Here is a 251,514-nt window from a genome sequence, read left to right as displayed (position 1 = left end):
TCAAGATCGGCCTAGTTGCGGCCGATACTTCTGAGTGAGTGCCTTCCGTCGTAGGCTTCTCTTATAGGCGTCCTGTCGATAACGTCTCGCTCCTGGCAAGCGGTGAGCGTATCAGCTGATTTCGCGCTGTTTGTACTAGATTGGAGCAGTTTCTGCACGGCGTGTCATTAGATTCGCTGAAGATCGGCCTCGTTGCGGCCACTGCTGCTTAGTGAGTGTGGGCTTCCTTCCGTTGTAGGATTCTTTTATAGGCGTTTTGTCGATGACGCCTCGCTCCCGGCATGCAGTGGGCGTGTCATCTAATTTCGCACCGCTTGTACTAGATCGGAACAGTTCCTGGACAGCGTGTTAATAGATTAGCTGAAGATCAGCGTCGTTGCGTGGCTTCTGCTCAGTTAGTGGGGGGGGGGGGGGGTTCTTCTGTCATGGGCTTCTTTAATAGCTGCCCTGTCGATGACGTCTCGCTCCCGGAAGGCGGTGATCCTGTCAGCTGATTTCGCGCCGCTTCTGCACGAACGGAGCATTTTCTACACAGCGTGTCAATAAATTAGCTGAAGATCGACATCGTTCCGGCCGATGCGGCCGACTTGGTGTGAGCTTCCTTACTGTCGGCGGCTCCTTTTAAAGCTGTCCTGTCGATCACGTCTCTCTCCCGGGAGACAGCAGGCGTATCAGCCGATGTCGCGCCGCTTCTATACGATCCGAATAGTTCCTGCACAGCGTGTCATTACATGCACTGAAAATCGGTGTCGTTAGGGCGGCTGCTGCTGAGTTAGTGTGGGCTTTCTTGCGTCGTAGGCTTCTCTTATAGGCGTCCTGTCGATCACGTCTCGTTCCCGGGAGGCAGTGAGTGTTTCAGCTGCTTTCGCGCCGCTTGTACTAGATCGGATCATTTCCTGCACAGCGTGTCATTAGATGAGCTGAAGATCGGTGTGGTTGCGGTGGCTGCTGCTGCTGAGTGAGTGTGAAGCTAAATTGCCTGTTCAGCTATGCAAAACCAACCAGCCTAACAAATAATTCTTCTACTACGAGATAAATAAACTTCATGGAATAATTGTTTTGCATAAGCAAATTAATCCCTGCCCTTCTCCAGATGTTCTTTCAATGAGTGCTACGCGAATCTGTACTGCGCAATATACCAGGCTCATTGGAATTTTTCTTCTGAGATTGTTTACTTCGAGTAACTGTCAGTAAGACCTCTTAGCTTTCTGTGTGAGGTTGTTTGCCTTGCTGTATTACACACCTAATGTCAGCGTGCCATACATTAAGCAAAGTAGCAGCTCGGACGTGTTGGTATTGCATCTAAAACATCAGTGCCGCAAACAGTGTGTTTTGTTGTTGTTTGCATGCTAGGCGAAGACATTCGAAATTTTCAGTTATAGCTGTTTGATTTGTCGGATGGCGGGTGCTCACTAGGAGTTTTTTGGCACCTTATGTATAGTTAACCCCAAGAACCTCGCGAAAGCGTCCGCAACATCGCGAGTTTGTTTTTAGCCATAGTAACTTGGATTAGCAAAGTCGGCAGGGCATAGTTTCCCTACTTATCTCCAATAGTTCTCAGAATAATATCTACAGAGTCGTTTAAATGAGGCGCAACAAGACCTACTTTGGTTATATGGAGGCTATGATGATGGAAAACATTTTCTGGACAATGCAGAATGCGTTAGTGTTTTGGAAAATTACGCTTAAATCACGATGTGAATTTCGCACAGGATGGTATTTAATTATCCACTACCGAATTCATGATTTAATTTAATGGTCAAAATTAGAACCAGAGCAGTATGGATGCGAACTTCGGGGCATTAATTCGGCCACTCGAGTTTGTGCGCAATGTATGCAGCACTTACGTCAGATAAGTGTTTGAATAAAATAATTATCTTGCGACCGTCGCAATTAGAACGTTTTAAATAAATGGGCCAAACGCAAAGTACGCGAGAAGCATTTTTCATAAGTGGGTCATGTTTATACTGCCATTATGAATCCAATATGCTTTATAAAAGTACTTCTTTGGGAAGTTAGTGCGAGTTGGAAAACATGATTTCAGGGCGCTTAAAAGACACACGCAATTGAGAGACACATGCAGAATCAGAGAGCCCTACTTCGCGTCCACTGTAACTGAGCGCTCCATGTGCTTGTGCGTGTTTCTGTCTTGCGTGTGTCCTTTTAGCATCCTAAAATCGTGTTTTCCAATAGACTGTCTCACTGCTGAAAATTAAACTCAGTTCAGTTTCTTTGTTGATCAGAAGGTTACCGCATATTAAGTTGAAAACACTTTGTTACCTCGTCATGCCCCTGCTTCATGTGCTTTGAGTGCGTCCTATTGTACAAGATACGCTTTCTGAGGACATCATGCCCATGTGTTTTGTGTAGTGTCTTTTTATTTCAGCATTTGCACGTCAAAACCACTCTACACCACTGCGTCCTTACCCGTAATCTCTCCGCGGAATACGCCCGTTGCACTGTCACACATAGCTTCTGAAAATTTGTTGATTTGGTTACCAGGATTATTGTTTAGGCTTTCTAGAGCAGCTTTCCCAAGTCCTGATGGGCAGTTTCACGAATGGAACTATTTAAGAGCTTCTTTCTATTTTGTGTCTCCTGTGTTTTCGTGTGCTTTTGATTTCTTGGTCCTAAATTCTAGTGCAGATACACACGATAGCGAAGACGAGACGACAGGTGAGCGCTAATTTTCAACAAAATACTTTATTTTTGCCCAGCCGTGTTTATGACCGTCCCTCATCCCGTTGCACATGCGCAATTTACACTCTTAGGATGGTCAACTCCTTATCTCATAAGTGCACACGAGGTGTGCTGGCACAGCCATAGCCGAGTCGCGAAATCATTTCAGCCTAAATGCGCATGCTTTTTTTTTATCACTGCTTCTCCTTTCAACAGTACATCGAGCAATCAACGGTTCGCAACCCCACCAAATGCAATGACGTCCAAGGTATCCGTCCCGTACGCTTTTCTTGACATTTTTTTGAGTGTTCCCGTAGCCTGTCATTGATACAGCGTCCCGTTTGCCCAAACAGTCATATTACTAATTTTTATTGCTTGCATGCGAAGCTCCGTAAAAGTTAACATAGTGCCTCTAATTTTTTTTTATTCTCTATTGCCAATTTGAGTTCACAGCTGTGCAACATCATCTCATAAGCGACTTCATCTCCTGCTCTCCATTTCACGTCAACTTCATCTCCTGCTCGAGCCAAATCATTGACCTGCGTTATTTGAAGTAAATAAACTTGTTCATAAAAATAATTCAAGATTTTCTAACCGGCGCTCCAGGCCTGTGACGACTAACATTTTCATGATGGCATGCGCCAGAACATTTTCTTATTGCTCACTCAATATGCACTTTCAATGTCCGTACCTGCTGTTGCGCCGCTAAGCACGAGGTCGTGGGATCAAATCCCGGATTCGGCGACCGCATTTCCATGGGGACGAAATGGAAGAACACCCCTGTACTTAGATTTAGGTACACGTTAAAGAAACCCAGGTGGTCAAACTACGGCGTGCTTCATAACGAGACCGTGGTAGTGGCTCGTAAAACCCCACAAATTAATCTTTAATTCCCGGGTCTGAAAAAAGCCACCAGGGGGCCGAGTGGCGCGGACGCGCTTCGCATGGGCTGCTGCTTTTATCGCGAGTTATTGCAGTTAACCTTAACCAAACTTCACGATTTTGTGTCATTGAACTCGACGAGGCAATCGGCATCGAAAGTCGCCAGAATTACCGCGGTGAGTGGATTTGTTTTCCTTGAGACACCGAGCAACGAGCACCTCGACATATTCGAACACCGTTCTCCGAACGCCGCACGCGCCCCAGGAGCGGGCCCGCGTGGCCTCGCGAGCATCGAGAATGGCAGGGGAAACGAACGGCAGTGCTCGCGAAATGGACATAGAGAACAATAGCCAAGACTCCACAGCGGTCCAGAGCAACATGGAATTCGACGAGAACAGCGGCAAGACGCTTAGTCAAGCTGGCCCATGGTTCCAAGCAATCAAGGCAAGAAAAAACAAGAAGGCGCTGAACGGGGACCGCATACAAGAGGGAGGAAAGCAAGAAAACCCCCAGAACCAGCAAGGAGGACTGAACGCGAGGAGCAACCCGAGAGTGGAAGCAAGCATGCAAGCCAACAGCAACCACCAACGGCAGCAAGATCAGGGAAGCCGAACCAACGGCAAGCCACCGCCGCGACGCGTGACGCCGCCGCTGCCAGAGAATGATTACAAGGTGGTATACCGACCAAGAACCGGCATGAAACTGTCCAGCTGGCCGGACGAGAAGATCGCCGAAGGACTTGCAAGGGCAAGTGGTTCTCCTTTCAAACAATTTTACGCGAACGTAACCATCCAAACGCAGTGGAAGCAGAACCTGATAATTGCCAGCACCGCAGACGAGGACTACGCACTGAAGCTCGGTTCCATCAGCAGCATCGAACTTGGGGCGGCCACATACGAGATGACGCCGTACATCAAACCGCTCCCAGGAACAGTACGTGGAGTCGTGCACGGTATCACTGCGTGTACGACGGAGAAACGACTTGCGGAACTACTGGCAGCCAACAACTGTGGCATCCTGCATGCGAGGATGCTCGGCAAATCCACCTCAGCAGTTATCACCTTCGAAGGTCCGCACATCCCTTTCTATGTGAAGGTGGCCGGCTCGTACACACGTTGTCGCCCATACCGCAGATCGGTACAGTATTGCAAGGCCTGCGGAGAAATCGGCCACCGGCAGGACGTATGCCCCAACCCAGACAAACATATCTGCAACCGGTGCGGGGTGCAGAACCCACAAGCAGATCATGATTGCCAGTTGCAGTGCAAACTATGTGGACTACCTCACGAGACGGCAAGCAAGGAGTGCGAGAAAAGGCTCAAGCCAAGACCCCCACCCCTGTACGTGAGGGAGAGAAGTCAATCAAGAGGCCGACAACCACCTATAACAAGGGAGACAAGTTCAAGCTCGCAATATGGAACAAGTAAGCCACAGCAACAACAGCAGAAGATCACCTGGGCGGAAGTGATAGCCAGTTCCAAGTCGACCACCGACTCATCTCCCTCACAGCCGACACAAGAGCGAAATTCGAGATACGAGGAAACCATCTCCTCTCTTAGAAGGCAAAACGCCGACCTGATCAAGCGGAATGAAGTGCTCATGAAACGTCTAGAAGAGCAAGAAGGTCGCCAGGAGGAACGCGACAGAAGAGCTCAGGCCAGGGAACAAGCCCTGGAGAGGAAGCTCCAACATCTCATTGACGAATTGCAAAAACAGCAGAAACTGACCACAACACCAACGCCGCCGAGGGAACATACTCCCCCGATGGAGGACCTCGATTCGGGAATAGAGTACAAGATGAACAAGGCCCGAACCGAAGACAAGGCCGAACTGAGAAATGAGTTCCGAGCCGAACTGGCTCAGGCCATCGACACCATAAGCAAATCTGTGGCAGCCACCGTCCAAGCAGCCGTACAAACGCTCCGCCAGGAGATCACCCAGATGGGCAACGAACTCAACCAACGCATCTCCATTCTAGAAAGGGAAAAAGAGCAGGCAAGGAAAAAGCCAAAATACCCCATCAGAGAATCCCAGATGAACGAGACTCTGGGAAGCCAAGATGGCGAATAAGATAGCAAAGAAGAAAGAAGCGACCGAAACCCTCAAAATTTGGCAGTGGAATTGCAGAGGAATAAATCGGAAACGGCAAAATTTACTTCACCTATGCACCCTACACCAACCTGACGTCATCGCGTTACAGGAAACAGAAACAAATAATATTACGATGCGCGGCTACAAAACGTACATTGCCCAAGGAAGGACCCGGACCGCCGTCCTCATCAAGAAGCACTACACGACGCAGCAGCATCAAATCAACCACAGAATCGAACACACTCTGATTGAGCTGGTTCCTCCCAAGAAAACCCTGCAGAGCCTCTACGTCCTGAATGTATACAGTCCTCCGCGCGACACACTAAAGGACTTGGACAAGTTCCTGAGAGAAGTGAAGAAAGTCACCAACGGTCAAAAACTTCTCGTGGTGGGTGACTTTAACGCTCCACATGTGGCTTGGGGCTACCGATCAACCAACAAGAAGGGTATGGACGTGCACAACGCGGCACAACACCACCAGCTGACGTTGTGGACCGATCCTCTAATACCAACTAGAATCGGCAACAGTGTCTCCAGAGACACCAGCCCAGACCTGACCTTCTCCACTGGCTTAAGGCAAGTCGAGTGGTCGAGACTGGACGAGACTCTGGGCAGCGACCATCATATCATCCAGACTGAAATCATGCACCACAAAACCCCTGTGAGATTAGGTCAGGCCAAAATTACGGACTGGCCTGCTTTCCGGAAAGACGAACACCCCAGAAGCCTAGAGGACATCGAGGAGTGGACCAAGAACGTGATGGACTTGGTTACCAAGTACACAAAGACCATCCAACTCACTGCGGACAATCCCGAAGTCGACCCACACCTACTTCACCTCTGGGAGGCCAGGCGAGGACTTTTGAAGAGATGGAAGAAGCAGAAGAGAAACCGCAAACTCAAGATCCGCATTGCCGCTGTCTCGCGGCAGGCGGAGGAGTATGCTGAAAAACTCGGACGTCAGAACTGGAATCAAATGTGCGACCAGTTACAGGGAACCCTCAGCAACCGAAAGACCTGGGCCATTCTAAAGACCCTTCTCGCGAAGACGGAATCAAAAACTGTCACGGGGCAACACATACAAAGACTTATACACAACTTCCAGGGAACTGAAGAAGAAGCGCTCGAAGCCATCACCGAGAAATACATCGGAGACGAGCAACAACGGAAGACGCAGCCCGTCATTCACCCGGAGTACGAGGGGGAACCCAATCCGGATTTAGACCAACCTTTCACCAAGTCGGAGATCGTGGCAGCCTTAAGAAATCTCACAAGAAACACGACGCCCGGCAGGGATAAAATTAACAACAAGACCCTCCGTAACCTGGACGACTGGGCAACGGAGAGTTTACTAAAGTTTATCAATGAAAGCTGGGAGAACGGCAGTATACCGGCTTCCTGGAAGCACGCGGACGTAACGATGATCCCGAAACCCGGCAAGCCCATCAACCTACAGAACCTGCGTCCGATCTCTCTCACGTCGTGCGCGGGAAAACTCTTCGAGCACATGGTCCACAATCGTCTCTCGCCCTATCTGGAAGAAGGTGGGCACCTGCCGAACACTATGTTCGGTTTCCGGCCTAACCTCTCCACCCAGGACATTCTACTTCAGCTGAAAGAAGAAGTCATCGACGGCCTCAGCACATTCCACAAGAGTGCCATCCTGGCACTCGACGTGAAGGGAGCCTTCGACAACGTCTCACACGAAGCAGTGCTAAACAGCCTACAACATACCAACTGCGGACGGCGGACATACAACTACGTCCGGGACTTCCTGACGGGTAGAACGGTGACCATAGGCCTGGGGAATCTCAGGACCGAGAAGTTCCAAATACCGCAAAAAGGAACCCCCCAGGGGTCGGTGATCTCCCCGTTGCTGTTCAATATAGCGATGAGGGGATTGCCGAACCTCTTGGAGAACATCAGGGGTATCCGTCACGCAATGTATGCAGACGACCTGACCATGTGGACGTGCACGGGATCGGCGGGCGAACAACAAGACGCCCTGCAGGAAGCCATCGACAGGACCGAGCATTATCTGCACCGCTGCGGTCTTTCATGCGCGCCGGAAAAGTCGGAGCTCCTGATCCTCAAAAAGAGGACAAGAGGGCGGCCTCCGCAGGAGACACCTGACCCAACGTTGACACTAAATGGAGTCAGCATACCCAAGGTGGACACACTCTGCATTCTGGGCCTCACTCTCCAGAAGGACGGTGCCGGTCTCGCCGCCATTAAAAAACTGCAAGCGACAGTTACCCAAGTCGCGCACTTGGTGCGAAGAGTGACAAACAAAAAGCACGGCCTGAAAGAGCAGGACACAATCAGATTAATACAAGCCCTGGTAATCAGCAGAGTCACTTACGGCACCCCGTACCTGGGTCTCAAGAACAGCGAGAGAGACAAATTGAACACCCTAATACGAAAGACCTACAAGCTGGCACTGGGGCTTCCACCGACGACGTCGACGGAGAAGCTACTCAGCCTGGGCATCCACAATACTTGGGAGGAACTAGTAGAGGCCCACAAGACGAGCCAGATAGAGCGACTCAAGCTCACCAGCACGGGTAGGGACACGCTAATAAGACTGGGCTACCCAGTCGAATATGAGTCCAGAAAACAGCGGGTTCCTCTACCCCTGAGGGAGAAGATCACGGTGGCCAGCATCCCGAGAAACATGCACCCTGAATACCACAGAGAAAGGAGGCGAGCGAGAGTGAAAGCTCTGCGTAAGGCCTACGAAGGACCAAAACAAGGAGAAGTCCAATACACCGACGCGGCGAAGTACAAGAACAGAGCGGCCCACGCTATCAGCGTGATCAACGGCCAAGGACAAGAGGTAGCAGCGGCCTCGGTAAGCACTCCAGACATCGACTGCGCGGAAGAAACGGCGATAGCCCTGGCGGCCACTACGGGCCAGCGAGAGGAAGATCTAATCACAATCATCACCGACTCACAAACAGCATGTAGAAATTATCAAAAGGGCCGAATTTCCAAACAAGCCCTGAGCATCCTCGAAAAGCGAGACAATTTTCCAGAGGTGTACATTGTCTGGGCCCCGGGACACGAGTCCCTGGCGGGTAATGTAGCGGCTAATGCCGCTGCCCGAGATCACATTCTCCGGGCTATCCCACCAGGTTCACGAGCACCGGTAGACCAACAAGATAGCGTCCCGAAAAGATACGCCGATATCCTGAGCCACTACAGACTGGGTAGAAGGATCTATCCACCCCCGCATCCCCAGCTGACAAGAGAAGAGGCGGTGATCTTCCGAAAACTACAGACCGGCACATTCACGCACGGCACCCTGCTACATGCAATGTACCCTACGACCTATACTCACAAATGCGCCTTCTGCTCTACGCTTAATACCCTCTACCACATGGTATGGGAATGTCAACAAAATCCATCGACACCGCCCATCACCGGACCAACCGTCGAGCAGTGGGAGGCCCAACTGATAAGCTCGAGCCCTGAAGACCAGCATCGCCTGGTGAGCAGGGCCAAGCTATCAGCTCAAGCCCACGGCATCCTGGACTAGGGACGCCGCCCACCTCGGACGATTTTACCGTCGGCTCATTTCAACTAATAAAGTTTATTCCTCCTCCTCCTCCCGGGTCTGCATGTTCATGAAGAATGACTTATTAAAATTCTGCGGCTTTGCACGCCAAGACAACAATACGATTATGTGGCACGGCCTTGTGGGGGACGGTGGAATAACTTTGTTTCTCTCTGGCTTTAAAACGTGCACCCAGTACACAGGCGTTCTCGCATTTTGCCAACATCAAAAATGGGCCACAGGTGTTGGAATGTGATCCTGCGCCTCTGTGCAGCACAATGCGAAAGCCGCTGCGCTGAGTGCGATAACAAGAGTGTTTGATGCAACTCATCATTGATTATTATCAATTAAGTGCACGTGTCTTCTACACCGGGCTCAATGTTAGGTTTTCCTTCTATTGTACTGGCGATTTGGAACGTGCGCTTGCTATGCAAATGTCATGCCCACCGGAGCGCGTCGGCTTGCGACTTGAAGGTAGCGTCTGCATTTTCGTGTGTCGTAGTAGAAGCACAAAATGGTATGTCTAAAAGTTTGTACAGATTTGCACATATTAATCATTGCGCAGACTACATTGGGGTTCAAGTGTCAATACGATAGTTTTATATCTTTAAAAAATTACTGAGGAAATTTTCATATCCGAAATGCTCATACCTCCCCATATGCTTTCTCATACAGTTACGGTTACCTTCTAATACTCAATTTGCTTCAGCGCCAACCTAGCGTTCCTCGTCTTCATGTTGACAGCTATTGTCGTTATAGGTAGCTTTGATACTAACATGACTACGTTGTTTACAGAGAGCACTTGAACTTCTTACAAACGTACTAAAGCGACAGCAAAAATGGTTTAGCACTGCGTTATATTCAGGAAGACAAAACAGAAATACAAAAGTGTTTGGTGAAAAGTAAGTTATACATCATGTTCAAAAGTGAAACATCGTAAGCGGATACTGTCAGTGGTAGAAGAAGCCAGTTCTCTGTCTCGCTAAGCGTGTCTGCGCCCAGCGCAGCTCCTTTGTAAACTCGATCTCGGAGAGAGCCAGGCGGTGACAGGTTGCATCGTAGTCCATGCCTTCACGCAGCCTGTGCCCCACTACGCGGCGGCCAGTGGTTGTGGACTCGACGCAGCGCTCGAGCCAGTGCCGTGTGGCGGCCTCAATGCGGGCCACCTCTGAGGCGACGCTCTGGGCGCCGAGGGCGTGCAGCTGACTTTGCAGACGGCGAGCGAAGTGCTCGTATATGCGTGTGTCGGCTGCGTTCAGCTGCGCGAGCCGAGCCGCCACCCGTGGGGTCAGGGTAGTGCGGTTCTGCAGGGCGTTCTTCCTAAACGCCACGACACTGCGTAGGCTTGGCAGGCACAGCTTCTTGCGCAGCAGCACGAGGGACTCGGTGAACCGCTCGGCAACCATCACAACGTCGAAGGTAGACTCGACTGTGGAAATTAGCTCTTCTACCTGCATTGAGTTCATAGCCAGCCGTTTGAAAAGTACTCCGTTTCGTTACCTAACAACAACGCCTCGTACCTACTAATGAAGCCGAGCAAAGCGCTTTGGTCATCTTTGGAGCAACTGCATTCATTCAAGGAAAACATTTTGGTCACCTTTTAGATAACTGAGAAAACTTCTTCTAAAACCATTTTTAAAAGAAATTCACAGGTTACTTGCCGGTAAATACGAGAGAAATACGTTAGCATTACATCGCATTTTTTTTGTTCCTATTTCACGTTTTACACCGCGTCCAACGAATTACAGAGCGTCCCGGAGCCTTGTGTACGTACGTCCGGCCTCTTCGAGGAATAAAGCGTCGCTGACGGTGGCCCGCAGCGTGTAAAGCCGAAATAGATTGTACCTGCCGCAAGACGAGCGTGGTATTTCGTAGCTTTCAGCTGAAGCGCCTCGTGCACACTGAGGAAGGCAATTTCGCACAACACCGCGCGCTAAACACCTGAATTCACGAGTGTCGTGAAGTCATTAGAACTTCTTTCTCCGGGGACAGGAAAGGATGACTGGCGCTAATTTTATCGTCAACCTGTCGTCAACGCAGATTTCCCCTCCTCAAAGGGACACTAAAAGTAAATATTAAGTTGAGTTACATTGAAGGCTTAGGGTTCTTTTAATAGCAAATTCACCATTATCAGCGAGAACAGAGTGTTTGGAAGCGAAGAAACGAGGAAATTGAGAAATTTAAAGGACGCCACCTCTTGTCCGCTGTGGTAAATCTTATAAAGTGACGCCAGAGCCTCTATTTTAGTTATCCAACTAGCGCTACAGGTTACAGATGAAAAGTAAATTGGATACATTTTGATAATAAATGAAACCTGCACTAGGGCAGAGTTATTGCTGCATCTTGCTGCCTTCGCGCTAACTGCACAGTAGTGTCGACAAGTTATGGTTTCGGTCGGCCACGCTGATCGCGCTCGCACTTTCCCTAGGTGAATGGCAAAGCTTTTATTTCGCGGCGTGCGGTATAGTCGGTGCTGTGTCACGAGAGCACTTGTCAGCTTTAGTTACCAGTTCGCAGCGGCAAAATGCCAGGTTGATGCGATGTCGCAGGGTGCCCAAACAGTCCACGTCGTCGGAACAGGGATACTGAAAGCTCCGACACCAACGTGCACTACCACGCGGTCCCGCGCGCCGAACCATCTACGTTCTCGCTGGCTCAGTGCATTTCCCATGCTAAAGCGGATAGTAAAGGTGCTGATCAGACTGCATGTGTTCTCAATGCATGTCTGCCCTGAGGATCACGAGCACAATTCACTTCTGAAGCAGTCAATGGACGTGCCTTTTCAAGTGCGACTTCGTCAGAACGCTGTTCCGTCGATATTTCCTTCACACCATGAAGAGCAAGTACCTTTGCAGCAGGACGAAAGTTTCAAAATTAGTAGTGACCGTTATTGACGCAAGTGGCACGCGTCTTTCAATACTAAAACTCAACAAGTCTACGCAGCCTTTTACAGCACTGATAGCCAGCTGATTTTGTTTACAGGTTAATGTTGGTGATTTGACCACGGCGACTGACACTGCTGTCAACGCCATTAAAAGCAGCGTGGATTTCCAGCAAAATTCTCTCCGACAATCTGTGGAGGTGCATTTCCAAGCGAGACTCAGTCACAGCGCTCTTTTGTCGATATCGCCTTTATCCTATGAAGACCGGTACTGCAGGACGAAAGCATCATGGTCAGTTGGGCCTCCTTTTGACGCCACATGCTTTTTTAACTGTCGCTATTAAAACTCGGCAAGTGTGCGCTGCCTTTTACGGTACTGATAGCCAGCTGCCTTCACATACAGGCTAACGTTGTCGACTTGATGACAAAAAATAACAGTGCTGGCCCCTTCATTAAAAGCAACGCGGAGATATGTGTGTTGAATTTATCGCAATGGTTGCAATCGCACCCAGAGTAGACGCCACACGCGGCCTCATAAACTGTGAACACATTCCAGACACTTCCCTCCGGTGCGAAAAACGTGGAGACTGACAGGTCCGTAGATGTCCGCGAAAGTAAGCAGATTCCGCACAGTCGTAAATGTGAAAGGAGCGCAGGGCACGAGCGTTGCTAAGTGCAGCCGAGCAGCTCCTAGGTTTTAGCAAAAATTACTTAAGAGGAAGCTTTAGCTCGGGCCCAACTCCGACGCGGCCTATTCAAATACATGTAAAACGCAAAAACGTTTTTATGAGATAACCTCTGGACAGATTATGATGAAATTTGTTGCATTTGAAAGAGAAAGTTAAATTCTAGTGACTGTTGGAAGCGGAATTTTGATTTAAGGCTTGAATTTTCAAAACGATTTTCAAATATTTGACCTTTTGAAAAGAATAGAAGCACCAAGTTTACAAATTCATAGCTCTGCATCAAGAACTGATATCGCAGATCTGTAAACGGCATCCATTAGATCATTCAAAGCGGACAAATTCAATATGTCATTTTACATCTTACGTGAATTTGTTACGTTGGTTACAACGGTTTTGCAAAAGTTGTATTTCACTATGATTAATTCTTTTGATATTCATGTGTAACATATCAATTTTGTCCGCTTTAGATGTACTATTAGATGCAGTTCACAGAATTGTATTATCATTTTAGTGGTTAAGTTACAGAGTTGTAAACATGATAGTTTCGTTTTCTGAAAATTTTCGATTTTTGCCAATTTTTAATAAAAAATGAACAATCTAACTCAAAAATTCGAAACAAACAGTCACTAGACTTTAAGTTTGTCTTTTAAATGCAACAAACCTCGTCAAATTTGGTGCAGTGGTTGCCCAGAAAAACGAATTCTCCTTTTACATGTATTTAGATAGGAGCACTCGAGCTAAAGCTTCCTCTTAAGTTAAATGCGATGCAGTATGAACAAGGAGCAAATTTTCTATCTTGTTTGGTGGCACCAACAAGGAATATAGGTGAGGGGAGTGGAACTTTGTCTACTGTACCATGTTTCCTGGTGCTTTCTGCCATACAAATTTAGTAAGAGTTGCTGTTGTTTTCCTGTCTTTCCAGGAACTGAGCTACATAATGCCATTTTCTCTAACTCTATTCTTCTGGTGCTCTGTCATTCATGCACTGGCATGGTGTTTTTCTCCCCTCCATCGGTCCAGGTGAACACAACTTTGAATGAAATGCAATGCACTTCAGGTGAATGTTCGAAACATGCCTACGCCGAGGACATCAACTCCGCTCAAGAGCAGCAGTTGGGTCCCGAAACCGGTCAAGCACCGATGTACCACCAAACTGAGGCGTAGCCAGAAATATCGCTCGGGGGGGGGGGGGGGGAGAAGGGGGCTCATGTTGCAGCTCGGCCTCCTCCTTAAGGGGAAGCTTTAGCTCGGGTGCTCCTATCTGAATATATGTATATTCGTTTTTGATGGCAACCACCGCACCGAATTTGACGACGTTTGTTGCATTAAAAAAAAGAAACTTAAATTCTAGGGACTGCTTGCTTTGACTTTTTTATTGAGGTCTTATGTATTTATTTAGGTCTTATTTATTTTATTTTGTCAATTCTTTATTAAAATATGTCAAAAATCGCCAATTTTCAGTAAACAATACTATCAAGTTTAAAACATTGCAACTCAACAGTGAAAAATGATATCACAATTCTGCGCATTGACCCGACGTGATTGCTTAGTGGCTATGGTGTTGGGCTGCTAAGCACGAGGTCGCGGGATGGAATCCCGGCCACGGCGGCCGAAGTTCGATGGGGGCGAAATGCGAAAACACCCGTGTACTTAGATTTAGGTGCAGGTTAAAGAACCCCAGGTGGTCAAAATTTCCGGAGTCCCCCACTACGGCGTGCCTCATAATCAGAAAGTGGTTTTGGCACGTAAAACCCCATAATTTATTTCTTATTTTTTTTAATTCTGCGAATTGCATATAATATTACATATAAAGCGGAAAAAATTGATATGCTATACAAGAATCTCAAAAAATTTAGTATTATGGAAATACGGCTTTTGTACAACCCTTGCTCACAACGTAACCAATTCACGTAAAACACAAATTGACACACCAAATTTGTGCGCTTTGACTGTTATAGTAGATGGCCTTTACAGAAGCGCGATATGTGTTTTGATGGAGAGCTATTAGTTTGTAAACGCCGTGGTTTCATCTTTTCGAAGTTTCGAATTTTTCAAGATATTTTATTCAAAATTCAGGCCCTAAATCAAAATTCCGATTTCAACAGACACTATAATTCAAATTTCTCTATCTAATACAACACATTTTATTCAAAGCGATCCAGAGGTTATCTCTGAAAAGCGTTTCTGAGGTTTACGTGTATTTGAATAGGCCGCGTCGGAGCTGGGCCCGAGCTAAAGCTTCCTCATAAAAAATTTGTCGAGGGATGAAATACATGAATAATAACTGCATTGCCATTGCCAAAGATGCTGCAACCGAATTGTTGAACGCTAGGCACTGCCAAACAAGTAAGATATGCATTTTTTTTCATAAAAAAATATAACAGTATGGTGCCGAAAATTGTGTCCAAAATAACTAATATCAATGCTTCCATGTTTTTGTAAATTTATTAACTAAAGAAAATATCACACGAACTTTAGAACTATATAAGTTCGAAACCAGCTAAGCAATGCATGCCGCTGACACGAAAAATGTAAAGTCCATGAAATAAACACGTTGAGGACATATATGTCAATTAAACTGTCATTGAAGAACCTTGTTTACATTTTTGTACTCATGCAACGCCCTGTAAAAATCTCAATGATGCTGCCATTTGTTCCAATGTATTACGCAGGAGCAGCTGTCACCAGTCGTTTCACCGAAATTATAGTCGCAAGAGAGAGCACGTATAGAAAGCAGGAGTTCTGCATAAGATACGAGGGTGAGTCAAATGAAAGTGAGCCAATGCGAATACATGACAGACGGGGTACTTTATTTAAAAGTAGTCTCCATGAGCATTTAAACATTTGTCCCATTGAGTAACGAGTCGCGTGATTCCCGTCTCACAAAACTGCTTGGGTTGCTGCTTTAAAAAGTCTCCCACTGACTCCTTGATGTCATCGTGCGGCACGAATCTGGTTCCCTTGAGCTGTTTCTTCAGATGCCCCAAAATCTGCAAGCAGCAAGGCGACAGGTCTGAGGTGTATGGCAGATGTTTCAGCGTTTCCCACTTAAACTTTCCCAGTTTTGTATTAACCACATCAGCGACAAGGGAATGGGCATTGTCGTAGAACAAGATGACCCCATTCGTAAATTTTCCACGTCGTGTGTTCTTGATTGCGACACGCAGCCGATCCGGCGTTTCACAATATCGGAAACAATTGATAGACTCTCAAGATTTAGCAAATTCTATCAGTAATGGCCCCTGACGATAAAAAAAAAAAACTCAACAACACCTTTCCGGTGGAAATGACGGCCTTTGCTTTCTTGGGGGTGGTGAATTCGAATGTTTCCACAGTAAGCTTTACCGTCGTGTTTCAGGCTCGTAGAAGTGGCACCATGGTTCGTCTCCGATCACAATTGGAGACAAGAAATCATCACCCTCATTCTCATACCGGATCGGATGAGTCAAAGCAGCGCCGAACATCTCATTCTTCTGGCAGTGGTTGAAAATCTTGGGCATCCATTGCGCACACGAGAGCCGATAACCAAGATGTTCAGAAATTATGGCGAAAACCGAACCGTGACTGATGTTCACACGCTCTACCAGTTCACCAATTCTTATTCTCCGTTCTTGTCCCATCATCTCATCAACATTTGCATTTTGTTGGGGGTGATTGCCCGGTGACTTTGACCCAGTCTTAGATCGCCTTTGCAACTTTCATGTCCTTCTTTGAACCGCTTTCTCCAACGCTTCACAGTGGCCAATGAAATGCAATGTTCAACGTACACGGCAGCCATACGGCGACTAATTTCTTTTCAGGAAACACCTTCAGCTGTCAAAAAGTTTACCGCACCACGCTGCTCAACTTCTGGGGCGTGCATTACGGAGACGCAATCATGTTAAACGTAGTATATGAGAGCATTAAAGAACATTTATCCTCGCACCTGCGCTTCACTTTTGTAAATGAGAGATGCCTGTGTGCTACGCGCATGCCTCGCTTATAATGAACCGAACCATTATTGCGCGGAGTTGGTAGGCTCACTTTCATTTGACCCGTCCTCGTACATTATAAATGCGAAGATACAATGGAATATACAAATGCGAAGGTAAAGCTTGATAAAGGGCAAGAAATTGTCACTGGAAACAAAGTTCACTGCACGTATACACAAAACCTCGCAACAAGTATTTAAATATACGTATAAGTGGCCAATAAATTTACATATCTAAGAAAAAGTCACTGTATACGATGCGCCAAACAAGGCAAATAAACATGTTGCTCAATCAGATTCACAGAATCCTAGGTCCCGCCCCAATTCCATCCACTCCCCCCGATGTATCGCGCGCAACGGAAGGCGGCGCGTTTTCTTCCCGCTTCTCTCCTTTGCGCACACAAGACTGAGCCACCATTGTCGACAGTCGCACATACAGCATGCGGCGCGCGGTCACAATGTTATCGCCCTTGGACTTTATACAGAACATGAGGGCGACGACAGCAATGAGCCTGGTGTGTCCATATAATTGCTATGGCAATAATATAATAAGAGTGTCCGGCAACTGAAGTGTCCCGTGGCCCATTACTTTCCGCAATAGAAGTAACAAAATCGAACTTTCACCATGCGACAATTCGCTGCGCCGCAACATGCTTTTTATTTCCTTTTGTGGGGCAGGGGCATCGAAATAAAAAAAACGCAAAGAAAAGTATCTTGGCCACAATCGAATGCGTTCTTTGGCCACCTAATGTGGCTACCGAAGGAGGAATGAGGAAGAATGAACGTTTTTTGTGAGAAACAGCGAGAAAGTGTAGTTTCTTCGCCCTATAGGTGGGCGGCTCTCTTAGTCGAGAAACCCGTTGGCTAACGCCGCCACCCGGGCCCCGTCCACCAGACTTCGCTGATCTTCCAGGCTCTGTGCCTTTACCATTGCTTCCCACGTTTCTTCGATCGCTTGTAGCAGTTCTGAGGCATCATGTTGACTGCTTTTCTCGCGGTGTGGCCACACCAACATCATGTGTTGGAGGGTGTCTGGTACATGACAATATCGGCATAGGTATTATAATTTAGTGGGGTGTATCCGGTGCATGATAGTTCCATGGACATATCGAAGAATACTTGAGACGCTTGGTCCGCCGAAAACCTTACGCATACTGCTCGGTATCCTGCACCGGCAAGACAAGACTTTCCGGAGAGGTTGCACTCCAGCGAACACGGTGCAATCCGTCGAGTCCCCACAGTGATAGCGGCGAGCGACCATTGTTTCTTTTTCTCGTCTGCTACCCAGAAAGCGCCCGAAACTCTGCCAGGCGAAAATCCACTCGGCCAGAGAAAACCGAACGCTCACCAAAGTGCGCCGTGCGGTGGTCGGGGCAACACGAGAAAAATGCATGCGCTCTGGTTGGCTCTGGCAACCCGTGAGTAGGGTCATCATCATCATCATCATCATCATCATCATCATCATCATCATCATCATCATCATCAGCCTGGTTAGGCCTACTGCAGGGCAAAGGCCTCTCCCATACTTCTCAAACAATCCCGGTCATGTACTAATTGCGGCCATGTCGTCCCTGCAAACTTCTTAATTTCATCCGCCCACCTAACTTTCTGCCGCCCCCTGCTACGCTTCCCTTCCCTTGGAATCCAGTCCGTAACCCTTAATGACCATCGGTTATCTTCCCTCCTCATTACATGTCCTGCCCATGCCCTCCCCCCATTTCTATTTCTTGATTTCAACTAAGATGTCATTTACTCGCGTTTGTTCCCTCACCCAATCTGCTCTTTTCTTATCTTTTAACGTTACACCCATCATTCTTTCCATAGCTCGTTGCGTCGTCCTCAATTTAAGCAGAACCCTTTTCGTAAGCCACCAGGTTTCTGCCCCGTAGGTGAGTACTGGTAAGACACAGCTATTATACACTTTTCTCTTGAGGGATAATGGCAACCTGCTGTTCATGATCTGAGAATGCTTGCCAAACGCTCCCCAGCCCATTCTTATTCTTCTGATTATTTCCTTCTGATGATCAGGATCCGCGGTCACTACCTGCCCTAAGTAGAGTATTCCCTTACCACTTCTAGTGCTGCCTCGCTACCTATCGTAAATTGCTGTTCTCTTTCAAGACTGTTAAACATTACTTTAGTTTTCTACAGATTAATTTTTAGATCCACTCTTTTGCTTTGCCTCTCCAGGTTAGTGGGCATGTATTGCAATGGTCCCCTGAGTTACTAAGCAAGGCAATATCATCAGCGAATCGCAAGTTACTAAGGTATTCTCCTTTAACTTTTATCCCCAATTCTTCCCAATTATGAGTAGTAGGGTAGCGAGAAAAAAAAATTGAGGACGCTCAATGTGTCCTCGCGAATAAAAGTGACCGTAGAAAAAATAAATAAGAGCATAGTTACCCTTGCTGGCTTTATTGTCTTCACATGGATGCTCTGGCGTAGGTAAAAAAAACGTTGATAATTTTTTGTGTGACATGACAGCGGAATATAACCACCGCAACGCTTCGTCTCATCAGACCTAGCTGCGTGCTTTGGCAACTTGTCTGATAGTGTGTTGATTTGGCTTGTCTCGTTGTATGTTCCGATGTACGACTTTAGAAAATTCAATCACCTTTGACGTCAACTGTTTTTAGCAACAATAAAGCCCCAAAGTTCCGCAATTGAAAATCTAAAGCACAACTTTGCAAATGCCCAATGCACCTTTCACATCAAAAATTTATGAAAACTTTATACCCATAAAATTTCGGGATTGACATCCATGCGCACCGTAGGTTCCGCGGACTCTGCGAGATGCCGCGGCGACCCAGTTCGCCATCAAAACGCCCTTGAAACTTTGTGCTCGTATGGGGCTGCTTGTGTTATGTGATTACTGGTGCATGGGCGTTGCCGTGAAATCCAGCCCGTGTAGGCAATGTTAGCGGTGAAATGTTTTTTCGAACGTGAAAAAGAGATTTTAGACAAAATGCAGAATGATTTCCAGCGCCGAGGGTCACTTTGGTCAGCGGTGCATGGACAGCACGAAAAAATTTTTTGGGGGGGGGGCTGAAGCCCCAGAAGCCCCCCCCCCCCTGGCTACGCCCCTGCCACCAAATGACATCAGCTACATTTTCTCACCTAACGTGTCCCCAGTACTGCAATACCCTGGCATGCATGACGCAACATACGAGCGGGAAGAACTGACTTGCACCTCAGAAGTGACACTTGATGACTAAGTAAGCGTTGCATACTACTGTGCATGTTCGCGTATAAAAGTTCCAATGCAAAGGTGCAAAATGTGTTTGCGTTCTTTACATGTTTATAGTAAATTGATGTTTGCTTGTTTATTGGGTGCATATGATGCATGGTGACAACAACGCGACATAGAGCTGCCCACGTCGGTCCCTGGACTGCACTAACCAATTGCAGTAACAGATATGAAAAAGAGGTTTTCCTGGTTTCAGTGGAGCAGTTGCCAAATGACAATTACAGAGAAGGCGTAGCAGACTGAGAGAGCTGTCCTGCATATATACATAGAGGTTGCAGGTAAATTCAATCCTGTCCTAGCAATTATTTGATGCGGAGGTGCAGCATTTTTTAGTGCACTTCAAGGTAATGAAGGCCATAAAGGGTATTTATTGGTGCTAAAAAGCAAACGTGTAATAAAGGGACACTAAAGGGAAATACTAAGTTAACGTAGATTGAAAGATTAGGTTTTTGTAATAGCAAATTCACCATTCTCAACGAGAAGAGTTTATTGGTACGGGAGAAAACTACAAAATTTAGAAATTGGAGGGGCACCACCTGTCGTGCGTTGTGGTAGCTCTCATAAAGTGAGTCAGAGCCTCTATTTTAATTATTCAGCTAGAATTTCATTACGCGCACTATATCTCCACACGCTCTAGAAGGAAGACCTTAAGTGAATTATTTCACACAGGCACATAGCTATGACAAGCTCTGCGCACAGAACATAGAATGACGAACGCCGGGCCATTTCATCTGTTGCGTGATTGCCGCTAGACTCGACTCGCGAGCTGTGAAATTCTCGAAATGAGCCGGTGAAATCCGCAAAGGGTAGCGTTCCTTCTTGCATGGACGGCCGCTGATTCGCGGCAACGAAGACGGGGACGTTGCTCGGCTTTTGGCATTAAAAAAATTAAATTATGTGGTTTTACGTGCCAAAACCACTTTCTGATTATGATGCACGCCGTAGTGGAGGACTCCGGAAATTTGGACCACCTGGGGTCCTTTAACCTGCGCCTAAATCTAAGTACACGGGTGTGTTCGCCATGCGCCGCCAGCGAAATGCGGCCGCCGAGGCCGGGATCCGATCCCGCGACCTCTTGCTCAGCAGCCCAACACCATAGCCCCTGAGCAAACATGGCGGGTGACTTTTGGCATGGGCGATTCAAACTGAGTGGCGGCACCAGGAAGTTTTCGTGGCAGTTTTCGATCCAGCAAATTCCTTTATTCGTGCGCCCACAACACGATGATTTACTTCTACACAGATAATTTATGAATGGAACCAAAGTTATTATTTTTCGTTAAAGGGAAGCTGAAAGGTTTTCCAGAAAAAATGAGTGAACATCTGTACATAATGGTTTTCAACCGTCCGAATTCGAATATCGTATCGAAATTGAGCGAAAGAAAGCGCAAATATATTTTTTTTCGACGAAAAGTGCAGCAGCGGACACGCCCAGCTTGCGCGTCTCGTTTCCGCCTGTGATTGGTCGGTGCGCTTCGTGACGTCAACTCTGCCGCTGCCGACCGCTGCCGCTACACATGAAGCGCGGTGCCAGGTAGTTTGGTGCTGTTTTTCTGAGACGGTAATGGAAAATTTAGAGAGACTGCATTTTTCTGAGGAGTTCGGCGTTACTCCCTACATGTACGAGCCGATTGCGATGAGCCGGCCTCTCGAAGAAGCAAACGACGCTGGTGCGAGCAGTGCTTTCGACGCAAACGAAAGCAAAGCCTTGGGATCTCCTCGTGTTGAAAATGGTCTTTGTTAGGATATGTCTTTGCAAAGCGATCTAGTGATCTCGCAGATCTTTCGCCGATCTAGTGAGCTCGTTTCCGGTCAAACAACTGTAGTGTTGTGTTCCTGCATGCCTCCTCGTGGAACGTAAGGGGGGATGCGATCGTCGGCATTTGTGCGCTGTCCAAAGCTGTCGGCAATCTACAAAGACGGTTTAAACGCGTGAAAAGCTTCCCGGTTCATGCGGTACGTGTAGTGACCTTCATCTGTTGACTACCACTCACGTTAATTACCACTCACGTTGACTACCACGCACGTTGACTACCACTCTACATACACGCAGACGCACCAACAAAGGAATGCAGGGTCGATTGAAGCAGATTACGATGGCACGCACGCAGAAACAAGCGCGGTCAGGCACGGTCGCGGACGCTGCGAAGGAACGAAGCAGAGTTGACGTCACAACACCGCGGTTTCCGGTCTCCGCTCCGCTCGCTCACTCAAAGGGGGGCGGAGCTACAGCGCAATTTGAACCGACGATTACGTCGTCCTAATTGAAAAAAAACCCCCAAATTTTACCTACATGGTTTATAAGGTTCCCGCATCCGTATATGAGCGTCTTATTGAATTCGACAGACTCTTCAGCTTCCCTTTAATGTCCCTTTAGGTTCACCACATATTTTTGAATGAATGAGGGAGTGACTTTGTATCAGAGTGCCAGTATAAAAGTTGACAACAAGGGGTGCCTATTTCAGCTGCTATATGTATGAGGGGCGTACGGAAAACAAAGATTACTTTCTTGTCCCCGAAAACAATCTGCTGACACTGTTGAACATGTGCCGCACTTCCTTCTCTACATCATGCACAGTCAGCCTCTCCTGTTCTGGGACCCGCATTACAGCTAAGACGGAATGCCCAAGTGAACATGGTGAGCCAGCCACCGGTAGGAACGAAACCGAAAGGCAATGCCGACTTGTCGGCTGCAATACCCTTATCCGGTTCAAGTATTCCGGATGGAACATTCCGGATGAAGAAGGTTATGGGTGTTCAAGTCATTAGGCACCAAATGTTTCTCAGTTACCAGATGTCATATCTTCTCCGACTGTCACTGCAGTAAGCACATTGATCTGTCATGAATATCAGCCAGCAACTTATTGAACAGCGCGATATCTCGTAAGCAGCTAGGAGAAGTTTCATATTGATCGTTTGTGTAATTATTCGCTCTAATGGCAAAATATTAGGCTGCGAAATATTTATATGCTGTTATGGCTCGTCACTACCACACAAAACTGCTAATTTGGTTTTGTTCATGTAACTGTAAAACCTACTCAAAAATAATTTTCCGAATTTGGTGTAGCTAAACTGAGCTATGCTTAGTGTACAAGCACTCGGCATAATACTCGCACTCTGACGCTAGTTTCTAAAGCTTTAGGTTTAATAAATCCAAATAATAACTGAATGAGACAAGGATTGCAAAATTATTGAAGCGGTATGAGCCTTCGAATAGAAGATGAAGAAGCGCGGGAACCGGGGGGACAGAGGAAGAGAAGAGAGAAGTGAGAAATAAGTGTACACGAGATGGACGCCAGTTCCACAGCAATGCTTTACGTCTACTGTGTCCTTTAACTAGGAACACTACAATATTTTGCCGCAGCCGACAACTGACTCCAACATGTGCGTGACATTTTACCTCCAGGAGACCTCCTCAGAGAAGGTCATCTTTTCGAGATACCAAGCTCAAGACGAACCAGCGGTGGAACTGCCTCGCGAACTCAACTCGGCAGAACTCGTGAACCTGGTTTTAGAGAAGGCTTCCATAGACATTGCTGAACTACGTCGGAAGGGTGCGGTGAAAGTGAACTTGCGTCTGGCGATCTTCGACGAATTAGTTCTTCAACCAATGCGTCGAAAGGACTCTGGATCACGGTCTTCGACAGAAGAGGTGATCCAGAAGATTATCAACGAAGTCCTGAAGCCTTTCCTAGGAGTCTTTTGTAAGGTGTACATAGACGATATTATCGTCTTCTCGAAAACAGAGGCTGAACATCAGGAACACCTTTCTCAGGTATTAAATGCCTTGAGCTTGGCACTACAGCTACACCCTCAAGCCACCTGAAGTCAACTACACCCTTACTGAAAAGGAAGCTCTTGCTGTCCTTAAAGCAATTCAGTACTTCCGTACGTACCTAGAAGGTGCGAAGTTTACTTTGTTCACGGATCACCAGGCACTCACTCATCTCTTGAATATGACCCAACCTAAGGGACTTATCGCCAGATGGGTGAACTACTTACAGCAGTTTGATTTTCTAACAGCCCCAGTTCACGGTCCGCCTGAAGAATGGGGGTCTCTCCTGAAGAAGCGAACTGCGGGCTGTATCCCAAGCCACTGGTGTAGGAACGATTGTGATGTCTTACAGCTGCTTCTAAAGAGCATTTCCATCCACCAGGGAAACTATTGTACATGAAGCTCAAATGGAACTTCTTTCTGCGTAGGCACGTGAGGCATCTTGTTTTTATAGCAAAGACTTCTATGAAAGGTCTGAAATGTCCTGCTAATCCCAAAAACACACGCAATGAGTGGACGTCATATGGTTTCACCAGTTGGGATATTCTCTCGACGGACTCTTGTTTCGTGCTTTTGGTAGTCCCATCAAATACTCTTCCAAGAAACACAAATAAAGCACCCTGGGAACCAGCGTTGGCGGGACTTAATAGCGACCTGCCATAAAAATTAATTGTTCAGTGCCTTCCCACAATTTTACTTCATTGATTTCTTCCGATTGTTCTTTGTTGGCCTGTATCATCAGTCTAGACAATGCATCTGCATCAGTCAAAAGGGGTCCAGGTCTGTGGGAGATGGTGAAATCAAACTGCTGCAAGTAGTTCACCCATCTGGCGATACGTCGCTTAGGTTGGGTCATATTCAAGAGATGAGTGAGTGCCTGGTGATCCGTGAACAAAGTAAACTTGGCACCTTCTAGGTACGTACGGAAGTACTGAATTCCTTTAAGGACACTAAGATCTTCCTTTTCAGTAGTGGTGTAGTTGACTTCAGGTGACTTCAGGGAGTAGCTGTAGTAGCCTACTACGTGTCGCTTTTCTCGGTCGGATGCTTCTGGACATTTCTGTTACAAGACTGCACCTGTTCCATAATGTGAGGCGTCGGTATTCAGTTCAAAGGGTAAAGTGAAATCTGGTATGCGTAGAATAGGGTCAGCAGAGATTCTGTCCACCAGATCACGGTAGACTCTCTCACATTCCTCATCCCGCTCAAATGAAACTTCTTTCTGCGTTAGGCGCATGAGGCATCTTGTTTTTATAGCAAAGTCTTTTATGAAAGGTCTGAAATGTCCTGCTAATCCCAAAAACACACGCAATGAGTGGACGTCATATGGTTTCACCAGTTGGGATATTCTCTCGACGGACTCTTGTTTCGTGCTTTTGGTAGTCCCATCAAATACTCTTCCAAGAAACACAACTTTCCTTTGAAAGAATGCACTTTTCTTAAAATGAACCTTGAGTTGTGCCAAGCTCAAGGCATTTAATACCTGAGAAAGGTGTTTCTGATGTTCAGCCTTTGTTTTGGAGAAGACGATAATATCGTCTATGTACACGTTACAAAAGACACCTAGGAAAGGCTTCAGGACTTCGTTCATAATCTTCTGGAACCATGCTGGGGAGTTTTTCCAACCGAATGGAAGCCGGTTATACTCTTACAGATAGAAGGGCATGATAAAAGCAGTCAACATTTTTGTTTCTTTTCCTGCCGATGCCGCGACCATCCTGGTGCACTCAACTATGGCCAGAAGAAAAGCTTGCGTTTTCCCGACTTCCTGTTTCTTATTTAGCTCAGCAAAATCCAGGTGTATAACTTCAAAAGGCGCGTTCGTGTGGCAAGGTATTATCATGGCGTCCGTAGGCTGCTTATATTTCACTTTGTTGACTTGACAAATGTGGCATGAACGAACGTATTGATTGACGTCTTGTTTCATGTGAGGCTACGTAAATCTCTTGACTAGTTTGTTGTAGGTGCGCCAAAATCCGTCGTGTCTTCCAGATTCTGGGCTATCGTGGTACAAATAAAGCACCCTGGGAACCAGCGTTGGCAGCACTTGATAGCGACCTGCCATAAAAAAATTAATTGTTCGGTGCCTTCCCACAATTTTACTTCATTGATTTCTTCCGGTTGTTCTTTGTTGGCCTGTATCATCAGTCTAGACAAAGCATCTGGACACCCGCCGTGTTTGCTCAGTGGCTATGGTGTTGGGCTGCTGAGCACGAGGTCGCGGGATCGAATCCTGGCCACGGCGGCCGCATCTCGATGGGGGCGAAATGCGAAAACACCCGTGGGCTTAGATTTAGGTGCACGGTAAAGAACCCCAGGTGGTCAAAATTTCCGGAGTCCTCCACTACGGCGTGCCTCATAATCAGAAAGTGGTTTTGGCACGTAAAACCCCAAGTATATATATATATATATATATATATATATATATATATATATATATATATATATATATATATATATATATAATGCATCTGGACCGAAGTCCTGAAGCCTTTCCTAGGTGTCTTTTGTAACGTGTACATAGACGGATCGCCAGGCACTCACTCATCTCTTGAATATGACCCAACCTAAGGGGCGTATCGCCAAATGGCTGAAGTACTTGCAGCAGTTTGATTTCACCATCTCCCACAGACCTGGACCTTATAACATGTCAAGAGAACGCAAGATATGGTTGAAGAAAGGACTGCAGGAGATGCTAGACGCCGATATAACCCGGCCTTCGGTTTCACCCTTCGCTTCTCCCATAACTACTGCGCCGAAGGAAGATGGAACTCTCAGACTGTGCACAGATTACAGTGTTCTCAATCGCCAGACAGAGCTTATACCATTTCCCATGCCGAAGATATCCACGATTATGGATGAGACAGGTGGTTGCCGGAGTTTTTCGCGCATTGACTTGTGCAAAGGTTGCTGGCAGATCCCGCTAACCGAAGAAACAAAAATGTACACTGTTTTTATCACTCCCTTCGATCTGTACGAGTATAAGCGGCTTCCTTTCGGCTGCAAAAACTCGCCAGCTTGGTTCCAGAAGATTATGAACGAAGTCCTGAAGCCTTTCCTAGGTGTCTTTTGTAACGTGTACATAGACGATATTATTGTCTTCTCCAAAACAGAGGCTGAACATCAGGAACACCTTTCTCAGGTATTAAATACCTTGAGCTTGGCACAACTCAAGGTTAATTTTAAGAAAAGTGCATTCTTTCAAAGAAAAGTTGTGTTTCTTGGAAGAGTATTTGATGGGACTACCAAAAGCACGAAACAAGAGTCCGTCGAGAGAATATCCCAACTGGTGAAACCATATGACGTCCACTCATTACGTGTGTTTTTGGGATTAGCAGGACATTTCAGACCTTTCATAAAAGACTTTGGTATAAAGACAAGATGCCTCATGAGCCTAACGCCGAAAGAAGTTTCGTTTGAGTGGGATGAAGAATGTGAGAGAGTCTACCGTAATCTGGTGCACAGAATCTCTGCTGACCCTATTCTACGCATACCAGATTTCACTTTACCCTTTGAACTGAATACCGACGCCTCACATTATGGAACAGGTGCAGTCTTGTAGCAGAAATGTCCAGAAGCATCCAAGCGAGAAAAGCGACATGTAGTAGGCTACTACAGCTACACCCTGAAGCCAGCTGAAGTCAACCACACCACTACTGAAAAGGAAGCTCTTGCTGTCCTTAAAGCAATTCAGTACTTCCGTACGTACCTAGAAGGTGCGAAGTTTACTTTGTTCACGGATCACCAGGCACTCACTCATCTCTTGAATATGACCCAACCTAAGGGACGTATCGCCAGATGGGTGAACTACTTGCAGCAGTTTGATTTCACCATCTCCCACAGGCCTGGACCCCTTTTGACTGATGCAGATGCATTGTCTAGACTGATGATGCAAGCCAACAAAAAACAATCGGAAGAAATAAGTGAAGTAAAATTATGGGAAGGCACTGAACAATTAATTTTTATGGCAGGTCGCTATCAAGTCCCGCCAACGCCGGTTCCCAGGGTGCTTTATTTGTACCACGATAGCCCAGAATCTGGAGGACACGAAGGATTTTGGCGCACCTGCAACAAGCTAGTCAAGAGATTTACGTGGCCTCACATGAAAGAAGACGTCAATCAATACATTCGTTCATGCCACATTTGTCAAGGCAACAATGTGAAATATAAGCAGCCTACGGACGCCATGATAATACCTTCCCACTCGAACGTGTCTTTTGAAGTTATACGCCTGGATTTTGCCGAGCTAAATAAGAAATGACAAGGAGTCCGAAAAACGCAAGCTTTTCTTCTGGCCGTAGATGAGTGCACCAGGATGGTCGCGGCACGGGTTGGAAAAGAAGATGCGAATAGCGTCATCGCCCTCCTCAAAAGGGATATGTTTAGGACAACCAGGAAGATCGTATGTGACAACGGTCCAGCGTTCAAGAGTGAAAAACGAGCAAGAAGGGCTCGAGACCACAATATATCAATCAAATTCTGTGCGCCATACCATCACGCGGCGAATGGGCTTGCAGAGCGTGCTATACGAGATGTGATACAATACATCAGGATGTACGATAGTTTCCCTGGTGGATGGAAATGCTCCTTAAAAGCAGCTGTAAGACATCACATCGCTCCTACACCAGTGGCTTGGGATGCAGCCCGCAGTTCGCTTCTTCAGGAGAGACCCCTATTCTTCAAGCGCACCGTAAACTGGGGCTGTTAGAAAATCTCAAGATCGTCGAGGAGAGGAAACAAAAATCACAGGAAGAGAGGTACCGTAAACGAATGAAAAAAACATTTGACAAGAGACATTGCTCAGATATCCCAGACATTCAAGCCACCGACCTCACTCTAGTTAGGAAAGGAGTAAGACAATCCAGCGCCAAATTTTATGGTCCTTACTCTGCGACAAAGACAGCCACTCAGAAAGGAATAGTGAAGACTGTGTGGTACATTGGTGAACGGGGCTCAGTTGAATGTGCTTCGATTGGAAACGTTTTCAAGTATTACCCCAGGAGGGGTTAGCAAAAGATACCTGGAAGGGTGAAGCGGTATGAGCCTTCGAATAGAAGATGAAGAAGCGCGGGAAACGGGGGGTACAGAGAAGAATGTAGACGAGATGGACGCCAGTTCCATAGCAATGCTTTACGTCTACTGTGTCCTTTAACTAGGAGCGCTACAATTCTCAGTCACTTTTATAGTCCATAAAAAGCGAACAACGCGCAATAATACAGAAAATATGCTCACTATGAGTATAATGTGTTTCCCAGCAACAGAGAATTACATTATTCTAAGCACGCTCGAGGCTCATCTTACATCTTCGCTAGCATAGAATGTATGCAGGTACAGAAATTGTAGCATCTGGTTTCAGAAAACCTATAATGTAACAGTAAGACAAAGCTGCAAAGCGTTTGTTTGTAGATAATATTTCAATAAGGTTCTCAGTTTATGTTTTGCAGAAAAAAATTCGCTTAGTAGTGTAGGAAATGGAAGGTTAGTTTCTTAATTTAGTGACTCATATGCAGTACTGAAGCTTTCATTGCGTTTGCGGGGAATTTCAATGTAGTTTCCTTTACTTGCATCTCTTTTATGCCGATAATGTCTGCAAATCTTTGCTACATCAGCTGTCCAACCTTTTTAACGTAATTCATTTCTTTTTCATGCACCAATAAGGGGTTTTGTGGCTGAACGTCTGCAATATCTCTCACGTAACGCGGGAACTTGAAGGACGTTGCAACCTCCACCTCATTCTTGCGTATCATGCTGAATAAAATAGAAAGCATGAATATAATCCAAAAGAGTTACTTTCAGTTTTTATCCAAAGCTTTGCGTTAGCATGTTCTGCACGTCAGTACCGATGCTAAAGTTCGAATAACAGCCCAAGGACAGCAGAGGGTACAGAAGACAGAACATAGCGCTAACTGCACTAACTTCCAACAGTGTATTTTCTCTTCAGAAAGCATAGCAAGTTTTATAGCCTCACATTAGCACATAGACCATGCGCAGAACACGGTGACAAAGCCATATAAAATTTAACGTGGCATCGATAACCCGAGGTATCTGTCCTCCTTTTCAATAACCTGCGCAGCTATTCATCCGTGGCGAATGAAAATCCAGATAGACCAACTCGGGATAGACAAAAAATTGCGGTAATCGCATACAAGCAAACAATGACGTACAATCTGAAAAAGGTTGCTCAGCGTGTTAACGTCAAATTTGTCTTCTCTGCCCCTGAAAAATTAGGCGATTTGTGCAAGACAACCGTCCCAGCATCTCGGCCCAAACTAGGGTGCCTTATTACACAAAAGAATGAATTTATAGATTGCGCGAACAACGTGGTGCATCGGATCCACTGTCCTGTGGCAAATTTTACATGGGACAGACGGGCCGCTGCGTTAACGAAAGACTGAAAGAGCACAAGGATAATCTAGACCGCGCTATACAGGGTTGGCGTTCTGCCCACTGCTGCTTGTGTGGATGTAAGGCAAGATACGAAAAATGTAATATCATACCAAAACACAGTGATCGCGTCACGCGTGAAATTATGGAAGCGGAAAGAATTCTATGTTTAAACATGCCCTCTGACATGCTAACTGACAAGGAGGTAAGATACCTCGGGCTATCGATGCCAGGTTGAACTTTGTACGGCTTTGTCGCGGCGTTCTGCGTATAGTGTAACCTATGTAACCATCCTCACACATTATTAGCTTCGTTGTGCAATTATGGGCAGCATGTGTAACATGACATGATTGAAACGATTCTTCGGGCTATTGACGATGTTTGACGAACTGAACGAATCCTTATCCCTGTCGTGGAGTACGTAATCGACGACGTCATCAGGAAGCATATTGACACGAGTAATTATCTTTATCGGGCGACCATATTTAGCCGCCTAACAAATGTAATCGCACAGCTAGGGACGCGCCTGCATGTATCCGAAGTTTCTGAAAAGTTATCGATGCTTCTACCCGGCTATCTGTTGTCGCCGAACCTTGTGTTATCTGATTTCATCGCGTGACGCGAACGGTGTAGAACTTTGTGGAAGGCACGCGGGTCCGAACGATTAGTCTGGAACGTTCGACGACTGCTGTATAAAAGCCGACCCGCTTGACCCGCTGATCAAATTTTCGACCATCGCCGACTGTGTTCGCCGCTCTCGTTGTGCTTTAAGTGTAGCCTGTTTTGTGGGCACAGGTTCGCCCAATGAAAGCTAGTTTTGCCTTTCACAGTATCGCTACTGTGTTGACGTCACGACCAGGTGACATCTGGTGGAGGTGCTTTGCGTTCATGTACCGGACGCCCCCACAAAGCCGTGACCCAAGCCCTCACGCGGAAGACACCAACGTCGCCAAGAACCAGCGAGGCAGCCGCAGGCTGCAAGGACTGCCCCCGGAGCACGGACTTTTGCCTGAGACGACTAGGAAGATGGCCACCAAGTCCACTCCAATGGCAACCCCAGCGTCGCCCGTCGTGCTGCAGCATCCCAGGCAGCCTCCGACGTTCCGCGGTTCAACTTTCGAGGACCCTGAAAGCTGGCTTGCGACGTATGAGAGAGTCGCTACGTTTAACAACTGGAACAGCGACGGCAAACTGCGATATGTCTTCTTCGCATTGGTGGTTCGAGAACCGAGAAGCCACCTTAACGACCTGGGAACATTTCCGCAGCGGCTTTCTGCAAACATTCACAAGCGTCGTGCGAAAAGAGCGAGCCCAAGCTCTACTGGAGACCAGAGCGCAGCTGCCGAATGAGACGATTGCGATCTTCACTGAGGAAATGAGCCGTCTGTTTCGACACGCCGACCCAGAAATTTCCGAGGAGAAGAAAGTCCGCCTGCTGATGCGTGGTGTGAAGGAGGAACTTTTTACCGGAGTGGTACGAAACCCACCGAAGACCGTCGACGAGTGTCTTCGCGAGGCCACCAGCATCGAGAAGACACTCGAGATGCGAAACCGGCAATTCGACCGCCGCACGAACTCGACAAACTACGCCGGAGTTCAGTCGCTGGCCACCGACAACCTACGCGCGACTATCCGAGCTGTCGTGAAGGAGGAGCTACAAAAGCTGTTCCCATCATCACAGCCTCAAGTGGCTTCGATTGCCGGCGCCGTGCGTGAGGAGCTCCAACAACAACTTGGAGTATCCCCTAAATCGCCGCAGCCTGAGCCACAAGCATGACCTACGCCGCCGTCGCACGCCGTCAAGGTCCCCCTCCGCGACCGCGCTAGGGCCCTGTCACGCCGCAGTTCCCTCGTCCGCCGCCGCCGCCGCCGCCGCCGCCAGCCCGACCACCCGTCGCCCAGCTCACCTACGCGAGGAAGACGGACATTTGACGCGCTCCTGACCACCGCCCGCTCAGCTACCACTGCGGAGAAGCGGGTCACGTCTACCGACGATGTCCATACCAGGAGATGGGACTGCGAGGTTTCGCCGTGAACGCTCCGCGCCCGCAGCAAGGTGAACGCCCCCCGCGATATCGCTGACTCGACTACCTCGCCGCTACTCAGTGGAGCTCTCAACGACCGTCGCGTTCGCCATCACCAGGCCGCTACCTGTCGCCGCCGCGCCGACCATACATAGGCCCAGCCCGGCGACGGTCAGCGAGCCCATATCCGGAAAACTAAAAGCAGCAACCGATGGAGGTGCGGTTGCTGTTCGTCGAACTGACGAAGATCCTCCGCCGCCGACGTAGACACCGAAGAAACTACCTCGACGACATAACGACACGCCGCATTCCCGAAGAAATCAGGAAGCCAAGACTACACCGACGAAAGACGACTTGACGACGCGACGTTCCAACTTCAGTTCAACGTGATCGCAGCCGTGATTCGAGGACAAGACCTCACTGCAACGCAAGACAAAGAACCACCGACCTCGACGTGCTTCTCGACGGCCACGCAGTCACCGCCTTATTAGACACAGGAGCCGTTTACTCCGTCATGAGTGGACCCATCGCCGCCCAGTTGAGGAAAATTAAGACTGCATGGGAAGGCCCTCAAATTTGGACCGCTTGAGGACACCTCATTACGCTGACTGGGATCTGCACGGCAAGAATTACTGTTCATGACCGGACTTACCCTGTCACCTTCGTTATCCTCCAACAGTGTTCACGAGACGTCATACTCGGCATGGACTTCCTGAATCAACATGGTGCAGTCATCAACCTGAAGTCAAAATCGATAACGCTTTCGCAAGATCAAGCGATACCGCCGGAGAGCTGTCGTAGTCACTACGCCTTGAGTGCGCTCGAAGATCAACGGAGCATCCCGCCGCGCTCCAGCATTATTATTTCCGTCGTTACTGAAACACCCGCTGACATAAGGCGTCATCGAGGGCGACCAACATCTACTGCTCGACCGTGAAATTTGCGTCGCAAGAGGGATCGCTCGAATACACGGAGGGCGAGTGGAAGTTATGCTAACCAACTTCAACCAAGAGTTCAAGCACATCAACAAGGGTACTACAATCGCATATATCGAGGAAATTGTGGAAACCAGCAATGCCTTTGTCCTCTCTGATTCAGACGCATCTGCCCCGATGAGCATAGTCCCCGAACCAGACTTCGACGTGAATCCAAGTCTTCCTATGAGTAAGCAGCAACAGATCAGAAGTCTTCTCCGACGATACAAAGACTGCTTTTCGACGTCATCGAGGATTCGACAAACACCAGTAGTACAGCATCGCATAATAACGGAAGAGAGCGCTCGACCACCCCGCCAGAGCCCTTACCGAGTTTCGACGCGAGTACGCAAAGCTATTAGGCAGCAAATCGATGAAATGCTGCGCCACGACGTCATCCAGCCGTCGAAAAGCCCGTGGGCCTCTCCTGTAGTCCTGGTGAAGTAAAAGGACGGAACCCTACGCTTCTGCGTCGATTGTCGTCGAATGAACAAGATTACGAAGAAGGATGTGTACCCCCTTCCACGGACAGAAGACTCATTGGATCGGCTCTGCAACGCTAAATACTTCTCGTCGATGGACCTCAAGTCTGGCTACTGGCAAATGGAAGTCGACGAGAGAGATCGCGAAAAGACTGCCTTCATCACGCCAGACGGCCTCTACGAGTTCAAGGTCATGCCATTCGGTCTGTGCTCGGCGCCTGCAACGTTTCAGCGCGTCTTGGACCCGGTGTTAGCCGGACTGAATTGGCAGGCGTGCCTTATTTACTTGGATGACGGTGTTGTCTTCGCCGTAAATTTCGACGATCATCTTAGGCGGCTTGCGACAGTGTTTGACGCCATTAAGTCATCAGGGCTCACTCTGAAGCCGGAAAAGTGCCGCTTCGCTTACGATGAGCCTTTGTTCTTAGGCCACGTCTTCAGCAAATCAGGACTACGCCCCGACCCACAGAAGACAGCTGCCATCGCAAAATTTCAGCAGCCAACCGACAAGAAGGCAGTGCGCAGATTCCTTGGCATGTGTGCCTACCATAGGCGCTTTGTCAAGGACTTTTCACGCATCATTGAGCCGCTAACACATCTAACCAAATGTGATGTCGCGTTCAAGTGGTGAACGCCGCAGGCCAAGGCATTTGAAGAACTCAAACGCCGCATGCAGTCGCCGCCGGTACTTGCAGACTTCGACGAGGACGCCGATACCGAAATCCACACTGACGCCAGTAGCCTAGGCCTCGGTGCCGTCCTAGTCCACAGGAAAGAAGGACTTGAAAGGGTGATATCCTATGCTAGCCGGTCGCTGTCAAACGCGGAAAGCAATTATTCTACGACTGAAAAGGAATGCCTCGCCATCATTTGGGCTACAGCTGAATTCCGCCCTTACCTCTATGGCAGGCCATTCAAAGTCGTCAGTTACCATCACGCGTTGTGTTGGCTAGCTAACTTAAAGGACCCTCCAGGACGACTGGCGCCGTGGAGCCTCAGACTGCAAGAATATGACGTCACGGTAATACACAAGTCCGGAAGAAAACACTCCGACGCCGACTGCTTATCGCGCGCCCCCATCGATCTCCCGCCGCAAGACGACGAGGATGACGACGCCTTTCTTGGGTTAATAAGCGCGGAAGACTTACTAAAGAGCAACGAGCAGACCCGGAGCTAAAAGGCCTCGTCGAGTATTTGGAAGGGCACACCGACGTTGTCCCTAGGACATCTAAGCGCGAGTTGTCTTCGTTCACGCTACAAAACAACCTGCTCGTGAAGAAGAACTTCTCACCAGTCTGCGCCAGCTACCTTCTTGTACCGTCAGCGCTGCGTCCAGAGAGAAAAAACTTTATTTTCATGTTCGGTGGTAACGTGGAAAGGCCCTCAGTCCAGAGCCTCGCTTGCGGCATTCTTCAATGCAGCACTGATAAACGCCGCAAGGTACCGTTGGTCGTCGGCGCTGGCTGCTTCTGTCAGCCACCCGGCATGGGGTTTAGGGGAAAGATTTGTGGGGGCAGGAAGGGGAGGTGGGGGTGGTCCACAGGACCAGAGGATATGGGATGTGTTCGGGTGTTCGCCACAGTATCGGCAGGGTGGGGGATCTTCAGGTAAGAGGCCGCGGAGGAGGTGCATTCTTGCTGGTGTAGGGAGTGTTTCAGTCTGGGCCTGACGAATCAGTACACCTTGTTCACGGGTGAGCACTTTGCTGAGCTTGGGGAACTTGCGTCTTGCCTCTTGATATGGCCGCAGAAGCAGGGGAGCCCACCTTTTCGTCTGGGCTGGTCGCGGAATGCAGGGTGCCTGGTTCAAAGTCTCGCAGGCGAGCTGATTAGCTCTTTCATTTCCCGGCAGTCCGTCATGACCAGGTATCCAGATGATTTCCAGAGGACCCTGAAGGTGCTCTTGAATAAATGTCGAAGTGTGGGCAGGGAGATCGTTGTGCAACAATTTCCTGCAAGCCGCCATGGAGTCGGTAAATATGATTCTTGGGTAGGCTGAGTTACTAAGGGGCATGTGTTTGATCGCAGTTGCGATGGCTGTCAGTTGCGTCCAGATATACTGCACTCCCTACACGACGATCCAACCGCTGGGCACCTCGGATTCTCCGGGACGCTGTCGAGAATACAGGAAAGGTATTACTGGCCGCGTCTGACCGCCGATGTCGCCCGTTACGTCAAGACATGCCGAGACTGTCAACGACGCAAGACACCACCGACAAGGCCAGCAGGATTACTACAGCCGATCTAACCTCCTCGCCGACCATTCCAGCAGATTGGGATGGATTTTTTGGGGCCGTTTCCGATGTCAGCATCCGGGAATAAGTGCATCGTCGTGGCGACGGACTATCTCACCCGCTTTGCTGAAACTAAAGCTCTACCAAAAAGCAGCGCAGCCGAAGTGGCGAAATTTTTCGTCGAGAACATCCTGCTGCGACATGGTGCCCCAGAAGTCCTCATCACCGACAGAGGAACGGCTTTTACAGCAAAGCTCACACAAGCCATTCTTCAGTACAGCCAGACAAGTCACAGGAGGACAACTACCTACCATCCACGGACGAATGGTCTCACGGAGCGCCTGAACAAGGCCCTCGCCGACATACTAGCAATGTACGTCGACGTCGAGCACAAGACGTCGGATGCGGTCCTGCCGTATGTAACCTTCGCTTACAACACGGCGGTGCATGAAAGAACACAGATCACGCCATTTAAGCTGGTTTACGGCAGGAACCCGACGACAACGCTCGACGCCATGCTGCCCCACGTCACTGACGAAGAGAATGTTGACGTCGCTAGCTATCTCCAGCGTGCCGAAGAAGCCCGACAGCTCGCCCGCCTACGGATCAAAAACCAACAGAGGACCGACAGCCGACACTACAACCTCCGACGACGCTTCGTCGAGTACCAGCCCGGCGACCGTGTTTGGGTTTGGACACCAATACGCCGACGAGGACTGGGTGAGAAACTATTGCGCCGCTATTTCCGACCCTACTAGGTCATTCGACGTATTGGCGCACTGGACTATGAGGTCGTGCCAGACGGAATTTCGCATTTACAGCGGCGCCGCGCACCATCTGCAGTGGTACACGTGGTGCGTCTTAAACCCTTTTACGGACGCTGACGAACTTCCTTATTTTTGTTTTCTTTGCTACGGGTGTTTTTCTTTATTACTTTCATTTGTATGCAGCATCGGGTCGATGCTTTTTAAGAGGGGGGTATTGACACGTGTACTTATCTTTATCGTGCGACCACGTTTCGCCGCCTAACAAATGTAATCGCACAGCGCGGGACGCGCCTGTATGTATCCGAAGTTTCTGGAAACTTATCGATGCTTCTACCAAGCTGTCTGTTGTCGCCGAACCTTGTGTTATCTGATTTCATCGCGTGACGCGAATGGTGTAGAACTTTGTGGAAGGCACGCGGGTCCGAACGATTAGTCTGGAACATTCGACGACTGTTGTATAAAAGCCGACGCGCCTGACCTGCTGATCAGATTTTCGACAATCGCCGACTGTGTTCGCCGCTCTCGTTGTTCTTTAAGTGTAGCCTGTTTTGTGGGCACAGGTTCGCCCAATAAAAGCTAGTTCTGGCCTTTCACAGTATTGCTACTGTGTTCTTTGACGTCACGACCACGTGACAATATGTCTACTTCACCGTTTTTCACGTAGACAGCCGTTCTAACGATATGGATGGAGCCGGAAGATATTCATGAGACCGCATTCGTCACTCCTGACGGGAGATGCGGATCTCTTCCAATGGCATTCGGCGTTCTGCAAGGCTCCTAAGACAATGCAAAGAGTCATGCGTCGCACGTTTAATGGTCTACCTAAGACATCTACATATATCAACGATGGAGAACGAGCAGCTACACTGACGAAAGATCTCAATTTGCTTGGCGTGGCACTTCGAAGAGTTGTTGCCCGCCCTCTAAAACACGTATGGCTGGGGACAGGCGCAATTTCCTGGGGAGCCGTGTCAGTATCGTTTGGGATATATTGCCCCGCGTCGCCCCGCGTCGCCCCAAGCGCTGCTGAGCGTTTGGGATCGGTTTGCGCAGCGTCGCCTCAGACGCTGCTGAGCGTTTGGTATTTATATTGCCCCGCGTCGCCCCAAGCACTACTGAGCATTTGGCTATATTGCCCCGCGTCACCTTAGACGCTGCCGAGCGTTTGGGATCGGATTGCTGAGCATTCGGGATATATTGGACCTATTTTGTACTTCCCTAAGAACACACGGTGCCATATAGAGTTGACTCTCAACAGCTAGCGATACAACGTATTGTCGCATTCAAAACAATTCATGTTTGAGGCGGGTACGGCTGAGGGATTGCTTTTCGTGCTTCCCTAACAACACATGCTGCCATCTAGAGCTGCCTTTAAACAGCTAGCGATACAGCGTATTTCCGCAATCAAAACAAGTCATGTTTGAGGCGGGTACAGCAGCGAGATTCCTCTTTCGTGCTTCTCTAAGAACACACGCTGCCACCTAGAGCTGCCTCTGAACAGCTTGCGATACAACGTATTGCCGCAATCAACACAAGTCTTGTTTGAGGCAGGTACGGCAGCGGGATTCCTCTTTCGTGCATCTCTAAGAACACACGCTGCCACCTAGAGCTGCCTCTGCGAACTATGCGCAGGCCTCCGCAATGCACCTCGCGCCGGTGCGTGTGAACGCCGAGAAACGCGTCATACGGGAACCAGATTTCTCTCTCCCACTCCTTCCTCAATACAGTGCGCCAGCTAATGGCACTCCACTAGAGGGCGTGTTTTTATCGACGTGTTGTTCAGGGCTCGGTAGTGGCGACGAACTGACAAGTTTCTTGTGCCTTATTTGAGCTTGCTTCTCTTCTTGATTTGTAGATTTTTTTTTGCTTTAAATAATGAGTGGGCAGTTTCTTTTTTGTCTCTCCCTTTATTCGTGTGCGTGGGTTTGTTTCGTGTATATTTGCATTTGAAGGATAGTTAAAGCGTCCTTTCGCGCCAACCATCTTAAACACGCGCAACTGAGTTGGGCGTTAAGCCTTTATAGCCTCTAAATTGTAGCTTGGAATTGGCAAGACTAATATCTATTAGTGGGTTTACTGTGTGTGCTTTTGTATCGGGAATATTGCTCTTGTAGAAAAACGAGAGCTTGGCCGCGTGGTTGAACACGTACGAAAACGTGTCATGCCTTAACTCTGTGAGAGATTGATTGCTTTTAAATCATTGGTGAGAATTACTTTTTAGCATTTTAAGGATTTAGATTCAGTGCCTATGTGTTTTTGGTAAAAGGCACGTGTTCTGCATTATTATAGTATTATAATATTTGCATCAGAAAAAGCCGTGCAATACATGGCAAGGAAGCCGGAAAAGCAGGCAGTGCGCGTGGGGTCCCTCAAGGCAGATGAGGGGACCGAGGAGAATGGAGAGGGAACCGAGTCAATCGGCACACACTGTGATGTCGATGCTAGGCTGAAGAAAATGGAGGCTTTCCAGGATGAGCTTGTCAAACAAGTCGAAGATCTAAAAAATGAGCTATGTAAGGATTTTGATGCACGGAAGGTAGTGAAAGAAAGACTTCAAGCAGCCGAGAAAACTGAACTGGGTTGCCATTCTGAAAGAGAATGGTCGTAACAATGGAACGCGGTCCCCCGACGTGACAGGAGAGGGAGTGTCAGCAAAGCACGTGGAATGCGTGCAACGTGGGGAGTAGGTAGCTAGAAAGAGCGGACCCTACCTTGAGGCCGCCACACACAAAAAAATTACCGACGATTACGTTACTTCCTAATGCGAAATTTGAGCGCAGCAAATAAGCTGTTTCACCTTTTGGATAGATTGAGGCAAAGAAATCGAGCAACACATGTATGCGCTATCACATAATTTTTTTTTTATTTTTCACACGTATTCCTTTAACAAAGACTCCACTAACAGTTCTTGACAGTCATGAAGGAAGCTTTGTGGTCGGAGAAATAGACTGATATATGTTCGACTTGGTACACCAATGCTTGATTCTCAAAGACGAGATCTATACAAGTGCCTCGCGAGGTTGTCACAGCCGTGGGGGAAGCAGAGGCTAAGCGCCGCCGCCGAGAAGACCCTGCCGTTCGCGCCGCCGAAGCGGAGGCTCATCGCCGCCGTCGAGAGCAACCAGCAGTAAGCGAGGCTGAAGCAGAAGCTCATCGCCGCCGCCGAGAAGACCCTGCAGTTCGCGCCGCCGAAGCGGAGGCTCATCGCCGCCGCCGAGAGCAACCAGCAGTAAGCGGAAGCGGAGGGGGGCGGCGTGTACACCCAGCGGCAAACGATGGGGGCAGAAGCGCGCGCAGCAAGCGGACAACACGATAAAGGGAGGAGGGAAGAGATAGCAGCGACTGACTGATGCCGCTGACGGCGATAGTGAGTCAACCCCAGCTATCCGCCACACAAGAACAGGGGGGGGGGACCCTTTCCTCCTCTTTCTGCATGGCGGCGACGGTGTTCTATGCAGTCACGTTATCTTGACTCTCTAGCGGCGTCAGCGGCATCCAGCGGTATCAGTCGGTCGCTGCTAGCGCTGGGGGGATGAAAGGGGGCGGAGCTGGTTACGAGGCCGACGCCGACGACGACGCGAAACCCAGGAACGGACGCCAAAGAGCTGCGCTCTAAAACAGGAGCGTAGGGGTCAATGCCCCTTGTCAAGTCCAAATCACGCGGTAAAGGACAAAGGGAAGCAGGGAGAGGTAGGAGACAGTGAAATGGTGATTATCGCCGGCGACGCAAACCTGGTTAGGTGCTCAGAAGCAATTGTGGAGAGGGTGAAAGGCAATGAAAGAGTGGCAGTAGGGACATTTCCAGGGCGGACACTGGGTTCTGTCATGGAGAGAGCAAAACTCGCGGAAAATGCCCGCGTGCGCAACCTTGTCGTAGTAGCAGGTGAGCTAAAGGACGTCCTAAACAGAAAATGAACAGCACTAGCCCAGCGCTGGCGAAGGGGGTGGACTACTTGCACGAGCTGTCCCTGAAGGGGCAGATCGTAGAATAGCCGGTGCCTGAGGTGCCTGTATGTGACGGTCACGCGCAAAGAGCCGTATTGGCTGCTAATGAGGCGATATCGAAAATGAGCCGAGAGAAAGGCTTCGAGGTTGTCGAAGTAAACTGGGAAGTGAGAAGGTGTGCTGGTTTTGAACGATACGGGATCCACTTCAATTACAGCCATGGACGAGAAGTGTGCTGGCGACTTGCTTGTCGCACTCTTGCTATTTTTATGGGACCCATAGGCGCTCAGGGGGCCAGAACAGGTACTAATGAAGAAGGTCCCCTAGGGCAACCTAAAAATAGCATCACCGTTAATAATTGTAACGGGAGGAAAACAAGAAAGAGAGCTCGCCATGCAGTAGGCTACATCAACATACAGGGCAGCAGATTAAATGGAAAGTGGGCATTGATAGAGGAGCAGTTAAATAGAGAACAAATATGTGTGTATGCGGTTACAGAAACACACCTTAGAGACTCGGAAGAGCTGCCAGTGATTGAGAATTATGTTTGGCAAGGGTGCAACAGAACTAAGTCGGAAAGAAAGGGACGGCGAGTCGGAATGCTCATTCATCACGGAGCCAAATGAAAAAGAGTAAATTCAATATGTCAAGAGCATCTTTGGTTATCAGGTACAATGATTGAAAAAATAACGTGGCTGTGCGTAACGTATTTTTAAAGTGGAAATAATTGCACACAGAAGAATCAACAGTTAGTGGAATGCACAAGTGATAATATTAAGGGTCTCGGGAATGATGGCGAAATTATCCTATAAGGGACATAAATGCCCAAGTACATGATCTAGATGGCTATACTGACAACTGAAAGTCAATGCTGCATCTTTTAGAGCAACATAACCTCATTATTGTGAATACAGGGTCTAAGTGTGATAGTCACACCACGCGTGAAGTGGGAAACCGGCAAAAGACCATTGATTACAGTAGGATGACACACTAAATTCGTGATAAATTGAGAGAAATGGTCACTGACGAGGAAGGGTATAGCAGCATAGTGAGTGACCATAAACGCATGATTTTGAGAATGGGATATGTAGTTGGGAAATAGAGCAAGGGGTGCAAAATGGCCACTCCAAGTTTAAACGCTGAACAAGTAACAAATATACTCACAAGAGTCGAGGAAGAACATGGAAAATGGCCAAGAGTGGGGAGAACGCCGGGAAGGGGGGTGATGGAAATTCAAGACGATGAGCAAAAGGAGAACAAAGTGAAAGCAGCAGCCAACGTTTCAACAAGTGGACTTGTCTTCTTAAAGGCAGCATCTAGTTTCCTTGCTGTAGTATATATAGGTGGGGTTCTTCTAAAGGGGAGAGGGCGTAAGGTGGGTGGGTACGGCAATGAGCGAAGGTGTGTTAGCGGCGAGGATGTAGAAGTGAGAACAAAGGAGTTCTGTGCACAAGACCAGTGATACGGTCGTCTGTAAATCCCGTGTTAAAGGCGTAAAGGCATAAAGAGCGGGAATATAGTAAGGAAGGAAGAAGGGAAAAGTTGAGAAGGAAAGGCAGGGAGGTTAACCAGGTAAGCTCAACCGGTTTGCTACCTTACACATGGAAGCGTGATGGGGGGATGAAAGATGGGAAGGAGAGAGAGGGAGCTCTTAGCACAGCCCACAAATTGTAAGTTAAAGTCCGTTACTCTTGCGTGATTGCAGTTTGCGGGACAACATGGCCACAATTAGTACATGATCGGGGTAGTTGGAGAAGTATGGGAGAGGCCTTTGCCCTGCAGTGGGCGCAACCAGGCTGGTGATGATGACTCTTGCCTGGTACGTGACATCACTGTCACAGCCGCTCGTCCAATCCCGTCTCTTTCCAAAATCGAAGTACTCCCTTCGTCGCCTTCAGCTGTTGGCGACATGCGAAAACCGTTTCAACTGACAATGGTCTATTGTCAAGGTGCGCTAGAATGGACGCCAGGGACTTTCACTGAACATTATATTCAGAACAGTCGCTGAGAATGTGTTTTAGTGCCTCCTCGCAAAAGACAGGCATTGCAGAGAGCATTGTCAGCCATTCCAATGCGAAATGAGTAAGATTTCATGAATGCCACACCTAGCCATAAGCGATAAAGCAGAGTGGCCTCTGTTTGGTGGAGTCCAGTTGGCATACAGAGATGCAGCAAAAAAGGCAGGTGGTAATGACGATTGCTCCGGTTGCTCTGGGTGGTTGGTGTGTACCATATGAGCGTGATCTCATGTGGAAGCTATCGAAGTCTGCTGGCTGCGTCGGACCGTCAAAGTAGTATGGCTTCTTCCTGTGTGTCTGGAAGAGCGGTCCGAGCAGCATTATCGGCGTCTTCGCTTCCTATGACGCCGCATTGATTTGGCAGCCACTGAGACGTCACGTGGTGTCCATTCTCATGTGATGTATGGAGTAGGCGTCTAATATCGAGTACGAGCTGTTTGTATGGCCCGCAAAGCAGAACTGATAGCACAGATTGTAGGGCTGTTTATGAGTCCCTGAAGGTTCACAATTGTGGAGGTGGTTCTCGGTTGACGAAACAAAGTGCAGCGCGAAGAGCAGCTAGTTCTGCAGATGTCGATGTCGTTGGGTGGTCTGTCCTAAAGCTGATGGTAATAGCTCTTGCTGGGACAACCACAGCACCGGACGATTGAGCACTGGATGTTTCTGGAACCATCGGTATAAATATGTACACTGTCCACACACCTCTCGTGCAGAAGAAGCAGAGACAGTTGTTTCAGCACAGGCGACGACAGTTCATACTTTTTTCTGATTCCTCGTACACTGAGATGTACTGTGGGGCTGATAAGACACCAGGGAGGTATCGATGGTTTAGATGCAGTGGTGAAGCCCGAGGGAAGTTTGTCGTTGTACTTGACGATAGCTTTAGATAATTATGCTTGGTGCCTGTCTGAAGGTAGTGTTGCAAGGTGGTGATAGCGGGAACGTGCAAAATGTCTGATGTGCGTTCTCAGGACTTCCTCCGTAATGGGAGTTTGCATTGGATGGTCCCGAGTAATCGCAATAGTTGGCTCTGTTGACGTGCATCTGGGCAAACCAAGGCAAACTCTGAGTGCTCGAACTTGTGCTCCCTGCAGAACACGAATATTTGTCTTGAGGTGTTGTTCAGTACAGGTAGACTATATTTAAAAAAGAACAGAGGAAGAGAGCTCTGTAGAATTCCAGCATTGCGTCTACTGACATCCCCCATGTCTTTCCTGTCAAGTATTTAAACAACTAGGAAGTTGCTGTGAGGTGCCGTTTCATGTAGGCCACGTGCGGGCTCCAACAGAGGTCTCGGGAACATAGTAAGCTTATAAGTGTAATAACGACGGAAAAGCGGAAAGAAAAACAACATGTTCGTTCGAAGGGAAACAAGAACACACAAAACAGGTAGATACGAGAAGTGATCGCCGGACAAGAAAAAGCATCCCGAAAGCACAGACAGGCAAAGAAGGCGCAGTTGCCGTAGGATGAAGTAGTCAGTAAATGGGAAGTATACCAGGTGACAAAGTCTATGTTTCAAATATTCGTGCAAGCAAAGATACAACGTGCAAGTGAACGATGGTTGTCAGAAATACGTAAGAAAGGGAAGGCCACATTTAAAATACATTGGAATCACATAAAATTATTAGGCAGGAAGTGAACAACAATACAACAACGTACCCTAGACGAAGATGGAAACAAACTGGAAGGGGAAGCGGCAACATATTACATCCGAAAAGTAACAGCCGAATCTTTCCAAGGCAACGACATGGTTATATATGAATAAAACAAAGAGCCTGAGAGAGAACCAGATGGAAAACGAGCTGGCGCTGAAGAAGTTAAACTGGAAGGAAGCGGAAGAGAATATTCCTAAGCGCACAGACGAGGTTCCCGTTAGGTTGAATAATGAACTACGACCAAAAAGTAGAGAAGCTCTGGTGAAATCAGTGTCAATAAGTTTAAAAGAAAGGGGAATACCAGAAAGTTGTCGACAAAGTAGAATGAACTTAATTTATAAAGGTAAGTGGCAGAGCGATAGTATTTGTTGTAGACAGTTGATCATTACATGGGTAATATATAGGTTAGCAATGCAGGCAATCAAAGCTGCAAGCATGGCCAGTGAATAATGGCCTTTTGGGAGAACTTCAGAATGGCTTCAGAATAAGGCGTTTCGATGATAACTTATTTGTTCTTACTCAGTGTATTGAAGTATCAAGGGTAGAAAGGAGACCGTTATATCTGGCCTTTTTGCACATTACAGGAGCGTATGACAACGTAAACCACAACGTTTTGTGGGATATTGCGGAACTAGAAGGCTTAGGAGACGATAGACTACAGCTTTTAAGATATATTTACCTAGAAAATACCGTCTGCGTTAAATGCGAAGAAATTGGGAGTGAGGAGAAAGTTTATATCAACAAGGAAATGACGCAGGAGTGCCCTCTATTCCCACTGCTGTTTATCATGTACATGGTGAGGATGGCGAGGGCGATAGAAGAAAATAATATAGGGTTTGATTTCTCACACATGCAGGCGCGTACATTAGTAGAGCAGCAGCTTTCACGTTTATCTTATGCGGGCGACATTGTATTGCTACATAACAAGCAAAGTGATTTGCAACGTTTGGCTAATATCTGCGGACAGAAAGGCGAGAATTTAGGTATAAAATTTAGCGTTAGAAAATCAGTTATGGCATTCAATGAAGCCAGTGAACAGGGCCAGAAAATACCTCAGGTAAAAAAATATAAATTCCTTGGTATATGGATAACGAAGGCAACAGATATATGGAAACAGAGGAAAAAACAATAACAGAAAAGGGGAACAGAAATGCCGCCATAATGAAGCACAGAGCTCTATGGGCATAGACTAGGTACAAGCTGCTCCGGGGTACGTGGAAAGGTGTAATGGTTCCAGGAATTTTGGAAATGCGGTTGTTTCCTTTAAATCAGGGGTACAATCAGGACTCGATGTCAATAAAGGTCAGTGGGGCGCCTGGCATTCGGCGCTCACAGGAAGACTGCAAATGAAGCTGTGCAGGATGATACGGGCTGGACAAGTTTTGAAGTCAGGGAAGCTCGCAGTAAAATTGATTCTGAAGAACTGCTGAGGAATATGGAAGAAAGTAAGTGGGCTGGGAGAGTGTTGACGTATTTGTACAGGAAAAACATTGATTCACAGTGGAGGAAAAGAACCAGGAAGCTTACCAGCAAGTGTGCGGCCTGTAGTGCGAGCAACACAGCAACAAAGAACGTCAAGCGGAAATTCAGAGAGGCTGAAATAATCTCATGGATGGCGGGAATAGAAAGGGAACCTGTCGTGAGTAACTACTTAAGAGCAAAAACGAAATCAGGAAACAAACACTTTATGATAACTCAAAGGGAAGCTCATTACTTTTATAAGCGAAATGAGGATGCCATAGAACGCGCACCTATAAAGCCAGATACAAGAAGGACGAAGAAACATGTGATTGCTGCGGTAAAACAAGGGAAACGATGGAGCATGTTTTATTAGAATGCGAAGATACGTGCGTAGCTGTCGATATAGGCACCACTGGCCTCCTTGAAGCCCTTGGGTTCAGCGAGAGCAGGGGGAAAGTAAACATGTCCGCAATAGAGATTAAAAAAACAATTGGAAGATTGGTCGAAGTAGGGAAACGACAAAAAACGGAGACGTACGAAAACAAAGTGCACAATAGGGTGTCAGAAAATTTATGAATAGGAATTCATGTGGTGTTTGTTTTCTTCTTTTAAACCTAGGTAGGACATTAGGCAGTATAACAGCAAGAGCTTGGTGGCGGAACCCACCGCGCCGTTCCAAAGGGGACGCTCATAACAACCATCCATCCTTCCATCCATCCATCCATCCATCGTCAAGTGTGGCACGCCGGTGCCTGCAAGCGCTGATAATTGCTCCTTCGCATTGTCGCACGCTTAGTGGTGCGTATTAAGCGAAAGGTTCTTTGAAGAGTGGCTGGTATGCAGCGCAATAATGGCACAGCTTCCTAAAGCGGTGGCGTGAAAAGCATTCATTGAAAACGGCTCGTACCCAGTGTATTGATGATACGGCCTGCTAATGAGTCGCGTTGCGGTCCTCGAGGAACCCTTGTAATGTGGGCTTATTTCCACTAATCATCGGATAAATTTAAGGGATATTTTTTGTAAGTGGCAATACCTAGTTAACCACGTAGACGTCAAAGATGTTCGTTTCATAGCGGAACACATCTACTGCCGCCTAACCAGTGATACAAATTGGCTTCAAAGAGGCTCATTAGAGACCACCAGAGACTGAGTGGAACATACCCACTGCTCCAAGTCGGCGTCCAAGAGTTTCATCGAACAGTAGTACTTAGCCAATCCCGCGTCTACAGTAACCCTTGTCAGCATGAATGTGGCTTGTTGAAGAGTGGCACGCATGTACCCAGTGTCTCGTGCTCAGCAACCCAAGTTGGTGCGATGGCTGGTTTCGAGCCCTTTTACAATATTCGTACGCCAGCAAGCGTAGATGCAGTTTGGCCTACCGAATGCTCCAGTATTGGATGGTCATTGCGCCTTTGATTATGAGCATAGATAACGCCTCCGGTTCAATGGAGGCGTTGGCATAGCTCCCGTCAGCAGCACGGTGAGCTGCCCATTCGACTGCTGACTCCTCAGGGACCCGGGTAGGCGGGAAAACAGTTAGATACCGATATACAAACATAAAACAAACATATAGATACACAGCACTCTAAAAGTTCATGCTGTACGTAAATAATGCTAGCCCTTTAAATGTGCTGCTAATATTCTGGCACGAAGTCCCATCACAGCCGAAGGATTGGCTCTCGCTTTATCCATACTAACGTGTACCAACAACGCAATCATCATGAGCGACTCCCAATCAAGACACCGCTAATACCAGAAAGGTCGCATATCGCGGATGGCACTCATAAGATCTCAAGTCAGAATCAACTACCCAGACCTACGTCCTCTGGACTCAGGGTCATGAACTCCTGGTGGGAAACCAAGCGGCGCCCGCCACAGCCCACGATCACAGCACCAGGCCTTCCTGAGAGGGAGGACTAGGACTCGTACGTTGACGAGGCCTAAGGACATCCCGAGGAAATATTCGGATCTTCTACAGTATTTCCAACTAGAAAGTAGACTATATGTGCTGCCTCACCCAAAACTCGACATCGAAGAGACGGTCGCTCTTGGGCACCTCATGAGCAACACATGGCACATGGTTCATGGCATTATGACGCACAGGTTGCACCCCACATACTTCCCATACTAATGCGGCTACTGCAAAGTGCCGTACGCTCTCGACCACGTGGCAATGAAGTGCCCGTGCCACGCAGTACTAATCAGCCAAGCAAACGCCACAGATAGGGAGGGCGAAGCAAAACAGGAGCGTGAAGAATCGCGGGCGGCTCCGCGCGCAACCTCAGACTTGGAAGATCAGTGCAAGCTGGTGACTCAGGCACGGCAAGCAGCGATCCTCACCGGCCGTCTGGACTAAGGGAGCCGCCTACCCTGGGCGAAGAAAGCAGAACTCTTTCACGCTGATTCTCGAAGTAAGTTTACTCTCTTTCACAGTACTGCAGACATACAGTCCAATAAGCTTCAGTAAGTCCATAATACGTCACATTCAAATTGAATACTTGCACATATATGGAATAGAGAATATCTGAAGAGAACAGAAGTAAAAACAAAGCAGGCACAAAACTGCTACTTGACAATGGTGCAACCACTAAAGCACAAGAAATATCGACAGGTAGAGTTAACAGTTCAGGATCCGCTCGTAATGCGTTCCAGTCGTTTAATTTTTTTAGAACAAACAAAAGCAGATTTGTATGCGTAAACATATGTATTCGGTTTTGAACGGTGTTAGTAGCAACTAACACTATACACGTGCTTCTCTAGGTATGCCTGGATGTTTATATTTAGTCGTCGGAGTACAGCAAGCGAAAGAAGAAGTTTAAGATCCTGACACGCACCTTGTCGTGGTCGTCGAAATCTGCCGGGTGCATGCCCAGATCGAAGGCCATCTGGTTGAAGCCGAGATTACCGGCGAAGCGCGTCTCTTGCAGGGCACGTACGTGGTCGTCGTTGAAGACAAACTCCTCGAGCGGCTCGTCGCCGAAGTGGCGCTGGAGGGCATAGTAGTCGTACAGCGAGCGAAATAAGTCGACCGGCCGTCGCATGATGGTCACAAAGCGCGTCTCAGTTAACATGACCGACAATAGCGCCTCTCGGTCCATGCGCATGTGCATAGCTACGAGGCTTGGCTGCATTCCGGCCACGCTGAGGTTCAGCAACTGCACAAAGGTCAGAGGTACTTTTCGCCTGGTGTGGGAAGGGAGTACTTTATTTCAAAGTAATTTTACTACTCCCGCGCACAACTAGACTTGTCCTTTAACGATAGGACGTGGGTACGCAAGAAGTGCCACATTTTACGACAGAGCTTTACGATGTGTGGCGCACACCATAGGGCCACATGCTGACGCATTAGATATCATGCCCACTATTACAGCGACGGGTTATCATCATCGTTGTTTCGTCTTTTTTTGCTTTTCTCACCTCTAATTGAGTTGTTAAATCCACCTTTCATCCTACGCATCTGATAATTTTCATTCCTTAACTTTCATGCAAGATGACAACATTTCAGGATCTCCCTTGCCAAATCTTTGAATTGTTCGGGTGCGACATTTTCTAGCGTGTGCTATACTATGGCATAATATACCGAACGGCGCTTTACCGCTGAGGCGTCATGTAACGAAAAATAAAGAAGTCACGTTTTACCCGACAGGCTAAGCACTGATGGCCATAGCGAAGCATTAGACATCTATAGACCAGAATACGCTAGCCTCGCGCCCAGACTATTTGAACGCATACTCTCGCGCCCGGATTGCCCGGTCGACCAGCGCCATTTTGTTCTGGGCTGCCAAAGTGTGTTCGCCGGCGACCAGCAGACATGGCTAGCGCTAGCTCTAGGACTCCAAAGTGCGGAAATGTGCCCGTTCACGCGGATCCTAAGTACAAGAAGTCATCTGGGCATCGTTGCGTCGTGTTTGGATGCCAAAATAACCAGCGGAAAAGGAGCAGGTTGCTTAGCGCTGTTTGCGAAGTGCACAATACACGTAGGGAATCGTGCCGGTGCGGTGTTTTCAGCCTGCACCGATTTCCATCCGCAACGAAGAATGACAAGCTGCGCCACCGGTGGATAGCTGCAGTGAATAGGAAGAACTACCAACCCAGTGAAAATGCACGAGTGAGTATTCGATCGGTGTATATTTTGGTGCCACGTTCAACTTTGCGCCCTACGAACGTAATATGTGTAACACGCAGGTTTGCTCTGAGCACTTTCTGGACAAGCCCACTGAGCAGAATCCCGCGCCGGTGCTTCGCCTTGGCTATAACAAGGAGGCAAGCCTTTTCGTGTTTTCATTCAGGCAGACCTCCCGACGGTTAAGCGGAACAGCTGAGTTTGCGGTCAGCGATACTTGCAGCTGGTGCACGGCATGACCATTAAGCGTGAACGACAAGTTGTAGGCGATAGTATGTTGCCCTGCTGGTGAGCGTTATTGCTAATGAAAGTAAACCGAAGTCTGCTCGTCACGTAGCATGCGTCCACAAAAACTTAAACGACGACTGCTCGTCGACGAAGGCGTTCTTGCAGCGCGCCTGTCTTTACGAGCTGGTGTTGCAGGTGTCATTCGTAACGAATTCACTTGAGCCTCCTGAGCTCTAAACTGCGTGCGGGCTGTTATGCGGGGCAAAGCGCAAAATTTTTCCGTTGATAAGGCGAGGAAAATAAGGTGCTTAATTATTGTTGTATATTGCAACAAAATTTTGCTCGTTCTCACCAGTTTTTTTTTTTACTGTTTTCTTTTCTAAGGGAGCGCTAACAATCCGATATGACCTCGCACAAGCGAAACAGGTCTGAAACCAGGTATCTGCAGTTGGTGGGGCTAATTTTTTGGAATGCAGGTGCGGTTGTTGTCTTGTACCAAAGGCTTCCCTGATGATGCAGCTTTAAGTAGGGGTGGTAATTTTATGTGCCCTGTCATGGTTTGTGCAACTGTACAACACCTGCATCCGTCATGCTCGCCCTGTTATACGGGCTTTGACTGCACATGTAGTTGAACATTATAACTACTGTATTTCCTCATTTTCCAATGAGTGCAGGTTTAGCATCATATGCTGCTTGTTCGAGCACTGTAGGCTTGTGTTCTGAATGTTGTACTCTTAAGTGGTTGCACGATACAATTGGCCTGGTGCATTTTCTATTTCATTTTGCGGGGACTTTATATCTTCGCAACAGTGATGGCATGGGAAAGAACTACAGTCCTTCTTACTATAACATCTATTTTGTTTTCAATGTGCAGGTGGTGAAGGGCTGGCGTCTGCTAATCAGGCAGTCAAACGACCTCGCCAGTTGGTTGCCAAACGTGGCCGACCCAGTAGTGACCATGACAAACAAGACCAAACTGAAAGTGCAGAGGACAATGTTCTGCGTTCTTTAATAATATGTGTCACCAACACAGTGCTGTAAAATCCTTCACAGGTTACGTGCTTACGTGGTTACCCGATGTATTCGCTTCTGCAGTCTGCACATCACTCAGTGTGGCCATTGCGGACTTGCATGAGGTCTTGAAGTTTGATTGAATCGAGACAGCGAAAGTGACAGGCTAGAAAAAACGCGAAATACGCCTTCCGCCCAGCTAAAAAGCCCAAGTTTCGCCTTCGCGCCGGGTCGCATCTCCCGGCGTGGCAGCCCAGGCCTGCTACTTCGCGGCGCTTGGGATAGATGGCGCGACCGGCGCTCATCAATATGGCGGCGCCCTTTGAATTCACGGTGTTCTGGTGTATATGAAGTGAGACTCGTACTTTAGCTAGCGTAAAGCTTGCAGCAAACATTAGCTCAGAAATCAATCACAAAGCATGGTACCAAACGCGCGCAATGAATCACCAAGTGATTGCACTCAATGTCCGCGAACACTGAATGTGAGAACGCTGGCGCGATGAAAGCGTGCTCAGCAGGGAACGAACTTGTGCTGCCTTTCGATATCTGGAGATTACGCGATCTCACCACTAAGCGACCAAGAATACAGCGCACACGAAGCGACCAGCCATTTTCGCCAGAAGAACCTTTGCAAGTAAAGGCACCCAATTAGGTCAATTAGGTAGGCCATGAGCAGTCTGGCCGGGCTGTGCATGGCGTATGGTATGCATAATATTTTTCTCCAATTTATGTGCAACTATTCAGTCTAAGTGTAATAAGCTTCCTTAAGACGAACCTGCTTTTTCGTATGTGCCCCTTTAATATGCAACGCGCTGTCCCGCTAGGGCAAGGCCCATTGCCGATGCTGAAACGCCCTTACTCTAATGCCATCAGGTGAAATACTGGTGACCAATAAATGAACAGAAGATAAATTATTATGAGCAGACGCGATCGCCATATCCCTTCACGCACGCGTAATCAGGTTTCTGCACGCTAACATTATTCGCAACTCAATTATTCAACCTTCAACAACAAAAATATATATACTGACAGGAACACATGGTTTCTTTTGCTGGTGACCGCCTTTCACTGGCTAAATAAACTTTCATAGTTATCGTCCAGCGCAAGAGGAGGCATCCTTTGTCGGAACTTTTCTGAATATTATCGCGTTCGATAACACTCAGCCAGCGTCTCACGATCTTCCTCTCTCTCTTCTGTCATCTTTCCGTAACAATATTATAGAGTTTCAAAAGCAATTTAGAGTGTAGTAAAGTGTCGAAAGCTTTCCTAAAGTCAACGAAAATAGTGTCAATCTGATGGTCGATGTAATCGGAAAGGTGACGAGTGAACTCCGTAAGTTAGGTTACAGTACTAAAACCGCGCCTGAAGCCGTGCTGAAAGCTGTTATTATATGTTATTATTATGATAATATGTTAATTATGTAATTATGTAATTATGTATTAAGTTAATTATGTGTTATTATTATGTTAATACGTTATTACTTTCAAGGAACATTATTATATGTTCTAGTATTTTACATGAGGTTGGAGTTAAAGGAGTTGCAGTTGGGGAAGCTGGAGTTAATGTAGCTTAGTAGGAGGTGAGGCCATCATTAGCTGTCGTAAGCGACGAGTTCTCGGGAAGATCATGGACTGAAAGCTTTCAGATAATTCAACTTTCTGATGCGAAAGCATGAAATGGTCCATTGAGTGATAAAGCCGGCATCTGTCACCAGCACAAGCGAAAAACTACACCTACATATCAATTGGCTGCGACGCCAGTCACGAGCGTGGCTAGACGAATCAGAGCGGGCGCCACGTGTCGCGTAAGGGGAGAGGAGGTTACAGTGGGTGGAGTCTGGAAATAAGCAGTGGTGTCATTCTGTGCCTAAATTCTTGTGGGGGCTAGAGGTTGTAACCGGAGACCAAAAGGCCGGTTGACTTTGGAAGCCGAAATCATAAATGAGGCAGTGCAGGGTAACATGTATTAGGCCTTGTTTGAAGTCAGAGGAGCTCACAGAATAATTATTTTTCAAAAAGAAGACTCACGAATACAGATCGAAATAAGTGGGCTGGTAAAGTTCACAAGAATTTTTACATGGAAAGCGTGTACACAGAATGGAGGAATAAGTCAAGAAAGTCGGCACTCGAAAACAGGGTAATTGAAAGAGTACATACACAACGAGGATTAATCAGAAAAGAAGCAAAAGAAACAGAGACAGTGAATTTGATGCAAATAACAGAAACAAAAAAAGCCATGGAGGTTTACAAGACTGAGAAGAACGAAATTAGAAGGGAAAGTCTGTACGATAACACGAAGGGAAGTGCCTTGCTATTCGAGGCTCAATCTCGTTGCCCAAGGACAAAGACATACAGGAACAAATATTGGCAACTACATGAGGCACGTGTATGCTACATCAATAATTTCAGGACCTCTCCGCACGTCCTAATGGAATGCGAAGTGATTCACCCAGTGAGCCCCGTAGGAAATGTGCACCTTCCAGAAGCGTTTGGATTTAAATCGCGCAGAAGCATCCAGTTTTCAGCAGTCTAGATAACGAAGAATGGTTTACAGTACTGGTTCGAAAAAAAGCAGGAATTGGATTGATACGACAGGATTTTTTTCAAGCAAAGGTACAAGCTATATAAAGAATTATTGAGGAAGAGAAAAAAAGGTTGAATAGGTGTATACAAAAATGTTAGAATAAAAAACATGTTCGACATACTTGAGTAACTCACGTCAGCTAGGTATGTCACGGCCCTTTTTCAAGGATAATGCCAATAAACTATCATTATTACCATCATAGCAGTGAAGTAACGTCACGTTCACTCTCGCTCCCGGAAGCTTGTGCTATCCGCGCCTCCTTGCCCGTGCAAATTCTCGCCTGGATTATAACCGTGTCTCGGCGACCGCTATAAAGCAATTAATGTACAAAATAAACACAACAAATTGGCAGTAGCGAGTTTTGAAGCCATGACCCTACGCTCAGAAGCCGAGCGTCTTACCCGCTAGACTATACGGGGCCAAGCGACTCAACGCACTCGTTTTTTCCTCCAGGCGTTTATGACTAGAACGGCTGCTCAGCACCGTTCAATTGGATTTCAATTGTACAACTGATAAGGAGTGCTTAGATGTCCTGAGATTTTTTTCGTCAAACCTTCTCTGTGGCACCCAGAGCACAGATATACCTGTGGTTTCTTTTCTGACGATTAAAAAAAAAGTATGGGGTGCCAGTATAGGTATAGTATAAGAATGCAACCGCTGGAAACCGCTTCACGGTGCCACCAATGCCAAGGCGAACACTTTTGCAATGAGACGTTGCAAAAAGTTTCCGCTTTGAAGTTACACAAAAGCTATTTCATGACAGCAGAAATTGAAAAAAACTTTTCTTGTTCTTGTACTGTGATAATGCACCGTCGGAAAATAGGTATTTTTTACAATGAGTAAATTTAAGACATTTAGGACTTCACCTTGAAAAGTACAGCGTTAGTATGATCGGAACAGTCCCAAACGACGAATTATTTTGCACGAAGCGCAGCAATTTCATTAGAGCGATGGTAGATGACGAAGGGATGTAATGCTGCTTGCCTTACCCAGTGAAATGATTGGTGTGCCTCTTGCACGAGGACGCTATAATTCTCTATCAAGTCTAACTAAGGAATCAACTCTTCACCCAGGAGAATTGTTTTGAGCTCTCTAAAATATTTTGCTTAGTGCTTGCTCACGAAGTGGTGCGATTTGAGCTCTTGTGGCTTGTGGAAATGCTTCTCAGAAAAATGGGCGGGACTTAAGCCTGCAGCGGGCAGCACTGATTCAATGCTGAACATGGAGGCACTCAATCTTATTTGTATATTGTGACGGTCTCTTTGCGGCATCCTCTGGAAGGCATCGCTGCTTGGGCACACACGACATGAGCCAAGCATGTATCGATAATTTTCGATCTTGAATAAAATTGTTGATGATAGTTTTCTGCTTGCGGGAAGCCTGCGACACTGATCATGAGCTGAAAGTTCTCATGTTCCATGCACGCACAAACTATGGAGGTGCCACTTCTTCCGCCTATAACACCGTGTGGTGGGCGCGAAGTTGTGAATGAAAAGAATTCCGATTTCTAACTGCAACATTTGTTCCAATCCTCCCAAAGTTCTCAGAAATTTATGAAACGCAGGTGCTTTTCTTAACCGCAGATGACGTTTTTTCTTCCCGGTAGACAGTAGAAAATTAAGTCGCCTTCATAAATCTTCTTTACTGAAAATTTCACTTATTCGCCATGCCAAGAACTCTGTCCTTTGGTCTGAAACAAATGGCTTCACGCGCCTGTCGGGCCGGCACCTCGAAGCAATTGGTAACTTTAATACATGACTATGAAATGGCAGCTAGGGTCAAAATCTGAACTAGTTTTCCTCCTTCTATTTTATATTTTTCATTCAACTGTTATAATAAAGGTATATCGTCACCCATTGAAAACTCGTCGTTGATATGTTCAGCCGCCGCTGATGGCAGTTGAATGCCAAGGTAAGAATAGAATATGTTTTCGGTGCGTCTATGGGGCCGTTTGGTCTTCGCGTAGGTCTGTCAAGCCTTTCTTCTACAATTTCATTTCAAAGGGCTCGCCTCAATGGTGGGAAGCATCTGATTTACTCATCATTCTTCACCTGCAACTTCTCGCTTACTCGGATGAGAGAGCGCTCCACTTTCCTGGAGAACACCTTCAGAGTTCAAGAAAACAGACTAGTGGGCAAGTTGGTATCGCATGTTAACAGTTTTTAGCGCAAAGAAATGCACGACACGAGAGAAGGCACACAGAACATAGCGCTGCAAACAACTGGCGCTTTATTGCACTTGGTCACAGTTTAATATTGACACGTGTACTTGTCTTTATCGGGCGACACGTTTCACCGCCTAACAAATGTTATCGCACAGCGCAGGACGCGCCTGCATGTTTCGGAAGTTTCTGGAATGTTATCGATATTTCTATGCGCTGTCTGCTGTCGCCGAGCCTTGCGTAATCTGATTGCATGTATGCGCAACGCGAATGCTGTAGAACTTTGTGGAAGGCACGCGGGTACCAGCGATTACTCTGGAACATTCGACGACTGATGTATAAGAGCCGACGCGCTTGACCCGCTGATGTGATTTTCGACGATCGCCGAGTGTGTTCGCCGCTATCGTTGTTCTTTGAGTGTTGCCTGCTTTTGAGTGCACAAGTTCGCCCAATAAAACACCAGTTTCTATACTCATAGTCTGGCTGCCTTCGTCACCGTCACTACTACGTGACATCTGGTGGAGGTGCTTTGCGTTCATGTGCCGGACGCCCCCGACAAGCCGTAATCAAAGCCCGGACCGCAAAGACAACACCAACGTCGTCTCGGAACATCGAGCAAGCCGCCGGCTACAACAGCTGCCCCCGGAACACGGAATTCTACCAGAGACGACCAAGAAGATCGTCTGAGAAGATCGTCCAGACACGAGCAATAATACAGCCCCAATGGCAGCCTCAGCGGCCCCACTAGTACTGCAGCAGCCCAGGGAACCACCAACGTTCCGCGGTTCCACATTTGAGGACCCGGAAAGCTGGCTGGAGACGTATGAGAGGGTCGCTACGTTTAACAGTTGGGAGAGTGACGACAAGCTGCGGCATGTCTATTACGCATTGGAAGACGCCGCCAGGACCTGGTTCGAGAATCAAGAAGCCACCTTAACGACGTGGGACCTGTTGCGAAGCGGCTTCTTCCAAACGTATACAAGCGTCGTGAGAAAAAAGCGAGCCTAGGCTCTACTAGAAACCAGAGCGCAGCTGCCAAATGAGACGATCGCGATCTTCGCAGAGGACATAGCCCGACTTTTCAGGCACGCCGAACCGGAAATGTCGCGGGAGAAAAAAGTCCGCTTCCTGATGGGGGGCGTCAAGCAAGAACTTTTCACCGCACTTATTCGTAACCCACCGAAGACTGTAGCTGAGTTTTCTGCAGAGGCATCGACGGTCGAGAAAACTCTGGAAATGCGCACCCGGCAATAAAACCACCAGGGGCTCACGCCGCAGTACGCTATCGAAGTACTGGGTTCCGACGACCTTCAAGAAACCACCATCAGGGCCATTGTGCGCGAAGAACTGCGGAAGGTCCTGCCTTCGTCGCAGCCTCAAGTGGCTTCGATCGCCGATATCGTGAAAGATGAGGTTCAGCAAACGCTTGGAGTTCCTGAGGTGCAACCTCAATTACCGCAGCCCCTGCCAGAAGCGATGACCTACGCCGCCGTCGCAAGCAGTCGATTCCCCCCTCCGCGAGCGCGCCAGGGCTCTGTAACGCCACAATTCCGTGTTCCGCCGCCAGTACGCCCACCCGTAACCCAGCGCACACACGCGAGGAAGACGGACATTTGGCGCGCCCCCGAGCACCGCCCGCTCTGTTACCACTGCGGCGAAGCCGGCCATGTGTACGGCCGATGCCCATACCGCCACTTGGGACTTAAGGTTCGGCGTCAACGCGCCACGTCCATAGCTAGGGGAGCGCCCACGTGACATCGCCGATTACCCAGCCGCCACTGAGTGTAACTCTAGACGACCGTCCCGTTCGCCGTCACCAGGCCACTACCTGTCGCCGCAACGCCGTCCATACACTGGTCCAGCCCGGGCCCGGTCCGTAAGCCCATATCCGCGGAAAACTAACAGCACCAACCGATGGGGGTGCGGTTGCTGTTCGTCGAACTGACGAAGATCCTCCGCCGCCGACGAGGACACCCAAAAGACTATCTCGATGACATAAGAACGACGACACACCGCCGTCCCGACGAATATTTATATTTATATTTGGGGTTTTACGTGCCAAAACCACTTTCTGATTATGAGGCACGCCGTAGTGGAGGACTCCGGAAATTTTGACCACCTGGGGTTCTTTAACGTGCACCTAAATCTAAGCACACGGGTGTTTTCGCATTTCGCCCCCATCGAAATGCGGCCGCCGTGGCCGGGATTCGATCCCGCGACCTCGTGCTCAGCAGCCCAACACCATAGCCACTGAGCAACCACGGCGGGTGTCCCGACGAAGTCTGGCAGCAAAGAACACGCTGATGAAAGACGACCTAACGACGCGACGTTCCAGCCACAAGGCAACGTGACGCAGCCGTGATCCGACGCCAAGACCTACCTGTAACGCAAGACAAAGAACCATCGACCTCGACGTGCTTCTCGACCGCCACGCAGTCCCCGCCTTAGTCGACACAGGGGCCGATTACTCCTTCATGAATGGACACATCGCCGCCCAGTTGAAGAAGGTTAAGACTGCGTGGGAAGGCTCTCAAATTCGGACCGCTGGAGGACACATTACGCCACCTGGAATCTGCACGGCAAGAATTAGCGTTCATGACCGGACTTACCCTGCCACCTTCGTTATCCTCCAACAGTGTTCACGAGACGTCATTCTTGGCATGGACTTCCTGAACCAGCACGGCGCAATCATCGACCTAAAGTCGAAGTCGATAACGCTGTCGGAAGATCGAGCGAAGCCGCTGGAGAGCTCTCGTAGTCACCATGCCTTCAGTGTGCTCGAAAATCAAGTCCGCATCCCGCCCTGCTCCAGCATTATTATTTCCGTCGGCACCGAAACACCCACTGACGTAGAAGGCATCATCGACGGCGATCAACATCTCCTGCTCGACCGTGACATTTGCGTCGCAAGAGGGATCGCTCGACTCCACGGAGGGAAAGCGGAAGTGATGCTAACCAAATGCAGCCAAGGTTTCAAGCACACCAGCAAGGGAACGACAATCGTGTACGTCGATGAAATTGTAGAAACGAGCAACGCCTTGGTCCTCTCAGATTCTGCCCCAGCTACGCCGCCGACCAAAGTCCCCGGACCAGACTTCGACGTAAATGCAAATCTCCCAATGAGCAAGCAGCAAGAGCTCAGAAGTCTTCTCCGACGATACAAGGACTGCTTTTCGACGTCATCGAGGATTCTACAAACACCAGTAGCAAAGGATCGCGTAATAACCGAAGAGTACACTCAACGTCTCCGCCAGAGCCCTTCGACGCGAGAACGTGAAGCTATTAGACAAGAAGTCGACGAAATGCTCCGCGACATCATCCAGCCGTTGAATAGCCCGTGGGCATCTCCTATTGACCTGGCGAAGAAAAAGGACGGAACCCTACGTTTCTGCGTCGATTATCGTCGACTGAACAAGATCAAGAAGAAGGACGTATACCCCCTTCCACGGATAGACGACGCATTGGATCGGCTCTGCAACGCTAAATACTTCTCGTCGATGGACCTCAAGTCTGGCTACTGGCAAATGGAAGTCGACGAGAGAGATTGCGAAAAGACCGCCTTCATCACGTCAGATGGCCTTTACGAGTTCAAGGTCCTGCCATTCGGACTGTGCTCGGCGCCTGCAACGTTCCAGAGCGTCATGGACACGGTGTTAGCAGGATCGAAGTGGCAAACTTGTCTTGTTCACATGGATGACGTCGTCGTCTTCACCGGAAATTTTTACGACCACCTTAGGCAGCTGGCGACAGTACTAGAGGCCATAAAATCATCAGGGCTCACTCTGAAGCCGGAAATGTGCCGCTTCGCTTACGATGAGCTTCTCTTCCTAGGCCACGTCATCAGCAAATCCGGAGTACGCCCCAACCTGCAGAAAACAGTTGCCATCGCAAAGTTCCCGCAGCCTATCGACAAGAAGGCAGTGCGTAGATTCCTTGCCATGTGTGCGTACTACAGGCGAATTATCAAGGACTTTTCGCGCATCGCTGAGCCGCTAACGCATCTAACCAAATCTGATGTCGAGTCCAAGTGGCAAACGTCGCAAGCCGACGCATTTCAAGGACTAAAACGACGCATGCAGTCGCCGCCGGTACTTGCACATTTCGACGAAGACGCCGATACCGACAACCACACTCGGTGCCGTCCTAGTCCACAGGAAAGACGGACATGAACGGGTGTATCTTATGCGAGCCGGTCGCTTTCAAAAGCGGTAGGCAATTATTCTACGAGTGAAAATGAATGCCTCGCCATCATTTGGGCTACAGGAAAATTACGCCGTTACCTATATGGCAGGCCATTCAAAGCCGTCAGCGACTATCACGCGTTGTGTTGGCTAGCTAACTTAAAAGGCCCTTCAGGACGGCTGGCGAGGTGGAGCCTCAGACTGCAAGAATATGACGTCACGGTAATCTACAAGTCCGGACGAAAACACTCTGACGCCGACTGCCTATCACGCGCCCCCATCGATTACACGTCGCAAGACGACGAGGATGACGACGCCTTCCTCGGAATAGTAAACGCGGAAGACTTCACTAAACAGCAACGAGCAGACCCGGAGCTAAAAGGCCTTGTCGAGTGTTTGGAAGGGAACACCGACGTAGTACCTAGGGCATTTAAGCGCAGATTGTCGTCGTTCACGTTACAAAACAACCTGTTCGAAAAGAACTTATCACCAGTCCGCGCCAGCTACCTTCTTGATGTTCCGTCAGCGCTGCGTCCAGAAGTACTGCACGCCCTACATGACGATCCAAACGCTGGGCAACTCGGATTCTCCAGAACGCTGTCGAGGATACAGTATTACTGGCCGCGTCTGACCACCGACGTCACCCGTTACGTCAAGACACGCCGAGACTGTGAGCGACGCAAGACACCACCGACAAGGCCAGCAGGATTACTACAGCCGATCAAACCTTCTTGCCGACCATTTCAGCAGATTGGGATGGATTTGTTGGGACCGTTTCCGGCGTCAACATCTGCAAATAAGTGAATCATCGTAGCGACAGACTACCTCACCCACTTCGTTGAAACTAAAGCTCTACCAAAAGGCAGTGCAGCCGAAGTGGCGAAATTTTTCGTCGAGAACATCCTGCTGCGATATGGTGCCCCAGAAGTCCTTAGCACCGACAGAGGAACGGCCTTTACCGCAGAGCTCACCCAAGCCATTCTCTAATACAGCCATACAAGGCACAGGAGGACAACTGCCCACCACCCGCAGACGAATGGTCTCACGGAGCGCCTGAAGAAGACCCTCGCCGACATGCTAGCAATGTACGTCGACGTCGAGCACAAGACGTGGGACGTGGTCCTGCCTTATGTAATCTTTGCTTACAACACGGCGGCACAAGAAACAACACAGATTACGGCGTTTAAGCCTGTTTTTCGGCAGGAACCCTACGACGACGCTCGACGCCATGCTGCTACACGTCACTGACGAAGCATATATTGAGCCGAAGAAGCCCAACAGCTCGCCCACCTACGGATCAAGAACCAGCAGCGTACCGTCCGCCTACACTACAACCTCCGACGACGCTTCGTCGAGTACCATGTATGGGTTTGGACCCCAATACGTCGACGAGGACTCAGTGAGAAACTATTGCGACGCTATTTCGGACCCTACAAGATCATCCGACGTGTGTGCGAACTGGACTATGAGGTCGTGCCAGACGGCATTTCGAATTCACAGGGGCGCCGGCACGATCCGAAGTGGTCCACGTTGTGCGTCTGAAGCCCTTTTACGCAAGCTGACGAACTTCCTTATTTTGTTGTTTTCTTCACTACGAGTGCTTTTCTTTATTACTTTCGTTTGTTTGCAGCATCGGGTCGATGCTCTTTAAGAGGGGGGTATCGACACATGTACTTGTCTTTAGCGGCCGACACGTTTCGCCGTCTAACAAATGTTATCGCACAGCTCAGGACGCGCCTGCACGTATCTGAAGTTTCTGGAATGTTATCGATATTTCTATCCGCTGTCTGTTGTCGCCGAACCTTGCGTAATCTGATTGCATGTATGCGCGACGCGAATGGTGTAGAACATTGTGGAAGGCATGCGGGTCCCAGAGATTACTCTGGAACATTCGACGACTGATGTAGAAAAGTTGACGCGCTTGACCCGCTGATGAGATTTTCGACCATCGCCGAGTGTGTTGGCCGCTATCGTTGTTATTTGAGCGCAGCCTGCTTTTGAGGGCAAAAGTTAGCCCAATAAAACGCCAGTTTCTATAATCACAGTTTGGCTGCCTTCTTCACCGTCACTACTACGTGACCAATATATAGCACCGCACAATAAAAGACGGAGAGGCATACGGAAAAGAAACATCCTGGTGGCTCCTAGGCGAAGAAAACGGGTCCAATAACGCTGGAGAAACTTTTGTTATGACGTTGGGAATATGGGCAAGTAGCCTTGGCATGTTAGAGGTCTCGACACCGGACACCAAGTCCAATGGCTTCACGTCTGCATCCAGTGCATGGGCGTAACTTCTCCCACGTCGATCGACAATTTCCTACATGCGATCAGCGGAACGCGGTGACCACGGATCTGGAAGGTCACTCTGGCCTAGGAGGGACGAAGTACGGGCGTGACGCCCGACGACTTCACGCCTGCGCCTGGAACACCGGTGAACTCCTTCCTTCACACTGGCTTCTTCTGCGCCGAGCCCAATTGTTTCTTTTTCTCTTTTGGTACTGCCATGTAAGCCACTCATTGGCCAAACGCTGCATATTTTGAATTCATGCCTTGTGCCCCCTTTGTTCTCGTCGTCATCGCATGGCTGACCTACTCCGATTACGGCACTCGCGCTTTTGACACATCACAAATGTCCCCTATTCACGTTTCCTGGATGTATGAGCCAAGTGCGGAAGCAGTTCTTCCTTTCAATTCTGCCCACTCGAAGAGGGGCATCACCAATCTTTGGTTTTCGAACACCCTCAAGAGGTCCTGCCCTCATGCATTGCGTTGTAGCTTCGCACAACGTGTGGGGCGTCTGGTAGACGCTGGCTACCCAAATACTTGCTCTCTGCGGTCGTCTACAAGTTTCTAAAGGTCAGTCAAACGAGGCGACAAGCCTGAAAAGCGTGATAGCTCTTTAAAGAGCGAAGTGTCCGTTTTACCCTACGTTCACAAGTTTTCTCACAGGCTAAAGAAGATTGTTCAGCGCGCTAGTCTTTTTCCCACCAGAGAAGCTGCAAAAACTATGAAAACAAGTTAACGTGCCTCGTGCTAACATGTCCTCGTGTTCTATTCAGGGCAGGAGCCCTATAACGTACAACTATTCCAATCTCTTCTTATTTGCAATCTCCTGACGTCAAATTTACGTAACCGGCGACGCATGCATCGGGCTAGGGCTCGCAGAGTTGTCAGAACAACCCAATCAACGGCTCTCCTCGTTTTTAGGAGGTCACCTTTGTTTGCTTTCAAACGAATTACACTGCTTGCATTGATGGTGTTTTATTATCTCATTGGATGACTAGAACCGAAGAGCACGCTCCAGGGGACAGGGCTTTGATGAGGCTGAAGCAGCGCAGTGAAAATACACAACCGTATGAGCAGGGTAGTGCTAGCGTCTGCGATTGGTCCGCTTGCCTTTACTTAGCTTGCTGTGGCTGGTGGAAAATCGCGGCGGCGTGTAATGGAAGGTTAAGAATGCCAGTAAAACGGACGTTCACCAAAGAAGAGTCGGCAGAGTGACGTCATACACGTGCGAAAGGCCTGTATAATGTTATACTGCCAGGCAAGTTTTATTATGCGTAAATAAGTCCATGCTATGCAGCAGGTGCGAGTGCCTGAGCAAGCGGCGGGTTTCTATTCCTTTTGGAACGGGGCAGTCTCGGGCTATTGAGAAACAAAAACATTTTTGTTCGGCGTAATAATGAATCTTTACCGCGTGCACGTCATTTGGTGCGGTGTATTTTTGTGGTTCTGTGAGGTCGCGTGACGGACAGGCGAAGTGGGCGCAGCCAGAAATCTATTGACCACTACCAGAGCGTTCACGGCGAAAAGGCGTGGCATCTGAAATAATTATTTTTCTTTTGTTTGGTATAATCAAGCATTTTCAGTGTTTAGATGCCATATCAGATGGGGAGCTATGGCGGTTTTCGTGAGGTCACCTGATATTCAGCTGAAACGGGGCTGGCCCGAAAATATTTTGGAGGACTGCTGGCAGAATTGGAACAGAACAGTGTGAAATACCTTTACGTTATGGCGCACAAGTTCACGTTTTGTCCTCTGCGCAGTGGAGGTCGGTTAGTCAGTCCCACTGATGTGTAGAAAATGATATGTCGGGCAGACCAGGCGACACTCAGTAACACTCAGTAAAGCTTTAATATATAATGCATTATTCGCCTCCCATATACCGTATTGCCGTTTAATATGGGGTTTAACAATTAAATCCAACATTAAAAAAATGTTACTACTCCAAAAATATCTTGCAGATTACTGTAAACTTACCATATTTATTTATTTATTTGTTTCTTTATTTGTTTTTTTATTTACTTATTTATTTATTTATTTACACATACTGCAGCCCCTGCTGGGGCTATAGCAGGAGTGGATAATACACTATAATACAAGAAAAAAATACAATAGGCAACAAAGAAAGTTTAGGCGTAGTGTTGAGGGAGTACAAACAATAATTCATTTAATGGGAGAGAACGGTTGGTTCCTCGTTGCGAATTCCATGTTTCAATTGTTTTAGGGAAAAAGCTATACTTAAAAGTATTAGTGCGTGCAAAAAATGGTGTAATGTTAGGCGCGTGATGTCTCCTACTAGAAGAAATTTTTGCGAAGGTGATATATTCATTACTGGAGAGGCGACAAGATCAGTGAATAATGCCATGAAAAAATTTGAAAGAATTAACGTGTCGCTATTCGGCGAGAGATGTCAGGTTAAGTGAGGACATGACTGACGATGGTGAGAACTGGTGGTCATAACGTCGGTGGACAAATCTAATGGAGTTCCTTTGTATGGCCTCAACTCTGCCTATTTCGTACTGCTTGTAGGGATTCCAAACGATACTACCATACTCAAGTATAGGGCGAGCAATAGTTTTATATAACAGTAATTTAGTGTCGCGCGGAGAATTAGACAGCGTACGACGTAAATAACCGAGTTTTTGTAGAGCTTTAGTCGTAATGGAATCAATGTGCTTTGACCAGGACAGGTTAGTGGTGGACGTGAGACCAATATATTTATATTAAGAAACGCGTTGAATTAAATTATCATTAAATCCGTAGCTGAAAAGGAACGGGTTAGCTTTATCAGAGAAGGACATAACGACAGTCTTACGGAAGTTAATATTTATTTGCCATGTTTCACACCATTTAGAAAATCTGACGAATGATTCACTAAGGCGAACATGCTCAGAGGGAGATGAAATGATGTCATACAATACGCAGTCATCTGCATACATTCGAATTTAAGATGAGTTCTCGCATGGCAAATCATTAATATATAGTAAGAAAAGTAGAGGTCCGAGGACCGAGCCTTGAGGGACGCCTGATGACACATGCACCACCGAAGAATTGATAGAATTAAAGCTTACGAATTGAGTGCGGTGAGGCAAAAAACTTTCTATCCAGTTCACTAATTGAGGGTTGTTAAGAATGGCATTTAGTTTAGACAGTAGTTTTGAGTGAAATACGGTATGGAAAGCTTTGAAAAAATCTATGAATATTGCGTCAATTTCAAATCCCTTATCCAGGTTAGAAGCTATGTCATGCGTGAAATCGACAAGTTGTGTTATGGTGCTGAAACCGCGTCTGAATCCATGTTGTACAATAGAGAGAATGTTATTTGATTCAAGGAATTCCATAATGTGTTTGTATATTATATGCTCTAGTATTTTGCATGAATATGGTGTTAAAGATATTGGCCGGTAGTTAGAAAGATGCTGCTTACTACCTGACTTATGTAACGGAAACACCTTAGCCATCTTCCATGATGAAGGTACTATGCCGAAAGTTAGTGATTTATTGAAGATAAGAGTAAGGTATTGTGAAGTCCATAAGGCATACCGAACGAGAAACAAATTCGGGATTCCATCAGGCCCTTCACTTTACTTTGTATCATGATTTAGTATGAAGTTTAAGACACCTTCTGTACTAACTAAGATATCATTAATGGGGCAAGTCGGATGAATGTTTGGAATAGGAGGAACAATATGATTATCGCAAGTAAAAACGGACTTAAAGTATGCGTTGAAAGCGTTGGAGATTAATAGTGAATCACTAGTCATTTCGTTCTTCACACATAAGGATGTACAAGAGCTGTCACGAGCAAAAATGGATCCCCAGAATTAATGCGGGTTACTTTTCAACAAAAGCGGTAGCTGCACGCTATAAAAGAAATCTTTGGCTGATTAGGTTTTTTACAAAGATCCTGCTTCGCCTTAGCTAACCTAGCAGTGTGTACGGGGTTATGGGAGTCCTTCAAGCGTCTAAGCCTGCAAACAAGACGTTACAGATGTAGTATATCTCTGTTCATCCAAGGAATTTTAGTATTTTTCTTTTTTGTTTTGATGGGAATGAAGTGTTCGATGCATGACATGACAATATGTTCAAAATATGTCACGAGAACATTCACGTCACTTGGTATGCTGAGCCAATGTATCTAAAATAGAGGTGTCGTCAGCGTCACTGAAATCGCGAAATGTAGTAAGAACGAAGGATGGTTTAGGAACAACACACGGAAGGGAAACAAAAACAGCCTTATGATCAGAAATGCCTTCTACCACTTCACAAGTGTAATCATTCACGGTGAGGCTCGAGCTAAGAAAGACCAAGTCCAAAAGAGCATTCTGCCTGGTAGGCTCGCAAACGATCTGATTATGCAGAGCACATGACAACTGCAGAGCACATGACACCTGTCTGAAAAATATAATCTTCCTAAAATTTAATAAATGTATACCCAAAAGCTATTAAAGCAATATTATTTCACTTATCGCCGACATTGCAAGCTGTTTGCTCAAATAGCAAATTGCAACAGTGCCAACCTGCGCGACTTACTCGTTACCCACAAATGTGGAAAGTTCGCCGGCCCCGAGCTAATTAAAGCCATCGATTGCTTCAGTGTCGCCTACCTAAACTTCTGAATAATTTCCACGATACGGTGATAAAAATTTGAAACCTAGCTACGTCAGAATTCATATTCTCACGGACCGGCACCCGTAGTCACCCCTAGTTCCACCACTCGCTAATACATTTTACAGCTTCATTATCCTGACCACATCTTCTTCACCTATTTCTTATTTAATTCATTTTATTCTATATTATCATCTTCAACTTTGCATTATATACATTTTTTTATTTCTAGTGCATTTTAATCCACATTGTTCTGTTACCCTGTGAAAGTGCTTCAGAACTACTTCTGAATTATTTTAATTTTCAAGCTACAACATCATTTTAAAGTTTGCATTATGTACATTTCTATATTCTGTGTATTGGAATCCATATTCCTCAATACATACTTATCTGTTGCCTTGTGAAAGTGCTACAGAACTATGCAAACATGTGCATATGCCTATTAATGTTGCTGCTTTTACAGGGGCCGAGAGCTCCTGAAGGTGCTTTCATGTAGCTTTTGCCTCCACCTCCTCCATCCTAGAGAATGGGAAATGAATGAATGAATGAATGAATGGTCTCAACTGCAGGCTGCGTGAGCGCCTAAATAATGTGCTCAAGATGGTGCAGGGCAGTCTCGGCCTTCGCTGCCGGGAGTGTGGCTGCATGCCCCTTTTTGATCAGTGCGTTGAAATGGCGAGGCCCAGGTCCCAGTTATCACGTTAAATAAGAGAAAAAGAAGCAAAATGCAAGCTTGTTTACCGCTGGGTAAGCACCCCTTCTATCGGGCCATCGCGTCTTGAGCATTTATACTTGAACGGGTTGTAGGCAATCTGGGGCACATGATATAAGCGAACTGACTCATCTTTATTATCCCTGGTTTTGCTATTGTTTAGGCCCCTGCATATGCATACTGTTCTCGAAAATAAAATCAGAAGTCAGCGCTATCTTCATCCCCTATGCGCCATTCGTTCGCTGCGCAAAATACCGCTATGAACCACCTCGCCCAAGCTGCCACTCTTCTGGGCTCTGACAGTGCGGGCCATTATACTACTGAGCATAAAATGCTTGTACAAACGTTGTCGCTGACGCTCTTTCTCGTGAGCCAGTTTCTTCTGAAGCGCTCGTAGACCCTGAACACATCTCGACGGTAACCACAGCATAGTCAACAGCTATTTACGCTGGGGCACGCTAACCACTAAAGAGGAACTTCTTGGAGCACAGCAGAACGACGGGTTTGGTAACAAGGTGTCGGCAAAGATGGAAGAACATAGACCAGTAGACACAGGAACTGGCGTTGACAGCGACTGCTAAACTCTTGGCGAGGGAGGCTTGCTGTTGCGCTACATCCCTCAGGCGCACTTTGAAACAATGACTGCTCATTTTGTGTTGTGGTACCAGGAAAGCTACCTATGTCCTTCATAAATTATTACTACATGACAGCACAATAACCGGCCATTCATTGGGAGCAACGCTTAAGAGATAATGTGTCGTTTGAGCACATGGCCTAGAATGAAGCAAGACGGACTTCGCTACATTCGTTCACGTCAAGTCTTCCAGAAAACTACGCTACGCGGCGGGCTCCCGTACGGCAGCATGAAGTCCATTTAGAGTACATCGCTATGACATATTTGAAGCATGTTACGTCATGGGCCCCTTCCCGAAGAGCCCCCGCCATAACGAGTCCTTGTTGGTATGAACAGGCCACTTTACGAAGTTGGCCGAACCGTTTCCCTCGCGCAGGTTGACTTCACCGAAAGTATCGGAGTGCGTCCTTGTAATGTTCACCAGGTTTGGTTTTGCAGCACAACTGATCACGCACAACGCGACGTATTTCAGCAGCAAGGCATTCACACAATGCTGCCAATGGAAGACCAATGGAATTCGTCACATTCCTACATCTGTGTACCATCATCGACCCAACATACATCACGGAAAGGATGAACCGCATCTAAAGACGACACTTGTCGTGCAAATGGATTCGCACAAGGACTGGAACTTCAAGCTTCCGGACATGCTCTTCGCTACTAGAACAGGCAACCTTGCCACTAGCTTCCGAAGATAAAGCCCCTCTGTTTCCCTTCTCGTTTATTCATGGGGAGGCTAACGAATCTGGCAGCATTGAAGCCAATTGGTAGCACACGAGGGATTATTAGGCGCGTGCCTGCTCTCATAAGTGCACGTAATATATGACACCATGGCCCTTGCGCCCAAAAACTCAAAATTCATCATGATCATCGTAAGTGACACCATCAACTCAACACTGACTGTAGTATACTTGCATATATGGCAAACATCTTGCGTAATCCAACTCCATTCCAAACTGCTAACGGTTGAAATTTTTCTTATTTTCCTGTAACCTCTGATGTAGCACAGGAATCGGGTTTAGTATTGTTCCTTACGTCTATTAATGACTTCACGCATACTAATAATCCCTGAACTAGAGCATTTTCATTGGTCTGCGTTATTTACAGTCATCATCCCCGTAACAGTATCATACTGCAATAAGACCTTAATGAAGTGTCCTCCTCGTGCAGATAGAGAAACGTGCGACATAATCCAAATAAACAGAAGGTATTGAGAGTTTCCCGTTACAATAATTCTGCTCGCATTCCGAATTGCATTATTGACTGCTCTGTTTTATAAAAATGTCTCGTGTTAAAAATATTCAGGCGTAATATTACCTGTAATTTCTTTTGCAAATTCATGTCAACTAGTTTACCAGTTGACAATCTTTATTTCGTCTTCAGCCCTTACAAACAAGAAAGACAAAATGCTAGGACCGGAGCAAACATACGCTTTGCCAACAGCTTCACAAGGTCTCCAGCCCTTATTGTAATTGGAAGCAGACATTTAAAGAAAACTAAAGAGCGGCAACCAGCACATATCGGTCAGTTGGATATCTACGTAGGTATTTTCATATATTACCTTCCTTACTTAAACTCCTCCTCCTCTGCGCCCGTCGTTGGGCTCTTCTCGTCCATGTTGCCATTGCACAGCACCTTACTTAACTATAATACCTTGATTCGATCGAAGCACGAGTACGCCAATTCCGTTCGTGATCTCGGTTTTGACAGTCTCGTCAGTATTTTCAAGAAATACTTTCGCACTTTTGTGTTATCCTTGTCTAGAGCGCTTGGAAACATCAGTTCTCGTAAAAGCATGTCAGGCACAGTTGGCCATAAAATAGCTTTATTAGACTTTGTGACATGTGTACTTGCGCGGTAAGCATGAAGCTGTGAATACCTTTTGTGGGTCGAAAAGCGTTGATGTACTGTGCTGAAAATGAGCGGCTGAATTTGGGAGGGCCAAGATGAGACCCTCCTCAGCAGCGTATCGCAGAAGAATGTTGAACACGGTTGAGCTGCCCGCTTTGTGCATCTTCAGGAATACTACGCTGCGTGCAGGGTGGCAGGAGGATGGTTGACGAGGTGAAGACTTGTTTCCGGATTCAACCCGCTTTGCTCTACAGGAGAGAAAAACCAACATTAGTGACTTACAAGGCAAATGGCATTTTTCAACTATAGCGAGTGCGCGGTTTCGCAAGAAAATATTTTTTATCATTTCTGAGATAGTTGAAATAGGCAGCCTTTTAACATATCCTGTAACCCCCTGTAAAATCAAATTATTGTGCTCGGTCATCAATTTAGCAAGAAACATAACTGTATGATGCTAATAATTTTATATGTTAATGTTTGAGTTTTGACAGGCACTGTCGCACATCAAGAGACTTCACCCGGCACCACTTATGGCCATGCTGACCAATACGCGGCACATGGGTAGAATCTTCCGAATCTTTTTTTTTAACTGCTTGAGCGCCTCAGTCTTGTAAGGCGCTGCCCCGTGGATGCATCGAATGCTCCGATCGCTATCGCAGTATTACTTGCGCACCCCTGGCGTGTGGCTATACAACGACCATGTGCGAGCGTATCCAGGGTTGTCATATTGTCACGCAGTAGTGACGGTAAAGAGCACAGTAGTAATAGTGTGAATAACGACACTAACTTTTATTGAGCAAACCTGTACCCCCAAACACAGGCTACACTTAGGGCAAAACGATAGAGGTGGGCACAGTCGGGCGATCGTCGAAATCTGAACAGCGGGTCAAGCGCGGCGGCTTTTATACATCAGTCATGTAAGATCCAGAATAATCGCTGGTGCCCGCGTGACTTCCAGAAAGTTCTACACCATTCGTGTGGCGCATACATGAAATCAGATTACACAAGGTTCAGTGACGATAGACAGCGGATAGAAGCATCGATAACATTCGAGAAACTTCCGCTATTTGCAGGCGCATCCGGCGCTGTGCGATAACATTTGTTAGGCGGTGAAACGTGGTCACGCGATAAAGAAAACCTAGTACACGTGTCAATACCTCCCTCTTAAAAACCATCGTCCCGATGCTGCAAACCAGCGAAAGTAATAGAAACATAGCCATAGTCAAAGAACAAAATAACGAAGTTCGTCAGCGTGCGTAAAAGGCCATATTGAAGATGCACCACGGGGACCACTTCAGATACTGCGCGGCGCCGCTGTGATTGCGAAATGCCGTCTGCCACGACCTCATAATCCAGTTCGCCAATACGTCGGATGATCTTCTATGGTCCGAAATAGCGGCGCAGTAGTTTCTCATTGAGTCCTCGTCGGCGTATCGGGGTACCAACCCAAACACGGTCGCCGGGCTGGTATTCCACGCAGCGCCGTCGAAGATTTTAGTGTCGGCTGTCGGTCCTCTGGTGGTGCTTGATGTGCAGGCTGGCGAGCTGTCGGGATTCTTCAGCGCGCTGGTGATAGGCGGCGACGTCTACATTTCTTTTTTCGTCAGTGACGTGCGGCAGCAGGGCGTCGAGAGTCGTCATCGGGTTCCTTCCGTTATTCAGATTGAACGGCGTCATTTGAGTTGTCTCTTGCACTTTCGTGTTGTAAGCGAAGGCTATGTACGGCAGGACCGCATCCCACATCTTGTGTTCGAAGTCGATGTACATAGGTAGCATAACGGCAAGTCTCGTTCAGCCGCTCCGTAAGGCCATTCGTCTGCGGGTGGTAGGCAGTTACCCTCCTGTGGCTTGTCTGAAGATATTCAGAATGGCTTGGGCGACCTCTGCTGTAAATGCCGTTCCTCTGTCGATGATGGGGACTTCTGGGCCACCACGTCGCAGCAGGATGTTCTCTACGACTGCTCTCACTTCTGCTGCACTACCTTTTGGCAGAGCTTTCGTTTCAGCGAAGCGGGTGAGGTAGTCCGTCGCCACGACGATGCACTTGTTTCCAGATGTTGACAATGGAAAGGGTCCCGACAAATCCATCCCGATCTGCTAAAACAGTCAGCAAGGTGGCTCCATCGGCTGTAGTATTCCCGCTGCCCTCGATCGCGGTATGCTGAGTCGTTGGCCGTCATGGAAAGTCTTGACGTAACGGGCGACGTTGGCGGTAAGGTGCGGCGTGTATTACTTCCCTTATATTCTTGCAAGTGTACGGGAAAATCCGAGGTGTCCGGCTTTCTGATCGTCGTGCAGGGCGTACAGAACATCTGATCGGAGTGCTGCAGGCACAACGAGGAGGTAGTTTGCACGGGCTGGGAAAAAGTTCTTCATCAGGACGTCATTTCTCAAGAAAAATGAAGACAATCCGCTCCTTAATATCCTCGGGACAAATCCGCTCTTGCATTCCATGTACTCAGCAGGGGTTCTTAAATGGGGGTCCGCTCGCTGCTGCTCGGTAATGCGGTCTGTGACTATTGTTGCTAAAAACGCGTCGTCATCTTGGTCATTTTTTGGGCAGCGGGTCCACGGGGGTGCGGGACAGGCAGCCGGCATCAGAGTGTTTTCGTGCTGACTTCTAAATTATCGAATCATTGGCCGACCTACACCGAATCGTTAGGAATCCTTGGCCGACAGGAGGGCGAGGTGGCGGCGGCGGCGTCTGGCGCCTGAATCACGGCGTCATGGGACCCTGGCGCAGACGCATAGGAGTAATCTGGCGACGGAAGTGTATCTTATCGGTTCTGGCTGGGGCTGGGGCAATGGCGGTTGCACTTCAGTAAACCGAAGCGATCGCTGAACCTCTTCTTTGACGATGTCGGTGATTGAGGCCACTTGAGCCTGCAACCTTGGGGAGCGCTTCTGCAGTTCCTCTCGCACGACCTCTATGATGGTCTCGCGCAGGTCGTGACTGTCCACTGGTTATAGTTCGGCCTAGTTCGTTGGGAGCGTGAGTCGGTTGAACTGCCAGTTCCAATCGAGTGTTCTCTGGATAGCTGTAGCCCCGGGAGCAAATTTAGCAACTGTCTTGGGCGGATTGCCTATCGATCCGGCAAAGAGCTCTTGCTTGACACTTCTCATCAAGAAGCGAACTTTTTACACTGCTGGCATGTCGGGGTCGGCGTGTATGAACAGTCGAGTCATCTCCTCCGTGAAGATTGCGATGCTCTCGTTGGGTAGTTGCGCTCATTGGGAACCACAGTCCACAAGAAGTTGCGCTCAACGACAGTGCACTTGGAACAAGGCAGCTACGTCATAGCAGCGCCGGGACACCTACTTGCCAGTTCAAGGATATAAGAACGCTCCGCTACCCGGCCCTCACATAACTGCGGGCAGCTCAGGCATGCGTGTTTCCTGTGAGCAGTTGCGCTAGTTCTGGTCTTCTCTGTTGCAGAAACCTTTATCCGCTGATGGATGACTCTTGCCAGTTCATCAAGTTGGCCCCTACGTGTAATCGATAGTGCACTCCGCGCAGGGTAGCCATGTCATAGCAGCGCAGTGACACCTACTCGCCAGTCCTAGGATAAAAGGACGCTCCGTTACACGCGCCTGCCATAGCCGCAGGCGGCTCAGGCCCGTGTCTTCCCCTAAGCAGTTGCTCCTGTTTTGGTCTTCTCTGCTGCACATACCTTTATCCGCTGTTTGAGAAGTTTATCAAGTTGCGTTCTACGTGTTCATGGATAGCGCACTTCGCACAAAGCAGCTGCGCCATAGGACCGCAGTAAGACCTAGTGGCCAGTTCAGAGAAATAAAGACGCCCCATTGCACGGGCCTGGCATAACTGCAGGCACCTCAGGCACGTGTACTTCAACCGAGCAGTTGCTCCTGTTTTAGTCTTATCTGTTGCAGAAACCTTTATCCGCTGTTTGATAACGCTTAGAAATCCATGTTGGCCACTACGTGTTCATCGATGGCGCATTTCCCACAAGGCAGCTACGTCATAGCAGCGCAGTGGCCCCTGCTCACCAATTATAGTATATAAGAACGCTGCGCTACCCGAGCCTCGTATAACTGCGGGCAGTTCAATAATAATAATAATATTTGGGGTTTTACGTGCCAAAACCACTTTCTGATTATGAGGCACGCCGTAGTGGAGGACTCCGGAAATTTTGACCACCTGGGGTTCTTTAACGTGCACCTAAATCTAAGCACACGGGTGTTTTCGCATTTCGCCCCCATCGAAATGCGGCCGCCGTGGCCGGGATTCGACCCCGCGACCTCGTGCTCAGCAGCCCAACACCATAGCCACTGAGCAACCACGGCGGGTTGCGGGCAGTTCAAGCACGCCTGTTTCCTGAGTGCAGTTGCTCATGTTTTGGACTTCTCTGTTGCAGAAATATTTATCCGCTCTTTTATGACTCTTGGAGGTTCATGAATGGCCCCTAAGTGTTCACCGATAGCGCAATTCGCACAAGGCAGCTACGTCATAGCAGCGCAGCGACACCTACACGTCAGTTCTAGGATATAAGAACGCTCCCTTACCCGGGTCTACCATAATTGCGGGCAGCTGCGGCACGTGTGGTTCCCTCGTGCAGTTGGTCCTGTTTTAATCTTTTCTGTTGCAGAAAATTCATCCACTGCTGGATGACCTTTAGAAGTTCATCAAGTTTGCCACTACGTGACCCATAGCGCACTTCGCACAAGGGAGCTACGTCCCAATCTTTAGGACATAATGACGCTCCATTACATGGGTCTCGCATAACTACGGGCAGCTCAGGCACGTGTGCTGCCCCCGAGCAGTTGCTCATGTTTTTGTCTTCTCTGTTGCAGAAACTTTTACCCGCTGTTTGATGATCCTTACAAGTTCATGAAGTTGGCGATAACATGTTTATCGATAGCGCACTTCGTATAGGGCAGCTACGTCACAGCAGAGCAGGGACACCTGCTCGTCGGTTCTAGGATACAAGGATGCTGCCTTACCCGGGCTTGGCATAACTGGAGGCAGTTAAGGCACATGTGCTTCCCCCGAGCAGTTGTTCATGTTTTAGTCTTCTCTGTTACAGAAACCTTTATCCGCTCATGGATGACGCGTGGCAGTTCATCAAGTTGGTCACTACGGGTTCATCAGTAGCGCACTTCGCAGAAAGCAGCTACGTCATAGCAGCGCAGTGACACCTACTTGCCAGTTCTAGGATATAAGGACGCTCCGTGACTTGGGTCTCGCACAATTGCGGGCAGCTCAGGCACGTGTGCTCCCCCCGAGCAGTTGCTCATGTTTTGGTCTTCTCTGTTGCAGAAACCTTTATCCACTGTTTGATGACCGTTAGAAGTTTATCATATTGGCTACTACGTGTTCATCGATAGCACACTTCGCAGAAGGCAGTTGCGTCATAGGAGTGCAGTGACACCTACGCGCCAGTATTATGATCTAAGGACGCTCCGTTACACGCGCCTTTCATAACTTCGGGCAGCCCTGGCTCGAGTGCTTCCCCCGAGCAGTTGCTCCTCTTTTGGTATTCTCTATTGCAGAAAGCTTTATCCACAGTTTTATCACTCTTAGAAGTTCGTCAAGTTGGCCACTACGTGTTCATCGATAGCGCACTTCCTACAGGGCAGGTGCTTCATAGCAGCGCAGTTTCACCTTCTCGCCAGTTCCAGGATATAAGGACGCTTCGTCAACCGGGCCTGGCATAACTAAGGGCAGCGCAGGCACGTGGGCTTCCTGGGAGAAGTTGCTCATGTTTTGTTCTTCTCTGTTGCAGAAACCTTTATCCGTTGTTTCATAACCGTTGGGTGATCATCAAAATGGCCCTTAATGGTTCATAGATAGGGATATTCGAACAAGGCAGCTAGATCATAGCAGAACAGTGATACCTACTCGCCAGTTTTCTGAATAATAACGCTGTTACCCGGGCCTGGCATAACTGCGGGCAGCGCAGGCACGTGTGCTCCTTGCGAGCAGTTGTTCATTCTTGGTCTTCTCTGTTGCAGAAACATTTGTCCTCTGTTTGATGACCGTTAGAACTTCATTAAGTTGGCACCTACGTGTTCATCGATAGCGCATTTCACACAAGGCAGCTATATCATCGCAATGCAGTGACACCTAATTGTCATTTTTATTACATATGGCCGCTCCCTTACCCTGGCCTGGCATAACTGTGGCCAGCTCAGGCACGTGTGCTTCCCCCGAGCAGTTGCTTATGTTTTGGTCATCTCTGTTGCAGAAACATTTATCCGCTGACGTATGACTCTTGGCAAACCATCAAGCTGACCATCAAATGTTCATTGATAGCTAACTTCGCACAAGGCCACTAGGTCGTAGCAGCGCAGTGACACCTACTTGCCAGTTCTAGGATATAAGGACGCTCCGTGAGTTGGGTCTCGCACAACTGCGGGCAGCTCAGGCACGTGTGCTCCCCCCGAGCAGTTGCTTATGTTTTGGTCTTCTCTGTTGCAGAACCTTTATCCGCTGTTTGATGACCGTTAGAAGTTCATCATATTGGCTACTACGTGTTCATCGATAGCAGACTTCACACCATGCAGCTATGTCATAGCACTGCAGTGGCACCTAATCGTGAGTTCTATGATATAAGGCCACCCCGTTACCCGCGCCTGGCATAACTGCGGGCAGCTCAAGCACGTATGCTTCCCCCAAGCAGTTGCCCCTGTTTTGGTCTTCCCTGCTGCAGAGACCTTTATCCGCTCATGTATGACTCTTGGCAAAACGTCAAGTTGGCCCCGAAGTGTTCCTCGATAACGAACTTCACACAAGGCCGCTAGGTCATAGCAGCACAGTGACAACTACACGCCAGTTCTATGATCTAAGGACGCTCCTTTACCCGGGTCTGGCATAACTGCGGGCAGCGCAGGCACGTGGGCTCCCTGCGAGGAGTCGCTCACGTTTTGGTCTTCTCTGTTGCAGAAACTTTTCTCCTCTGTTTGATAACCGTTAGAAGTTCGTCAAGTTGCCCCTACGTGTTCATTGATAGCGCATTTCATACAAGGCAGCTATGTCATAACAGTGAAGTGACACGTAGTCGCCAGTTCTACGAAATAAGGCTGCTCCGTTACCCGCGCCTGGCATAACTGCGGGCAGCTCAGGCACGTGTGCTTCCCCCGGACAGTTGCTTATGTTTTGGTCTTTGCTGCTGCATCTGCACAGCACGTATCCTTTGCTTTGGTAACGTAGTTCCTGGGCTGCTCTGCAGAATTCATGTTAGGTGAAAATGGAAAAAACGCCGATGTCGATTAAGGAAGTCGCTAAAATGCTATCTGACTTGGGCACTAAATTCGACGCCTTTAGCTCGCAAGTGTTGGCAGTAATGCAAGACGTACGTAATTTGCCATCAGTCATGAGCGCGCACATTGAGGAATTCAATATCGCGCTCGAGAAAGAAGAGCAGGAACAAGAACTTTTGAAGAACCAAATTAAGCAGCTACGGGATCAACTAAAGAAAACCCAGAAACAACTTAGAATTGAAACAATGCCGTCATCATCAACATCTCGAGAGAAAGGACCTCCCTAAAATGCCAAGTAAAAGCCTAGCCGATGCGATGGTAGAAGTCGGGAAAAAATTGCCAATTCCTCTGACATGCGCCGACATGGATGTGATTCATTGAGTCGCAAGTAAAAATAAAAAAAAACGAAAGTAATCTTCAAGTTCGCATGTCGCACAGCTCGTGACACTCTATTGCAAACGGCAAAGAAAGAAGACAACTTGTTCCGGCAGACTTTGGGTTTAAAGACATGGAGCAGTTTACATCAACGATCATGTATGCGTAGAAAGGAAAATTATGCTTGGCGAGGCTAGTGTGCGTAAAATGGGAGAATATTGAAGTTCAATGAAGTGGAAATTGGTAAAATTCTTGCTAGGAAAACAGAGAATGCAATCATCGCACACATTGAAACTCAGGAAGACCATTCGAAGTTCTGCTAACAACTGTGAACATAGATTTATATCCATTTCCGCTCAGTAAACTGTCTTATTCGCCAGTGCAGTGCAATGTACGGAGTCTACACAAAAATATCGATGACCTCTGCTCTTGCTAGCCACTAATTCGTCACATTTCGATCGTGTGGCTGCATGCGAGACATGCCTGAATCGTGGTCAAGTTAAAAGTATAACAGGTTACTCATTCCTTTCAAGGCCAAGGCTATCTCGCACGCGACGTGGCCTGTCCATAAACAAGAGTATCAAGTGTTCTGTTGTCTCACATTTTTCGGACTGCTTTTCGCATGAATTCGACTGCTTTGTTTTAAAAGCTACCACTGTAACAGTTATCTATAGTGCCCCTATCCAAAATACCGTTAACTTTTTGCATCACTTTGAAGCATTACACGTTCGCTTGACAAGCTCCAAAAGAATAATAGTAACATTTGGAGACTTCAACATTTGCTCCATAAACAACACAAATCATGAATACATTACCCTGATAAGTTCATATGATTTCATAATGTTATTATTACCCTCCTCTTCAGCAACCTCAATTGACCACATAGTTTGCAATTTCGGTACGTCAACAAGCACTTGTCTTGTTTACGACAATAATTTCTGGGCATTGTTTAACCAGAATCCAATTTCCGCGTGAGCACAGCACCTGCCAACAAACTACGACTTGCCATAAAAAAGTTTATGTTGACGTTTTAAAACAACGTATTTTAGAAATTAGTAATATGTCTGCACCAGATTAACACGAACAAGCAATACAGCTTAAGTAATAACTTGAGAGAGGCCACAGTGCAATCTACTGCCGTCCGCGAGAAGGGTACCGTAAAAACCCCATATGTCCACGAATGACCTGTGCTATTTTAGAACTCTCAAAAAAGAAAGATTATTCGCACACAAAAATTTTGCAAAATAGAGGTAACTCTTATTACTAAAAAGTTCAATATAGGCTTAAATATAGTGGTGCAAGTCACACGTACGCGTAAGAAGGGATACTATTCTAAACTCATTGCTATGAATTCAGGAAACTGCAAAATTAGATGGAAGGTTATAAACTCAATTATAAAACAAACTCCTAACCATTAGAGTACGTCCTACACTCAGGTGAGAGAAATATTGGCAGAGTTAATAGTGGCATCTTTTAATAATTAGTTTTGTAGAATCGGAAGGAAATAGCGAATACATGCCATGACGTTACGCTTAACACGCTTCCTGATAGACTGATCAATTTCTTTGGTAACGTCGAAATAACGGCAGCTGAGATCGTCGCAGTAGTCAACACCATGCGATGCAAATATAGCACTAGATATGATGAGGTAACTTCATTTCTATCAAAGCACTTTAAAGAGAAAATTTGTGTTCTATTGGAAATAATTTTAATCATGCATTTTACACAGCTACGTAGCCAGATCTCTTAAAGCTTGCTAAAGTTGTTCCCATGCATCAAAATGGAGACCGAAGCCTTCTTGAAAATTCTCACCCAATATCTGATCCGAGTGCCGTTAAAAAAGCCCTTGAAAAGCCCATGGTTAAACAAGTCGTGACCTTTGTCGAACGAGAATTAATGCAAAGATCTAGCCAGCATGGCATCAGGAGCAAGAGGTCTGTCGCCACGCCTATCTAATATTTCTCAGATATTCTAAACACCCACCTAAGCAATAATATGATCATATTTAGTTCGTCTATTTACATTAAAAAGCTTTTGATAGTGTACATCATGAGATATCACTTGCGAAACTAGAACGTTACGGCTTTCGTGGTGTATGCGTAGAATTATTCAGCAGCTATCTGACTAATAGACAACAAAATGTGCGATTTCTTGAAGTTGAATCAAGTTTTTCTGAGGTCACATAGGAGTTCCCGAAGGATCAGTGTTGGGATCCACGTTATTTTCATTATGCGTCAAGGATCTACCTTTGATCTTGCGTAATTTCAGTCCTGTCTTGCATGCCGATGACGCAGCTATAGCTAACGAATAAATGAAGTTTATTAGGAGCTCGGTTTAGCGGAGGCAAGGAATACACGTTTTGAGAGGTTGGGAACGGCTGTCGGCTGGCTTTATTCGAAAGTAAAAGCTGGTTTGACGAGTGGCAGTAGTGGCGCCCCAGTCGGGCAACCACCTGGATTCCAAGAAAGAGCAGGGGCAATGAGTCCCACGGCGAGGCAAGCCGACGTGAGGAACGGTCACTACAAGGGCTGCCTGCCTCGCACCCTACAGTTCCGGAGGATAAGGCGTGAATGACGGAAGGAAGAGTTACTGTTCTAAAATAGGCTTGTAGTCCGGAATTGTAGTCCTTGTAGTCCGGAATTTATTGTCGCTGCAAAGTCATGCGAAATTTCCGATAGCTGTGTCAATGTAGAAAGGCCCTTCCTGAAGCCATGCTGTTTAGGGTATGTCAGGTTATTGTTTTCTGACTAACTAATAATGGATTTCTTGATGTGCTCCATTAATTTGCAACAGCAGCTTGTTAATGAAATCGGTCGGTATGTGTCTATGTGCAAACTATTTCCACCTTTGCGAATCGGGATTACTTTTGCGACGAGCCAGTCTGAAGGTAATACAGCTGCTTGAAGCGACGCCGTGAAAATCCTGAGTAAGAACAGAGCTAGTTGGGCAGCCAATGGTTTTAGAAACGTATTGGAAATATTATCGGGGCCGAGCGTTTTCTTGTCAATGTTCAAGAGCAGGTTCAGTATGCCTGGATCCCTTATAACCATGTCAGGCATCGCTGGATCAGATCCAAACGAAACATCACTTGAACGGGGCAGCGTGTGAGCACAGCTTGGAAATGGGCATTAAAAGCGTTAGCAATAATGTGTGCATCATGGGTAAGAGATCCTGCGATTTCAATTTGCACTATTGGGTTTTCAGGTTTTGACAGATAGCGCCAGAATTTGTGCGGCTGACTGTGCATGAAGTTCGTCAGAGTATTCGAAAAAAGTTATCTCTCGCCTTTTTTAAATTCAAACTACAACACAGCCGAAAGATGCGCGATTTCCATGGGTTTTGTTTTTTCTTGCGCAACTTTAGCAATTTTCTTTTCAAGTGGATGATGCTGCGGGTAATCTAAGGTGCTTTTCTATTTGTTCGTTTACATATTGTGGGGATAACATTTTCTTCACAATGTTTTATGGCACCCTTAAATTTCGCCCACAATCCATCAACATCTTATGAAGGCAGTGGTGTGAAATCCTCAAACACAGTTTCTAAATAATCTATGATGTTGACGTCATCTGCTCTTCTATAATCTTTAACATTAATGTAAGGATGATCTTGGTGTTCCGCCTGTGACGCTAGCCCAGAAAAGGTCAACAAAATCATTTTATGATCAGGAATACCATCTTTTATGCTAATTTCTGGTTTGAGAGTGTTCGAGACAAATGCCAGGTCTAGCATTGGATGCGGCACCTCCCTGCTGCCTTGCTAGATGGTTAACTAGCTGCGATAATGAGAAGCTAAATATTATTTTCACCATGTCGCAGCTTTCCTTTTCCCTACCCCCAAACGTTAGGTTATCCTAGTCTATTCCTGCCAGATTGAAATCGCTGGTTGATATCAGCTTGGTTCTGGCATTTACCTTGGTGTGGAGGAAATCATGCAATTGCATCATGTATTCGACGGAAACGTTAAGACGCCTGCACAGACCACCTATGAGAACAGACATTCCGCACACGTTAATGGTACATCATGTGCTTTCATGACCAGGTATGCCCTCGTGTTTTTGAAATAAAACGCTATATTTCATTACTAGGGCTACGCCCCCACCGCGACCATCATGGTCTGTGCGAAGGAGGCTATAAGCCACTGGAGCTGCTTCAGAGTCATGAATGTCGGGGTGCAGCCAGGTTTCGGTAATTACCATGATGTCAGGCGAGTACACCAAGACAATTTCTTCTAATTTTTCTCTTTTGTTCACAATGCTACGCGCATTAAGGCACCATAATGTCAAGGGGCTTGTGCGGTCATTTATCAGTTCCGGGTGAAGCAGAGTCATCGTGAACGTGTGTACGCTCAATCGCTGTTCTTATATTTTTCTCGCCGTCCCACGCGAGAAACGCTATCAAACCAAAGGCTCACCTTTCCACCTTTCGCACGATCAGCCTTCGATGACTGCCACAATTTTTTCCGTACTTCCCGAACAGCTGGAGAAAAATCCTCAGAAATAGATATGGTACTGGTTTCCAGTTTGAAACAGTTACAAAGGACAGCAGCTTTTTCAGAGGAGTCCTACAAGCGTAGTGTTACTAGTGGTTTTTTGTTCTTAATCTTTCTACCAATGCGATGAATGCATTCGAGTGATCGCACCTCTAACCAGAGCTTTTCCTTAAATATGCTCTCCGTGACATGTTCTGCCAAGGATTTGTTAGTTTCATCATTGTCTCCCTTTACACCAAAGATGACAATGTTATTGCGGCAGCTCCGATTTTTTAGGTCATCCAGCTTTTTCGCCATGTGCGACACTTCTTTCTGTACGGCCATATTTGCTACTTCACGCATATCTACCTTCTCCTGGTAAGGTTTAAGTGATTCGAGTGCTCCTTCAATTTCTCTCAGCCTAGTCTGCACATTAAGTAATCCGGTCTGAAGAAGCGTTTGGGAGGGCTGAAGTTCAGTAACCGCTTTAAGAACCTTGTAGATCTTAGGCCCTGGATTTCCTTCCACATCTCCTTTCAGTTGTAATAGCAAACGCACAACATGCAATGATTCACAGCAACAGCGGAAAAGACAGCCGAGGCTCGGCAGCAGCACTAACCTGACAGAGCTGGTTCTCAAGCATTCAGAAAAGGACCATTTATCACCAACCTGTGTGAAGGCGAACAAAGGATTGAACAATGCGCCTCGGATGGTACCACCAAGCCCACTGAAGTCGGCGCGCGCTTGGCTCTGTTTTATACCGTCTCGACATTGTCGCCGTCGTCGCCGGTGCGCCGAAAGGACGGTCCGCCTCCCATGATGCCTCGGGGGGTGAGTCAGTTGGCCTGACCACGTGCGGAATCAGCGCAGCGTAGGGCAAGTGTAGGCATGGTACTGACGACGTTGTCGAAGAAAGATGTTCAATCAGTATCGGAAGGCCATCGCCGAAGCGCACTTGCCCTTGTACGAACACCTGTATGAAGACGAACAAAGGGGTGATCATTGCGTCTCGGATGGTACCACCAAGCCCACTGAAGTCGGCGCGCGCTTGGCTCTGTTTTATACCGTCTCGACATTGTCGCCGTCGTCGCCGGTGCGCCGAAAGGACGGTCCGCCTCCCATGATGCCTCGGGGGGTGAGTCAGTTGGCCTGACCACGTGCGGAATCAGCGCAGCGTAGGGCAAGTGTAGGCATGGTACTGACGACGTTGTCGAAGAAAGATGTTCAATCAGTATCGGAAGGCCATCGCCGAAGCGCACTTGCCCTTGTACGAACACCTGTATGAAGACGAACAAAGGGGTGATCATTGCGTCTCGGATGGTGCCACCAAGCCCACTGAAGTCGGCGCGCGCTTGGCTCTGTTTTATACCGTCTCGACATTGTCGCCGTCGTCGCCGGTGCGCCGAAAGGACGGTCCGCCTCCCATGATGCCTCGGGGGGTGAGTCAGTTGGCCTGACAACGTGCGGAATCAGCGCAGCGTAGGGCATGTGTAGGCATGGTACTGACGACGTTGTCGAAGGAAGGTGTTCAATCAGTATCGGAAGGCCATCGCGCAAGCGCGACTTGCCCATGCACGAACACCTATATGAAGAGGAGCAAAGGATTGAGCTTTGCGTCTCGGATGATGCCACCAAACCCATATATTTGCATAGGCAGAATAAATTCATTTTATTTGCAGTGAGCGCTCGTCCTGTCTTGTCTTTCTTGTTATTGGTTTCTTTCGCGCTGTTTTCTTTCTCTATGAATCACTGCCAATTACCTTGAGTTCCCTCCCTTTCCAAGCAGAAGAAATTGCTTAAGGACAAACGGTACAATGCTAAGCAGACGAGGACGAAGTCAGACGCCAGCGACATATACGGACGCGAATTCTAAGTGTTTATCTAGCCTAAAACACGCAATTTTATGCATGAAAGCTAAGAGCAATGTAATCAGAACAAAGGTAAACTAACACGTGTGATAGGAGTTAATAATCGCTCGTAAGCCAGTCAACCTCATAGTCGAAAGATATATCATTGTAACAGCAGTGTGCTGAACTGTACTCTCAATGCAGACACGTAGTACTACGCGAACAATACAGACGAAAACCGAGTAACAAACCAAATGTGGCAGCTCCGCATGCTAAATTTGGCGGACATTACGGGCTATCTTTTATGCATTGTAAGGTTCGTTACAGCGCAACACAAGACACGGGCAAAAGAAAGGTATAAAACGACGACACGGCCGCAACAGTGCCGTGTCGTTGTTTTATACCTTTCCTTTCTCCGTGCTTTGTGGTGTGGTGTAACGAACCTTACAGTGATACCTAACCAACTGGGCGAACTTGTCATCTTTATGCACTATATTTATGAATGACAGTCTTTTGTCGCTTAATGCTAGTGATGGCGTGCTAACGCACTTATGGCCAGCTCTTTTATTAGGAATGATTCGATTACCTACCTTTCATTGTGGTTTCTTGCTTTCCCAAGCAAGTTTGGTCCAGAAGTGGCGCACAACCACAACGTCCGCAGCGCTCTGCCAAGGTGCGACAACCTTGCTGTTGGCCTCCAACCTGAACTCTCTAGCACGATAGTTATCGATTAACACGATTACTATCGTCACGTTCGTCAAATATGCACCCGGTCCCAGCTAAGGGGAATATTGTAAACCACACTGCTTACACAGTAGGTGCAGCGTTTGGAGTGCCTTTTGGAACTTGTAGCAAGCAGCTTATTTGCCATCAAAGGGAAAATTCTTGCCAGTTTGCATGGAGCGCAAAACACAATGCGCATATTGAATTTGACACGAACGTTCTCTATATTGTGTGACAGGTTATGTATGTACGGTATTACGTGCGTATTGCTACGGTTGACGTCCCTTCTCGACAATTAATGCTTCACCGGCAAGCATGCAGCTAAGAAAGGCCCTTCACGCTGCATCGTCGTTTTCTCAGGACCAGGGCGCGGGCTACTAAATAAGCCTAACCAAAGCTGACGGGGAACCAACACCCGCCTGGATACGAGGGAACGCAGACATAGGCCGCTCACGTCTAGGCAACCACAGTTGCCATCCTTCGTGGAAGCAAAGACAAACCGTGAAATCCACTATACCGAGCCTCACCCTGACAAGCGGACCGTCACGAATGGCTCACTAATTGATTGAAGGAGCCAACGTCGAGAACTCACATGGGAGCGGCTTAGACATCAAGTTCCCGGCTCGCCACGCATGCGGGGGCGAACGAGCAACATTCCAGGAGGGGCGGTGCGATGCGATGTCGTGCGTGGAATTTGGCGAACGGTTCGACGATTGTGGTTGGCTCAGAACAGTGAATTTCCCCGCAGATAAAAAGGGGAAAATAAGTGCTCAAAATTCGCTCTTGAGTGCTGTGGAAGCGTGCTGCAACTCGTAACAGTGCTCCTAGTGGTACGGATGCTCTGATTTGTACGTATGCTCCTACTCATACTCGTATTAGTTCTCGAACTCGTGCTAGCACATCTACTCATCATATTAATTTGTAAATAAACCCTTGTTTCCATCACATTGACGTCGCCCCGGACCTCTCGGTTACCCGACATCTAGCACACAATCAGCTATGGAACTGTAATGGCCGCTCGCACGTAGAGTCGCAACATCTGTATGAGAGCCATGAGACAAGCTACCATGAGCCCTAAAAACTGGTTGACAATGGTAGGATATGCGACCCTGAGGGCCAATAGTACTCACTGTTTTCTTTTGGCTCATGAACTTTTTTCTCATTTTTATATCTTGCTAGAGGCTTTTCACACACCCGCAAGTACGGAGGGAAGAAATCGAATGTCGTCCAAGCGGATATTCTTATTATTAGAACCTGTAACAAGACTGAGATCGCCTGACCCTTATAATGCCTAATTGAGGCACATGTTAGTTATTCGCCTCTTGATAGTTTAGAATGTCCGCTGTCAAATGGTATAAAGCTTTTCTTAGTCGTTGGGTTATGCATGCAGCACAGTGGGCCTTCGTGAAACTAATTTTGCGGTCCAAAAATTGAATGAGTTATCTTGTCACAATTCACTGGTGAAATCTAGCACGGCGGATTTTTTCAAGGTGTTAATTAATTCTGCCACAGCAACGTCAAGGCTAGAATCAGATCTGAAAGTACAAGATAGTCATCCACGTATCTATCAATCCTGCGTACATTACAATTGGTAATTTTATCATTCATGCGCTTGTCACAGGTTGAAAGATAGATGTCGCACAAAACGGGAGCTACAGAAGAGCCAACGCATTTGCTGTCTTTTTGAACTTAACAATAAGCGTTAAAACACATGATAGTGGATTTTAAGTAGAATTGTAACATCTGCAAAAAGTGATCAAAATTTATGCTAGCCTTGTTGTGGAAGTGAACTTCACCTGACGCTGCGATAGTTTCACGAATTGCAATAAACAAGTCACGCTGACGAAGAGAATAAAATAAATGTGGCACGCCAATTGAAAAGCCACTTGTGGCATTTGTCAACTTGCCTTCCACTAAATCTTGCACTACGCCTGTCGAGTTGCGCACCAAGAATGGGTCCTATAAGACTAGCTTGCTGAGGGTGCGTTGCAGATACCTGCTAACCTCACCTGTTTAAGTACCTTTCTCGAATACGATCACAACGAGCGGGCACTCTGGGTTATGCGTCTTACGTGTGAAGTACACATGAAAGCTACCCTTATAATACTTGTTAACTGTCTTTCGGAGGTGCTCCTAATTCCTGTCTTTTAGCTACCGGAGGTCTAGGACTTTGGCGCCTAGGTATAATGTGCGATGGTTCAAAATTCTTCTAAATTGCCTCCTAGGCTTTCGCATCGACGATTCCTTGTGGCTCTTCTGTAGCTCCGGTTTTGTGCGACATCCATATTTCATTGTATGACAAGCGCATAAATGCCAAAATTAGCCATTGCAATTTAGTTAGGTTTTATATATATGTGGATAAGTGGGTGACTATCTCCCATGGATGACTGTCTCGAATGTCCAACACGTGCCTCAACTGAATGCTGAACCATTACTGAATGCTTTCGAGCACAGTCTTATTAAAAGATTAGTTAATTATTATTATTAACGCTGCACCTATTCTATCAGCCATGTGGTTTATTATATCCTCCTAAGCTGTGACAGCGTGCAGAGTGGACACACGGGACGATACTTCAATGATCGCGTGAGAGAGCTCTGGTTGCCGGCCAGCAGCAACGTGGCCGGACACTTGCGATGTAAGAGCTCCTGCTGGAGCAAACAACTTTTCTTGGGAAAGCAAGAAACCGCACTGAATGGGAGATAATTGAGGCTCTCTTAATGAAAATAGCAGGCAATAAGTGCGTTCGCGCGCCATCACTAGCATTCAGTGACAAAAAAATTTCATTCATCAAAGATAGTCTTTAATGGCCGCTAAGATTAGCATGTGCAGCTGCAATATTTGGTCTGCGAATCGGGGTACGCCTGCATTGCACGCGTAGTGCTATGTGCCTGCATTGATAATACAATTCAGGACACTGCTCTTACAATGGCAGGCCCTTCCACTCCGATGTTAACTGGCTTACAAGCGGCTGGTAACTCCTACCACACCCGTTAGTTTCCCTTTACTGTGACTACACTCAGCTTTCATGCATAAAATTGCGTGGTTTCTGTTGGATAAACAGCTGGAAGTTGGCGCGTATAAATGGCGTTTCGTCTCACTTCGTCCTCGTCTGCTTAGCGCCGTTCCCTCTATTATTAATCATGAAACAACTACCTCAGCAAGAAGTTTTGTCAAGCTTCTTATTTTGCACATGTGGGTATCAGAAAAACCCTGAGAAGGCACGCTGGAAGCTATTGCCAGGTTCCGCTTTTCAGTTCAACTACCCACGGACAACGTGGCGTACTTCTCAAGCATGGTCTCCGTGGAGTTCTTCATGGCAATGGGAGTTAGTCACACCGCACCTATGCGTATCATTCCCAATTCAGCATGACGAAAAGGGCGAATCGCTATCTGAAGCTGATGCTTGTCGCACCCGAAGCTCGTCATCAGGATTGCGACTTGAAACTTCCTGAGATAAGTTTTCCGTACAGAACGACTGTGATCCGCTCCGGTGGTTTCACCGAAGCCCAGCTGACCTTAGAAAAATTTACAGAGGCGCTTACGTCCCCTTACGTGCATTGAATGCGTAAGTCGTATGACTCTTCCACGCGATACTTTTCAATTAGTCATGTGCTCGAACTAGATTTTTTTTATTTTATTAGCATTATCCTCAGGGCCAGAGGCATTACAGACGGGAGTGGAACATACGGGAAAAGACACTATACAGGTTTTTCTTCTTCTAATACAACGTTAGCTAAAACGATCACATAATTGCGGGAAGCAACAAAAATTCAAGCAATTGACCGATAACAAATATAATTACATAGTTGGTTAGTTACATTGCAATACACTTGTGTTTAAAACATTATGAAACTGGGAATAGTGAACAGTGGACGTGACTGCTCCAGGGAGGTGGTTCCAGTCCTGTGAGGTGCGGGGTACAAATGATTGATAACATGTTTGCGTTAAGCACGACATTATTCCCACCTTTCGTGCATGATCGAAACGAGCGGAAATGTATGATGGAGAAAGAATAAGGTCGTTGTGTAGGGCGGGACTGTAGTATATCTTGGGAAGAGACATAGGCGAGAAAACTTGCGGCGACAGGCGAGTGACGCAAGCTGTAGGGACTCTTTCATTAAAGTGATACTGGCAGTACGACTGTAGTTTCCTAGAATGAAGCGGACAGAGTTATTGTGGACAAGCTCGAGGGCAGAGGTTAATATAGCAGTGCTGGGGTCCCAGATTGAAGAAGAATATTTGAGTTTGCTTCGAACTAAAGATTTGTAAAGGAGGAGTTTTAAAGAAACAGGAGCAGATGAAAAATTGCGCCGGGGGTAACCTAACGAGCGGTTTGCATTGTTAATTATTTTGCTAATATAGAGAGACCAAGAAAGAGAGGAAATTCTGTGCACACCTAAGTAGCAATAGGATGTTACGGATTCGAGAGCGGGATTCTCGAGCAAGTAGGAAATGGGGCAAGAAGTTGTACGGGAGATGCGTAGTACCTTACATTTTGTTGTGTTGAGCTCCATCAGCCAGACTTTACTCCAGTTAGATATACAGTTGATATCGTTTTGAAGGATCGTAACATCATTTTGGTCAATAATTTCTCGGAAGACTACGCAACCATCGGCGAATAAGTGAATGTTAGAGGTCACGCGTTGCGGCAGTCATTAATATAAATGCGAAACAGGAGAGGGCCGAGCACAGAACCTTGGGGCACGCCAGAATGAACTGGCCTCAACGGGAAATTATAAGCGATTGCAGACACGAAATGTGAGCGTCCGGTTAGAAAATATTCGGTCCAGGAGAGAAGTTTCCTATCAATGTTCAATTTTCTTAACTTAAAGAGAAGTAAACTGTGGCAAACTTTTTCAAAAGCTTTTGCGAAATCTAGGAAGACACAGTCAGATATAGAACGACGATCAAGAATTGTATATAGCTAGTGCGTAAAGGAAGCCAACTGTGTTTCGCAGGAAAGAGATCGGCGGAAACCATGTTGAACCTTCGAAAAGAACGAGTTGGCATCAAGGAAATTAACAATGTTTGTGTAAAGAACATGTTCGAGGACTTTACACGGAATACTAGTTAGTCAAATCGGGCGGTAGTTTAGGGGTGAATTTTTACTTCCAGATTTATGAACTAGAACCACCTTTCCGACTTTCCAGTCGGATGGCAGTATGGATTCATCAATTGATTCCAGGGACGGCAAGCACCAAAATTTCGGGGGTAGGCCAAGTCAGTTTTGGGAGTGAGCTAGGTTGATTTTGAGCGTTGGTCAACTGAATTTTCTAATTGGGAAAAGCCAATTTTAGGTAGTGGTTCCCAAAACTTTGTAGTAGGACAAGGTCAATTTTGGTAGTGGGCCAGGACGGTATCGAATGTGGTTCAACTCATTTTTCGATAGTGTTTAACAAAAACGCTCATGACCAAGAACACAGAAGAAAGGATGGAAAACACACGATACCACCGCCATGTGTTTCGTAATTTTTTTTCTGCGTCCTGTGCGTTAGCGCTGTTTTGAAACACTATGTAAAACCACCCACTCGCCCAATCTGCCGTTTTTTTCTCATTTTTCGATTTAGCTAAAGACAATTTTTTGTCGCCTACCCGAATTGTCGGGATGGGCCAAGTCGTCAATTTTAGGAGTAGGCCAGGTGGGTTTTGTGCGCGGGTTAACTCCATATTTTAATAGGGTAAATTTTCGGGTGTGAGCTACGCCGTGCGCCCGACGCTGTGGCTGTTCACCATGAGAGTTCGCATTGCGAAACGCAACAGCTCCAACGCCAGCAACGCGACGCCATCACTTTGTCACGTGGGTTTTGTTACTATCAGATGTTAGCGCCGGGCGCACGCTGGTTCCATGGGGCACATAATACTTTTGCATTTAAAGAGTTGCTTTCTCCACAAGACAACCTCCGGCAATCTTTAAGGCGCACAGTTTGGCTCGTACAAAATGTGCAGGTGACATTCAGAGGCAACTTAAGGACGCCACTCAAGTTGCTCAACGCCACCTTGATGTCACTCGACTCGGAAAGGCCTGCCAGTATTAGCTTCAGCGCGACATCGCGTTTGGGCTCGGCGACGTAGTATTGAAAAGGATACATTTGCGATACCTCTTGAGGCGTCCCTAAGCGTCTTCAGTCAAGTATGAATTCGCATAAGGTCGCCCAAATATTAGATCTTGTAGCCTCAAGAGGCTGTAACGTACAAATGCCTGGAGTGGCACTACAGGTTTTTCCGCTCAATTTAAACCATGCGCAAGTCAATTTAAGCTAAGCGACAGTCAATTTATTCCGAGCGCCGACCAATTTAATCCAAGCACCACTCAAATTAATCTAAACGCCAGCCGAAATTATCCAAACGCCAGCGAACTAAATCCAGGCATAACAGAATTCACGAACTTTAGAATTTCAAGACTTGTGAAAATTTGTGAACGTATTATAAGTTGACACCTTGAAAATGAAAGAATGAGGTGATAGGCCAGTAGCTTTCCTGCCACGTGATTAACGACCACATTTAGATAATTTTATTTCCTTGTTATGAGAGAGACACAGCAGATGACAATTCTCAAAATTAATCGAGAGGAAACGTCAGTATAAGTACGTTGAGGTAATGATACACATGCGATTTTGTCATGGCTATCAAAGGAAACAATAAAGGCTGGCTCGATGATAATCACTAGACCTTCGCTGGGAGGCTTCGGTCGCTAGTGAATAAGATTCAATATTCTACTGCGATATCTGCAGCCTCCAATCAAACGCCTTGTTAATGATACCACTTAAACACTCTTCAATAAAATTCAATTGCATATTACACCTAACTGTTATGGTAGAGTCACTAGCGAGCACAAGTGAAATACAATGTGCAGTTCAGGGTTCTCTGTGTTTTGCGCAACATAACATCATATATATTCAATGAAATGCGATGAAACAAATGACTCACTGTGCCTACTATAAACTCGTAGGGTTAAGTCATTGGTGAACATTATTCACCTATATTACTATCACTGAGGCAACTTTCACTCGTGAGTGCCGTCAGTAGTAACAATCAAGCTGTAGCAAGATGAGCACTTTTGTGTTACCACTGCCAAGTGATACCGCCAATATTTAAAGATCATTAGTGATGCTCTCACTGCGATGTTCTCCATCTTTCATGCAGAATAGTGCCGTAGTTATCAAATGCAATGTCATCCAGATGGTGATTCAATAATTGTAATTTAAGAACTATAGGAGATACTAAGATTCAGTAACTAGTGATGAAGAATCACTTTGTGTAGTGTGATGGTCACAGCCATCATTCATGCACGCCGTCAATGGTATAAATGAAAGTGTCAATAAATGAGAGTTTTAATCAGTCAACAATGCTAATTGACCTCACAGAGCCACTAGTGATCACTAACGATAAGCTCTGTTCGGTGTTCTTGTACTTTTATGCTGCATAGCGTCATGCACGTCAAATGAGAACTCTTTTAAAGAACGATCCAATAATGTTCATTTACGATCAGTGAGCATTTGTTCTGCTACCATTGCTACCTGATAGTGCATAGTGATTAGTAATCACTAGTGACAAGCTGAGTTCTTTGTTTTCGTACTTCTTACAGCATAAAGTCAGGGGTATGAAATGATAATTGGGTCAGATGGCAATTTAAGTTTAATAACTAGGAGGCGCTAAGCATTTGTCACTAGTGATCACGAGTCACTTTTGTAAGGTAGCGGCAGCCACCAATCATGCACGTAGCCATTGATATCTATAAAAAATGTCATTGAATTAGCTTTTTTTTCTGCTACCATTGCTAGCTGATAGTAATGAGGGATTAGTGATCACTAGTGATAAGCTCAGTTCAGCATTCTCTTGCAATGAGAGCTTATAGTGTCTTGAATTTCAAATGATAATTCGAAGGTTAAGTCAATTTTTATAACCTGGGAGTGCTAAAATTAGTGACTAATAATCACGAATCATTTTGACATTGGTAGCCATCACTCGTTCATTATGCATAGGTGAATATTTTCCCCCTGAAGTTGCAGATGTGGTCGAAATACTGGTGGTCAATGGTGACTATTTTCACATCAATTTTCTTGACTACTCACAAATCACAGCTTCATGGACATAAAATGAAAGGTCGCTCAATTCATTTAAGACGACTAGGAACTGACATGGCTGAGCCAATTGAAACAACGAAGACGAGGTGAGGTTTTAGTTGCCGAATTTCTTAATTTTAAATCTTTTTTCACTAGAACGGCGCAACAGGCACTAATCGACTTGAAGAAATAAATGGAAACAAAAATGTTAACGTAGCAGGAGCAACGCTTCATCAATTGGCTTGTAGTAGAGTGATGTGCAAGAGAGGTAATTCTAAATTGAGCAGAAACGGTTAGCATGTTTAAGTGCCTTCAAACTTTTATGAAGCGATTCAATGCGTTGCATAGGTGACGCCTGTGAATCGTTAGTGCAAATTCTGACCATAAGATGTATGCGTAGACCTGTGAGAGGCAAACTTTATTATTATAAACCAAAAGTACACTGTTGCAAGACTATCGACTTTCCTTTGAGTGCAGCACTGAGCACTTTTCACATATTGTGGCACTCTAGGGCAGCTTGCACAAAAGTGTAGTTGTGCCTGTCGTAGGCAGCGCACTCTACTCGCAGGATGTGCTTCATTGACTCTCCCACAGCTTCAACCAACAGTGCCCATCTATGCTGTTCCTTGGAATAAGCGGTGGTGTGAAAAGATGGTCGCGCCGTTCGGCAAGGAAAGCTTCTGCACCAGCCTTGAACTTCGAAAAATCTTCTTCGATTGAAGAACGGGCTGTAGGGTGGAAGCCACTTCACTGGGTGCTTATTGGTGGTCAAGACAACCTGCTCAGCACGGCAGTGTCCTAGCACGTTGTCAAACAAGAACACAGCTTCAGTGCCAGGTTCCTGATGATTAACCTTCTTGGACAGATCATCGAGAAATTCGTTGAATACAGCACAGTGGATCTTGTTCACTAAAGTCTAATGCAGAAGTTCATTTGCAGATATGCAAGCCAAAACATTTATATTCGCGCCCTTTGTGATGGTTGCAAGACGAATACCTGGGGCGCCTCGTTTCGCTCTCCCAAAACTTCTTGCGCATTACACGCTGAAATTCGTTTCTTCGATGCAGTACCGCGTGACTATGGTACCCTCGTTTTGAAACCAATGAGCGAACTTGCGGCACTCTTCCTTGACATCAGGACGATTACGGTCTAACCGGCCTCTGAGTAACTAGCTTAACTGTATAACCATGGCCATCGAGAAGCCGATCGATGGTTGATTTGCTGATTTCGGTACCGGGAAACTTCCTTGTCAAGGACATCTTGATTTGCATAAGCGTGAAGGATGAATTCTTTTCTAGAAGTTCACGCAAGATCTTGGTCACATCTCGGCCAAACTTTTTGACGAGCAACCACGCTTCTTGGCTGTTTCGCCATCTGTTGCAGTGATTGAGCGCAGTCTTTACATTTATTCCCAGTATTTGGGCCAATTGCTTCAAGTCACCACCACGTCGGTACGCATCGATGATGCTAGAGCGATCGATGGCAGAAACGCGAGCGTACTTGGTCCTTTCTTCATCAGGCATCTTTCTTGGTCGTCAAGCAGCTAGCACCTTGCCTGCTTCCATGGCACACATTCTCAAAATATTCGCTTTACATAAAAGCTGAGGCACGCCTCTCACGATGATCGCACAATGCCCGACGCCGGTCATCTGCCTGTCGTCTGCACGGAAGTGTCGCGCTCCTGAGAGAATCAGCAGCATGCCGTCTGCTTTACTTAGAATGGTATTCTTTCGTCTAGAACATTAGTTCAAGAAGTTATGTTTTGTACAAAGCTGACGTAATTCCCAAACGCAAAAATTTACGGTCTTTATTACCCGATATAAAGAAGTGTCTCATTTTAAATATCCAGACAATTGTGGTAACATCCCACAAAACGCTGCAACTTCAATCATCGTCTGCTGGCGCCCTGCAAGAAATGGTTTGCGCTATCTTGAACCTTCTGCGAAATTTGCAGACATTCGACAAATATCAGTCATGCTTAGTTTCGCCTTCTTGCATTCACCGGTGCAACTTGACGCGTTAACACACATTATTAGGCTGATGAATAAAAATGACTTTGAACTTTTGCTCTACGACATTAAAGCACTTTTATGCTCGGAAGCCTAGCTTTCCCAAAACACTCATGACTTCTTGCGAACCCATAGTATGTAGGGATGTTCTTACTTTTGCCTAGCCAGTAGCATATGGCAAAGACCGGAAGCGAAACTATGATACTCAAACGGGAAAATTCATTGTGGCTTTTCGAAGGGCTTCTTAAAGTCAAAACACGGAAGTGGCAGGCTCATGGGGGTCGCGAGAGTAAGCTTTGCCACACTTCAACATTCGTCACTCTTGTCAGCCACTGATGAAGCTCAGTAACGCCTGATCTTTGATTCACAAGCGCGCTTCCAGCGGACGGCCACAGTGAACAGAATTATACGGGAACATTGACAAGAAGAGAGCATCCACTACGATGGACCTGACTAATGTCCACAAGTAATGACAGAGAGATGACGATAGGCAGGGCCATATTTACAAATTAAGCTGTCCCAGAAAGGAATAATGTACGCAAAAACACGTCAAAGCAAAACAAATACAACCGTTCTCTGTATTTATTATTTACCCTGTTATTAATACGGTCATCTTTAAGGGAAAGCAAACAAAACACAAATTGTAGTGCACACAGGTATGCTTGCTTCTCAAGAGGCGTGATGCTTCTTTTTTATTATTGTAAAGCCGTTCTCACCGATTGCATATTGAGCAGTTATGTGTCCATTTCAGTCCTTTTGGGCGTTTCGTTCTTTGTTGTCACCCTTTTTACTCATTCACCCCATTCGCCTTTCCAAGAGATTTGTTGGAACAGCGAACCGCCAAATGGGCCGCCTTTCTCTAAACGTATCGGACCTGCGAAAACGTTCTGTACGCGTCACAGCTACCATACGCATTGTAAAACACCGTGAACGTCGTGTTCACTTCAAAGCGTATTACCGCAGTTTACATATGTGTGACGTACGGGGAATGTGATGTGATCTGTCGTCTCCAGGGACTAAAACATTTGAGATCCTGCACACCATAATCTAATTACCCTGATAACGACTTTTCATGAGATACCTTTACAGTGAAAGATTGTAAATATCCGACAACACAAAACTGTGCAAAATCACTATTTATTGTTAATCACTCGCTGATGTTCTCTATATTCTTCAATTTATTGCTAGTTTATTGGAACTTTACTCAATTGCAGCGCGTACAACTAACGCTGTAATGGTAAAAAATTATTTATTTTACTACTGGCTTAAACTTCTTAGTTCATAACTGTCATAACTTAATCACCTTTTGAGCAACCTTTCATTTTATGTCCATGAAGCTGAAATTTGTGAGTAGTCGAGAAAATTAAAGTGAGCGTAGTCATCATTGACCACCAGTAAGTCGATCAGATCTGCAATCTCAGAGGAAAGTAACTAGGGAAACATATTCATACCAGCGGCAAAATGAACAAATTGTGGCTACCGCTGTCATACAAAACAAAGTGATTCGTGATTACTTGTAATTATTTCCTGGTATCTCCAGGTTATTAATCTTGAATCATCGTTCGAATTATCATTTGACATGCATGACGCTATGCAGCATAAAAGTACAAGAACACCGAACAGAGCATTACTAATGGCTCTGTGATGTCAATTAGCAATGTTGACTGATTAAAACTCTCATTTATTGACACTTTCATTTATACCATTGACGGCGTGCATGAATGATGGCTGTGACCATCACACTACACAACGTGATTTTTCATCACTAGTGACTGAATCTTAGTATCTCCTATAGTTATTAAATTACAGTTATTGAATCGCCGTCTGGACGACATCTCATTTGATAACTACGACACTATTCTGCATGAAAGATGGAGAACATTGCAGTGAGTGCATCACTAGTGATCACTAAAAACTTGACGGTATCAGTTGGCAGTGGTAACCGAAAAGTCCTCATCTTGCTACAGTGTGACTGATCCTACTGACGGCACTCACGAGTGAAAGTTGCCTCAGTGATAGTAATATAGGTGAATAATGTTCACCAATGACTTAACCATACGAGTTTATAGTAGGCACAGTGAGTCATTTGTTTCATCGCATTTCATTGAATATATATGATGTTATGTTGCGCAAAACACAGAGAACCCTGAACTGCACATTGTATTTCACCTGTGCTCGCTAGTGACTGTAACATAACAGTTCGGTGTATTATGCAATTGAATTTTATTCAAGAGTGTTTAAGTGGTATCATTAACAAGGCGTTTGATTGGAGGCTGCAGATATCGCAGTAGAATATTGAATCTTATTCACTAGCGACCGAAGCCTCCCAGCGAGGGCCTAGTGATTATCATCGAGTCAGCCTTTATGGTTTCGTTTGATAGCCATGACCAAATTGCATGTGTATCATTAACTCAACGTTCTCATACTGACGTTTCCTCTCGAACAATTTTGAGAATTGCCATCTGCTGTGTCTCTCTCATAACGAGGAAATAAAATTATCCAAATGTGGTCGTAAATCACGTGGCAGGAAAGCTACTGGTCTGTCACCTCGATGTTTCATTTTCAAGGTGTTAACTCATAATATGTTCGGAAATTTTCAGAAGTCCTGAAATTCAAAGGTTCTTGAATTCCGTTATGCCTCGAATAAATTCACTGGCGCTTGGATTATTTCGGCTGGCCTTTGGATTAAAATTAGTGGCTCTCAGATTAAAATCATTGGCACTTGGAATAAATTGAGACGGAAAAACTGTAGTACACAAGTGGGTAGAGCCCTATGTTGTAAGCAGCAGGGGAGACCATGCTCGTACCGCAGAAAAACGGGGAAGAGTGTGGCCCCGTTCAATTCTCAAGCCTAAGTTCCTTTTTCATGCTTGACGATGCCGAGTTTTTACAAGCGCTGGTTCACATCAAAGACAGCGTGAGCTCACTCCCGTCATCATCACCCCAGCGGTGGTATAACCTCCGGCCCAGATAAGGCCTCACTTCACCTCCGGTCCAGATGAAGATGCAGTAGACAATATTAATGGGTTGATGTTCCACATGGCTTCTAATTTCTTTAGAGGGGGGGAAATGTAAGGTGCTGTCTCGTGGATGCCTGGCACACTGTGCTTGGGACGCTCCTGTCTTTTCTCTGACTACATGCGAGTATTGAAGTTGCGACTCATGGAAATGTAACGTATCCGGTAATACCGCGCCGTTAGTGCTTCCCAAAATCACGTCATACAGTGGGTCCACGATACATTTAACGAGCATTTCAGCTACAGAAAACGGACTCCGCAAAAAGACGGCTTCTCGAAAACACCGAATACTACGATGCAGTAAATACACTGGTCTTGTTCAGGTAAATTTCCCCTTAGGGACTAAGGCTTGTCGCACGACAATCATGCTGCAGTCAATGTGTTCCGTGTCTTTTCCAGACACCCTTTAGAATGGACAAGTCCCCTTTTCCACCAACTGTCATACCTCGGTTCAACGTAGTGTTCACGACGGTAACCTTTATTCAATCTTGCAGAACGATGTAACCCTCGTTCTCTGTTGAGCTTGCATCTGTTTTTGCTACAAAGGCCATACACTATGCCTCTCCCTTGTCCACCCTTGCATCATAAAACTTCTCACTAATATGACGCAACCTGTGGCCATTTCGGTCATGCGCTTGAAAATCTCTTCTGGTGCGCGACCAGCAGTCAGCTGTTCTATGACTTTTCTTGGCTCACAGGAAACAGCGGTTTGCGGTCTTCTCTGTTTTCCTCGCACGCTCCAACTTCGACGCCGCCAGCCCTGCTTCCTTGGGGACACGTACTATACATACGTTCGAGAACGCTTGCGCTTCCATAAAGCTGTCAGCGATCTCACAGAGCAAACTCAGTGTCTTGCAATTAGTTTCCTTGAGAAAGAATCTTAGTGCTTAGGAACAGCCTATGGCTTAGTTCCGTATCTGAATAAAGGTTTGGGAGTTAATAAGGAATCCTGGCAGGCTCGCCAATTATGATGGTCCGTGGATCCAGGGACTCAGATACAGGTAGCAAACTCATAGACAGTACAAAATTAACGACAGACGGCAACAATTACACTTGTGATGAGCTCGAAAGACACTGAGGAGTGTTGTAAAAACTAGCATGGCACCCTGGTATAAGCCAATGGAAGCCATGAAAAGTGACTGACTGACTGAAAACCATTTATTTGCAGACGTTTTGTTCAGGTAGGGTGTCAGACCTGTATTTAAGGGGCCGCCCCTTACAAACACTAGGTAGGCTCCCCCTTACGAGAGCCTATTGGCGTCGGCCACAACCCGGACCCGCTCGACCAAGTCCTGTTGGGCCGTCTGGTCAGAGCAGCCGAGCCTCTTATTGCTTCCGAGAAGGGTTGGGTAAGAGAGGTAGATTTGGGGATTTTGACATGCCCGCACCATGTGGAAAATTTTCGATGGCTTTTTCCTCACAGTGGGGGCACTTCCCGAGCAAGCGGGGTCAAAGTATTTGAAGACTGTCAGGCCCAGTAGTTTTGGTGTAAAGGCGAAGGAGAATGTGCTCCTCCGCCTTTGTGAGGTCCTTACAGGTCTTAGGATAGACGGAATGGCCGGATTGGTAGAATTTAGTTACCTCTTCGAAAGTATAGGTGGGATTGGGTTTGGGGTCCGGATCGGTGGGGGCGAGGGTGGTGCCCGGAAAGTGAGCGCGCGGGCGATGGCATCGGCCGTCTCGTTTCTCTCGAGGCCCGTGTGAGCCGCAGTCTAGATAATCGCCTGATACGCGGGGGCACTGAGATAGTCGCTGTTTTGCAAAATTTTGTAGTCGAAGCGCGGTATGTGCCCCTGCTCGATATTGCGGCAGGCACCTGTCGAGTCGGTGATGATGACCCGCGAGTACTGATCTTCGGCGACTAGAACGGTGGCAACCACCTCCGCGTGTGTAATGGTGAGTGCACGGCGAGTGAGTCCATTCACTGCAGTGTTTCGGTGGGCGACTGCGGCCGTGTGGCAACTCCCATGGTGCGGGCCGCAGGCGTCCACGTAAAAGACTCCGTTTTTGTGTTCGCAGTGACGAACCAAGGCTTCCGCCCGCGCGAGGCGTCTTCCTTGTCATGTTGGCAGGAAGACGGCGCAGCTGCTGGGCATGCCTCCACTGCGATGGGATATATACGCACTCTTCCGCATGTATTGAATGATGTATGTGTAATCGGACAAGGATGCAGCGACCTGACGGCGTTTAGAGTCTCGTGTATTGGTTGATCAAGTGTGCCTCTCGTAGCTCCTTAAAGGACTTCCCCATACCCAGGGCCAGGAGGCGCTGGTTGGAGGTACTGACTGGGAAGTTCAGGGCATGGTTGTAGATTTTACGAAGAACGACTTCGATTGCACTCTCGTCAGATTTGCCTAGGTGGAGGTAAGAAGCCGAGTATAGGACCCGACTGGTTAGAAATTCATGCGCCAGTCGCAAGGCGTCTTTGCATCGTAACCCCCGCGCTTGTTCGAAAACCGGCGGACTATCCGGCCGACCTGGTGCCCACCTTACGCAATTTGGCCAATGTTGTGTCAGCTCTGCGATTTTTGTGAATAAAGAACCCCAGTACTCGGATCTTGTCGTGTTTGAGTATGGGTCCATTGTTAAGGGAGAGGTAGATTTTGGTGGTGCACTTTGGCGTGTGGCGCATGTGCACAAATTCATATTTGGACGAGGAGCACTGAAGGCCACAGCGACGGGCGTAGTTGTCCACGATGTCCGCCACTTGCAATAGGTTGGCCTCCATTCCTCCTGGCGAACCGCATTTATCCCAGGTGGTGATGTCGTCTGCATACCGCGCGTGCTAGATGCCGTCAACGCTCGCCAGCTATGCGGGAAATCTTATCATTGCCAGATTGAATAGGAGGGGCGAGAGAGCTCCGTGCGTGGTCCCTCGCGAGCCTAAATGGTATGGGTCATGCTCGTTGACCTGAATCCGAATGAATGTCTGTCGGTTAGTCAGAAATTGCCTAATGTGGTTGAAGGTGTCTTGGCCACACTTCGCTTGGGAAATGTGCGTTAGAATAATTTCGTGTGTGACGTTGTCGAAGGCCCCCTTCAAATCCAAAGCGGGTACTACTTTGTCACTGAGGGTACATTCGATCGCGTCGAGATTTTCTCTGTCAAATTGAAGCAAGACATCCTGTGCGAACCGGTATGGGCGGAACCCGAACGTAGTGTCTGCTAAAACATTTTTGTTCTCCAAAAACTCAGACAGCCTGTCGCACACCATCTTCTACATTAATTTTCCCACACAAGAAGATGGGGCGGAGGTTGTCAGTGTTAACGGCTTTACTAGCTTTGCGCAGGAAGGTGATTAGAGCGGTCTTCCAATCAATTGGGAGGCCCCGTTATTGCTAGGCCTTAAGGACACGTAGTTGGAAGGATTGGTCCATCTCCGCGTTCTCGGAACCTGCGTACGAGTACGCGGATCCTCGGCGGTTCTGCTGTGTAAAGAGGTATAGATCTCGGAGTTTGCATGCCAATTTCGAGGTGTCTCCATCCAAGCTGTGAATCGCTCGTTGGAGGTGTTTTGGTGTTTCTGCTGGAGTTTCGGGGTGGTAGATTAGGACGCGGAAGAAGTGACACGTACTCCTGCTGGACATTTGTCGCGCGGCCGTGTTGCATCAGTCCACCCAGTTAGGCTCGACGAGTTGGGGCGCGTACTCTGCTGCTCGTTGGGTGAGCTCGGCGATGCGAATTTTGAGCTTCCGCTTGTGTTTTTGCTGGCGCCATCGGCGGACAAGGCTGTGCCTGGCCTCCCAGAGGTGAAGAAGGCGACTGTACACCTCTAGGATCACTTCAGAGGTGAATTTGAGTTTCCATGGAGCGAATGGTGGAGATAAATTGCTGGGACGAGACATTGTAGCGTTGCTCCTGAACGGGGGTCGAGTTGTGGTATGTTTGTCGGAATTTGGTCCAATCGGATAATTTCGCCTGTGCAAAAGGTCTTGCCAAAGGATGGGTGCGAATGGTTGTATTGACTGTGTAGTGTTCGCTGCCGAAGGTTTCCTCGGTCTTGACCCACTCTGCATAATGATTGTTTTTCTTAGAGTAAGGTCTGGACACGTGCTCCGGATAACGGAGTTATCCACCCGAGTTGGGTGGGCAGGGTCAGCGTGAAGAGCAAGGCCCAGCGTGGGCATAAGTTCCGCCCGCTTACGTCCACGTTTCTCTTCACGAACGCATTCCCACAGTTGGCTGGGGGAATGAAAATCACCCACGATCCCAAGGAGATCCCTGCTGCAGCCTTTAAGGCGCAGCTAAAAAGGTCTGCGAAAGTGTTGTTGGCTAGACTCCGGAAACAAGAAATGTGGAGAACGTGTAGTGGTGCGTCCTTCCTTCGTAGGAGAACGAGGCTCACTAAGACGTACGAGAATTCCGTTTTGAGGTCAAGGTCACGGACATTAGCCGTGTAATTTTATACACCCAGATACTGGAGAGGGGTCCTGCTGATAGTGGTGTTTTTGTAAGTGTGACGCTGCTCCATGGCTCCTGGAGGGCTACCACAGCAGGAAGGTGCTCGAATGTTAGGAAAAATCGTAGGTCATCCCGTTTAGCGCGGGCCTCGCAACCGCGACAGTTCCACTAGGTAATTATTGTGGTGATAGCCAATTTGTATCGGGGGGATTTCTCGAGTTTAGTAAGCCCGCCATGGTCGGTAAGAGTCGTAAGGAATTGCAAGGACGATGCTCCAGACTCGGCACTAACGGAGAGGCGAGCATCCTTCATTTTGGAGAGTGAGCAACTGCCTTCATCATCGAAATCGAGTTGTCGTCGAGACATTCTGGGGTCACGGCTGGAAACGTCTTTACCCGGGCCGGCTCTCCAGGTGGTGCGAGATGCTTCCGCGATTTGTTGAGTTCTGAGAGAGGGAATGTCTGTGCCAATTTAGCGATCGCGGCATTCAAGGCCGCGGAGATTTGGTTTCAAGAGCGTTAGTCCGGCCGTCCATATGCGTCTCTAGGGCATTGATCCGGGAAATTATATGGTCCTCGAGAGCGGCTAGCGCGCTAGGTGCCCCCACTCGCGCTTCTGTCTCACTTTCCGTTACTTCTTCCACGGGGAAATGCTTCTAGCAGAGCGTAATGCTGCTCTCAGGGAGAGCAGTGTTGAGTAAATTTTGCTTTGTACGATGTAATTTTCTGCAGCAGCATCTTATTTTGTGCCCGGATAGGCGCGATAATGTTTTTTTCGGCGCTGCGTGCCACAGAAGGAGTAGAGGGAGTGAAGGAGGAGGCAGCCCTGCCTGTTCCGCTCACGTGTTTTCTGTTTTTCACGGTGGTGACCCACTCCCTGCCTCGCCGCGTGGTGGCGCGGTTGACGGCATCTCTGTTCCGCCGTGTGATCGCGGTGGGGTCATTGGCTATTTCCCGGCTCCTCCGGCATGGGGAGCTGGCTTGTCGGTCTTGGTGAAAGAAGAAGAAGCATGTGCTTGCTGCGGTAAAGCTAGGGAAACTACGGAGCATGTTTTATTAGAATGTGAAGACGTCTACCCAGCGGTCGACTTAGCCACCACTGGCCTCCTTGAAGCCCTTGGGTTTAGGCGGAGCAGTGGTAAAGCAAACATGTCCGCAATAGGCATTAGTAAGAGGCGACTGGAGGATTGGTGGAAGAAAAGTAAGGAAACGACCAAAGACGGAGACGTACAAAAGCACAGTCCGCAATAGGGGATCAGCAAATTTGGGCGTGGTAGTTCAGAGTGCTTTCTTTTTCTTTTTTCATTGTTTAACTTAGGTAGGACATTAGGCAGTATAGTAGCAAGACCTTGGTGGCGCAAACCACCACCCCATTCCAAAGGGGACGCTCATAATATCCATCCATCCATGGTGGATATTCTGGAAGCGGAAGGCTTATGTAACGATTGTCTACAGCTTTTGAGAGATTTACCTAGAAATACCTAGAAAATAGAAGGGATGAGGAGCGAGGAGACAGTTCATATCAACAAGGGACTGAGGTAGGGGTGCCCTTTATCCCCGCTGCTGTTTATGATGCACATGGTGAGGATGGAGAGGGCGCTAGAAGGAAGTAATATCGGTTTTAATCTCTCATACAAACAGGCGGGTACAGTAGTAGAGCAGCACCTTCCAGGTTTATTTTATGCGGACGATATTGTGTTGTTAGCTAACAAGCAAAGTGACTTGCAATGTCTGGCTAATATATGTGGACAGGAAGACAACAATTTAGCGTTGAAATTTAGTGCCAGAAAATCACGTGTTATGGTATTCAATGAAAACAGCGAACAGACAGTGGCGATACAGGGCCAGGAAATACCTCGGCTAACACAGTATAAATACATTGGTATATTGATAAGCGAATGCAATAGATATATTGAAACATAGTAAAAAAACAATAACAGTGAAGGCGAAGAGAAATGCAGCCATAATGAAGCAGAGAGCGCTATGGGGATACAATTGGTACGATATGCTCTGAAGTATGTGGAAAGGTGTAATGGTTCCAGGACTTACTTTTGGAAATGCGGTTGTTTGCTATAAATCAGGGCTACAATCTGGACTCGACGGGAACCAAAGGTCAGCGGGTCGCCTCCAGTTGGGCGCTCACGGGAAGACTACCAATGAAGCTGTGCAGGGTGATATGGGCATGACTACTTTTGAAGTGAGGGAAGCTCGCAGTAAAATTGAGTATGAAGAACGGCTGAGGAATATGGAAGAAAGTAAATGGGCTGGGAGAGTGTTCAGGTATCTGTACAGGAAAAACATTGATTCACAGTGGAGGAAAAGAACTAGGAAGCTTACCAGCAAGTATGCGGCCTGTAGGGTGTGCAACACAGCAACAAAGAACGTCAAACGGAAAGTCAGAGAGGCTGAATTAATCTCATGGGTGGCGGCAATGGAAAAGAATCCTGCCATGAGTAACTACTTAAACGAAATCAGGAAAGAAACCATTTATGATAACTCAAAGGGAAGCTCATTACTTTTCGAAGCGAGATCGGGATGTCTTAGAAGACGCACCTATAAAGCGAGATATAAGAAGGAAGGATGAGCATTTGCTTGCTGCGGTAAAGCTAGGGAAACTACGGAGCATGTTTTATTAAAATGTGAAGACGTCTACCCAGCGGTCGATTTAGGCACCACTGGCCTCCTTGAAGCCCTTGGGTTCAGAGGGAGCAGTAGTAAAGCAAACATGTCCGCAATAGAGATTAGTAAGAGGCGACTAGAGGATTGGTGGAAGAAAAGTAGGGAAACGTCAAAAGACGGAGACGTACAAAAGCACAGTTCGCCATAGGGGATCAGAAAATTTGGGCGTGGTAGTTCAGAGTTTCTTTTTTTTTTATTGTTTAACCTACGTATGATATTAGGCAGTATAGTAGCAAGAGCTTGGTGTCACAACCCACCGCCCCGTTCCAAAGGGGACGCTCATGATGTCCATCCATCCATGGTTCGTCTTCTTTGCCAGCACAGACAGGCAAAGAAGGCGCAGTGGACGCCAAATGAAGTAACCAGTAAATGGGAAATATACCGTGAGAAAAAGTCTGTGGTTCAAATAATGGTGCAAGCAAAATTAAAAGGTGGATGTGAACGTTCGTTGTCAGAAATACGTGAGAAAAAGAAGGCAGCATCTAGAATATTTTAGAACCACATAAAATTATTAGGCAGGAAGTTAACAACAACACTACAACATATCCTAGACGATGATGAAAACAGAGTGGAAGGAGAAGCGGCAATAAATTATATTCGAAAAATAAAAGCCCAGTCTTTCCAAGGCAATGCCGAGGTTGTACTTGAAAAAAAGAAGAGCATGAAAGAGATCCCAGGTAGAAAAGGAGCTGGTGCTGACAAATTTCAGCTGGAAGAAAGCCGAAGAGAAAATTCCCAAGCATACAGCCACAGGGCTAGACGAGGTTCCCGTTAGGCTGATTAATGAACTAGGACCAAAAAGTAAGCTCTTGTGAAATGAGTGGAAAAAACTTTAAAAGATGGACGAATACCAGACAGTTGGCGACAAAGTAGGATGAATTTAATTTATAGAGGTAAGGGGGATAAAGATAGAATACACTCGTATAGACCGTTGACCATTACATCGGTAATATACAGGCTAGCAATGCAGGCAAATTAAAGCTTCAAGCATGGGCAAAGGATAATGGCATTTTGGGAGAATTTCAGAATGGCTTCAGAAAAGCCAGCAATATTTAGACTGCAACAGTCATCACCCGCGGCATTGCAAGCAAGTAATTTTTGTTGGACAAGCGAAACGAATAAGAAGAATCTGCGGCGAAGACCACGATTATATCCACCACCTAAATGACCTTAAAACAACGCTAGCAGAAAGGAACTATCCCCAAGCTGCTCTCCATAGAGCTTATGATGCCGCGTCAAGATTGGAGAGACAGTCGGAATTGGCGAAGATACAGCCTTCCAGAATCTGACAGACCACCGGCCTTTATTACAAAATATTCTAATGCGCTCCCAAACATAAACAACATCCTAGGAAAATACCACCCAATATTATCAAGTAACGAGCGCCTGAGAAAAGCGTTCTCGGATGTACCTAGGGTTACCTATCGCCGAAATAGGAATATTAAAGACATGTTAGTGCACACAAAAGTCAACCAACAGCATTCCCCCGTAATAAAAGCATGTTGTCGCCCTAGGTGCAAAACCTGCCGGCACCTTCAAAGAGAGATTAAATTTAAAAGCACCGCCAATAGTTATACACATGATGTCAAATCTAGCTTCACTTGTACAAGTGCGGATGTGATTTATATGCTTAAATGTTTTTTTCTGTAAGAAAAAATATATCGGTGAAACAGGACAATCAATGAACGTCAGATTAAACGGACATCGCGCGGACACAGCTAAAAAGCTTCCCAAAGCCGTCGCCGAACATTTCAACCACCTAGGCCATAACTTCGATGAACTTGAACTCCACATCTTTCAGACATAGTTCCGTTCTGCACGAGAAAGAAAATACAGAGAATCATACATTATCCATAAGTTCAAGACATTGCAACCAATAGGCATAAACGTTTCAAAGGGAGCTTTAGAATCTATTCGCTATGCGAAATTTCAAGCTATAGGCACCAACACTTCGTTTGGTTTCTTGGCGTATCCTTTTTTTCCTTTCCTTTCCTCTTTTATTTTTTCAGCCGGCGTGTCAGACGCCATTGACACGCCTAACACGCGTCCATTGACACGTGGCTGACAGACGGGGAGGGATGGCCTTGGCCTTGTGCACAGCATTCCTTCATTCTCAATTCGACACGCTAGCACACCTTCACTCAATGCCGCACCCTCCCGCCTTACACCCTCTCCCCTTTAGAAGAACCCCACCTATATATACTGTGGCGAGGAAAGCATACGTCTCCTTGAAGAAGACAAGTCTACTTGTCGAAACATAGGCTCCTGCTTTCACCTTGTTGTCGTTTTGCTCCATAGGCTTGAATTTCCACCTCCCGCATTCCTCGTGTTTTCTCGGAACAGGTAGGCACTAAGATGCTAACTTATTTGTTCTTACTCAGTGTATTGAAATATCAAAAGTAGAAAGCAGACCGTTATATGTGGCCTTTTTAGACATTACAGGAGCCTATGACAACGTAGACCACAACATATTGTGGGATATTGTGGAAGGGGAAGGCTTAGGTGACGATTGTCTACAGATTTTGAGAGAGATTTACCTAGAAAACACCGTTTGCGTTGAATGGGAAGGAATGAGGAGCGAGGAGAAAGTTCATTTCAGCAAGGGACTGAGGCAGGGGCACCCTTTATCCCCACTGCTGTTTATGATGTACATAGCGAGGATGGAGAGGGCGCTAGAAGGAAGTAATATCGGTTTTAATCTCTCATACAAACAGGCGGGTACAGTAGTAGAGCAGCACCTTCCAGGTTTATTTTATGCAGACGATATTGTGTTGTTAGCTAACAAGCAAAGTGACTTGCAATGTCTGGCTAATATATGTGGACAGGAAGACAACAATTTAGCTTTGAAATTTAGTGCCAGAAAATCACGTGTTATGGTATTCAATGAAAACAGCGAACAGACAGTGGCGATACAGGGCCAGGAAATACCTCGGCTAACACAGTATAAATACATTGGTATATTGATAAGCGAATGCAATAGATATATTGAAACATAGTAAAAAAACAATAACAGTGAAGGCGAAGAGAAATGCAGCCATAATGAAGCAGAGAGCGCTATGGGGATACAATTGGTACGATATGCTCTGAAGTATGTGGAAAGGTGTAATGGTTCCAGGACTTACTTTTGGAAATGCGGTTGTTTGCTATAAATCAGGGCTACAATCTGGACTCGACGGGAACCAAAGGTCAGCGGGTCGCCTCCAGTTGGGCGCTCACGGGAAGACTACCAATGAAGCTGTGCAGGGTGATATGGGCATGACTACTTTTGAAGTGAGGGAAGCTCGCAGTAAAATTGAGTATGAAGAACGGCTGAGGAATATGGAAGAAAGTAAATGGGCTGGGAGAGTGTTCAGGTATCTGTACAGGAAAAACATTGATTCACAGTGGAGGAAAAGAACTAGGAAGCTTACCAGCAAGTATGCGGCCTGTAGGGTGTGCAACACAGCAACAAAGAACGTCAAACGGAAAGTCAGAGAGGCTGAATTAGTCTCATGGGTGGCGGCAATGGAAAAGAATCCTGCCATGAGTAACTACTTAAACGAAATCAGGAAAGAAACCATTTATGATAACTCAAAGGGAAGCTCATTACTTTTCGAAGCGAGATCAGGATGCCTTAGAACACGCACATATAAAGCGAGATATAAGAAGGAAAAATAATCATGTACTTGCTGCGGTAGAGCTAGGGAAACTATGGAGCATGTTTTATTAAAATGTGAAGACGTCTACCCAGCGGTCGATTTAGGCACCACTGGCCTCCTTGAAGCCCTTGGGTTCAGAGGGAGCAGTAGTAAAGCAAACATGTCCGCAATAGAGATTAGTAAGAGGCGACTAGAGGATTGGTGGAAGAAAAGTAGGGAAACGTCAAAAGACGGAGACGTACAAAAGCACAGTTCGCAATACTGGATCAGAAAATTTGGTTGTGGGAGTTCATAGTGTTTTTTTTTCTTTTTGTATTGTTTAACATAGGGAGGATAGGAGGCAGTATAATAGCAAGAGCTTGGTGGCGCAGCCCACCGCTCCGTTGCAAAGAGGACGCTCATAACATCCATCCATCCATCCATGGTGACGTCCCGGGGCGGTGACTAACCGGGAGGCGCAAGATGGCGGTGTTTTTTCTTGACCACCGTGTTGGTATTCTCCCCTTTTGGGCGGCCATCTTGGAGTTGTGGAACTTCGCTGTACGCACGCGGGAGTCTGTGGCGTGTCCCCCGCCGTAGACTGAACACTTGGGCAGACATTTGTGAGGGGCCGGCACCCCGTTCACGAGTCGAATCTGTTGTCCGCACACGCCACAAGTGTTCTGTCTCAGGTTTGGGCACGCTCCCATCCCATGGCCGATGGCACCGCACGTGCCGCAAGCCGGTTCCCTACGGCAGTAGGGTTGGACGAGTACGACCATGTTGTCAGAGTGAATAAAACGCGGCTTGGGCCTTTCCGACGAAGGTAACACGTGTTTTGTTCAATGTGCCGAGTTTTCTCACCTCAACAATGGTGCCTGAAATCCAACGCACCTTTTGCTGAAGTGTCTCTGTCGTGTCCGAGTTGCACACCACGATGACGCCGTGGCAAACGTTTCCGCCATCTTCCCGTAGGCATCCGTAAAGCGGGACCGCTCTGTGTTCGGTATTGACAACAAAAGCCCCGATGACTCGGTCCACCGCCGTGAGGTCCGAGGTGGGGATCACAATCAGATTTTGTTCTCTCGAAGGGAGAAACGAGGCAAGGCGGTCTCCACCCGCTCAGACCCGTGGTAAGCCGTGAAAGCGGTCCCGTAGCGATTCTCAGAGAAGGCTTCGTGCAAAAAATTATGCTCACATGGCTTTACAACGATCACGTAGTTGTCCAGGTTGGGTCATGGTAGCGGGCGAGGCTTCCAGTTCTTGAGGACCTTGCCCATGCTTCCCGCAGTGCGCGAGGCGAGAGGTTGCGTCTGGCTGGCCTGGATGCCGGAAACCGGGGCCGCGGCTGGCGCCGTCATGTCGGCTTTTCATGCAGGCGGCGAGCCGCCGCATTGAGGAGAGCTACGCTTCAAATATTCAAAAAAATCAGAGAATTTAGCTCCTCGGTCATCGGAACCGTCGTCCAGGACATCGCGTTCGGGTCGTCGCCACACCGGGCTAGCGCAGAGACTGCCATCTTGCCTCGAGGAGCCGTCTCCACACCGCCGAGCGTCGACGTCGCCGTTAGCCTGAACGGCGTCGCGCAGGTGGTGGGGTGAGAAACAGCTCTAAAATTGCCAACAATCGGCCCACCTGGGTGAAACTGATGTCCACGTGCTGCTGTGTCCTGCGGTGAACCAGTATTCCAAGCCACAGCTGAGGTGCGAACCAGACAGAACGGTCGGTGCTGTCCCTGCGGTGAACGACCTCTCGAGCGCGGTGGTAGCAGGTGACCTTGCTCGAGAGTGCGATTCTGGGGCTGGAATCATGGCCTCGGTGCCACGTTGCTGTCAGCGCGGTTCTGCCGTGCTGTCGTGAGAGCAGTTCTGGGTCTGCTCTTGACCTGGCCACCTCTATGATTTCGTCGTAGAAACTGCGCTGCAGGTCTGCAAGCATCGACTCCTCCGGCATCGTCACCAAGTACTGTTAGTCACCATCCTACAAAAACTCATGGTATCTTCAGTGAAGACACACGTTGTAACAATTCGCATGTGCCATGGACTGCGTAGAGCGCTATGGAAATTATTCAGTGTCTTTCTAACTCATCATAATTTTAATTGTTGCCGTCTTTCGACGACAAATCTCTTACTTGTCGATGACTTTGCTACCTGTATCTCAGTCCCTGGACCCACGAACCATCACAGCATAATACTGTCATGTAGTGGTGAAGGGGAACAAGGCAGCGAAACTATGATTAACGAAACTGGTGTTTTATTGGGCTAACTCGTGCCCTCAAAAGCAGGCTACACTCAAAGAACAACGATAGCGGCGAACACACTTGGCGATCATCGAAAATCTGATCACCGGGTCAAGCGCGTCGTCTTTTATACATCAGTGGTCGAATGTTCCAGAGTAATCGCTACGACCCACGTGTCTTCCACAAAGTTCTACACCATTCGCGTCGCGCATACATGCAATCAGATTGCAGAAGGTTCGGTCACAGCGGATGGATCCATGGATAACATTCCAGAAACTTCCGATACATGCAGGCGCGTCATGCGCTGCGCGATAACATTCGTTAGGCGGTGACAAGCGGTCAACCGGAGAAGGTAAACAAGTGCACGTGCCAATGCTATAAGGAGTCTGGAAAGTCCAATTCAGTGCCAAGACAGAAAAATTATTCAACTGGAAGGCACAGCTGGGCAGCTGGGTCCCGGAGTGTACGTATTGGTATGTTCGACCTGCGGGGATTGGTGGTCTTCGAGGAAGCGACAGTCCTCAACCGAGCGGTGCCGGGATGTCTACACAGTCGGCGGGCCAACTATTGTTAGTGGATTCGCCGTCACCGTCACGGATTGTTTGAATCGGGGGAACTTCTGGAAGAAGGTGTTTTGCGGCGCCGTCTCACGGCCCTTAGAAGTCGTCAGTCAATGGACAAACGCAGCGGCCACTGTTTGAGGGGTCAACTCTGGGAGCACGAGGCGCCTGCTCAGGGAAAGGCCCGTGTCTGCGAAAACCCTCTCGCCTCGGTGTGGTTAGTGAAACCTGTGCGGAAGTGAGCACGTAAACCCTCCCCCTCAAGGGCGGGTTGGTTAAGATGACGTTGGACACTCCGAATTGGTCGGTGGTTGAACGGCCGTTTTCCCTCACCTAAGGATCTAGGGAGGACAGTGTATATAAGCAGCAGTGGTGCGGCTGCTGGGTGTGCATTCTCTTTCAGTCATGCTAGATTGATGAACTGTGATGTTCTCATGTTGATCCTGTAAATAAATCCCATATTCCTCCTCGATGAGAACAAGTCTCTCCCTTCAACAACGTTCTCAGCGTGGATGAGTTGGACAACGGCATGGGCCAGCTACCATCTATTTCATGCCCGACCCCAATCATTACAGTATGAAACAAGAGAAATATGCGAAAACAAAGTACTGAAAGGCACTTTTTAGACCGCATTGAGATCATCAGGATAAAGTATTCATCGGTTGGGCAAAAAATGGTGATCGAGACACGCCGGTCAAAATGAAACTTTATTAATACACTGAAAAAAGCGATCTTTTAAGATACTAGAACCTTAAGGGAACTAATATAGCACATTAATACACTAGCGAAATTCAAGACAAGACAAAACAACAGTGGCGTTCGATCCAATATTATACTCACGCTAGTGAAAAAATAGGGCTTGTTCACGACAAAAATGAAACTATGTTATCTTGGGATCTGCGCTAAAACGTTCTCCTAAGAACGCCTAAAGGCTCAGCTTCCGCGGTTCGGGACCATGCCTGTCATCGTGCGCTATTGCAAAGAGGGCTATTGCAAAGTTCCGCAGAACTACTACGTCAAACACTTGCCTTTGCTTCGTGTTGTAGACAAATTCGACTTCGCCCTGCCATCTGCTAGCCACCTGGTTAGCTCAGACGGTAGAGCGGCTGCCCCGGAAAGGTGGTGGTCCCGGGTTCGAGTCCCGGACCAGGACGAATTTTTCTTCAACTATGAGGCTTTTCTTTCGAGGAACCCGTATGGGTTTCCTTTGTAGGAATTGCTACGAACGGGTGGATGTCTGATTTTCCCTTTATTCATTACTTCTCTCCACCTTGCGGGTTTCCGCAGAACTAATACGTCAAACACTTGCCTTTGCTTCGTGTTGTCGACAAATTCGACTTCGTCCTGCCATCTGCTAGCCGCCTGGTTAGCTCAGATGGTGGAGCGGCTGCCCCGGAAAGGCGGTGGCCCCGGGTTCGAGTCCCGGACCAGGACGAATTTTTCTTCAACTATGAGGCTTTTCTTTCGAGGAACCCGTATGGGTTTCCTTTGTAGGAATTGCTACGAACGGGTGGATGTCTGATTTTCCTTATTCATTACTTCTCTCCACCTTGCGGGTTTCCGCAGAACTACTACGTCAATGCGCGGAGCAATGCTAACAAGCGAAAATGGCTTGACACTATGAAGCTATTGCACCCTCCACATTTATTAGGAATAACAGAACTTTCCCCACAAAAGCATCTGCAGAACAATGAAGTATTTTTCAATTGATACTTCCTCATCCACAAAGATGGGACGAATAGCGTCGGGGTTGTTACCTTACTCATTAAGAAAACATTAAAATAATAATCACTCCCGGACATAAGGAAGCATGAAAGTGCCTGGTGCAGCTCTTTGGCGCCCGTTCCTGCATTGAAGGCCGGTGTACTTCGTCTTCCCTCGGCGTATACCCGCGAACTAGCGCAGCGAAGAATGAAAGGGCGAACGCGGAGGACAGTGATTAATGAAAAACCGCGATAGCCACGACAGTGTCAGGAGAAAAGTGGAGGAGCCTACGGTGACAGCATGAGGGGGAAAGCGACGGAGTAGAGCATGGCGAAAAGGTGCGGAGAAACGCTGAGTGCCGCACATGACTACGCAATCGCGCCATAGTATAAAGCGGTGCATGAGATGATGTCTCTCTGCTCCGGCTGCTGCGACTCGCCCCCACGCGTCACCCATGCGCTGCCTCTTTCAGTCTACCACACTTCGCTCAGTTCGCAACTTGCCGCACAAGATACAACGTCCGAGCCGGTCAATATGTCACGACGTGAAAACGCGCATGCAGCTGGGCTCAAATTTGGCTTTGCGAAATATCGTAACTGTAGGTAAATCTTTTGGGAGCGAATGCAATATTTGTTGGCGTTGTTTACAGAGCTCCAGCAAGTCTTCTTGATACTTTAAAAAAGATCGATACTCATCAAAATGTAAGCACTAATAAATGAAGCGGAATCGGAGTATTGCAATATTTCAAATTAAGCGTGTCTGATTGGACTGGCCGAATTTCAAGTCCTTGAATTTCGGGCACTAAAATAATTCTCGAGAAAATGGTCATCATCCTCATCATCATTATCAGCATATTTTATATCCACTGCAGCATAAAGCCTCTCTCTGCAATCTTCATTCACCCCTGTCCAGCACCAACCGATTCTAACTAGCACCCGCGAATATTCTAATTTCATCGACGCACCTAGTCTTCTGCCGTCCTCGACTGCGCTTGCCTTGTCTTGGTACCTATTCTGTAGCCGTAACTGTGGAACGGTTATCTAACCGGCGCATTACATGACGAATCCAGCTCCATTTTTTGTCTTAATGTCAATTAAAATATCTGCTACGTCCATTTTCTTTTTGATCCAAACTGCTCTCTTTCTGTCTCTTAACGTTATGCCTAGCATTCTTCGTTCCATCGCTCTTTGCGCGGTCCTTAACTTGTTCTCACGTTTCCTTGTCAGTCTCCAAGTGCCTGCCCCGTATGTCAGCTCCGGTAAAATGCTCTGATCGTACACGTTCCTTTTCAATAATAATGCTAAACTTCGAGCCAAGAGCTCACGATGTCTGCCGTATGCGATCCAACACATTTTTTATTCTTCTGTGAATTTTCCTCTCATTGTCAGGTTTCCCTGTGATTAGTTGACCTAGGTAAATGTACTCCTCCACAGACTCTGGAGGATGACTAGAGATCTTGAACTCTTATTCCTTTGCCCCAGGTTACTTATCATTATCTTTGTCTTCTGCACATTAATCTTCAACCCCACTCTTGCACTCTCTCTGTTAAAGTCCTCAATCATTTGCTGCAACTCGTATGCAGTAATGCTGAATAGAACGATGTCATGGCAAACCGAAGGTTGCTGAGATATCGATCCTTACTCGTAAGCCTTCCCAGTTTAATAATTTGAATACTTCTTGCAAGCACGCCGTGAATAGCTTTGGAGAAATTGTGTCTCCTTTTATGACCCCGTTCTTTATAGGTATCTTCCTACTTTTCTTCTGTAGAATTAAGGTAGCTGTGGAATCTCTGTAGATATTTACCAAGATATTTACGTAGGCGATCGGTACTCCTTGATTACATAATGCCTCTATGACTGCTGGTATCTCTACTGAATCAAATAACTTTTCATAATCTATGAAAGCCATGAAGAGAGACCGGTTGTACTCCGCGGATTTCTCAATTACCTGATTAATGACATGGATGTGATGCATTATAGGGTATCCCTTCCTGAAGCCAGCGTGTTCCCTTAGTTGTCCAGTTTTGCCCTTAGTCTATTGCCAATTGTCTTGTTGAATATTTTATGTAATACCGGGATTAAGATAATCGGCCTATACCTTTTGAATTTTTTAACGTGTACTTCTTTATAGATTAGTATGATGTTAGCATTCATCTAATTTTCCGGGACCCTTGCAGTCAATAGAAACTTCGTAAAGAGAGTCGCCAATTTTCCAAGCATTGTGTCTCCTCCATCTTAGATTAAATCGACTGTTATTCCATATTTTACTGCCGCTCTTCCCCGTTTAATATCTTACAAGACACTTCTGACCTCATCGCTAGGTAGAGAGGAGTTTCTGTATCCTGTTCATTACTGCTTCGAATTGAGGCATTGTGACTCCTATGGGTACTTTACTGGGCACTATAAAGTCCTTTCATTGCTGTTACTACACCTTCGAGATTGTTTATGGTATTACTCTACTTAGCTTTCAGGGCAAATATCTTGGTTTGTCCTATGCCAACTTTCTTTCTCGCTGGTTTCAGGCTGCGTTAGTTTTTTACGGCTCCTTCAGTTTTTCTTACGTTATAATTTCGAGTATCCATTGTTTTCGCCCTGTTGATCTGGTTCGAAATTTCTGCGAACTCTATCTTATCTCTGGAGTGCAACACTCTGATTCTTTGTCATTTCTTTATTAGATCCTTCGTTACTTAGGAGAGCTTCCCTACTGGTTGCCTTGGTACCTTGCATCCCATTTCAAGTGCTGTCTTTGAAGTCAGCCTAGTTACGGTTTCATTCATTACCACTATGTCATCTTCATCTCGCTGTTCTAAGGCCGCATACTTGTTTGCAAGTACCAGCCTGAAGTTGTCTGCTTTTACCCTTACTGCCTCTAGGTTGACCTGTTTCTTCTTGACCAATTTTGCTCTTTCTCTCTTCAAATTGAGATGAATTCTAGCCTTCACTAAATTATGATCACTGCACTTTACCCTACCTATCACTTCTGCATCCTGCACTATGCTGGTATCGGCAGAAAATATGAAACCAATTTCATTTCTTGTTTCACCCTTAGGGTTTTTCCACGTAGACTTTCTGTTGCTACGCTTCCTGTAAAAGGTGTTATTTGCCGCTTACTCCTTTCTGCGAATTCTACCAGCATCTCTCCTCTAGCGTTCCTAGAATCGACGCCGTAGTTGCCAAATACTTGCTCGCCAGCTTGCTTCTTCCCCACTTTAGCATCCAACTCGCCAATTACTACAGTATTGCTACTACCTACATACTACATAATACTATAACTATATACTATATATACTATAATTACTACAGTTTGCACTTTTCTCATCGCTAATTCAACACCTTCATAAAACTGATGTACTTCATCATCGTCTCTGGACGTTGGAGCGTAGGTTCATACTATCTTTAATCTATCTCTCTTATTAAAAATGGTACATTAAAATGGTACATAAAGGTAAAATATTAAACGTGGTAGATCAATGGTACATGGAGAAATTGGCACATCGCAGTTTTGGGCAGTTAGTCGATAGTTCCATACGCATGCATGACCATCGTTAATCCATTGTTGATCTGATGTTTCTGTCTGATACAACATTCAGCAATGCAGTCAAAGTTGAAGATGGGGTTTTGGACCATGTCAGGGCTAACTTATGCTAGTGTGCCGAATGGAAACTGAATAAAACCCAGAGCAGCGCATGTGTACAATTTTCAAGGAACTGACGACAGAACGATTATGTTTTTTTTTTTGTAACATGACTTCGACGCGCTTCCGAGAGAGCGAGACGGGAACAGTTTGTGGGCGCACTTTAAATCCGTCGTGTCCCAATACTTATCCGACAAAAATAGTCAACCCGTGGTTAACTCGAAATGTTATTCACTTGAAACGCCGACTGCGATGTGCCCGAAACAAGATCCCATGCAGGCCTATAATTATTTCTGAGTTCAGCATACTCGTACGAAATTATTTAAAACAAGCCAGAACGGACTGCTCTTCCACCACACTGACGGATTACACGAGACACAGTTCTGGGAATACCTGTCTCGCTCAAAACGGGCAATATATTATTACGATATCATCGAGTGATGCTCAAGAGACGAGCCGCCGCGAGAACGACGATGAAGGTGGTCGGTGCGCTTGGCGCGAGCGAGTGTCGCTCGGGCTGCCTGGCTCCAGTGTAAATAGCCTGTAAATAGCCTCTTCTGACTGTGTCTTTCCACACGCAACATTCTGGTGGAGGTCAGCGATCCCCGTCCTCAATAGGGAACTCCGATGTGGTCGGCACACCGAGTTGTCACCATGCCTCCCGGTGACGCGCCCACCTCTGCAACGGCTTCGGCTTGTCGCACTGCTCCAATCGTCACGGTCGCCCCACATCGCGGCCCAGGTGTGTTCTCTGGCTTGGAGGGACAGGATGTTCAGGACTGGATCAAACTCTATGAACACTCCAGTGCTAATAACAGGTGCGACCCAACGGTTATGCTCGCCAATGTCATCTTTTATCTCGGCGGCACTCCATGCGTGTGGCACCAAACGCAAGACGACGAGATAACCATTTGGGACAGTTTCAAAGAGAAGCTACGGGAATTGTTCGGCGACCCCATTGGGCGCAAAGCTTCCTCGAGAAAGGCTCTTGCGTGACGTGTTCAGTCATCTACAGAGCCGTACGTTTCCAACATCCTCGACATCTTGGATGTATGCCGCAAAGCTGACGATGTTATGTCCGAAGCAGATAAAGTGTCACATGTTCTAAAAGCCATCGCCGACGACGCTTGCAATTTGCTTGTTTTCGGCAACGTCTCGACTATCGACGCTATCATTAAAGAATGCCGTCACCTTGAACAAGCTAAGAGCCGCCGTATCACACACCACATCACGCGGCTACCCAACACTGCTGCTACGTCGACATGTGACGGTCGACCGCGTCGGACCACCACCTGTGAAGACGTTACTTGTATTGTTCGCCGCGAACTCGAGACCGCCTGATCGCCAGCTTTATCAGCGACGCCTCCAGATCCACCAGCAACCACTATTGCGATGATTCAGGCCGTCGTCAGACAGGAATTTGAAAAATGGGTCTCAACTCCCTGTGTTCCACGTCTCAACCCAGCATTTCCCAGTTCTCTAGCGGCCCTCCTCGTCCCCGGCAGTCCTTTTCTGCCCCATCTCGCCGCAACCCGTCCGAATGGCGCACCCCTGATGACCTGCCCATCTGCTTACACTGCTGTCGCATCGGCCACGTCGCCCGTCACTGCCGCAACCGATGGCCACCACCTCCTCGGACGTACACCGCCGCTTATTCCCGCACCTTTGGACCTACCGCTCCCTATACCAGTCGCCATGAATCCACTGCCGCTGATGCTCCTGCTCCGAACCATCGCTACAGCCGCTCGCCCTCACTTCGACGCCATCAGTCTCGTTCGCCCCAACCCCGTCGCTTCTCTTCGCCGCCTATCGCCTCCCGGACCCAGCCGGAAAACTAGGCACTGCAGCTTCTGGAGGTGAAGCTGCGTTGTCGACTCTGCCCTCAAATCCTCTGCTCACGTTACCTACTAACCGAAACCTTCTTGACTTTGACGGCTAGCCTGTCACGGCACTCATCGATACAGGAGCACATCTTTCTATTATGAGTGCTGCCTTCCGACGACGACTGAACAAGCTCCTCACCCCAGCGTCGGCAAGCGGCGTCGGCGTTGCGGATGGCGGTACTGTGCCTATCATCGGCATGTGTACGGCACGTTTCAGCATCGCCGGCCGCCACACTCCTGTCCTCTTCACCGTAATTGCTCATTGCCCCCACGACCACATTCTCGGCCTCGATTTTCTCTCCGCACATTCTGCTCTTATTGACTGTTCTTCCAGTACGCTTCGCCATGAGTTGCCGATGCTCGCAGAACCTTCTGACGCACCCCACTGCCGCTTACGTCCCACCGGCTTTCTTCGCCTGCAGCTAAAGTCAATAGCCTACATTGAACTGTTGCCTTTCCCACCAGTTCCTGATGGCGAGTACCTTGTCATTCCTCTGCCCGATATTCCTATAAGGTATGACGTTACAGTGCCTCACAGTATACTTAATATTACTGGGAAGCGCACTCGCATCCCTGTCTGTAACTTTGGATTGGCAAACCAAATTCTACCGCAAGGTATTTGCCTTGTCACCATTGATTGTCTCGGCGACCAATACGTGGCAGCATTATCGACCGATGGTTCTCGCGAGCTTAGCATGCCTCTCGCGCCAGCCTCGGGTGCCGATCCCAACATAAAGAAAATGGTTGCGTAGGACCTGTCCTCTGCACAGGCTGAAGAGCTTTGCCCAGTATGATCGTCCTACAGAGATATTTTCGACATCGACGGTCGGCCTTTAGGCCAGACGCTCGCGGTCAAGCATCGGATTCTTACTGACGGTGCTACGCCTATTCACCGACGACCGTATCGAGTTTCTGCGTCGGAACACCGAGTAATGAAAACGAAGTCAACAAAATGCTAGATGAAAACATAATTGAGCCTTCTTCGTGTCCCTGGGCGTCACCTGTGGTGTTGGTTAAGAAGAAGGACGGCACGTTGCGCTTCTGTGTAGACTACCGTCATCTGAACAACATTACTAAGAAGGACGTCTACCCGCTCCCACGTATAGACGACGCCCTTGACTGCCTGCACGGTTCCAGGTATTTCTCGTCTATTGATCTTCGTTCAGGATACTGGCAGATTGCTGTTGGCGATATGGACAGAGAAAAAACCGCGTTCACCACACCTGATGGCCTATACCAATTTAAGGTAATGCCATTTGGATTATGCAACGCCCCTGCAACCTTTGAGCGTATGATGGACTTCTTGCTCCAAGGTTTCAAATGGTCCCCGTGCCTCTGCTACCTCGACGACGTCATCGTCTTCTCGCCAACGTTCGACACTCACCTTGAACGTCTCACAACTATACTTGATGTATTTCGAAAGGCGAAGCTGCAACTTAACTCGTCCAAATGTCGGTTTGGCCACCGACAAATTAATCTTGTGGCCCATCTCGTTGATGCTTCCGGAGTACAGCCTGATCGCGACAAAACTCGCGCTGTCAGAGAGTTTCCGGTTCCGAAGACAGCCGCAGACGTTCGAAGTTTTGTAGGGCTACGCTCGTATTTTCGTCGTTTTGTTCCAGATTTTGCGACAATTGCTAGACGCCTAACTAATCTTTTGAAGAAAGGCGTACAATTATCGTGGAGCACTCGAGAAGCCGCCGCCTTCTTTCGTCTCGTCACTCTTCTAATCTCACCCCCCATTGTCGCCCACATCGACCCTGATGCCCCTACAGAATTGCGTGGTAGTAGTAAGTGGTAGTGAACTCTCACTTGGGTGAACTTCGAGGGACCGTAAGAAATAGTTCACTTAACTGAAAGTTCACTAAACTGAATATTCACTAGAACAACATAAGCACGGCATACCGAGTCAAAAGTTTGAACTGCAATTCATGGAGCAAGAGACGTGGCATCCATAGTATTAGAAATGTGTGAAATGGAATTTGTACATATCAACAAGTACAAGGTTCATAACAGTTACAATGCTGCCTTTCTCACTTAGAAAAAAATCTGTAATTTTCTTCTGCGCTTGTACTTTTAAAGCACAGGAAGTAACAAAACTGTCCAAAGAGTCAATGCTTTTGTACACTTCTTCTGGCACAGCTTGCTGTTGAGACACAAAGTATCTCAACTTTCCAATGTACCCTACAACCTCAGCTAGAATTATAGGGCTTGAAACTGGCTCGGCAGTTGCCTCTTCTTCGTCGCAATCTCCTTCTTTAGGACGAACACTGGAAGCAATTTCGAGATCCGTCTGTCCAGCACAGGTAATCAGTGCACTGTCACACTGTGCATAGTCTTCAGACGAAGTATTGCTATCGACCTCCAGATGATGACACATCTCTGTCCACATCGCGAAGTCTATCATATCGTAAAATAAGCCTTGGTCCTCTGAGCGAGTTCGTTAAACTGAAATATTGACTGTTCCGAAATTCGTTTAAATGAAACATTTTTGCATAGAATCTATAGGAAAAGTGCCGGGGATTTTTAAAAAGATCGTTATTCTGAAATATTTGATAAACCGACGTTCGTACAACTGCGAGTTTACTGTATATATAAATATATGTTAGGCCTAGACTTCCTCTCGGCCCATTCAGCGCTCATCGATTGTTCCTCAAGTACTGTGCGTCTTGACCTGCTTCTGCTGGACGTTCCTGCGACACCACACGAAATTCTATTAATACCGACTGATTTTGTTCACGTTCCACCACAGGTCTTCCCATACATCGAAATGTTGCCTTGTACGACAGTTCCCGATGGCGATTACATCTCCGCTCCTATAACTGCCATCGTTCTCACCCACAAGGTTACCGTTCCGCATGCCATAGTGAGGGTCCCAGACGATCACACGTATCTCCCTGTGGTGAATTTCGGGCTCGCTAAGCAAATTCTGCCGAAAGATATCACCCTGGCTACAATCACTCTTTTCGAAGTTAGTTGCGTTGAGACCTTCGCCGTCGACGCTGCCTGAGAGCCTTTCCGGTCGGCTAAATGTACTGACAACGACATTAGGAAAATGATCGCCCTGGATCTCACTCCTGCAGAGACTGAACAGCTCTGCAGTCTATTGCTTTCCTACAAGGATATATTCGACCTGAACAACCGACCCTAAGGCCAGACGTCACTTGTCAAACATCGTATACATACAGGCGATAATCCGCCCATCCATCGGCGACCCTACCGAGTGTCAGCTTCGGAGCGTCACGTCATCAAAACGGAAGTTGACAAGTTGCTAGCAAAAGACATCATTGAGCCATGGTCAAGTCCCTGGGCATCCCCTGTCGTGCTTGTCAAAAAGAAGGACAGTTCATGGAGATTCTACGTCGATTACCGCCACCTCAACCGCATAGCGAGAAAGGACGTCTACCCGCTACCTCGTATCGATGACGCCCTCGATTGCCTATACGGGGCACAGTATGTTTCCTCCATCGACCTGCGGTCCGGATATCGGCAAATAGATGTCGATGATCTAGATCGTGAAAAGACCGCCTTTATAACGCCTGATGGTCTTTAGCATATTAAAGTTATGCCTTTTGGGCTATGCAACTCTCCGGCTACCTTTGAGCGTATGATGGACTCATTACTCCAAGGATTCAAGTGGTCGACTTGTCTCTGCTACCTAGATGATGTTATTGTGTTCTCGCCCTCATTCATTACACACATTGAGCGCCTTTCAGCTGTACTTGCCGTTTTTCGCAAGGCCGGTCTACAGCTCAACTCCAAGAAATGTAACTTCAGCTCCCACCATGACATTACTGTTCTCAGACATGTCGTCAATGCGACTGGCATCCGACCGGACCCAGAGAAAATTCGCGCCGTGAAAGAGCTCCCTGTCCCACGGTCCGCAAAAGATGTCCCAAGTTTCGTGGGCCTTTGCTCTTACTTCAACCGCTTTGTTAAAGATTTTGCCACGATATCACGCCCTCTCACAGATCTCCTGAAGAAAAGTGTGCCGTTCTCATGGGGATACTCTCAGGCTACCGCCTTCTCTCGCCTTACCAACATGCTCACCACCCCACCGTTTCTAGGACATTTCGCTACTTCAGCGCCTACAGAGTTGCGCATCGATGCCAGTGGCCACGGAATCAGTGCCGTCTTGGCACAAGTTCAACGCAGTCATGAACGTGTCATCACGTACGCTAGCCATCTTTTGTCACCTGCGGAGCGGAACTACCCTTTTACCGAGAGCGAATGTTTGGCCGTTGTCTGGGCAGTGGCGAAATTTCGCCCCTATTTATACGGCAGGCACTTTTCTATTGTAACGGACCACCACGCTCTCTGTTGGCTTTCGTCCTTAAAAGATCCCACAGGGAGGCTTGGACGATGGGCTTTGCGGCTACAAGAGTATTCCCATTCGGTGGTGTATTCACAAGGACACCGACTGTTTGTCCCGTTAACCTGTACACACGCCCGCCAACACCGGCATGGACGCTTCCGGAAGTGTTCTTTTCATTTCCCAGCTTTTGGACATGGCCAACGAGCAACGCCACGACACTACATTGAGGACCCTCATTAACCGAATGGAATCTGCTCCTACTGATTCATCGTTACGGTGGTTGGTTCTCAATGACGGGATATTGTACCGACGCAGTTTTCATCGTGACGGTCCTCCCCTTCTCCTTGTCGTTCCTCAACACCTCCGCTCACCGTACTTCAGGAGCTTCATGACGCCCCAACTGCCGGACACCTTGGCTTTGCTCGCACTTACGACCGCGTGCGCCGCCGCTTCTACTGGCCCGGCCTCGCACGCTCCGTACGGCGCTATGTAGCTGCTTGCCCGCCCTGTCAACATCGCAAAAAGCCAGCAACGCTTCCTGCCGTGTACTTACAGCCGATCGACATTCCACCTGAGCCATTCTTTCGCGTCGGTTTGGATCTCTTTGGCCCTTTCCCCGAGTCCAGCTCCGGCAACAGGTGGATCGCTGTGGCTACTGATTACGCGACGCGCTATGCCATCACTCGGGCACTTCCCACGAGCTGCGCAACCGACGTCGCAGATTTCCTACTCCGGGATACCATTTTAGTACATGGTGCCCCGCGACAGCTCCTTACTGACCGCGGCCGCACTTTCCGCTCCCAAGTCATTGCCGATATCCTATGATCATGTTCTACCAAGCACAAACTGACCGCCTCCTATCATCCCCAGGCCAACGGCCTTACTGAGCGACTTAATTGGACTATTACTGACATGCTATCGAAATGCGTTTCACCCGACCACAAGGACTGGGATGTGGCGCTGCCCTACGTCACGTTCGCCTATAATTCATCACGCCACGATACTGCTGGGTAGTCCCCCTTTTATCTACTCTTCGGTCGTGACCCAGTATTACCATTGGACGCGTCCCTCCCCTTGATACAGGATCCGAGGACCGAATATGCCCGCGGCGCCATCGCCCACGCTGACCATGCGCGCCAGCTTGCGCGTACTCGTCTGTTGGCATCGCACGAATCTCAACGACACGCTTACAATCACCGCCATCGTGGCACATATTTTTCACCAGGCTCTCTCGTGCTACTTTGCTCCCCTTGCCGCCGAGTGGGGCTCTCCGAGAAACTCCTCCCGTGCTACAAAGACCCTTACCATGTTCTAAGTCAAGTGACCAATGTCACTTACGAAATAATCCCCCGAGACCTATATATATATATATATATATATATATATATATATATATATATATATATATATATATATATATATATATATATATATATATATATATATATATATATATATATATATAAATGCTTGTTTCTCAAATCAGTTGGAAGTCAGCGCTTGTCTTCGTCGTCCTTTTTGTCCCTCGTCTATGTATGCGCTGTAAGTGACGATTTATACCATGGTACTAGACGTAGCGTTGTTGGAGGCTGTAGTGTCGGCTGTCGCTACGCTGCTGGTTCTCGAACCGTAGGCAGGCGAGCTGTCGGGCTTCTTTAGCGCGACTGGGGATAGGTGGCAACGTCAAGATTCTCTTCGTTACGTACAGCAGGACGGAATCCCAGGTCTTGTGTTCCAGGTCGATGTACATTGCTACCATCTCAGCGAGGATCTTATTCAGGATCTTATCCATTCGTCTGTGGGTGGTAGGCAGTTGTCCTCCTGTGCCTTGTCTGACTGTACTGCACAATGGCTTGGGTGAGCTCCACTGTAAAGGCCGTTCCTCTGTCGTTGATGAGGACTCCAGAGGCGCCATGTCGCTGCAGGATGTGCTCGACGAAGAATTTCGCCACTTCGCCTGCGCTACTTTTCGGCAGAGCTTTCGTATCAGCGAAGAGGGTGAGGTAGACCGTCGCCAAAGCGGCCCACTTATTTTCGGTTGTTGACGTCCGAAAGGATCCCAACAAGTACATCCCGTTCTGCTGAAATAGTCGGCAAGGAGGCTCAATCGGCTGAGGTAATCGCGCTGGCCTTGTCGGTGGTGTCTTGCGTCGCTGAGAGTCTTGGCATCTTTTCACGTAACGGGCAACGTCGACGATCAGGCGCGTCCAGTAAAACTTTCCCTGTATCCTCGATAGCGTCCTGGAGAATCCGAGGTGCCCAGCCGTCGGATCGTCATGAGGGAGTGCAGTACTTCTGGACGCATCGCGTAGGAAATAATAAGAAGGTGGTTAGCGCGGACTGGGGAGAAGTTCTTCACGAATACGTGTTTTGAAGCGAGAACGAAGACAATCCTCGCTTAGATGCCCTAGAGACAACGTCGGTATGCCCTTCCAAGTACTCGGAGAGGCTTTTAGCTCCGAGTCTTCTCGTTGCTGTTCAGCGATGTCTTCTTCCCTAATTATTCCAATTAAGGTGTTGTCATCCTCATCATCTTGCGGCGATGAGTCAATTGAGGCGCGTGATAGGCTATCGCCATCAGGATGTTTTCGTCCGGACTTGCAGGTTATAGTGTTCTCGTATTCATGTACTCTGATGCTCCACCGCGTCAGCCGTCCTGAAGGATCCTTTAAGTTCGCTAGCCAACACAATGCGTGATGGTCGCTGACGACTTTGAATGGGTAAGGGCCAAATTTTGCTGTAGCCCATAACGATGGCAAAACATTCCTTTTTGGTCGTAGAATAATTGCCTTCCACTTTTGACAGCGACCGGCTAGCGTAAGCGATCACCCGTTCAAGTCCGTTTTTTCTCTGGACTAGAACGGCACCGAGGAAAAGGCTACTGGAGTCAGTATGGATTTCTGTATCGGCGTACTCATCGATGTGCACAAGTACCGCTGGCGACTGTATGCGTCGTTTCTGCTCTTGAAATGCATCGGCCAGCGGCGTTTCCCACTTGAACTCGACATCACGTTTAGTTAGATGTGTCAACGGCTCAGCGCTGCGTCAAAAGTTCTTGACAAAGCGCATGAAGTAGGCACACATGCCAATGAATCTACGCATTCCCTTTTGGTCGATGGACTGCTCGAACTTTGCGATGGCGGCTGTCTTCTGTGGGTTGGGGCGGACTCCAGGTTTGCTGATGACGTAGCCCAGCAACAGAAGCTTGTCGTAAGCGAAGCGGCACTTTTCCGACTTCGAAGTGGGCCCTGATGACCTGATGGCCTCCAGTACTGTCGCAAACCGCCTAAGATGATCGTCAAAATTTCTGGTGAAGACGACGAGGTCATACAAGTAAACAAGACAGCTCGGCAACTTCTTCCTGATAACACCATGTCCGCCACGCGCTGGAACTTTGCAGGCGCCGAGCACAGTTTGGAAGGCATGCTCTTGAACTCATAGAGGCCGTCTGGCGTGATGAAGGCGGTCTTATCGCGATCTCTCTCGGGGACTTCTATTTTCCAGTAGCCAGACTTGAGATCCATCGACGAGAAATATTTATCTCTGGAGAGCCCATCCAATGCGTCGACTCTCCGTGGGAGTGGGTATACGTCCTTCTTTTGATCTTGTTCAGTCGACGGTAATCGACGCAAAAACGTAGGATTCCGTCCTCTTTCATCACTAAGACAACAGGAGATGTCCACGGGCTTTTAGGCGGCTGGATGATGTCATCGCGCAACATTTCGTCGACTTGTTGCCTAATAGCTTCACGTTCTCGCGTCGAAACTTGGTAAGGGCTCTGGCGGAGTGGTCGAACGCACTCTTCGGTTATTATGCGATGCTTTGCGACTGTGGTTGGTCGAATCAACGATGACGCTGAAAAGCGGTCTTTGTATCGTCGAAGAGGACTTCTGAGCTATTGCTGCTTAATCATGGGGAGACTTGGATTTATGTCAATGTCTGGTTCGGGAACTACGGTCATCGGGGTAGATGCGGCAGAATGCGAGAGGACAAACGCATTGCTGATTTCCAGAATTTCCTTGATGTACGTGATCTATGTACCCTTGCACACGTTCTTTAACTGCTGGCTGAAGTTTGTCAGCCACATTTTCGTTTTTATTCCGTGCAGTCGAGTGATCCCTCTTTTGACACAAATTTCACTATCGAGTAGTAGACGTTGGTCACCCTAAATGACGCCTTCTACGTCTGCGGGTGTTTTCGTGCCCGCGGAAATGACAATGCTGCAGCGGGGCGGGATGCTGACTTGATCTTCGAGCTCACTCAAGGCGTGCTGACTACGACAGCTCTGCGACGGCATCGCTTGATCTTCCGACAGCGTTATCAACTTCGACTTCAGGTCGATGATTGCACCGTGTTGGTTCAGGAAGTCCATGCAGAGAATGACGTCGCGTGAACGCTGTTGGAGGATAACGAAGGCGACAGGGTAGGTCCTGTCTTGAACTGTAATTCTTGCTGTGCAAATTCCAGTCCCCGTTATTAAGTGTCCTCAAGCGGTCCAAATTTGAGGGCCTTCCCATACAGTCTTAACCTTTTTCTACTGTGCGGTGATGGGTCCACTTATGATGGAGTAGTCGTCTCTTGCGTCCACAAAGGCGGTGATTACGTGGCCGTCGAGAAGCACGTCGAGATCGGTGGTTCTGTGTCTTGCATTGCAGTTAGGTCCTGGCGTCGGATGACGGGTGTGTCGCGTTTACCTGTGGCTGGTATGTGGCGTCGTCAGGTCGCATTTCGTCGGCGTATTCTTCGCTTCCAGACTTCGTCCGGACGGCGGCATTTCGTTGTTATGTCGTCGAGATGGTCTTTTCGGCGTCTTAGTCGGCAGTGGAGGTTCTTCGTCACCTCCACGAACAGCAACCGCACCTCCATCAGTTGCTGCTTTCAGTTTTCCGGGCAGAGGCTCGCACACCGACCCCATGCTGGGCCAGGGTATGTTCGTCGTTGCGGCGACAGGTAGCGGCCTGGTGACGGCGAACGGGATGGTCGTCGAGGGCTCCACTGAGTAGCGGCAAGCTAGTCGGCGATATTGCGAGGTCGTTCGCCAAGCTGTGGTCGCGGCTCGTTAATGGCGAACCCTCGCAGTTCCATCTCGCGAGATGTGAGTCATCGGTAGACGTCACCCACTTCTCCGCAGTGGTAGCAGAATGGACGGTGGTCAGGAGCGCGCCAGACGTCTGTCTTCCTCGGGTAGCTGCGATGGGCGACCGATGGTCGTGCTGGCGGCGGCGGATGGCGGAAACGCGTCGGTACAGCGCCCTGGCGCGGGCACGGGGAATAATTTGACGGCGGGCGACCGCAGCTTAGGTACTCGCTTCAGGCTGGGCCGGTGGCGATTTCGGCGTTCCTTTCGGAAGTTCCAGTGACCACTGGATTTCTTTTCACGACGTCAGCGATCGAGGTAACCTGAGGCTGGGATCTTGGGAACATCCTGTGAAGTTCCTCTCACACGAGCGCTCTGATAGTCTTGCATTGGTCGTCGGTCCACAATGATTGAACTTCGGCGTAATTTAGTGGGCTTGCATGGCGGTTGAATTGCCGGTTCCGCATTTCTAGAGTTTTCTCGATGCTTGTGTCCTCGTTAATAAATTCGTCGGCGGTCTTTCGTGGATTTCGTATTATTCCGGCGACAATTTCTTGCTTGACGCCATGTATGAGTAGGCTAAACTTGTTCCCCTTGGACATTTCGTGGTCAACGTGAAGATCTCCTCGGTGAAGATCGCATTCTTTTCGTTGAGTAATTGTACCCGACCTTCTAGCATAGCTTCGGCCCTTTCCTTGCACACGACGCTAGGAAAGGTCCGTAGGAAACCGCTACGGAACAGATCCCACGTTGTCACGTTCGACTCCCGGTTTTCAAATCACGTTCTGGCGACGTCTTCTAAGGCGGAGTATACATGCCGCAGCTTGTCGTCGGAGTCCCAGTTGTCGATATCTGCGATACGTTCATACGTCTTCAGACAGGTTTCTTGGTCATCAGAGGACGATCTATGGTAGATTGATGAGTTCCGACGTTTATGCAGCACAATGGGGGACGCTGGGGCAGCCATAGCGGTTGCTGACTTGGGCTTGATCACTCTGGTCTTCTTGCGAAGAGGTCCATATTCAGTTAGCAGTCCTTGCTGCCTACGTCTAGCTCGCTGTTTCTTGGCGACGTTGGTGTTGTCGTCGGGTTTCGGGCTTGGATCGCGGCTTTGCGGCGTCGTTCGGTACATGAACGCACTAGCACCTCCACCAGATGTCCCGTGGTAGTGACTGCGATGAACGCAGTAGCAAAACTGTAAATGGCGAAACTAAATCGTTATTGGGGCAACTTGTCCCTCAAAAGCAAGTTACACTTAAAACACAACGATAGTGGTGAACACATTTGGTGATCGTCGGAAATGTGATCAGCGGGTCAAGCGCGTCGGCTTTTATACATCAGCCGTCGAATGGTTCAGAGTAATCGCTGGAAGCCGCGTGTCTTCCATAAAGTTCTACACCGTTCGTGTCGCGCATACATGTAATCAGATTACACAAGGTTCAGTGACAGACAGAAGATGGAACCGTCGATAACATTCCAGAAACTTCCGATACATACAGACGCGTCCTGCGCTGTGCGATAACATTTGTTAGGCGGTTAAACGTGGTCGCCCGATAAAGATAAACAAGTACATGTGTCGATATATATACATGTACAGCGTGTTCGAACTCTCATGAAGCAAGATTTTAAAATATGTAACTGCCACGTAGCTGTAGAGAGCCAAGGTAATGTTTGACGTCGCTTGGAGCAACTGAGATTATTTTTGGCAGTCCGCCTAATTACAGAAGAAGTCCTAATTATTTATCAACTTCTGAAGTATTACATTTACATGAAAAGTGCCTGCTACAATTGTAGGACACCATGAACGTGTTCAATACGGATTTTGATCGATACGTGCTAAATAGAAGTGTTTTTCCAAGCGTGACAGAAGCCCGCGAATACACGCGAAATTGCCATGTGACTGGCCGTCGAGGCACGTTTCTGGACCTGCGCCTGTTCCCTACAAATGATGATGCATGCTGGATATATATCAGCCAAGGTCAAATAAAAGGGATTGTTGAATCATGATTGGGCTCAAAAGTGTTCAAGAGGGACATCGCATTGAACTGTATCCAATCTTCCCTCGAGCGGTCGTGCGAGCACCAAAAAGCTTAGAATGTGGACAGCGGAGTTATGAGGCTTCAGCAGGCGGGTTTTCCTGGTGAAACAATGGTTAGTTTTGTTAAAAGCCCTATTGGTGAAGTAAGGTCTTGTGCGCGTAGGGGATTTGACAAAAGCGACCAAAGAAACCGGTGATGCCACCTTATTTGCACAACCTCACCAACCGATTGAAGAATGTAGCCGGAAAGTGCGCCGTACTCAGTCTTCTCCGCCCCTGAAAAACTGGCGCGTATGTGCCGAGCCGTGAACTGCGCACGTACTTTGCAAAAGTGCGCATAAAGCATGTTGCGTGTATTGCAAGCAGCCAAAAGAAGGTGGTTCAGCGCATGCCACTCTACTGTGGCAAGGTTACGTCAGCCACACTAATGGATGCGGCAATGACCGTTTTAGAGAGCATCGAGGAGCCGTGCAGGCTTTCGCAGCGGGTGTCACTTGGCTAAGCATGGCAAAAGGTGTCCGTGCGCTCCAGCGTACAATGATACATCTATACTCAGAAATTTTAAGACTCAGAGAGAGAGATAATTGTTTGAGCAATTTTACATAAAAAAATGTAGAGGGTTTTATTTGTAGAGGGTCAATTAATTTGTCAAGGAGAGATATAATTGCCCAAAATGTTACGAAGTACGCGGGCATGCAGAGCGGAAAATGTTATAGCGTGTTCTACGCACGTGTCTCTAATCTTGCGCATACTAGGGCTTTGAGTAATGATGTATGACATGATGATCTTCTCTTGTGATTGCGCTGACAATGTGTGCCTTGGCCATTTTTTTTTTTTGCAATGTTTCTGTGCAGGAACTGCTGCGTATGTAGTTTTACGCAGCAAAGCCAAGTTGAAGTACGGTGATTGTCGTCCGCGCATTCTTTCTGTGTCCCGACTTCACACGCTTCCTTATAACTATGTTGCACTAAGCCGGCAATGAAGTAGCCCATTTAAGTCTATTAAGTTGAGAACGCTCGTCGGGCCCCATCCGTACCGCCATTCGCGGTTAAAGATTAAAACTCTCCACCTTTGCCTATGGTCCGGTGAGCTCAAATTACACAATAAATATGACTACCACAGCCAGTGATTTGGCCGTTGGACAAAACTGACATTTTATTGCGATAGCAATTATGTGGACACATCAGGCTCGTTTTGCGGCCGTTGTCGCTGTGATGTTCCGTATAAAGTCCAAGGGTGATAACCGTAGCCGCGTACCGTATGCTGTATGTGAAGCACGCGAGTGGAGTCGACGAACGCGGCTCAATTTGGCACGCGCCATAGAGGAGAGGGTAAAATCCCTTAATAATTTGAAAGTAGCGACACTCTTTGAACTCTGCCGCCGCCGCGTGACCTCCTCGCCTCATCCTCGCCCCCTGCGTGTTCCCCCGCGGCAACCAGTTTTGCCCCGTTTTTCTGCACGACGATTGGTCTCCCTGCCGTTGCCCTTGGAAACGCGCGGATCTTGAGTTTCGCTTGTGTTTTTCTTTTTCTTTCGCGCCATTTTCCGCCTGAGTACGGCTGGCTCGGCGCTTTAGCTCGCCGTCGCGAACGTTGTACAGTGCGTTTCCTGCTCTGTGTGCTAGCGCTATGCCGGGCTGTTGCGCATGTAAGTGCAGCAAGAAGCCTGCAGATGGTTATGTCGTTTTTATGATACCACATGGAAAGCGTGACGGCTTGCACAGGAAGCAGTGGCTGCATGACATTGGCAGAAATAACTTTGTTCCGACAAAGAACAGCGTTGTTTGCGAGCTGAGGCGTCTTTCTTATAGCTCATAGCAAAGCATCCCGTAATGCTACTTTTTTTTCATTCTTCCGGCCTGCTCACCAGCGTTTTTGGTGCGGTTGTCCTCAGTATGCTTAATATTCTGCGGCGGCGAGTTCACCTCGCACGTCGCTGACTGTTATTCAGTCGGAAGTGCAGCATTATAGATTCTGCTTTGCGCCCTGAAAAAATTTGTGGCAAGTATACCCGTGGTATTGCAGGTGATGAGCGTTAGCTAGTCAACATTGATTTTTTTTTAAGTTTTAGGGCGAAAGCCTTTACATCTCTATGTTTCAAGGTCGCGTTGTAAACTGGAAATATCACGTGAAACAAGGAAGGCCAGAGGTGACCCAAAGCATTTGCACTCCTATATAAGAGAATGATTACCCAAGTTAATTAATGAATCATTAGTGATTGACATAAGGTGGATTAGGGAGGATTAAGATTGATTAGAGTGTAATAAAGAAGAGTAAAGTGGATTACAGTGCATTAGGAAGGATTAAGATGCATGAATAAAGATTGGGTGGGTGGAGGAGGATTAAGGCGGATTATGGTGCGTGAACAAGGATTAGGGAGGATTAAGGTGTATAAAGGAAAATTAAGGTCGATTAATGTGGATTAAGGTGAATTAGGATTGATAAAGGAGGATTAAGACCGATTAGGATGGCTTAGGGTAGATTAAGGTGGATTAGGGGCCATGGAGCTGAATTAGGTTTGATAGAGGTGGATTAGGGTGTATTAAAGTAGATTGGGACTGTTAAGCAGGATTAAGTTGGATTAAGGTGCATGAATAAGGATTAAGGTGGATGAAGGGGGATTAAGGCAGATTATGATGGATTAGGTTGATAAAGGAGGATTAAGACCGTATAGGGTAGGCTAAGGTGCATTAGGGGCGATGTAGGTTGAGTAGGTTGTATTAAGGTGGATTGGGAATATTAGGTTACATTAAGGTGGATGAAGGAGCAGTAAGGTGGATTAGGATGGACCATGGTGAATTAGGATTCATTGAGTATTAAGACCGATTAGTCTACCATAATACTCCTAATGCACATTAATCAACCGAATCCACATTCACCGACCTTAATTCTGTTTCATTCACTTTTATCCACCATAATCCACGAAAGTCCTTAATGCACCCTAATCCACTTTCATCGACCTTAATCTGCTCTAACCCTCCTTAATGCACTTTAATCCTCCTTAATGAACCCTAATGCTCCCTCATTCACTTACATCCACCCTAATCCACTATAATCGTCCTTAATTCATCTTAATCCAACCGAATCCACATTTATCTACCTTAGTCCAGCCTAATCCTCCTTAATCCACTCTAATCCTCCTTCATTCAATTTAATTCACCCTAGCCCACCATATTTCTCCTTAATGCACCTTAATCCTTTTAATCCACCCTTGTCCTTCTTCATGCACTTTAATCCACCCTAATCCACTATAATCGTCCTTAATGCACGTCATCATCATCATCATCATCAGCCAGGTTACGCCCACTGCAGGGCAAAGGCCTCTCCCATACTTCTCCAACAACCCCGGTCATGTACTAATTGTGGCCATGCCGTCCCTGCAAACTTCTTAATCTCATCCGCCCACCTAACCTTCTGCCGCCCCCTGCTACGCTTCCCTTCCCTTGGGATCCAGTCCGTAACCCTTAATGACCATCGGTTATCATCCCTCCTCATTACATGTCCTGTCCATGCCCATTTCTTTTTCTTAATTTCAACTAAGATGTCATTAACTCGCGTTTGTTCCCTCACCCAATCTGCTCTTTTCTTATCCCTTAACGTTACACCTATCATTCTTCTTTCCATAGCTCGTTGTGTCGTCCTCAATTTGAGTAGAACCCTTTTCGTAAGCCTCCAGGTTTCTGCCCCGTAGGTGAGTACTGGTAAGACACAGCTATTATATACTTTTCTCTTGAGGGATAACGGCAACCTGCTGTTCATGATTTGGGAATGCCTGCCAAACGCACTCCAGCACATTCTTATTCTTCTGATTATTTCCGTCTCATGATCTGGATCCGCCGTCACTACCTGCCCTAAGTAGATGTATTCCCTTACGACTTCCAGTGCCTCGCTGCCTATTGTAAATTGCTGTTCTCTCCCGAGACTGTTAAGCATTAGTTTAGTTTTCTGCATATTAATTTTTAGACCCACTCTTCTGCTTTGCCTCTCCAGGTCAGTGAGCATGCATTGCAATTGGTCCCCTGAGTTACTAAGCAAGGCAATATCATCAGCGAATCGCAAGTTACAAAGGTATTCTCCATTTACTTTTATCCCCAATTCTTCCCAATCCAGGTCTCTGAATACCTCCTGTAAACACGCTGTGAATAGCATTGGAGATATCGTATCTCCCTGCCTGACGCCTTTCTTTATTGAGATTTTGTTGCTTGCTTTATGGAGGACTGCGGTGGCTGTGGAGCCACTATAGATATCTTCCAGTATTTTTACATATGGCTCATCTACACCCTGATTCCGTAATGCCTCCATGACTGCTGAGGTTTCAACTGAATGAAACGCTTTCTCGTAATCAATGAAAGCTATATATAGGGGTTGGTTATATTCTGCACATTTCTCTATCACTTGATTGATAGTGTGAATATGGTCTATTGTTGAGTAGCCTTTACGGAATCCTGCCTGGTCCTTTGGTTGACAGAAGTCTAAGGTGTTCCTGATTCTATTTGCAATCACCTTAGTAAATACTTTGTAGGCAACGGACAGTAAGCTGATCGGTCTATAATTTTTCAAGTCTTTGGCGTCCCCTTTCTTATGGATTAGGATTATGTTAGCGTTCTTCCAAGATTCCGGTACGCTCGAGGTCATGAGGCATTGCGTATACAGGGTGGCCAGTTTCTCTAGAACAATCTGTCCAGCATCCTTCAACAAATCTGCTGTTACCTGATCCTCCCCAGCTGCCTTCCCCCTTTGCATATCTCCTAAGGCTTTCTTTACTTCTTCCGGCGTTACCTTCGGGATTTCGAATTCCTCTAGACTATTTTCTCTTCCATTATCGTCGTGGGTGCCACTGGTACTGTATAAATCTCTATAGAATTCCTCAGCCACTTGAACTATCTCATCCATATTAGTAATGATATTGCCGGCTTTGTCTCTTAACGCATACATCTGATTCTTGCCAATTCCTAGTTTCTTCTTCACTGTTTTTAGGCTTCCTCCGCTCCTGAGAGCACGTTCAATTCTATCCATATTATACTTCCTTATGTCAGCTGTCTTACGCTTGTTGATTAACTTCGAAAGTTCTGCCAGTTCTATTCTAGCTGTAGGGTTAGATGCTTTCATTCATTGGCGTTTCTTGATCAGATCTTTCGTCTCCTGCGATATTTTGCTGGTATCCTGCCTAACGGAGTTACCACCGACTTCCATGCACGTCTTCTTAATGCACGTCAACGCACCTTCATTCACTCTAATTCACCTTCATCGACCTTAATCCAAACTAGTCCTCCTTTATGCACCTTAATCCACCTTCATTCACCCTAATGCACCTTCATCGACGTTAATCCACCTTAATCCTCCTTAATACACCCGCATTCATCTTAATTCAATCACTAATCAATCATTACTTTGCTAATCATTAATCATCTCTTATACGCGGCTGCACATGCTTTGGTTCGCTTCCCGCCTTCCTTCGGTCACGTGATATTTTCTGTAGCTCACAAGGGGACCTTGAAACAGAGGTCTAACGCTTTCACTTAATAAGCCACACACAAAGGGATGTGTCACAAGCAATACTTGATCAGATGCACGAAATAAAGCATCTGATCATGTGGCAGAAAAATTGTCTGGAGTATAGATCTCGCCTGAAAGCTCCCTTTACATAGGTATACCCCGTTCATACGGCTTTAAGAAAAAATCAACCTCCTCATAAACATTGCCTCCAGCATTATCGATGCTGTTATTAGTATTTCTAAAGATTTTCAGCCCCACTAGGGCGCGCAACTGGCCCAAAATAACACGCCCCCATAGAATCCTGCGGCCCGTCCGCGGGAGCCCAGGAGGAAAAGCGGGCCGTGCGCAGCCGGCGGGCGAGGATAATCGAGGAGGAAAGCGCCACGAGCAGGAGAGTGTCGCTACTTCCAAATTATCAACGGGTTTTAGGAAAGGGTAGAGGTGCGCGCCGTCTCCCGTCGCCCGAAACAAGGGGGAGGGGGCAGAGAGGAGGTGCGGGGGCGGCGTTGTACTCCGAGAGCAACCGCGGACTGAGCTGCCGCGTCTGAGGGAAGCCGACGGTAGCGGCTGAATCTTGCTCATGCGTGCAAGAGAGGCGAGTGGGCAGGCAGCGCGCCGCCTTCCGTTACGCGCATTGTCCCGGGGGCGTATTTCCAACTGCTTGTAGGTACAGCGGGGCGCGGCACTTGCGGAGACGACGGGCGTTTGCGCGCATGCGCGAGTAAGAGCGTGTGCGAGAGACGAAATGTGGGGAGTTTTGCTCCTTGAAAATACGACTCTGCCTAGGTACTACGGAGGAATTTCTTGGCGCGCGTTGTATGCGCTTGTCCCTAGGCGTGCCGTCAGAAGTCGCGGGGCGCGGTAGTGCTGAACTTACCACCGCAAGTTGGCGACTCGAGGCAATTATATTTATTCGATCATGTTTTTACTAATCAAAACAACGTGTCATTATTTCGCATTATTGGCGGCGCCTCCAGGACACCAAAGCGGCAACGGGGACATCAAAGCTAGAAGCCGGACTGGTCCGTGGGTTGGGGCTCGCAGAGGCCGAAGCGTGCCAGGGGAGTATAAGATCGGCTGTCCGCTATCGCGGACAGCCATTCAGAACATTGTCTCTTTAGACACAGCAATCACCAAGCGGCATCCGCGCCCACTGCCTCACCGCGCGGGCAGCCAGCGGCGGAGCGTATAAATCAACTCGACCGCACTCCGCAATGCCGGCATGTCTAGGGGACAAACGAATACAACGCGCTCTACCAAACCTCCTCCGTAGTGCCTAGGTTCATCAGTCATATATTCAAGGAGCAAAAGCCCCCAGATTTTCTCTCTCGCGCCCGCTCTTACTCGCGCCTGCGCAGAAACGTCGAGCTACGTCCAAAGTGCCACGCCCCGCCGTACCTACTAGCAATTCTAAAAACACGTCCCCGGGGGCGTACTTCGCGCCCGTGCTTGGTCGTGCACCTATCTTGAATGAGATCTGCAGAATGTACGTGTGCGAACGGTTCATACCTTTGCGTGTACTGTTTTCTCCCCTCTCTGTTTGCGTTGAAGTGATAGACATCACGAAGGTCACATCACTCGCTGGTGCTACGCTCTTCCTCACGCCATTTTTTGGACGGCAAGCGTGCGCAGGTCATCCAGTGTGATGCCTTAATGCTTGTTAATTTAGTAAGCGAATGCTTCCAAGTTTATACAGCCTATAACATTACCGTCGTTTCTTCGTGTAGCGGACTGCTAATTTGCTATTGTAATCAATCCTTCGCCTTTCGGGCGAAAGTGCAATTTTTTCGTGTAATTTAAGAAATTCCTTCGAGAAATGTAAGAAAGATTGATGGAGGTGAAAACTGCTGTTTCGCGTGAGTTCCTATGGCTATATTTTCGAATAACGTATCCTGGGAAGTATAATATGGATAGAATTGAACATGCTCTCAGGAACGGAGGAAGCCTAAAAACAGTGAAGAAGAAACTAGGAATTGGCAAGAATCAGATGTATGCGTTAAGAGACAAAGCCGGCAATATCATTACTAATATGGATGAGATAGTTCAAGTGGCTGAGGAGTTCTATAGAGATTTATACAGTACCAGTGGCATCCACGACGATAATGGAAGAGAAAATAGTCTAGAGGAATTCGAAATCCCGAAGGTAACGCCGGAAGAAGTAAAGAAAGCCTTAGGAGATATGCAAAGGGGGAAGGCAGCTGGGGAGGATCAGGTAACAGCAGATTTGTTGAAGGATGCTGGACAGATTGTTCTAGAGAAACTGGCCACCCTGTATACGCAATGCCTCATGACCTCGAGCGTACCGGAATCTTGGAAGAACGCTAACATAATCCTAATCCATAAGAAAGGGGACGCCAAAGACTTGAAAAATTATAGACCGATCAGCTTACTGTCCGTTGCTTACAAAGTATTTACTAAGGTAATTGCAAATAGAATCAGGAACACCTTAGACTTCTGTCAACCAAAGGACCAGGCAGGATTCCGTAAAGGCTACTCAACAATAGACCATATTCACACTATCAATCAAGTGATAGAGAAATGTGCAGAATATAACCAACCCCTATATATAGCTTTCATTGATTACGAGAAAGCGTTTGATTCAGTCGAAACCTCAGCAGTCATGGAGGCATTACGGAATCAGGGTGTAGATGAGCCATATGTAAAAATACTGGAAGATATCTATAGCGGCTCCACATCCACCGTAGTCCTCCATAAAGCAAGCAACAAAATCTCAATAAAGAAAGGCGTCAGGCAGGGAGATACGATATCTCCAATGCTATTCACAGCGTGTGTACAGGAGGTATTCAGAGACCTGGATTGGGAAGAATTGGGGATAAAAGTTAATGGAGAATACCTTAGTAACTTGCGATTCGCTGATGATATTGCCTTGCTTAGTAACTCAGGGGACCAATTGCAATGCATGCTCACTGACCTGGAGAGGCAAAGCAGAAGAGTGGGTCTAAAAATTAATATGCAGAAAACTAAACTAATGCTTAACAGTCTCGGGAGAGAACAGCAATTTACAATAGGCAGCGAGGCACTGGAAGTCGTAAGGGAATACATCTACTTAGGGCAGGTAGTGACGGCGGATCCGGATCATGAGACGGAAATAATCAGAAGAATAAGAATGGGCTGGGGTGCGTTTGGCAGGCATTCCCAAATCATGAAGAGCAGGTTGCCATTATCCCTCAAGAGAAAAGTATATAATAGCTGTGTCTTACCAGTACTCACCTACGGGGCAGAAACCTGGAGGCTTACTAAAAGTGTTCTACTCAAATTGAGGACGACACAACGAGCTATGGAAAGAAGAATGATAGGTGTAACGTTAAGGGATAAGAAAAGAGCAGATTGGGTGAGGGAACAAACGCGAGTTAATGACATCTTAGTTGAAATCAAGAAAAAGAAATGGGCATGGGCAGGACATGTAATGAGGAGGGAAGATAACCGATGGTCATTAACGGTTACGGACTGGATCCCAAGGGAAGGGAAGCGTAGCAGGAGGCGGCAGAAAGTTAGGTGGGCGGATAAGATTAAGAAGTTTGCAGGGACGGCATGGCCACAATTAGTACATGACCGGGGTTGTTGGAGAAGTATGGGAGAGGCCTTTGCCCTGCAGTGGGCGTAACCAGGCTGATGATGATGATGATCCTAGGAAAATTCACGAGTGACATGGTACGAAAAGTCAAACCTACAAAGAACTACTCTCGAACGAGGACACTTCTTCATGTTAGAAATTTATTCTAGGAGGCACTGTTCAAGCTTTACTAGCAATGCCTACTGTAATATTGACCAGGCGTAGAAATCACGTGACTGGTATGCATACATTTACCAAACTCTTTTTGCAGCCCGACTGTCAATACAGCTATGAACACCTGCGTGAAGCACAATAAATTATTACCTGTTCATGTATATATTCCATGTTGCCATGTACGTAACTGCCGCGCCAACCAACAAAACACCGAGTTGCAGCCTCAGTGCCAGCTTCATGTCAGGCCAGAGACTGCTTCCAGATACCTGAGTACAAAATAAATTGTGCGGTGAGAAAGACGAAATAATAATATGCTACAACTGCTTGACGAATGATAACATAACTCGTCGGGATCGCGGAGCATGCATAGGAGGGGCTCCACCCTCCATAACCAAACAACCTCTATTACAATAAACGTTTACTCTCTCCCCCATGCCAGCAGCAAGTATCCCACTTGCGTCGTTTACCGGTGTTTGTAGCTTCAACACCTTCTGTGCTTCCGCTGTTTTTTTATGAACAGAATATTTTTGAAATTGTGTGGAGCAGCGGACTATTGAGTCGAGGTGCTTTGAAGCTTATATACGGTAGCATGTTCGCGAGATCTGGCTAAAGAACGTCAAAACCACATGAGAGCAATGGTCCTCTTGGTCACTTTGAATGAGCTGATGAAAACGGTATTACGATGCGATGGTAGTTACGATAAATATTATGATTGATATTACGATGATACTAATGATGATAATTTAATGATGATAGGGATGATCATGACGATAACTGATAAAAACAGTTTTACGGGCATTATACCTCTTGTTCCGGTTGATCCAACATTATCACTTCAGCGCATCTCTTACAATAACTTATACGGTTCTCGTACCCCAGCCTCACGCTGAGCTCGCCCAAGAAGACAGCACCTTTCAACGACTACAACTAGGGGTTGAATTCTATTTGAAATTTTTATTTAAAAGTATTATGAGGTTTTATGTGCCAAAACCACTTTCTGATTATGAGGCACGCCGTAGTGGAGGACTCCGGAAATTTCGACCACCTGGGGTTCTTTAACGTGCACCTAAATCTAAGTACACGGGTGTTTTTGCATTTCGCCGCCATCGAAATGCGGCCGCCATTGAATTTTTTATATATATATTATATCCCACATTGTTAAAGATTTGGTCTGGGCTGGTTGATGATGATATTATTACGACAGCATATCCCATAATATTACGAAGCATATTGTCATCGAAGACAATTTTCCAGTACCCGGAGCGAAGGTTTATATTGTACTCCATGGATGCAACCCAGGAAATCGCCAGTTAGCGATAGTGGACAGACGTCCCTCTTCGTATATCTGCTTGAGGTTCCGATAATGCACGCGAAATCGCCAAGTGTTCTTTTTCTTTTTAACCAATGTAACGGGATACCCATGGGCTGCAAGAATGTTTAATGATGTTAAGAGAAAGCATCTAGCGAACTTCGTGTTGGATGATGTGTCGCTCAGTAGGCGAGATGCGGTGGGCCCACCGATGGATCGCGCTCGCATCGCCGGTGTTAATTCGATGCATGACAACAGGTGTTTGTCCTATGGGACGGTCTCCCAAGTTGAATATGTCCCTTTACTAGCCAAGGAGGCAACGTAGTTCATGAGCACGCTGGGGCAGGAGGTCGGGAGTAATCAATTTCATTAAGGCATTCATGTCTGAAGGGACAGGAGGCAAAGAGTTTCACACGAGCACTTGCCACAAGTTAAAGCCGAAATTTGGTCGTCTGCGGCCGGCGAGATTTGCGCCAGCAATATGCGACGCAGGACAACTTCTGTACAAAGTCTACAGTTCACAAGCGGAAGGCAGGACCCGTTGTCCTTCATAGTAATAGTGGTGTGACGAAATGCGACGTTATGCGAGAGTAGAACACCTGGACTAGGAGACGCGATGTGACCTCCTCTTATAGGCGGAACGAGTGGAACGCCTATGAACGTAACGGCAGTTTAGGTAATGTAGACAACGTAGGTAATGGCACAGAGTAAATATGCTTTGTGGAACCTAGCCATATCGGAGCACTCTCGGGAGGATGAATTACAACAATAATATATCGGCTTTATGAGGCAAGGGCCAACGTTGGCCAAAGAGCGCTTGTGAAGGATATACCATAATCGATGATGTGATCAATGACAAATCTTAATGCATAGACGTATCGTGGCTGTATAGAAGCCTGCAGACTGTGGCTGTAAAGTGAGTAAAATTTATAGGTGTTAAAATAATGACAGTGCCTGGTGAGGTGTTATACTCATATGAAAGTTATGGTTTGAATTGATGATATTCTGGAAACTATCAATGTCACTAGCACAACAACGTCGTCAAGGCCCTTAAAAGCAAGAGCCTCGAGGCGCGTGCTCAACAAGACGTTACTATCGCAGAAGCCTCTGGTGGGAGGATGTGCCACAAATATCGTACACAACGTCATCTAGAAAATTTAAAACAGCTTTGGTTCTGAAAAACGTTTTGGCACCAAGAAACATAGCTGGATAGACAGTAATATGCTGTTGAAAAGCTGTAGGAAAGTGTTTTCTCGCTCATCTTCGACTTCCTGGCACTAGAGCAAAACATCCCTATTGCAAAAACCAGCGCCACTGGGACCCAGTGCGCCGGATTATGGGCCCAGTGCAGCGCGCTGGACGCTGGGGCGCTGGGAAGGCGCGGCGTACTGGGAGGCACTGGCTACTCGTGCGAAAAACAGCTCTAGCGCGTTAAATATGCGGTGCCTGGACACCCTATATATATTTTTGAATACATAAAGCAAGAAAGAACGCTTTAGTGCAATAAAAAAAGAAAAAAAAACGTAAAAAATTACGTGCTCCGACAAGGATTCGAACGTCCGACCTGCAGATCCCAAGCCCGTCACCTTACCACTACGCCACGCCAGCAGACGCAATTGGGCGGATAATTTGGCATGTCCAAGCCGAGAAGCAGTTTGTTTCGCAGAGCTACGTCTCGTACAGACACAGTTGATGCGCTATCACCCAGCAACTAAAACTCACGTCTGTACCAGAAAGAAAAAGTTGCTGTCCGTATTCAGCAGTATGCTTGGAAGTGCCACGCCATCGATTTTCACTTGCGATTGCTATTTTAATTTCGAAAAGAAGTCCTAAATGAACCGCCGACCCGGGATGGTGTATGGCCTGTTACTGCCGATTTCGATAGCCATTTCTTGTTCTTCACGCAAAGGATATGCACCGTTTCCTTAGTTCAGTGATGCCTTTCAGTCAACACGCATGTCTAGTCATAGATCTTCGTCAGAGAAGCGCGGGCTAGTGCTGGGAGCCTTCGCGATAGCAAACATACCTGTGTTTATGGCGCGTCACATCTTCGGTCACCGCTTCTTGTGCTGGCACTGTAGACATGAAAAAATCGTTTATGTAGGAACATCGATGCGAAAGCTGAAATATAGAGTGATTTATCCGTGTTAGATTTCTTGATTCCTGCGCCTAGACACGCCACGAGGACGGACTCGGCGGATTCGCTAGGCCTAAGCTTCGGTGGGGAGCGATCTCGGCGCGGGTAGTTAAAATAGCAATCGCAAGTGAAAATCGATGGCGTGGCACTTCCAAGCATACTGCTGAATACGGACAGCAACTTTTTCTTTCTGGTACAGACGTGAGTGGTAGTTGCTGGGCGATAGCGTATCAACCATGTCTGTACGAGACGTAGCACTGCGAAACAAACTGCTTCTCGGCTTTGACATGCCAAATTATCCGCGCAATTCCGTCTGATGGCGTGGCGTAGTGGTAAGGTGCCGGGCTTGGGATCTGCAAGTTGGACGTTCGATTCCTTGTCGGAGCACTTTTATTTTTTACGTTTTTTTTTCTTTTTTTTATTGCACTAAAGCGGTCTTTCTTGCTTTCTGTATTCAAAAAATATATACGGTGTCCAGTCACCATATATTTAACGCGCTAGAGCTGTTTTTCGCACGAGGAGCCAGTGCCTCCCAGTACGCCGCGCCTTCCCAGTGCCTTCCCAGCGCCGCAGCGTCCAGCGCGCTGTACTGGGCCCATAATCCGGCGCACTGGGTCCCAGTGGCGCTGGTTTTTGCAATAGGGATGGCATACGGACAGCCACTCGTTGCCTCTTACCACAAATGGGAGGTTCACCGTGAGTCTAAAAGTAAGGATGGATACAGTATGCCTGCCCTACTGTATATTGGCTAAACACGACATCGGTTTGTCGCACTTTTGCGTCGACAATCAATTACCTGAATCCGTTTTGATTAACTGGATCTTCTTCAAGGTCTCTTTGTTCGAAATGCAATACTAATTATTTCTCAATTTTTTCAGCAGAAAATGGCTTGAAGCCTTTCTCAGCTCTAACTACAGAAGAATTATACACTTTCGTTATTACGAACATAGGGATTTTGTCTGCAAGGATATTACCCGCAATGCCTCTATGGCCGGGTCTCTAACATAAGAAGACATACTGGTTTGATGCATGCAGAGTGCACATACACGAAAGAGATCATTGACTACAGTTTCTTTACGCTTCCGCAGAGACATCAAAGCTTTGACAAAGCTTAGCGAGTCTGCAAGTATAAGTGCCTTTTGTAGTTTTATTTCCTTGATATGCTTCACAGCCGGCAATATTAAATAGGCCTCAGCTGTAAACATAATTGATTAATATTAGATGTTATCAGGGCAACGGCCAGATGAGGCCAATAAGTCTCAAGTCAATGCTAATTAGCTGTCAATGAAGCATGAACTGTCAATTTTGAAAGGTAGGTCAAACATGATAAAATAGAGGCTTAAACACCTAAGTGCATGAATATACGTGCATTAAAACGACGCGAATGACACGCGAGGTACAAAATGTGCCATGGTTATAAAATATGTGCAATTAGGGGATATTATACAAAAAATGCAGGTGTCAGTAGCACTAATGGGCCAGCAGTATCTTTGAAGGAAGACCCTAGAAGCACGTGCTCTACCAAAGCGTATTATTGTAGTAGCAGCCTCCTGTGAGAGCATGTGCATGTACTACGAAACTCTACGAAACATCCGCACAAACATCGTTTGTAAAAGCTAAGATTCATTTACTGCCAAAGAGTGGGCTGTTTTAGTGCTTCAACGTGGCGGCCAGCAGAACGCGGCACTTGCAGCGTGGCCCTAACGGCCGGCGCGCGAAGCATCGCAGAAAAGAGGCATGCGGCTTCGACAGGGACCAAACATACACTCCCTTTATTTCAAGTAGAGGGAAACAGAACACAGAACAGCATACAATGTTGGGCGCGGCGTGGCGCTAGCGTTCAACTCGTTTCCAAACCGAAACGCAAGATGGAATATCACTTCACCATTAAAAGAAAGGGAACCTCTCCTTCTCGCTTGGAAAAATGAGTACTTAAGACAAAGTGTCGTACAGACTAAAACAGATATTGTATAGAGTAATACAATGTATGATGTTGTGCTAGAACCCGTACAATAAATTAAGTGGACAGTTGGACGTAGTAGTTCTGCGGCAACCCGCAAGGTGGAGAGAAGTTAATAAAGGGAAAATCAGACATCCACCCGTTCGTAGCAATGCTACAAAGGAAACCCATACGGGTTCCTCGAAAGAAAGCCTCAGAGTTGAAGAAAAATTCGTCCTGGTCCGGGACTCGAACCCGGGACCACCGCCTTACCGGGGCAGCCGCTACACTATCTGGGCTAACCAGGCGGCTAAGATGGCAGGGCGAAGTCGAATTTGTGGACAACACACGAAGCAAAGGCAAGTGTTTGACGTAGTAGTTCTGCGGAAACCCGCAAGGTGGAGAGAAGCTAATAAAGGAAAAATCAGACATCCACCCGTTCGTAGCAATCCTACAAAGGAAAACCATACGGGTTCCTCGAAAGAAAAGCCTCAGAGTTGAAGAATTCGTCCTGGTCCGGGACTCGAACCCGGGACCACCGCCTTACCGGGGCAGCCGCTACACTATCTGGGCTAACCAGGCGGCTAAGATGGCAGGGCGAAGTCGAATTTGTGGACAACACACGAAGCAAAGGCAAGTGTTTGACGTAGTAGTTCTGCGGAAACCCGCAAGGTGGAGAGAAGCTAATAAAGGAAAAATCAGACATCCACCCGTTCGTAGCAATCCTACAAAGGAAAACCATACGGGTTCCTCGAAAGAAAAGCCTCAGAGTTGAAGAATTCGTCCTGGTCCGGGACTCGAACCCGGGACCACCGCCTTACGGGTGCAGCCGCTTTACCATCTGAGCTAACCAGGCGGCTAGCAGATGGCAGGGCGAAGTCGAATTTGTCGACAACACACGAAGCAAAGGCAAGTGTTTGACGTAGTAGTTCTGCGGAAACCCGCAAGGTGGAGAGAAGTTAATAAAGGGAAAATCAGACATCCACCCTTTCGTAGCAATTGCTACAAAGGAAACCCATACGGTTTCCTCGAAAGAAAAGCCTCAGAGTTGAAGGAAAATTCGTCCTCGTCCGGGACCCTAACCCGGGACCACTGCCTTTCCGGGGCAGCCGCTCTACCATCTGAGCTAACCAGGCGGCTAGCAGATGGCAGTTGCTACGAACGGGTGGATGTCTGATTTTCCCTTTATAAGTGGACAGTTGTTACGTAACTTAGGTGGACAAGTGTTAAGTAAAGACGATGGAAATGAAGCACACTACACGCAGTGTGTAGCATGAAAAAAACTGTGACTACAGATCACGATGACCCGCCGTGGTTGCTCAGTGGCTATGGTGTTGGGCTGCTGAGCACGAGGTCGCGGGATCGAATCCCGGCCACGGCTGTCGCATTTCGGTGGAGGCGAAAACGCCCGTGTTCTTAGATTTAGGTGCACGTTAAAGAACCCCAGGTGGTCAAAATTTCCGGAGTCCTCCACTACGGTGTGCCTCATAATCAGAAAGTGGTTTTGGAACGTAAAGCCCCATAATTAAATTAAATTATAGATCACGATAAACACCAAAACACGCAGTGTTTGGTGGACTGGAAGCATCTTTATAGGTTGAAGAAAGCAAGTATGTGTATTGATCAGAGTTGTTTCTTTCTGATAGCAGGGACTACTACATTTTACATGTTTAAGACAGTTTTCTTCAGAGATGTGCTTGGTTCCCCTTATTTTCAAATGCTACACAATCTTAGTGACATGAGATAGACATTTTTTGGCATAAAGAAACGAATTCGTATAATGCTCATTACCGTTGTTGACTTGGAAAGTGTGCGCACTGCACGTTTATGCTGCAAGAAATTTATGTCAGTAAGATACGATCAGCATGATACGATCATCAAGGGATTGGTAGTCATTAAATGACTTTCACTTGTTTTCACAAGGACCTTGTCGGGCCGGGCATTTCACAAGTTTCGACGCATCCGAACGTTTGCCATTTTCAAGCTGGAAAGTATTTCGACCTATGCTGCGGTAAGTTTTGAATGGACCATATTATTTAGGACGACACCTTCGTGAGTCACATACTTGGACAAGATCTCCTCGACAAAATTGAGAGAATTTTGTTGCGCGGCGACGGTCTACAAGTGTTTGGCATTTTGCTGTTATTGTAATGCTTGTCTTTCACTTCCCGACGCAGCTTTAAAGAAGCAAGTTCTGGATGAATTAGGCATATTTGCGACATCAAGTTGAGTCCTTGGTTGACGGCTATGGAACAGCACAGTCGCAGAAACACACGCAGTCATGTGTGGCGCAAACCTGTAAATTGCCAAGTATTATGAGACTGCAAGCCTAAGGTATCGTTGTTCCAAAGTAGCAATCAGTATCAATTCTTCCAGGACACGGTTGAATCTTTCTACCTGGCCACTTGCCTCTGGGTAGTACAGTGCAGACAAGAAATGCCTAATGCATCCTTCCTTAAGGAAGTTCTGAAATTCTACGGAAACAAACTGTAGTGCATTGCCAGACATGATGGCATCAAGAAATTCTTATCCAGTGAATATGCAAATACGACACCGCATGGTAGCTTCGGAAGTGACTGAAGTCATGAAAACGACTTCAGGCCACTTGGAATGATAATAAACAGTAGCAGTAACTAAAGTAAAACGTGCATATGCTGTGGAGCACGATCAAGAGGACCTACTAGGTCTATGGCTAATTTTTCTCACGGTCGAAGAGGCCATTCGACAGGTGGAAGTGGAGCAAAAGAAGTTTTTGCAGATTTATCTGCTTGTTGACAAAAAAAAGTTCAAAGTTTCTCACTAGATCCTCAACATGTCTATCCATGTGAGGCCACCAGTAAATGCCTCAAATTATAAGCTTTGTTTTGATGATGACCAAATGACCCTCATAAGCAAAATACAGCAGTTTCTGACGCAAGAAAGCTGGAGCAATAATCCCAGCTACTCAAAGTAGACGAATACCCACGTACGTTCCTACTGTACGGATGCAAATGGCTGCAATTCTGGAGGAAGATCTGCAGCTTTTCTCCGCCCACTAATTATTTTGTGTCTTTGAACGTTTGGCAAACTGGATCAGCAAATGTAGCTGCTTGGAACTCTTCCTTTGTAATGCATGCTCAAACCAAAGCCACTATCTGCCCATCTAGTGCTGGTTCAGATTCCGGAAAAACAGGTAGGCGCGACAATGCATCGGCTGTGACATTTTGATTACGCTTGCAGTATTCGATGGTTAAATTCATCATCATCAGCAGCAGCAGCCTGTTTTATGTCCACTGCAAGATGAAGGCCTCTCCCTGCTATCTCCAATTACCCCTGTCCTGCGCCAACCGATTCCAACTAGCCCCCGCGAATTTCCAAATTTCATCCCTCCACCTACTCGACTGCGTTTCCCTTCTCTTGATAACCATTCTGTAAACCGAATGGTCCAACGGTTATCTAACCGGCGCATTACATGACGTGCCCAGGTCCATTTTTTTCTCTTGATGTCAATTAAAATATTGTCTATACCCGTTTGCTCTCTTAGACAATCCGCTCTCTTGCTGTCTCTCAAAGTTATGCCGAGAAATCTTCATTGCATCGCTTGGCAGTTTCCTTAGTTATTCCACCAAGTCAGCTTACTGCGGGATGAATTTCGCATAATATCCCATGAGGCGCAGAAATGAAAGTATTGTTTTTTCTGAGCCAGTTGGTGCATGGTGAACGTATACGGTTCCAGCAGGCATGGACACGAGCACAAGTAAATGGAACGAATGGAATGTCATTTACTTCCACAAGAATGGAAGTAAATGGACAGTACAACGCTGGACTTACAACTAAAGTTTATTGCGAATATATTCCACAAATCTCCACCACGTATGCGTAGAAAACCAAGAACAATAACAAGGTTTATGGTCAAAGATTAACAAATACGCACGCACACAGGTAAAAAGCATAGTCACGGCTCTTCCCGACAAGGGCAACAACACTTGGATTAGCATAATAGATTTAAAAATTGAAGTTACTTATCATTTATATGAACCGAAGGTTAACTCACACATATATGCACACCCGACGTTTTGATGTGGTACACTTCGCTTATTTCTCTTTCCAGTTTACTGCGCTCACTCCCGACAATCTATACATTATCAAAAACTGGTCAGCATTCGTGCTTTTCGCAATGAAACAGCAAGTTCCCGCCTTTACCTGTACGTAAGAAAAAGCGATGCTGACGCATGCGATCACTGAGGCCGGCCTGTCTGGCCAACATAGGACAGTCCGCGTGAAAAAGGTATGGGATACACGCCGAAAGATGCACAGTTTTTGTGGATAAAAGTTGTGTGCTTTTTTCCACAGCCTATACTCGCACCTTTCTTCTCTCCTTTGACGCTTTTGCACAACCAAATAAGTTTGCTCGGCACCGGAAACACTAGCGCGACGCCATTCCTAGTGGCCACCCTCTTAATATTGTAAGACAGGACATGCAGATACGTCATCCCTACGACCTCTTTTCTTTTTGAAGATTCGTTGTTGTCCGCGTTTTCCACGAGTTTCCACGAGTTTCAAGGATTTCCAAGGTTTCAGCAACAGCCATAAGAAGTGAGGCTGGGTACCCTTCCGTCATTAACCTCACCTTCAGGTATTGAAAACTCTCCGGCAAACAGTGGGTACAGCTCTCGTTAAAAGCATTCGTGAAACAGAAAGAAGCTATGCTTGGTTTTATTAATTTGGAGTGGGACGATTCGTACGGCAGGAGCAATTTTTTCGATCTAGGAATGTAACGCGAACACACATGACTCTCAATTTGAAATTTAATTTCCAAATCAAGATATCTGATCATGTATCCTTTGCAGAGGCCAAACGTGAACCTAAGATCCTGGGAAGATTTCTCGAAGCACGTTAAACTCCTTCTCGCGTTTGATCCAAGGCTATCATCGGTATTTACCTTAAAAGCATAAAAAAATCTTCCACATACCTAAACATTCGCACAATACGTTTGTCCAGCTGCCTGTGAATTACATTGCTGTCAAACTTGGATAAAGAAATGTGACGCAGTACAGGAGCTACATTAGATCCGATGCAATCACCCTTTCTCTGAATGAAGACAGACTTGTTAAAGGACACTACAATGGTTGACAGGTAAATGTGAGAAGTTCCATACAGACTCAAGTTACAAAGCGCATGAATTCGTAAAAGTTTCTTCCCCTCTTCCTTCAATGAGATCCCTACAGCTGTAAACAGGTCCTCGCGTGGGATAGAACAGTTCCTCAATATCTGCAGACATCGCCGCCTTGGCGCAAATCTCGCTTGACTTTAACCAGTCCACCGCTATCAAGGAGCTCTGTACGCCAAAAGGATCCGAAGCATTCAGAGTTTTCAACGTGCGCTGCAGGAACCCACTAACCAATATATGCCATGCGCCTCCTTCGGTGACGATACCCCGAAATGGGACCTTTGGCTTGTGAGTTTTAGCCACCAAAAACACACGTAGCACATCATCCTTACTTTGTCTTACGGCTTCTTCTAAGGCCTCAAGCTTTGGAAGCATGACAAACCCACCTGCTTTGTCGGACTGTACAAGGTTCAGCTCCTCGCTGTTGAAGTGCTGAGTGAATTGTCCGTGAGTTCTGTCGTCACGTCCACGCTGTTTCGCGTGCCACCTCAGCGGCCAGTCTACTACCTCAGAAAGTGCCCTGTCCTTTTCCTCCATCGAGGCCTTCTCTTTCAAGGCAAAGCAGTCCTTGCCATTGAGCAAAATTTTCGCCATGCGGATGTGTCGCCCAAAAATGTCGAAAGCTCTATATTTAAAACTCCTCAAGAAAGTGAAACTTGGGGCCTTATAAAAAGTCGTAATACAAACTAGGGAAGATGTGCTACGTGTGTTTTTGAGGCTAACACTCACAAGCCAGAGGTGCCGTTTCGTCCTATCGTCACAGAAGGAGGCTCATGGAAGATAATGGTTAGTGAGTTCCTGCAACGTACGTTGAAAACTCCGGATACTTTGGATCCTTTTGGCGTCCAGAGCTCCTTGGAAGTAGTGGACTGGTTAAAGTCAAGCGAGATTTGTGCCCAGGCTGCGATGTCTGTAGATATTGAGGAACTATTCTATCCCACACGAGGACTTGTTTACAGCTGTACGAGATCTCGTTGAAGAAAGAAGGGAAGTAGCTTCTATGAATTCATGCGCTTTGTCACTTGAGTCTTTTATGGAACTTCTCACGTTTTACCTATCAAACACTGTAGTGGCCTTCAACAAGGATGTCTTCATTCAAAGGGTATTTACATCGGATCTAAGGTTGCTTCTGTACTGTGTCGCATTCTTTTATAGAACTTTGACAGCGATGTAATTAATAGGCTGCAGGAGAAACATATTGTGTGAATTTTTAGGTATGTCGATAATTTTTAAGGCTTTTAATGTTAAATCCCGATGATGACCTTGAATCAAACGCGAGAAGGATTTTAACGTGCTACGAGCAGTCTTCCCGGGATCTTAGGTTCACGTCTGAATTGTGCAAAGAAAACTTGATCACATTTCTGGATTTGGAAATTAAATTTCAAAGTGAGAGTCATGTGTGTTGCGGTTACTGCCCTAGATAAATAATATCGCTCCTCCCGCACGAAACTTCCCACTCCAAATTATTTAAACGAGGCATTGCTTCCTCATGTTTAACGAATGCTCTTTACAACAGCTGTGACTGCTCTTTGCGGAAGTGTTTTGAAGAAAAGAAGGCGAGGTTAATGACGGCAGGGTACCCAGCCTCACTTTGGTGGCTGTGGCTGAAATCTTGTTTTGAAAGGTGACGAAGATACCCAGGAAAACTGCAGATGACAATGAATCTTCAAATCTTCAAAAAGAAAAGAGGTAGTAGTGATGCCGTTTCTGCATGGCCTTTCTCACATTCTTAAGAGGGTGGCCACTAGAAATGGCGTCGTGCTAGTATTTTCGGTGGCGAGCGCACTGATTAGGTTGTGCAAAAGCATTACAGGAGAGAAGAAAGATGCGAGCGAGTGATAGCTGGGGAATAAGGCACACCACTTTCTTTTTCACATAAAGTATGCATCTTCTGTCATGTATCCCATACATCTCTCATGCGGACTGTCCTATGTTGGCCAGACAGGCCGTTGAGTCACTGATCGCATGGTTGAGAATCCTATTTTCAGCTAGAGGTACAGACGGGAACTTGCCGTAGCATTGCAAAGAAGAACGGAGGCCGAGCAGTATTTGATAGTGCATCTATTGTGGGGAGAGAGTACAGTAAAGTAGAACGAGAAATAAGCAGCGCGTTCCACATCAAAATGTTTGGTGGGCATATATGTGTGAGTGAACTTGCAGTCCATATCACTGATAACTTCCATTTTCAAATCTATCATGCTAATCCAAGTGTCGTTGCCCTTGTCGGGAAGCGGCGTGACTAGGTTTCTTGTGTGTATGTTTTTGTTGACCTTTGACTAAAAACCTTATTATTGTTATTAGATTTCTACGCATGCGTGGCGGAGATTTGTGGAGTGTATTCGCAATGAACTTCAGTTGTAAGTCCAGCGTTGTCCTCTCCGTCCCTTTTACTTGTGCTTTCGTCCGTACTTGCTGGGACCCCCTATACGTTCACCAGAAATGAAAGCAGAGCCTTTTTGTCATATGGCTGTGAAGCTTCCACAATTGCTTCGATTTTGTTATCCATCGGCGAAATGCCGTTTGCAGAAATTGTATGTTCTAGGAAAGGTATTTCTGGGGCACTGAATACATATTGGTGGTTCAGCTTCATGCCTGCATTGCTTGTTCCGGGCAGGACAGTGTGCAAGTTTCTATCGTGGTCACGTTGTGACTCCAAACAATAGCATCATTAAGGTAGCACACGGTACCTGGACAGTCTTTTAAAACAGATGACATGATGTGCTGGAACGCAAAAAGTGCAGATGCCGATCCGAAACACACACACTTGAAGCGGAAAGAACCGTCATGAGGGATGAACGTAAGAAGCTCACTGATTTTCTCAGGCAATAAGGCCTGATAATAGGCGGAATAATGAAGACAGTAGCATCAGCCAATCGATGGAACAGTTCATCGGTACTCGGTAGCGGAAAAGCATTGACCATGATGGCCTTGTATGGTTCCCGTAGATCGAAATTAAGTAGAATAGAATTGTCTTGCTTCCGAACCATGACGAGCGGGGAAATCAACACGGACGTTGACACACATGCAATGATATTGTTACCCGAACGAAGGATTAACAACTGGAGACTATTGACAATGTATATTTACAAAGGACAACTGCAGCGATGGCCAGTTCAGCCGACAGCTCTAGAGCCAGAGCAGGTTTGTCGTCTTCGTCGGGGCGCCCGCGTGCGTTGGCCACAAGAAACACGCAATATGCATGTATCATTACCCCTGCGGCAGAAGCACCGTCCCGGGGCGCCAAAATATCGGTGATAACAAGAGGGTACTATGCCTTGAGGCGTGCGACATGCATAACGTCAGTGGAATTTGGGGCAGATGAGGCACTGGTACTGACTGGGTCGATTTCGTAGGTAACCGGAGTCACTGTCCGCAGCACTCAATATGAGCCTATGTACCGGGAAAGGAGTTTTTCTGACAGGCCAACGTGACAAGTTGGACACTACAGGAGTACCAGAGATCCAGGCGGAAAGTGGACGTCTCTGTGTTGGCGATCGTATAAGCGCCATTGCTTCTCTTGAGAGGTCACAAGGTGGCGAGCGCGGGCAATTTCCCGTCCTTCGGCTGTCTTGGTGATGGCGTCAAGTGCATACGCGCTGCTCTCTGCTGCGGCGGATGGAAGGGATCCGTCCAGTGGCAATGTTGGTTCTCGGCCGAACAGCAGAAAGAACGGGGGATAATCGGCAGTTTCGTGACGATTAATTATGTGCAAAAGTGACATAGGGTAGGGCAAGCTCCCATTCAGTATGGTCGGACGAGACGTACTTTGTGAGGATGTCTGTTAGGGTGCGATTCAAACGTTCAGTGAGACCATTAGTCTATGGATGCTTAGACGTAGTCAGCTTGTGCTTGGTGGAGCAGGACTGCAGGATGTCTACGATTACTTGAGAAATAAATATCCGATCACGGTCTGTGAGCAGTTGGTGAGGAGCACCATGCTGCAGAATCACGTCGCGTAAAAGAAAATCGGCAACATAAGTGGAACAGCTTGTTGGAAGCGCTCTGGTGATGGCGTAACGCGTGGCATAATGTGTCGGCACAGTGACCCACTTGTTGTCAGACGTGGTTTGAGGGAAAGGGCCAAGTAAGTCCAAGCAAACGCGAAAGAACGGCCCCGAGGGAATGTCGAGCGGTTGAAGGCACCCGACAGGGAGCGTTAATGGTGTTTTTCGGCGCTAGCATTTTTGCCACGCCGCAACGTATTTCCGGACGGAGCGGGCAAAGCCAGGCCAAAATAAGCGTCGGCGAATCCGGTCGTAGGTGCGGGAGACGTCAATGTCACCCGCCGTTGGTAAATCGTGAAGTTCTTGGAGAACACCTGACCGGAAGTGTTTAAGAATGACGAGGAGTAGGGCAGGACCATCGGAGCGTACATTGTGGCGGTATAATACACCATCCCGGAGAACAAACAGGTGAAGGGAAGAATCAGAAGGCGAAGATTTAAAGCCATCAATGATGGCGCGCAAGGTGGCATCACGGCCTTGCTCGTCGGCAACGTGTAGCAGCTGAGAAGTGGAGAAAACGCAAGCGTAGGTACCGGGGTCAGGGTCGGCGGATGGTTGTAATAGGCCCGACTTGTAAACTACTCCATATGAATATTCGCAGCCGCAGAGCCCAGCAACCAAGCCGTCCGGTAGGATCCTTGAGCGAGGAAAGCCAGCAGAGCACGTGGGGGTCCGTGATTACAAAGTGCGTGCCATACAAGTACGGGCAGAATTTGGAAACCACCCAGACGAGAGCCAGGCATTCACAATCTGTAATCGAAAAGTTGCGCTCCGCTGCTGTGAGGAGGCGGCTAGCGTATGCGATAACGTGATCTTGACCCTGTGGGTGCTGGACTAAGACGGCTCCGATACCGTGACCACTCGCATCGGTATGCACCTCTGTAGGAGAGGACGGATCAAAGTGGGCCATTATAGGTGGCGTGGTCAGAATGTTGGTGAGGTGGGCAAACGCGGCAGTTTGAGCGGGCCCCACATAAACGGCACGTCCTCCTTCAGAAGATCAGTACGAGGTCGGGCAATCACTGCGAAGTCTAACGAAGCGTCGAAAGTAGGAGCAAGAGACCTGCAAAACTTCGGACGTCTTTGACAGACTAAGGTATAGGAAGAGACGTGACAGCACGAATTTTATCCGGGTCTGGTTGAATACCGGGAGCGTCGACGAGGTGGCCCAGTACTGTAATCTGCCAACGACCGAAGTGACACTTCGAGAAATTTAGTTGGAGCCCAGCCTCGCGGAAGACTTGAAGAACAGTTGATAAGCGCTGAAGGTGTGTCTCAAGTGTAAGCGAAAATACGAGAACTTCGTCTAGGTAGCAGAGGCATGTTGACCGTTCGAACCCTTGAAGCAAAGAGTCCATCATTCGTTCGAACGTGGCTGGGTCGTTGCACAGACCGAATGGCATAACTTTGAATTGATATAGACCATCAGGAGTGATGAACGCGGTCTTCTCTTGGTCTTTTTCATCCACCAAAATCTGCCAATAACCAGACCGCAGGTCTATTGATGAAAAGTAGTTGGCACCGTGGAGACAATCGAGAGCGTCGTCAATGCGAAGCAAGGGGGTACACATCTTTCTTGGTAATGGGGTTTAGATGACGATAATCTACGCAGAAACTCCATGTGCCATCTTTCTTTTAACAAGCACCACGGGCGATTGCCAAGGGCTCGACGAAGGTTCAACAATGCCTTTGACAAGCATCTTGTTCACTTCACCTTGAATAACCTTACCCTCTGAAGCAGAAACTCGATATGGCCGCCGATAAAAAGGACTGGCATCACCAGTATTTATGTGATGTTTAACAATTGAAGTCTGGCCCAATTGACGATTGCTGAGGTTGAAGATGTCGTGGTAGGAAACCAAAAGGCGACACAGAGCTGCTGCTTGTTCAGGCAATAGGTCCACAGCGATCATGGGACGAAACGTTGCGTCAGGGCAATAGCATCCCGTGGACATGGTGAGGAATCTGAGCAGGCGTCTACGGAAAACGTCGTGACGTGGTCATCTCCGTTAGCACGCAGCGTTGGAACCGATATGCCTTTGGGTAAAACTTCCTCTGTCATGCCAAAATTGACGACGGGGAGGCGTGTTCGGTTATCAGCGACGGTGACGACGGAGTGGGACACAGTGATATTGCGCAACAAAAGGACATCAGGAACAAATGTCGCGACGTAATCACCATCGAGCACAGGAAAAGACGATGGCAAATTGACGAAAGTCTATGCTTTAGGCGGCAGGCGGACGAAGGCGGTCGTACTAAAGTTTTTCGGCAGTTCGGCACGAATATGCGCGAGTAGAGGAAGTTCGAGGCAAAGGGTACCGGCAGAACAATCGATCAAAGCTGAATGCGCCTTAAGAAAGTCGAGTCCGACCGTCACGTTCCCAAAAAATGGGAACGTGACGGTCGGCGATACTTATACGGGAAGTACACATGCCAGTGACGTCATCAGTGCTGCCGTCGGCCACGCGTGCGGCTCGAGTAGTAGGAGTTGTGAGAACCTTGCGCAGTCCACGACGGAGGTTACAACTCATTATGGACACCTGGGCTCCAGTATATATTAACGCCGTCAAAGGAACACCGTCGACGTGAACGGCAAGTAAGTTCTGGTTCGTCGGCAGCGTCAATGGAGGATTTCGACACGACGAAGGTAATGCAGCACTACCCCCAGGAGCTGCATGGTCTAGTTTTCCGTCCGGGAGGGTCCCGAATTGGTCGGCGACGAATAGCGGCGTGTCTGGGGCGACGGGGGCCGACGGCGCTGAGTTGACGGCGAGTGAGCAGGTCGACTGACATCGACGGATACGTCAGAGGTAGGAGGCATGCGGCGAGGCGAGTAACGGCGCGGGTCGGTACATGGGCGGGTAGATGGAGAGAAGGAGCTTGAATATGGCGACGTCCAGGAGGTGTGGCAGTGGCGAGTGACGTGGCCAATGCGGAGACGACGGAAGCAAATGGGCTTGTCTTCCGGAGTTCTCCACTCGGTAGGGTTGCGGTGTCTGTGAGGGGAATACAGATTGCCGTGAGGCGTAGCAGTCGGCACCGGTCAGGCGTCAGGTCGAGAGACGGAGCAGGAAGCAGGAAAACCTTGGTTTGCGAATTCTTGCCGCACAACTGTCTGAATGAGAGAGATCGCTAGGTAGGGCTGGTTGGTCAACGGTGGGGTCAAGTGGGCGTGGATGGAGCGGCAAGCAATACGTGTGACGTGTTCATTCAAGGGTGGTGAAGCGGTACGGTTCATGCAACACGACGTCGCAGCCGTGTTAGGAAACCGGGAGAACTGTGGAATGAAGCGGTCACTTTTGGCGAGCTCAAAGCGGCGGCATTCTCTGACAATGATGTCGATGGTGGACACATTTTTGAAAACCAACACGTTGAACGCGTCGTCCGCAATCCCTTTGAGTACGTGGCCGACTTTTTCGACCTCTGCCATTTTCTCATCATTTTTCCGGCAAAGAGCGAATACGTCTTGCATGTACGAGACATACGATTCAGTTGAAGACAGAACTCGGGTATCAAGCTCTTTTCTAGCAGCCAGCTGCCGACCGGTGGGATTTCCAAAGAGGTCGCTGAGCTTCTCTCTTGAAGGCATTCTAGCTAGAGATCTCGTCCTCGTGTGTCTGGAACCAGACACGAGGAGTGCCGCCCAAGTAGAAGAGGACATTCGCTAGCATATTGGTAGGGTCCCAGCGGTTGTTTCGGCTCACACGTTCATACAGGCTGAGCCAGTCCTCAACGTCGACATTATCTTTGTAGGAGAATATGCCAGGATCACGGGGATTGGTAACCGTAACGTACGTTGCCGTCGGGGTCGTAGGAGTAGAAGGAGATGAGGTGTCGTCACCGGGAGCCATGGCGAAAAACAGGACGGCACGGCCGCTGTGGAGCTCCGTGGCGAGGACGGGGAAAAGCATCCTCCACCAAAATGTTACGTGAACAAAGGATTGAGACAGCAGACTATATACAAAGTATATTTACAAGGGGTAACTGCAGCGCTTGCCAGTTCAGCCAACAGCTCGAGAGCCAGAGCCCGTTCGTCGTCTTCCTCAGGGCGCCCGCGTGCATCGGCCACAAGAAACTTGCAATATGTAAGTATCAATATCAACTGATTCTAAACGATCCAGTTCGGCGGAGACATGCTCACGGAGAACCGTAAGTAGAGAACGTAGTTTTGCTCAAACTGGTTGCTCTAAAGCTCGTAGACGAACGTCATGGATTAAAACCTTCACAACTCCCAGTTGTTATGAAAACAGGTTAGAAAATTCCGCGGGAGCGTTGCGTGGTAGCGACAATACGCATGTCGACAACGCAGTTTCAAAGTTGGTGTGCCGTCTTCACGTACTAAACTTTGTAGCAATGCATTCATCCCTAGCACAAGCAAAGATTGGAACCACCCTCCCACCCCCGTTGCAGCCATCCTGGATACCGACACCTTCAACACCAGCATTCATGAAACGCCACGTTGAATATGTCTTTGTATATTGCACAATTTTTTGTTATGTTCACCCACTCCTTTCTGTAATGCCTTCGGGCCTTGAAAATATCTTAAATAAATAAATAAACAACAAGTGGACACTTGGGTCAGCGGGAAGTCCTGACACTAGCTGACATGTGACCGACTATCCTTGAATGTCGATGCCCAGAGCTTGAGTGGCAGCAAGACCCAGAAGTGATTTGCTTCGTGACGCTAAATGTCCCAACTGCAGCTTTATTGTGGTACTCGACAGCAGAGGAGCATTGTCTTGAATGTATTCTCTTTAGCTGAGAAACTCGAAGCAGACAATGGGAAATCCTTGATGTGTTTTTGGTACGTAGCGCTGTTCATCAAAGACACTGTATCTGGGGTATCAACGAGAAACTTTAGTGAAGTATTTGCAATAAGGACTTCAGCGTAAATTATTGCCCCACGAGAATTCGGTGCTTGAATTGTTCGCACGGAAGAGACTGTACTTGCCGATTCTGTTTCAGCAGAAGAGGTGACTTGCGGAGCTCGTGCTCAAGACGCTCAATGCGTTCGGTTCCTGGAACGGCAAATAAGCGTAATGACCCACTTATTTGCACGCGAGGCAGGTAACGTGTTCGGCCTGACAGCGTGGGTAAGATGCTATGTGGTGAGTGGGACCACACCGATAGCAATGGACTGCGGCGTCTTGACTGCCTTGGCGGAATTTTGCCCGGACACCATGTTGGCCGTCTTCCTCAAACTGCGGCTTTCCATCATTTTGTTGGGCGTCAACTTGAAGCCGTCGGGTCGAGGAGGAAGGTTCACGATGACTGCCGTCTCAAGTGCCCAGGCAAGGAAGGTGACAGTTAGTGAGGCCATCTTGACGCTACGTCGAAACGCGATGCAAAGGTGAACCATTGAAGACTTCAAGTTTTTTTGTTAACTTGTTCGGCACTTCCGATTTCATCAGCCTTTTTAGCGTTAACGAAGTTCCTTTCTAGAGCAGCCTTTCTCGGGACCTTGGAGACGCCTTGTGGGATTTGGTCTGGGAGGGACTCCTCATGCCAAGCGCCGAACGCGCAAGCAGGGGCCAACCTATGTAGCACAGTAACAAAGTCCTGAAAGGACTCTTCTGACTGCTGTCTTCGGTGACGGAAGATAATTCTCTCTTCCAAAGAGTTGGTACTATATTCGTAATGTTTGTCAAAAAAAACGCACGATGTCTTCGTACTGGCACGTGCACTTGTTTATTTTTATCCAGCGGTCACTGGAATATCCAGTGAATAAATCCAGCGGTCACTGGAACGTCCCGAAGGCCAACTGAAATCGCCACAGGCCGAGCCTGAAGCGATGACCTACGCCACCGTCGCCCGCCGTCAAAGTAGCACTGCGCGCCTGCGCTACAGCGCTGTAACGACGGAGTTCCGCCATCCGCCGCTGCCAGCTCGCCCACCCGTCGTCCTGCGAAGCCAACCAAGGAAGGGAGACGTCTGGCACGCCCCTGACCACCGCCCGCTCTGTTACCGAGAAGCAGCTACCAAGTTACCGAGTTAGGAGAAGCGGGTCACGTCTACCGCCGATGCCCATAGCGGGAGATGGGACTACGAGGGTTCGCAGTTAACGCGCCGCGACCACAGATTGGCAAACGACCTCGCGATATCGCTAACTACCTCGCCGCCACTCCGTGGAGCCCTCGACTACTGTCCTGTTCGCTGTCACCAGGCCGCTACCTGTCGCCACAGCGCCGGCCGTACACTGGTACAGCAGGAGGCCGGTCTGCGAGCCCATATCCGCGAAACCAAAAGCAGCAACCGATGAAGGTGCGGTTGCTGTTCGTCGAACTGACGAACAGTGACGACGAGAGCGCTAATAGCCATCGTCTGCTTTTGCAGGTGAGCTAACTGTTTAGGAGTCGAGCGTTTTATTGGATTGGGTCCTGTGCGCCGCTGCCGAACAAAGTGTGTCTCGATATTGATGTATACTTGCTTTGTTGTCTGAGCTAGTCTGGTAAAATGGATGTAAAAGAGTTGTGCCGACAACTAGAGAATTTCAAGTGGGACATGAGAACGGAACTCAGAGAATTTAAAGACAGCGTAAATTTCTGTTCCACTGCATGCGATGGAATGCAGGGCCTCACGAAAGATATAGCTGATTTGAGGGCTGAGATCAAGGAGCTAGTGAAACTGAATGTTCATTACAAGGCAGAGAATGAAAGGTTGTCACAAAGAGTAAACGAACTAGAACAGTATCAAAGAGCCAATAATTTAGAAATTAAAGGCGTGCCCGGTGGAAATGACGTCATGACAGTGATATAAAGAACTGGAGTAGCGGTTGGCGAGAGCATTTCAGAAAGTGATATTGACACGTGTCACTGGGTGTCAACTGCAAAGACTGGAGTCAAAAACATTGTTGTGCGCTTCGTGCAAAGAATGAAAAGAAACCGTGTGCACATGAAGGCAAGAAAAAAGCAGCTAACTTGTAAAGATCTTGGTTTCACCTCAGACAACTCAGTGTACGTCAACGAGCATTTGACGCAACAAAACAAAAAGCTTCTCGCGTCTGCGCGACAGAAAAGGAAGGAAACAAAGTGGAAATATGTCTGGACTGCCAATGGCGTGGAGCTTGCTCGGAAAGATGCCGTTTCGCCCATTCTGCGCATCACCGCTATTGAGGACTTATCTACAATGACTTAATGATAAACTATGACACTAATATGGTGTCTACTCAGTCATCTGATCACCAAGTGACAGAAGCTTATTATGACATGCAGAAGCTGAACAAAGAATATTCCGGATGTAAGACGTTATCCTGTATGCATATTAATACAAGAAGCATTAGAAGTAAGTTAGATGAAATTAATGAGTTAATACAATCAAAAACCGAAAAATTTGATGTTGTGCTTTTCACGGAAACATGGTCAACTGCCAATGATCCTGTTCCACAGTTTTCTGGGTATAGCTCGCATAATGTAAGAAGAGAAAATAAAGCCGGTGCAGGGGTAGCAGTTTATGTTAAAGAGCCGTTGGAGTTAGTTGTTATTATTACATTTTCTGTTATTACTAATGATGTAGAATGCTTGACCGTGCACCTAAATAAAACTATTGTAAGTGTCGTATATAGGCCCCCAACTGGAGGCAAGGCTACATTTTGTAGTTTTATGGAAAGGCTACTGCTTTTGACCCGATCGGCTAGTGAGACTTGTGTAATTATGGGGGATGTGAATGTCAACATGATCACTGATAACGCATGGTCGCTAGAACTCAAAACATTGTTTTCTTGTTATGGCTGCAGTAATTACATTACTGCACCAAGAAGGGTAACAATTATTAGTGCTACATTGTTAGACATATGCGTTTCGAACTTAAATGAATGTGATGTCAAGTCGGGAGTATTAATAGCAGATGTGAGTGACCATTTACCTGTGTTTTGTCTTATACCTAAAGACCCTGACAAACAAAACAATGACTGCAAACCGCGATTCCGCAGAATAATCAGATCAAATACTCTAGAGCGATTCCGATGTCTCCTCCAGTGCGTAGACTGGCAAAAAATCTATAATGAAACAAATGTACACAGAGCGTTTGCTCTATTTCAACGAAATGTGCTTGCGTGCTATGATTTGGCTTTTCCACTTCAGCCAGCGGCTTCTGGAAAGAAGCATAAAAAGGCGCACAAACCTTGGGTCGACAAAGACTTGTACGAAGGCATCAAAAAGAAAGACGCTATGTATCACGCCTTCATCCACACGCGGCTGCCTGACCTATTCGTGACGTACAAGAAATTTCGGAATGAAGTACAAGGTGATTTAAAGAAAGCAAAGTGTGATTACTATGAGCGCCTTTTCTCGAATATACGAAGCAATCCGAGAAAAATATGGGATGCCGTTAATGATATAACAGGAAAAAATCCAAACGCGCATCCGCAAATGACATGCCTAAACGGACGGGAAATAGAACGTGCGGAAATGGTTAGCTGCATGAATACGCATTTTATTAACGCTGGTATGAACCCTGCACACGTTGCAATCGAAAACGATCACAGGTTTTCCACAGCACGTGTATCAAACTCACTTTTTTTCAAACCGACATGTGTGAGTGAAGTACGTGATCGTATCAAGACATTAAAGCATGATGTTTCAGCTGGCGTAGACGGTGTCAGTCCTAATCCGGTTAAATATGTGTTACACGAAATAGGGCCAGCACTCGTGCATGTTATAAACTTGTCTCTTAGCACAGGCGTTTTTCCAGACGAGCTTAAGATAGCGCGTGTCACACCAATTTATAAAGGGGCAAGTGCAGACCAATTGTCTAACTACAGGCCAATTTCAGTTCTCACGGTATTTTCAAAACTTTTTGAAGGTGTTATCTATGCAAGATTATCACATTTTTTTACGAAACACAACGTTATTGCGCAATGCCAATACGGTTTTCAAAAAATAAGTCAACTGAGCAAGCTTTACTGGATATTAGAGATCGAAAAATTGCTAAAATCGAACAGAAGAAGTTAACGCTTGGCCTGTTTCTGGACCTGAGAAAGGCGTTTGATTCAATTGACCACTATATCCTAACTGAAAAATTGGAAGGATACGGAGTACGAGGCGTTGCAAATGACTTAATAAAAAGTTATATATGTAATAGAAAACAGTTCGTGCAGCTGGGAAATACTGCATCTGACATGCTTACCCTACATCAAGGTGTCCCACAAGGTTCAAAGTTAGGACCGTTACTATTTCTAATTTATGTTAATGATATTACAGATTTATCAGGTTCACAAATATTGGCAATGTATGCAAATGATACAAATGTGTTCTTTACAGCTGATAACACAACAGAATTACAGCAGTGTGTAAATGAATATACAATTTCGTTATCTGACTGGTTGGCGACCAACAAACTCCAGCTGAACGCAACTAAAACAACCTACATTATATTTAGGGCGCCTAATAAAAGAATTGATGGTAGAATACAAGTAAAATTTAACGACTACCTTATTAAACAGGTCAAACAACAAAAGTTTCTGGGAATACATTTCAGCGAAGAATTATCATGAAATACACATGTAAAGTCCCTTTGCGGTGAATTATCAAAAAACATCGGTGTAATCTATAAAATTGTACATCTGATCCCTCTATGGCTGAAAATACAACTTTATAATACACTTATTTATTCAAAGCTTTGCTACGGGATATTGGTTCTGGGTACAACCACCAGAACAAATTACATGAAATTGATTACCTTACAGAAAAGAGTTATCCGCGTATATGCAAATTACTATGGCCGTTTTTCAGATCTAAGAACCGGTCCACTATTCCAAAAATACGATATGCTGCCTGCGGACAGGATATATTACATGCAAATTCTTCTAGAAATCCGAAAGAGAAATCCAAGCGCTCAGTGTAGTGAATGTAACCTCTCCGGATACTCCTTGCGACACAGCTCACGACACACACCAAAAGCAAGGACCAATTACGGCAAACAAACATTTCTCTATCAGTCCACAAAAATAATGAACAGTTACAGTGCATCTGTATCCTTAAACACTGCCTTACAGACATTTAAAGAAGGAATAAGAGATTTGTTAGATAGGGAACACATATACTTTAAAATTGAATAAATGCGTGTAATAAAGTGAAAAATGTTTCTGCCATGAATTGCATACTTTTTTTCTTTTCAGGATTCACATATTTCATTTAATATCAATTGTTGGATTTTGTATTAACACAAATATGTTTGCATCCACGTATTGTTCCCAGTGTTTTATTACTTTTGGCACACAATTATGATGTTTTTTTTCTTTTTTGCGCATGTTGTTGCTCTATATTGCTCCATAAATTAGCTGACGTTTATTTCATGTATAATTGTACAATTTTAGCTTACCATTAGCATCTCAAATGCTTACTTGCACTTAGCCGTTGTTGTACATATTACTGTACATTTGAAGAATCGAATGACCATGAACATTGCTACCATGAATTTTCACAGTAACCAGCGCTGTTGTAACGCGCAAAATTGTACATATGTGTGTGACCTGCTGTCAAACCTGTCGTTCGTGGGGGCTGAGACCTTTGTCAGGCTTTATGCCTTTAGTCTCAGTCTACCCTCGTTTGAATGAACGACAAATAAAATTCAATTCAAAAGAAAGATCCTCCGCCACCGACGAAGACGCCGGAGACACCATCTCGACGACATAACGACCAAACGCCGCCGTCCCGACGAAGTCTGGAAGCAAAGAATCGGCCGACGAAAGACGACCTGACGGCGCCACATACCAACCACAAGTAAACCCGACGCAGCTGTGATCCAACGCTAAGACCTAACTGTAACGCAAGACAAGCAACCACACACCTCGACGTGCTTCTCGACGGTCACGCAGTCACCGCCTTCGCGGACACAGGGGCCGATTACTCCGTAATGAGTGGACACATTGCCATCCAGTCGAAGAAAGGTAAAACTGCACGGGAAGGCCCTCTAATTCGGACCGCTGGAGGACACCTCATTACGCCGACTGGAATCTGCACGGCAAGAATTAACATTCATGACCGGACTTACCCTGCCACCTTCGTTATTCTCCAACAGTGTTCACGAGACGTCATTCTCGGCATGGACTGCCTGAATCAACACGGCGCAATCATCGACCTAAAGTCGAAGTCGATAACGCTGTCGGAAGATCGAGCGAAGCCGCTGGAGAGCTCTCGTAGTCACCATGCCTTTAGTGTGCTCGAAAATCAAGTCCGCATCTCGCCCGGCTCCATCATTATTATTTCCGTCGGCACCGAAACACCCACTGACGTAGAAGGCATCATCGAGGGTGATCAACATCTCCTGCTCGACCGTGACATTTGCGTCGCAAGAGGGATCGCTCGAATCCACGGAGGGCGAGTGGAAGTTATGGTAACCAACTTCAGCCAAGAGTTCAAGCACATCAACAAGGGCACGACAAACGCGCACATCGAGGAAATCGTGGAAACCAGCAATGCATTTGTCCTCTCGGATTCTGCCGCATCTACGACAACCATAGTTCCCGAACCAGACTTCGACCTAAATCCAAGTCTCCCCATGAGCAAGCAGCAACAGCTCAGATGTCTTCTCCGATGATACAAAGACTGATTTTCGACGTCATCGAGGATTCCACAAACACCGTCGCATAGTCGCAAAGCATCGCATAATAACTGAGTGCGCTCGACCATTCCGCGAGAGTTCTTACCGAATTTCAACGCGAGAACGTGAAGCTATTAGGCAACAAGTCGACGAAATGCTGCGGCACTACATCAACCAGCCGTCGAAAAGGCAGTGGGCATCTCCTGTAGTCCTGGAGAAGAAAAGGACGGAACCCTACGTTTCTGCGTCGATTATCGTCGACTGAACAAGATCAAGAAGAAGGACGTATACCTCCTTCCACGGATAGACGACATATTGGATCGGCTCTGCAATGCTAAATACTTCTCGTACATGGACCGCAATCTGGCTACTGGCAAATAGAAGTCGATGAGAGAGATCGCGAAAAGATCGCCTTCATCACGTCAGATGGCCTCTACGAGTTCAAGGTCATGCCATTCGGACTGTGCTCGTCGCCTGCAACGTTCCAGAGCGTCATGGACACGGTGTTAGCAGGATTGACGTGGCAGACGTGCCTTGTTCACTTGGATGACGTCGTCGTCTTCACCGGAAATTTTGACGACCACCTTAGGCGACTTGAAACAGTACTAGAGGCCACCAAATCATCAGGGCTCACTCTGAAGCCAGAAAAGTGCCGCTTCGCTTACAATGAGCCGCTGTTCCTAGGCCACGTCTTCAGCAAATCTGGAGTCCGCCCCAACCCACACAAGACCGCTGCCATCGCAAAGTTCCCGCAGCCCATCGAGAAGAAGGCAGTGTGCAGATTTAATTTATTTATTTATTTATTTATTTATTTATTTATTTATTTATTTATTCAGAATACTCACAGGCTCCAAATAGAAGTATTGTGTGAGGGGAGCATGTACGGAAAACGAAGGACACAAAAAATGCAGTTCCGGCATGTTTGCCTATTACAAGCGCTTTCTGAAGGACTTTTCACGCATCGCTGAGCCGCTAACATATCTAATCAAACGTCATGTCGAGTTCAAGTGAGAAACGCCGCAGGCCGACGCATTTCAAGAACTAAAACGACGCATGCAGTCGCCGCCGGTACTTGCACATTTCGACGAAGACGCCGATACCGAAATCCACACTGACGCCAGTAGCCTAGGCCTCGGTGCCGTCCTAGTCCAGAGGAAAGAAGGACTTGAACGGGTGATATCTTGTGCTAGCCGGCCGCTGTCAGAAGCGGAACGCAATTATTCTACGACTGAATAAGAATGCCTCACCATCATTTGGGCTGCAGCAAAATTCCGCCCTTACCTATATGGCAGGCCATTCAAAGTCGTCTGCGACCATCACGCGTTGTGTTGGCTAGCTAATTTAGAGGACCCTTCAGGACGGCTGGCGCGGCGGAGCCTCAGACTGCAAGAATATGACGTCACCATAATATACAAGTGCGGACGAAAACACTCTGACGCCGATTGCCTATCACGCGCCCTTTGGCCGCAAGATGACGAGGATGACAACGCCTTTCTTGGAATAATTAGCGCGGAAGACTTCACTGAACAGCAACGAGGAGACCCGGAGCTAAAAGCCTCTCTTAGTATTTGGAAGGGCACAGCGACGTTGTCTCTAGGGCATTTAAGCGAGGATGTCTTCGTTTTCGCTTCGAAACAACGTACTCGTGAAGAGGAACTTCTCCTCAGTCCGCGCTAACCACCCTTATTGTTCCCTAAGCGATGCGTCCAGAAGTACTCCACCCCCTCATGACGATCCGACCGCTGGGCACCTCGAATTCTCCAGGACGCTATCGAGGATACAGGAAAGGTTTTACTCGCCGCGTCTGATCGCCAGCGTCGCCCGTTACGTCAGGCCTTGCCGAGACTGTCAGCGAAGCGACACCACCGACAAAGTCAGCAGGACTACTACAGCCAATCTAACCTCCTTTCCGACCATTTCAGCACATTGGAATGAATTTGTTGGGATCGTTTCCGACGTCAACATCCGGAAATAAGTAGATCATCGTGGCGACAGACTATCTCACCTGCTTCGGTGAAACTAAAGCTCTGCCGAGAGGTAGTGCAGCCGAAGTGGGGAAATTTTTCGTCGAGAACATCCTGCTGCGACCTGGCGTCCCAGAAGTCCTGATCACCGACAGAGGAACGGCCTTTACAGTGGAGCTCACCCAAGCCATTGTGCAGCACAGTCAGACAAGGCACAGGAGGACAACTGCCTACTACACACAGACGAATGGTCTTAAGAGCAGCTGAATAAGATCCTAGCTGACATGGTAGCAATGTACATCGACCTGGAACACAAGACATGGGATTCCGTCCTGCTGTACGTAACCTCTGCTGTACGTAACGGCGGTGCAAGGAACAGATCTCCCCGTTCAAGCTGGTTTACGGCAGCAACCCGACGACGACACTCGACGCCATGCCGCCGCACTTCACCGACGAAGAGAATCTTGACGTTGCCACCTATCTCCAGCCGCGCTAAAGAAGCCCGACAGCTCGCCTGCCTACGGGTCAAGAACCAGCAGCGTACCGACAGCCGACACTGCATCCTCCGACGACGCCACGTCGAGTACCAGCCCGGTGACCGTGTTTGTGTTTGGACCCCGATACGCCGACGAGGTCTCAGTGAGAAACTTTTGCGACGCTATTTCGGACCGTAGAAGATCATCCGACGTATTGGCGAACTGGATTATGAGGTCGTGCCAGACGGCTTTTCGCAATCAGAGTGGCGCCGCATACGATCTGAAGCCGTCCACGTGGTGCGTCTTAAGCCCTTTTACGCACGCTGACGAACTTCCTTATTTTGTTGTTTCTTTGCTACGGGTGTTTATTACTTTCGCTTGTTTGCAGCATCGGGTCGATGCTTTTCTTAATAGGGGAGTATTGACACGTGTACTTGTTTATCTTTATCGGGCGACCGCGTTCCACAGCCAAACAAATGTTATCGCACAGCGCAGGACGCGCCTGCATGTATCGGAAGTTTCTGAATTGTTATCGATGGTTCGATCCGCTGTCTGTCATCGAACCTTGTGTAATGTGATTGCACGTATGCGCGACGCGAATAGTGTAGAACTTTGTGGAAGACACGCGGGTCCCAGCGTTTACTCTGGAACGTTGGACGACTGATGCATATAAGCCGACGCGCTTGACCCATTGATCAGATTTTCGACGATCACCGAGTGTGTTCGCCGCTATCGTTGTTTTTTGATGGTAGCCTGCTTTTGAGGGCGCATGTTCGCCAAATAAAACGCTAGTTTCGTTAATCACAGTTTTGCTGCCTTCTTCGCCGTCACTACTACGTGACAATACGTTGCAGCAGCTGGGCCCGCTTACAGCGCAAGGTCGTAATACAAACGCTGCTTCTCGAAGCACAAGTTGCTCAGCAGGACGGCTTGCTTTCTTTGGTCCCGTGGTGCCTCGCCTACGGTCACCTGAAGAAACGTGTGAAAAGAACGTTTCCACGTTAGCCGTAGTACAGTAGGAGTACCGGGTGTAGGAAGGTATGGCGGCGGCGGAGGTGCAAACGCCATACGGGGAATGCCGAACAAAGGGTGCGAAGAAGTTGCTGTCGCCGGAGCTCGTTTCCACGTTAGCCGTAGTACAGTAGGAGTACCGGGTGTAGGAAGGTATGGCGGCGGCGGAGGTGCAAACGCCATACGGGGAATGCCGAACAAAGGGTGCGAAGAAGTTGCTGTCGCCGGAGCTGAAGTAGTGGAAGCAGGCAAAGTTTATTTATTTATTTATTTATTTATTTCCAATACTGTTAGCCCTTGCGGGCGGTTACAGGGGTGGGGGAAAAAATTTTCCACAAACACGCAACACCAGTTCCGCAATAATCAAACAATGCATTCAGCAAACACATGACAGTTTACGCTCAAATGATTCAGTTGTGGGCGTTTCAATAAATACATCTGCGTCAAGTTTGTTCCAATCAACTATAGTTTTCACAAGAAAGGAAAGTTTTATCCATGCCGGAAGTAGAAGGGAAATAGCAGCAGAGGCAAGTAGTACCAAGGTATTACCTCGTCGCCAGATGTGGTAGCGCTTCGATGGGACAGCTGGAACGCGGGACTTACAGCGCGGGCCTAACGGCAGGGGCAAAAAGCGTCGCAGAAAAGAGACGTGAGACTTTGACGGGGACGAAACGTACAGTCCGTTTATTTCCAGTAGAGGGGAAGGGAACACGGAGCAGCATTCTTTGTTGGGCGCGGCATGGTGCTATCGGTCAACTTGTCTCAAACCCGAAACACAAGATGCACCATTGGCCATTACCTTGAACATTGTTGGATGTAGTGGCACTTTTTGACGGTATGGTAAACGAAAATGTGGTTTCCTGTGAGCCTCTATAGCATGACATTCCAGCAATAGGTGAAGGACGTACAGTTAACGTAGCGCTATATTCACGACAGGCAGGTACTTCGTCATCAGTGAAAAGGTATGAGTGGGTGACAAATGTGTTGTCATTTCGAAGTGGTCCGATGGTGAACTCGGTTTTTCATATGTGTGGCCAGTTTTCTAGTTGTGGTTTAATGACATTTACCTTATTAGGTGTTTCATTGTCCCATGAGCGCTACGAATAGTACATGTTGTTTCTCTTATAGCAAAGTTTCAAATCTATGGCAGGGACGGCTACCGAATGTTAGTTTCTCGCTGTCACTAAGTACCGAATTTTCGCTTTTATGAAACGAACCTAAGCATTGTACAACAATTAAACAGTCAGTATATACGAGCTTCTGTGTATTTGTTTTCTTCATGTGTTCATCAGCCGGCCGGACTGCGTATTTCTGAGCTGTAAATATGCTCGTTTTAGTGTGCAGGACATCGTATTCGGTGACAGATGGTCCAAGTGCTGCATAAGACACACTAGCATGTGATCTTCATGCTACAGTGTAGTACTCCACCCGTGAGTATTTCCTCTGAATTTCTAGAAAAGCGCACGTTAATAGGTGCGTTGCGGACGTGCTTAGTGACGTCAACAAACGATGTGTCACATTCTGCAATCTGCCACTCCCACGGCGTTAACAGCTTCTTTGAAGGCATGAGACAATGTTGTAGGTGTGGCAAACACACTTTCTTCCTGAGATTCCGCCCACACAATTACAAAGGCCCTCTCGCCGCAGATTGATTCTGAAAGAGCGTGGCACTCGTCATGTCGTTTATGGTTGAATAGGACAAATATTCAGCGTTGGCATTTACTTTAAGAAACTATGTGAAAGTACAGTATGCCCTTAGTAGATAGGGTGACCACTCGTTTGCTTCTACGTTAACTAATAATCCAAACATTATTATTTTGTAATATTGTTTTTAACAATGCTACCTCAAATATTTTTATTAATTCGGTTGGCGTAGGTTGATTTCTGTTCTCCCTAAGTTGCGGTCTTGGAACATGAACAAACTTATCCTGATATTACTTGCGCTTCACGTTGTAGTGTTTTAGAATGAAAAATTTCACGCTTAATTGCCCAACCTTTGTTGTTTATCTTACGTGTTTCTGTTCATCGGTTATTTTAATACTCTCTTACCTACTGATACGTTTGATGGATTCTCTGTGTTATCAGTTGTGTTAGTATTTTTTACAACACGCTTACTTAGCCATCTATTATTGCACACTTTATTATTTTAATGGAAATTAAAGGGGATGAAAAAACAACTTGCCGCCGGTGGGAACCGAACCCACAACCTTTGCATTTCGCGTGCGATGCTCTACCAATTGAGTTACCACGGCGCTGTTTCCCCATCCACATTCTTGGGTATTTATGTGTCCTAGTAGAACCCAGGGAGCGTTAGCCAGCGCCACTACTCACAGACCTTGGCGGCGGACGTGGAACGTCCTTTCTGCCGCAGGCGTCACGAGAACGTGATTTTTTGGGGTGATGGCAACTGGCCAATAAACCCACATATGCTACCTGGAGACATCAATGTAGTCTGATTCGAGACCCTCGTTTGGTAATAACGAGGGTCTCAAATACGGCTACATTGATGCCTTCACCCAAAAGTTGCCAAAATTCAGCCAGTTGCCTATACTAGGATTACTCATGATACAGTAGCGCAACTAACCTAGTAAAGAGAGCAAATCTTCAACCACTAAGAAACTGGAGAATAATTTCTAAACTTAAATTTGTGTACTTTTTCTACCATGGACATTATAAAATTCCTTGTTCTCGCTACTTGCAAGATTCCTATAACCACTCGACCAGATCTAACCACTGCAAAACCATCCGTCCACCACTTAGTAAACTCCTGTAAATATTTAGTTCCCCAAGCCATATTTGATTGGCACCAATTACCGGGCATTGTAGTGAATTGCACGACACTTGATTCATTTGTAAAAAACATAGAGACAGTGGCACTTTCAGAGAGTCAATAGTTTACATTCCCGACTAAATGAGCGTCTTTTTTCTCGTTTATTTGTTTTATGAATACTACTTCTATAGCATTTGCGTATTTACAGCTACTGCGTTTGCTTTAATTAATTTTTATGCTTTGCCCTGTTTTCATACTCACTGATGTGTCCACTCCTGCTTGGGCCGGGAAATGGTCTGCAGTATCTGTAAGTAAAATAAATAAGGCTAAGTTTCGCCGCAGCAACATCGGCGCGAAAACTTTTGTTGACAGCGCGGTGTGCACCAATGAGCACTTGACGCCGCGAAGTAAAGCGCTTTTTTCAAAGGCGCTGGATTTGAAAAAACGACACAAATGGTAAATTCTGCGGACCAGCAACTGCTAAATCAATTCCAGAAAAGCCGAGAAAATCAGAGTGTGCCGCATTGCCGATGATTCAGATCTAGCGGTCGTTAACTAATCAGCATTAAGTTTGAGTGAGTGAGTTATACGAGTTCCGTCAGAATAGTAATCGCTCTCTTATTATCTTCAATGCGCGCAGCCTCCGCAAACGTCACGATGACTTCCAGAATCTACTTTCAACTCTTTCTTTCACCTTTTCAATCATTGTTGTCTCAGGAACCTGGCTTAGCGAAGTTGATAAAAACTTGTACAGTTTCCCTTATAAATCAGAGTATACTAACAGACAGTACAGTAACTACGGTGGAGCAGCTGGCTATATCTCGTCTGAAATCCCGTACAAACGAATACTCGACCTCACGTCAAGTATTCGAATCTTCGAATCAGTTTTTTTGGGATTCGATCGTAATTTTCTCAACACCGATAATAGAAACGTCATCTATCTTTGTTGCGTGTACTGTTCACCTTCCTTTTCAATTCTACACCTTAGTATTTCTCTCGAAAAAATAATGGCAAAGTTATTCATAGAGACAAAAAAATGTCATAATTATGGGTGATAAGAACATAAAATAAATGGCCTCATCCGGAGCTCCGTCACTTATTCGTCTTTTTTTTCAGTGTTTTGGTTACGAATGTCTTATTAATGTCCGCACTCATTCAGTTCTTCGGGGTTCTAGCACTCTAAACAATCATGCATTGTTTAATCTTGTGAATCCACCTGATGCAGGAGTACTTGAAATTGACATTACTGACCATTTTCCCCTCTTTCTGCGCATTACATCTGCACACTATCTCTATTCAAACTCTTACAACAAACTTGTTTTTCATAACAAATTGTTCTCAGAAGCTGTATCTCACAGTCTGGTCCTTCGCTCTTGGCACCGATGATCCGCAGGTAGCCTCCTCGCTATTTCTAACAAAGTTATCATATTTACTCTCAGATAAGCAAATGGAAGAAGAAAGTGGCTTCACCTCAAAGTCCATGGGTCACCGATAGTTTGCTAAAGGCCATGCGCACATGAGAAAACATTAATAAAAAACAAAATGACAACAGTTCAATATATACCTTTAAAGTTTAGAATAACAGCGCAAGGACAGCAGAGGGGACAGAAGATTGAACAGAGCACTTTACGTCGTTTAAAGCATGTTTTACCAGCAAGCCAAAACCTACATCCTTCTCGATATAAACCTACGTACGCGGTACAAGAAATTCTGTAAAACACTTTCTTCACGGCTTAAAAAAGTTTAATCTAAATATTATGAAGAAAAATTACTTAGATGTGGTTCCGGCGCAAAGAAAAAATGGCGAATAGTAAACTCACTTTGAATAGGAAGCAAGGAGCTGATAGCATAGCTAAAATATCCCACGATGGTAATACTTATTTAGAACCACTTATGATTGCAGATGCTTTCAGCGATTTCTGCTTTCCTGATATCTCCACTCGAGCTGAACAGAACTTATATGCATCAAAGCGCCTTCCACAATCACTTTATATGTTTCAACCACTCCTCAAAAGCTGGTATCAGTAATGAACAATTAAGAATAACTAGTGCTGGGCTGGACGACATTAATACTGGTCATGTTAAATTAATTTCTACATCAGTATCATTTGTACTGTCTGAAATTATTAACATCATGTTTACGACCGGGACCTTTCCTCGCGAGATTGAACGTGGTAGGGTCACTCCAGTTTTTAAGAAAGGCGATCGCTCATTACTATCTAACAATAGGCCAATCTGTGTCTTACCCTTCTTTAGCAAGCTCATCGAGAAAATAATCGAAAGACAATTGATCAAATCCTTCAACAAATTTAATGTTCTTTCACCTGACCAATTTCAATTTTGAGCCAGTTGCTCTACTGACTTAAAGGCCATTCATAACGGTAAATTCACAGCATCCTTATCTGTAAACTTTTCAAAGGCAATGGATAGCATTAATCACGAGATTCTTAATCTTAAACAAGATTCAATAGGTATCACAGGTCCTCTTTTACTATTATTACGCAGCTACTTACGAGGCAGATACCAAGTTGTTAATGTTTCTTATGCTTATTCTAAACCCTAAAATGATTCATTTACGTGTACCACAAGGATCCATTTTGGCCCCGTTATTCTTTTTACTTTATATTATTGATCTACCTAACTGCCTAATCTACCTAATACACCTCTTCGAAGTGTATACTATATGCCAATCACACTACAATCACTAATTCTGGCGAATGTCTGTCAACGGTAATAACCAGGATTAATAGTAATCTTTGTAACTTGTTAGGATGGTGGAAAATGAATAGACTGACCACTAATCCCACTAAAACTAAATTCATTTTATTTTCATCCCAAAATACATCATCAGTAGCATTTCGTCCATTTCCATTGGCAACAATTTATTATCAGCAGGTGAAGAATGCACATACCTAGCTGTTATTATTGACTGTAACCTAGAATTTCATCACCATATAACTCATTAAAAAGAAGTTATCACATGGAATAAGCGTTCTCATTAGGACACGTTCATTCTTTTCAAGACCTGTGTTGCTCTCACTCTATTTCGCGTTCACACAGTCTCACATAACCTACTGCATAACCTCCTTGGGTAATACGTACGCTACTCACCTGAAGCCGATACAAACCATCCAAAACAAGGAATTTAGAATAATCATGTCGAGTCCACACATCGCCAGCGCTAAACAGTTACTATTGTCCCGTGGTGGTGACCTTGAATAACACAGTAGCAATACTGTGAACGACAAAACTAACTTTTATTGGGCGAACCTGTGCCCACAAAACAGGCTACACTTATAGCACAACGATAGCGGCGAACACGCTCGGCGATCGTCGAAAATCTGATCAGCGGGTGAAGCGCGTCGGCTTTTATACAGCAGTCATCGAATGTTCCAGACTAATCGTTGGGACTCGCATGCCTTCTACAAAGTTCTACACCATTCGTGTCAAGCGATGAAATCAGGTAACACAAGGTTCGGCGACAACAGACAGCGGATAGAAGCATCAATAACTTTCCAGAAACTTCGGATACATGCAGGCGCGTCCCGCGCTGTGCGATAACATTTCTTAGGCGGCAAAACATGTCGCCCGATAAAGACAAGTACACGTGTCACTATAAGCAAATGACATTCTGGACGTTGCAGCCCTTGTCAAGTACAACCTTGCCACTTTTCTGTTCAAACTAATAAATGCCAAAATTTCATGGTCGCTAACTGCTATATCATCTCTAACAAACACCAGCTCAACTCGTTTCGCGCTGCATATTAACTTCATTCTGTCCAAAGGTCGCACTAATTACGGCAAGCAGGCAGTTCACATTGCAGCCATATCATCACTGAATACATTACTGTGAACTTCAGAAAGCCCTTGAATTTTGTGATGAATTGAAAACTTTTTTTGTTATATGATATGTATGTGACACTATATACTGTATAACCCAATTTTCGTTTTAGACCTGCCATTCTTATGTACTCCAGCATGTTACTTAAGTTTTTCTTTTCTTTTCCTCCTCCACTATGTTAGTTTTACCTAGTTTCACTATTGCTTAATGCCGATATATTGCTGTCTATTAATATTGTATGGAAGATAACGAACGTGAGCGCAGAGTCAGCAGCATCGGCAGCATCAAGCGCGCAGCAGAGGCTCGAGCTAGGAGACTGTGCTCGGCACACCCTAGAAGCCACTGGCGCTACGAACCTCAACAAATCTCCATTATAATATCTTCATTTACTTATATCTGTATTTCATTATTTATCATTTCTGTAGCTGCACCGATTCAGCTGCTGTTTCTTGCCAATGGAACTTTTATGTTAACCATACCCAACAGGAGGTCACAATTCAGTTTTTTTCTGAGACCTCCTCCTGCATACCTATATCCATAGTGTTTTTATGTAATGATAAAAATTTATTGATTGATTGATTGATTGATTGATTGATTGATTGATTGATTGATTGATTGATTGATTGATTGATTGATTGATTGATTGATTGATTGATTGGAGTCAGGCTGCATACCACAGCTTTTAGTCATAGAAACCATTCGAAATATGGTTGCAAAAACTAAGAATTTGAATTTGAAGGACACCTTACGTGTGGGATGAGAATAAGCTTTTTGTCGAGTATTATGCCTACAATTTTGTATTCGGTGCTTACAGGCATGCGCTACTCATGCTGCTCTACGTCGCAATCAGCGTTCAGTCCTCTGATCTGTGTAAACAAAACGCATGAGCCTTTATTAAGGTTCAGCTTCAAGCCATATTCATCAAGTGAATTAAAGAGCTGAACCTGTCGCTCACAGAGTGCTAGGTTGAACGACCTAAATCCAACCTGTATGTCGTCTACGTATACCGAATAAAACATACTGCGTGGAATGAATGGATGCAAAGAATTTGTCTTTGCAATGAAATGTCTACATCTAAGGACTCGACCTGGGGAGTACTGGATAAAACAGTTGGACAAAGCATTGCCAATTCTAACTCGGAAAGTACGGTTATACAGGTAGCATTCTATAACACTAAGCATGATTCCCGGAATACCTATCTCGGACAGGTCCTGCAATATTCCAAATCACCACGTCGTGTCGTAGGTCTTTTCCATGTCCAGGAATACGGATAAAGGCTGCATATGAACAAAAGCGTTACAGATATTTCCCTCAATACGTACTAGATTGTCGGGTGTTGAGCGGCCTCCTCTAAGGCCACACTGATATGGATCGAGCAGATAGTTTCATTAAAGAAAATGTAGGAGAGGGCACTAAATTGTTTTTATAGCTTGCACAGGCAACTTATGGGCGCTATTGGGCGATAGGTTGTCACTAAACAACGGTCATTACCCTGCTGCAGAACTGGAACGACAATTGCTTCTTTCCATATAGACGGAAGGTACCGACCAGCCCATATTCTATTAAAAAGTGGGAGTAGAGTGATTTGAGTGTCTGTGACAAGGTTTTTCACTATATAGTAGGTTTGTCATGTCCCACAGCAGGGCTCTGACATTTGTTTAAGGAAGCTTTTATCTCGGCAATGGTAAAAAAGCGCTTCTAGGGTTTGATCTCTCTACACTTACGATCTAATGACGCTTTCTATTTGCTGTTTTTGTTTAAGGAATGGCTGTGTACAATTGATTGAGCTAGACACGAGCTCGAAGTGCTCCACACTAGCGTCAGTCTAGTATCCCAAGCTATTTCCATCACCATTTACCAGAGTCAAAGGCTGCGTTGATCACCCGTTTAGGCTTCTGAGCCCATTCCACACATTTGTTTCCTGTGTATAGTGAAATGAAGAAGAAGAGCACAGGAACAAGGCCAGCCAGATCGTCTCTTCCATGCCTGCTGTGCAACCAGTGGGCCAGCCGGATCGCCAGTGCTTGGCACGAGTGTGAGCCGTTCGAGCTACCAGCTGTTCCTGCTCTGCGCCACCTGCCTCCTCGGTTACGAAGAGACGTTACCATCGGAACTGTTCAGTGCACCCATTACAATTGGTGGAAGGTGCGGGGTACTCAAGAACATCTACACCCTACAACTCCGGTCTCGGACTCTGCCTCCCGTCATGCCTGACTCTCGCCAGCCGACGCCGCCGCCACCCCCCGTTGCCTGCTCTGGCGCTGTCCCGCAACGCCATCCAGCGGTTTTCAGCGGTACGGACGAACAGGACGTCAATGACTGGTTGGCTACGTACGAACGGGTGAGCTTGCACAATCGATGGGATGATACCGCCAAGTTAAATGCCGTCATATTCTACCTAGCGGGAGTGGCTCACCTGTGGTTTAAGAATCACGAAGCCGACTTTCAGTCCTGGTCCGCGTTCAAGACCAGTTTCGCTGCAGTTTTCGGTCGCCCTGCCATCCACAAGTTGCGCGCCGAGCAGCGGTTACGAGAGCGAGCGCAACAACCCGGTGAAACATTCACCTGTTACATCGAAGAGGTTCTCGACCTGTGCAAACGTGTGGATGCTTCTATGCCCGAAAATGAGAAATTAAAGCACATTTTGAAGGGCATCGCCGATGACATTTTTCAGATGTTGATCGCCAAGAGTCCGCGCACCGTAGCAGAGCTCATAAACTTGTGCCAAAGCTACGACGAGTTGTGGAGTTTGTGGTTCTTCAGTCCTGCTCTCACGACGTGATACTTGGGTGGGACTTCCTTTCGCGAAATAATGCCGTCATCTATTGTGCACGTGCTGAAGTCGAATTATCGCCTCTGTGTGACCTGGGTGTCCCTCGTCGGCGCCACATCTCTTCCCGCTAAGCTTCGGGAAGACATCACCATACCGCCGTACTCGTCTGCCGTTGTTCCCGTCTTCTGTGACGCTGTCTCTGGAGGCACTGTCCTCTTCACTCCTTCAGAACTCTTCCTGACCCGCAAAGTTGTTCCCCTCCCTTTCGCCACGCTTGACATTTCAGCCGGACTCAGCGCCATCGTTGTCTGCAATCCGCTTCCTACAGCCCTGACGGCTCTTTGCGGTGAAGCACTTGGCAATGTTCAGCCTCTTGATGACATGTTTCTAACCGACGTGCCGGACGCTTCGTATACAGAGCTCACTGACTTCTGTGCACTTTCCACTTCTGTTCCGCCATCAGGTGACTTATTCACACCTTTCATTGCCGATGACCTTACTTCCGAGCAGTGCTCCCAGCTTCTCCACCTGCTTGCCCAGTTCCGTTCTTCTTTTGATGTCGCTCAGCCTACTCTGGGTCGCACGTCAACCGTCAGCCACCACATCGACACTGGCTCCAACGCGCCATTGCGGCAGCGCCCGTACCGCGTATCCGCCAAGGAGCGTCCGGTGATCAGTGAACACGTGGACGACATGCTTCAGCGCGGCGTCATTCGACCTTCCAATAGCCCGTGGGCATCACCGGTGGTTCTTGCCACAAAAAAAGATGGTTCTATTCGGTTCTGCGTCGATTATCGCCGTCTCAATAAGATAACGCGCAAAGACGGATACCCTCTACCGCGCATTGACGACGCTCTGGACAGCTTGCAAGGCGCTACATTCTCCTCTTCGTTGGATTTACGCTCGGGCTACTGGCAGGTCCCGATGTCAGCAGCTGATCGCCCTCAAACTGCATTCATTACGCCAGATGGTTTATACGAATTTAATGTGATGCCATTTGGCCTATGCAATGCACCTGCTACCTTTGAACGAATGATGGACACTATCTTGCGCGGCCTAAAATGGAGCACGTGTTTGTGCTATCTCGACAACATCGTCGTGTTCGCCCCTGATTTCAGCACGCATCTTCTTCGCCTTAGGCAAGTGTTGACGTCCTTGACCAACGCAGGCCTGCAACTGAACCTGAAAAAGTGCCAGTTCGCCGCGCGCAAGCTCATGATTCTGGGTCACGTCGTATCACAAGACGGCATTTGCCCCGACCCATCAAAACTTCGCGCCGTGGCAGAATTTCCGAAACCAAAGACACTCCAAGACCTCCGCACCTTCATCGGCCTCTGTTCTTACTTCAGGCGCTTTGTTCGCAATTTTGCCTCGATAATATCACCTCTGACACAACTCTTAAGTGGCGCCAACGACCTATCCTCCTGGTCTCCTGCATGCGACACCGCGTTCGTGACCTTACGCCGTCTCCTGACGTCTCCGCCTATACTGCGACACTTCGACCCCACCGCCCCAACTGAAGTGCATACCGATGCCAGTGGTATTGGCCTTGGCGCTGTCCTTGCGCAGCGCAAGTCTGGCTACTCCGAGTACGTCGCTGCTTACGCGAGTCGTGCGCTGACCAAAGCGGAACGCAATTACAGCGTCACAGAAAAAGAATGCCTGGCCATCGTTTGGGCACTCGGGAAGTTTCGCCCCTATGTATACGGCAGGCCTTTCAATGTGGTTACTGACCATCACGCCCTTTGTTGGTTATCCTCTTTAAAAGACCCGTCTGGACGCCTTGCCCGCTGGGCTCTGCGCATTCAAGAATACGACATACACGTCATATACCGCTCCGGTCGCAAGCACACTGACGCTGACGCTCTGTCCCGCTCTCCGCTGCCTGCCGACGCGGCCTCCCTCTCCACCATTGAGGCGGTATCCTCGGTCGACATCGACACGTTCGCTTCAGAACAGCGCAAGGATCCTTGGGTGGCCTCTCTTTTGGATCTCCTTCCTGGCTCGCCTGCATCTCCCATCTCCCGCTCCCTGCGTCGCCAGGCTGTCCATTTTGCCGTGCGGGATAAACTCTTGTATCGACGGAACTACCAGCCCGATGGTCGCCAGTGGCTCCTGGTTATCCCTAAGACTTTGCGTTCCGACATGTGCGCGTCTTTCCATACTGACCCACAATGTGCACACGCAGGCGTTTTGAAGACGTATGCGCGCCTGCGGCAACGTTACTACTGGCGCGGAATGTTTACTTTTGTCCAAAAGTTTGTCCGCTCGTGCCCGCAATGCCAACGCCGCAAATCTCCGCCTCATCCAGCCCACGGATTATTGCAGCCGCTTCCGTGCCCTGCTCGTGCCTTCGACTGTGTGGGAATTGACCTGTACGGGCCGCTACCACTAACACCCGCTGGAAAATGATGGATTATTGTCGCAGTTGACCACCTTACACGCTATGCCGAAACCGCTGCTCTACCTGCAGCGACCGCCAGTGACGTTGCATCCTTTCTGCTCCATCGTTTCATTCTTCGTCATGGCCCACCTCGGGAGCTGCTGAGTGATAGAGGCCGTGTGTTTCTGTCGCAGGTGGTTGAAGCTCTGCTTGCTCAATGCCGCATAGTTCACCGGACCACCACGGCGTACCATCCTCAAACTAACGGACTTACAGAGCGTTTCAATCGCACCCTTGGTGATATGCTCGCCGTGTACGTTTCATCGGAGCATACAAACTGGGACATCATCCTCCCATTTGTCACGTACGCATATAATACGGCTACACAAAGTACCACAGGATTTTCTCCATACTTTCTTCTCTACGGTCGCGATCCTTCCCATACCATCGATACGGTTTTGCCTTATACACCAGACGCGTCAGAATGTGCTCCCGTTTCAGCCGTCGCCCGATACGCCGAGGAATGCCGTCAATTAGCCCGAAAGTTCATCTCCGCTCACCAACAACGACAAAAAGCCAATCGTGATGGCGACGCTACGAATCCGAACTTCGCTCCCGGCGCCCTTGTCTTGTTGTCCGTGCCTTCTACCACGCCTGGACTTTCGACAAAACTTCTCTCGCAGTATGATGGACCATACCGCATCGTCGAACGGACCTCTCCCGTCAACTATGTCATCGAGCCGCTTACATCGACATCCGACAAGCGCCGCCGTGGACGGGATGTTGTTCACGTGCGCCGCCTGAAACAATTCTATGACCCGTTCGTCTCCACGTCGTAAGTCGCCAGGCTGGCTCCGCTTTTGCACCGGGGGTAATTGTAATGAAGAAGAAGAGCACAAGAACAAGGCCAGCCAGATCGTCTCTTGCATGCCTGCTGTGCAACCAGTGGGCCAGCCGGATCGCCAGTGCTTGGCACGAGTGTGAGCCGTTCGAGCTACCAGCTGTTCCTGCTCTGCGCCACCTGCCTCCTCGGTTACGAAGAGACGTTACCATCGGAACTGTTCAGTGCACCCATTACAATAGGAATTAATTCCCGACAGAAACACTTCCCAGCTGGCCGACCTCGCTTGTCGTCGCATCGTTCACCTCAGGGATTTTATCTGTTTATATTCTATGACATTTTTCGCATTACGGTGCCGATGCAGCCTGTCCAATGCATTATTTTGTCACTTTCGCGCATATATGAAGTCTTCATTCCACCAAGGAACATGTGTCGTACATGAATGGCCGTTTGTTTGTAGAATGACCTTTCCTGTTGCATTAATTATAGAAGCGTTAAAATTGACCGCGGCATCGTCTATGCTAAAATCGTGTATAAAGCCCGTGATAGGCAACTAAATTGATTAAAATAATCCCAATCGGCAGAGGCCCACTTTAATCGTGGCGTAGGCGGATACAAGTCATATTGCTTTATCAGGCTCAGTGTTATAGGAAAATTGTCAGTCCTAAACGGATTGATGATAACATTCCATACTGTGTCCGCAAAGAGTATAGAAGATGCAAGCGATAAATTGATAGATGAGTAAGTCTTTTCATGAAGGTAGTGAAACGTTGGCTCTTTCTTGATAAGAGACAAAAGGTGACCTCGGTCGTCGCACAGCGAATCTCCCCGAAGCATTTTATGAGATTTGAAAACCCCAACTAGCGTGTAGAGCTCTGCAATGTGGTCAGTGATGTCACTGAAATCTTTCCCGCTGAGTTCATATTTAGGACTAACATATTAAGAGCAGACAGTATCTACTAAAAAGAATTGTCAGTACTGATGCTGGCTTCTTGAGTGTCTATACAGGTAAATGCTGATGAGCTACACACTTGTCCTTAGTTATTGCTACACCACCGGATGAGGAGTTAGCCACGTCATGGTCTTTGGGAAATGTAGAATAATGCCCCAGAACATTGTTGTGTGTAGGCTTTAAACGTCTGAATTTCAACCTCATAAAGACTCTGAAAACCTCTCACATTCTACTGTAGAATTAGTATGGCCATTTTGATAGAGCGTTATGTTGTGTGTTCAAGAAATGAGAATGAAAATTTGCTCCCAGATCCGTTTCCGGGCCTCGTGGTGCGAGGTTTGTCTCTTTTGGCGCCCTACTGAAATCCGCGCCGTTCCTTAGGCGCTGACAGCGCCGCTTGCATAGGAGTTGTGTCCATCGCTTCTGACGGAGAGCTGGACAACTGCTCTTTGGAACGTTGTGCTCATCTTGAGGGCCTCATTCCGAGATACGAGACCCTTGAGGCCATCAAACCGGAGTCGATGGCCCCTTCTTCTCGGAGAGCAGAGCAACGCTAGCTGCAGCCGCCGAAAGAGTGGATGGTATCACCGTCGGCTGACTTTGTATGGGTCGGACAGTCGCCGGAAGCCCTGGTGATGCTGCCCCTTGACGCGCCACTTCACCGGAGCTATACTTCGGCAGGTAGGACACTCGCTTGCGTCTACGCGGAATGATATATTCTGTTTTACTTTAATTGCGAGGATTTCTTTCTCTCGTTTTCATGACGGGCAGGACCACGAGTAAGCGGCGTGCTCCCCATCACAGTTCACAAAATGGATGGTGTTTTCGCACAACTCAGTTGAATGTTCACGCACACTGCATTCAGCACGTCAGTCGGCCGCGATAGTCCTGTGAAGTATGGCCGAATTTCTTATATTTACGCATGTAGGAGGGTTAAGAACATATGGCACAACCCTGATCTGTACATAGCCTGCTTCGACTGCCTCGCACAACACACTTGAACTGAATGTAAGGAGTTGTTTCGTTTGGATTTTTATGCCGTCGCTCCTAATCTTGAATCATTTTAGATTTATGATGTTCTGGTCACCCCAGCATTCTAATACTTCGGTCTCAGTCAGTTTCATCAAGTCGTAATCTGAGATGACACCAGGGATGGTGTTTATCGTGCGGTGCGGCGTTACACTGACTGGCAAGTCTCGAAATGCCAGTAGATTCTTTAGTTTCTGGTGCTGTTGCTCATCGCGGAGGTGCAAGAGAAGGTCACCGCTGGCCAACTTCCTTGCTTTATAGTCTGTGCCTACGGTTTCTTTCAAGTACTTTGCAACAAGAAAAGGATAAATGTCTCTCACTACTTTTTCAGGTTTCTCATTGTGGACTACATGGTAGTGTTGCAAGTTCTGTGCTTTTTAAAAAATTTCACACTTCGGCATGGCCCCCCTACTCGTGGCAGGAAGCGCGTGGAAAGATAAAGTCATAACAAAAAATCTTGTTTCAGAAGCAATGCCAGCCACCAGTCCAACGATGGGACTTTGCAGACGATGGGAAGCAATGTCAGTCCAACGAGGGGACATTGCAGAAGTTTTGAAGGGCAGCTACTGCAAATTCCAGCTGTGCGACACTAATATAACGCAATATATGATATAACCTAGTTAGGTTATGTCACACACAGTTAACCCTTGTCACCTGGAAAATCAGAAGCAAAGGAAGAGAATACAATAAAGGTTTAAAGCAAGAGAGAATGGCTAAGTTTTGAGAGGAGGACAGGGAAAGGCAACTGCCGATTTCCCTCGGGTGGATCAGTCCGGCGGTGCCGTCTACGTGAAGCTGAGGCCAAAGAGGTGTGTTCCCTCCACCGAGGGGCCATGCAGATCCAAACACCCAGCATTTGCTCAGGCCCTAGGATCCCCTTTTCCCTGGACACTCCTAAGCCCCGCACGACTGCATGCGGAAGGGTCCAACCCCATGTGCTCAGTTTCGTGGTGTCGCAACGCACTGACAAAGTGGTGTTAACTTACGACAAGGTAAGAATTAACGGCAAGCTGCACAGGTGGGACGATACACTCAATAAGGCAGTCCCTGTGAATGGCAAGTGACCAGGCATCGTAAACAGAACGAGCAACATATCAAAGCGCAAACAGAACAAGAAATCATTGGGCATGCTCCTGTCTCCACGAGAGCTCGCTATGCTATGTGCTAATGCTAGGAGTATAACGAATAAAACTGTAGAACTAGAAAGTTTACTCTTGGCCTTTCGTCCGGATGTAACACTCCTAACTGAAACTTGGCTAAGCGAAAACATCTCGGATGCAGACATAGTACCAAGCTCTCACATTATGGTTAGGAGGGATCGTGGCTCAAGAGGGGGTGGCGTAGCAATTATCTTAAAAAGGGGAATAGACTTCACTATTATTCCTCACGAGACGAGCGTTGAAATGGTCTGGATTCTTGTTCATTTGTGTGAATGCAGCCTACTAGTCGGTGCCTCCTACAGGCCTCCCGCTAGGAGGCCTGTAGTACGCCTCCGTCGGCGCTAGGAGGCCTACTACAGGCCTCCTAGCGCCGACGTTTCGTTGCTTCAGTCACAGCATGAATTTCTTAAAATAAACACCAAACGCTACAACAAGATTACAATGTGCGGCGATTTCAATCTGCCCACAATAAACTGGGAACAACTGTGCTCACTACCGCCTTGCGCACAGTCTGAAATGTTGCTTGAAATTGCGTACTGCTTTAATCTCACACAGCTTGTGCAGATACCGACACGTGTCACTTCCAGTTCCAGCACCACAGTTGGCCTTGCTTTTGTTTCTCAAGCCATTCTTGAAAAGGGCCCTTCCGTGGAAGTTTTACCCGGAATATCCGATCACAAGATTATTCTCTTAAAATGTAACTTTGCGTTAGCAAGATCGCGCGAACCTATGAAAGAATTCTTAGATTTCATTAACGCCGAAGACGAAAGCATTCTCGACTACTTAGCACAAGATTTTGACATTTTTCCCCCAAAACAAAGACAACGTTTCCTAAGCGTCAATGAGCTGTGGCGGCACTTTAAGAGCGCCGTGCACGAATGCATCAAAAAGTAGGTTCCTAAAAAGCGAAAGAAGGTCAACCGAAAAAGCCCGTGGATTACTCGCAATATCCTCCCCTTAAAGCGTCGATTAAAACTATTATCATGCTATCGGTCAAGCCACTCTGTTCTGGCGTCCCTCCGAGCAGATCTTAGATCCGAATGAAAATTAAGTAAATACAATTTCTTTAATGTCACAATGCACAAGTTTCCAAAAAACAACCCAAGGAAGTTTTGGATGCATATATCGAAGCGGAACAGTCTTGTAGACAAGATAAAACTGAATGATGTCGAAGTTACCGACACTCAGCGCACTGCGGAAGCTTTTAACACGTTTTTTTCGTCAGTATTTTTACGCGAACCCACCCAGAAAGATGATGCTCATGGCGTTGGTCTCAAGCTTCCAGATCTTGTCATATCTGAAGAAGGCATATTTTCGTCACTGCTAAACTTAGATCCAAAAAAATCTGCAGGTCCTGACGACATACCTAACGCTTTTCTTAATCGGTTCGCCGAATGGTCCGCGAAATACCTGTTCATAATATTTAACGTAAGTTTAAGCGAAGGGGATCTGCCTAACGACTGGAAAGTCGCCAAAGTAGTGCCAGTCCACAAAAAGGTAGACAAGCTTAATGTAGAAAATTACAGACCTATCTCCCTACTCTGCACCGCTTCTAAGGTTATGGAACACTTTATTTCTAAGCATTTAAGTTTATTTTTAGAAAATAATGACTTCTTTAGTGAGAGTCAGCACGGATTCAGGCTTGGCTTTTCTATCACTACGCAATTACTTCATACGACCAACGAAATACTGACAATCTTGGATCAAGGTGGGCAGGTAGACATTCTTTTTTTAGATTTCGAGAAAGCCTTCGATTCGGTTTCACACAAAAAAAGGATGATACAGCTAAACAGCATCATACGCAGCGAACAAATTTTGCGTTGGCTTGATTCGTACTTGACGCATCGAAAACAATTTGTAAGCATAGGTGCTTCGAATTCATCGCTCGCCTCTGTACTTTCGGGCGTTCCACAGGGCTCGGTTTTAGGGCCACTTCTTTTTCTTATCTACCTAAATGACCTGGCTTGCAAATTTTCCGTGCGGTGCCGCTTTTTTGCGGACGATTGTATTGTTTATTCGAGCATTCAATCTGTGGATGACCAATCTAGCTTAACTGACTATCTAATAGCAATACACGACTAGTGTATCCAGTGGCATATGACCCTAAACATCTGGAAATGTGCGCACATGGTTATTACACGTAAAGAAAATCCGCTAATACTATCTATCTATCTAATAGCAATACACGACTAGTGTATCCAGTGGCATATGACCCTAAACATCTGGAAATGTGCGCACATGGTTATTACACGTAAAGAAAATCCGCTAATTTGCACCTACACGATAAATAATATGGACATTAAACAGGTAGAGGAATTCACATATCTTGGAATTACAATTGATTCCAGGATGAGCTATACCGCTCATGTTCGGTATGTTTCTGCAGCAGCAACGACAATGTTATGGTTATTAAAGCACCGTTTAAAAAACTGCACTAGTGTTACCAAATTAACCGGATATAAGACAGTTATTAGGCCAATACTCGAGTATGCCGATATAGTCTGGGACCCTCACACAAAGGCTGGTATAGACATTATCGAAAGAGTACAAAAAAAAAAGCTTTTAGATTTAGCTACAATACTTTTGATTGGCGCATTTCAGTCACCTCTTTAAGGTTGCGATCTGGGCTCCAGACACTAGAAACTCGTCGCAAAATGCACCGTCTACAAGCAACGTATAACATAGTTAACAACCACACTAAAATGAGATTTCACAACTACATGCAATTTAACAAATCGCGACTGACCAGAGGTAAGCACAATCAAACAATATTATTGCCGCGTGCTAGAACAAACGCATATCTTTATTCCTTCCTGCCCAAGACAATTCGCGAATGGAACGCTATTCCGCAAAGCTTGGTAAACTCAGCCACTCCAGATCTTCTTATCTGCAGTACAGACGTGCTTGTAATGTCATGCATTCATTGTATCTTTTGCTTGTTACATATTCTGATGACTCTTTTATAACGCCTTTCCTATTGGCAGCAATGTGACGGCATCATCGTATTTCTTTTGTGTATTTGCATATGTTTACTTTGCCTATTAGGCTGTTTTTTATTTATTTTTTCACCTATTTTTTTATCCACTTGAGGGAAAAGTTTGAAGTCACGTGATGTTTGTACCACTCCTGCCTGGGTTTCCAAATGGAAGACTGCAGTATTCTCAAATAAATAAATAAATAAATAAACGCCTGCTCACGCAGACGGTCCTGCAGGTCGTAATAATACTTTTTCCGGACTGAAACTCGAAGAAGAAAACACGCCGGCATGTGATTCTGGTGTCTCAGTGTCATACCCAGGCTTTAAGAATTTCGCCTGAAGATCAAGACAGTGCATAATATGTGCCTCTGGGGCATGCTCAGTGATACCACTAAATGATGTGTCACATTCTATGAGCTGCCACTGCCACGACGGTAAAAACATTGCTGGAGGAATGAGACGATCTTCAAGGAGTGGCGCAACAACGCGTTTGGCGAGATTCCCCACTCGCCAAGGAAAGGTTCTCTCGCAGTAGGTCGATAATACGAACGCGTGGCGCACGTCAAGTTGTTTACACTTGAGTAATAAGAATGTGCATTGTTGTAGTGTACTTTCAAAAAGTGTGTGAAGCTAGAGCACGGCCGTAGCAGTTGTGGGGACCCCTCATTGAATCATACATAAATACTTTGTACCTGGCTTGTTCTGAAGGCTCCTGTGGCTAGGGCACTTGATGTACCAGACGGGTAAACTAGGCGACCGTAGTCCAAGCGCTAACACACAAACCTTTTAGTAGACATTGATGAGACGCTTCCTATCACTGCTCCAAGTGCGCGCCAAACTTTTCAGCAAATTCATTGTCGTCTAGCGTTTAATTTTGAGATTCCTTACGTGGGGAACAAAATTACGCTCAGTCGTTCCAGATATATGCTGTTCAAGCATATCAATATTGTGTTCCGGTGCTAGCCCCATCTTTCTTGCGAAAAGAACACAATAACTCCTCTGGGTTTAAACTTTGAACCCATTTCCTCGGCCCACTTAGTTCCAGCCATGACAATAACCGTCTCTCGCACACTGTAAGGTTACAGGATGTGAATCCTATCTGCACATCGCCAACATAGACGAAATAAAAAAATTACTTGTGGTGGTGAAACCGGGAGCGTCTACACCATCTCGAAGAAAAGAGTGCAGCTAAGCACGCCTCCCTTGGGAACACCAGTTTCTTACGTGAAGGGGAGGGACAAGACATTGGTAATTTTGACGCGAGAAGTACGATGTACAAAATAACTTTCATACACACATACTTTCAGCACGTTCCCGCGGATGCCCATTTCCGACAGGTCTCAGAAAGTTCCGTAACGCTAGGTTGTGTTGTACGCCTTTTCCATATTGAGAAATACGGACAAAAATAATTGCTTATGTACGAACGCATCTAGAATGATCGAATCGACGTGCACGATATGATCGGTTGTAGAACGGCCTTATTTCCTTCCATTCAAGGAAATACAGAAGATGAATATTGAACATTTTATCGAACAGATTGCTGAGACAGCTTGTAAGCGCTATAGAGCGGTGGCTTGTTGCCTTCGGTGCCGCTTTTCTTTGTTTCAAAGTAGGGACATTAATCGCTTCTTTCTGTGATGATGTAAGGTATCCGGCAGCCCGAACAGTGTTGAAGATTACGATTAGTATCATTTGTGTATCCGTGTGTACATTCTTAATCACGTCTTACATGATTCTCAGGTCCCGCTGTAGGCAAGTCAGCTCTCAACTAGGCACTACTAAGAGTATGGTTATTTGATTCGCCCTGCTGGCATTCCCATACGAATGCCAGACGTCCTTAGATTTCTTTGTATTTCACGAAGAAATGCGAGTAGATGATTGAGCTTGACACATGCTCAACGTGCTCCCGGAAAGAGTCTAACTGGTCTTGTAAGGCACTCCCTTCGTCGTTCACTAGAGGTAACGGATGGATTTTGTTTGTTCCTTTAGCTTTAATAAGCCGTTCCACACATTCATCTCAGGTGTGTATGAACTTATTATACCAGGGAGAAACCTCATCCCGCTTTTTCTCTTTGTTTGGCACCACGTTCACCTTCTAATTTAGTGTGCTTAAATGCAATACGATTTTTCACACTTAGTGTACCGCCGAGGTATGGCTCATGCTCTATTCTGCCTCTTTTGCGCACCTCTGCAGTCTTCGTTCCACCAAGGAACAGTCATTTTGCAGTGAAGCTGTGTATGGCTACGATCCTGGCGTTTCTTCGTGGCGTAACGTCAACAGAAAACTATCACCATCTATGGCTCATACCCCTGTAAAGCAGGGGCTACAAGTACTCATGAAAGGGAAGCGAACAGTGAATACATTCTTTGGAATCATGCATACAACATATAGAACAGCATACGTCTGAATTAAGCACAAGCGCAAAGCAAGCATCCGAGCCACATCATTAATAATAAGGCATTCGTGCGCCTACAGGCAATGGCAAGCACGTAGAGCTCCCCACATACGTTTCCCGGTAACGATTACTGTTGCGCAAGCTAGCGCGACGACGGCAGTTTGACTGCAGCATACGGCTCAGGAAATGCATAACTACCCTTTTGTATGTAACAGAAGAACCCAACTAGCAACTGATTTGTCTTGCGACAATCTTATGGGAAGGCCACGTATAGTTAGGACTCCTGTAGAGGATTGTCCACACTAGGCACGGCGAATTTCACTTCTGAATGGTACACGCTTTGTAGGTGTACGGAGTAGTGGTGAAAGCCAAGTCACTTCCCGTCGAAACATCTTCGGCTGATATTTAGGTAATGTAGATGTGAATGTAGCCATGTAAACAATTTCAAGCTATGTCCCAAGGGTGCTCGTTTTAGTGGTCGTCTACAGCTTTGCTGTCAGTTAAAACGTGGTGCCGGGAACCGTCTCTGGGGGTAGCAAAGAAATGGGAGCAATCACAGCACACAAACATGCATTCAAACATCCAAAATACAAGTACACAGGAACATCACATGGGAGCATGCAAAATCAAGCGTCCCTATACAGCGTTAAGAGCAACTACCTCCGCGCACTCACAGTTTGGTTGATGTTGCGTCGCTCGACAAACTGTAATGGCGGAGGCATCAGGTGTGCTCTCGAAGACTCAGGTTGCTTGGCTGGTTGACCGGAGCGGAAGACGTCTCGATCACAGGTCCCCTACTACGTTGACGCTCGACCGGGTCCCTCCGACAGCGGTTGGCCTCCCGAACGTTAACGTCTCCGACCCAGGCCAACGCGTCTCCTTGGCTCCTCCTCTCATCTTTGTCTCCCTCTCGACGGGGCCTCGTCTCCTGGCTGCCTGAGCCACGCGTCTCTTGCCAATTCGCTGAGCGCTTGTTTGTGGCACTTCTTCATCCGTACTTTTATTCTTGATTTATTATTTCGCTATGGCCACGTGCGCACGTGCAGAGATGTGTCGTCCTTGTAGGCGATGCAGGCGCCGCGGTACACGTGCTTCCATGTTTTCGACGCCACTTCGTCCAGGCGTCTCTTGGCACTTCGTCACATTAGCCGCCACTTCAAGAAGCATTTACGGCACCAAGCACTTTCCGTGAAGAGTTCACATGATATTCGTTTGCACTCACACAAAGATCACTCTAAGAACCTTTAAAGAAAGATTTCCTAATGGTGATTTTCTATATATCGCTGAAATGTCGTTAAAACATCACAGAGTTTATATTAGAAAAAATCCAGAAGTATTGCGATATTCTAGAAACAGTATGTATAACTAATGCAACACAGAAATCAATCTGAAATTTGTTTTGGGATAAAGTTCATAGTCAATATTCTATTATTTATGCTTTTTTTCCTAGTGACAAAAGAATGCAGTTGTATAGCAGTAACGTACTCAGTGAAGATATCCAGTTTCAGTTTTGAAGCAGCCTATTTGCACACTTGTACAATATAGCATCAAAACATCTAATGTAGATCTGAAGTTGCTCTGAAATAGTTTAGTGGCCCGAAAAGTGGCACTTAGCATCTTTTACAGGCGAGCAGGAATAACATCGAGCGGTATGTGCAAAGAACACAAAAGGGTTTTCGCGACGCACGGGTCCCACATTGTAGCATAATTGTGTTTGGTTAGCATTAACGTAAGCTTTACGACTCAACACCCTAGAAAAGTCACATTTTTCTTATATCTGATAAATTTTCTGTGGGAACTGGCACGCCATATCGGCTGAACCTGACGCGCATGTCTCCCTATGCAACATCGGGTTTCACGTGCGTGACAAACATACACCTTGCGACGGCATTTATGTGAGAAGCACAAGGCCTCCCTGCGTTTTACGATTTCACATGTTGTTTACTTTCTTTTAAGTTGTTTTTTACAGCCAAGTTGCTTCACATGCACCGAAAAACTGGCTTTCTGTTTTCATGTTCCCACGCAAAGTTTAGAATTGCATGCTTGACCGCACTCGATTTCATACGCGAGGAACTTTCATACACCTCGTCGGCCATGTTTGCTTGTCAGACCACACTCAGGAGTGCTTGACACCCTTTCATAATTTGTGCCTTTCGTCTGCACAGCGGAAGGCATCGCGTGAGCCTCAAAAACATTTACGTCTTCACACTGTTCCGCGAAATCTCCTGTGCCCATAGCCTGTTTCACATGATGCGATTTTCGTCGTACCGGAAGTGCGATTTCCGTCGTTTGCGATGAAAATCGCAGTCGCAGTGCCGACCCCCCGATTTTCGGCTGCGACCAACCGGTTGGTCGCACAGTCGCACCGTCGCATCGATCGCTGCGATTTTCCGTCGAAATTGCGCGGAGAGCTGTCAACGGAGCTATTCCGCCGGTTTGTTTTGGAAAATGGCGTCTCGCACGACAAGTGCAATGCGCGGAGACCTGGATCGTCGAATTCGGTACGTACGCGAAGGGAGAATAAAAAAACTTGTACCGCAGATTGCATTCTCCGATTGCTATGCGTTTGTTGACACGCTACACAGCAAATGAAGTGCATTTTCACGTTTGCTTCGTACGCCTTTGCGAGTTGTCAGTGCTAGGAGGTGTTCGATCCCCAGCAGACGACGAGGTCGTCACAATTTTCTTTTGTTGAGCGGCATGCAAAAATCGCGCTTATGGAGCAGCTTGAATTATTTCAACCTCGGCAAGGGCAAATGACGAGACAGCAAAGTACCCGAAGTTTCAACGTTGCGCTGAACGCGGTACCGTTCAGTTGCATTTTCTTCTCGGTTTTCAAGCATGAATTTCCCGATGCATCTTGAAAGCTTATCTTGCCTCTTATTAAATTTGACAGAGCAAAAGTTTAGGCTATCGTAATGAATTTGCTACGATAGCTTTAAATTCATGGCTTGAATAAGATATTACATGCACGTTAAGTTGCACCTCTTCTCTGGAGAATTTTTTTTTCTTGCTCAGAAGCCAATAAACATTTACTATGTTGCGGACTTTGTATCCTTACTGCATCAGTATGAACACTTGCTCTGCAAGGTAATTCACTGTACAGCTAGTAGATTAAGTAAATTGCTTGCTATAGTGGCACAGTGACAACGTACCCTCCTGCACAATTATGTAGAACTTGGTGCAACAATGCGAAAAGCAGGCAAACGGCCTGTTCTTGTGGGGATAAAACAGTATAAAACGACACGCTGAAGAAAATTAAATCAAAACTGTGCAGTGAAGTCAGCCAGTACAAGCAGTTCTTGCACGTTCACAGCTAATCAAGTGTGCAGAAACATTCATGCCTTACATGCTTCCAGCAAGTTTCTAACAAGTTTGTGATCACATATATTAGTGTGTAAACCCATATAACGATGTCCGCTACGGTCACTATCTTTATAAGTAATGAAATACCATGCTACTTGCAAGAACATATATCACCCGAGCATTTTAGAACAAATTTCGGCATTTCAACTATACACAATATGTGGTTTATTCAATAAAAGTCCACAAACTGGGCTTTTTTGCAATGACAAACTTATTCCAAACTTTACTTACATACAGGCAAGAAAAAAAATTATACACAGAAATATTGTTCAATTTGTTCACCTGCCACTGTGGCTATAGCATTCTGCTGCTAACACAAGGCGAGGGGTTGATTTGCCAGCCATGGAAGTCGCATTTCGATGGGAGTCATAGGTGAGAAAAAAAGCTCTTGCACTTAGATTTAGTTCATCACCTTTTATTGAACCCTTACACTTCAAAATACTATTGCATAGGGGGGCATGCTTATGCAAAATCTAACACCAATAGAAAGCAAAAGCCAGAATTGTAAAACAACCATCTTTCGTGATAATTCGAGTGTGTAAATATTCATTGCATCAATATGTATTGTTCAACAGCACTGCACAAATAAGCATGATCAGGTATAGCAAGTACTCTGTCAGGAAGCTGGTTCTACAGATGTATAAATGTCAAGGCATGAATGCTCATACTATGTTGCACACATAGCACAAAGAAAACCTTTTTCAAGAGTTGTCCGTACTGGCAGATATGAGTGGGCCATAAGCAGCAGAAACTTTATTGCAGGACATTGTGTAATACCGCTTATGAAAGAATGAAGAGAGTGAAGAGGCTTTTAACAGCACTACATCATGCTGCTCTAATAAGAGGAACGATGAGCAAAAACATTTCTGGTAGAGTACTTAAACAGTAACTTTCTGAAAGACAGAAAATTCGAGGTGAGAGTTGGAGGTACATTTGGCCCACACACACCAACAACACGGGCATACTACAAGAAACACTACAGCCTATGGTGTATTACAGTCTATGGGAAAGCTATCTTATACAGAAATCAAGAATGATGCAACAAGCCCTCGACAACACTGCAGACTTTCTTGGCCACTCTGGCCTCTCGCTTTCTGATAAGTCAGCTCATATCGGACGTCGGAAAAAAAAGAAAGATTAGAATCAAGAACTACCCCAGATTGCACATTGTGATCCACATAGCTGGACAAATATGCCCGCAAGTCAACATCCACAAATCCTCAGCTAGTGTAAGCCTATGACGGCAAAGCCAGAACGTGGGTGAAACAATTATGCAATGCCTGGACGCAACTTCCACAACTGGTGAAAAGAATCTCGAAATAATGTGGGTGGACAAGTGCATACTATAGAAAATCGCAGATGCTGTGCTTGTGTCCAAGGTATGGTACGGTATGAATTACCAGCAGCACACAAAAATGACAACTCATTGAATACAGGCATCGGGTAGTAATAACAGGTCTTTCCAACTGTACCATGCTTGACGACCTCTATGAGAAAGAGCTAACAAACAAGCACCTAGACAGAGTAGAGTTGCAGCCTGCAGCACAAATTCTTTGTCTCAAGAGCTCAGAACCTTGTCCCAAGATACTATGCCAGCTAGCATACGAGATGCAAAGACGACTACCCCTCCCTTCAGAAACACAACCTCGGGAGTACCTGAACTTGAAACACAACAGGCCCATACCGTGGAATATGGGGGCAAACAATTAGGCCAGGAGACTATATGCAACTGCCAAACACACAGAGGAGGTTGCTAATCATGAAGATGCAAGCAAACATAAGGCACATATAGTACTGATCTGGCAATAGCAGTGTAACAGTAGTATGACACTACATAAAACTAAACCCCATATAAGTGAGTACCATTCCAGGTCATCCTACACCTAGAAAAGCTGAACTGAAAGCAATCAAAGCAGCACTTGTAGTGCAGATTACACCCTGCATGGATTCACCAGAAACTGTCTGGGCTTGCACATCACACGAGATTGTCGGGAAAATTGGGAGATTGACATGCGACTTGCAAGCACATGGCCAGAAATTAAATTACAGGATACATAGCCATGCAGATATTCCAGGACACAAGCGGGCTTATAAGCCCGACATAACTGAAAACTAGATGAGTTTGTGTGTATTCATTATTAACTAAAGGGCAACAGATAGACAACAGACAAAAACGAAGCGCTCTGTGTGTTCACTTCGTTCCTGTCCATCGCATTTCTGTTGCACTATAGTCAATGAATTCATAAGGCTGCACAGGAGAAGAATGATACCTCTGCCCAAGGGCCCGATCCCACATCCAAATACACGCGTGCACACACAAACACACACACACACACACACACACACACACACACACACACACAAACACACAAATGTTGCAAGAGTGCATAGCATGAAGCAGTATCAACAGGATGACACTAGATATGGATGAGGACTAACTTTCAACTGAGGTTCATTTGTGAAAATGTGGCGAGTTATATAAATTACCAGAAAAAAAAGGACGATGAGCAAAACGAGAACAGGGTGAAAGCAGGAGCCAACGTTTTGACAAGTGGACTTGTCTTCTTCAAGGTCCACGTGTGGAAACGTTGGCTCCTACTTTCACCTTGTTCTCATGTTGCTCATCGTCTTGAATTTCCATCTCCCGCCTTCCCCAAGTTTTCCCCAAAAAAAGAAAGACATCTTTGAAGGATAGATAAAAATTGGTGCTTGATGCAGCCAAACAGAAATAGAAATGCTACAGCAAGAAAATAGAGAAAAATTCCAAGGAAAAAATCATTACAATTGCCAATCCTGCATGCCAGCACCTTTCAAGAAACACTGTTGTTATTCCAATAGACAGGCTGACAGCTTGCTTATGCAAGCACATTCTTCCAGTTCCATGCCATTGGAAAAAAATGAGTTTCCTGGAAGGTAGCCACATGCACACTTGGTGATCACAATGTTTTTTTTCCCTGAACTTGTATATCTATATGTATTTTCTCCCTTTCCTGCTTTTATGTTAGGTTTCATGAAGCACTAGTCTTTATCAGGTTTTATTGCTGTACTACTTTGTGGTAACCTTTATAGATCACTGCATTTTTCACAATAAACCTTTTAATTAGAAGTTAGCATACCCTGTTCTTACTGCTTCACACTGTACATTCTTGCTACATTGGCCAAATAAAAGATTTTATAAGGTATCATGAGGGCCATTAAAGTGACTTGTAGCAGTCTAAAAAAAAGAAAAACGAATAGCCTGGATGCAAATGGCACTAGAGAACACATAGGACAAACAAGAAAACCGAGATGATCTAACAACCAAACGTTTAATGCACACACCGAGTAAACGCTCGCTGACAAGCAATAGACTGAACATACACAAAAAGGAGAAGCGGAAATTCATGTGCCTTTCCTGACAGGAAATGCATCCATTTCTAATGGAGGCTGTGCTGACAAGATTAACCCAGCATTTTTAGATCTACAGCTTCCGTAATTTCTCTAGGCAGCCGATCTGCACGGAATGCTAGCTTCTTCCTCTACAATGCACGCTCAGATGTCGAGAGCGCATTGTAGAGGAGGAAGTTAGCATTCTGTAGAGAACGGCTGCCTAGAGGAATTATGGAAGCTGTAGATGCAATGACACTGGGAGAATTTTGTCAGCATGGCCTCTGTTACATTTTCAGAGATGGATGCGTTTTCTGTAGGGACACACATCAGTTTTTGCTTCTGCTTTTTGTGTAACATCGACTTATTTCTTGCGAACCAGCATTTACTCGGCATGTTCAATAAACTTTCATTTCTTAGTACGCCTCATGATCGTCTTGGTCTCTAGCAGAAAGGTGTTCATTCTATTTGGTCAAGCTGTATATGCCTAGGCAAAAGACTCATGATCCGATCTCAAAAACCCTAGTGTAGGGGTATGAGCCATTGTTTAAGGGGGTGTGAGCCATTTCATTCGTCTTGCATGATGGACGGAGAAATTTCTTGTTGGGTAGACATAGAAATGCTTATGCATTTCAAACATACATTTATCTACGTATTATTGCAGGGAAGGGACACAGAGGGGGAGGGGGTTAAGAGAAGATCATGATGTCATTATTATCTCACAGCAAAGGTGTGGTGGGCCATTGGCTAGACCGATAGTGACGTCGTTTCTCTCTAGCAGCAGAGCGCATGTGCAGCAGTCTCTCTCCGACTTCCCCATAGGTTCGAAAATGTGTCCCTGTATTTAATTGAATGAAATGTGCAGCCCCGGTGTGTCACTTCATAATTACAGTGCATAACTGAGCCATAAACATTATGATTAACGCATTACAAAACACAAGTGCGTAACATAATTCAGAAATACTTTGATGGACCCGCTGGATTAACACAATGAACCACTCATTGCACTTTCCATGATGGTGATCTTGCAAAGTGCGATGTGTGGCATTACAAATAAACAATGTGATAAACCCAAGCCAAACATGTGCATAACCTCATTAAGAAACACAGACATAACCAATAATATAGAAAGACTTGAATAAACCATTGGAATTAACCCAGTGATAAACACCGGGGCTGCACATTTCAGCTTCACTGGTTTACCGTCTGTACAGGGTGCATGGGCAGTAACTTTTTCCGTTATTGTTTGTTAAGTATTGTATAATGTTGTGCCAGTAAAACACGTTGGGCTAGTTGGTGCAATGTATTGGTACTGCTTTTTTTGCTGGCTTTTTTCTTAATGTTGTGCCCTTCTTCCTTTTGTCACAACTTTTTTATTCCCCCTTACAAATACTCCAACCTTGCGAGGTATATAATAAATAAGTACATAAGCACGTCATTCATCTGCATACACCTTGCACCATTCCTTGCTCAACAAACGTCACTGTGTTGATGCCTCGCAGCGTGCATCTACATTAACTGCCATTTGTGTTTCGGTATGGTTTGTGAACAGTGTAATGCATAAAGAGTACATGACATTAAGGTTGTGACCTATGCGGTACCTAAGCAAACCTTGCAAAAGATGACATGTTCGATTGTTGAAATTAAGACAAATTGTATATATCGCAGTTACTTTAACAGCATTTAATTGACCACTTGACAAAAACTACACTTCGCATAGATCCCAACACGTACACTGAATCTGCAGTATTTTTTTTTGCTTATTAATGTAGTCGTTACTGCATGGCCACATCGTAGATTTGAAAACAAAGTTAAATAAATTTGTTTGTTTCAATATAACAATATGTGTAGATCACTGCGATTGTAACCCCAGAACTTGATACAAACATGCACACTACAGGATGCAGACAAATGCTCAGGACAAATTTCAGAATGTTTGCATCCTGACACTTATGAAAGTGAACGGTTCCATTCCATGGCTGTCAATGAGAGGGAGAGAGAAAACTTAATTGTGTCCGTGGAACAAAAACGCATCGATAAGCTTAGACATATAGTCATTGCTTAACACTTTCGAAATGAATAATTATAGCTTGCTATCGACATTGAAGCAGCTTTTCGACAGCAAGAAAAGGAATCAGTTTTTCCACCTCTGAACATTGAATTGCAGGAAATGCAAGCAGGCATAAAATTCTGCCAATGTAATCTGTTTAGGAATACCAAATTGGAATAAACATTGAGACTTGCATTTGTACTTTCTCTGGCTGAGCAATCTAGTTTGAAAGGACTCCCATAAGCATGCCATAACAATGTTGATCTAATACAGGTTAAATGCGTGACTAGCTTAAGAAATCTGGGTGATTGCTATAAATTACAGTGAAGAAACTATAATATTTAATAACATTATTAATATAACAATAATATTTATTTCCACAAAACAGGCTAACCGTGAGAGGCGTGCGAGGCTGAGCAGAAAGCTGAAAAATTCTACGGCAAGTGCGCCTGCCGTGGGCCTACGATCCTGCATTATGAATAGCGCGTACTGACATGGTCTTCTTGTTAGAAGTTCCGAGTATACTACCAGCGCGAGACACGGGACAACAAAGTGGACGAGAAGCGTGTCTTTTAGAATGCTATGTTACAACGTACAGGTTTCTACAAAAGTGACGGTAACTGCTCGAAACATTTGATGCGTCGGCTTTAGCGCCTTTAGAAATATGTAGAGACGGCTCTCATATATATATATTCGCAGCGCAAGCACGGCGATGGACGAACCAGGCTAGCGCTAAGGTTGAATTTCACAACACAATTTTCATTCCACGTCGTAATCACACAGATCGTTTGAGGCTTCGTACAGGGGCACACGCGGGCGTTCGGGTTGGTGCTTCTTGTTGCGTTTGGCGTAAGAATATGGCTAGGAGCAGGCACCACATATGCGCAATGACGGGCAATATACACGCATCATTTCTCCAGAAGCTGACGCCGAGCACGGGTAGCGCGAGGATCTTGTTGGGCTGACACGACAACTTCGTGGCAGCCGAATTCCGAATAGTGCTTATGCGGTGAGGGTAGCTACATGAACTTGTCGATAGGTCATCTTGTAGATTGTTGTAGCGCAGACAGAACGAAACGGTCATAGAAGGTAGATAAGACAACACACAGCGCTGAACCATAGAATAAAGAACCGCTGAACCACCTGCGAACAGCTGTTTCCGTGCGCGATGTCGCACTGAACTACAGAAACCGCCGTCGCGCACTCCAAGACAAATGTTAACTAGCGTTTTTAAATTAGTAAACGTACATATTATTTCCTTCTAATCAGGAGAAGTCAATAATATTATAGTGTAAACGTTTTATTCACTACAACGCGTGTGCCACGAAACCTGGCAGTAAGCAACACTGGGCGTCGCACCAGCCGCATTGTTGAAATCGCAATCATGTGAAATGAGCCCTCTAAAAATCGCACTGCGACGCGTGCGACAGCACCGATTTTCATCGTTGCAGTCGCAGCATGTGAAACAGCCTTAAGGCAGTCTGAAATTTAGATGCCTCTCTGCAGGTATTATGGTCGTGAAACGAAATATCTTGGAGCTCTCTCGTGAGACTTCATGCCGGTCTCTATAAAACCAACAAAACTGCCGTCGGCGTAATCAGTAATACTGATATTATCGTATGCTTTAGCCGCGTACAGTCTATGGCATGAAGCAAATTGTTGAGTGTTTTGGAATCTTAAGTCGAGATCAGTGTGCTGCTCACAAGAATGCAACACTTCGTGAGAAGACAGCGCATCTGAACACTGCTCTCCTTTGCATCTGTCTGTCTGTCTTGCCGATCAACTACAAGATTGCTACCTCACTGCTGAGCTCGGCGGGACTAACAAACTCATTGAATGGTAACACGGCCAAATCCTGACAGTGAATAGAGCCTTGCAAGCCTTGTAGCCGCGTTTTTTTTTTAGTCGACGCTCTTCAAGGAACAACTTCTTGTCCAAAAACTCACGCTCTAACTCAAGTCTGCGGCTATCAGCTTCACGTGCTTGTGTTCTCTCATCACGCGCTTTCCTTGCTTTTTCCTCTGCTCACGCTTTAAGCTGCGCATCTTTCAAGCCAAATTTTTCACCGGCCTCAATGAGTGTAACGATTTTCATTTATGCCAACCGTGCAGCCATTAGTTACAATATCTTATCGTACTGCTCCGACCTTTCTAAAAAAATCAGAGAGAAAGTCTCCGTCGCGGACGCCATTGTTAAGAGGTGGTTCGGGAAGCAGGTTTAAAATTATGAGTCAGTGACGCTTCTGAAGGTAGCAAGGGAAGAACGGCAGCAATCACCGCATAGAACCCTATATTCAAACACCCAAAAAACAAGTACAAAGGCACATCACATGGGGGCAAGCAAGATCAAGCGGCCCTACACAGCGTTCAGAGCAACTGCCTCTGCGCACTCACAGTTTGGTTTATGTTGCGTCACTCGACGAACTGTACGGGCGGAGGCGTCAGGTGAGCTCTCGAAGACTAAGGTTGTTCGGCTGGTTGACGGGAGCGGAAGACGTGTCGACTACATGTCCCCTCATGCGTTGAAGCTCGACCGAGTCCCTCCGACAGCGGTTGGCCTCTCGAACACTGACGTCCAACCCAAGCCAACGCGTCTTCCTGGCTCCTCTTCTCAGCTTCGTCTCTTTCTCGACGGGGCTCCTTCGCCTCCTCCTGGCTGCCTGAGCCACGCGCCTCTTGTCAATTCTTAGGCTGCTGAGCGCAAGGTCGCGAGGTCGAATGCCGGCCACGGCGGCCACATTTCGAGGGGGGCGAAATGCGAAAACACCCGTGTACTTAGATTTAGGTGCATGTTAAAGAACCCCAGGTTGTCGAAATTTCCGGAGTCCTCCATTACGGCGTGCCTCATAATCACAAAGTGGTTTTGGCACGTAAAACCCCATATTTTAATGTAATTTTTTGCCGATTTGCTGAGCGCTCGTTTGTGGCGCTTGTTCATTCGTAGTTTTATTCTTGATCTATTATTTCGCTACGCCACGTGCAGGCAGGTGTCGTCCTTGTCGGCGACGCAGGTGCCGCGGTGCACGTGCTTGCATGTTTTCGACGCCTCTCGGCTGAGAATTGCTAGCCTGGATTAAATGCTTCCTCACCGACCGCCTTCAGCACACCGTTGTAGGAGTGCGCCCTTCAGCTTCAACCAAGGCGCTTTCTGGAGTTCCACAAGGATCACTCCTTGGTCCCCTTCTCTTTCTCATCTATATCAGCGACCTCCTTTGTGGTATTTCTCTTCGCGGACGACTGTGTCTTTTATCGTCGAATTTCTACTGAGCCCGACCAGGCGCTTCTTCAGAACGACCCCCATTTAATAGATAACTGGTGTACCAAATGGTTGATGCAGCTTAACATTTCTAAATGCAAATTTATTCAAATTTCCCGCAAGCACGCTAACTTCACCCATGCGTGCTCATTACACACAGTCAACATCTCGCAAGTACAACCGTATCGATACTTCGGTACGCTAATCGCTAGCAATCTAAACCGGCCTGAACACATCACGAAACAGATCACCGACAGCTCGAAAACAGTAGGCTTCATCAGAAGAACATTATCGTTGTCATCCCCTTCCGTCCGTAAACTGGCATACGAAACTTTTGTTCGAACAAAACCTGAATACGCTACCGCGATTTAGTGCCCACATCAAACGTATATAATCAATGCAATATAATCTGTCCAGAACCGATTCATATATTCAAAATATCACTACAAAACTAGTATCAGCAGTATTAAGTCATCGCTCAATTTACCCACATTAGTGTATCGACGCAAGATATCACGTCTATGCTTATTCCAAAAGTTGTACTACCATTTTCAACATCTGTGCGAATCACTTCTAGAACCAGCACGTTCGTCACGACGCCTGTTCAATTCACTCAGTTTAAAGCGCCTGTATGGATCAACTTCTCCCTTGAATCAATCATTTCTACCCATGGCAGTCCAGGAATGGAATGAACTCCCAGATGCAATCGCCATGGAGCACGATCCTGAAGAATTTAAAGAGCGGTTGCTTTCACATTCTGGAAATTAGAATTTTACACTTTCTCTTTGCATTCCAAGTGTTGCTGCATTTGAAGTCGCCTGTACTTCTACTTTATTGCGCTGCATTACTGAACCTGCGTTATTTAAATTCATTCTTGTTGTAACGTTTTTTACTTGTGTATATCTATGAAGACTCCCCCCCCCCCTTTTTATGTAATACCCTGTAAAGGGTCCTCAAGAGTCCAATAAATGATGGTAATGATTTAGCATGCTCAGTGATCCTGAGTGCAATAGTATTTACGCGTAACTTCCTTTCGCTATGATTTTAGTCTTTTCAAACATGGGCGGGCATGCTCACTTGTCACAATGTCGCGCTAAAAGACTCCCATAGCCATTATTTACGTTACTCCAATGTTGACGAGCTCTGCCATTAAAACACTGTCCCGTTTACCCTATATAAATTTTACTGTAGCTCAGCGGTATCTTATATATAACGAACACTGCGCGTACAGTCAGTGAAACGAGTATTATGACTGGTGGAGCATAGGGACATTTCAAGCATTTTCATACGATTGCATACCGAGAAAAACTTCACGGCGCAATGAAAAGCTAACAATATTGTCACGTGGTCGTGACGTCAAAAAACACAGTAGCAATACTGTGAAAGGCAAAACTAGCTTTTATTGGGCGAACCTGTGCCCACAAGACAGGCTACACTTAAAGCACTACGAGAGCGGCGAACACAGTCGGCAGCCGTCGAAAATCTGATCAATGGGTGCAGCGCGTCGGCTTTTATAGAGCAGTCATCGAATGTTCCAGACTAATCGTTGGGACCCGCGTGCCTTCCACCAAGTTCTACACCATTCGAGTCGCGCGATGAAATCAGATAACACAAGGTTCGGCGACAACAGACAGCGGACGGAAGCATGGATAACTTTCCAGAAACTTCGGCTACATGCAGGCGCGTCCCGCGCTGTGCGATAACATTTGTTAGGCGGCGAAACGTGGTCGATTGATAAATATAAGTACACGTGTCAATACGTATATCAGAAACTTTCTTCAGATGGTGCGACAACCTGTGCAAGGATGGCACCACGTACACTGGTTTCTTGTCTTCTTTTCTTTCTGTGCTGTTTGCATACGCATTCATTTTCCTAGTTTCTGCCAGATCGCTTCCCAAACAGAAGTGATGACAGAACGTGGAACACCTGCGTTCTTCAATCGTGCTGTCTGATTTAAAAATCGGTTCACACTCGTGCTCTCGCAAGTCACTCAGTGCTCCCTTAATGCATGTGGTCGTTATGCCCCTCTTAATCAGCTTAGAGTGGGCGCTGCCGTAGGGCAACAAGGTTGTTTTAGATCTGAGATCATGTGCCCAGCATACATGCTCATCCAAAGAAAGACAGAGAAAAACATCAAGAAACTGAACGCGGTTCCTAACCGGCAATTGGTCTATGAGCTTAAGTGATCGGGATCAGTTCGTGAACATATCCCAATTTTCTTCGACTGCTTCATATATGTTTCTTCATAACATTTAAGTAGTGGTCAACGTACCAAAACACCTACCTTCCAGGCGTGTCCACGAACTTAGCAGAAATTACGTTGTCAACTGAGGGTAGAGGTTTGTCGCACAAGATGACGGCTATGTCTGGCCCTATACAGATGCCGATACATTGGATGTAGAGCTGGCCATTATAATTGATGGCAGTTGGATAAAGGTGAAAATCTAGGAGCGTTAAGAAATTGCCGCTGTTAAAGCCGACAGAATTCTCCAAAGCAAGTTTAAAAAATCTTCTATCCTTTCACGCTCTGCACACATCAAACCATCACCCAGCACAGAATAATACCAGTCCTCCGCATCTATTGAAAATGCGGTTATAGCAGTCCCCTGGGCCGCTATCTTGTCTTGTACACGTTCGAAAAGCCGACGTTCGATTTCGCCTCGCGCGATTGTCCAGGCTGCGCCGATATCGTGGCCTAGGCCAATCTAGCCCAATCGCGTGAGGCGAAATCAAACGTCCGCAATTCGAACGTGTGCAAGATAGCGGCCCCTGGTCTTCATTATTTGCCAAGATAACTTCTTCGGAGCTCCTCACCAGAAAAGGGTAATCTATCTGCAACTTCTTCAGATGGCTTTGTGCAGATTTTCTTACATGGAGAACTAAATTTTCAGAACTTTGTCTGCTTTAACAGCGTGAATTTTTTAAATTGTTCAGCACTCTTAGATTCTTATCTTCATCCAATTGACATCAATTTGAACGGCCAGTTCTGCATCCAGCGTACCGGCATCTGCATAGGATCGGCCATTGCCCCCATATTGTTCGACATATATTTATCCTCTGTTGACAATGTAACTTCTGCTAAGTTGGTAGACACGGAGCCTGTTTAAGTATATTGAGGACTACCTAATTCTTATAAAGAAAAATATGTGTATGCATCTTGATGATGCGGTCAAGGAAATTTCGGACATGTTCATCAACTCGTCAGGATGTCTTACGTTCACGTACCAATCGCCGTTTAACAACCGCATTCATTTTCCTCATGTTCATCTCTGTTGTGCTTAGGATGGGCATGTATGCTGGGCATATGATTCCAGATCCAAGAACTTTTTGGCCTACGACAACACAAACTCTAAATTCGAGGGGGCAAAACGACCACATGCGTTAAGGCTGCACTGAGTAAGTCGTGTGAGTACGAGTGTGAACGAAGTTTTTTAACTAGACAGCACAATTCCATAACGCAGGTTTTCCCCGTTCTGTCATTACTTCAGTATACGAGGCCATTATGCAGAAAGAAACATGGAAGTTTGGAACCAGCATACAAAGAAAAGAATAAAGACAAGAAACCAGCGCACATGGTGCTTTACTTCCACAAGTTGTGGCACAATCTAAAGACAATGTTAATTTCCTTTTCAGTGCTCTGTGCGAGCTTTTCTCGGCATGCGGTCGCACGAAAACGCTTGAAAGGCCCCTGCGCACTCAAAGTCATAAAACTAATTTCACTGAGGGCACGCGCAACGTTATCTATGGGATACCGCTAAGCTGCGGTGAAACTCATATAGGACAAATGGGACAGTGTTTCAACGACAGAGCTCATCAGCGCTGCAATAGCGTAAGGAATGGCTATGGGAGTCATTTCATCGAGACATTCTAAATAGTGGGCATGCACTCCATTGTTTGAAAAGACAAAATGTGTAGGGAAAGAAAAAAGTACGAGCAAAAGCGAAACACCAGATGCATATCATATTCGATAGGAAGGGGATAAATGTGTAAGCGCTCCCTCTCTTGCTTTGTGGAGAAAGAAATATCAGTTCTTGCATGAAAGTTCATGATGTTCCTGGTTTTGCTAACGTATATGTGACGAGTGTACTCATGCCTATGCTGGAAAAGCTATAAAACACCTGGTTAACTTCAAATAAACTTCCAGTTGGCAGTCAGCGCTTGTCTGTGGTAATGTCTCTTCGCGTCCTTGTTTTATTCGCGCTGTTCAATCTCAGTTCCAGATATGAACAAGCTCGCCCTCTTCAACATGTTACTAACAATTCTTACACGGAAAGCGTTGTGTGAGAGATAGCTTTGCATTATGCAAAGCATGTTAACAGGGACACCCATTTCCGATAGGTCACTAATAATGCCCCATCGCCATGTGGTGTCATAGGCCTTTTCCATCTCTAGAAAAACTGAGGAGCGTTGTTTATAGGCAAATGCATCGCGGAAGGTTGCCTCAATGAGCACAAGATGGTCGGTTGCGGACCGACTTTCTCGAAAACCATACTGGTAGTAGGGATCAAGCATGTTGTTTGATTCTAGTACATGAAAAAGACAACGATATTTTTAAACGCCTATATAGTCCGTTTACAAGCGCCATTGACTGGTACCTTGTTACCGAGGGTGTGTCTACCCTGGTTCAAAAGAGGGGCAATGATAGCCTCTTTTCATGTTGCTGGAAGGTGTCCGGCTGGCCAAATGTTGTTAAGAAGTGCAAGCAATCTAATTTGTGTGTCCGTGTGCACGTTTTTGATCATGTATACGTGACCTTGTCTGCTCACGGCACAGAGCTTTCGCAGACATTCAATGCTGCTCTTAGTACAGGTTGTGTCTTGCGTTACTATATTTCTGTGTGTTTAGGGAATGTCTGTGAATAGTGCGCGAAGCTAGATATATACTCAAATATTTACCAAAGAGGGTCACTCTGGTCTTCCAACCTATTTCCTTGAATATTTGCGAAGGGCAGCAGGTGCGGTTGCTGCCCTTTTGCCTTCTGAGTGCAACCACACTATTGTTTGTTGGGTATAGGAATTGATTCCCAGGTGAAACTTCTCCCAGCTTGCTCTCCTAGCCTGCCGTCGCGTGCGCCTTCTTTGTGATGTGGACTTTTTGAATCCAACAAGGTTTTCTGCAGTTTGGTACCCGTGAAGAATCCCCCACGCTTTGTTTTGCTTATTTAGAGTTTATCTGCCGTCGTCGTTCCACCAGCGAACTTGTCTTCCCCTTGAATGACCTTTCCTTTAAGGGATGAACTTTTCTTCTACGTGAATAATAAAAGCTGTAAAATATCGTTACGGAAGGATGAACGGAGAGAGAAAGAAGACCGCGAGACGCTGGTTGCTGCGGGTTGTTGGTGGTCAGCCATCTTAACTACACAGACTCATTTTGCATATATATTGTAAAAATAATCTTCTATAACTCCCAACATCCCCGTAACATATTGGTGGAGGTGCGCATGACTACAGGGAATAAGTGGATCACCGTCGCTACTGGTTATGCGACACGCTACGCGATAACAAAGGCGTTGCCGACTAGTTGCGCAACAGACGTAGCCGATTTTCTCCTTCACGACGTCATTCTCCAGCACGGTGCACCTCGACAGTTACTTACAGACCGCGGCTGCTCGTGCTTGTCTCGAGTTGTGGACGCCATCCGCCGCTCTTGTGCCACTGAGCACAAGCTGTCCATCGCCTACCACCCGCAAACGAACGGTCTTACGGAACGTCTCAACCGAACACTCACAGAGATGCTGTCGATGTACGTTTCCAACGATCACCGCGACTGGGACGCCACGCTGGCCTATATACGTGACATTTGCGTATAACTCGTCTCGACGTGACACCGCAGGATATTCACCCTTTTATCTTTTGTATGGCCGCGACCCCGCTTCGCCATTTGACACCATCCTACCTTCTGTGCCCCGCGTTGCCACTGAGTACGGTCGTGAAGTCATCGATAGCGCTCACATGGCGCGTCAAGACGCGCGATCTCGCTTATTAGCCTCGCATCATCTGCAAAAGGAGCGTTATGACCGGTGCCATCGGGATGTTCAGTTCGCCCCAGGTGCTTCGGTGCTGCTTTGGTCACCATGTCGTCGGGTCGGCCTCTCCCAGAAGCTCCTCTCTCGCTACCCAGGGCCTTATGAAGTCCTGCGTCAACGACGTCAATTACGAAATCGCGCCGTTACAGTGTCATCCATCCTCAAGTCCGCCGCCTGTTGACGCCGTGCACGTTTCGCGGCTGAAGCCATACTTCACTCGCAGTTCTTCGCCTATCATGCGCCGAGACGGCGCTTCACCACCCGGGGCTCCTGTTACGGAAGGGTGAAATTAGAGAGAAAGAAGAAGAGCGCGAGACGCTGGTTGCTGCGGGTTGTTGGTGGTCAGCCATCCTAACTACTGAAACTCATTTTGTACATATATTGTAAAAAATTAATCTTGTATACTCCCAACATCCCCGTAACAATATAATACAGCATGATGTATACTAAGATTACTTATAAATCCTGCTGACAAATAGGTGTCTTTTTACAACATTTCGAATCGGCCGAGGCTAGTTTCTAGCGATGCAGGTGCAGGGAGGAGTCAGGTTGTGTTACGAAGTATAGATTTAACAGGAAGTGGTCATTCGCAAATGGATTTTTGATGACACGTGGTAATCTATATCAGGGAAAAGAGAGGCAGAGCCAATCGAAAGGTCTATTGATCAATATGAATTATGATGAAGGTTCCAATATGGTGATTCCTTATTATTGAAGAGGTCCGCACCAGAGTTTACAAGGAAGTGCTCTATAACTCGACCTATCGCGTCACATCACGTGATTCCCCTCAAAAAAGTGTTGTGAGCGTTAAAATATCGCAGAAGTATGTACGGTTCCGGAAGCTGATGAATGAAGTAACAAAAATGTTTTACCGAGGTGATTATTTGGGGGGTAGAAATATCGAACATATATTGACCAATTTATTTAAAAAATTGCCCGAACAGACACTGCCTCATGAGCCGCCTGAAGGGCCACATGTTGACAAGGTACAGACTTGCCTGCAACTATTGCTACACCACCGGACAACACGACCACCTCGGTATTTGCGGATATCATATTGCCAAAGAAGGCTTCTTCGTGTTGATTTAAGGTGTGTCTCTTGAAGACACGGCCACTTTAAGTTAAACCTCTGTAGGATTCTTTTAGCATCATTAAGCTTGTGGAGGAGTCATCTGACGTTTCACTGTGTTATTATTGCGATAGCAGTTATATGAACGCTCCAAGCATATTTCTGTCGTCGTCGTCGTCGCCGTGATGTTCCGTATAAACTCGAAGGGTAATAACACCTTCGACGCGCGTCGTATGCTGTATGTGAGAGTGAAAACACGCGAGAGAAGCTGACGATTACGGCCGAGTCTGCAGCGCGCGAATGAGGAAAGCGGAGAGCAAACACGCCGTTTTCCTTCGCGCGTTTGACCGTGGGAGCATGGGAGGGAGGAAGTGGTGCGCTCCGCCAACCACTGCGCATGTCGCGACCGGGCGCAAGGGGAACTAACGATCGCGGCTCCATCTTGCGCTCAATTTTGTAGGCTGCGCGGGAGGGCGGCTTCGACTACTGCAAATGCGTACTTTGTACGGCCGCGAGCGGCAGCGAGCGCCATATCTCGACAGCTGTCTGCAGATGGCTCACACCTTCGTGTGCGCTGTGTGCTCGCCGCTATTGCGTTGAAGTGGTAGACCGCACCATATTCGCTAGCCGTCTTGCTCAGACCAGCGCTTTGACAGCGAGGTCCGCGCTCATCGAGTGTGATGTGTACATGCTTGCTCGTGCGCGCTGGCACCATCTGCTTGTTGATTCTGTAAGTAAAAGGATGTTTACAAGTTTATACGGCCGATAAAACTGCTATCCTTACTTCGTATAGTTGTGGCCTATTTTCCTATCACAATCAATCCTTCGCGTTGACGGCGAGACCGCGACTTTATTGTGTAACCATGATGAAAGCGTTTTTTTCTGCTTGGCGTTACAGAAAGACCAGTTGGCTCACAGTGCGCTTTCCATCACCTATTCCGAGGCGCTGGACACATGCTCTTGTGAGCGGTGTGATCGACGATGAGGCCTCGTCTTAGGGGACCGGACCAGTCATCAATGACCCCTTCTTCTGAGGCGGCGGCTCAGCGGTAGCTGCAGCCAACGCGTGTGGGGAGGGGGGGGGGGTTGTCGCGGAAAGTGTCACTACCGGCTCACTGAGTGTGTACTGCACAGCTTCTGGAGGCCGCTGTGTTGTTGCCCCATGATGCACCACTTCGGCAAAGCTGTTCTGTGGCATGTACGCTACCCGCCTACGTGCCTTTGAACGTTGTTTTTTTTACTTTTTCTAACTATTTCCTTTTCGTTTTTCCATGATTGGCCAGACCGTGAGTATGCGGGGTGCTCCCCATCAAAGTTCGCGCAGTGTGTGAAGAAACCTTGCAATTGCCAGACGCGTGTTCTTCGCCACTACATCTAGCGCAAATCTTGCGGCATCGCCAGTTCAGTAAACTGTGGCCGAATCTTTGGCATTTAAAGCATAGGAGAGGACTGCGGGTGTACTGACCGACCCGGATCTTTATGTACCCTGCCTCAATGGTCTAAGGTATACTTTATCCCACAGTTAGACTTAGGTGCGTTGTTTCAACCTCTTTGCCCTCACGCCTCATCTTAATTTTCTTGACATTTATCGCATTCTTATTAGTCCAGCCCTCTAGTCGTTTAGATTCAGTCAGCCCTATCAGATAAGAATTGGAAACGAATCCACGGGTGGTGTTCATAGTGCGTTGCGGGGTCGCTGTCACTGGGAGATCGCTGAATGACACTATATAAGAGTTTTCGAGTGTATATCGCATGAAATTGTGGAAAATTGTCAACATGTCCACCAAATATTTGAAAACTTCTTAGATGCGCCCTTGATTCTAAGGGTGATCAGCAGTAGGGGGAATGAATTTGCCGTAGGAATAGGTAAATTCTTCGTCAGCAACGCCAGTCACTCGAAATGAGCCCTAAAAGGCGACGCTGTAGGACCTGGAAAAGACAGGTCCTGCAAAATCCAGCTGTACGCCACTACAGTACCAAACATGGTATACCCAAAGTTGGCTACCTACACTAGATTAACCCTTGCCACCCGGAAATTATCAAGTGAGAAAGCAATAGAAGACACGAGAGGCGAGAAAGAAAGACGAAGATTGAAGAGAACAGGAAAAGACTGCTGATTTCCTCCAGGTGGTTCATTGCGGAGGCACTCTCTATTTGAATCAGAGGCCAAAGAGCTGTGTTTTCTCCGCCGGGAGGTTTTAAAGTCCGAATACCTGGCATCGGCTGAACCTTCAGGATCCCTCTTTCCCAAGGCATGGCTAAGCCCTGCACGGCTACACGCGGGAGGGTCCAACCATCATGTGTTAGGGTACGTGGTGTCGCAACACAGCAAACGTCTGCTTAAAAAGATGCCCCTGCGGGGAAAATCAAGGCCCTCACATCGATGGCGGTAAAATGAAAAAAAAAAACGGTGGCGCGTACTCTGGGCGGGTCGGTAATGATCCCCTGGTGGTCAAAATTATTTTGTAGTCCTCCACTACGGATTGCCTCATAATGGAATTGTGATTTTGGCACGTAAAATCCCCTAATTTATTGAGGGAACACGTGGGGGGAAGATGGAGGGAAAGCCTGGAGATAGAGATTTAAGACGATGCGCAAAACTAGAACAAGGTAAAAGCGGGAGCCAACGTTTCTGCAAGTGGACTTGTCGAGAAAACTTCAAGTAATTGTGAGGAGCCGTGGATAGCGCAATCTACCACGTAACAGTAGCACCAGCAAGCCCGAACAAGGAAGATAAGCACTCGTTGTTTAGAAGAATGATAAAGCGAGAAATAAGCAAGGACAAGACGAGTGCACAGGACTGGTACCAGTCCTGTGCACTCGTCTTTTTTTTATTTTTGCGCTACTGTATTTCCTTCTCAGTTATGAACCAACTTTCCCAAGAAAATGTGCTACTCGGAGTTCTCCATCAGCTATTACATGTTTGTGTTTGTTGACACGCTAGGCTGCTAACAAAGTGACGTTTTTCTTTGTTTGACGTTGTATTCGGGTACGTACTTTTGCGCCTCTTTCGGTTCGTCACATGCCCTGCGAGTTTTAAATACAAAGGGGTGTCCTTCGCGAGAAGATGTCCTTCTGATGACGTTGCAATCTTGTTTTTGTTTCGTTGATCCCATTGTTCACAATATACGAAAATCCCGTTGCGCGGTGTGCTTTTCCGGTCATGTCTACTACGATTAAGTGACGCGCACGAAGAAGCAACAGCATGCAATTGCGGGATGCATCGGCGGCCTCTCGCACGGCGGCAGCACCGTCGTCGCCGTCTCACAGCCGCGCGTGACTCGCGTGGGCTGTTCATCACAGCCTGTTCGTGCGAGCTGTCCTTCATACTTTTCCTGGTGAATTAAGGGTCACAACTGAAAGTTTCTCTCAGTTCCACTATGAGACGAGAGCGCTTATCACGCTCGCAAAGCCAAATGTGCAAAATATATATTCTAATTTATTTTCTACAATAACAATATATTCTACTGTTTGGTCTACGGATAAACCATATCGCCAATTTCGCAGTCCTAGTCCATGATAAGCGTTATTGAAGCAGTTTTATTCGGTTGATCTGATGTATGATATTTTTTGGGAACAGAAACCAATAAAACTGTGATAGGCTGCGGTTTTTGCATTTTTCTGCACCAGTATTAACTCTCAGTTAAAAAGGTAATTGTATACTTATTTCATACAATTTTTTTTATGGTCCTGGCCATATATCATATGAACGTATTATAAGAAGCTATCTCGCCTAAACCTCCCTACCTGCCCTTGCTTCATACTCTCTCTCTACTTCGCTAAAAACATATGTAGCAATGGGAAAACGGACATACACCCCTTTTTTTATAAGTAGTAGATGACAACACATAAAACCAAAGCAAATCGATATCGCGCACTGAAGACAGCCAGTTGCATCCCTTTCTGCGAAGGATAGCAACCTTTATAAAGTGTGGACAGTTCTTGCACGTACACAGCTAATCAAGTGTGCAGCCGTATCAGGAGGCATAAGCCATGCCGTAGAAGACTGAAGCAAGGTTGCTGATGCGATTTCAATGACATTACCGCATAAACCCATATAAGCATATCATCTGTTACCACGGCTTTCATTATTAAAGTACCATGTAACTTAAAAGTTGTCCAGTGACAACATGACATTTCTCTATCTGAAATATTTTCTTCTTAAACCGCTAGACGCAGCTGCCTACTGACTTATTTCACAATGGGTCCTAATTGCATCGGCGTGTACGTGCACATGCTGTGTGTGTGTGTGTGTGTGTGTGTGTGTGTGTGTGTGTGTGTGTGTGTGTGTGTGTGTGTGTGTGCGTGCGTGCGTGCGTGCGTGCGTGCGTGCGTGCGTGCGTGCGTGCGTGCGTGCGTGCGTGCGTGTGTGTGTGTGTGTGTGTGTGTGTGTGTGTGTGTGTGTGTGTGTGTGTGTGTGTGTGTGTGTGTGTGTGTGTGTGTGTGTGTGTGATATTATTAATTACCTTCAATTGGCAGGCAGCCATCGTCTAGTCCCTGTAATGTTGATGTTTACAGGACTTATTCCAAGTGTGTGGGCATTCCAACTAGGCAACTTTCTATTTTATTGCCATTCTGTATATTTACCTAGTCCCAATTACCTAGTTCTAAAAAAAAATCACACAAGCGCTAGAACGGGGTGCCACACAGGTTAAGAAAAAACAACAGACTAGTCACACCCTACAAAAACTAACAGCTAAAATCAACATAAAGGAGCGCAACACATGAGACGGAAATAATCTGAATAATCAGACAGCTGAAGTGTTAGTACCTAACACCCGCCGTGGTTGCTCAGTGGCTATGGTGTTGGGCTGCTGAACACGAGGTCGCGGGATCGAATCCCGGCCACGGCGGCCGCATTTCGATGGGGGCGAAATGCGAAAACACCCGTGTGCTTAGATTTAGGTGCACGTTAAAGAACCCCAGGTGGTCAAAATTTCCGGACTCCTCCACTACGGTGTGCCTCATAATCAGAAAGTGGTTTTGGCACGTAAAACCCCAAATATTATTATTAGTACCTAACAGACACCGTCGCTACACAGCGCTCGTGACACAGCAGCGTCAGAGAAAGAATAACGGGTGACCTTCATAGCAGAGGAAAGGAGAATCGCGGCCCGTGCCCGCAGATAGTGTTCACGTTTGAATTGTTTATAACAGGGCCGTACATCCAGTCCTGTTGGTGGGCAGATGATTAGCAAAGACTGCGGCACGGCTGCGGCTGACAAATGTGACCGCGCTTGTTTACCGAATGTAAGCTCCAATAAAGTGGCCTGTATTAGAAGAGTAGTAACTTGAGGCTTCTCTCGATTGTTGACGAACAAGATACCGTGCGCGTACATCAATCAAATAGAAAGCCGCAACATGGCACACTGAGTTTATCAGAGAACGAGCATCTACTGGGAGCGACTACTGTGTTTTATATTCCACCTGTGCGGAATCCAGTTCGCCAAGTATCCTTCCCATTTTTTTTCGCGGATACGCTGTTACCAAAGCGCTGCAAGAATGCTCACACGTGCAATTCTCACCAGATTGTCCTGCGCCGAGTGACGACAAAAAGAGGTTTCCACCACCACTAGGACCACCCTGGGACTTGCTGGTTCGTTTGCACTCTGCTTGTGGTGCATACCCACTATGGGGTACTGATGATGATGATGATGAACCTCTGTCATTGCTCGCACCCACTAAGCGGGATAGGCCAAGAATTGGGCGGCAGGAGGTAGCTAAAGGAAATTCTTATTTGAAGACGATAAACGCAAAGTAAAATAAGTATAAAAAAGGGAGATGATGCAATAACTGGACTAGTATGCGAGCGAGCAGTCAGACTAACTTAAAGGCGAATGCTAAAAGAGGGTACAGTCAAGGAGAAATTAATGTTTATAAAGAATTTAAAGAAACCAATTTAGTTGGAATGAATGCAGATGGCGTGAAAGCTGCCAGAAATGGACTCCAATACCCCAAGTTCAAAAGAACATTTTTTTACAAAAGACGAAGCTTCAAACATGGCAAAAAAAATATGCCTATCAAGAAAAAGACCGCATCTGGAATCTGCCGCTTCACCAAGATAACTTCCTGCGTTACATTGACCCAGAAATGTGACCGAAAATTCCACGACCACTTCCTCGACACTTAGACACATTGTACCATCGTCTTCGACTGAACGTGGCATACACGAACAATTATCTGTACCGCATAGGGCTTACCACTAACCCATACTGTGATAACTGTCGCAACTTAGAGACAATTGAGCACATATTATTAGAATGCCCCGCGTACCGCGACGAGAGACAATTTTTTGAGCAACAAATGGATATGATTTGCCACGAACTGTTAACGTTACCGAGCATCTTAGGTCCAATGCCCGGCCCTTCAAAACAGCGACGGGTTTTGGATTGATTGTTCAAATACCTGTCAAAAATTGGTCTAATAGGAAAGCTTTGAAAATTGCACACCTTATAAACAAAAGCCTAAATTTACCCGCCATGTCACCTGTAAATAATAGTATCAGGTCCATTCGGACATTCCGTATTTATTTTTATCCTCTTTTTCTCCCATTCTCTTCTGGAATCTTCAATCCCATTCCCAATCCCTATACAGAGTAGCATGTCAGCGGTTATATACGCGCCGGCAAAATTCTCTGATATTCTAATAAAGAGTTCTCTCTCTCTCTCTCAGATTTGATATCTCGAATAAAGATACAATAATTAGCAGGGCAATCGTTTTGTTACAGTTAAATAATCAAATATTGCGAAACAAACATCTCTGTTACTATAGCCTAGTGTCGAGGCCCCAAATGATAATAATGCTGGTATACATAACCCTAATCCAATTTCGCAGAGTTCGAGAATCGAGTAACACCTTTGTCAGGTGTGAATATCGTACACATGATAAAAAGTAGTGGTCTACTGATTCAATTTCCTTGCATTTGTGGCATCCTCAGACCAGCTCTACGTAAATAAAAATTCAAATGCGGGATGCGACAGCGGAGTCTGGTGTATGAAACTTCCACTTGCGGAGAAGGACACCACTGTTTATTTCAGCAAAAACCGAGATGCTGAAAGTCTGGAGATGGGTATCAGCGATAACTTACATCATGTTGCAAAAAAAAAGTTTCTTTATCTCGATGCAGTGATATAATCTGTATCCGGTAAAACAGGAATGAAAGGTCAATTTAGAGACGTTGTGGCTAATACATCTGCCATTTCATTTCAGTATAAACTGCGGTGGCCAGAAAACCACTGCAAGTAATTTTTTTGTAAAGTTGTAGGGACTAAATTTTGAAACATACTTAAGATAGCTGTATTCGTTGCCGTGGAATGCGACGCACACACCGATAGAGAATCTGTAACTAGGACAGCTGACGATTGATTAGCGGAATGTTTACGCAGCGCTAGAAAAATAGCCAATAATTCTGCTATGAAAATAGGCGTGTAATCTGGAAGGCGTATAGAAAAGGACCAACAAAAACGAGGAGAGAATATGCCTATGCCTTCCTTCTCTTCAGACTGTGAATCATCAGTGGCTATTATATTGCTTGTTTCCAGGAGAGAAAGATAATCTAGTAATTGGTCATTTAAATATTGGTATGACATTAGTTTAGCATTTGAGGGGGAAATATCAAATTATATCTGAAGACTTGGATTGACGTGCTGGTTGAATACGTTGAATTTGTACATTCAATGGTTTTAGCTGTGCCTGTACAAGTACGATCTGAGGTATGCGCAGTCGCGGCCAATGATTATTAAAAAATGAACTAGGCTCCTAATGAAAACATACATTGATTCTCTTTGTGAAAAATCATAAATTTTAGGTACGTTTGAACTGTGAGGATCCTGAACTTACTTTTCAAACATTTTATTCGCGCTTCCATATACAGCCCGGTGTTTGCAACAAACTTAGGAAGTCCAAGGCACAATCGCAGGACTTCCCTTTCTAAAAAAGCCAGAGGCCGCATTTTATAGGCTGTGCTGCCGGAAAACAAGACGCGCCGAAATTCCATGATGGGTTGGACACACATTTTATATATAATAATTAATGCATGTCTTCGCAGCCCATATCGTCGGTTACTGATCGTACGCAACCATCCCACGGCACAAGTTGCCTTGGACGCGACTTTTTCAATGCGAGTTTTCCAGTTTAGTGTCCCATCACACGTGATTCCCAGTTATTTAAGAGAATCCACCCGGGAAATGAACTCTTGGCGATACATGAGTGAAATGTGAACAAGAACATTTAAAGAAAAGAGAAGAGGTGTGCTTTTAGTGATGTTCAGAGATATATGCATTTTGTCTATCCAAGTTTCAAGAGTGCATAAGTAAATTTGTAAAGATTGATAAAGTAAATGTAGATCATGACTCTATGCGAAAAAGCGATGTCATCGACATAAACGTATACCTGGATGTCCTAAAACAAGGAGATGGAGCTTAAAAATATTGTTACGGGGATGTTGCGAGTATATAAAAACTACATTTACAATATATATACAGGATGAGTCAGAGTAGTTAAGACGGCTGACCACCAGCAACACGCAGCAGCCAGCGTCTCCGATCTTCACTTCTTCCTCTCTCTTCTTTCATCCTTCCGTAACAGGACCCCCGGGTGGCGAAGCGCCGTCTCGGCGCATGATAGGCGAAGAATTGCGAGCGAAGTATTGCTTCAGTCGCGAAACGTGTACGACGTCGACACGCGTCTGATTTGAGGATGCATCAAGGTGTAGCGGCTAAATCTCGTAATTGACGTCGTTAACTTGGCGTAGGACTTCATAAGGCACTATGTAGCGAGAGAGGAGCTTCTGGGAAAGGCCGACCCGACGATATGGTGGCCAGAGGAGCACCCAAGCACCTGATGCAAACTTAACATCGCGATGGCAGCGGTCGTAACGCTCTTTTTGTATATGCTTCGAGTCTAATAAACGAGATCGGGTGACTTGACGTGCCATGTGAGCGCGATCGATGACTTCACGAGCGTACTCACTCGCGGTGATCGTTGGAGACCTACATCGACAGCATCCCTGTGATTCTTCGGTTGAGACATTCCGTAAGACCGTTCGTTTGTGGGGCGGGGGTGCCAGGCGAGGGAGGAGGGGCGTCCTTCTCCGGCGGCTGCTAGGGTGCCTCGATGTCTTTCTCACCCGCAACTCGGTACCGAGACAACCATGGCCGCCATTTTGTAGCGATGCATTATGCCTTATTCTACGCTATTCTTATCATCAACCACACACGGCCGCCTGATCCCGTTGATAATGTTGGCAGATCGTCGCTCTGACCACTGGCCAAGCGCGAAAATTCTGAAAAAGCGTAGAATCGGAAAAGGCATCGCTACAAAATACCGGCCATGGCGTCTACTACGGCATTGGCCACGCTAATCGCGGAATCCCTATAGTAGACGCCTTTGGTGGACGCCGTAGGGACGCGTTGCCAGCGCTCGTGTGTCTTGAAAGCGATCTCGCGACGTGGCCCAAGTGCCCGCCCGCGCAGGCCTCGTCTTCAAGGCGATCTGCGATGTTTGCAGATTGCGCGTAGTGCCGGTAGCTACGTATTCTCCGTGCTTTCGACGGTTCGTTCGCATTGAAACGATAGATGCATGAAGGTCAATTCGCTCGGCGCTGCCCCCCCAAGCAACCCTAGCCGACTGCCGATGATTGGCCCATTGCTGGGAAATAGTCGGCAGCCGGCTTCACTGGCCTCCCGACTTCCGAAAACAGTCGGCCCGACGCCTCCTTCCAGCTACATCGGCACGCGGCCGGCCGCGCGGGCTGGGCCTCCGTCAGAGCACGACTGAACGCCGAGCGCGCCAAACGCTCGTCGGTGCGACAAGCCGGCAATGCATCGGGCCGGCTTTAGTTGCCGACTGAACTTTGGCTCCACGTATATTTTTTTTTTGGACAGCATAAAATGTATTGCACTAAGTAGACAACTACAATAATAACAAGCATTTTGCATGCTGCCACAACTGATGCACACTGCCGAAGCACGAGACTGCACATCTGGACCTTTTTTTTTATATTATTTTTTTATGAGTTTGCTCGTGTTGCTGCTTGGTTTCAACTCACGTTTCGCTAAAAAGCGGCATTTTTTGTTTCTCCGCATTGGTGAAACGCTTTGCATTGCTTTTAAACTGGTTCGTTCGCAGTTGGTTTGGTTCGGCTGGGTAGGAGGTGTCTTTTTTGCATGAACCGTGGCAAGCAGAGATTATTTAAACACTCTGTGAAAAATGCAAGAAGAAAGAATGCGACCTCATTGCGAAATTTGAGCGCGAACGAACAAGCAATGTAAACGCGCATGCCTACTTCCAACGACAAGCTGATATAGCCTCTGGCGACTCGGACTAAGGGAAAAAAAAAAGTAAAGGAAAATAGTTCAGAGGCGGGGAAGAATGCGGGCAAGAAGGGAGGACCGAACCCAAGGCCGAGTAGCGTGGCCGGGTAACCGCAGTATGGAGCTAGGAGGGGAAAGAAAAAGAAGAAAGAAAAATACAAAACGTGCGCAACCAGGGAAGGCAGGCGGCGAAGCGCGGGAAACCTTTATTTTCGGTCGCTGTAGGCTGCGGGACGGACGGAAAAAACTTTAATGGAAAAAGGACCTGCGAGGTTGCCAGCCCGGGCTCAGGCCACCCGGGCATTGTGTGCGGTGAGGCATAGCCTTTCCACCGCTGCCCGGGCCCGCTGGATAGCCCATAATTGGTCGTGTAGTTCTGAGCTAGTCAGAGCGCTTAGCCATCGCTCCTCGAGAAGGTCCGGTTCTATCTTGTCCTCTACGTATACTGAACTGATCTGTGTGCACTGCCACAAGATGTGTGCCATGTCTGCGTGTTCATGTTTGCAGCTTGCAGCTTGCGTCTGGATATTGTGTTGAATTTATTCTGTTTAAGTGGACTGGGTTTTGGAACGTTCTGGTTTGCAATCTTCTCCAATCTGTTTCTTGCGACCTGTCGAGTTGTTTGTGGGGTTGTGGGTATGCTTCTCTTTGTTTCGTGTAGTGTGTCAGTATGTCGTGGTACGTGACCAGTCTGTCCCTGTCGTCTTTTATCGCTTCTTCGTCGTCGTCGCCTCCTCCGTCTTCAGGCTGCGCTTGCGGCCGAGACGCCAGCGGTGTCTGTTGTCAGTAAATTTTGAATAAACGGTGCGATCTATATCTGAGCCCAAGATGAGAAATCCAGAAACACACCCAAGGCAGCACCACAAAAGCACTTGCATGCAGAAGAATTAACATGGATGCATACGCTATAGTGCGTCGCAACAAATGTACAGTTTAATAGTAATATTTTTTTAATCAGTATAGTTTTACCTATACAGCTTTGCTTAATATAGTTATAAGTTTCTGGCTGAAAACATGTAACGGCTTACATTATGCAATATTATATATGTTTCTTTTTTCTTGTCCATCAATTGCTGCTGTCAACTTTATACGTTTTCACGTATAGCGTTTTCATATATCGCTCTTGCGCAAGAGGAAGGGCCTCCTCGACAATGGCGCCACTCCCAAAATGGCAGACTGCGCGCTGCATGCAGGCGGCCACGTAACCTATAGCTCTCATCTAAAATAAAGCTTCGTCATTACAATATATGACTCATGCCTGTACTGCCTCAGTATACGAAATCGCATCCGTCGGAAGTCTCATTGTGGATATTTTACATATGACCGTCCGGTAGATATCCCGCACTTCTAGCTGGCACATAAAAAAAAAAAAAAACAGTCGTTTGACGTGATCGAACTTTCGGTTTCCGCGTTCGAATATACATGTTTTCTGGTTTTTATATGGGGCTATGATGCACTTATGTGACAAATCGAGACCACCGAACATCCGAAATGACGTCTAATTGATAAAGACACCATAATGCATAAACGAGGTTTACGCCTAAATGAGTATTTGTAATTAATGACATAATGTAGCGAATGGGTACAACCACACACAGAGACACACGTAGCTAGAGTGCCTGAATGCTGGTGTAAGTTAACCATTGAAGTAATGAAATAACATTACTATAAAGGAGGTGTTCCTTACTTGCTGCTACCAGCGTGAGCCAGAGAAGAGGCGACACACGAGAGATGCGCACTTAATATTTGCACGAATATAGAGCATCTACATCTATATCTACATCTACTTAGGGCAGGTAGTGACGGCGGATCCGGATCATGAGACGGAAATAATCAGAAGAATAAGAATGGGCTGGAGTGCGTTTCGCAGGCAGTCCCAAATCATGAACAGCAGGTTGCCGTTATCCTTCAAGAGAAAAGTATATAATAGCTGTGTCTTACCAGCACTCACCTACGGGGCAGAAACCTGCAGGCTTACGAAAAGGGTTCTACTCAAATTGAGGACGACACAACGAGCTATGGAAAGAAGAATGATAGGTGTAACGTTAATGGATAAGAAAAGAGCAGATTGGGTGAGAGAACAAACGCTAGTTAATGACATCTTAGTTGAAATCAAGAAAAAGAAATGGGCATGGGCAGGACATGTAATGAGGAGGGAAGATAACCGATGGTCATTAAGGGTTACGGACTGGATCCCAAGGGAAGGGAAGCGTAGCAGGGGGCGGCAGAAAGTTAGGTGGGCGGATGAGATTAAGAAGTTTGCAGGGACGGCATGGCCACAATTAGTACATGACCGGGGTTGTTGGAGAAGTATGGGAGAGGCCTTTGCCCTGCAGTGGGCGTAACCAGGCTGATGATGATGATGATGATGATGAATATAGCGCAAGTTTTTTCCCCGAAATTTCGAGTCTTGGAACGCGCCTCGCATTATATTCGGGTTCGTGACATGACCATAACGTGTGCTATTTTTATTTTACTTTATCTAACGCTGACATTTCACCGTGCGCAAGAGCGCGCGAGCTGGGCGAGTTCTCACTGTTCATTTCGCGCCGCCTTTATCCTCCCGGTTTTAAACGCTCTTTGTGCCGCATCAGCATGGTTACGGCGTATTAATCGAAGCCTTGTGCAAGACGATCGGCGGTGTTGTGCAGGCGCGCCAAGCGAGCGGCCTTCGAAGTCGCCCGGAGAATCGTCGCACAGTGCCTTCGCCGTATTCGATTCTATTACGGGTATGCCTGAAGTGCTGCCTGCCGAATAACTTTGGTCGCATGGGGGGCAGAAACCGTCATCGGTGTCAAAGAAGTCAGCAGTAACAACGAGTAATTGTGCAGGCACTTGTCCTTTCACGGCATTTTGCGACGGCAGTTCGCAGTAACGAGTAATAAATTGCGCTTTGCGAGCACCCGCTTTTCTACGTCGTTTCCTGTTTCCTTGCGACATCACTTCGTGTAATATATATATATATCGCTTTTTTTTTTGTGAGACCGAAAGTCCCCTCTCATGTTATATTAGTGGTCGCGTCATTTTGTGCATATACGCTAAGCGTTTAATCGGTTTTTTAGGGACGTGCCACAAGGGACCATGCACACTGTCCGACTGCCGCTGAGCCAATTCGTATATTTAAGAAGCTGTGTTGATGCAGCTTAGTCTTGCAGAGGCCGCCAAATTTAATGTCTTGTCATCGGTCACAAGAAAAGCGAGCATAATAAAGTGACGGGGCACGAAAGGTCTTCACGAGTGGTTCAGGCAGCAATTGAACAACACTTTGAAATTGAACCTTCAGGCCATGCGTTCACACGCGCCAGTGCGTTCCGACAGTCTGCGCAGTGCTTTGAAGAAGTGAGAGGCAGCAATTTTTTTTTTGTTGCTTTTGCGTAACAAATGTTGAAGGACGAATATATATAATGACGGAATATATACCAGCTATACAAAAGCGATGACGGCGGTTCATCACACGGGGAAAAACAGCAACCATCACATACAGACGTTAGTGACACTTCATCTGGCAGTTAGATCACCTTCCGGCTAAAGGATGGTTCTGTGTTTTGTTCTGGACTGATAGAACTCTAGTAATTAGAGTGAATAATGAAATCAGAATCAAATTTATTTTCGCCATATATGCGGGTGCGCATGCAACGACCACTATTATGAGAGCAAGAGTACGTCGAGACCAGTGTGCAAATCGCAAGAAGAAGACATATCGCGTAAGTATTACATTTGCTTTACCAAAAAGCACAAGATTTCAATACTTCAAAAACCGATATGTTTGTAACACTATTGTGTCGTTCATTATTGCTTTCTTCTTTTGTAGTTAAACTATCGAGAAAATAACTATTTAAAGGGGAACAAAATTTAATCAAGTGGATATTGTATTAGACAGTTTTCGTAATAGTCATCTGAACTGCAGAAAGAGTGAAGCAAAATTGTTCGCGAACGCCGCGTTAATTGTAAACGGCCCTGTCGCAGCACAGAAAAAATCGTCAAACGAACTAAGCGGAGGCGACTCGTGGACTGTACAGTTCTAGGAAACATTTCAGTTAGATGTTTTCTCTGGGAAGGGTGAAAGAAGCGATTATACGAAGGCGAATCGTGAAGAGATGTCAAAATCTGAAATTTTTCAAGCTATTGTCGATTCGTCTAAGAATAATTAAGGCTGCATGCCAATCAATGTAAATCATAAAATGGAGCATTTCTGCTGTCGACGTGGATTTAATTGGGAAGAACTAGAGTTAGATCAAATTCTTCCAATTTTGGCTCAATTAACTAATGACGTTCAACAATCAAGCAGTTAAGAATTAATAAATTCATGGTATATCATGAGTGTTTTTTCAAGCGCCGTCTCCTGTGAAGCACATCTACCATTTTCGTGCAAAGCTCTCTGGAAAGCGTATTGACTGTGTATGCATGCGTGCACCTGTCGAACTTCGTGCACATATAGACGTGATGCTTTGACGATAAATACTTATTAAAATTCAAATTATTTATTTCTGCCTTGTAAAGGCACAGACAGCAGAGGCGCAGAAAAAGCTGCCAGATACAGATTGACAAAGCCGCAGCCCCCTTTCGCTTGGCAGAGCCTTTACAGCGACACTTTTAAAACAAAGACAATTGCACCCGGTAATAACAGGTATACAATACTGAGCAAGTACAAAAGGAAACAAATCAAGATTATACGATATTTGTACAATACTCCCAAACAAGAAAACAGAACCTACATGGTAACCTACATAGCACCCAAAGTACTGTTCGAAGCGTTGAAGAGGTCAAAATTATTGTTCACATAAGCTATATACATATTCGTATAGCGCTACCAATCCCTGCAAAATATAGAACGCAGATTTTCATTACACACACGCACGCACGCACGTGCACAGCACACACACACCAAAAGGAAACGGCAACTCGCTCACAGGAAGCGCCTGAAAAAAGAAAAATAAGGAAAAGTGTGGGGAACCGAGGTCGTCTTGGGCTGTCGCCTGTCCCTCTCCCAGAAGGTATGAAGAGGTTCTTGGAAAGCAGGGACGGGCGATTCTCTCTGTCAGCATCAGCTCCCACCAGCGAGGACGGGGCGAGAAAGCGAAACGGGGCTTTCCTTGCTGTCTATTTTTTCTTCGTCAGGCCAACGCCGCCTGCTCGCAGGGGCGCAGGTGAGTTCCTGCCAAATGGCGCGGAGGCGCAAACAGGGGCGCGAGTTGCCGCCAAATGCTAGCTCAGGATGCCAGCTCGTTCCGCGTCTCTTGGTAGACTAGTTGGTGCATTTCTGTTATCATGGACTGCGCATACAAACGCAAACTACACAAAAGTGACATGGACAAGAACAGCGCAAGCCCTTTCCAGGCAGTGGAGCCGCCGTATCTCGCCGTTCAAGATATGCGTACTCGTAAGTGGCATTTTAATTTCATGTTGTGTAATGCATGACTGTCTTTTCAAGTGAACAAAGCTCGCTTTGTATTGTGTAAATGGTTTTGCAACGTATGATAAACTCCTTGTTTTTCGGGCTTATTTTTTCTGACAGGAAGAAAAAAAAAGAGGCTTTACATGAGAACGGATCAAGCGTTCGAGAGTTGGGACAGGGAAATGTGAGACGTACTTTCATGCATATATTTCTAATATTATTTTTTCGTCTTGTATTTTCGTTAATTTTTCTCTAGGAAACACTGGAACGACACTGCTTAAATTGAAGCACAGTGTGCGAATGACCTGCTACGCTCGGAACTGTTATCACCATTCGGGAAGAAATCGGGTAAGACGCTTGTCTGGTTGTTATTGCGGAAAAGTCATAATTAATTAGAAGTTGCTTTCGTTCCTTCCCACAGATGAAAAAACATAACTGTAAATACCTGTATGATATACGTCTGGTGCATTGCAGGCAAGAATGGATTGTGTGTGGCGCGCTTCACCGCATGTGGACTAGAGTAGATCTAGGAACATCAGACAAGAAGACACGTATGTGAAACCCTGCGGATAGCCCATATGTAAGTTCTTCCTCAATTTTTCTTTTGTTGCATTTTCGTAGTTTACGTGTAATACTTTGTCACCGCGGTCTCGACGTTGTGTATACCTATACATTTGTCTCGTGGCAGTCTGCGTGCTATTTTGTTTGTGCAAATATGTGTTGTATTCATTTATCGCGCTGCCTGGATGTTTCTTTTTTTTTCGCTGATATTCCGACCAAAGTCAGTAAACCTATCATTCCTGTCCTCATGTTTCCTTGGGCGGCTCTAAAGCGTATCTTAGAGGAATATTTAGCTTCAGATTCCCGCATGGAACAGACGGTGAGTGACATGCGGTGTTTTCTTTTTAGAGAAACTATGTATTCATGTTTAATATTTGGTTGATTTTCATTTTGTCATTCATACAATACCGCAGCCATATGCCATTCTGTCATAGAACGTTGTTTCTAGATATATTTGTTTTATGTGGTTAAAACATTTAAAACGAGAGCGATCATATTTCTTATCCTGACCATTATTTTTTACAGGCCACGATAACCACGTATTTGGATGTCTGGTTTAACTCTACGTGCGCTGGTTCGTGCAGGTGAACTTTTTTTCCAGATACGGAGGAACGGACACCGGTCGTGCCATGAGCACTATTCTGCAGGGCATACTTACAAATGAAGCTGCACTGCAGTTCAGCTGGAAAGGGTCGCAGGGGACGAAGCACGCCTTCGTGAAGCTCATGGCCATCACGAATCTCGTTCTAAGTAAGAAATATTGCATAACAATCAGCTTTCTAGTGCACGTTGCGAACATCGGTACCAACTGCATGCTTAGTTTTTTTTTTTTCTTCATTCAAACAAGCTGCTGCTTATTGCATCTTGCTGCGTCCAGTATTAGCACTTTCTTTAATAAAATAATGCCGTAATAAGTGAGTTCTACTTGCGGCGTCCATATTTTGCCACTGCTTTTGAGGAGTTTGTTTTGCTTCACCATATAATATATGCTGTATATGCTGTTTCTGCTTTAACCCATGTATGCTAACTGTTTTCTGCAAAACATAGACCTATCATCGTTGCCATCATGTCAGCAAGTATATGTATCATGCCATAAGCTTCCCCTCTTGCCTCTCCAGACATTTACCTATTCACCTCCTTGTGCCGCTTGGCGCTCCGGGCTTCGGCGCGTTCTTTGTCTCCGCGTTTCAACTTGGCTGTTTCATACAGTGCTCACGGGAAGCAACAAGGCCTATCGTGGTGTAAATAGCCGCGCTACCTATAGACACAGTAGCCACTGTGTATGCGTGTTTTGTTATGGTTCCGTGTTCAGTTCCCCCTATTGCTAACGACATATAAATTACCAACTATCCGGTACTTACACGATTTGTGTCATCCAGCCACTCTTCCTGACAGCTTCGATACTGATTTGCACGTCCCTGATATTGCTTTGTTGTCGTTTCTTTAATGTTTCGTGAATATCTGGCTTATGAACTTTTTGATTGTTTCACTTCTTCAAATGGAATGCGACTCACCAACTGAACTATAAAGCGGGGGCAGCTTTCTTATATGTGCCGCTTTATTGCAGCATCTGTGAGGAGCACCTTCCCTGACGCTTCACTGGCATCAGTGGCTGGAGTCGCAAAACGCTGGTTAGTTGGAGCAGCTGACAGGGATGGAGGCCAGAACGAAAGAAGGCGCCGTGACCCCGCTTCAAGCCCACCATGAACTAGTGTTTGAAACTTGTGAACGTGTGGGTGTATATATCCAATTTAAGACAAATACAAGAAATAAAGACCTGTATAAGAATCTTTTGCCTGGCATTTATGTGGCATGAAAAGTACAAAAAAGCGTTCGCTTTCGTGTGGTACTTTTCTATGCCGGCCACTACACAAGCATGATGCATGATGCGCATGCATGATGCAAAAGCTACGATTATTAGGGGCGTCAAAAGCAACGTCGGCTTTCAGCACCGGGCCGGTGCAATGCCGACCATTATTGTCGTCAGGGCCATGGCTGGCCCGCGTGTGGCATGCGCTCGGCTGCGTTGGACAAATAGAATGGCCTTACGGCTGGCCGACTGACTACGTACCTAAAACCTTGGTAGGCCCTCGTATGGGACGCCGTCGGCCAAGTCGGCCACAGTGGTCGGGCCTAGATCGATTGCCGACGATCGGCCGACGTTAGGCCAATGTCAATCCCCAAAGCTGGGCCGGCCTTGGTTGCCGAAGTCGGGCCAACCGTTTTGCAGTCGGCCGGAGACGTCGGGCCGACTTTTTGCCACGGACTTTTTGTTGGTTGGGCAAGCAACCCTAGCCGACTGCCGATGATTGGCCCATTGCTGGGAAATAGTCGGCAGCCGGCTTCACTGGCCTCCCGACTTCCGAAAACAGTCGGCCCGACGCCTCCTTCCAGCTACATCGGCACGCGGCCGGCCGCGCGGGCTGGGCCTCCGTCAGAGCACGACTGAACGCCGAGCGCGCCAAACGCTCGTCGGTGCGACAAGCCGGCAATGCATCGGGCCGGCTTTAGTTGCCGACTGAACTTTGGCTCCACGTATATTTTTTTTTTGGACAGCATAAAATGTATTGCACTAAGTAGACAACTACAATAATAACAAGCATTTTGCATGCTGCCACAACTGATGCACACTGCCGAAGCACGAGACTGCACATCTGGACCTTTTTTTATATATTATTTTTTTATGAGTTTGCTCGTGTTGCTGCTTAGTTTCAACTCACGTTTCGCTAAAAAGCAGCATTTTTTGTTTCTCCGCATTGGTGAAACGCTTTGCATTGCTTTTAAACATTCGCAGCTGGTTTGGTTCGACTGGGTAGGAGGTGTCTTTTTCGCATGAACCGTGGCAAGCAGAAATACTAATTAAACACTCTGTGAAAAATGCAAGAAGAAAGAAGGCGACCTCATTGCGAAATTTGAGCGCGAACGAACAAGCAATGTAAACGCGCATGCCTACTTCCAACGACAAGTTGGCGACTCCGACTAAGGGAAAAAAAGCAAAGGAAAATAGTCCAGAGGCGGGGAAGAATGCGGGCAAGAAGGGAGAACCGAGCCCAAGGCCGAGTAGCGTGGCCGGGTAACCGCAGTATGTAGCTAGGAGGGGAAAGAAAAAAAGAAAGAAAAATACAAAACGTGCGCAACCAGGGAAGGCAGGCGGAGAAGCGCGGGAAACTTTTCGGCCGCTGTACGCTGCGCTTGCGGCCGAAAAGCCAGCGGTGTCTCGTCAGTAAATTTTGAATGAACGGTGCGATCTATCTGAGCCCAAGATGAGAAATTCAGAAACGCACCCAAAGCAGCACCACAAAAGCACTTGCATGCGGAAGAAATAACATGGATGCATACGCTATAGTGCGTCGCAACAAATGTACAGTTTAATAGTAATATTTTTTTAATCAGTATAGTTTTACCTATACAGCTTTGCTTAATATAGTTATAAGTTTCTGGCTGAAACCATGTAACGGCTTACATTAGGCAATATTATATAGGTTTCTTTTTTCTTGTCCACCAATTGCTGCTGTCAACTTAATACGTTTTCACGTATAGCGCTTTCATATATCGCTCTTGCGCAAGAGGAAGGGCCTCCTCGACAATGGCACCACTTCCCAAAATGGCAGACTGCGCGCTGCATGCAGGCGGCCACGTAACCTATAGCTCTCATCTAAAACAAAGCTTCGTCATTACAATATATGACTCATGCATGTACTGCCTCAGTATACGAAATCGCATCCGTCGGAAGTCTCATTGTGGATCTTTTATATATGAACGTCCGGTAGATATCCCGCACTTCTTCTAGCTGGCACATATACGAAAAACAGTCGTTTAACGCGATCGAACTTTTAGTTTCCGCTTTAGAATATACATATTTTCTGGTTTTTATATGGGGCTATGATGCACTATCGAGCTCAATGTCAGCTACAACGCGAATGCGCGTGGTAAAACGGTCGTGCGAAGTAGCTCGTACTGAGCGCGATGGTACGTGACAAATCGAGACCATCGAACTTCCGAAATGACGTCTAATTGATAAAAGCATATACCATAATGCATAAACAGAGATTTACGCCTAAATGAGTATTTGTAATTAATGACATAATGCAGCGAATGGGTACAACCACACGCAGAGAGACACGTACCTGGAGTGCCTGAATGCTGGCGTAAGTTGACCATTGAAATAATGAAATAACATTACTATAAAAGGAGGTGTTCTTTACTAGCTGCTACCAGTGTCACCGCCTATAGGAGAGGTTGTGCCGCGTGAGAGGACGTCAGCCAGAGAAGAGGCGATACACGAGAGATACGCACTTAATATATTTGGCTCCCCCCTCCCCCCCCCCCCGAAATTTCGAGCCTTGGAACGCGCCTCGCATTATATTTGGGTTCGTGACATGAACATAACGTGTGCTATTGTTCTTCTACTTTATCTAACGAAGACATTTCACCGTGCGCAAGAGCGCGCGAGCTGGGAGTTCTCACTATTCATTTCGCGTCGCTTATCCTCCCTGTTTAAAACGCTCTTTGTGCCGCATCAGCATGGTTACGGCGTATTAATCGAAACCTTGTGCAAGACGATTGGCGGCGATGTGCAGGCGCGCCAAGCGAGCGGCCTTCGAAGTCGCCCTGAGGATCGTCGCACAGTGCCTTCGCCGTATTCGATTCTATTACGGGTATGTCTGAAGTACTGCCTGCCGAATAAGTTTGGTCGCATGGGGGGCAGAAACCGTCATCGGTGTCAAAGAAGTCAGCAGTAACAACGAGTAATTGTGCAGGCACTCGTCCTTTCACGGCATTTTGCGACGGCAGTTCGCAGTAACGAGGAATAAATTGCGTCTTGCGAGCACCCGCTTTTATACGTCGTTTCCTGTTTCCTTGCGGCATCACTTCGTGTAATATATATATTTGTAGTTTTTAGTGACCAGGTCATTTTGTGCATATATGCTAAGTGTTTAATTGGTTTTTCAGTGACGTGCCACAAGGGGCCATGCACATTGTCCGACGGCCGCTGAGCCAATTCGTATATTTAAGAAGCTGTGTTGATCTTGCCGAGGCCGACAAATTTAATGTCTTGTCATCGGTCACAAGAAAAGCGAGCACAATAATGTCACACGGCGCGAGAAGCCTTCACCAGTGGTTCAGCCAGGAATTTATACTTTGAAATTGAGCCTTTAGGCCACGCGTTCAGACGCGCCAGTGCATTGCGACAGGCTGCGCAGTGCTTCAAACAAGTGAGTGGCAGAAATATATATATATATATATATATATATATATATATATATATATATATATATATATATATTGCGTAACAACTGTTGACGAACGAATGATGACGGAATATAGAGCAGCTATACAAAAGCGATGACGGCGGTTCGTCACACGGGGGAAAAAAGCAATCATCACATACAGACGTCAGTGACAGTTCATCTGGCTGTTAGATAAACTTCCGGCTAAAGGATGTGGTCCTGTGTTTTGTTCTGGACTGATCGAACAATAGTAATTGGAGTGAATTATGAAATCAGAATGAAATTTATTCTCGCTATACATGCAGGTGCGCATGCAATGACCACTATTATGAAAAAAAGTTAGTGGAGACCAACGTGGAAGTAGGAGGAAGAATACATGTGGCGGAAGTATTACATTTCCTTTACGAAAAATCACAAGATTTCAATGCTTCGAAAACGTATATGTTTGTAACACTATTACATCGTTCATTATTGCTTTCTTTCTTTTTCTAGGTGTATACTATCGAGAAAATAACTATTTAACGGGGAACAAAATTTAATCAAGTGGATATTGCATTAGACAGTTCTCGTAATATTCATCTCAACTGCGGAAAGAGTCAAGCAAAATTGTTCGCGAACGGCGTGTTAATTGTAAACGGCCCTGTCGCAGCACAGTAAAAATGGTCACACGATCTCAGCGCAGGCGACTCGTGGACTGTGCAGTTCCAGGAAACATTTCAGTTGGATGTTTTCACTTTGGAAGGTGAAAGAAGAGATTATACGAAGCCGAATTGTGAAGAGATGTCAAAATCTGCAATTTTTGTAGCTATTGTCGATTCGTCTAAGAATAATTGAGGCTGCATGCCAATCAATGTAAATCATAAAATGGAGCATTTCTGCTGTCGACGTGGATTTAATTGGGAAGAACTAGAGTTAGATCAAATTCTTCCAATTTTTGCTCAATTAACTAATGACATTCAGCAATCAAGCAGTTAAAATTAATAAATTCATGGTATATCATGAGTGTTTATTCAAGCGTCTTCTCCTGTGAAGCATATCTACCATTTTCGTGCACAGCTCCCTGGAAAGCGTATTGACTGTGTACGCATGCACGCACATATCGAACTTCGTGCACTTATAGACGAGATGCTTTGACGACAAATATTTATTAAAATTCAAATTATTCATTTCTGCCTTGGAAAGGTACAGATAGCGGAGGCGCAGAAAAAGCTGTCAGATACAGATTGACAAAGCCGCAGCCCTCTTTCTCTTGGCAGACGATACTTTTAAAACAAAGATAATTGCACACGGTGATAACAGGTATACATTAATGAGCAAGTAAAAAAGGAAACAAAACAAGATTGTACAATATTTATACGATACTCCCAAAAAAGAAAACAGAACCTACATGCTAACCTACATAGCACCCAAAGTACTGTTCGACGCATTGAAGAGGTCAAAATTATTGTTCACATAAGCTATATACATATTCGTATAGCGCTACCAATCCCTGCAAAATATAGAACGCAGATTTTCATTACACACACGCACGCACGCACGTGCACAGCACACACACACCAAAAGGAAACGGCAACTCGCTCACGGGAAGCGCCTGAAAAAAGAAAAATAAGGAAAAGTGTGGGGAACCGAGGTCGTCTTGGGCTGTCGCCTGTCCCTCTCCCAGAAGGTATGAAGAGGTTCTTGGAAAGCAGGGACGGGCGATTCTCTCTGTCAGCATCAGCTCCCACCAGCGAGGACGGGGCGAGAAAGCGAAACGGGGCTTTCCTTGCTGTCTATTTTTTCTTCGTCAGGCCAACGCCGCCTGCTCGCAGGGGCGCAGGTGAGTTCCTGCCAAATGGCGCGGAGGCGCAAACAGGGGCGCGAGTTGCCGCCAAATGCTAGCTCAGGATGCCAGCTCGTTCCGCGTCTCTTGGTAGACTAGTTGGTGCATTTCTGTTATCATGGACTGCGCATACAAACGCAAACTACGCAAAAGTGACACGGACAAGAACAGCGCAAGCCCTTTCCAGGCAGTGGAGCCGCCGTATCTCGCCGTTCAAGATATGCGTACTCGTAAGTGGCATTTTAATTTCACGTTGTGTAATGCATGACCGTCTTTTTCAAGTGAACAAAACTTGCTTTGTATTGCGTAAATGGTTTTGCAACGTAGAATAAACTCCTTGTTTTTTTTTTGTTTTGTTTTTTTCTGACAGGAAGAAAAAAAAAAGAGGCTTTATATGAGAACGGATCAAGCGTTCGAGAGTTGGGACAGGGAAATGTGAGACGTACTTTCATGTATATATTAACGCGATAGCGTTAAGGAGCTCGTGTCGCAGAAAAGCCGGTGTCGTCGGCGTCGGCGTCGGTGTCGGCGTCGGCGTCCGCGGCGTTGGCCGTGAGCGATAAATCACGGCAGGCACTTCATAAATAAAAAGCAACTTCCAAGATGGGCTGGGTGGGAATCGAACCAGGGTCTCCGGAGTGTGAGACGGAGACGTTACCACTGAGCCACGAGTTTTTTTTTTTCTTTATTCTTTATTCGATGCTTCAAAGCGGTACAAAAGCGCCTCTAGTGAACGCGGTGTTGCCTTAGAAACGAGCTGTTTCTAAGGCTCAGGCGTGCGTCGCTTGCTTAGGCGCACATTTCGTTGTCGCGCGGAACGCTGCGTTGCTCGACGCTGACCGCGTCCGATGCGGGGCGCGTAGTCGCTGCGCCGTAGCCCATTGTCTTACACCCCTTGGCGGGTCGACGGGAACGCTGTCGCGTTCCGCTCTTGAAGGCGAAGCTTAAGCGTCCTCCAATTTTTTCTAATATTATATTTTCGTCTTGTAAGCGTGACATATTTTCCTTAATTTTTTTCTCAGGAAACACTGGAACGACAATGCTTAAATTGAAGCACAGTGTGCGAATGACCTGCTACGCTCGGAACTACGTCGGCCCGCATGCAGTGTGCACTCGGCCACGTCGGCTACAGTGGTCGGGCCACTTGCCGGCGGTCGGCGGACGTGAGGCCAGCGTCAGTCCCCGACGCCGGCCATCCATCGGGCGCCGAGGTCGGGCCGACCGTTTTGCAGTCGGCCAGAGACGTCGGGCCGATATTGTAACGGAGTCTTTTGGGTGCCGCCATTCCTCACTCCAAAATTTTTGAGAGAGAGCTTCCGTGCTCATTCGAGCGAGATGCGTCCATATTTACTTGTGCACGCATAACACCATGCTGGCTAATTTAGTAAAAACACGTTGGCGGGCTAGTTGCTTTTAATCCATGATAGAATGTGTAAGCGCGACTGAACAAGGTCGCAGAACGAAGCAGACACAGAAGGACAGCGCTGGCTCTGTGTGTCTGTTTCTTCCTACATCCTCGTTCAGTCACACTTACATATTCTGTCATTGTTAACTTAGTAAGCAAATGGTTACAAGTTGATATGGCCGCTAAAACTACTATGCTTACTTCGTACACCTATACACTAATGTTCTATCGCAATCGGTGCTCCGCCTTTCGGGCGAAACTGCGATTTTTTTTTCATCCCGCTCCTCGTACCAAATGCGTGCTATGGCAAATGCATATTTAACAAAACTACACGCTTTTTAGACCAATAAGCTAAGCCTTAATTTGTCGAAGACAATTGATTTCGGCAAATTAGGGCTAACGCAGTTTAAATTAGGTTATTTTTCTCTATCAATGCTTTAAAAAGTATCACTCTGTAAGTTGTCTACAAACGTACTGAATTTGAGCAAGCTTCAAACAAGAAATTTCTTAGCCCCCCCCCCCCCCCCTCATTTGGTTCCATGATAATCTTTCTTAGAATTTTCACACCACAAAATTATGGCGTTTTTCACTGGTCGATCTGGAGCGGCCGCCGAAATCCTCGAGCGAGCGCTCGGGTTTCACAAATCCGAATCGGCCAGCGGAGCGCAAAAACGCTCCGCGGCGGATCACACAGGAAGTCTGCGTACACGTCGCACGAACCGGTTCCGAAAACCATGCCCTACTTCCGTTCTGTACGTTTCCACGGCAACCAAACTCGTCGTCCCCCGTGTGTAACTTGACCGTGGCAGTCGCATAGTCCGTCATTTCCATGTCGAGCCTGCAAGGATTGTGCATGGACAACGTGCATAGAAGTCTTCGTACAGCACCTGCGTCACTTCGTAATCGCTGTCGTCCGCGCTCTCATCGCTAAACGCGAGCGCTGCAGCAGCACCGAACGCAGCCATTTTGCGAAGCAACACAATGTTGTGCGTACAACCGGGTACCGATTTCGCTTGAAAATGGAAGTGACGCGCGCTATTTCCGCCCGAATCCGCGCCTCGGCGGCGGAGCAAGTGAGAGCGATCCGGCGCGGAGCGAGTTGATCCGAAACGACCAGTGGAACGCGCGAACCGGCTCCAGATCGACCAGTGAAATTCGGATTCGTTGCCACGGAGCAAGAAATTCTGCTCCGAATCGACCAGTGAAAAACGCCATTAGTATCTGATTTGAGTAAGACCGTCGGTTGTCTGTGTGAAATCTCTCGTTTGTAGTGCTTCTCATTAAAGATCTCGTTGTATTACGCACTTGTGCACTCAAGGTTATCCTAACGCATTCTTGTTTGGGCCACTACGACGTCCAGCAATTACATAAAGCCCACTGCAGTTCAGAAACGCGCTTAGCGAGCTACAAATGGTTAATATGACAGACCTTGAAAGTTACCGGCGTTACAGCTATTTTAGAAACATGGCGCCCTCGATATATAATTTCTGCCTAACTAAATGCATGTTCAAACCACGACCTACCGTATAAAGGCGACCCGCGCATCCCGTGGTCGCCTACGGCAGCGTGCGGCCGAAGAAATACCACGTGATCATTGAGTAGGGACCAAGCGTGCCGGTAGAGGCCGCCAGTGCTCACCCTCACAGCAACGCCCGAAACGCTCCGGCCCTGCCTTTAGGAGTACGGCGATGACGGTGAAAATTCGCAGAGGAGCTGCAGTAAACTCGGCATTTCACATTATTGACAAGGTGCGGCTAGAAAAATCCACGTCGATACATGCGATACATGCCCCAGATATTTGGTATCTTCGCAGTGCAGTGCAATGAAATTTCAATTACTTTGAGGGCGCGGCCACGCGGCCACGCGGCTGCTGGGATTGAAATAGTGTAATCCCTTAGAGCTTTTTTTTTTCCTCATTGTCTGCTAAAATGTTGGTTATTGGCGGCGAGGAGTTACGGAGTCGCCATCTATCGGAAGCGCCTCGCTGGCGTACTATGAAGGATCATGCGGCGCGCTCCTCATAGGTTTTGCTGTCAGCGCTCACTGAAAACACCACGCGCGAGCTCTCCCGGACATTTCTATAAGTACTTTCGAAACGAGAGAAGTTTCTTACTGTCTAAACAATAATCTTGGGCAAACTGAAAGCACACAATCGTTTACAGACGCTATCTCCTTACCGAATACGTACAGTGAACGCCACTGCGCGCGGTCGCCGCTATGGAGTCTCCCGAACCGGCTTCTTGCGTGAAAGGTAGGTAAACGCTGAGAGCAAACTATGTGAAATATGTTCTTATAGCGTTTGTATAACTAAATGGAGCGTAATAGAACGAAGCCTCAATAAAGGCAGCGATCGCGCAGATTCGCAGCGACCGACTGCGCGTCCGCATGCTTGTCCGCGCACTGTTTCGCTTTCTCCGCGCGCGCGTTTTCGCACCGTGCCATGAGCTTTAGGCCGCAGAATATGAGCATTTGACAGTATACAAGCAACCATTGTTGCGTGGGCGCTATCAGAGCTGTTCAAAAATAATGTCATCGTATAGACTTCGACGCCTACGGGGACTGTGATGTGCCGTCATGACGATTCAATCTTTTTTTTCTTCTAAATTCTTTGACCTTTCAATACTATTTCTCGAGTTGCTTCGCACTGTATGTTTATCGGCGTTCTCAGCGTGCAATTCCCCGCTGCTCCTTTTCTGTAATACAGTGCATTAATTCATAACACAAATATGACCATATGCCATGCTTTTTTTTAAATGTGCTTCTTACCGCTGCCTTTCCACTCCACTGAACTTGCGAGTATATATAGCATCGACAAGTTCATAGACCAAACCGTCATGACATTAGTCGGGCAGCGGACTCGGGCGAGCGTCTCAGTGCGCGTTTTCAGAACATCGCAGACCGGGCGCCGTAGCAGAAATCTTCCTCGCGTCTGTGCTTCCTGCATATCCGAGTTGTAGCCGATGACTGTTGGCCGGTTTTTTGTTTCGCGAGCCAAGCTTCACGCAGCTTCTTGTCCTGCGGCTACGTGTGAATAAGGCTGACACCGGCCTCCGTTACGTGCGTCCGGCCCTGCGGAACCGAGCAGTAGCCTACCATATATGTTGCGCGCTTTCAAAGGCAGCCACTACCTATTGTAGTGCTTTGAAGCGTTGTAACGGAGACACTCGAAGGGGGAAAATTTCGCCACTAAATGAGGACCGCAGCGTACGAGGGAATTTAAACTCGTTTTCAGCTCGCTTCGGCGCGCCCGAAGCAGCCGACGCAGCCGCTATGTCCACGTGATCCCTCCTAGCACGTCACGCCGACGGTGGCGCCAGCTTTTCCAGTGGTGGAGCTCGAGGCCAATAGTGCTGTGGTGCCAATAAGATCTGGTGCGCACTTTCCGCGCTAGCCAAGGTTTGAGCGCGCCCGCACTTCATTCTCCCGTAGGTTTCGCTAGTCCCGAGCCGGACGCAATGAACGCACTAGTACCGCTATGCAGGGCCCACGCGTTCCTTTGCTGCATTCGGCACGTTCACTGAAGTGATGTGCCGTTGAGAGCGCGGCAGAACGTGAGTGGTTTTAATTGCAGTGCATGCCACAATCGTAAAAATGTGCTGTTATTGACGTATTTATTTACGCCACTTTACCAAATGATAACGAAAGTCTAGTTTGAAAAATTCCATGGGCGCTTTATTGTGTCATCACACAGATAGTCACTACACTTTAAGCACTTTTCTGGAGTTGGGCTTTTGAAACGAAAAGCTTCGCTACGTTAGTCGACACCACGCTTCGCGCGAGCCGGCGTATGTCGGAATTGGCTCCGTAAGCGTGTTCGGAGTCGGCCGGAGTCAGCGCAGGTGGCCACTGCCGCGCGCTATGCGTCGTCGTTTGATGTTCGCCGCAAGCGCGTGTTTATCGCGGAGGCCGACTATACAACCGCTTGCCAGTGAACAGGCGTGCGCATTCAACATGGAAGGAGAAGAGAGTGACACTACCGATACAGAGAGCTGTGTTTATGACTGTACAGAAATCGCAAGACAATGTGCCCAAGAACGATGAATAAAGAAGATTAATAATCCTGCATAACTTATGGTATATATCATTCATAAGCAATTTGCATCACTACACAAAGCAAACGTATAGCATAACCATAAGCTTACCAAAGCATATCCATAAGTGAAACCATAAGCATATATAACCATAGGCTAAATCACAAAGCATATAAGCTAAACCGTAAGCCATATCCATAACTTAAACCATAAGCATATCCATAAGTTAAACCGTAAGCATATCCATAGGCTAAATCATAAAGCATAACCATAAGCTAAACAGTAAGAATAATCATAGGCTAAATCATAAAGCATAACTATAAGCTAAACCATAAATAAGCATCACCGAACCTTTCCGCTTCGATATCCAGGCTTAACCTTAGCTAAGCCCCAGCCATTTTTTTTTTTGTTCAGGTTTCAACCATTAGTTTCTAATATCGGTCACGGGGAACTCATGAAATGAAATTCCTCTTGATGCTCGGCCGCTTGACTTTCACAACGGTATGCAGAAGTAAACCATCGTGCATGAAGAAGCCGCAAACGCGAAAGCCGGCGCCCACGGGGCTGAGAATCACAATGTCACTGAAATAGAATCTGGTAATCAAGATCTAGCGACACCAACAGATCACCAAGCACTCAGGTAATCGATTGTTTCGCGCGCGTGCGTTTGCGTCCTTCTGTGCTCTCGCTGAAAATGCTTGCTGCCCGTGCGTGCGGCCGGCCACGGGGTTGGGGTAGGTGGGCGTAGAGTTACTGTATATGCTACCGTAGGTAGCATATGGTAGCACATACAGTAACTCTAGGTGGGGGTGAGCACTAGCGCCACTGTTCGCGGCGGCGGTTTGGAAAACTAAAGAAAGCCACACAAGCAAAAGCAAATCAGCGGCGCTGGCGCAGCGCCGCACGCGCAGGTCGCCCCTTACACAGTAGGTCGTGGTTCAAACCATGCCTCACTGACCGAAGAAGGCCACACTGTAGGTTAAATGAGGCATAGAATTCGCAACTCCCTAGCGTTTAGGTGGGCCGCGTTCCCAAAAAAACTACGGGATCAGTTCTCCCCCCCTCCCCCCATTTCCTCCTCATTAGCTCTAGTAATATAACCACTGTCCAAAAGAAAGGCCATTGGGAGCTGTCAAGGTCGCCTGGTTTGCGCGAGGCTCCGAGCGGTATTGAATCGGCGGCACGATGCACCGTTCTGAATGGCCACTTGGGGGCGCTAGTTTTCGGACGCCAAGGGACAAGCAGAGCGACGAGCGGACAATACGCGGCTCGGGGCCTCTTGGCAAGCGCTGAAAACTTTTTCCTTTTTTTCCTTTAACACACAAGTGTTAAGTGCTGTTCAAATTCTACGAAAATATATCGTGTACCTAGGCGCCTTCAAGACCGCGTGCGTGCGTGATATTCGGGAAACAATTAAGATGTTAGGACCACGGATAATTGACACTATATTGTGAAACACAAAATCTCTACGAAAAGGGCTTTGCAAATACACCACCGACGCACCTTGCACATACTTTCTAGTGACAACACTAGAAAATAAAAAAAAAAAGAACACAAATTCCGAACATCTGCCCTTGCCGCGGTTCCCTCTTTATAAGCCCACAATACAAAGAAGCTAGCTTATACAGATCTTGAAAACGCATTTGAGGACCTTAATACGCGAATATATGTTGGCACTACACACCCACAAAGGGCGGACAAATCAGCGGACTTCTTAGGCATGTAGGGCTCTCTGGGCCGTACTTTTCGGCGACAAGGTAGCCTCCCCACCTGTGGTATTACCTGACTGAGCTATGTCGAATGCTCGGTTGCGATAGTCAGAAGTTAGAATACCCCCCCCCCCCCCCTTTTTTTTTCCATGATGGTGTATCTCAATTCAACATTCTCCATTGCACTACATCTGCAGGCTTGGAGTGACGCCTGACACCGGCGAAAGATGCCAAGAGCGAGTGGGGCTATACTAATCCAGGTACAACCAAATTAGGAAGGCCCACTAAGCTCGAACAAAAACATTCCCTCACTAGAATAGGAATTGGCCTCCCTGGTGCAGTATTCAGCCACAACCTCCCTGATGATATTGTTACAGAAGGATGATAGAAGAGAGAGAGGAAGAACATCGCAACACGCTCGCTGCCGCGTGTTGTTGCTGGTCAGCCATCTTGACCACATTGATTTTGCTTGTATATATACTGTAAATATATTCATTCTATACTCCCAACATCCCCGTAACATATTAATAGGAGGTGCGGGGTACCACGACTGGAAACCAAGCTCCGCAGTGGACGTCGCATCACCGTCCTCACCACGAATGACGGTGAGCACTCGGAATTAAAGCCCCTCCATACACGCACTCGGAATCAACGACGTTGCCGCCTCCAACGTCACCATCACCCGCTACGACGCTGTCCCCTTCGGTTGTGGTTGTGCAACCCAAGGATCCCGGAACTTTCTGTGGGACTGATGGTGCCGACGTTGAAGAGTGGGCGCCTATGTACGAATGTGTGAGTGGAATCAACAGATAGGACCCTACGCTTATGCTAGCTAACCTGTTGTTTTACCTAAGGAGCACGGCAAAGGTGTGGTTCGAAAACCATGAAGAGGAGCTGACCAGCTGGGACCAATGCAAAGAGAAGTTAACAGAGTTGTTGGGCAAACCAGCAGGCCTTAAAATTTCCGCAAAGCAGAAACTGGCTTCTCGTGCCCAATCCCCCACAGAGTCCTATGTTTCGTATATCCAGGACGTGCTAAGCTGAGAAGGTAGGGCATGTGCTCAAGAGAATTACTCATGGTGACGCCTTTAATCTGCTCATGTTCAAAAGCTGCTCTACAGTTCATGCTATCATCAAAGACTGCCGACAATTCGAGCAGGTCAAAAGCCGACGCGTCCTGCACCCATTCACCAGACTTCCCAATAGTGCCGCAAGGTCGACCTGTGAAGATCAGCCCGCACAGCAGCATGCGTCACCATCAGAGGAAATGGTGCGAATTGTTCCACGTGAACTGGACGCAATGGCGCTCGCAGCTTTCTATTCGCATAGCCCTGATGCTACCCCTATTTCAGTTCCCCTCGTGCAAACCATCGTTCGACAGGAACTTTAAAACTTTGGCCAACGTTCTGTCTGTGCTGTCACCAACCCCAGAGCCAACAAACGCCCTTCTACTATTTTCGCATTTAAATGCATTTAAATGTTTGTTTTCTGATGATCAGTCTTTTTCATCACCCGTATTTAATAGCCCCTTGCTTCCTGCAATGGATGCCATAATCATTGACTGGGTTGGAATAACGAAACTCATAGAGAATCTAAAGGTATCTGCACCCGGCCCTGATGATATAACTGCTCAGTTCTTGAAATGCACTGTAACCCACTCATCTATTATTTTATCTAAACTTTTCAAGCAGTCTTTAGAATGCAGTGTGCTGCCAAACGACTGGAAGGGGGGGAAGGAGGTGCCTATTCCTAAACAAGATAATCCTTCATGCGCTATCAACTACAGGCCCGTCAGGCCCAGGAAATTTCTGGAACACATCATTTTCTCTAATCTCGTGCTTTTCCTTGAATCTAATAACTTTTTTGTAAATGTTTTTTGCAGCGTAGTCACCGAAACAATTTTTCATGTGAGACACAACTAGTCATGTTTACTAAAGAGCTGTTCTCATCTCTAGACCGAGGTTCTTCCATTGATTGTATCTTTTTAGACTTTGAAAAAGCTTTTGACACAGTATGCCATCGTCTCCTTCTTCTGAAATTAAACTGACTTAACATTGACCCCTATTTACTTAAAGTGGATTGAATGCTTTCTCGACAAACGAACTCAGTTCGCTAACAATTCCGTTTCACCAACCTGTTTCGTAACTTCTGGTGTGCCACAAGGCCCAGTCCTTGGGCCTCTCTTATTTCTTATTTACATTAACAATCTGCCGGAGAAATTGACGTCTAACATCCGTCTTTAAGCTGACGACTGTGTTATTTATCATGAAATAACCCAGATGATTCCTTTTTACTTCAATCTGACCTTAACACCATTTCTTTGTGGTGTAACCAGTGGTTAACGAAATTAAATGTCAACAAATGTAACATGATCAATTTTTGTCGTGGTAGTGCTGTTCCTACATCCTCATACAAAATTAACAACTCTACTCTGTCCTCTGTCACTTCCTATAAATATTTAGGTGTTCACATTACTAACAATCTGTCATGGCAAACTCGCATTGAATACGTGATAAACTCTGCCAAACGAACACTAGGTTTTTTACGTCGCAATTTTTCTCGTGTGCCCTCTTCCCTAAAACTTGCATTATATGAAACATTAGTAAACGTCGAAGCTAGAGTATGCTTCATCAATTTGGGATCCCTCTACAGCACAGCTAACAAACTTACTTGAAGCCATTCAAAACCGCTCTGCACGTTCCACTGTATAAAGGAACGTGCAGCTGAACTATGGGATGATTTAGACGGCACATTGCATGTGATGTCTGTTGATCACTTTGTGCGAGAATTACCTAATCATGTATTTTCTAAATGATACTGTACTCTTTTTCTGTGTTGATTGTTGCACTCACATTCGTAATTATTCCCGCAGTGCCAGTGTATCCACAATCAAAACTAGCCTTCATCTGCCAGACCTATCATCAAGAAGGAAAGTCGCTCGGTTATCACTCTTTCATAAAATGTACTATACTAACCCAGAAATAAAAAATTACCTTTTTACATCACCCCTTCATATTTCATCGCAAATCGGCCACAACGCCAAGGTATAAGTACCAAGATGCCTCACATACCTTTTCTTCAATTCTTTTTTGCCCAAGCCAGCATCCGAAAGGAACCACCTCCCCGCCTCTGTTGCCAGCAATCCGGTTCATTCATCCTTTCCGACTGCTATATCTAACATTACATAATGATTCACCACTCCTCTCTGTAACGCCATAAGACATTGAGGGTATTTTAAACAAATAAATAAGTTGTGGTGGGTAATATGCATGTGGCACAGTACGGACTGCCACCGCTGCGGCGCGAGACCCGAGCTTGGGCTGTTGATGCGAAGCGCTAGGACTTGTGATCTAGAGCTACCTGCGATCCCTCGAACGAGCTGCAATAAACCCCCTTTCAAAATAAATAAATAAATAATTATTCTACACAAGATCGTCAACAGGCTTATTTGTGTTGACGCTCCCTTTTCTTTCAGCAGTTCTTCAGCACGTGTCACTTGCCATACTAACCCCCTTAACATCGTGCCGTTTATGCCGTTTTAGACTGCTTCAAATTTGCTTTCTTTCCTTTACCAGTTGAACTATGGGACGATTTAGACGGCACATTGCATATGATGTCTGTTGATCACTTTGTGCGAGAATTACTTAATCATGTATTTTCTAAATGATACTGCACTGTTTTCTGTGTTGATTGTTGCACTCACATTTGTAATCATATATGTTCCTAATAATTCAGTTCTATATGAAACCTTCTGTACCACTCCTGCAATGTCCCAATGACATGGGATAGCAGTATTTGTAAATGAAAAATAAATAAGAGGCACATTCCCAGTGCATTTATTGCACAGCCTAATACATCGGGTTGCTGTCCTTGAGGAACCTTCATGACGTCGGTTCCGATTCCAGTCATCATCAAATAGATTTAAGGGGGGAGGCTACACTTGAAATACAACTTTTTTATTTGTGGACAGATCTGAACGAAATTTTCACACTTTGTGTATTTTAATATGCAGATTCTAAAAATATAATTAATTTTGCCACAGGATAAGTAGTTTCTGATATACTCTTAATACATTGTATAAGCCGAGTCCTTTGTTTGGAGGAAAATTAGCATCTAAACAGAAAACTCTAACACGGTAATTTGAGTATAAAGACTATCTAGAATGTTCAGGGAGTGCCATAAGGTATTATTCAATGTTCTAGGCTAATCTGAGTAAGAGTTAGAGCTCATCAAAGTTGTGAGAAAAAAGTGCCATCTTGACATGTCAAGCATGTGACCCATTTCAAAAACTTTTTGAGAAGAGTGCTACTTTTAAAAGGTGCATATTGCTTACTGCATACATTTATCTTTCTGGCAAAAAAAAAAATTAAGTTGATAGCTGAAATAGGACAGAAGCTATTTTACCTCCAAAATTGGAAGTCTGTCGGAATTGTTGTTTTGAGAAATCAAGGAAAAACATTCTGCAACATCTTTATTGAGAACATACCAATAATATCTCAAGGAAATTCACCAGGGGCATAATCTGGATACATCCTATCTTTTTGCCGCCTTTTGGCCAGCTTCCTTGCGCTCAAAGAGGCTTCTCGCTTCTTGCTGGAGTTAGCACTTCGAAGGTCCGGCGCTCCGGACGTTTTCCGGCGCTCGCTGCGCGCTCGCTACTTTCTTCAGTCGTGAAGGAAACGGTGCCTGCACGATCTGTGCCAACACGCGTGGCGTGGGCGGACGAAGTGTTGACGTTAGACGTGCCAGTTTGCAGCTCGGAACTCGATCCGGTAGAATGTCCAGGCAGACCAGCAACCGGCAACTCCGCGAGTATCACAGGCCTAGCCGCCTTCCGTCGCGCATTCCACAGCCGCTTGACGCGTAGTAGCCTTGAGACGACAATCTCTTCCAGCCATCCGGGCAGCGAAATGAGCATCTTATCAAACGTCGCGAAGCAAGCGGCTGAACAAACGTAGACAGCGGCGCGATGAAACCAGAGATAAACAAACGTAGCGGGACGCGAGAGCGGTCGAGCGCGCGCGCCGACGAGCACCGGACCAATAGGAGCGAGGCGCGCGGGGGGTGTGCGCGCTTTGGCCAATCGGCGGCACGGACGCACCCTCCAGAAATGACGCGATAGCGTCGGTTTCCCTTCACCGACGCCATCTTGAACTGGTGCAAAATGCGCACAAAGAAAACAGCTTCAAAACAAGCGCAAGATGGCGGCCATCGGCCACCGCGTTCGCAAATGGCGACGGCGCGAAGTTTGAACATTTTTGACCAAATTTTGCTGATTTCGCGTTCACCCTGGCCCCTTTAAGCGCGATTTTTTATTATTTTCCGATTAAATTTAGCTTCTAGATTTCGCGGAGGGATTCTTGAATGTATAAACGTAGCGAAAATGCACTTTTCCGAAAATCGACTTTTTTGTGATTTTTTGCCGTTTCAAGACCCGCGTCCCCCCTTAAGCCATCTTTTTCGTCATTGTAGAGAGGCACATTCTCAGTGCATTTATTGCACAGCCTGCTAATACACCTGTGAATATGCTAAACGTGCTTTTAATTATAGAATTTTTGTATAAATATTTTTTTTCTCTTCCTCAAAACTTCTCTACCTTCCCTCTAGACACGCAGCACCATTTAGTGACGCCTCCACGAACTCCGGACGTGGCAGATGTGTAGATGTATATTGAGGCAAGATTGTCAAAATATATATGACACCCATTTTATTTTGCCTAGAACTTGAGAAATCTTAAAGGTTCTTGTAATACAACTAGTATTCTTAGGGGACTTGACACACTTTCTGGTGGCTATGTATTATTTGGCTATCTGTATGTTTGTATCTAAGTATCTAATCTTTTTCCCACCTGCTTGGGTCACTGGCTATTCAGTGGTCAAATCAGTAGTGCATTCAGCTTCCCATTCAGCAGCGCTGAATGTGTACACAATGCGCACCGCATTTCAATGATGCCAGCTTCGAGTACTGTGTGCCACTCTGTTCGGGCTTGTCTCCAATGAACCTCTTAGATGCCAACTTGGGTCACTGGGTATGTGGCAGCATGTGTGCGATGCTTTTCAATGAATGTCTTTAATGCCAACTTCTGTAACTAGGTATACCAGTCCCACTGTAGTACACACTTCATACATCACTTGTTTCAACGATGGCAACACATCGTGTTGGTATATTAATTCAATGCTAACGAGTTACCGTCGACAGTCATTGTGAAATGGGTGCTGTCACAATGTCTTTGTCGTTGGAGTGGCACAAACCCAGTGGCACATACCCAATGACCCAAGTTGGTGTCAGGTTCATTGACGAGCAGCACACACTCAGTGGAATTCACCCAATGACCCAGAGTGGCCTGAAAGAGGTTCCTCGAAAAGCAGCATATGCCTCAATGTCACATAACCAGAGATCCAAGCTGGTCCAATGGCTGGTCTGCAACCCAGTTTCGGCAGCATAGCTGCCCGATGTGCAACCAATTGCACCGTGGACTATCAGTGACTCTAGTTGGAGGGAAAACAAAGACACGGATAGATCTATAGATATAACCTGAGAAAAGTGCACGAAGTATTCTATGAATGTTGATCACATTAAAATACAGCAGTGCTTCAGTATGTGTACGAGCCCACTGGCTTACCAATGAGCAGCCTGGTCACCTTTCATTAGATGAAAAGCGAAGGGGCACTTCATGGATACAAGTGCTCCAGCAAAAGTATGTTGGCTGCATTGATAGTGAGCTATCTGTTTCAAGGCAATCACAGGCTATTCTTAAGTACTTTTCAAATTAATCCTGTACACAGGGTTCAAGTGGCCACGAAAATTTTAATTCAAAAACGCTCCAGCTCCGTAAAAACGATCACACTTATTTGGATAGAAGTGTTAACTTGGCCTGTTGTTGAAAGGTGGAACACCTGATGGCCTCAAAGCGGAAATTGCTAAAAAATTCTGTTCATTACCTCCTTTTCCTCCCCGAGTCTATTGTGCAGTTATTCACCTGCCACGAGGGGCTTAAGTCGCACTTACAGCATGTCAGGACAATACCAAGCTGCACTTAGTGAAAGCACATCATTTGATATATTTGTGTAATATAGACCATAAGGTCTTTCCAAGGGCATTAACTTCTCGGCTACAGGATGTGGCTAGTTCTGTAGTTGGTGCTCACTAAATAGATAGTATTAGAGACCAGTTGATCCACATGGGTGTAGTGTGCTCGAACGTGTTGCAGATGGTGTCGGATAAATCACAATAGTACAGTTTGATTTAGTCAGATTTTTATATTGTGTGCCACGAGTTTGTTATTAGTGTTGGAATAATCATGGACAAAGGTTGATTATCAATGTTGGCTGTTGTTCTTGATGCTGCAAACCATTTTATGTGCTGTCTGGGCCATAAAGATGCAAACAGTCTCGCATACAGGCATAGTCGGCTTCTAACTGTAATCGCTTGCCCCTTTTCCCTAAAGGCAGCGCAATGGACGCTCCGCTGGCAGCACAAGGAAAAGAACAAAAGCAAAAAACACTTGCGGTTCACAATTGCCGCTGGAAGTCGGAGGAAGATTACTTGTCGCTACGCCTGGCGAGCACGCAAGGCGCACTTGCTGCTTCCAGCAGTGAACTACTCTCGATTGAGCTGGGTTGGTGGCGGGTGTCCAATTTTTGGACGTCGGGGTTCGAGCATTCACCGCCGGGCGAAGTTTGGAGCTTTAACACCGCTCTTCTGCTCCGTGTAGCCCAGCCTTTACTCCCATCATCACTATTGAATACAGACTTAATGAAAGCATTAGAAATAACAACAAGAAATGCATCAGTATTTGAAGCTTTATATTCAAGCTTCCCAAGTCGCATTAAATCTTTCTTAACACTTCCTTCATTAAATCAGTCAAATAAATCTAATAAAAGTTTTGTTCAGCTGTCTCCATTGCATCCTAAAGTTAATGGCTCAGGAGAACTATTGCCTCATGTAAATTTACCCTACCTGTTTTCGTGAACCATTTTTTTGTAATAACTGATTTTTCTTTTGAAGTTTACAACCTTTCTGGTGATCCATGGGTTTCCGCAATTAATCCTCTTGCTTTAGAGAGGTCATATAATTGAATAGGCAGATGAACACTTAATAAATGTCAGCTATAGTGCATTGATATCACTTGTATTAGTCAGAGCATTAAAAGAGATTATGTGCTAGTTCTTATTTGTCTACAATAGTGACAACATTCGTGGAAGAAAGAATTGGTAAAAGCATGATTTCAAGCTCTTTCCCAGTGCTTAATGAGAAAAAGCTGACCACGACTGCCTTATGGTCAGAAAACAACCGACCACTTCACAATCTATACCACCTGGAATCTTAGTTTTTTACAAAAGTAAGGTCAAGAATTTAGTGGTAATCTGAACAAGCATATAATCTGTAACCAACTGATTTAAATAAAAACAAAATGCAATGTCAATTAGTTGCGCATTACTAAAGCATATAATCTGTAACCAACTGATTTAAATAAAAACAAAATGCAATGTCGATTAGTTGCGCATTACTAATGATGTTGTGGGAAAGCATGGCTTTAATGCTTCCAGTCGATACACATTACAGCAACCGATCCCCTTTGGGGTGCACACGTGGCTTTTCTAGCTTTTGTTGTCAAGAATGTTCTTATCTTCACCGGCGCTCATTCTGAGAAGCGACCTCGTACAGTTCCGCCACACCCCTACCCCACACAGAGGGGAGCCCTCAGGGTTGAAGAGGATTGGTGAACCTTAGTTGGCGTCCAAGGCGAGTGGTGTGGGACATGGGCTGAGGTGTGAGAGGCCGTTGTGGACAGATTACGGGGGCTGCACAGAGGTTTGGAGTCTCCTCAGAAAGGATGTATGATGGCTTCAGTCGGTCAATGGAGACGCAAAGTCCTTTCTGTTGAGTTGCAAGGTGAATGTCTTGTCACGACGACAAACGACTTAATATGGTCCAGAGTAAGGTGGTTGGAAGGGCACACGTATAGCTTCGTTGTGGAGGAAGGCATGTGAGCATGTTGCCAAGTCCTTAAACACTAACGGAGTCGCCTTGGTGTGATGTGCCACTGGCGATGGGCACCCATTGTGCAACATAGCTGGGCGACAAAGTCTGTAGGGTCTGAGCTGATGATGCCGGGAGTTGAATCGGAGAGAAATCCCTCAGGTAGACGAAGCGGTTCCCCGTAGAAAAGTGCTGCGGGTGTGGCCTGAGTGTCTGCTTTGAAAGTGGCGCGCAGACCAAGAGCGACGGCTGGGAGAGCTTCAAGCCAGGTTGAGTTAGGGTGGCACATAATGGCTGCCTTGAGCTCTCAGTGCAAGCGCAAGTGCAATCATGCCGTTAGCGCAAGGGTGGCAACTGGTGGCCCTTAAACATGCGAGCCCGCTGGAGAGCCCGAGGAGCTTGAAGAGCCGAGATTCGAATTGCCGTCCTTGATCGGATGTGACGCAACAAGGTGTGCCAAAGCAGGAAATTCAGCCAGAGAAGAAAGCAGAGGCGACTTCTTCCGTGGCAATCCTTTCTAGGAGCCATATCTCTGGCCATCGAGTTTAACGACCAATGGTGGTGAGGCAATAGCAGTAATGTCCAGCTGGTGGAAGGGGGCCAATAATGTTGATGTGGACGCGTTGAAACCGTTCCGATGGCAGGGAAAATGCCCCGAGCGGCGAAGTGACGTGCTGGGTGCGTTGGCTTTGGATGCACATGCGTGCCCAGGTACGGCAGTCATGCTGCATTGGGGGCCAAACATAACGGTCACTTACATGGCGTGAAAAAGTGAAACCGTCGGGATGGCTGAGGTTGTGTAGCTGGTTGAAAAGGCTGTGGCGATGTAGAGAAGGCACATACGGTCTCACTCGTCCGCTGGATATGTCGCAGTAGAGAGTGTCCGTCGACCCAGGGACGCCAACTTGTTGAAGTCAAAAAGAAGAGCCATTCTCGAGGAGCTGCTGGAGTTCAGCATCCATTTTCTGAGCATCGGCGAAAGCTTCAGCCATCACGGGTAGCAACTCGACAGCGGTGGCACAGGAGAGTGCATCGGCGGCCACATTATTTTTCCTGCTGATGTGTTCATGTTTGTCGTAAACTGGGCGATAAAGGACAGTTGGTTCTGCTGCACCAGCGGAAGTTTTTCTCGGCATTGGGAGAAGGCGTAAGTGATAGGTTTGTGGACAGTGTAGATGGTGCAGAGCTGTGCCTCGAGGATAAGGCGAAAGTGCTGGACCATAGATGGCAAGAAAGGCTGTCCACGTCGTCTCCAAAAGGGCCGAAGTTGCATCGGCGATGCTGCCAGAGGACGAGGGCGGCTTTGGCCTGGAAATTTTCTTGGAAAAGAATGCGAACGGGTACCAGTTTTTGTCCACATGCTGCATGAGGGAGGCTCCAACGGCAATGCTACAAGCATTGCTGAAGAGCCCCAAGGGGGCCTCTGGCTTGGGATGAGAGAGCAGGGGCCGCATTCTGAAACATTCGCCTTCTGCGAAACTCACATTCAATAAATCAATCAACTGCTTACCTGTGACATCAATGTGCACTACCAACACGCGCTGTCGAACGCTTCACATCGAATGAGAGAGCGCACCATGCAAGCGCAGAGCAGCTCGGGTGTGTTGTTTTCAAGTGTAGTGGCCGCAGTACGGGTTCTGCACACTGACTGCAATTGGTTATGGCCACTTTAGGTAAAATAAGTTGAATAAAGAAGTGTAAAATGTTTTATTTAAAATGAATCAACAAATATAGCCACGAAACAACGCGTGTAAGACGCCACCAAGACTACTATAAACTACGACCTATCTTATCTCTAGTACACTCCACCACCAACCGAATGCCAAAAGACGCCAAAGGAAGTGTTCGTTTATTCAATTTATGGCGAGAGCACTCATCGACATCATGACGTTAAAATGGCGTAGGCTGGAACCACTAGATGGCAACGCTTATTTTTGGGTTTTGTTAAAACAGCCAATCAAGGCACGCCGTTGGCGGAGGCGAGGCCAAGGCAATAGTTTCGCGGAAGGCGAACGTTTCAGAATACGGGCCCAGAATAGTGTTGCAGAGGGCAGTTTTGCAGTCTTCGAACGCTTGCGTTAAAGGTGGTGTCCAACTGACAGGTTGGTTGCTGCATAGGCCAGCCATCGTGTCGTAGAGAGGGGCCTGATATGTGGCCGCTTTAGGCACAAAGCGCCTGTAAAAGTTGCGCATTCCAAGGAAACGGCGGAGGTCTTTTGCTGTGGTAGGTCGAGCGTTGTTTTTGAGGGCGAGGATGCAGTCAAGCAAGGGTCTAGTACTTGCTGAAGAGATTTGATGGCCAAGGAAGGTGACAACGGGGGCGCTGAGCATGCTCTTCTGGATGTTGATGAGTAAGCCATGTTCAAGACGCTGGAAAAGTTGGTGAAGGTGCTGGCGGTGGCCCTATTCGCTGGGAGAGAAGACCAGAATGTCATCAAGGTAGACGAAGCAGAAGCGTAAGCCGCAGACAATGTCATCGATGAAGCGTTGGAAGGTTTGTCCCACATTGCGGAGGCCGAAACTCATGAAAGGGAATTTGAATAAGCCGAAGGGTGTGATGACTGCAGTTTTTGGGACGTCATCCGGGTCAACAGGAATTCGCATGTAGGCCTTTATGAGGAAAACAACTGAGAAGATGGTGCTGCCATGTTAGCAGTGGGAAAAATCGTGTATATGATGAGGTCGTGTATATGATGGAATCGTGTATATGGGGTTGGTGTAGACGTTGAGGGCACGGTAATCTCCCCAAGGTCACCAGCCATCGGTCTTCTTTGGCGCCAGATAAAGCAGTGAGGCATAAGGTCCCTCCGAGCAGCGGGCAATTCTTTAGGGAGCATGGCTTCAAACTCGGCTTGGGCGATTAGCAGGTGGTCTGGAATTAGGTGACGGATGCGGCAGGAGATCGGCAGGCCAGGAGAAGTACAGATGTAGTGGACGGTTGTGTGGCGCACCTCTCAAGGACGCCTGCTAGGTCAAGTCAGGTCGGGAAATTCTGTGAGGAGGGCATGGTGCGCATTTGATTTTGGATGGCAAGCACCTAATGCTGGGCTCTTAGGCGGTCGCACGCTGGCCTGACGAGGAGGGACT

The 251,514-nt window shown here is 46.7% G+C and overlaps 1 protein-coding gene and 1 long non-coding RNA gene across 4 annotated transcripts; one reads left to right on the top strand and one right to left on the bottom strand.

The window, feature by feature from the left end:
• Positions 1 to 9,800: 9,800 nt before the first annotated feature.
• On the bottom strand, positions 9,801 to 190,804 carry LOC142576639 (galactosylceramide sulfotransferase-like). Of its 3 annotated transcripts, XM_075686853.1 has the most exons (6): positions 190,521 to 190,556; positions 171,756 to 171,799; positions 139,348 to 139,463; positions 70,114 to 70,333; positions 48,545 to 48,865; positions 9,801 to 10,659 (listed from the first exon to the last, which is right to left on the bottom strand). In XM_075686853.1, exons 3-6 carry the CDS (start codon positions 139,434 to 139,436, stop codon positions 10,159 to 10,161), a joined length of 1,131 nt encoding a protein of 376 aa, XP_075542968.1. In that variant the 5' UTR covers positions 139,437 to 139,463; positions 171,756 to 171,799; positions 190,521 to 190,556; the 3' UTR covers positions 9,801 to 10,158. The 3 variants fall into 3 exon arrangements, with proteins under 3 accessions (XP_075542968.1, XP_075542967.1, XP_075542966.1); XM_075686852.1 differs by lacking the exon at positions 139,348 to 139,463 and having other exon boundaries at positions 190,521 to 190,804; XM_075686851.1 differs by lacking the exon at positions 171,756 to 171,799 and having other exon boundaries at positions 190,521 to 190,804.
• Positions 190,805 to 224,557: 33,753 nt separating this feature from the next.
• On the top strand, positions 224,558 to 225,875 carry LOC142574421 (uncharacterized). Its single transcript, XR_012826529.1, has 5 exons — positions 224,558 to 224,671; positions 224,807 to 224,870; positions 224,943 to 225,034; positions 225,108 to 225,266; positions 225,832 to 225,875. It is a non-coding gene; the product is annotated as an uncharacterized LOC142574421 (long non-coding RNA).
• Positions 225,876 to 251,514: the final 25,639 nt, after the last annotated feature.

Source organism: Dermacentor variabilis, chromosome 3 (genome assembly GCF_050947875.1).
Source record: "Dermacentor variabilis isolate Ectoservices chromosome 3, ASM5094787v1, whole genome shotgun sequence".
Lineage (NCBI taxonomy): Eukaryota > Metazoa > Arthropoda > Arachnida > Ixodida > Ixodidae > Dermacentor > Dermacentor variabilis.
Note: the sequence above shows the minus strand (reverse complement) of the source record. Positions and strands in the feature narration are given on the sequence as shown.

Bases quoted from the DNA above. Each gene is read 5' to 3' on its own strand.
- LOC142576639 (XM_075686851.1), bottom strand. From the start codon at position 190,568: ATGCCTCCGCCATTACAGTTTGTCGAGCGACGCAACATCAACCAAACT. The intron at 48,866-70,113 runs GTATTCACAGCT...ACCTTTGTGCAG, and splicing joins CGCTTTTCGACCCACAAAAG to TTGCTGAACCTCAGCGTGGC. The intron at 10,660-48,544 runs GTGCGTGTCAGG...AACTCAATGCAG, and splicing joins ATTTCGACGACCACGACAAG to GTAGAAGAGCTAATTTCCAC.